The sequence below is a fragment of the Lathyrus oleraceus genome, chromosome 2, assembly GCF_024323335.1.
Source record: "Lathyrus oleraceus cultivar Zhongwan6 chromosome 2, CAAS_Psat_ZW6_1.0, whole genome shotgun sequence".
NCBI lineage: Eukaryota > Viridiplantae > Streptophyta > Magnoliopsida > Fabales > Fabaceae > Lathyrus > Lathyrus oleraceus.
In genome coordinates this window covers 78,827,024-79,115,381 of record NC_066580.1, presented here as the reverse complement: position 1 = coordinate 79,115,381, position 288,358 = coordinate 78,827,024, and the positions used below count along the sequence as shown (strand labels likewise).

Sequence of the window (288,358 nt, the reverse complement as noted above, 5' to 3'; positions counted from 1 at the left end):
TGGTCCAAAGTGACCTATAATGTTTTGTATTATCACATGGGTTTATTTTAGGATTGTGAAAATTTGTCCAACATAAAAATTGAATTAGACATCTTTGAATTTCTAATGAACTTGGTCTCACCTCAAAATCATAAAAAATGAAGGAGTTAGGTCCTTGGGAAGTTGACTCAAAATTAGGGTTTCAGTCAAAATGACCTATAATGTTTTGAAATGAATAATGACCTTCCAAGTTTCAAATGAAATTTTGATGAACATGAAAGTTGTTCATATGGTTCTTAAGAACATGTTTTATCTTGGGGTCATCACCATTTGACAAACACATCAAAAGTTAGGTGTCAGTGGATTTCAAAATAGTCAGATGAATTGACTGGTCAACTTCTCAAAGCCAAACTTCAAATCTTGATGAATAAATGATTGAGGACACTCACATAGCCTCATATATGCATAAAATGATGAATTAAAGAACTTCCCTTTATTGTATTTGATCATAGGTTGAGGTTGCTTCATGAGCAAGGCACAGTCAATGCACAGCTGAATTAGGGTTTCCTTGGGAAGCAATCCTCAAGCCCTTTGGTTTATCTTGATCAAATTGACAAATTGAGACATTTGGGAGGAATATATGATGATTGAGAGCTTTGGGAACCATTGTCATGCTTTCTTTCATCCTCATCTAGCCATTTCTTTGAGCATAGGGGCCTCCTAGGAGCCTTGGATCACATGACTGCTTAAGCTTCAATACAAAACAACTTAGTGTCATATTTTTATGCTTTTGGTTAGTAAACAAAATAATAAAAGCAATAATATACAATTCAAGCATGCTTGGTGGTCTCAAACCAACTCACACAAGTCTCAACCCAAGGGTAAATGAGCCAAGATGCTATGATCCTTGAGGCAAAATGCAAAGAGCAAATGATATGATGCTATGAGGGATCTTAGGGTCAAAATTAGGGTCTTACAGATGCCCTTATTTAAGGTCATTCTAGCCAGAGATATGAAGGTTAAAATCTTCGTCTCGACGAGGTAAAATGGGCTTAAATAATAACAAAGAGACGAATTTTGGTCCCTAAGAGACCTCATGATGTAAATGTATGTATGCAGAAATTAATACTCTGTGGGGATATGTGTCCACAAAGGAAAAAGAAAACAGGAGAAATTAGAAATCCATAGGAGTAATATGCTCACTAGGGAGACAGAGACTCTGGGGGAAATAAGGGTAAAAATGCGTGAGCAGGTCACGACTTAAAACTTGCTGGGAGACACGAAGGGATTCCATGAAAATAAATCAATGGAAAGACTCGAGCTGACGCAAAGATGCATGTATTGGGGAATATGCCAATACATCAAAACTATCCAGAAAGGATACTTCGGATAGAAATCCGGACTCAGGTTGGGATGTCCACACAGGACTCAGCTGAGGAAGCAACAAATGAGGTATTACCGGCTATTGGGTAATAAACTCAAAGAGACATGTGATCAAATACACCGGTACAAGGGTGAGAGAACAACATGCTCAGGGAGAAAGAATATCTAAGACCGGTATAAGGGTGAGAGATATCAATCATCCAAATCATCTGAGAAAGTCCTAAAAGGTACGTTTCAACTCAGGAAAATCTGACTCCACAGGGGACAAAAGTCATAATAGGGAGCAGAAGGAAGGACCACTAGGGTTACCGGTTACTGGGCATATAGTAGGTGACCAACTAGGCGTGAATTGGGGAATATTTCCAAGACACTCATCATCCAAAAGGAGGGCTGAAAAAGCAAACTCGATTACAGGATGGACATTCGATTCCATAAGGAAATACGAATCTTACTCGACTGGGGAAGAAAAAGACTTCGACTGAAGAGCGCATGAGATATATTATCTATTACCGTTAGAACGTAGATAACATATTCGTATGGAAGATTATCCACAACCGGTTACTGGATTAATAAAGGATAAATCGACCGAAAAGAAAGGACATCGGGATACCGGTATTGGGTATAAAATGATGACCAATCAAGGAGAAACAATCATTACCAAACAAAGGTAAATGAAATGTGACTAGCTGGGGATACATTGACAAAAGCAATGATCTGAGAGATATATCACCGGTTACTGGGTGGTATACTCAAAAGATGAAGGAGTATCAATACCGAATATTGGATAAAGATAACCAACAAAGAGGGGATTACATCTACCGGATACTGGGTAGAAAACCAAGGATGAGAGTATCCGTCATCGGTTAGGATGAACAAAATCAGGGATTAACTCAGCAAGGGGATAAAATGGGGTTTACAACTACCGACTACTGGGTAGAAAACCATAGAAATAGGACTTATAACTACCGGTTACTGGGTAGAAGGCCACAACAACCACTAGGGAGGATGAATAATGACTATTTACTGAATAATTGATCACCCGAACCACAGGGAAGTGCAAGGGAAATAACAAGAAGGGAGTCAGTCTAGGAACAAACTAGAGAGACGCAGTGAAACAAGACTCAACCCAATGAGGATATAACTCAGGGGATTAATTCCGTCCCAATATATATTTTGGGAGGAAACTGAAACAATAATCATCCACGAGGACATAACTCAGTGGGGAATATGGAAGAAAAGATAAACACTTTCTGCCTATGGGGATGACTCTGTATGGAGAGATCAAACACAAACATCTGCTTGGGGAAGAACATTTCACCAACTAGCAGGAGATGACAATCAAAGATATATGGCAAAGAATGTAACATGAATATCTAAATGCTATGATTATGCATGTATATGCATAGTTTATGTATGGTCAATGCTGACAAACAAACATATCTAACACAAACAGGTCCAAGAATCAATTGGACAAACATCCGGTACAACATCTCAAAAGAGAAAAGCCAGGCCCACAAGAGAAAATCCAATATGGTGAGGGGCAACAAACATCAGGAAACATCAATCACTGTTGAAGATCAAGCAGAGTCGCTGCCGGGGACAAAGACCACTACTAGGGGAACGAGCAGGATTGTCGGGGATCAGCCAAAGGGCACAACTACCACATGCTAGGGATCATCCTGTTGGTGTAAGCCCTAGAGGCCAATACTTTTGGTACTTGTATCGAATTATTTATTAATAATAAAAAGGCATTTTCTTTATTATGGTTGATTAATAAAGTCCCTGGAATAGATAATCTTTGTTTAATGTATTAAGTGTGACTTAATCATGAGAACACATTAAACATAAGGACACTATTCTTAAAGTATCCGTAGTCGAGTTTTAGTGTGAAGTGGGATAACATTAAAGCATTAAGACTATTATGTTTGTAGACTGATGATCACATCTCATGGATCATGGATAAAGAGTTATCAAGTCTTAAACATAGGTATGAAAATAGGAGTAATATTTATACCGGATTGACCCGCTATGAGAATACTATATAGAAAGTTATGCAAAGTGTCATAAGTTATGGTGATAATAGTGTATACCACTCTTCGACCTGAAACCACTATGGATCCTAGATGTAGAGTCGAGTGCTTTATTGCTGATCCAACATTGTCCGTAACTGGATAACCATAAAGACAGTTGATGGGTACTCCACGAAGCATGCTGAGGGACATGAGTGTCCTAGATGGAATTTGCCAATCCTGCGTAACAGGATAAATGTCTATGGGCCCAATGTTGAACTGGACAAGGGTGACACAGTCTATACCCTGTGTTCAATAAGGGCAAAGGGGTAATTATACACATAATTATTATCACAGGAGGTTTTGTCAGATCACATGACATTTTCGTGACTTGGGTAGCAGTGATGTGTTGCTAGATACCGCTCACTGTTTATTATGTTAAATGCGTGATTTAATATAATTGCCAACGCCGCGAAAACCTATAGGGTCACACACAAAGGACGGATTGATGAGAGATAGAGTAACTAAGGAACACCGTAAGGTACGGTGCACTTAAGTGGGAGACGAAATATGGTAAGGTACCAAATACTTAAGTGATTTTGGGCATATTATAAGATATGGGCCAAAATACACTTAAGTGGGCTTTTTAGCTTAAAGCCCACACAAGTGGTTCTATAAATAGAACCCCTTGGGTAGAAGCATTGTCACTCCACTCCACTCAGACTGAAATTCAAGTAGAGACTTGGAATTTTGTTTCCCTCTTTCTCTCACTCAAAGCCTTCATTCATAACAGCTAGCATTGCGATTGAAGGGATCCGTTCGTGTGGACTGAGTAGAGACGTTGTCATCGTTCAACGTTCGTGATCGCCCCGTGGATCTGTATCAAAGGTTTTGATCATTATCAGAGATCTGCACCAATGGTTTGAATCGCCACAAGAGGTAACGATTCTATCACTGATCATGCCCATTCGTAAGGATCACTAAATGGAGAAAATTTTAAATTCCGCTGCGCCTTAGATGGCAGTTCTCCTTCACATCCGACAGTTTGCAGAGATGTGGATAAGATCGGTCATAGAAGAAATATACTTGGGATCTTATCAGGGGGATGTGGGATTCTGTGGGGAACAACCACCAATCAGAAACACATCAAGCAATCAATCCCTTCTAATCATTGAAGGAATATCTTTGCTGCGGAGAAAGAGCCAAAATCAGTCCGCTGGGGAAGGAAATAACACATCTTCCTCGAAAGTTCCAACGCCAAACTAGAATCAGGTAAAGTCTCAGCTGGGAAGCTACAGGGCCACTGCCAGGGAACTCAGTACTGATAAGATCCATCGTAGAAGAAAAACTCTACTGGGGAACTTATCAAGGAAAGATATGAAACTCTGTGGGGATACAACCACCAAACAGAAGTTCCAATAATCAACAAATTTCCTCATATCTGCTGGCGAAACGTCTCTGCTGAGGAGAAGGAGACAACTGCTCCACTGGGGGAAGGAACTAAACATCTTCAACACCAGCCCTGCTAGGAGGAAACTATCTAAGAAGGAGGAAGTAACAAATATATCAGGCTCTGATTAGGCAACTCTCCTGGGGAAGACAAACGACGATCATATCGGAGATAACCTGTAGGCGACTATGCTGGAGATAATGTGATGGCGAACCAACTGGGGGGAAGCCTAATGTGAGTAACCCTACTGAGGATGAGTGACAAGAAAACTTGTTGGGGATCAAGGTATGCGAATTCGCTGGGGATATGCTACAAACCGACCTGCTGAAAATTTCACTCATGTTGGGAATTCCTGCTCAACTCTGCGGGAGATTTCCACTCACAATGAGGGAAGACCAACTTCCTCGAAAAGATAGCATATCAATCTTTATCAATCTATACGGGATTTTAGGTCAGTCCAAACAAGGGATGACAACCATATATTTGATAAAACACAAATGCTAGACTCAGACTCACTGGGGAGTTGAGGATGGAGGTATACACATCTCCAAAAGATCAAAGCCAAAACTCCAGACGCTCTGGGGACTTGATGACGTTAGAGGTATACATCCTTAATCAAATAAAGACCAAAACTCCAGGCTTTCTGTGGGATTTTGGTGAAGTATCACCCTTCTCTGTGCTCATTGAGGAGACAAACCTGAAAGATGATGAAAAGGATACAAATATGCTAGGAATATGAACAAATGTCTTCCCCTTTTGGAGATCATACTATCCTTGGGAGAGCACTGAGGACATTCCATTTATCCTTTCAGTCATTGTGGATGTTCACTTTTCTTAAAAACAGTTTATAAAAACATTATTTGTTTAAAACAATGATATTTATCAATTAAAACATGCAAACATTTGTTGAACAGAAACAAATAAGAGTGCAAAGAATTAGATAAAGGCTCAAATTTATTTGATGGAATGGTAGTCTGCAAATGGCCGGACTCCATGGATCTTTTACAAATTTGAAATTGGTGATATATATTGAAAAAAGGGCTACATTGAACATAATGACCATTTCTCCACCAACTCTGAATCCAATGTATTTGAAGCTTCAGTTGAGGATTACTGAGCGAGAATCTTTGACAGATGACGGTTGTAGGACAAAGTCTTGTCAAGATGCAGTTACTTGCCAAATCCCTAATTTTTGCCTAGATTGCCCCATGGTGAGGTACTCGATCTAGCGAGATATATATATTCATTTTTTTCATGTCTCTAACTTTTTCTTGGACCGCCCTTTCGGGTTTTCAATCCACCGAGACGCTCATTTTTGCCTAAGTCGCCCTTTCGGGTTTTCAACTTAGCGAGCTATTCTGTTTTTATTTTAGGCGAAGTATTTCTTGACTGCATCTGAATTCACAGGACGAGTGAAATCCTCCCCATCCATAGTTGTAAGTATCAAAGCACCGCCTGAAAAGGCTCTCTTAATAACATATGAACCTTCATAGTTTGGAGTCCACTTGCCCTGGAATTGGGCGCGAAAGACAAGACTTTCTTGAGCACAAGGTCACCTTCTCGGAACACACAAGGCTTGACCTTCTTATCAAAGGCTTTCTTCATCCTTTGCTGATACAACTGACCATGACACATGGCAGTTAATCTCTTCTCTTCTATTAAGTTCAATTGGTCATAGCGACTCTGGACCCATTCAGCCCCAGTTAACTTGGCTTCCATCAAGACTCTCATTGATGGGATCTCAACCTCCACGGGGAGCACAACCTCCATGCCATAAACAAGAGAGAAAGGGGTTGCCCCTGTTGAAGTGCGGACAGATGTACGATAGCCATGCAAAGCAAATGGCAGTATTTCATGCCAATCTTTGTACATAACAACCATCTTCTGGATAATCTTCTTGATGTTTTTGTTAGCAGCTTCAACGGCCCCATTCATCTTGGGTCTATAAGGAGAAGAATTATGATGTGCAATCTTGAACTTGCTACACAACTCTTTCATCATCTTGTTGTTCAAGTTAGATCCATTATTAGTAATGATCTTATCTGGCACACCATAACGACATATGAGTTTATTCTTGATAAACTTCACAACCACCTGCCTGGTCACATTTGCATATGATGCCGCTTCAACCCATTTGGTGAAGTAATCAATTGCTACGAGAATAAATTTGTGACCGTTCGATGCCTTTGGCTCTATCATGTCAATCATGTCAATTCCCCGCATAGAGAATGACCATGGTGATGAAATAATATTCAGAAGTGTCGGGGGAATATGAATCTTATCCACATAAATCTGACACTTGTGGTATTTCTTCACGTATTTGCAGCAGTCAGACTCCATTGTCAGCCAATAGTAGCCTGCTCTCAGCATCTTCTTTGCCATGGCATGTCCATTGGAATGAGTACCAAATGAACCCTCATGGACTTCAGTCATCAACAGGTTTGCTTCGTGTCTATCCACGCATCTCAGCAAAACCATGTCAAAATTCCTCTTATAAAGCACATTGCCATTGAGGTAAAAACTGCCAGATAATCTCCTCAGAGTCTTCTTATCTTTAACAGATGCCCCAGGCAGGTAAATCTGACTCTGAAGAAAACACTTGATGTCATAATACCAAGGCTTATCATCTTTCACTTCTTCAACTGCAAATACATGAGCTGGTCTATCCAAGCGCATCATAGTGATACTGGGGACTTCATTCCAGAATTTCACCATAATCATCGAAGCAAGCGTAGTAAGAGCATCTGCCATCCGATTCTCATCTCGAGGAATATGATGGAAGTCAACCTCAGTAAAGAAAGTTTAAATCCTCCTCGCATAATCTATGTATGGGATGAGGCCAGGCTGATTCGTCTCCCATTCACCCTTAATCTGATTAACAATAAGGGCCGAATCACCGTAAACATCAAGATGCTTGATCCTAAGATCAATACACTCTTCCAATCCCATAATACAGGTCTCATACTCCGCCATATTATTTGTGCATTTGAAAGTTAGCATTGATGTAAAAGAAAAATGTGTGCCCTGAGGAGTAATAATCACTTCCCCAATACCATTTCCATATTGATTCACAGCGCCATCAAACACCATGCCCCATCGGGAACCAGGCTCTGGCCCTTCATCGAGCGTAGGCTCATCGCAATCTTTGATCTTCAAATACAGAATCTCCTCATCAGGGAAGTCGTACTGAACAAACCGATAATCCTCAATTGGTTGATGTGCCAAGTGGTCAGTCAAGATACTACCTTTAATAGCCTTCTGAGCTCGATACTCAATGTCATATTTAGACAACAACATCTGCCAACGGGAAATCCTCCCAATTAAAGCAGGCTTTTCAAAGATATACTTGATCGGATCCATTTTAGATATCAACCAAGTCGTATGATTCAACATATACTGGCGTAAGCGCTTAGTAGCCCAAGCCAACGCACAACATGTCTTCTCAAGCATTGAGTATCGAGATTCACAATCAGTGAACTTCTTACTCAGATAGTATATAGCATACTCTTTCTTCCCTAATTCATCTTACTTACCCAATACACAACCCATAGAGCCTTCAAGAACAGTCAAGTACATAATCAAGAGTCTCCCTTCCACAGGCGGAGACAGAATCAGAGGCTCAGGCAGATACTCTTTGATACTGTCGAAGGCCTTCTGGAAATCCTCTGTCCAATCATGACGCTGATCTTTCCGGAGGAGCTTGAATATAGGCGCACATGTGGCAGTCATGTGGGATATAAATCTGGAAATATAATTCAAGCGGCCAAGAAAACCTCGGACTTGCTTCTCAATTTTGGGCGCAGGCATCTCTTGTATTGCTTTGACCTTGGCAGGATCAACTTTAATACCTCTTTCGCTGACAATAAAGCCCAATAACTTGCCGGAACAGACTCTAAATGTACACTTGTTAGGATTCAGACGGAGTTTATACTTCCTCAAATGCTGAAAAAGTTTCAACAAGTGCTCTACATGTTCAACTTCCGTTCTCGACTTCGCAATCATATCATCAACATGCACCTCGATCTCCTTGTTCATCATATCATGAAACAAGGTAGTCATAGCTCGTTGATACGTGGCTCCGGCGTTCTTCAAAACGAAGGGCATCACTCGATAACAGAATGTTTCCCAAGGTGTGATGAATGTTGTCTTCTCCATATCCTCGGGTGCCATTTTAATTTGGTTATAATCGGAAAATCCATCCATAAATGAGAAGACATTGAATTTAGTTGTATTGTCTACCAACATATCAATGTGTGATAGAGGAAAATCATCTTTCAGATTAGCTTTATTCACGTCTCTATAGTCCACACACATTCGGACTTTTCCATCTTTCTTAGGCACGAGCACAATATTGGCCACCCATTGAGGATATGTAGAAGTCACCAGAAACTCCGCATCAATTTGCTTCTGAACTTCTTCTTTGATCTTCACTTCCATATCAGGATGAGTTCTTCTGAGTTTCTGCTTCACAGGCACTCACCCAGGCTTCAAAGGCAGGAAATGTTGCACGATATCAGTATCTAGACCGGGCATGTCTTCATACGACCAGGAAAAGACGTCGACATATTCTCGTAGCAACTCAATCAACCCCTTCTTCACAGACTCTTCTAGGAGTGCCCCAATCTTCACTTCGCGAACACAATCTTCAGACCCCAAGTTGACTGTTTCCAGATTCTCAAGATGTGGCTGAAAGTTCTTCTCTTCGTGCTCAAGCAGACGGGTAATCTCATCAAGAAAGGTCAAACATATTTTTGGGATTTTTGGAATTAAAATAATACATAAAATAAAATGAAAAACCAAGGTCAAACTTCAAATCCAATTCAAATCTACTTGGATAAGTCCAATTGGATCATCATGAGTCTAACATGGTCAAACAAGGTTTGACAAATTTTCTCATCATTTTTTGAAAACAGAAACTAATTTTAAACAATTAAAAAATGAAGAAAAATAACATAATTGGACTAAAATCTCAAATAAATCTCAAATCAATTAAGAAATTGATGAGGATATTTTTCATAGATTCATCATCATCCAAAGATGTTAAGAAAATATTTTTGGCATTTTTGAATATCAAATGGTATTTTAAATGAATTAAACACAATCAGAAATGAAATAATTCACAAAAAATATTAAATTGAATCACAAAAATAATTAAAAATCATTTTATGAAACTAGAGTTTAAGAGATAATTTTTGCAATTGGTCCCATATTTTTGTGATTCCAAATAAAGAAGTTATGAATTTTTAAAAAATAATTGGAATAAAAGAAAATAAAATGGAAATTCAGAAATTAGAAAAAACCATAGGCGTCAGATCTCACTTCATTAATTTACGTGGCTGATCACATGGCTGGGAAACGCGCGCGCATGGTACACCTTGGTCAACATCGTGGCATTCAGCATTAAATTAAGTCAAACAAATCAACATCCAAGATTAGAAGGTGACCAATGGATCCAAGGGCCAGGGTTTGGACGCGTGGGGATGGTGGTAGAAACCACCGTCTTCTCCGGTGAGAAGCCATAATCCGGCCACCAGTTGCAGGTTTTACAACCTCAACCATACACGCGATCCATATACCATTCGAAAGCTGGGGTGATGTACATCACCCCTGTGACCTTAGTTTCTTCTCAAGATTCTTATGGAGGAAGAAATCTGAGGTTGAAATATAAGGTGTTCAATCTGAAGTTAACTAATTCTCAAAATTAAAATCACCAATCAATTGCCTCTCACATGAGGACTTCAGAAATGCCAACCAAACCAAGCAATGCACAATAATCAGAGAGATTCGAATCAAAACAGTTATGAGATAAACCTTTGAAGTGCAGCTTTTAAGAGCTTGATCTAATCCAATCCTTGAGTGCAACTTGATCTTGAAGTAACAATGAAGCAAGGCTAAGGAATTAGAAGCTAAAGATCAACCAGGGAAGTTGAAATTTAAGTTTGAAAAGTGAATTGAAATTTCAGAATTCCTTTAGTGAAAGGTTGGGGAAACAGTTCAGCAGAGCTTTAGGCGCCTTTAGGTTGAGAAATGAGCAAGGCAAGGCATTCTATTTATAGCCACAGCTGATGCAAGGCATGATCAAACTCGTGTGTGCATGAACTTAGGTCCTCCATGCATGGGCCTGTACAGGCGCATGTGAGGCCCAAAAGCAATTGCAATTGAGTGCTGGACATCAACCAAATGGATTTGGACGTGCAGATGGCAATGCATTAGCTTGTGCATGGAAATTTAACATGTTATGCATAATTGATCATAAAACTTCACCTCTTTGAAAATGCCAATTGGATAATTGAAACATAAGCATGTGGGTAATGGTTGGAAAGGTCTTGACATAAGGAACAAATGTTATGTTGAACAAAAGTTCATTTGGAGTTTGGAAAATATTGAAAATTGGCCGTGAAGTTCAAGGTACCAAACATGTATTTGAGAAATTTGCCAAAATGGACCAACTTCAAGCCCTTCTGTTTCAATGATGCAAGCCTCAAATGACAAAACCTCCAACATCAAAGTTGTAGATATTTTCAATATAATCAATTTGGACTTTAATTTTGCATCATTTAGATTTTTTATGAGAAAGTTATGGGCACTTGAAGTTGGACTTTTTCACATTTCAATGGCTTTGGTCCAAAGTGACCTATAATGTTTTGTATTATCACATGGGTTTATTTTAGGATTGTGAAAATTTGTCCAACATAAAAATTTAAATAGACATCTAGAAATTTCCAATTCACTTGGTCTCACCTAAAAATCATAAAAAATGAAGGAGTTAGGTCCTTGGGAAGTTGACTCAAAATTAGGGTTTCAGTCAAAATGACCTATAATGTTTTGAAATGAATGATGAACTTCCAAGTTTCAAATGAAATTTTGATGAACATGAAAGTTGTTCATATGGTTCTTAAAAACATTTTTTCTCTTGGGGTAATCATCATTTGTGAAATTCTGGTATCAGATATAAGATGTCAAAGGTAATGTCACGACACTAATATTTGGCAATAAACAATGGATAAACAAAAACAGAATGGTAAAGCGAATAACACAAGCAATTGTTAACCCAGTTCGGTGCAACTCACCTACATCTGGGGGCTACCAAGCCAGGAAGGAAATTCACTAAAATAGAATTAGTTCAAAGACTCTCCGTACACTTCAACAAGTTACAGTCTTTCTCACCTAATCTCTACCCGTGCAATTTCTACCTAAGCACTCTTAGATATGAGAACCCATTCACTTCCCTTACAATCACACACCAGTGATTTTAAACAACAATCCCTTGTGAAAAGAAAATACTTTTCAATTACACACTCTTGATTTTACTTCACAGTTTCAATCAAGAAGACACACTCTTGATCTTGCTTCAAAGCTTTGATCAAGAAGACACACCCTTGATCTTGCTTCACAGCTTTGATCAAGAAGACGCACACTCTTGCTTAACAGCTTTAGAGTGACAAATTACAACCACAAACCAGTCCAATTCAATCATCAATGGATGACTTGAATGACCTACAAGTCTTACGACTAAACAGACACAAACCCTAGCTCTCTCTCAATATTTCGCTCAGTCTTGGTTGTGTGTCCAAACAGGTTTTCTAAGTCCCTTTTTATAGAAGCTTTCAGCTGGGCTTGGACATCTTGAAAACCCTAAATCTATCTTCCAATCAAATCTTTTTATAACAGTTGTATAGATCTCCTTGGAAAATAAGTAAATCTGGTTGTAATCCATGATTGAATGCGCCAGCTAGCCATATCTTCAATCATCCAAAGATTGCCATTAATTGTGCAATCACAAAACACCAAACATTCATACTGAATGTTCTGTGTACAGGATGTCATGACATCGGGTCTGACATCCCGGAAAAATCCTGCATAATCCAATAAATCCTTTTATAACTTCCAGCAGGTACAGCCATATCAAATGTCATGACATTGTATATGTCATCTGAAACAATCCTGCATGAACATGTCTTTCATCTAAGCTCCAGCAGGTACATCCAATATCAGAAGCCTTGTCATTGTATGTGGCATTCCGAAACAATCCTGCATGCACATGTTCTTGAACTCCAGCAGGTACATAGGATATCTCATGTTAAGACATCACACATGACATCTTGTGAACACTCTTTGTTTTACCAAAATTGCTGCCAACACTTAGAATCAACAAACTCCCCTTTTGGCAAATTTTGGCTAAAACATATATCTGTCCTTTTTGTTCACAAGGTAAACTATCAGCAGTTAAACAACATAACAGTAGTTTAATCAGCAGCAGAAGCAAAACAATTACTAGCTATGGCTACTAGTAATACACACATGCACAAGGGTACTTCTCCTCCCCCTAAATCTGCGCAACAAACAGAATTACTAGTTATGGATGCAACTAGTAAGACACACAAATACACAATGCACAAGGGTACTCCTTCTCCCCCTAAATCTGTGCATACAACAACCATAACAGCTACTGAACTCCAGTACCTGTACCAGCCAGAATGTCATACTGACATCTGCTTCAACATCAACACCTGTGCACCATATCAGACATCCTTTTTGACATCTGTAACAACCAGAATTACATTCTGTTTTAGCACCTGTGCACTTCTTTCAATAATAGTTGTCCTTCTGTCCAGCCACATACAACTTCCACATCAGCACTTCTCCCCCTTTTTAGTCAAAATTGACCAAAGGTGACCAATTAGACAAAATAAATGTCTATTAGCCTAGCAGAGAATGTTAGATCAGATGTTATAACATTAAGCGTGTTAAAACAAAATATTCAGGAAGTATACACCATCATCAAACACAGCTGTGATAGCTGGAATAATGAACAAATCCAAGGAACTCCTTAAGATCCCTAAATATTACATAACAGGCATCACTAAGGACTGCCACAAAATACAAAAAAAACCAGAAAAAACACCAGTCTTTCAAACAGCATTTGTAGAAGCATGTCTGATGGTTTGATCAAATATGAACTTGCCAAAATCATAGTTAACCCTTATTCCAATTGCATGAATGATTCTTCCAAGGTTAATGGAGATAGTAGAGACATGATTAGTAGGAATCCAATTAGCTGAGCCAATCTTGTGCAAGATGGCATATTTAACACTGAGCTTTCCAGCTGATAAGTGATTCCTACTAGGCCATTCCTTAACTTGGCCAGCTGTGATAACCCTACAGACCTCATTGTCTGTAGTCTTTAGGTTTACTCCTCCATCTGTTCCTCTTCCTAGGAACTTGTTGATGACACTTGGTGAGAATTTCACACATTTTCCCCGTACAAACACCTTGCAGAACTCCCTGCTGCTCTTTTCCTGAATATCCTCAGGAATATTAACAATAAACTCTTTTACCAACCCCTCATAGCATTGGGGTAGAGTTACCACAGTCTTCATGAGTCCATCCTTTTTGATCAACTCAATTACCTCCTTTACCTCTACAGCTTCTTGTCCAAGCTCTCTTTCAATAACTACTCTCCTCTAAATGACATATTTCCATTTTGCTGCCCCATCTTCCAAATGAAAGGAGATATTGTCTAGGTGCACATCATTAGCCTTGCCAGGAGACTTCTGAACAGCCTGCCTTTTTGCAGGGGAGATGTCTGGGACATCGTCTTTGACATCTTCCTCAGAGTGAGAGCTATCTCTTTCTTTCCTTTTCCTAACCTCAACCTTGCTCTAAGCTTTTGAGGGTCCTATACCAGCCGTCTTTTTCACTCTTCCTGTTCTCATTCTTGCCACACTTTTCCCTTGCCTAGTTCTCAGTTTCTCAGCAACACTAGGTTTTATAAGATTAACCAAAGGATCATCCTCCTTTTCAGAGCTTTCTTCCTCTAGGTCAATAACGTTCTCCTGAGACATATTTGCTGGTTTCTTGTTAGGTAGGGTTTTACCAAGAGAGCATAGCCCTTCAACAGCACCTTCTTTTTCTGACTTAGATGAGTCCCCATCTTTATCAGCATGAGGTTCCTCCTCAGGAGAGGGTTCCCTTCTAGACAGAGGGGTAGAAACCCCTTTGACTTCATGCCCTTCTCTTAGAATCCTAGTGACTAGGTTCCTTATTGCACGATCAGCATAATGCATGTCTTTTGGGAGAGAGGAGTTACCAGAGGTATTACCTTGCTTATCTCCAGCTTTGGACGAGGGACCTGGGGTGTCGCCTGGTATCATGCAGAGTGGAGTGACGTCCATCACATCTTCATCTACAAACTCCATTGAGGGAGTTTTTCCATGGTGAGAAGATGATGAATGTGAACTAGATGATGATGAATGTTGAGACATGTTTTAGGACTTTTGAGAAAAGTTTCTTTGCCCTAGCTGAGCTTTTCTGAGAAGATGAATGGAGAGGGAGATTGCTGCGTTTAGGTAGCGTGTGCTAAGGGAATAAATACTATTTTAAATGCCAGGGAATGATTTATCATTAATGTGGCTCTTTCTTTTAAAAGGGCAGACACTATTTTTATTTTCTTTATTTTTCCACTTTAACTGCCATAATTTCACAAGTGTCCAAATCCCTAATTTTCCTCCCTCATATTCAATTTTACCCAAATTCCTTGCAAGCTTGTCTGCTAGTTCCAGTACAAGCTTTGGACTTCTGAATTTGTCTTCCACAAATTTTCTAATGGAGTAATAATAGCAAGAACAATACTTTGTCCATCTGTGCTGAATCTGATTTTTGGACCTAGTTTCAGCATTCAGGAAGTCATAATACAATGTTATGACATCGTGTGTGACATTGTATGCAATCAGTAATAGTTTCATCCAACCCAGTTGAGCCCAACTGCTATCATCTTCTATACCTTTCACAGGTGTCATCCAAATCTTCTCCATATTGTCCTTGGCCTTTTTGCATAGAGTCCCTTGTGGCTTAGTCCCAACAGTTCCATTCTCCCTATGACTGGTCATATGTCCATATGTTTGATCTAACCTCTCAGTTTTTTGAGCCTTCATAACCTTTTCTCCTCTGAGCTTCTGGTGTGACATCTTTGTATGACATTTCCCCCAACCTTGTTTTTCATCACTCTTGAGAGCATCTGTACTCAACCAATACTTAAAGGGATAATCCAATTGAGAGCTCCATATGTAGCGATTGTCATTGGTCATGATTCCTCTCATAATTACTTCACTATTTATGTCAAGGACTAGACATTCAGTTTTGGTGAAGTTAACATTCAGACCTTGATCACATAGTTGGCTGATGCTTATGAGGTTTGCAGTTAAGGCTTTGACTAGTAGAACATTGTCAAGTCTAGGTACTCCAAGGCAATCAAGCTTACCTGTTCCCTTGATTTCACCTTTTGCTCCATCTCCAAAGGTTACATGACTTATGGTATGATGATGCAGATCAGTTAGCAGGTCTTGGTTTTCAGTCATGTGTCTGGAGCATCCACTATCAAAGTACCATTCTTCTTTGGCTGAGATTCTGAGGGGAATGTGAGCTATCAGACTTGTGACATTAGTCTTAGGGACCCATTGCTTCTTGATGCTAGGCATGTGCTGTTTGGGTCTGAATTGATAGTGATCTTGATGATGAGCAGGCCTAGGATAGCCATATAGTTTATAGCAGAAAGGCTTTAGATGACCAAATTTCCCACAGTAATGGCATTTCCATCTTTGGTGTTTTCCTTTCAACTGTTTTCTCCTCTGGTGTTGTGACATATGATGTGACATCACAGGTTTTTGAATGCACTTAAGTTTGGCTTGAGGTTTGACACCAGTGTAACTGCTCTCAGGCTTTGAGTTATTATAGCCAATACCAGATTTGTCTCCTGTTATTTGTCCAGTTTGAAGAATCTTGTCTAAGGAATCAGACCCATTGCTTAACATTCTTACATACTTGGTCATTTCTTCTAATTTAGAATTTTGTAACATGACTTCAGTCTTCAATTTAGAGCTGGTTTTTGCATGGTCTGCCTTCTCATTTTCCAGCTGTGCTATCTTCTGATTTTCAGCTTGTGGATTTAGCTTGGCATTCAGAACCACTGCTTCTGTTTGTAACTTGGAGATGGTTTCCAAGTATTCTGCCTTCTCATTCTCAAGTTGAGTTATTTCCTTCTTCTGGCTTTCAACCTGTTTGCACAGCTCTACACTTTTGTGACACAACTTTCTGTAGGTAGAGGCCAACTCTTCAAAGGTTACTTCATCATCACTTGAGTCTTCATCAGATCCCCATCTTCCTGTCATCGCTATCACAAGATTTGCAGCCTCCTCTGTTTCACTTTCATCAGACCAAGTGGCAACAAAACTCATCTTCTGTTTCTTGAGGTAGGTTCCACATTCAGTCCTGATGTGTCCATACCCATCACATTCATAGCACTGAACCTCTTTTCCTTCTTTGAGCTTCTCATCTGATCTTGCTCTTCTTCCAGTATTGTTGGATTTACTGATGTCAGATGAGATGTTCTTGACATTTGCCCTTGATCTTACATCCATCTTTTTCAACAGTTTATTGAACTGCCTTCCCAACATTGTAACACCTCAAAATTTGCCCTCCTCTCTTGGGACTAGCTTAGCATATTGCATTTCATTTTTTGGACATTAGTCATTGCATCTTTGCATATCATGTGGAAACAACAAGCAAGTCATCCTCCTAGGTCTTGCTCAGAAGATAAAGAGGTTAAAAGATTCAAGCTTGAGGGTCTCATGAATTGATCACTAGCCATCTGAGGGTTTGTGCTTCAATTAGGGTTTCTTGGTTCCTCAAGGAGATTGATCTTTATCTTGGTTGAAATTGTACATCACCATCATCATGGTCTTATCATCACCAAGAAGTTCATTGTGCCTGATCATGTGCCTTGGGATTAGGGTTTTGACCTCTGGTCAACCCTAATCAGTTGTATTGTGCCAATCAGGGTTTTTCAAGGAGATGAGGTCTTTGTTTAGAGGGGGATCATTATATGGTTTTATTGAGCTTGTATAAGCCAGGGTTACATTTTGGAGCCATTTCATCAAGAGATTGAGGCTCAAGTTCATCTGTGCATGACCAAGTCATCTATCAACTGAAAAAGTCAACCACAAGTCAACTGTTGGATTTGGAGGTGGGAAGTGGTTAGAAATACTTCATTCATGTCCATACAAGTCTCATTTGACCTTTCAAACATCAACAATGAAGAATTTGAGGTCAGATGAAAAGTTTCCAAAAATAGTAAGTGACCTGTAATTTGAAATTGCCAAAAATGGAAAGGTTTTCTCCTCAAGATTACATCATCAAGAAAGCTTCAAATGAAATTTTGTCCAACATGAAAGTTGAATATCTTGTTCTCCCCTTTCCAAAAAGTCCAAGAACATGAATTTCTCATGTATGGTTGAAAAGATATGGATCAATCATGGCCAAGTGAATTTGAACTTCAAACACGCATAACTTTTAAACCATAAGGCCAAATGGAGTGGTTCTTTTTGTAACATTTCTCTCTTGACATGCACTATCCAAAACATGCATCATAAGCCATGCATTTCCATCACAAAAATATTTGGTTTTCCATTTGAATTTTGGAGGGAAATTCCAAATTTGAAAATTAGGCATTGTTTTCACTTCCCACCACTTGCATTTGGTTCAAAACAACATTTGAAGTGCATTTCCAACAGATTTCGTGCACTGTTCCATCCATTTCATGCATAAAGGGTGAATTGGCCAATTTGCATAAACACTTGGTTTTCACTAATTACACTTGTATTGCTTAATTGTGATTAACAAACATGATTAGTACATCATATATATAGCTAAGCATAACAGAAAAACAGATTAACACATCATAATTCTCAGATCTGAAAAATCTCTTCAAACTTTCTCTCTCAATTTTCATCAAAATTTTGCAAAAGCATTGCCTTGTTCTCGATTGATTCATGATCCATAAGCATAATTGAGCATTTTGGAAGCAAGATTCAGAGGAATTCATCAAGATTTGAAGCAGATCGAAGCACACACTCATCCATGGCAGTTGGAGATTCAAGCAAGATCGTGCAAGAGTAAGCTATCATTCCTCATCCATTTATTCATCTAAGCATTGAGGAGCATCTGTTTGAGCTTAGGATGGCCTGAAAGCAACAATTTCACTTCTGCATCTTCAACAAGGTCAGATTTCGAATGCTTTAATTCTTGAAATAGTTATGTGCATGTTGTAGATTCTTCATCACTGAGTACACTGAGCTTTAGATCATTAATTTTCATGCAGTATTGTGATAGTTATGGTGATTTGAAGTTTGGCATGTGAAACTTATTGTGTTCGATTTGCTTGATACATGTAGAATTAGGTTAAATTGAGCATGGATTCGTGTTGTGTGTGGAAAGATGAGCATAATGATATAACTGTTTTTAATTTCTGGCACATTTGTTCATGAGGCCTCAAGAACACGATGAAGGTGGATGAAGGTGTTAGGGTTTTCTATCCAGAAACTCATTTGATCCGTTTCAGCGTGCCTTGCATGCGGTTTTATGTTATTAGCCATGTACTGGACCACGTGTTGCTGGCATGGCATATTGATTGGACCATATTCGTTTGCCCTGCCACGTCCTTTAGTAAAACGGGGCGTTTCACTCAGTAGCGCGCCAGCGTTCAAATTGATGCATAGTTCGATCCTTGGCTCCAGCAGATCCCATTGCATTTCACATATTATTCCATGTTATTCATGCACCTTGCTTTCATGTTTTTTTAATTTTTCATTCACTTCAAAAATTCATAAGTCAATAAATAATGATCCAAATGACATGAGATTTTTTGCAACATGATCCTTATCATTTCTAGTCTTTTTTGACTATTTTTCCATAATTTGTGCCTGGATAGATTTTAAGTTTGCCTAGGGTTTGTTAACATGTGTGTTTTCTTGACCTTGCTTGCCATATGCTTTGTGAAATGATGAATTTTAATCCAATGCTTTTGGTTTTTGGTATGCTTAAACTAGACATTTTGCTAGAATTTATGGTGTTGAGTTTGCAATTTTATCATGTTCCATTGTTGAGTTATGATCTTTTGAATGTAGGTGTGACAATGTGTGTCACACCTTTGCTTGCTTGACTTGTGTATTTTCTTTGCCATGCCAAATAAATGCCAAATGATGTGATTTTTTGTATGATGCTTCCTCTGGATGTTGAGATTGATCATGATTTTTGTAGAATTGTTGGACTCATTTCTGATTTGTTTGGGATTTTCCTTGCTGGTTGACCATTTGTGGACTTTTGAGTAGTCATGATTTTCAATCTTTTGTGAAATGCTGGTTGTTCATCTTATGAATGTGAAATTTTGCACATTGATTCTAGACATATTGAAGTTTGTTGTGTCTTTGATTTGAGGTCTTTATCATTTGTCAATTATGTTTTAGGCTTGTGCTAAGTTGATGTAGCAAATTGTGTCCTATTTGAGCTTGTTTGTGCCTACCTTGACTTGATGAATTTAATTACCATGCTTAAACTTGTCCAAATGCCTTGATTTTTGGTGGGTTGATCATGTGGTTTGTTCTGTTTAGCCATGATTTTTCTTGAGATTTATTGAATCATTTTGGAATTAATGTGGATTTGTTCATTCTGTTGCTTCAATGTGTTTCCAACTTGCATGCCTTGCCTTATTTGCTTTGTGAAATGAACTTGGTTGATGCTATTGACATGAGACCTTTTGGATTGTGTTCTTAATTGGTGTAAGTTGATTCATGTCAATTTTCATGTTCTGTTTTGAATTATTTCTCCCTCTTTGACCCTAGGCCTTGTCCTAGTGGTTCGTGCTTATGTTTGAGTTTTGTTTTCAGGTTAAGAAGCATATGGCCATAAGAGGATTGATTCATTTGCTTGAGTTGGATTATTTGGTTGATGTTGACTAATCTTGACTTGTTTTGTAGGTGGCTTTTAGCTCATTTGATTTGAGCTTGTGCATTGCACATTGTTGCCTGGCCTGTTTGATTGTGTACTGTTGACTGTTGACCATTGGTTGTCTGTCTGACTTTTTGAGTTGTATACTGACTGAGTTAGATTGTTTTCAGGTACCTAAGTTGCTTAAGTTCATTGTGAACTTGCTTTTGCTTTGCTTGGCTGCTTAACCATTTGAGGTATAACTCTCTGACTGCATGTAGTCTGGAAGACCTGTCATGTTACTTGGGCAGGCACCTGTCTGAAGCCCTCCTTAAGAGGCAATGCTTGTGTTTGTTTATCATTGTGCCAAGCAGGAAAAGACCTTTTAAAAGGCAATTGGCAGATAAAAGAGATGTGTAATCCATCTCCTGCTAGTCAGTGTGTCATCCCTTTGCTCACATTACATGTTGATGCATTGTGGATATTAACCCAAGATCTATAGAGTCATTACTTGTGGAGAGAGTTCCAACTTTCTGAACTCCCACACCTTCTATTGTTTGAAGCTCTCCCTGACCAGGGATAAGAGCTATGAGGCACACCCCTCATCTCCATTTCCTCTGGCTTCACCCTAACTCTCAATGTTAGGGTTAAGAGCTAACATCACCCGATTCCAGTTGGCTTGTGTTTCACAGCCTAACCTTGTGTGAGCCCACTTTGTTTGTATATAGTGTGTGCTAATTGTGTGTATGTTTGCTTTGCTTATGCTGTTTAGGATAGCTTGCTACCTGTGCAAGTTAGATAGAAACCTCAACCTAGGACCATGGCGGATTGCATGATAACTATTAGGCTCGAGTCAGGCTCCTTTCTAGTTTGTCATTTCCCTGTTTCTGGTTAGGTTAAAAGTTTCTCCCCTGTTAAGGGGAACTACGTTGCCCTGATCCTCATACCAGATGAGGTACGTAGGCAGGAGGTCGTACGAGATCTCTCCGGGCACCCTTTTCTTTTTTGCGTGTGTTTTGTTTGACAGCTATCAGGCTCGAGTTCCCGACTCCCTGTTAGTCTGTGTGTTCGCCCTTTTCCTTTTTTGGTGTGTGTTTGCTTGACAGTTAGCAGGCTCGAGTACCAGACTCCCTGTTAGCTTGTTTGTTCAACCTTGTTGTTGCTTTTGACGACTCAGCGTCCGGTTAACTTCTTGTTTCTTGGAGTCTGACGTAAGTCCAGCGATTGGCAGTCGGTTTCCTGTGTGTGTTTGTTGGTTCGGAGTCTGACGTAAGTCCAGCGATTGGCAGTCGGTTTCCATGTTTGCCTGTTTGTGTGTGTTTTGTTTTGGCGTGCGTGAGCCGAACTACGATAGCTCTGATTCTCATTCCAGATGAGATACGTAGGCATAGGATGCGATATCCTAGCGAGCTTGTTCCCTTTCCTCTCTTCTCCCACCTGTGTTGTGTCCGGTGTGTGTGCATTCTTTTGAACAGCGTTTAGCAACCTTTCTTCTATCTTTCTGAGCGTGGATCCCGTCGAGTACGACGGATGCGTAGGGGTGCTAATACCTTCCCTTCGCATAACCGACTCCCGATCCCATCTCTCTTTGGTCGCGAGACCATTCCTTTCCAGGTTTACTTCGAGCGTTTCCTTTCCCTCTTTTGGGATAAATAACGCACGGTGGCGGCTCTGTTTGTTTTGTTTTAGCCCGCCGGTTGTTTTTCGCGGATGCGACAGCTGGCGACTCCACTGGGGAAATACAGAAGTTGACCTCCTGCTGGTCCACCTTCCCTTAGCGAGTCTCTCCTAGCGTTCTCTAGGATAGTTTAGGTTGCTTGTGTTGCTCTATTTATTGCATTTATGATTATTATGTTGTATATATTTACATAAATGTTTGCATGCATCATACTATCATTTTGCTGTCCTCTATACAGGTGGTTCCTCTGTTTGGGGTGGGTGTTCTGAGTGGGGCTAAAACCCAGGCCCGAGTATACACCTAGGATTAGTGTGGTCTCATGTTGCCTCTCATGTTAGGTCAACATGTTTTTGGCGACGTGACATACCACAAACCGGACGAGGTTTATTTGAGAGTGCTCTTCCTTTATGGAGTATCCACTCTGGTTGATTCACCTCATCTGAGCTGGTGACTTCGGTGACCGATCTTTCCCGGATCTTTGGTTTAGACGATCTTAAGAGACCTGCAACGGCACACCCGAAAGGGCAAACCCGTTGAGTATCTTTGCACGATTGTCGAGACCATTATCCGCCTTAGGATGACCTGATTAGAATTCACCTGTGAGGGGAGGGTTGATTCGTACAGATGCATGTCCTGATGGTGACTTTGATGGTGACTAATGGTTCCGTTATTGATCAGAGTCCTATTTATAAGTCAGATTTATGGACATTTATTTCCGAGACGCCGGAGTTCCGTCCGTGGTATTTATCGGTGGGGATCCGTTTATTTCAGGATTCCCCGGGCTGGTTCAGATGATTGTGTGGTTATCAGATCAGTGGTTCTCTGGTGATGATGGTGATGTATCTTTCAGTTCCGTTTATTTCGGAATTCCCAAGTCGAATTTGTGGGTTGCTCAGTACCTCAGATGGTTGTGATCAGTTCAGAGGCCGTAACTCAGTGCAACAGATGATCAGATGACTTGGAGGATGGCACAATGCATTGCATTCATACATCAGCATCATTCACATTTTGCATTTATCTGCATCTAACTCATGTTTATCCATATGCAGGGGACATTCTTGATTGAGATCCTGGTTGAGAGATTTCTTTGCTCAGATATGAGGACCGGTTTGAAGGCCGATGTTGTCTACAGTTTCTTCGACCCAGAGATTGGTGTACTGAAGGATATGATAGCATTGATTACACCTGACCGTGTGGGGATGTTCCGCGAGGCATACGGTGGTATTTTGAAGTTGGTTTTCAGGCTCACAGACAGTGATAAGAGTGCCATCCACACTTTTATCCAGTTTTATGACCCGGGCTTGAGGTGCTTCGTCTTCCCGGATTACTTGTTGGGACCTTTGATGGAGGACTATGCTAGTATCCTGGGTCTCCCGATCTGAGATCAGATTCATTTCTACGTCACTAAGGGGGAACCTGATATTGCTGAGATCTCTCGTGGTCTTTATTTGAGTCCAGAGATGATTAAAGGGGGTTTGAAGGAGAAGGGAAAGTTGCCTGGTTTTCATCTGAGTTTCTTGGAGGCTAAAGCCAAGGAATATGCTGTTGTGGGTAATTGGAAGACCGTCTGTGCCTTGATTGCTGTCAGCATCTACGAGATCATCCTGTTTCCTAATCAGAAGAACTTCGTGGACATTAATGCTATCAGATTGTTTATGCAGAGGAACCCTATTCCTACTCTGGTTGGAGATGTCTATTACTCGGTCCATAATCGGAATGAGAAGCGGCGAGGGGGATTGATCCGATGTTGTGCTCAGCTGCTGTACAAATGGTTTATGGGGTATTTGCCTTCCAAGGGTGCCTTTGTCTTTCTTGATCCTACTGTCAAGTGGTCATTCAGGTTGATGGGTTTGCGGGCCAAGGACATAGCTTGGACTCACAATGGTATGGCTGGACGAGATTTCATTTACAGTTGTAGGAGTCTTCCCAATGTACCTCTTATAGGAGTTCAAGGTTGCATTAATTACAACCCGGTTCTTCTTAGGAGACAGATGGGGTTTGCTGTGGAGGGTCCTCCTCTTGGACGAGAGATTCAGGAGTCTTTCTACTTCCCGATTGAGGGTAATCAGCCAAAGTTGAGGCAAGTGTTGGATGAGTGGCGTGACATTCAGAGAAAGGGCAAGGTTCCTTTTGGCAAGGTTAATAGCAGATCTTTTCCTCCATTTGATGATTGGCTTAGGAAGAGGATTGGGCTTACACATCTACCATTTCCTGGAGGTGATCCTTGGGGTCCTATGATTGAGGGGCCACGTTCTTCTGTCAGTATGGAAGAGTTCCTTGAGATGAAGAAAGCTAGAGATCAGCTGCTGTCGCAACCTGAAAAACACAGTGCGCGAAAAAAACAACCGGCGAAAGAAAATGACAGAAGAGTCGCCACCGTGCGTTATTTATCCCAAAGGAGGGAAAGGAAACGCTCGAAGTAAACCTGAAAAAGGAAAGGACAAGACGGGGTCTCGCAACCAAATCTTGGGTTCGGGAGTCGGTTATGCGAAGGGAAGGTATTAGCACCCCTACGCATCCGTAGTACTCTACGGGATCCACTTTTGTAGTTCTTGTCTAAAGGGTGTGAGTTTATCTTGTGCTGTTTACCAAAAAAAAGAAAAAAAGGGTTAAATGAAAATGACTCGCGCGGATGTCGCATCCACTGCATACGTATCTCATCTGAATATGAGAATCAGAGTCTTCGTAGCTCGGCTGACCTATGGGTTGGGGGGATGTGTGCTCGCTAAGACATCGCGTCTTATGCCTACGTATCTCATCTGGAATGAGAATCAGAGCAAAACGTAGTTCGGCTAACTACGGGGTTGTGGATTGGGTTTTGGACGAACGACGTCACTACGCAATCTACCGGATGCTCGACCTTTGGAGACTTACTCACCTGTAGTAGAAGGAGTAAACGTGTGTTTAGGAGAAGAAAAATCAATAAAGGGTTAGGGTTTGAGATGCTCATGCAAAAGGGGTAATGAGGATAAGACCTCATAGCTCTTAACCCTGGACAAAGGAACCTGCATAAAGTAAACACAAAAAAACATTGCCTCCTATCGAGGTCTTCCAGCTAGGAAAGCAGTAAAATGCGGGAAAAATGTAAAAGTACCACGCGGATAAAGATCCGAAGTAACAGCAATTAGAGGAATGGGAAACCCTGAGATCCTTCCAAGCTAACATCATCAAAGAAAGTGGGTCAGTACAGGTAATCGGAATGAACCTCCAGGGGTTATCCCACAAATAAAGTGGGAAACCACGCAAGTTATCCCTGCAAAAGTCATGTGAGCCCTCACAAAAACTCAACAAAAGGGTTAGTGAAACACCATAAGCATTTTTTTCATGGATAACAGTATGGTTTCAGAAACCTCAAACCCTGTGGCATACACTTTAGAAATCATGTGATTAAACATTCAAGGCATAGGTTTCACCCATTCATAATACATCACACATTTAGAACATTCAAATTGAAGGCGTAAAATAATGGGAATAGGGCAAACCTGGTTGGAGAGCTTGATTGAAATTGAGTTGCACCCGTGAGGCCCTTCAGGGTTTGGAGGCTGCTCTGAGTTCTCTGTCAGGTTTCTCTTCAGGTTTTGTCCAGGGTTTTGCTTCAAGGAAACCTCAGAGTATTTTGCTTCTCTTCCTTTTTCTCAAGTGAAGCCTTGGTATTTATAGACTGAATTTCATGGTTTTGTGGGCTCAAATGAGAGAGACCCAAGTCCAAAATTTTTTTATTATATTTTATTTATTTATTTTTTGTGAAAAATTATTATTTTTATTTATTTATTTTTTGTAAAAAATTATTATTATTTTTATTTTTTTATTTTTTTATTTTTTTTATTTTTTTCGGATCTAATTCTGATTGACATGATGAAATGCAATATGAAATGAATGCATGAATGAGGAGGGCAAATTTTGGGGTGTTACAACTGCCCCTATTCAATCATCAGCTAAACCGAGTAGGATGAAAGCGAACAGCTTATCAGACAAATGGGGTGAGCTGTGATTGAATACCAAAGATAGACCGAAAATTTGCGCTCCGAGAACACCACAAAAACGCGGAAATACACCGTGCTGTTTATTTTTCTTCCGATCCTCTGGCTTAATCTGGAGTTTCGATCCTCTGGCTGGATATTAATTTTGATCCTCGGGCTGGATACGATTTTGATCTTCTGGCTAGATCTTCTTCGATCTTCTGGCTAGATCTCCTTCGTTTCGATTCTCTGGCTGAATCTATTTCCTTTGATTCTCTGGCTGAATCTACTTCGATCTTCTGGCTAGATCTGAATGGTTTCGATTCTCTGGCTGAATCTATTTCCGGTCTTCGGGCTAGACCTGACTTCGATCTTCTGGCTAGATCTTCTTCGATCTTCTGGCTAGATCTCGTTTGTTTCGATTCTCTGGCTGAATCTACTTCGATCTTCTGGCTAGATCTGGATTGTTTTGATGATAAATTCCCATCATTAGGATCCCGCATCTGAGGCATGCGCTGGTTGACCCTCTTTTGAAATCTACACCCAACCTTCATATTAGATATGCAGGTTCGAGAATATTCCACTTTTGGGCTTCGTACATATTCTTCGGGCTAGAACATGTTGTAACGACTCCTCAATTAGACTTGGGCTTGCTGGGGAAATAAAGCTTGTAGGCAACTACACTGGGGAATCTTCAAATTGAGCCTCAGGCTGACTCTTGGGAAAACGATTCTCAGGCTGAATCTTCAAAAATGACCCTCATGCTGGATCACGGGAAAACGATTCTCAGGCTGAATCTTCAAAAAGTGACCCTCATGCTGGATCACGGGAAAACGATTCTCAGGCTGAATCTTCAAAATGACCCTCAGGCTGGATCACTCACGCTTGATCCTCTGGCTGGATCTCATGACCTTGGTTGTAAAGTAATTCTTCAGTCTGCTTGGAAGAACCTGTTTATCAGCTTATGTGTATGCTTGATATGATATGCATGCGAATGCAAATGCTATGCATGGTGTAAAAGAAAAAAGAAATCTGCTAGGGGAAGCAAACTCCGGTAGGGAACAGATCGCTGTATCAATCCTTGAATGCTCTGTGGGGAATGATCCGTCTGCCGGGACCAATGAGCCACCAAAAATAAATTGGCTGCTTGAAAAGTCGACCTTGCGGGGGGAGTATCAACTATGGAAACTCGGTTCGGCGAGGCTCTGTGAGGAGAGTCTGTGGGGAAAACACTTCCTGGGGAAATGTCGTAGGAAACGACCTTTGCTGGGGATATGAACTTGCTAATCGTCCTCAAGCTGGGGGTTAACAAATCTGTTAAAAATAACCTGCTGGGGATGAGATGAACACTGGGAACACCACCCTCTTGTCCGTTGGGTATGCAACCACTCCGCTGTTGCTAGGAAGATACAGTCTGACACCGTCAACTCCGCTGGGGATATATAGTCTGGATACTGTCAACTCTACTGGGGATAGACAGTCTGGATACTGTCAACTCTGTTGGGGATAGACAGTCTGGATACTGTCAACTCTGTTGGGGATAGACAGTCTGGATACTGTCAACTCTGTTGGGGAACATGCTCTGCTGAGGAGAGACTTTGTCAACCGCTTGGGGATGAGGATTCATGACTTGGCATCCGGTTCCTGTGACCTGCAACCAAAAATACACGTATGCCTCGGGGGAATTACTCGGTTTGAATTCACCGTTCGGGATTAAGCACATTCAAAGCAATTTTAAATGTTTTCCTGTGCAAATCATCTGCAAAAGCCACCATTATGTTCATATGGAATATGTTTTATCAAAAATTCGGACATTTTTGCAAACAAACTGATAAATGAAAAATAAAGAGGCTCTTTAACTGAATTATTCGACTCTTAATGGGGAGAAAATTTGTGCCAGGAATAGGCGAGGGTATCAGGAAGCTGATCCCTGAAAAGAGGTGATCGCTATAAAAAGAGAACTATCCTAATGGCAATGTGGAAACGGGGTCCCACTGAGTTTCGACTCTGCTATGGTTCGTATGTCCTCAAGACGCTCTGCTCATCTTGCTTTCTGAAGTGGATGATTAGTCGATCTTTAACCTTCGAAGATTGCCGGATTGAATGAAACGGTGATATAACACTGATGAACTCAGATCACAGTCATTCGCTTATTCCCTAACTTTTGCCTGGATCGCCCCCTTTTCGGGTTTTCAATCCATCGGGATACCCATTTTTGCCTGAGCCGCCCTTTTGGGTTTTCGACTCACCGGGTGTATTCTTTTTTATATCCCTAATTTTTGCCCGAACCTCTTTATTCTCTTTTTTTTGGTTCGTCGGGATGCCCCTTTTTTGCCTGGACTATTCTTTTTACTGTCCAGCGGGTCTATTTTATGCGAAGTATTTTTTAACTGCGTCTGAGTTAATAGGGGACGGGAATCCTTCGCCTTCCATGGTTGTTAGCATCAAAGCTCTGCCGGAGAAAACTCTTTTTAACCACGTACGGACCCTCATAGTTCGGTGTCCATTTGCCCCTGTGATCTGTGTTGGGAGGAAGAAATCTTTTGAGTACCAATTCACCGACTTGATACCCCCGAGGGCGCACTTTCTAACCAAATGCTTTCTTCATTCGTCTTTGACCGAGATACGTCAGTTCTGGGTACGTAGTTCCAGCATAGAACCATTTCCCATTGGTTTGATTGATAACCCAAGCTGAATCCTCATATACATCCAGGGTTTTAATCTGTATATTGACGGCTTCCTCAAGTCTTAGGATATAAGCTTCGTATTCGGCTTCATTGTTGGTGCAGGGAAAAGTTATTCTGGCATCGAATGGCATATGAACCCCCTTCCGGTGTGATCAACACTACACCAACTCCGCGACCATTGACGTGGACCGCCCCATCAAACATCATAACCCATTTGGATTCAGGGCCAGGCCCCTCCTCCGGGAGTGGTTCCTCTCAATCTTTCGATTTGAGAAACATGATGTCCTCATCAGGAAAGTCAAACCTCATAGGTTGGTAATCATCAATCGGTTGCTCTGCAAGATAGTCTGACAAGACACTTCCCTTTTTATGAAGTGTATTGGATGTCATACTCTGTCAGTATTATTTGTCACCTAGTAACCTTTCCGGTAAGTGCTGGCTTTTCAAAAATATACTTGATTGGATCCCTTTTTGATATCAATAGAGTCGTGTGAGTCAACATATACTGTCTTAGTCGGCGAGCAGCCCATGCCAAAGCGCGGCAAGTTTTCTCGAGCAATGAGTATCTTTGTTCACAGTCGGTAAACTTTTGCTAAGGTAGTATATTGCATGCTCTTTTCGACCTGACTCGTCATGCTGACCGAGCACACAACCCATTGACCTTTCTAACACAGTCAAGTACATGATCAACGGTCTTTCCTCTCGGCCTGTAGACTTGCCCCGATCTTGATCTTTTTCTTGTCGTCCTCGGTACCAATGTTGATGGTCTCAACCACCTCCTGATAAGGTGTGATAGCTTGGTCCTCCTGTTTCAACAATCTGGCTAACTCCTCAGGCAATTCACAATCTTCCTCAGCCCCTTCTTCGGCTTGATAGATAGGATTGTCGAAGTCATACTTGGCCATAGCAGTGTCGTTAGCAGTGAGGTCCGGGTGATCAGCTCAGCATGATGGAGGATCATGCTTTACCTTAGAATGAGAGATTTTTTTTTGGAAAGAAAGAAAAAACGAAAAAAAAAGAAGTATTGCCATTTTTTTTGTAAAAGTAAAAAAAACTGAAAGAAAGAGAACACAAAATTGTTTGCAAAAGCCGTCTTTTATTGATGATAAAAATAATTGCGAAATGTAACTAAATGGATGGCCCTACAAATGAGCCGTTACACCTTGGGCAAAGTGTAGGACTTTATTATGCATGTAATAAAGGAAAACAATAAAAATCACTCTTTCAGTAGAGTAACCCGAACGGTTTTTCAGACGACCAATTGTCGAGCTTTTCTCCCGGGACACACGGGCGAATCCAGCTATCTACGTCACAGTCGCTGTCAGCCTTGTCTTCATTTGCAGCATTGACGACGTGGGGAGAAACCAAACCTCCGCTGGAGAAAGTACCGGCTTCATTCTTCTGAGACCCCGGAGCATACCCCAATCCAAACTTGTCTTCTTTGATGACTGGCTCCACAAATTTGCCCCAGCCTTGGGCATTACCAGCTTTAACCACTTCGACAGCTTGCTTGTATGAAGAGATAGAAGTCCCGACCTTCTCAAACTCAGGTGAAAAGACAGCTTCGGGCGCGACCTCATTGATGTTTATGGCTTCGAAGCCCTGACACAGCATCTCGTGCATCTCGCCGTCCATCTCTACATACTTAAATGTAGATAGGTGGCTAACAAAAATATCCTCTTCACCACATACAGTGACGATCTGACCTTCTAGTTCATATTTGAGCTTCTGGTGGAGAGTAGAAGTAACAGCACCGGCAACATGAATCCAAGGCCGACCTAGCAGACAGCTGTAGGCAGGCTGGATATCCATCACATAAAAGGTACTCTTGAATACCTGCGGTCCAATCTTAACTGGCAACTCAACTTCGCCAAAGACAGCTCTCTTAGAGCCATCAAAAGCCCTCACAACTAAGTTACTTGGCCTCAGGATGATGCCATCGCAATCCAACTTCATTAAGGCTTTCTTTGGAAGAACATTCAGAGAAGAGCCTGTATCAACCAAAACACGGGAAAGCACCACCCCTTTGCACTCCATTGTGATATGCAAGGCTTTGTTGTGATTCCTGCCCTCAGGTGTCAGGTCATTATCGGTGAAACCTAGCCCCCGGCTAGCGTTTACATTGGAAACTACCGACTCCAGCTGGTTAACAGTTATCTCCGGTGGAACATAGGCCATATTCAATACTTTCAACAAGGTTGCTCTGTGCGCCTCAGAGCACAGCAATAGTGAGAGAATGGAGATCTTTGAGGGTGTCTGATTTAGCTGGTCGACTACCTTGTAGTCACTTTTCTTGATAATCCTCATAAACTCTTCCACTTCCTTCTCGAGTGCGGTCTTAGGAGGAGCTTCCTCGGTGGTAACCTCTTCGGTGGATACCTGTTTCCCTTTAGCCTTGGCAGCTGCCTCGGCTTCAGTATTCGCGCGTAATGTTGATGGTGCAAATAGGCGTCCACTGCGAGTGAAGCCACCAACCCCTCCAACATTGTCTACAGCGGAGCTACCAATGTTAATGTCTTCTTCGTTAACTTTCTGCCCCTGGCAGTAGATATCAGCCCCATAGTGCCACGGGATAGCACTGTCTTTCTCATACGGAACGGGTCCTGGTATTGTGATGGTGATCGGACCAACCAAAGTCGGTTGAGGGCTGTCAGAGTAAATTGCGACTGGTGCTGAACTTTCGATGTTCACCGCTGCTGGTTCTGTACTTTCTGGGAAATATATTGTTGTCGGAGTGAGTCTCTCGGGAACATATATTTCTTCAGGAGTGAAATAAAACGTCACCGTTGATACATCATTCTTCACTGGACGGGCCTGATCGAACTGAAGATGACCTTCATCTATCAGTTGCTGAATACCCCTTCTCAAACTGTCACATCCGTTTTCGGCAGCTTGACAATTTCTGCATTCTTCCCCACAGCCCGGGAAAATCTGTCCTTTCAGAAGTCGGTCTTTAACCACCGATAGCGAAGTCTTCATCTTAGTCACATCAGAAACCAAATTCAAAGTTTCCCCAATATCAACAGCATTAATCCTCTGCCCGCCGTGAGCCGGCATCGGGTTCTGGATAACATTAGGCACCGGAGCAAAATTGATAGCCTGGGCATCTCTCAAATCTTGTACCTTTAACTGGAGAGCCTTGCAATTATCTGTAGTATGGCCAGGTGCGTTGGAGTGAAAAGCACATCTGGCGTTGACATCATAACCTCTAGGCAAATTATTGGGATCGGTTGGTGGAGCCAGAGTTCTCAACGTAACCAGATTCATGTCAATCAGCTTGGGAAGTAATACTGAATAAGGCATTGGGATTGGCTCGATGACCCGGTCCGTCTGCCTTGGACGTTGTTGATAGTGTCTCTGCTGACCCGGATTACCTCCTTGTTGTTGTTGATTGTTGTACCTGGGTTGTTGTTGCGGATGATATTGCGGTTGAGGAACAGGTGTTGGAATAGTGACTGCGGCCACTTGATCTTGATAATAATTAGGGCGTCCTTTACTCCTGCCTCTGCCGGCATACACAACGCTTGCCTCGCCTTCTTTTCTTTGCTGACCGTTACCAGCAAACGGTCTCTTGGGACCTGATGAGTTGGAAGCACTATTGTCTTGAATTCGGCCCATCTTCAACAGACTCTCGATTCTTTCTCCAGCAATTACTATCTCTGCAAAGCTGATTGACGGGCAAGCAGCCAATCTCTCAATATAATTGCCTTGAAGAGTGTTCATGAACATGTCCGCCATCTCCCTTTCAGACATAGGGGGTTGGACGGACGCAACAATCTGTCTCCAACGCTGAGCATACTCTCTAAAGGTTTCCTTGGCAGTCTGAGACATACCTTGCAACAAGGTCCGATTTGGAGCCATGTCCAAGTTGTATTGATATTGCTTGATAAAAGCCTCTGCCAAGTCTTTCCAGCTCTTGATGGTAGTACGAGACAAATGAGAATACCATTCACGAGAAGCTCCAGTTAGACTGTCTTCAAAATAGTACATCCACAGCTTTTCATCTTCCGTGTGAGCTCCCAACCTTCCCAGATAAGATTGGAGATGAGTGCGTGGGCAAGAAGCCCCATTGTATTTCTCAAAAGTAGGGGGTTTGAACTTGTGAGGAATCTTTACTCCCTGAACCAGACCAAGATTTGTGACATCAAAGCCTAAGGAATTTTGAGACTCCAAAGATTTGAGCTTCTCAACAAGCTCATCCATACGGCGAGTGGTCTCGAGGGCCTCGTCGTGCAAAGAAAATTGATCATACTGACAATCTTCATTAACGGGGTGCCCATTAATCCGAATTCCTTGATTCACATTGTACCTTCCGCCAATACCATTTCCAACATTCCCTGTGTTGCCAACATTACCCGGGTTTCCTTCAGCATTTGCGTTACCCGCGTTCACAGTGTTCCCAGGGTTATCAGCGTTCCTAGGGTTACCAGGGTTTCCCTCAGCATTTGGTATCTCCACCTCCGGATCGGGTCTCGGTTGCTCAACCAATTCCCTCAGCTTTTCTTGGCCTGCTGCCATACCAGTCATCAATGTCATGAACTGATCCATCCTTTCACGCATATCAGCCAGCTCTTTCTGTACTTGGTCCATCACTAGCTGTGGACGATTTTCCTTTGTCGGGTACCTGTGAACTCGCTTGGGACCAATAACTGCCTAATACAGGGAACAAACATTAGACACTGCGGTGACACCTGCAAAACAGACAAGGGTTAATATGCATGGTATGCGATGCACTGCTTGTTCAGTTTTAAGGCACCCCCGTTTTGAAAGGGAATACCCTGCAAATGAATAAGCATGAGATGTTGGATGCAAATATGCAGATGATGTTATGCAATGCAAAGGCATGTCAATCAGAATTGATGGATCCGCTTGAACATCTGTCAGGTTGCACTACCTAGAGAGAAATTCACTGAGGAATATAATACAAGATCAAGGCTTTGCTCCAGAAAACCGGGTTGGTTGGAGGTTAAGGTTTCCTGAATTTAGCCCGCCCCTCACTGGTAGGTTCTAAGAACAGAAGTTTGTCAGCTTCAGCCCTTCAGTCGCGAATAATACATTTACCACTGAAGGTTTGGCATTATTACGGGATAAAAGACCTCCACTGACTCCCCTCAACAGGACATCCTAAAGCAAGTTCCCAGTCTCGGGGTCCTCGGATTGATCAGCAAGAATGCGCCCACCAGAGCTAACATAATCACGTCTCGGAGGAGAGGCCTCGACTGAGTTCTCGGGAAATGGTCACCAGAGTCGACAATTTCTAAAGGAACATCATGTCGTTACGGAACATCCGTAGGACATAATATATCCAAAAGAAACCTCGTCTGGGTGTGGTTCTTCACGAACGACTTAACGTAGCAACATGCCACGCAAGTCTCATGATCATCCACTCTAAAACCTGTGTGTACACTCAAGCCTGGGTAATGGGCTTATCTCTCATGGAACATCCCACCCCAATAAACAAACAAACAGATCCAACAGATACAGCAGATGAATGCAAGCAAGTAAGTAAATAAATGTACAAAAGCATGAACACCCAATAAACAAGAAATCGCAAAAGCTAGGAGGGACTCGCTTAGGGAAGATGGACCAGCAAGAGGTCAACTTCTTATTCCCCAGTGGAGTCGCCAGCTGTCGCAACCTGAAAAACACAGTGCGCGAAAAAAACAACCGGCGAAAGAAAATGACAGAAGAGTCGCCACCGTGCGTTATTTATCCTAAAGGAGGGAAAGGAAACGCTCGAAGTAAACCTGAAAAAGGAAAGGACAAGACGGGGTCTCGCAACCAAATCTTGGGTTCGGGAGTCGGTTATGCGAAGGGAAGGTATTAGCACCCCTACGCATCCGTAGTACTCTACGGGATCCACTTTTGTAGTTCTTGTCTAAAGGGTGTGAGTTTATCTTGTGCTGTTTACCAAAAAAAAGAAAAAAAGGGTTAAATGAAAATGACTCGCGCGGATGTCGCATCCACTGCATACGTATCTCATCTGAATATGAGAATCAGAGTCTTCGTAGCTCGGCTGACCTATGGGTTGGGGGGTTGTGTGCTCGATAAGACATCGCGTCTTATGCCTACGTATCTCATCTGGAATGAGAATCAGAGCAAAACGTAGTTCGGCTAACTACGGGGTTGTGGATTGGGTTTTGGACGAACGACGTCACTACGCAATCTACCGGATGCTCGACCTTTGGAGACTTACTCACCTGTAGTAGAAGGAGTAAACGTGTATTTAGGAGAAGAAAAATCAATAAAGGGTTAGGGTTTGAGATGCTCATGCAAAAGGGGTAATGAGGATAAGACCTCATAGCTCTTAACCCTGAACAAAGGAACCTGCATAAAGTAAACACAAAAAAACATTGCCTCCTATCGAGGTCTTCCAGCTAGGAAAGCAGTAAAATGCGGGAAAAATGTAAAAGTACCACGCGGATAAAGATCCGAAGTAACAACAATTAGAGGAATGGGAAACCCTGAGATCCTTCCAAGCTAACATCATCAAAGAAAGTGGGTCAGTACAGGTAATCGGAATGAACCTCCAGGGGTTATCCCACAAATAAAGTGGGAAACCACGCAAGTTATCCCTGCAAAAGTCATGTGAGCCCTCACAAAAACTCAACAAAAGGGTTAGTGAAACACCATAAGCATTTTTTTCATGGATAACAGTATGGTTTCAGAAACCTCAAACCCTGTGGCATACACTTTAGAAATCATGTGATTAAACATTCAAGGCATAGGTTTCACCCATTCATAATACATCACACATTTAGAACATTCAAATTGAAGGCGTAAAATAATGGGAATAGGGCAAACCTGGTTGGAGAGCTTGATTGAAATTGAGTTGCACCCGTGAGGCCCTTCAGGGTTTGGAGGCTGCTCTGAGTTCTCTGTCAGGTTTCTCTTCAGGTTTTGTCCAGGGTTTTGCTTCAAGGAAACCTCAGAGTATTTTGCTTCTCTTCCTTTTTCTCAAGTGAAGCCTTGGTATTTATAGACTGAATTTCATGGTTTTGTGGGCTCAAATGAGAGAGACCCAAGTCCAAATTTTATTTATTATATTTTATTTATTTATTTTTTGTAAAAAATTATTATTTTTATTTATTTATTTTTTGTAAAAAATTATTATTATTATTTTTTTCGTTTTTTCGTTTTTTTTTCGTTTTTTTTTTTTTTTTTTTTCGGATCTAATTCTGATTGACATGATGAAATGCAATATGAAATGAATGCATGAATGAGGAGGGCAAATTTTGGGGTGTTACAGCTGCCAGCAGAGAAGACTGAATTGGAGATGAGTGTTGCTCGGATTCAGATGGCTAATCAGGAGATCAGAGTGAGGATGGAAGATCATGATAAGAGACATGCCATGGAAGTAAAGCGCTTTGAAATAGACACTGCCTATTACTGCAAGATCAGCCAAGCGTTGGAGTCGTCTACAAAGGAGCACGACATCACTAAGGAGAAGCTAGCCAGAGCCTTGAGGGATATTGAAGACGAGAAGAGGAGGCAAATCCTTGTAAAGGAGCAGAGGGAAGACAGAGTCAGAATCCTCATCGCCGAGTGGGAAGCAAAGTTGAAGACCAAGGAAGCAGAGAATGTGAAAGTCATTGCTGAGAGAGATCATTATCAGACTGAGAGAGATCATTACTTTAGACAGATGAAGATTCACCAGAAGGAGATAGGGAGATTGCAGCAGGAGAACACCGAGCTCAGGTTTGCGGTGAAATTTACAAAGATGGTTGATGATGCAGAGCCGTCTGTGGGGCCTTCTTCAGTGTAGCCTCTTGATATCATTTGTGTGGATTACCGTCAGGCCTGTTGACGGAATTCGCTTGTTTGTATGTTCTTTCTGATTCTGGAGAATTGTATTTGATTTGTATCAGTTTGATGTATGACTATTGCACTTATTGTGCATTTTGGTATACGATGGTTATTTTCATTCAGTGATCGATCTTCAAGCCTTATTTGCTTTCCTGTATGCTCTCACACAGCACACACATGGTTGGGTGGTATCTTTGCTAAATCATATATCTTTGATCTGTATGATGAAATCAAATGATGAATATCAGAATATTGCTGCCGGAATATTATCTGTCTCGATGAAGCCAGGATTGAAAGACAGAGTGTTCCTCATATGGATAGACATTGCATTCATGCATAATCATAATAACTTGTCTTCTACTTTGCAGGTATCAGTTCTAATGTGCTTGATTGTTTCAGGAATCATTGCTCGTGCTCGTAGAGTTGTACCTTTGCACACAACACGTCCACACAGATACTTCACCAGACGCAATACACCTAGGCTGATGGATCTACCCAATACAGATGTTCTTGAGCTGAAGGAGAAGATGAATGAGCTGATCAACATCATGCAAGGGTTTGCTGTGGGCCAGAAAGCACTGGCTGACAAAGTAGAGAAGCTCGAGCGGGCTTCAGCTGCCAACAGTGGTGTCAATCTGGATGGTGTCTCTAATCATGGCCTGGGTGGTTCTAGGGACGGTGGAAAGAGGACAACTGTGGGTGTGGTGACCAACAATGCCGGTGGTTTTGGTGCTGCCACAGGTGGTGGACCCGGTCAGATGGGTAATAACATGAAGGACAGTCTGTTCCCTCCGTTCTTTGGGGTTGAGGATGATAGAGAGGAAGACAGAGAAGCTGATCAATTCTCCATGCATAATGAGCCGTTTGGTCAATACGGTGTCCAGCCACCAAATAAAGAAATTCAGTTGTTAGGAGAGAAGATCAGGGCTCTCGAAAGCTATGCCACTCCAGGGGTTGTGAATATGTCAAATATGGGGCTGGTTGAGGGGATTGTGATCCCACAGAAGTTCAAGGCGCCTGCATTTGACAAATATAATGGGAGTTCTTGCCCGGAGACTCACCTTCAAGCTTTTGTCCGCAAGATTTCTGCATATACGATGGATCAGAAGCTGTGGATGTACTTCTTCCAGGACAGTCTGTCTGGAGGATCCCTGGAATGGTACACCAAGCTGAAGTCTTCTGATATTAAGAGCTGGCAAGATCTTGGCGATGCATTCTTTAAACAGTATCAGTTCAACGCTGATATGGCTCCTAGCCGTACCCAGCTGCAGGGTATGTCTCAGAAGCCTAATGAGGGGTTTAAAGAGTATGCACAGAGATGGAGGGAGTTGGCTGCCAGAGTTCAACCTCCATTGGTGGACCGAGAGATGTCAGATCTGTTCATGGGTACCCTGCAGGGGACCTTTGCTGAAAGGATGGTTGGATGCCCGGTTACTAACTTCGCTGACATTGTGGTGGCCGGTGAAAGGATAGAGAGTTGGTTGAAGCTGGGGAAAATCCAGGGTGGTAATGCTTCGTCATCTGGATCGAAGAAGCCCTTCGGAAATGGCCAGAGGAAGAAGGAGGGTGATACAAGTGCTGTATATACCCAAAGAGGACCAAGTAGGGATCGTTACTACCAGCACACTGCTGCGGTAACTATTCCTGCTGATAATCAGCCTGCACAACAGCAACAACAACAACCGCAACAACAAAGACAGCCATTTCAGCAAAGACCGCAGAGGGCTGGGTATCAGGTGAGAGGGCGAATGAATGATCGTCAGTTTGATAGGCCGCATGTGACCTATTCTTTCCTGTTAAAGAAGCTGAAAGATTTGGGGTTGGTTCAACTGAGAACTTTGGCTCCTTTGAGACCTGATCAGAGGCCAGCCAGTTTTGATGAGAATGCTAAGTGTGAATTTCACTCAGGTGCTCCTGGGCATAATGTAGAAAACTGCAAAGCTTTTAAGCATGTGGTTCAAGACCTGGTGGATTCTAAAGCAATCAACTTTGCTCCATCTCCAAATGTGAATGCTAATCCCATGCCTGCGCATGGTCAAATGGGGGTGAATGCAATCTCTGAGGAGGGCAGAATCGGGCTGTTGAGGGTAGACCAATTGAAGACTCCTTTGGCTGAGGTCAAGCGACAATTGTTGAGGAATGAGGTCTTTCCGGGCTGTGGTGATTGCTGTGCTGCGTGCATTGTTGCTCCGAATGGGTGTATACTCTTAAGGGAGGCTGTCCAGAGGCTGATGGACGAAGGAAGTCTCAAGTTTGAGAAGGTGGATAGGGGGAAGGAAGATGTCTCCACCATAACTATCTACTTCGACCTGGTTGATTTGTCAACGCTAGCAGATGCGGCTCCAGTTACTATCACGGTACCTGGGCCAATTCCCTATGACAAAGATGATGCCGTGCCATGGCATTATGGTGGAGAGGTGTACTGTAATGGAGAGAAAGTGAAGGACCAAATTGCAGGTGAAACCACCGTTTCAAAGGTGGATAATGCCGGACCCAGTGGTTTCACTCGTAGTGGGAGATTGTTTGCTCCTGACACTTTGAGGGGTGGAGAGGGAGAAAAAGAAAAGAAAGAAAAGGCCGAGGCTGTAGCCAGGGCAAGAGGAAAACAAGTAGTGAACGAAGGTACTCCTGTAGTGACACCGGCGCCTGGTGGGTCGGAGAAAGAACTTGATGATGAAGCGGAAGAATTCCTTAGAATCATCAAGAAGTCAGAGTACAAACTTGTTGACCATTTGCAGCAGACGCCGTCTAAGATTTCGATCTTGTCATTGTTGCTAAGCTCTGAGGGGCATAGAGAGGCTTTATTGAAAATTCTGAAGAGAGCTTATGTTCCTCAAGAGATCACTATTAATCAGTTGGAGACGGTGGTGTCAAACGTCAATGCCAGCCATGGGCTGGGTTTCACTGATTTGGATCTGACTGTGGATGGGAGGAATCATAATCGGGCTTTGCACATTGCTATGGAATGTAAAGGAGCCGTGCTCTCGCACGTGTTGGTTGATACCGACTCCTCTTTGAATGTGTTGCCAAAGAAAGCCCTGGCAAAGCTGGATTGTGAAGGTCTGATTTTGACACCCACTGACCTGATAGTGAGGGCTTTTGACGGTTCGAAGCGGGCGGTGTTTGGAGAGGTGGAGCTCCCGGTGAAGATTGGGCCCGAGGTGTTCAAGTCGGTATTCTATGTCATGGATATTCAGCCGGCATACAGTTGCCTGTTGGGTCGCCCATGGATCCATGCTGCTGGGGCAGTAACTTCGACTTTGCACCAGAAACTGAAGTATATCTGGGACGGGCAGGTCGTCACCGTCTGTGGAGAAGAGGATATCTTCGTCAGCCACCTTTCATCTTTCAAGTACGTGGAAATGGACGGTGAAATATGGGAGACGCCGAGTCAAGCATTCGAAACCGTTAAGGTGGAGAATGCTCTTTTTGCCAAAGAAGAGGAGAAACCGTCCATTTCTTCATATAAGCAGGCCGCTGAGGTGGTGAAGAGTGGAGAAGCTCCTGGTTGGGGGAAGATGATGGACATCTCCGCCAAGAAAGACCGTTTTGGAGTGGGTTATCAGCCGGGCCGAGGTTCGTCAGGACAAGGTAGAGGACGTCGTCCGTCGTTCACATTCACCAGTGCTGGCATGCTGGATCAAGATCACATCTGTATGGTGGATGAAGAAGTTGACAGTGACTGCGAGATGGATCGGTGGATAAAGCCGTGCGCACCAGGGATGGAAGTCCAGAACTGGAAGGCTGAAAAGATCATCACTGTCACTCTACTTGAAGAGTAATAATTTTTGTTTTCAATTTTATTTGCATGGAAGCCATACGTTTTTCCCGAAACGTAATGGTTCATTGTAAGGGCCACCTCATGTTTCATTTTGCAAAATTTGCATCATAAATAAATGGATGTTTTTCAATTAAAAGCGGTGTCCCCTGTTTTTCATTTTTTTTTTGCAGTTTAAAAACAAAAAATAAAAATGGCAATGTTTTCATTTTCCTTTTCAATTTGTCTCGCTCCGGTTCTAAAGCAATGCATGAATCAACATTCATGCAGATGCGATTTTTCGCCGGATCTCATTGATAACAATCCTGTTACACCCTCATATGACTTCGACAATCCGATCTATCATGTCGAAGAAGAAGGCGAAGAAGATTGTGAACTGCCAGGGGAATTAGCCAGGTTGTTGAAACAAGAGGAGAAGGTGATTCAGCCGCATGAAGAGCAGGTTGAGATAGTGAATCTGGGTACCGACGAGGTCAGAAAAGAAGTGAAGATCGGGGCCGTTTTGGAGGAAAGTGTTAAGAGCAGAATGGTAGCATTGTTGAAAGAGTATGTCGACATCTTTGCCTGGTCTTATCAAGATATGCCAGGGTTGGATACCGATATCGTTGTGCACAAGCTACCGTTAAGAGCAGATTGTCCTCCAGTGAAGCAGAAGTTGCGTAGGACTCGACCTGAAATGGCCATGAAAATTAAAGAGGAAGTGCAAAAGCAGTGGGATGCTGGTTTCCTAGCTGTCACTAATTATCCGCCTTGGGTCGCAAACATCGTGCCGGTGCCGAAGAAAGATGGGAAGGTAAGAATGTGTGTGGACTACCGGGATCTGAACAGAGCTAGCCCGAAGGATGATTTTCCATTACCTCACATTGATGTGTTGGTAGATAATACAGCTCATTCTCGGTGTTTTCCTTCATGGATGGCTTTTCTGGCTATAATCAAATCAAAATGTCGCCAGAGGATATGGAGAAAACAACGTTCATCACACCGTGGGGCACTTTTTGTTATAAGGTGATGCCATTTGGTCTCAAGAACGCCGGTGCTACTTATCAGAGGGCCATGGTGACTTTGTTTCATGATATGATTCATCATGAAATCGAATGCTATGTTGATGACATGATAGCAAAGTCCCAAACAGAAGAGGGGCATTTGGTAGATCTGGCCAAGTTGTTCGACCGGCTGAGACAGTTCAGACTGAGGTTGAATCCGAATAAGTGCACTTTCGGAGTGCGGTCCGGTAAATTGCTGGGGTTCATTGTAAGTGAAAAAGGAATCGAGGTTGATCCTGCTAAAGTAAAAGCAATAAGAGAAATGCCTGAACCGAGGACAGAGAAGGAGGTTCGTGGTTTCTTAGGTAGATTGAACTACATTTCATGGTTCACATCTCACCTAACAGCCACGTGGGAACCCACTCAAGCTGTTGAAAAAAAAAGATCAAACGGTCAGGTGAAATAATGATTGCCAAGGGGCATTGAAAAATAAAAGAATAAGTTGCAGGAACCTCTGATTCTGATGCCTCCTGTGGAAGGAACAACTGTTAATCTGGTACTTGACGGCCCTCGAGGGGTCTATGAGGTGTGTACTGGGGCAGCATGACGAGTCCGGTCGAAAAGAGCATGCAATTTACCTTAGCAAAGAGTTTACCAACTGTGAAATAATACATTCACTGCTCGAGAAAACTTGCTGTACTTTGGCATAGGTTGCTCGCCGACTGAGACAGTATATGCTGGTTCATACCACTTTGTGGATTTCAAGATGGATCTGATCAAGTACATATCTGAGAAGCCAGCAGTGACCGGACGGGTTGCAAGAGGGCAAATGATTTTGATTGAATACGATATTCAGTGCATCTCAAAAAGCAATCAAAGGGAGTGTATTGTCTGATTACCTCGCCCAGCAACCCGTGGAGGATTATCAACCGATGATGTTTGAGTTCCCTGATGAGGACATCTCGAGGTGCTCAAATCGAAAGATTGTGAGGAACCGATCCCGGAGGAGGGGCCTGACCCTGAATCCGAACGGATTCTGATGTCTGATGGGGCCATTAACCTGAATGTGGATGAGTTGGTGCTGCTTTGGTTACGCCAAAGGGATCCCACGTTCCTTTTGTTGCCTGACTAGCATTTGAATGCACCAACAATGGTGGCTGAGTATAAAGCTTGTATCCTGGGTATCGTACCTCGGTGCGTACGTCTACTGGGGCAACACCTTTCTCGTTGGTGTATGGAATGGAAGCCGTGTTACCGGTTGAGGTTCAAATTCCCTCTTTGAGAGTCCTGATGGACGTGAAACTGCAAGAGGCTGAATGGGTAAGGACTCGGTATGAAGAGTTGAGCCTAATTGAGGAAGAGGCTGGCGGCCATCTGTCATGGGCAGTTGTACTAGCAGCAAACGAAGCGTGCTTTTGACCGGAGAATCTGACCTCGTATGTATCATGGGAGAGACGTGGTGTTGAAAAGGATCCTTCCTCCTCAAAACGATCTAAGGGGCAAATGGACACCCAATTATGAAGGTCCATTCGTGGTCAAAAAGGTTTTCTCTGGCGGAGCCTTGTTGTTAACGACCATGGATGGCGAGGATTTTCCATCCCCTGTGAATGCGGACGCAGTTAAAAAATACTTCGTATAAAGAGACCCACTGGACGAAAAGAACAAAATAGTCCAGGCAAAAAAGGGCATCCCGGCGAACCGAAAAAATGAAAAGGTTCGGGCAAAAATTAGGGATAAAAAAGAAAATTGTACACCCGGCAAGTCGAAAACCTGAAAAGGCGGCTTGGGCAAAAAAGGGTATCCCGGTGGACTGAAAACCCGAAAGGGCGGTCCAGGCAAAAGAGGGATTGAAACGAACAACTGCGTCCAGCATGATCGTTTGCGCTTTGGTGAAGGCACATGGATAATCCCCGGTAGGGATCAGTCGGAAGCGTCTTGTTCAGAAGGCAAAAGGTACGGAGAGTCTGAGGACATATGGGGTGTAACCAAGTTGGAACTCGATGAGATCGCGGTTTCACATTGCCATTAGGATAGATTTTTCCTTTTGTGCGCAATTACCTCTTTTCAGGAATTGCTTCCTTTGTATTGCTCAGTTTGAGCCACACTTTTTCAATCAATAAAATGCATATTCAGTCAAATAATTTTTGTTTTTGTTTTCATAACCGCTTTGATTGCAAAAACTTCCGTTTATTTTGATAATGAATCTTTGCTTTTTAAGACATACAGGTCCCTTCCAATGCATGTTTATAAGATTGAAAGCTTGAAATCTTATTCGGAAGGATGAGTGACCCAGGTGTTGAGACTTTGGCATACCTGGGGCACGTTTTTGTCTAACGATCTCTTTTGCAGGAGCTGTTAGATATTTTCACTCACTTGCAGGTTGTGATGTGAAGCTTTTGACAGAAGATCCCCGTGGAGTCCAATCAGGGACGAATGAAAGAAAGAATGGTGAAAAGATGACAGAAAGACGTATGATGATCCTTGAGAATTAATCAAGAAGACTCTTCAAAGTCTGAGGACTGGGAAGTTTGTATGAATTCAAAGAGTTCGATCTCCGTCGAGGACGGAGAAGTCAGGAATACAAGGTGATGAATCAGAAAAGTCCAGACGAGTCTGGGAGCTCTCAAAAGTGGAAAGCTGACACGGGATTTGGATGTTGAATACCAGGGTTCGACGAGTCGACGGGTGTTCTGTGCCAGACTTTCTTTATTTCCCCAAGCAAAGTTGGGATTGTTACCTCCTCAGTAGATTCAAGGTCTGTGTTTTCCCTAGCAGGGTCGGGATGGTTATCTCCCCCAGCGGGTTTGAGATCGGTGTTTCTTCAGCAGCCAGGCCTGAAGGTTGCTATTTCCCGGTGGAGGTATCTATTGGTATTGGTTTCTCCAAGCAGAGTCGGGATTGTTGTATCCCCAGCAAGTCAGAGATTGTTGGTTTCCCCACAGAGTGAGTTGGTGGTTTTTTCCCCAGCGATGTCCCCAAGCGGATCGAGTGCAGAGGAGGTTATCCCTGGTGAGGGTGGCCTATTTCCAGCAGCAGCGTTATTCCCCAGTAGGGTGGAGATCGGAGTGTTGGCAAGTTCCTCAGCAGAGTACCTCGAGCTCCCCAGAAGAGTCCCCTGAGGGGGATACCTTTTATGCATGCATCATTTAGGAGATCATAGCATATTGCATAATAAATTGCGTAGCATTTCCTTAATTATGGAGCGTTGCGCTAAAAATCATCATGCATCATCATTGCAAGCATCAGCTAGTCTCAAGCCGAGGTTGGCGTTTGAGATTTGTGTTTCGCCAGTGGGTGAAGGTGCTACTCAAGCCGTGGTTACCGTTTGAGAGGTGGTTTCGCTGGTTGGAAGATCAACATCAGCATTGCAAGCATAAGTTAACCCCAAGTCGTGGTTACCATCCGAGAATGGGCTTTGCCGGTCAGTGAAGATGATACTCCGAGGAGTTTGGCATCATGATTTTGAATCAACCATATTCCCCAGTAGTGCGATACTGGAGGAGATTTCTGTCGTGCGAGATAGAAGTTTGAAGATGTTACTCTGAGGAGTTTAGCATCGTGACATTGGGTCAACGGTATTCCCCAGTAGCGCGATACTAGAGGAAGATTTCTGTCGTGCGAGATGGAAGTTTGAAGATGTTACTCTGGAGAGTTTAGCATTGTGACGTTGGGTCAATGGTATTCCCCCCGGTAGTGCGATATTGGAGGAAGATTTCTGTCGTGCGAGATGGAAGTTGGAATGTGTTACTCTGAGGAGTTCAGCATCGTGATTTTGGGAGCAACAGTATTTCCCAGTTAGTCCCCGGCAAGCGTCTGCCTGATTTTGACCTATGTGGATGTCATCCTTGCGATACCAGTAAGGGTCGTGTCGATCCCCGTAATGTCAGTTTTCTTTGGTGTCAAGTAAACATCATTGTTCGATGTCAAGTAAACGTCGAGTTCCCTCCCAGTCATTGGTCAATGTCTGGTCGATTTTTCTTTGGTGTCAAGTAAACATCATTGTTCGATGTCAGTAAACGTCGAGTTCCCTCCCAGTCATTGGTCAATGTCTGGTCGAGTTTTCTTTGGTGTCAGTAAACATCATTGTTCGATGTCAGTAAATGTCGAGTTCCCTCCCAGTCATTGGTCAATGTCTGGTCGAGTTTTCTTTGGTGTCAAGTAAACATCATTGTTCGATGTCAAGTAAACGTCGAGTTCCCTCCCAGTCATTGGTCAATGTCTGGTCGAGTTTTCTTTGGTGTCAAGTAAACATCATTGTTCGATGTCAGGTAAACGTCGAGTTCCCTCCCAGTCATTGGTCAATGTCTGGTCGAGTTTTCTTTGGTGTCAAGTAAACATCATTGTTCGATGTCAAGTAAACATCGCGTTCCCTCCCAGTCATTGGTCAATGTCTGGTCGAGTTTTCTTTGGTGTCAAGTAAACATCATTGTTCGATGTCAGCAAACGTCGAGTTTCTTCCCAGTCATCAGTCAATGTCTGGTCGAATGCCCTCTGATATGTCGCCATCAGAGTGGTGGTTGGTGTTATTTCCGACGTTGCTAGCGGAATTATCACAAGAAAGCGGAGAACGGGGTCCAAATGGAGAAAAGGAAATGCTGGGCATTTTCTAGAGAACGGGGTTCAAATGGAGAAAGGGAAGTGTCGAGGCATTTTCTGGAGAGCGGGGTTCAAATGGAGATTGGAGTTGAAGATTATGTCCGGGATGAGGTCCTTAGGATTATCTTCTGTTCATGTGTCACCTTAGACTTTGGCTGAGGTCAACAGAGGTCGTTATGGGTGTCTTCTGAGGAAGAGATGCACATGTTACCTTCCTTTTGTGAAGGTGTACCCTCTGATATGTCGCCATCAGAGTGGTGTTTTGGTGTTATTTCCGACGTTGCCAGCGGAATTATCACAAGTTTCTAGAGAACGGGGTTCAAATGGAGAAAAGGAAGTGTTGAGGCATTTTCTGGAGAACGGGGTCCAAATGGAGAAAGGGAGACACGGGGTGTTTTCTGGAGAACGGGGTTCACAATGGCGATCGCAAGTTATCGTCAGGCGACTGGGGTTCAACTGGAGAGCGGGGTTCATTATTTGGCAAGCAAGACTACTATGAAGTTGTCGGGGTTCAACTGCGGTGATCCGGGATCATTCGCGCAAAGGAAAATATTTGTTCGGGGTTCAAAAAAAAAAAACGAAAAGAGGAAATCATCAGAAAGTTTCGGGGTTCAAGAAAAGCAAAAAAAAGGGTAATAATAATCCCCAGCGGATGTGGTGTTCAGGCCATGGTGGTTCCTGTGTTACTATTTATTTTGGTATCCAGGTCGCCATTTCTGTTTCGGTATCCAGGCCGACTTTCTCCGTACCAGACGGATTCTTCTTTTGAGATTGCTTCTTTGCCGATTCTGACAGGCATTGTTGATTATTTTCCCATCAGAGTGCAAATTGTTCGTCTGTTCTTGGTATTCAATCACTCTTCACCCTGATCATCTGAAAGTCGAGGCTGTTCATATCGACAAGTTCACAGTGGATTGAATAGGGGCAGCTGTAACACCTCAAAATTTTCCCTCCTCTCTTGGGACTAGCTTAGCATATTGCATTTCATTTTTTGGACATTAGTCATTGCATCTTTGCATATCATGTGGAAACAACAAGCAAGTCATCCTCCTAGGTCTTGCTCAGAAGATAAAGAGGTTAAAAGATTCAAGCTTGAGGGTCTCATGAATTGATCACTAGCCATCTGAGGGTTTGTGCTTCAATTAGGGTTTCTTGGTTCCTCAAGGAGATTGATCTTTATCTTGGTTGAAATGGTACATCACCATCATCATGGTCTTATCATCACCAAGAAGTTCATTGTGCCTGATCATGTGCCTTGGGATTAGGGTTTTGACCTCTGGTCAACCCTAATCAGTTGTATTGTGCCAATCAGGGTTTTTCAAGGAGACGAGGTCTTTGTTTAGAGGGGGATCATTATATGGTTTTATTGAGCTTGTATAAGCCAGGGTTTCATTTTGGAGCCATTTCATCAAGAGATTGAGGCTCAAGTTCATATGTGCATGACCAAGTCATCTATCAACTGAAAAAGTCAACCACAAGTCAACTGTTGGATTTGGAGGTGGGAAGTGGTTAGAAATACTTCATTCATGTCCATACAAGTCTCATTTGACCTTTAAAACATCAACAATGAAGAATTTGAGGTCAGATGAAAAGTTTCCAAAAATAGTAAGTGACCTGTAATTTGAAATTGCCAAAAATGGAAAGGTTTTCTCCTCAAGATTACATCATCAAGAAAGCTTCAAATAAAATTTTGTCCAACATGAAAGTTGAATATCTTGTTCTCCCCTTTCCAAAAAGTCCAAGAACATGAATTTCTCATGTATGGTTGAAAAGATATGGATCAATCATGGCCAAGTGAATTTGAACTTCAAACACGCATAACTTTTAAACCATAAGGCCAAATGGAGTGGTTCTTTTTGTAACATTTCTCTCTTGACATGCACTATCCAAAACATGCATCATAAGCCATGCATTTCCATCACAAAAATATTTGGTTTTCCATTTGAATTTTGGAGGGAAATTCCAAATTTGAAAATTAGGCATTGTTTTCACTTCCCACCACTTGCATTTGGTTCAAAACAACATTTGAAGTGCATTTCCAACAGATTTCGTGCACTGTTCCATCCATTTCATGCATAAAGGGTGAATTGGCCAATTTGCATAAACACTTGGTTTTCACTAATTACACTTGTATTGCTTAATTGTGATTAACAAACATGATTAGTACATCATATATATAGCTAAGCATAACAGAAAAACAGATTAACACATCATAATTCTCAGATCTGAAAAATCTCTTCAAACTTTCTCTCTCAATTTTCATCAAAATTTTGCAAAAGCATTGCCTTGTTCTCGATTGATTCATGATCCATAAGCATAATTGAGCATTTTGGAAGCAAGATTCAGAGGAATTCATCAAGATTTGAAGTAGATCGAAGCACACACTCATCCATGGCAGTTGGAGATTCAAGCAAGATCGTGCAAGAGTAAGCTATCATTCCTCATCCATTCATTCATCTAAGCATTAAGGAGCATCTGTTTGAGCTTAGCATGGCCTGAAAGCAACAATTTCACTTCTGCATCTTCAACAAGGTCAGATTTCGAATGCTTTAATTCTTGAAATAGTTATGTGCATGTTGTAGATCCTTCATCACTGAGTACACTGAGCTTTAGATCATTAATTTTCATGCAGTATTGTGATAGTTATGGTGATTTGAAGTTTGGCATGTGAAACTTATTGTGTTCGATTTGCTTGATACATGTAGAATTAGGTTAAATTGAGCATGGATTCGTGTTGTGTGTGGAAAGATGAGCATAATGATATAACTGTTTTTAATTTCTGGCACATTTGTTCATGAGGCCTCAAGAACACGATGAAGGTGGATGAAGGTGTTAGGGTTTTCTGTCCAGAAACTCATTTGATCCGTTTCAGCGTGCCTTGCATGCGGTTTTATGTTATTAGCCATGTACTGGACCACGTGTTGCTGGCATGGCATATTGATTGGACCATATTCGTTTGCCCTGCCACGTCCTTTAGTGAAACGGGGCGTTTCACTCAGTAGCGCGCCAGCATTCAAATTGATGCATAGTTCGATCCCTGGCTCCAGCAGATCCCATTGCATTTCACATATTATTCCATGTTATTCATGCACCTTGCTTTCATGTTTTTTTAATTTTTCATTCACTTCAAAAATTCATAAGTCAATAAATAATGATCCAAATGACATGAGATTTTTTGCAGCATGATCCTTATCATTTCTAGTTTTTTTGACTATTTTTCCATAATTTGTGCCTGGATGGATTTTAAGTTTGCCTAGGGTTTGTTAACATGTGTGTTTTCTTGACCTTGCTTGCCATATTCTTTGTGAAATGATGAATTTTAATCCAATGCTTTTGGTTTTTGGGATGCTTAAACTAGACATCTTGCTGGAATTTATGGTGTTGAGTTTGCAATTTTATCATGTTCCATTGTTGAGTTATGATCTTTTGAATGTAGGTGTGACAATGTGTGTCACACCTTTGCTTGCTTGACTTGTGTATTTTCTTTGCCATGCCAAATAAATGCCAAATGATGTGATTTTTTGTATGATGCTTCCTCTGGATGTTGAGATTGATCATGATATTTTGTAGAATTGTTGGACTCATTTCTGATTTGTTTGGGATTTTCCTTGCTGGTTGACCATTTGTGGACTTTTGAGTAGTCATGATTTTCAATCTTTTGTGAAATGCTGGTTGTTCTTCTTATGAATGTGAAATTTTGCACATTGATTCTAGACATATTGAAGTTTGTTGTGGCTTTGATTTGAGGTCTTTATAATTTGTCAATTCTGTTTTAGGCTTGTGCTAAGTTGATGTAGCAAATTGTGTCCTATTTGAGCTTGTTTGTGCCTACCTTGACTTGATGAATTTAATTACCATGCTTAAACTTGTCCAAATGCCTTGATTTTTGGTGGGTTGATCATGTGGTGTGTTCTGTTTAGCCATGATTTTTCTTGAGATTTATTGAATCATTTTGGAATTAATGTGGATTTGTTCATTCTGTTGCTTCAATGTGTTTCCAACTTGCATGCCTTGCCTTATTTGCTTTGTGAAATGAACTTGGTTGATGCTATTGACATGAGACCTTTTGGATTGTGTTCTTAATTGGTTTAAGTTGATTCATGTCAATTTTCATGTTCTGTTTTGAATTATTTCTCCCTCTTTGACCCTAGGCCTTGTCCTAGTGGTTCGTGCTTATGTTTGAGTTTTGTTTTCAGGTTAAGAAGCATATGGCCATAAGAGGATTGATTCATTTGCTTGAGTTGGATTATTTGGTTGATGTTGACTAATCTTGACTTGTTTTGTAGGTGGCTTTTAGCTCATTTGATTTGAGCTTGTGCATTGCACATTGTTGCCTGGCCTGTTTGATTGTGTACTGTTGACTGTTGACCATTGGTTGTCTGTCTGACTTTTTGAGTTGTATACTGACTGAGTTAGATTGTTTTCAGGTACCTAAGTTGCTTAAGTTCATTGTGAACTTGCTTTGCTTTGCTTGGTTGCTTAACCATTTGAGGTATAACTCTCTGACTGCATGTAGTCTGGAAGACCTGTCCTGTTACTTGGGCAAGCACCTGTCTGAAGCCCTCCTTAAGAGGCAATGCTTGTGTTTGTTTATCATTGTGCCAAGCAGGAAAAGACCTTTGATAAGGCAATTGGCAGATAAAAGAGATGTGTAATCCATCTCCTGCTAGTCAGTGTGTCATCCCTTTGCTCACATTACATGTTGATGCATTATGGATATTAACCCAAGATCTATAGAGTCATTACTTGTGGAGAGAGTTCCAACTTTCTGAACTCCCACACCTTCTATTGTTTGAAGCTCTCCCTGACCAAGGATAAGAGCTATGAGGCACACCCCTCATCTCCATTTCCTCTGGCTTCACCCTAACTCTCAATGTTAGGGTTAAGAGCTAACATCACCCGATTCCAGTTGGCTTGTGTTTCACAGCCTAACCTTGTGTGAGCCCACTTTGTTTGTATATAGTGTGTGCTAATTGTGTGTATGTTTGCTTTGCTTATGCTGTTTAGGATAGCTTGCTACCTGTGCAAGTTAGATAGAAACCTCAACCTAGGACCATGGCGGATTGCATGATAACTATTAGGCTCGAGTCAGGCTCCCTTCTAGTTTGTCATTTCCCTGTTTCTGGTTAGGTTAGAAGTTTCTCCCCTGTTAAGGGGAACTACGTTGCCCTGATCCTCATACCAGATGAGGTACGTAGGCAGGAGGTCGTACGAGATCTCTCCGGGCACCCTTTTCTTTTTTGCGTGTGTTTTGTTTGACAGCTATCAGGCTCGAGTTCCCGACTCCCTGTTAGTCTGTGTGTTCGCCCTTTTCCTTTTTTGGTGTGTGTTTGCTTGACAGTTAGCAGGCTCGAGTACCAGACTCCCTGTTAGCTTGTTTGTTCAACCTTGTTGTTGCTTTTGACGACTCAGCGTCTGGTTAACTTCTTGTTTCTTGGAGTCTGACGTAAGTCCAGCGATTGGCAGTCGGTTTCCTGTGTGTGTTTGTTGGTTCGGAGTCTGACGTAAGTCCAACGATTGGCAGTCGGTTTCCATGTTTGCCTGTTTGTGTGTGTTTTGTTTTGGCGTGCGTGAGCCGAACTACGATAGCTCTGATTCTCCCACCTGTGTTGTGTCCGGTGTGTGTGCATTCTTTTGAGCAGCGTTTAGCAACCTTTCTTCTATCTTTCTGAGCGTGGATCCCGTCGAGTACGACGGATGCGTAGGGGTGCTAATACCTTCCCTTCGCATAACCGACTCCCGATCCCATCTCTCTTTGGTCGCGAGACCATTCCTTTCCAGGTTTACTTCGAGCGTTTCCTTTCCCTCTTTTGGGATAAATAACGCACGGTGGCGGCTCTGTTTGTTTTGTTTTAGCCCGCCGGTTGTTTTTCGCGGATGCGACAAACATTGCTACTTCATTGACCAGATCTTCATCATCCTCCTGACTCTTATCCTCTTCTGTGTTTGACATAAACGCCATGCTCTTTGTTTTCCTTTCAACACCATCATTTAATCCCAACTCAAAGGTTTGGAGGGAACCAATTAGCTCATCTACCCTCATGTTGGAAATGTCTTGAGATTCTTCTATGGCAGTCACCTTCATTGCAAATCTCTTAGGAAGTGACCTGAGTATTTTCCTTACCAGTTTTTCATCTGTCATCTTCTCTCCCAGGGTTCCTGAAGCATTAGCAATTTCAAGGATACTCATGTGAAATTCATGAATGTTTTCATCTTCTTTCATCCTTAAGTTTTCAAACTTGGAGGTGAGCAGCTGAAGTCTAGACATCTTTACCCTAGAGGTGCCTTCATGAGTGGTCTTGAGAATGTCCCAAGCCTCTTTGGCCACTTCACAGTTGTTTACCAGCCTGAAAATATTCTTGTCTACCCCATTGAATATTGCATTCAAGGCTTTAGAGTTTCCAAGAGCAAGATCATCCTCCTCCTTGGACCATTGTTCTTCAGGCTTCTTAGTGGTGGCTTCTCCTTCTTTACTAATGACAGGATGTACCCAACCTGTTAACACAGTTTTCCAAGCCTTGTTATCAAGGGATTTCAGAAACGCTACCATTCTAGGTTTCCAATAGTCATAGTTAGAACCATCCAAAATTGGTGGCCTATGAACCGATCCTCCATCTCTCTCCATTGTACCAGAAAGTATTGCCCCTAGATCTCACCCAGAACTAGAGCAGGATGCCTGCTCTGATACCAATTGAAATTCTGGTATCAGATATAAGATGTCGAAGGTAATGTCACGACACTAATATTTGGCAATAAATAATGGATAAACAAAAACAGAATGGTAAAGCGAATAACGCAAGCAATTGTTAACCCAGTTCGGTGCAACTCACCTACGTCTGGGGGATACCAAGCCAGGAAGGAAATTCACTAAAATAGAATTAGTTCAAAGACTCTCCGTACACTTCAACAAGTTACAGTCTTTCTCACCTAATCTTTACCCGTGCAATTTCTATCTAAGATCTCTTAGATATGAGAACCCACTCACTTCCCTTACAATCACACACCAGTGATTTTAAACAACAATCCCTTGTGAAAAGAAAATACTTTTCAATTACACACTCTTGATTTTACTTCACAGTTTCAATCAAGAAGACACACTCTTGATCTTGCTTCAAAGCTTTGATCAAGAAGACACACCCTTGATCTTGCTTCACAACTTTGATCAAGAAGACACACACTCTTGCTTAACAGCTTTAGAGTGACAAATTACAACCACAGATCAGTCCAATTCAATCATCAATGGATGACTTGAATGACCTACAAGTCTTACGACTAAACAGACACAAACCCTAGCTCTCTCTCAATATTTCGCTTAGTCTTGGTTGTGTGTCCAAACAGGTTTTCTAAGTCCTTTTTTATTGAAGCTTTCAGCTGGGCTTGGACATCTTGAAAACCCTAAATCTATTTTCCAATCAAATCTTTTTATAACAGCTGTATAGATCTCCTTGGAAAATAAGTAAATCTGGTTGTAATCCATGATTGAGTGCGCCAGCTAGCCATATCTTCAATCATCCAAAGATTGCCATTAATTGTGCAATCACAAAACACCAGACATTCATACTGAATGTTCTGTGTACAGGATGTCATGACGTCGGGTCTGACATCCTAGAAAAATCCTGCATAATCTAATAATTCATTTTATAACTTCCAGCAGGTACAGCCATATCAGATGTCATGACATTGTATATGTCATCTGAAACAATCCTGCATGAACATGTCTTTCATCTAAGCTCCAACAGGTACATCCAATATCAGAAGCCTTGTCATTGTATGTGGCATTCTGAAACAATCCTGCATGCACATGTTCTTGAACTCCAGCAGGTACATAGGATATCTCATGTTAAGACATCACACATGACATCTTGTGAACACTCTTTGTTTTACCAAAATTGCTGCCAACACTTAGAATCAATAATTTGAAAAACACATCAAAAGTTAGGTCTCAGTGGATTTCAAAATAGTCAGATGAATTGACTGGTCAGCTTCTCAAAGCCAAACTTCAAATCTTGATGAATAAATGATTGAGGACACTCACATAGGCTCATATATGCATAAAATGATGAATGGAAGAACTTACCTTGATTGTATTTGATCATAGGTTGAGGTTACTTCATGAGCAAGGCACAGTCAATGCACAGCTGAATTAGGGTTTCCTTGGGAAGCAATCCTCAAGCCCTTTGGTTTATCTTGATATAATTGACAAATTGAGACACTTGGGAGGCATATATGATGATTGAGAGCTTTGGAACCATTTTCATGCTTGCTTTCATCCTCATCTGGCCATTTCTTTGTACGTAACAGCCTCCTAGGAGCCTTGGATCACATGACTGCTTAAGCTTCAAAACAAAACAAGTTAGTGACATATTTTTGTGCTTTTGGTTAGTAAACAAAATAATAAGAACAATAATATACAATTCAAGCATGCTTGGTGGTCTCAAACTAACTCACACAAGTCTCAACCCAAGGGTAAAGGAGCCAAGATGCTATGATCTATGAGGCAAAATGCAAAGAGCAAATGATATGATGCCATGAGGGATCTTAGGGTCAAAATTAGGGTATTACAATTATTAATATTTTTCATTATTTAATTGATTTTTTGAATATTTTTAATTGTTTTAAAATACTTTTAAGTCTCCAAAAATTCTAAAAAAATTTCTCCAAGGTCCTTTGACCTTGTTTGACCTATGATAAATCTCATGGCCATTTCTTTGGTGTTTTGATGAGGTTTTAGGAAATTGACCAACCATATTTAATATAATGTATTCTTTTTAGTATTTTTAATTGAATAAATGCCAAATAAATTGTGTAGAGCCATTTTGATTGACTTTGTAAGTTTGACTTGTGTTGTTGGGCCTTGGTCAATGTTGATTTGACTTTGTTAGGTTAAGATCATTGGATTTAGGGGATTTATGGAATGTACATTCCATCTCCCAAAATGAATGAATGATCTTAATTTGGTAAAATTCCTCCTTTGTCCAATTTGAGTGTGATCCATTTCCCCTCCCTCTTCATCTCATTCCCCTTCTTTATGCATTCATGTCATGGACCTATGATATCTCAATATCTTAGGGCTAGTTGATTGCAAAATCAACATAAGTATGGATGAGATTAGATCCCCCATTTTGCATATTCTTTTTTTGTGTGTGGTATGTTTCATGAGCATAGTTTATCATACTATGTCTCTAACATGCATTAACATCAAAATTCTATTGCCCGACCTCAAATAGTTGTGACTTCTACATAAGTCCAATTACGATTGCTTAACATAGCGCTAAATTTTGACACAAAAGGCATAATATTCTAGTTAGTGAGATTGTAAGCCTCCCCTCTTTTATGGTATTGTGTGGAAACTTGGCCTTTTTTCCTTCCATTGGAAAATGTCTTGGTTCAAGGATCCATTCTTGTGATAGTGGGGTGAGTGTTCTCCAAAGAATGACTTAAAACAATAGCAAAAGTAATACTAACTTCTAAATCATTAACAACTAAGATTTAATTCCAAGTCATTTCTTTTTGATGCATTTTAATTTTAAGCCTTATTCATACCATTCTAATTGTTTACGTTAATGTCATTTTCACTTTGTCCACATGGACCATATTTTGTGATATATTTTGTATATATTGTGTTTGTTTGTGTGGTATTTGACCATTAATGTACATAATAAGAACAAAAACCCTAAAAAATATCTTGTGTGGACTGTTGGTTTGATCTGAGACAATTGGACTTAGAATTTAGGCAACATTCCCTATGAAAAGGACTTCGTCAATGCCAACTTTCATGTAACCAAGTGCTTGTGATTTGAAATTTCATCTGATACATCATTGAAGATCCATTTGAGTTCATCTACAACATGATCATTGTGAAGCTGTTATTTTGAACCTGTGACTTATGCATTGTGAAATTCATCTGCTAAATGGGCAAATTTGAAGAAGATCATGGAGTTGCTAAGCTTGGATGTGGCTATATTTATTTTATTCCTTGCTCTTCAAGTTGATATTTTGTGCATTATGTGTTTCTTGATTCCAATGTCCAAGGGAATTTGGGTTTCTATATGACATTGTGGTCTATTGGATTGCAACCCATTGGTCAGATCTTTTCAACTCTCAACTTTTAAATTTATGCTTAGGATTAGTCTCTTCATCTCTTCCCCACTTCTTTAATTTGAAAATTTCTCTCTCCTTTCTAAAAACTTCTTTGCTTGTGCTTGTTTTTCTAAACTTAGACCATCTTGCAAATAAGAAACTTTGGCCTTATGCCATTTCATTTTCAAACTCATTTTATTAAATCAAACTTGTAAATATACTTAACTATACTTGACTTAAAATTTTCAAAAGCCAAAAAGAACTAACTCATTCAAACCATTTTAGTCCTTTGTACCTTTCAAACTTACATTTTTGTTAAAAGCAATACATCCACTTTGAAATTGATACCACGAACTACGAGGTTTTGATCCCTCATTTTTATGTTGGTACGTAGGCACAAGTCCAAAAGGTCTTGTCAAACACAAAAATATAATTAATGAATTCTTTTCTCATCCCTCCACTTTATTTATTGCAAACATCATTTTGTATAAAAACACATATGCACACAAAAAATGGCTCCCTGGGAGTACCTAGGACACTTTGGGTGCTAACACCTTCCCTCTGTGTAACCAACCCCCTTACCTGTAATCTCTGGCATTTTATTAGTTTTGATTTGAAAACTTCTTATTTTGGGGTTTAGTTCGTACTTTTTCCCTTTTCCCTTGGAAACAATAAAAGCGCGGTGGCGACTCTTGTTATTTGATTTCTTGCTTATCCATAGCTTGATGATCATGAAATGATAATGAATTTACTGCTACAGAAATTAAGTGGCGACTCTGCTTGGGAGTAGTATCTAGTGGGTTTAGCCTAAACCCTAAACCCTAAACCCTAAACCCTAAACCCTAAACCATAATCCACCAAAATGGATGATTGATCTTGACAATGACTTGGTTCATCCCTTGACCTTTGTTTGTTTGTCTTGTGTGTGATCCCTTATTTTTGATTGTTCCATTCATGCATTCATGCGCATCCTAACATTCATCACACGAAAATTTCAAGGAACTGAGGTGTTATTTGCAAATATTTTCAGACCATGGATTATGGACGAAAGAATACTAAGAAGTACAGTTTTAGAAGCCTCGACTTGAAAGAGTTAAGGAAGCTAGCATCTTTTGTATTAGATCCCTTGGACTTCAAGCAACGTCGTGGGAAGCTTATGTTTATTTTGTCTGTTGATATAGTTGAAGGACTTCTGAGTGTGTTGGTTTAGTTCTATGATCCTCTCTACTGTTGCTTCACTTTTCCCGATTATCAGCTTGTGCCTATGTTAGACGAGTATGTCCATCTCTTGGGAATACCTATTTCTGACAATGTGCCATTTAGTGGATTGGAAGAGATTCCCAAATATCATCTTATTGCTAAATCTCTTCACTTGAAGAAGTCTGAGATAGAGACTCATTGGGTGAATAAAGGAGGATTGTTTGGGTTTCCATATGATTTCCTCATCAAGGAAGCTACTGCCTTTGCTCAAGCCGGTAGTGTGGACGCTTTTGAAGCTATCTTCGTGTTGCTCATGTATGTATTAACTTTGTTCCATAAACATTGACGGTTTTGTTGATGTTAACGCCATTAGAATTTTCTTGATTGGGAATCCTTTGCCTACTCTGTTAGGTGATATGTACTTCTCTTTGCATCTAAGGAATTCTAAGGGTGGTGGAACTATTTTCTGTTGCATCCCTCTTCTGTATAAGTGGTTTATTTTGCACTTGCATCAGACACCTACTTTTGTGGAGAACAAACAATGTCTACGGTGGTCTAAGAGACTTATGTCTCTCAGTAATGAGGATATAGTTTGGTATGACCCTTCTTTGAGCAGTTTGGAGATTATTGATTATTGTGGTGAATCCTTTAATGTGCCTCTCATTGGTACACAAGGAGGAATCAACTACAACCCTGCTTTTGCTCGACGTCAACTTGGGTTCCCCTTGAGAGACAAACCTAATAACACTTTGTTAGAAGGTCTTTCTATCAAGAGGGTAAAGATCCCCAACATTTGAAGCATAAGATTGTGCAGGCTTGGCATAATGTGCATAGGAAAAGAAGATCTGAGCTTGGTTCGTGCAATTGTGTAGCTTTGGAAGCTTACATTCTTTGGGTGAAGAAGAGAGCTTTGGAATTGAAGATGCCTTATCCTTGTGAGAGACCTATGTCTATGGTTGTGGTTGAGCCATTAACTCTCCCAACCAATATGTATAGGATTTGGAAGATGCACTCGCCAAGATGAAACAAGAGAACGATACGTGGGAAGAGCATTTCCATGCTTTGAGCTGAAAGCATGAGAAGTTGCAGCTTGAGTCTAAGAATAAAGATGCACTTATTGAGCTACTTGAAGATCGAGTGACAAAGAGACAGAGAGAGCCGAAGGTTTCATCTTCGTCTAGCATGCCTCAGCCTTCCGTTGCTTGGAAGAAGATTGTTGATTGGCTTGTCTCTCGAGAAGACTCAGATGAAGGCTTCTTTTGAGATCGAGATCCGAAGAATTCGAAGGAAGTGTAGCGGTAAATTCATGATCGTCAAGCTATGGATAAGCAAGACATCAAATAACAAGAGTCGCCATCGCGGTTTTATTGTTTCCAAGGAAAAAGGTAAAAAGTACGAACAAAACCCAAAAGTAAGAAGTTTTCAAATCAAAACTAATAAAATGTCAGAGATTACAGGTAAGGGGGTTGGTTACACAGAGGGAAGGTGTTAGCACCCAAAGTGTCCTAGGTACTCCTAGGGAGCCCTTTTTTGTGTGCATATGTATTTTGTACAAAATGATGTTTACAAACAAATAGAATGGGGGGATGAGAAAAGAATTCATTAATTATATTTTTGTGTTTGACAAGACCTTCGGGCTTGTGCCTACGTACCAACATAAAATGAGGGATCAAAACCTCGTAGTTCGTGATACAAATTTCAAAGTGGGTGTATTGCTTTTTACAAAAATTAAGCTTAAAAGGCACAAAGGCCTAAAAATGGTTTGATTGAGTTAGTTATTTTTGGCTTTTGAAAATTTTAAGTCAAGTATAGTAAAGTTTATTACAAGTTTGATTAAGAAATGAAGTTTGAAAATGCAATAGCATAAGGCCAAAGTTTCTAGTTTGCAATGTGGTCAAAATTTAGAAAATAACAAGTTCAAACAAAGAAGTTTTTGAAAAGAGTGAGAGATTTTCGAAATTAAAGAAATGGGGAGGAGATGAAGAGACTAATCCTATGTACAAAATTAAAAGTTAAGAGTTAAAAAGATCTGACAAATGGGTAGCAATCCAATAGGCATGAATGCGATATAGAAATCCCAAATTCCCTTGGATATTATAATTAAGCAAAAAACAATGCATTCAATATTAACTTGAAGAGCAAGGCATCAAATAAAGATAGCCTCATCCAAGCTTTAGCCACTCATTGATCTTCTTCAATTTGGCCCATGTAGCAGTTGAGTTCCACAACTCACAAGTTCAAAATAACAGCTTCACAATGATCATGTTGTAGATGAACTCAAACGGATCTTCAAAGATGTATCAGATGAAGTTTCAAATTGCAAACACTTGGTTACATGATAGTTGGCATTGGCCAAGTCCTTTAGCATAGGAATTTTGCCTAAATTCTAAGTTCAATTGTCCAAGATCAAGTCAACAGTCCACACAAAAGTTTTTTAGGGTTTTTGTTCTTATTATGTACATTAATGGTCAAAGACCATACAAACAAACAAAATATACACAAACAAGATATATCACACAATATGGTCCAAGTGGACAAAGTGAAAATGACATTAATATAAACAATTAGAATGGTATGAATAATGGCAAATGAATAGAATTTAAAAATTAAAGTGCATTACAATAAAGGACTTGAAATTAAATGTTAGTTGTTAATGAGTTAGAATTTAGTATTGTTTTGCTTTTGCTTTTGTTATAAGTCATTCTTTGGAGAACACTCAACTCACTTATCACAAGCATGGATCATTGAGCCAGGACATCTTCCAGTGGAAGGAAAAAAGGTCAAGTTTCCACACAATACCATGAAAGAGGGGAGACTTACAATCTCACTAACTAGAATGCTATGCCTTTTTGTGTCAAAAATTTAGCGCTATGTTAAGAAATCGTAATTGGAATTATGTAGAAGTCACAACTATTTGAGGTCGGGCAATAGAATCTTGGTGTTAATGCATGTTAGAGACATAGTATAATGGATTATGCTCATGAAACATACCACACACAAAAAGAATATGAAAAAGAGGTGGTCTAATCTCATCCATACTCATGTTGATTTTTCAATCAACTAGCTTTAGGACTTTGAGATATCATAGGCCAAATGAAATGGATGCATAAAGAAGGTGAATTAGATGAAGAGGGAGGGGAATGGATCAAAACTCAAATTGGTCAAAGGAGGACTTTTACCAAGTTAATATAATTCATTCAATTTGGGAGATGGAATGTACATTTCATCAATCCCCTAAATCCAAAGATATTAACCTAGCAAAGTCAAATCAACCTTGACCAAGGCCCAACAACACAAGTCAAACTTACACAAACCATTACAAGAGGTCAACACAATTATTTGGCATTTATTCAAGTTAAAAATACTAAAATAATGCATTTAAATTAAATATGATTTGTCAAATTCCTAAAATCTCATCAAAACACCAAAGAAATGGCGATGAGATTTATCATAGGTCAAACAAGGTCAAAGGACCTTGGAGAAAAAAATTCAGAATTTTTAAAGACTTAAAAGAATTTTTAAACAATTAAAAATAATCACAAAATCAATTAAATCATGAAAAATATTAATAATGATCCAAAAAATAATTTTAATTCAAAATATGAAGAGGAAATTATTTGAAATTTTTTGGTGAAACTCTCATATTTTTTGGATCAATATTAAAATTAATACGAATTCATGAAAATCAAATGAATTAGAACAAAAAAAAACGTGAGCCACTTGATCCCCTCAATAATTGAGGTGGCAGATCAAGTGGACACAAACGCGCGTTCCATGATGGAACCTAGTCAGCGCGCCACACGCGTGATAATCAAAATCAATTGCTAAGATTAAAACATTTTGAATGGATCTTGTGGTTGGGAGACGTGCCAACACACCACCGGAGCCAGAGCTCCGGTCTTCTTTTCCGGTGGACCTCACCGGACTGGTCCACCCTCAACCATCACCAAAATAAAAAAGGAGGACATGATCTGAAAGAAAAAATGGCGTAGAGCACAAATATGACCTCAATTTCAACTAACTCCAAATATATAAAAAGATATGAGGAGTTGAATTTTGAGGTGTGACAATTGAGTTGCTTCGATTTAACGTCAAAGCAACTCAATCTTCTTGCCTACATTGGTAGGACTTCAGACAACCAAAGATCCAAGAGAATTGATGAGAATTGAGTGAAAATCGAAGAGAAGAAGTTTTCTGAAATTTAGCTGTAATGCTGTGCAGAAATGGGTCTTGCTTGCTTCAACCTTGATCTGATCACAGTTGAGAAGCTTGCAGGAGAGGTTTGGCAATGGTACAAAGCTTTGGATACTGGAGTTTCTGAATCTTTAAATAGTGAGATTCAAACTCAATTTTCAAGTTGAAAATTCTCAGGTTTTCCTTTGAAATGTGAGGGTTTCAATTGGGGGGCAAAGCTGGCGTGCAAGGTGTGTTTGAAATGAGCTCCAAGGGCCTGTATTTATAGCAAATGGGAATGATATTTGCACACTTGAAAAATTGCTAAATTTGGACATTTCATGCACAAGCTTGCATGGGCGTGTACAGGCCCATGAAGCAATCCAATTTGATCCATGTACAATCATTCTGAAGTTCAAATGAGGCTTGGGTGTCAAGGCAATGTGAAATGTGATTTTTGGCACTTGATTTCTTCCAATCATGCAGCTCTATTAAAGCCATGCGCAGACCTAGCAAACTTTGTCCAAAATGCTTAAACTTGGGTTCTTTGGAAAGCTTAGATACAGGGGAACAACTGTGATGTTAAACACTTTTTTCATTTGGAACATGGATCATGTGAATTTTGAGGTGGAAGTTTGGAAATTTCAACATGTTGTATCTATTCATGTGAGCTTCAAATGAGAAACGTATCTTCATCAAAGTTATATCTATTTCAAATACCTTCAAAATGGTCACCAATTTCATGTCATTTGTATTTATAATGATAGAGTTATTCATTTTTGAAGTTTGGAAAAATCACTTGTTCAATGGTATAGGTCAAAAATGACCTATAATGTATCCTCATATCACATGCTCATAAAAGTTTATTTAGCTATCACTCCAAACATAAAAGTTGAAGTAGACATCTTGAATTTGATTTTGAAACTTGGAAATCTTTCATCTCATAAAAATTGAGCAAGTTATGGCCTTGGGAAGTTAACTTTCAAATTAGGGTTTAGACAAAATGACCTATAATGGTTCAACATAGAAAATGATTCTCCAAGCAAAAATAGCTCTAGATACCAACATGAAAGTTGTTTGGAATGTCATTTATAGTAAATGTTATCTTGGAATCATTTTCATCAAGTGAATTCATCTGGCCAACCACCATCAACCAACTTGCTAACCTTCAATTATCTTGACTTTTTAGGCTAATGGTAGATCATATATGCATAAGATGAAGAATTTTTAAGTGTCCCTTGGGAAATTTGATCCATTGGTGAGATAGCTTGTTGGAGAAGTTACTCAAGATACCTAGTCAAACTAGGGTTTCCAAGGCAAATCACCTCCAAACTCTTGAAGAAAACTTAATCAATATGACATGTAGAGATCATTGGGACTCATATATGATGCTTTGAAATATTATGGATCAATCTTTGATTGTGCTCTTAGCTATGAGGGTCTTAAACCCTAGATGTGAACTTGATAGATCAATGGTGATCATGCCCTTCCTACAAAAGAGTTAGGCAAATAACAAAGACATATTTTTGGTATTTTGGTTAGTAAAATGATAATATACAAGTATGATACAATCACATGGTGCTTGGTGATCTCTCCCAAAACAAACCCAATGAACAAGGGGTAAGGAGGATGCCAAAGTGTGATCCCAATGCTAATGCATATGATGAAATTCAATGAGGGATCTTAGGGTCAAAAGTGTGGTCTTACAGCTGCCCCTATTTAAGGAAGTTTTAACTAAGGAGATGAAGGTTAAAATCTTCGCATCGACTCAGTAGAATGGGCTTAAATAACAACATATAGAAACAAATTTTGGTCCCTAAGAGACCTTATGATGCATATGACATGTATGTAAAAAGAAAATTCTCTGTGGGGAAATATTGCCACAAAGGAAAATAAATCAGAGCGACCGAAAGTCCGCAGGAGCACAATGCATTCCATAAGGAAGACTCACTCGGGAAGCAGAGACTCTGGGGGATAAAGGGTTATGTGTAGGCCAGGCTACGACTTAAAAACTGCCGGGGGGATAGAGGAATTCCACGAAAATGGAAAGACTCAGCCGGGGAAACAAAACATCTGTATGGGATTACAAGTAGATCAGGATAAAACTGAAGTTCTTGAATCAATGCAGGGAAAAGCGATTTCACTAAGGAAAAGCGCACTCAACTCAACTGGGGGAAGAAATAAACTTCAAAATAGGAGGAGCAGAAATTCATTATCCACTACCTGCTACTAAGTAAGGAGATAATAAAAGTCTCACAGAGAGGACATCCTCATCGGTTAGGGTGAACATATCAAGGATGACTCGTTGGGAACCACCAGGAGGGAATATTCATTACCGGTTACTGGGTAAGAATAAACCTACTGGGGAAAACTGCAGAAATAGGATTTACAACTACCAGTTACTGGGCAGAAAACCAAAGATGAGAATACCCGTCACCAGTTAAGGTGAACATATCAAGGATAGACTCAAAGGAAAGAATATCCGTCATCGGTTAAAATGAACATCTCAAGGATAGTCTTTCCTTGGAATTGTCAAGGTAGGATACCCATCATCGGTTAAGATGAACATATCAAGGATAAACCAACTGAACAAAAAGTAGGGATTACATCTATCGGATATTGGATAGAAGACCATCAAAAGAGAACATTTTTCACCTGTTAGGATGAACATATCAAGGATAGACTCTGTTGAGGGGAAGAGCAGAATTTACAACTACCGATTACTGGGTAGAAGACCGCAAAGAGGAGGAAATTCGTCATCAGTTAGGATGAACATATCAAGGATTAACCCTCTGAGGAACCAAAATAGGGATTACAACTACCTTTTTACTGGGTAGAATACCAAGGATGAGAATATCCGTCATCGGTTAGGATGAACATATCAAGGATAGACTCAAGAAGGGGAAGAAAGATATCCGTCACCGGTTAGGATGAACATGTCAAGGATATACTTCCTGGGGAAACCTGAAAACGGATCCGCTGGGGAGAAAAAGTTACTCTTGCCGGGTATTGGACAAAAGTGAAAACATGAGAAGAATATTACCATTTACTAGGTAATAGGTTCTCAGGGGACCGAAAGGGGCCGACACTCTACAATTGAAGGATGACAGACGCCAAACTTGTATGGGGATAAAGTACCGCCATAACAAAGAATAAGAATCTCAGACAATGAATCAACAAATATGGTTATGCAAAAATATGTAATCATGAAGTTATATGAGTGTATATGTATATGTATATGTATATGTATATGTATATATGATGATTATGCTGACAAAACGATCGCAAAGGATACAAAGGTGTCGCACACAATTTGAATCATCGGTACAATCCTCGGTCAATCCACAACAATGGGATACAACTGCCGAAGAACAGGGAGATCAACATCCCAAAGGCTCAATAATATCTTGGGAAGGATGAGATCTGTTGAGGAAAGGAAATATTATTGAATCTGTAGGGAATTTTAGGTCAACCATACAGAGGATAAACACAAATAGTTGCTCAGAAACCAGGAGGAAAGTCTAACTGGGAGCGAGTTGGATGGGTATTGGCGGAGAAACCAACGCGATCTACTAGGGAAATCGATCTTACTCTAATGAAGATCAAAACCGAAAATCAACTCTGCTAAGGAAAACACAAACTCTGCTTGGGACTAAATCAACCAACTCAGCTAGGAAAAGTATAGAAGCTTCGCTGGGGATCAAACACTCTGTAGGGGAACTGAACCAACAAACTCGACTAAGGATACCCGAAGGGTTATCTTCTTGGGGGAACCATTAATGCTCCGCACTTAGGACTTGCTGTTTTTTTGAAATGCTGTTGATATTGCTTTAAAAATGCCTCTCAAAAATTCTTGCTTTTATATGTTTAAGAAAATGATTCTGATTTAAAAATTTTAATTTCAAAAATGATCATAATAAAATTTAAAACTATTTGGCTGAAACAAATAAGAGTAGAAACAATTGGATAAAAGCTCAACTTTATTTAATAGAATGGTAGTCTGTAAATGACAAGACTCCATAGATCTTTACAAAGTTGAAAATGGTAATTTACATGGAAAAGGGTTACATTGAATACAATGCACCGCTAATCCTTCTACCAACTCTTGATATTCGCTGTGCTTTTGACCGCTATCGGGGATGATGAATCAATGTCAACCCTTGTGCTCAACAAAGTTTCCCAATATTGGAGATCAACAGAATGTAGTTATTTATCATAATCCCTAATTTTTGCATAAATTTCCTCAAGGTGGGGTACTCAATTTATCGGGATAAATTTCTTTTCCGTTTTATGTCTCTAATTTTTGCCTGGATCTCCCTTTCAGGTTTTCAATCCACCGAGACGCTCCTTTTTGCCTAAGCCTCCCTTTCGGGTTTTCAACTTAGCGAGCTATTTTTTTAGGCGAAGTATTTCTTGACTGCATCTGCGTTCATGGGACGAGTAAACTTTTCACCATCCATAGTTGTAAGAATCAAAGCACCGCCTGAAAAGACTCTCTTAACAACATATGAGCCTTCATAATTAGGATTCCATTTGCCCCTAGAATCTGGCTTGAACGACAAGATCTTCTTGAGCACAAGGTTACCTTCTCTGAATACATGAGGTCTGACCTTCTTATCAAAAGCTTTCTTGATCCTCTGCTGATATAACTGACCATGACACATGGCAGTTAATCTCTTCTCTTCAATCAAGTTCAACTGATCAAACCTGGTCTGACACCATTCAGCCTCAGTCAACTTGGCTTCCATGAGCACACGCAACGACGGAATCTCAACCTCTACGAGGAGAACTGCTTCCATACCATAAACAAGAGAGAGAGGGGTTGCCCCTGTTGAAGTGCGGATGGATGTATGATACCTGTGCAAAGAAAATGGGAGTATCTCATGCCAATCCTTATACATCACAACCATCTTCTGGATAATCTTCTTAATGTTTTTGTTCGCAGCTTCAACAACCCCATTCATCTTGGGTATGTAGGGAGAAGAATTATGATGTGCAATCTTGAAGTCTTTACAAAGAGCTTCCATCATATTATTATTCAAGGTCGATCCATTATCAGTAAGGATCTTACTTGGCACACCATACTGGCATATAATCTGATTCTTGATAAGCCTTACAACAACTTACTTGGTTACATTTGCATATGATGTCGCTTCAACCCATTTTGTGGAGTAGTCAATTGCCACCAAAATGAAACGATGTCCATTCGAAGCTTTGGGCTCAATCATGCCAATCATATCGATTCCCCACATGGAGAAAGGCCATGGGGAGGAAATAACATTCAAAAGTGTCGGAGGAACATAAATCTTATCTGCATATATTTGACACTTGTGGCATTTCTTCACAAACTTGCAACAGTCAGATTCCATTGTCAGCCAATAATAACCTGCTCGCAACATCTTCTTCGCCATTGCATGTCCATTGGAATGAGTACCAAAGGAACCTTCATGCACTTCAGTCATCAACAGGTCTGCTTCGTGTCTATCCACGCATCTGAGCAGAACCATGTCGAGGTTTCTCTTATACAGTACTTCTCCATTCAAGTAGAAATTGCCGGCTAATCTTCTCAAAGTCCTCTTATCTTTCAAAGATGCCCCAGACGGGTAAATCTGACTTTGAAGGAAACATTTGATGTCGTAATACCATGGCTTTTCGTCTTTGACATCTTCAACAGCAAACACATGAGCTAGTCTATCAAGATGCATCACAGTCAAATTGGGCCTCATTCCAATACTTCACTACGATCATTAAGACCAACGTTGCGAGAGCATCTGCCATCCGGTTTTCATCTCGAGGGATATGATGAAACTCAACCTTTGTAAAGAAATTTGAAATCCTCCTCGCATAATCTCTATATGGTATCAAACCAGGTTGATTCGTCTCTCATTCACCTTTGATCTGATTCACAACCAAAGTTGAATCTCCAAAGACATCTAAATGTTTGATTCTCAGATCAATGGCCTCTTCGAGCCCCATAATGCAAGCTTCATATTCTGCCATGTTGTTTGTACACTTGAAAGTTAATCTAGCTGTAAACAGAAAATGCGTGCCTTGAGGAGTAATGACTACTGCCCCAATACCATTCCCATACTGATTAACAGCTCCATCAAATACCATGCCCCAACGGGAACCAGGTTCTGACCCTTCTTCAAGCAATGGTTCATCACAATCCTTCATTTTCAAGTATAAGATCTCTTCATCAGGAAAATCATACTGCACTGACTGGTAATCATCAATCGGTTGGTGAGCCAAATGGTCAGCCAAGATACTACCTTTGATCGCTTTCTGAGATCGGTATTCAATATCATACTCTGATAATAACATCTGCCAACAGGCAATTCTCCCAGTTAAAGAAGGCTTCTCAAATATATAGTTGATTGGATCCATTTTGGATATCAACCAAGTGGTATGATTCAACATATATTGACGCAAACGCTCAGCAGCCCAAGCCAATGCACAACAAGTTTTCTCAAGCATAGAATACCGAGTCTCACACTCGATGAACTTCTTACTAAGGTAGTAAATTGCAAATTCTTTCTTTCCAGTCTCGTCTTGCTGACCAAGAACACAACCCATACTATCTTTAAGCACAATCAAATACATTATCAATGGCCTTCCTTCCATAGGCGAAGACAAAATCGGAGGCTCAAGCAGATATTCCATTATACTGTCAAAAGCTTTCTGGCAGTCTTTGGTCCAATCATAAGATTGATCTTTCTGAAGAAGCTTGAATATAGGTGCACATGTTCCAGTCATGTGTGAAATGAATCTTGAGATATAATTTAAGCGGCCAAGAAAACCTCTGAGTTGCTTCTCAGTTTTGGGCGCAGACATCTCTTGTATTGCTTTGACCTTGGCAGGATCAACTTCAATACCCTTCACGCTGACAATAAAGCCCAACAATTTACCAGAACGAACACCAAAAGTACACTTATTGGGATTCAAGCGGAGTTTATAGTTCCTTAAACGCTGGAATAGCTTCAACAAATGCTCAACATGCTCCTCTTCATCAATTGATTTAGCAATCATGTCATCGACATAAACTTCAATCTCTTTATGCATCATATCATGAAAAAAAGTAGTCATTACTCTCTAGTAAGTTGCACCAGCATTCTTTAGACCGAAAGGAATCACTCTATAACAGAATGTTCCCCAGGGTGTAATGAATGTGGTCTTCTCCATATCTTCGGGTGCCATCTTGATCTGATTATATCCAGAAAATCCATCCATAAACGAAAAGACTTTAAATTTAGCAGTATTGTCTACCAACATATCAATGTGTGGCAGAGGGAAATCATCTTTCAGACTAGCTTTATTCAAATATCTATAGTCAACACACATGCAGACTTTTCCATCTTTCTTCGGCACAGACACAATATTGGCAACCCATTTCGGATATTCATCGGTCACAAGGAAACCATCATCAATCTGCTTTTGCACTTCCTCTTTGATCTTTACTACCATATCAAGATGGTTCTCCTCAACTTCTGTTTGACTGGCGGGCATTCTGGCTTCAACGACAATCTATGCTCCACAATATCAGAATCCAAACCAGCATGTCTTGATAGGACCAAGCAAACACATATGAATATTCTCGCAGAAGATCAATCAACCCCTTCTTAACATCCGGACACATTTGAGACCCAATCTTGACTTCCTTCACATCATCCTCGGAACCCAAGTTGAATAACTCAATCTGCTCTTCGAACGACTGAATGGTCTTTTCATCATGCTCAAGAAGACGAGATAATTCATCACTCATTTCTTCATCACTTTCCTCCTCGGCCTCAAACACAGGGAATTCAAAATTTGGAGAAGGAGAAGGATCATTGTATTCAATGGGGTTAGGAACCAACCTGCATAATGATTTGATATTTTGATTTTAGAGAAGTGAATTTGTGACCAAATATTATGCAGATGGACAATTATATTATTTATTTATGTTTTTTGTGATTACCCTTTTCAGAATAAAGCAGAAAGTAAAAACAAAACATCATAGATGTGGATGAATAGAATTAACTTTATTAATAATCAATTTCAAAATGCCCAAACAATGTTCACTTCTCCCTTAGGCATAGGAGAAGGATTTTTGAAAACATATAAAAGCAATTACTTAGATCGATGCAAAATAACAGGAATATCAACAGCAGTCCAATTGTTGCAAGCCTTTCCATGCGTCACAAAATTGGTGCAGTCTTCCTCTTCATCATCCTCTAGCACAACAGCTAAGTGTTGTTCATTGCCATGAATGAACCCTCCGCTACGGAAGCTAAGTTGCATATCCTCTGATCTTGCAATTGATGAACCTCGCTGAAAGCCAAGACCGGTTCTACCTTTGTTGTCGGAGACCTTTACCATGCGCCCCCATTGATCAACATTGCCTTCTTTAACAATCTTCTTTGCATCCTTCAATGAGGACATAGGTGCCCCAACTCTCTTTTCAGCAGCAACAGATAAGGCTTAGAACGGAGTCTCAACCTCATCCTCAGCCTCAACGTCAGAGAAAGATGACAGGTGGCTAACCAACAATTCCTTTTCCCCACTAATAATGACAAGCTTGCCATTCTTCACAAATTTGAGCTTCTGATGCAACATGGAGGTAACAGCTCTCGCCTCGTGGATCCATGGCCTTCCCAATAAACAACTGTAGGCCGGGTGGATATCCATTACTTTAAAAGTAATCTGAAAATCACTCGGACCTATCTTCACTGGAAGGTCCACTTCACCTATCACTATTTTGCGTGAACAGTCAAAAGCTTTGACGATTACGCCACTATACCTCATAGACGCTCCTTGATATGTCAGCTTTGACAAAGTTGACTTTGGCAGCACATTTAGTGACGACCTGGTGTCAACAAGAACATTAGACAAAGCATCATCTTTGCAATTCATAGAGATATGCAAAGCCAGATTATGATTCCTACCCTCCTCAGGGAGTCCTTCATCACAGAAACTGAGATTGTTGCAGGAAGTGATGTTAGCCACAATATGATCGAATTGATCCACCGTAACATCATGTTCCATAAATGCTTGCTCAAGAACCCTTTGTAGTTCTTCTCTGTGCGCTTCTGAATTCATAAGCAGAGACAATACTGAAATCTTTGAGGGGGTTTGGAGCAGCTGCTCCACCATATTGAACTCGCTCTTCTTGATCAGACGAAGTACCTCATCATCATCATTAGCCTTCAAATTGCTGGATTCACCAGACTTACACTTTGAATCACTAATCGGATCTACAACAGGCACTTCCACCTCCTTATTGACAATTGATTCTTCTTTATCTTTTGGGGACACCGACCCAAACACACGACCACTGCGGGTCACCTTGGTAACATCAACAATACTTACTATAGAACTGGTTGTAGGCAACGAGACCTCTTGACCATCCTTCATCATAATTGCATTGTATTGATATGGAACAACTTTATCGGATGAATACGCGACTGGACCCGCTAACCGTATAACCAACGACGATACCGATCTGTTGCTAACGCTGTTACTGTTACTGCTATCGTACTGAATCACCACTCTCTTGGGATTCTTAAAAACGAGCACTATGATATTCACATCATCATCTACATGACGGGATTAAAAAATTTGAATCATGCATTCATCCATCAATCGGTGGATGTCCCTTTTCACAACCTCACAACCTCTTGGGTTGACACTACAAATAGCACAATCGTCATGGTCATGCTCACAATCACTCACCATAGAAATGTCCTTGTGCATCGTCACCAAGGACCTCTGGATAAAACGAACATCAAACACTTTAAACTCTCTAGGACAACCGTCCACCATATTAACAGAAGAATTCCCATGAGCGGGTAGTGGATTTGCTTTCACATTTGCCGCACGGTCCTCAAAGGACACCATTCCACTCTTTACCAACTTCTGAACCTCATACTTGAACGGATAGCAATTCTCTATGTCATGTCCGAGTGCTCCTTGGTGAAAAGCACAACGGAGTTTAGGCTTGTATCACCATGGAAGTGGTTCTGGAATTTGTGGCGGGTTTTTTGGTTGGAGTAGGTTCTTGAGAACCAAAGACGAGTAAAGTTTGGTGTAAGTTATAGGAATTTGGTCAAAAGAGACCTTCTTCCTCTCAAAGTTTTGTTGATGATGATTACTGGTATTGTTGTTGTTGTAGGTGTTTGTGCGTTGTTGTGGTTGTTGTTGTTGACGTTGTTTTTGTTGCTGAATTGGTGTTGCTTGATTATTCGAGAATACAGGAATGACTGATGGTACTTGATGATGGTGTTGACGGGGTGGTTGAATCCTTCTGATCTGAGGCCTCCTCTGCCTCCCACTAGAAATTACATTAGCTTCTCTATCTTTCTTCTTCCCAAAGCTACCGCCATATGTCTTACTCGATGATGCTTTCTCCTTTAACAAACGTCCTTCACGGACACCTTCCTCAAGCCTCATCCCCATGTTTACCATTTTGGTAAAGTCACTAGGGGCACTAGAAATCATAAGTTCACAATAAAATGAACTCAGGGTCTTCAAAAAGATCTTTGTCATTTCTGTCTCCTCTAAAGGAGGAGTGATCTGAGCAGTCAACTCTCTCCACCTTTGCGCATACTCCTCAACTGGTCTCTAGCAGGCGCCATATCCATGTTGTACTTATACTGTTTGACAAAAGCTTCTCCCAAATCGTTGAAAGTGCGAATGCTTGCACTGTCCAAACCCATATACCAACGGAGCGCAACACCGGTCAAATTGTCTTGGAAGTAGTGTATCAACAGTTGATCGTTGTCAGTTTGGGTAGACATCTTGCAGGCATACATCACTAGATGACTGAGCGGACATGTGTTCCCTCTGTATTTTTCAAAGTCAGGCACTTTGAATTTCACCGGAATCTTCACATTCCGCACCAGACATAACTCAACAGCACTCTTCCCAAACAAGTCCTTACCTCTCAACGTCTTCAATTCCTTGCGCAACTCAAGAAATGGATCCTTCATTTCGTCCATTTTCTCATAAACATCCGGAACCTCAGATGAATCAGAATGATAAGTGGTGTCCTTTACACGAGGTAAGGTGTGCACAACGGGAGGTGGCAGAAACATGACCGGGCTAGATGCCAGCATGGAAGAAAAAGTAGGCGCAAAGCCTTCAGGCATGAAGTTCGGCGGCATTCCCCACGGGAATCCGGCAGGAATAGCAGGCGCAAAGTGAGCGGTCGTAGCAGGCATAGTAGAGGTAGCCACCTTGGAAATAACAGTCTTCTGAGGAGGAGGAGTTGCGGGAGTTGGAGAAGATTGACTATGAGCAGCCAACACTGACTCCATCATGGTAGTCAGTCGAGTGATCTCGTCCTTCAACTCTCTGTTCTCTTGATCAAGATGTTCCATGATTCTCAGATGATTGGCGCGAGTGTTGTACTGATGAGTCAGCTTGGCTGAAGCACATAAGAAACACCAATGAGACATCTGCGAAAGAGAAACCTGCTTATGCAAATGATACATGAAATGCAATGTTTGATTATTTTTATTTTCAAGGAACTTACTATATTATTTACAAATATATATATATACTTAACAACAATTGTACCAATTTGATATGACCATAAAAAATTTCTTTTTATTTATATAATTGGAAGGATTACACTGAGTACAACTTCAGAAACCAAAAAGATATAAGAGAAAAGGAAACTAGTCATCCTAAGGATCCCTAACAACGATATCAGAAGATCTGGCTAAAGGCGCGTACTTCCTTTGAATGCGTCGGATCTCAGTCTCAAAAGAATCCTTCATCTGAGTCTTCTCGAGGACAAGTTGATCAACAATCTTCTTCCAAGCAACATAAGGCTGAGGCATGCTAGAAGATGAAACCTCCGGCTCTCTCTGTCTCTCTATCACTCGGTCTTCAAGTAACTCAATAAGTGCATCCTTGTCCTTAGACTCCAACTGTAACTCCTCATGCTTCTTGCTCATAGCACGGAAACGCTCTTCCCACATATCCTTCTCTTGCTTCATCTTGGCGAGTGCGTCTTCCAACTCCTCTACATCTTGGTTAGGGAGAGTTAATGGCTCAACCACAACCATAGACATAGGTCTCTCACAAGGATAAGGCATCTTCAACTCCAAAGCTCTCTTCTTCACCCAAAGAGTGTATGCTTCCAAAGCTACACAATTGCACGGACCAAGCTCGGATCTTCCCTTCCTATGCACTTTATGCCAAGCATGCACAATCTTCTACTTCAAATGTTGGGGATCTTTACCCTCTTGATATAAAAGTCCTTCTAACAAAGTGTTATTAGGTTTGTCTCTCAAGGGAAACCCAATTTGTCGACGAGCCAAAACGGGGTTGTAGTTAATTCCTCCTTGTGTACCAATGAGAGGCACATTAGAGAATTCACCACATCAATCAATAATCTCCAAACTGCTAAAAGAAGGATCATACCAAACTATATCATCATTAGTGAGAGACATAAGTCTCTGAAACCACCGTAGACATTGTCTGTTCTCCATAAAAGCAGGTGTCTGAGGCAAGTGCGAAATAAACCACTTGTACAGAAGAGGAATGCAATAGACAATAGTTCCCTCACCCTTGGATTTCCTTAGATGCAAAGAGAAGTACATATCACCCAACAAAGTAGGCACATGATTCCCAATCAAGAAAAGTCTAATGGCGTTAATATCAACAAAACCATCAATGTTAGGGAACAAAGCCAACCCATAAATGAGCAACACAAAGATACCTTCAAAAGCATCCACACTACCAGCTTGAGGAAAGGAAGTAGCTTCGTTGATGAGGAAATCAGATGGAAACCCAAATAAACCTCCTTTATTCACCCAATGAGCCTCTATCTCAGACTTCTTCAAGTTAAGAGCTTCAACAATAAGATGAGATCTGGGAATTTCTTCCAATCCACTAAAAGGCACTCTACTAGAAACAGGTATCCCCAATAGATGGGCATACTCCTCCAATGTATGAACAAGCTGATAATCTGGGAAAGTGAAGCAACGGTAGAGAGGATCATAAAACTGTACCAACATACTCAAAAGTCCTTCAACCACATCAGCAGACAAGATATACAGTAACTTCTAATGACGTTGTTTGAAGTCCAAGGGATCTAATACAAAAGATGTTAGCTTCCTTAACTCTTTCAAGTCGGGACATCTGAACCTGTACTTCTTAGTGTTCCTTCGTCCATAATCCATGGTCTGAAAATATTTGCAAATAATACCTCAGTTCCTTGAAATTTTCGTGTGATGAATGTTATGATGCGCATGAATGCATGAATACAACAATCACAAATAAGGGATCACACACAAGGCAAACAAACAAAGGTCAAGGGATGAATCAAGTCATTGTCAAGATCAATCATCCATTTTGGTGAATTATGGTTTTCACCTTATTAACACCCAAGTTCCATTGATATTGACAAGACTTGATTGGATCAACCAAGAATCAAGGGTTTGTTGTGAGTCACGAGCATGGAGTCTGGGTAAGAACCATCCCAAAGGGGTGAACTAAGGATAAAACTTGTAGATCATGTTCTAAAAAGTTCCCAGAGTCTTAATTCCATCTATCGGATATTATAGGTTAAGATGACTCACTCATCGACCCATAATATTCTCAAGAGAAACTCGTCTGAGTGTAGTATCGCGTGACAACTATTATCAAGTCTACACTTGAACAGTCTTTGCACTACGTCCTAAATAGGCCATGTGGGGGTAAATTTTCTACGGTCCTTAGCTTCTCGGGCCCAATTTAGAGATAGTAATGCCTAACCATAAATACTGGTGTGACATTTCCAAATCCAAAAGAGTCTCCACTGAGCAGATGGATCTCAAGCAAACTTGTTAAGGACTACTCCACATAAGTCAAACATGACTATACCATCCTCCTATCTTAATTTCACTCAAGTTTGGGTTAGAACTTATCTCACCATTCAGAGATCACCAAGCACAACAAGCAGATTATATCACACAAACAAATATACATACATCACATATATACAACTATATACACACGAAGAAAGTAGGCTAAACCCACTGGAGACTACTCCCCAGCAGAGTCACCACTTAATTTCTGTAGCGGTAAATTCATGATCATCAAGCTATGGATAAGCAAGACATCAAATAACAAGAGTCGCCACCGCGCTTTTATTGTTTCCAAGAAAAAATGGAAAAAGTACGAACAAAACCCAAAAGTAAGAAGTTTTCAAATCAAAACTAATAAAATGTCAGAGATTACAGACAAGGGGGTTGGTTACATAGAGGGAAGGTGTTAGCACCCAAAGTGTCCTAGGTACTCCTAGGGAACCCTTTTTTTGTGTGCATATGTATTTTGTACAAAATGATGTTTACAAACAAATAGAATGGGGGGATGAGAAAAGAATTCATTAATTATATTTTTGTGTTTGAAAAGACCTTCGGGTTTGTGCCTACGTACCAACATAAAATGAGGGATCAAAACCTCGTAGTTCGTGATACAAATTTCAAAGTGGGTGCATTGCTTTTAACAAAAATTAAGTTTGAAAGGCACAAAGGCCTAAAAATGGTTTGAATGAGTTAGTTCTTTTTGGCTTTAGAAAATTTTAAGTCAAGTATAGTTAAGTTTAGTACAAGTTTGATTAAGAAATGAAGTTTGAAAATGCAATGGCATAAATCCAATAGGCAAGATTACAATATAGAAATTCCAAATTCCCTTGGATATTAAAATCAAGCAACAAACAATGCATACAATATTAACTTGAAGAGCAAGACATCAAATAAAGATAGCCTCATTGTAGCGGTGTATTCGTCGCTATATGATTTATCGATTAAACCATAAGCAAAGCATACAATGAATTTCGAGTCGCCACCGCACTTTTATTTATCCAAAGGACTGGCTAAAAAGCGAACAAAAGCCTAAGAAGTTTTACACGTAGAAAACTAATAAAAAGATCAGAGAGTCTGGGTAAGGGGTAAATTACGCAATGGGAAGGTGTTAGGCACCCACTACGTCCTAGGTACTCCTAGGGAGCCCTTTTCACACTTGTTGTACTAAATTGTTATTTGTTATGACATAAGTATTGTGCAAACATGATTAGGATGATGAGAAAAGAATATACAATTTTAATTATTTTTGTGTTCGAACGGATGAACCCGTTGCCTACGTACCTTCCATCAAAGGTAAGGATCAAAACGCCGTAGTTCGGCTAAAAGATTTCCAAAAAGTTGGTGGATTCAATTTTAAACAATAGCACTGAGGCTTTTCATTATCAATGGGAGAAAACTCGACCAAGACTAACATCCACCATGTGAGGATAGCTTCGACGCACTAGAGGGGTTAACCCTGTTTTCAGTACGGAAGTCTTATAGTCGACTCACTAAGGATAGGTAAGATTTACATCAACCACAATGATAATTGAAACCTAATGGCTAATGTGAAAAGATTAACAATGGACAAAGCCAAAACAAGTGAATGGGTGAAGTTAATTGATTATGATTATGAAAGTGGAGTCAAAGTATGATTAAGATTGATTCAAGAGAAGTGTTATGAAATGGAGTTTGAAAAAAGTCAAGGACTTGGGGTCCAGGTTTTTAGTTTGAAAAGCATGAAGACGTTTGCACAATATCTATGTCAAGTTTGAAATCAAAGTGTGAAAAGGTTTAGGACACAATGGGGATGAATGAATGAAGATGGATTGTAAAACTTCTTAGAAGGTTCACCTCTTGAAATCATATAGAAGATGATTTAAGTGTGTCCTTTGGAATAGAAATGAGCAATAGCAAACAAACAAAGAAGAAAGTCAACAAAAGCGGATACCGGATGCCAATCACTGGGCTTATACCAATCTCCTAAAACAGAACTGGATATCAGAGGCCACTCTATGGACTTATACTAATCTCCCTACAAAAAAATGAAACTTGGATACCGGATGCCAATCTGTCTGGACTTATACCAATATCCAACATATGATCATAGGAAAGCAAATGCCGACTTGCAGGGACTTACAATTGCATCCTCTCATACAACAAACAATGCAACATGTGATCATAGGAAAGCAAATGCCAACTTGCAGGGACTTACAATTGCATCCTCACACACAATAAACAAATGCAAAACAATGGATGTCAGATGCCAATCTGTCTGGGCTTACTCTAACATACACAGTATGATCCTAGGAAAGCAAATGCCAACTTGCAGGGACTTACAATTGCATCCTCTCATACAACAAACAATGCAACATGTGATCATAGGAAAGCAAATGCCAACTTACAGGGACTTATAATTGCATCCTCACATAAACAAAAGCAAAACATGGATGTCAGATGCCAATCTGTCTGGGCTTACTCTAACCTCCACAGTATGGTCCTAGGAATACAAATGCCAACTTGCAGGGACTTACAATTGCATCCTCACATACAATCAAACAAAGCAAAACATGGATGTCAGATGCCAATCTGTCTGGGCTTACTCTAACCTCCACAGTATGATCCTAGGAAAACAAATGCCAACTTACAGGGACTTACAGTTGTATCCTCACATACAATCAAACAATGCAAAACAATGGATGTCAGATGCCAATCTATCTGGGCTTACTCTAACATACACAGTATGATCCTAGGAAAGCAAATGCCAACTTGCAGGGACTTACAATTGCATCCTCACATACAATCAAACAAATGCATCAAGCAAAGATAAGATGAGTGGCCAAAGTGATGGTCTTATACTCACTTCCATATCATAGGAGCAATGGCCAAAGGATGGTCTTACAATTGTCCTCAATGGGTAAACAACAATGATAATGTCACAAAGACAAATGAGATGATCATGCACTAATGAGCAATTAATGATGATAAATGCATAGAGCATACAAGCAAACATGTGCATATGAAGCAAACAATCAATCAATGAAAGCATTCAGCACACACTATAACCAAACAAGGAGGCTCATACAAAAGGGTTAGGCATTGAAGCCAACTGGAATAGGGTCAAAGGTGCTCTTAACCTTGCCATTGAGGGGCTAAGGTGAAGCGGATGAAAGGATATGAGGGGTGTGCCTCATTGCTCTTATCCCTGGTCAGGGAGAGCATTTGAATATCAGAAGGTGTGGGAGTTCAGAAAGTAGGAACTCTCTCCACAGATTAGACTCTATAGATCTTGGGTTTGGATCTCAATGCTACAACCATGTAATGGGAGCAAGGAGAAGACTCACAGAATAGTAGGAGATAGGTTGCTTATCTCTTTGATCTACCAATTGCCTTATTTAAAGGACTTTTCCTGCTTGGGACAAATGTAAACACACACAAGCATTGCCTCTTAAGGAGGACTTCAGACAGTTGCCTGGCCAAGTAACAGGCCAGGTCTTCCAGACTACATGAAGAATAAGGAATTATACCTCAATGCAAATTGCTATAAAGCAAAGCAAAGCAAGTTCAAAGATCTAAGCAACTAATGGTACCTGAAATAGTCAAACAGAATCAGTATACAACTCAAAAGTTAAAGCAAAAGGAGGTAGGAATCAACAGTCAAAACAACAGACAAATGTGCAAAGCACAAGACTCAAGGCTTGTGAGCCAAGCAACCTACAAAACAAAGAGGTTAGCTCATGATAAACAATCAAGCTTAATCAAATTTGTATGATGTCTTTGAAGCATTTGTTGCTTAACCTGAAAACATGAACTCAAACATAAGCAACAGGACCACTAGGACAAGCCTAGGGTCAAAAGAGGATGAGAAAGTCAAAACAGCAAATGAAATTCAACCAAAATCAAGTTTAAACAATCAAGAAGCAAACTCAATTGGTCCCACATTCATATCATGCATCATCATCATTTCATAAGCAAAAGAAGTCAAAGCATGGCAAATGAAAGCTCATAGAAGTCAACAGCAAGACTTAGCTCAAAACCAATCATAATCAATTCCAAAAATCATCAAATAATTCATGATCAATCACAATCCATAACATGACATGCATATAAAATTTCAACTCAATTGGATCATGGGAAGATGGTCAATGAAAATAAGAAAGTCAAAGCAAGTTTAAGCATGCTCAAAGAAGTCAACCAAACATGTATCAACTTCAAAAATTCATAAATCAGTCATAACATATGAGAAATGAATGGGATTAACACCATGACAAAGCTTAAGATGTCTACTAATCACATATCAAATTTCATGTTCATTCAATAAAGTATGAGAATTTCACAAATGAAATGGCAACATGTATCACACAAGTCAACATTTTGGTCAAACAGGGGAGAAAATCTCAAACAATTAGGAAATGCCACAATTAATTCCAAGAAAATTCACATGTAAACTAGACATACACAAGTAGGTTCATGCAAAAATTCACATCAATTTGAGGTCAAGAAGCATGGTATCAAAAATCATGAAGTTGCACATCAATGGTGTGACACAAATTGTCACACCCTAATTCAACAATTCATAACTCACAAACCAGATAAGATAAATTCACAAACTCTACACCAAAATCACCATGAATGTGTCTAGTTTAAGCACAAAAAATTTCAGGGCCATTGGATAATGCATCATCATTTCACAAAGGTTTTGGCAAAAGGTACAAAATATGAATACATGTCACAAACCCTAATACCATTTAAAATTCACTCATCCAAAAAATCAGCAAAAATCATGATAAAATAATAGAGATCCAGATGAACACAATGCAAAAATTTCCATGAATTTTGGATTTGAAATGAAGATGTTATGATTTTTACAAAATGATGCATCAATTGAAATAAACATTGAAGAAATAAACATTATTAATTAAATAAATTGGTCACAATGGCAAACTTGTAATAACTGGGAATTTAAACAAAACGGTGCGCAGCAATTAGAAGTCGTGGCACGCAGGGATTGGGCATGGCAATAGCACAGTGTACAGCAGCATGCAAATACGTGAAAACCAAAATTCTGGAAATAATTTAGGGTTTTGTAACAGCAACAGTGTACTTCATCTTCTCCATTCAATCGTGAAATTCAAAATGCCCAGAAATTGGAATCAAGCATGGCAATCGAAACATTAAACAAACCCTATCAACATCCTAACATCAGAAATCATGAAATCGAGCTAGCAATGGAAGAACTAAGCAAAACATCATTCACATGTGAATCTTTAAAACAACATAACTTGCTAAATACTTGACCATTTTCAACCATTCAAAGCTCATAATGATCAGGGTAAAGAGATCTACACATTGCATACCATGATTTAGGGAATGAAGAAACTCGAAATCTTACCAAAACTGATGCACAGTGATGATTTGGATGTTATTTGGTGGTTCTGGTTCAAAACAGATGAGGTTCCAAGCTCCAAAAGGTGAATGGTTGAGATGCTTTGGCTCAGCAAGGCTTGAAAATTCTTAAATCGAACATTGCCATGGAAGTGTGCTTGGTGAAACAGACTCGAGAATGCTGTTCCAGCTGGTGTTTTATGCTTGGAAACAGCTCACAATGATGGTCAGATGATGAAACAACAAAGGGTAGCTCGAGTCCTTTTGAGTTTTTTAGCAAAGATTCAAAGATGAGGAAAATGAGGTTTTTTTGAGAGAGAGTTTTTCTGTCTTCAATTGATGGCTGCTACTAGGGTTTTTGGACAGAGAATGATGTTATATACTTCTGTTTTAGCTTGGCTAATGAAGTGCTAATCATGATTATCACAAATGAAGCAATTTTGCCATTTTGCTAAATTTCATCCACTTTGGCAAGGAGGTGTATGCTGCACGAATGGGCTTAGCAAACATGTCCCAAATGACATTTCTGAACATTTCCAATTGGCCAAAATGAGTAAAATTGGTTATTTGGAAAAGTCAAAATTCCAACTCACTTGAAATTAATTAATGCAAGTCCAAAAAGGCCATTTTGCATGGTGATGTTTTGGTGAATGATGATCACATTTTTGGAAAGAGGAGGTTAAATATGACTTGTAGGAAAAAACCCCACCAAATTTGGCCAAATGGTTTGAGAGATATGGCCTTTTGAAGTTCACAAATTTTTGAGATTGAATTGGTCATAACTTGCCAACCATACATGGGAATTGAGAGTTCTTGGACTTTTTGGAAATGGGAGAACAAGATCTTCAACTTTCATGTTGGGCAAAAATCCATTTGAAGCTTGTATCATGATGTAAGTTTAAGATCAAGAAGTTTCCATTTTTGGCAAATTTGAATTACAGGTCAACTTTCTATTTCTGGAAATTTCCTGTCTGACTTTATTTTCTTCATTGTGGATGCTTGACATGATATATGAAGCTTGTATAGACATGAATGAGACCTCTCAGACCAAATCCCATCATCAAATCACTGATTAAATCCACAGTTGACCAAGTTTGACTTTCTAGGGTTTTGCTTGACTGAAGCACCTTCTGATGAATTCCAAACCCTAATTCCTTGATATTTTGATTCCAAATGATGTCATAAGTCATATGAACTCTTGATCATTGATCATGGTGCCCAAATTCTGCAAGAATGGCCACCACCCACTGCAATGACTGACTTTGACTGATTTTGACCTAATTGGCTGATGATTGCTTCAGCTGCAAGTAACATGGTTAGATGACAATATTTTTGTACTTTTTTTGGTTAATAAACATATGAAAAGCAAAGATATACAAATGCAAAGCATGTTTGGTGATCAAGAAACCACACTCACAAGGCAACCCACCCACTAGGAGGGGAGCTAGGGCATGCAATGATCCTTGAGGCCATGATATGATATGATATGGGCCATGAGGGATCTTAGGGCCCAAAATTGGGGTCTTACAGATGCCCCTATTTAAGGTCATTCTAGCCGGAGAAGTGAAGTTTAGAAATCTTCATCTCGACGCGGTAGAATGGGCTTAAATAACAATAATGAGACAAATTTTGGTCCCTAAGAGACCTCATGATGCAAATGTATGTATGCAAAAGACACAAATTCTGTGGGGAATATGATTCACACAGAAGAAAAGACGATCCATCGGAGTAATATACTCACCAGGAACAGAGACTCTAACAAAATCCTAGTTGGGGATAGACAAAACTGACACAGCGTGAACAAGACACGACTCTGATTAGGGAAACAGAAAAAACAGACTGGAAACCTCACTGGGGAGTGAAGGACTCACACTGGGGAAAAGAAAATTCCAAAGGAAAATAAATCCATTGGAGAGACACAAGCTGACTCCTGGGGAGAAGCAACAAGAAAACTTCACTGAGGAAGCACCAAAGAAAATGAGGTGTTACCGGGTATAAGGGTAACACAAATCAGGAAGGAACACCAAGGATACCGGGTTGTAGGTATGTAAGGTGACCGACCACAGACGTGAATTGGTGTGTGTTCCAAAACACTCATCATCCTGAAGAGAGCGAAAGCAAACTTGTTTATAGGATGGATATTTGATTCTGTAAAGAATGCAAATCTTACTCAGTTGGGGAAACAAACAAAGTGTTCGACAAAAGAGTGCATGAGATATATTATCTATAGCCGTCAAAACGTAGATAATATACTCGCATGGAAAATTATCCTGAACCGGGTTGTAGGTTGTTTATAGGATAAGATCCGAAAACGTGAATTGGTTTGTGTTCCAAGACACTCATCACCCTGAAGAAAGCTAGAACAGCAGACTTGTTTATAGGATGGACATTCGATTCCACAAGGAATGCGAATCTTACTCGATCAGGGAAAACACGAAAGGCTTCGACTGAAGAGTGCATGAGATATATTATTCATAGCCGTCAAAACGTGAATAATAACCTCGCATGGAAGATTATCCTTAACTGGGTTGTAGGTTGTTTATAGGATAAGAATCCGAAGACGTGAATTGGTTTGTGTTCCAAGACACTCATCACCCTGAAGAAAGCTAGAATAGCAGACTTGTTTATAGGATGGACATTCGATTCCACAAGGAATACGAAACTTACTCGAATGGGGACACAAACCCAAAGAGCGAACGAGATATAATATCCATTACCGTCAGAACGTGGATAATATACTCACATGGAAGATTATCCTGAACCGGGTTGTAGGTTGTTTATAGGATAAAATCCGAAATCGTGAATTGGTTTGTGTTCCAAAACACTCATCATCCTGAAGAAAGCTAGAACAGCAGACTTGTTTATAGGATGGACGTTCGATTCCACAAGGAATACGAATCTTACTCTGCGGAGAAAAACAATCAAAAGATTGACTCGAGAGTGAACGAGATATAATATCCATTACCGTCAGAACGTGGATAGAATACTCACGAAGGAAGATTATCCTGAACCGGGTTGTAGGTTGTTTATAGGATAAAATCCGAAAACGTGAATTGGTTTGTGTTCCAAGACACTCATCACCCTGAAGAAAGCTAGAACAGCAGACTTGTTTATAGGATGGGCATTCGATTCCACAAGGAATACGAATCTTACTCGACTGGGGAAGGTCAACAAAAGACTCCAACCAAAGAGTGCAAGAGATATAATATTCATAGCCGTCAAAACGTGAATAATATACTCGAAAAGAAGAGACACCAGAGATACCGAAGTATATAATAGGTGACTAACCAAAGACGTGAATTGGTATATACGCCAAAACACTCATCATCCAAAAGGAGGGCTTGAAAAAGCAAATCGACTTACAGGATGGACATTCGAATCCACAACGGGAAAACGAATCTTACTCAACTGGGGACACAAACCCAAAGAGTGCATGAGATATAATATCCATTACCGGCAGACCGTGGATAAGAAACTCGCATGAGATATATTATCTATTACCGTCAGAACGTAGATAATAAACTCGCATGGTAAGAAACACCAGAGATACCGGTTACTGGGTATATAATAGGTGATCTACCGAAAACGTGAGTTGGTATATATGCCAAAACACACATCATCCAAAACACAAACTGGTTAAAGGATGGACATTCGATTCTACAAAGAATACGAATCTTGCTCAGCTGGGGAAAATCAACAAAGGATTCCAACTAAAGAGCGCATGAGATATATTATTCATTACCGGCAGACCGTGAATAATATCCTCGAAAGGAAAAGACACCAGAGATACCGAAGTATATAATAGGTGACTAACCAAAAAAGAGAGAGACAATCGATACCAAGCATCCGGGTAAACGAAAGACAACTCAAAGGATAGATTGCAAGCATCCGGCAATTATCCGACAACAAGAATATTCGATTTCACAAAGGGGAAAAACGAATCTTACTCGACCAGGGAAGTACGAAAGGCTTTGACTGAAGAGTGCATGAGATATATTATTCATTACCGGCAGACCGTGAATAATATACTCGCATGGAAGATTATCCTTAACCGGGTTGTAGGTTGTTTATAGGATAAAATCCGAAAAGAAAGGCATCGGGATACCAAATTAGGTATATAATGATGACCAGTCAAAGGGAGCAACAGACATTACCAACAAGAGGGTAAATGAAAGAAGACTCGCTGGGATGCATTGATGAAAATCAATGATCCGGGGAACACAATCACTGACAAAAGGTGAAAGGACCCGCTGGGGATAAAATTGCTAGCATACGGCAATTATCCACAAAAGACTTGCTGGGGATATAAGTGCTGATCTGAGCAACTTATCCAAGCAAAGGAAAATCAACATCAAGAACTAGATGAAGATATCCACAAAGAGGGAATTGTCATCGGTTGGGATGAACAACAAAGTTAACTCTGCAAGTGGGGAGAATAGGGTTTATAACTACCGGTTTGTAGGTAGAAAAACCGCAAAGATAGGACTTACGACTGCTGGTTTGTAGGCAGAAGGCCAAAAGGGTGGGGATAACCACAAAATTAGGGTTTACATCTACCGAATACGGGGTAGAAGACCAACAACTCCACGTGGGGGATAGAACAAATCACAAATCCGCACGGGAAACCAAAATAGGGTTTATAACAAACCACAAACTGCTGAAGAGCAGGAAAATAGGATTTACAACTACCGGTATGAGGGTAGAAAACCAACAACTCTGGCTGGAGAATAAAAGGTGTATAACCACAAATTCTGCCAAGAAAGCCAGGAAAACTAGGACTTATAACTACCAGTATGAGGGTAGAGGCCCAAAACATTCCGCTGGGGAACAACCCACTGGGAAGTACAAGACATGTGACAAATAGCCAATTCGGGAATAATCTGAAAAGACGGACTGAATCAAGACACGTCCTAATGAGGATATAACTCAAATAGGAAAATCCATCCCAATATATGTGTTGGGAGGAAACGGAAGAAACCGTCATCCACGAGGATATATCTCAGTGGGGAACTGCAGAAGGAAAGACGACATTTTCTGCTTATGGGCTGACTCTATATGGAGAGATTTTAAACACCCGACATCTGCTTGGGGGGATCTGTAAAGAGATCTACATCGCCCAAAAGCAGGGAACAACAAACAAAGGATACATGGCGAAAAATGCAACATGAATATCTGAATGTTTATGAATATGCATGAATATGCGTGATTTATGTTTGATGAATGCTGACAAAACAGACAGTTCTAACACAAACAGGTCCAGGAATCAAACGTCCGGTATTATACTTCCAGGGGAACAACCAGCTGGAGAGCCAATCTGCGGAGATCTATATGCTGAGAAGCAAAGATCTGCGGGTACTGCTGAAGAAACAGAAGATCAGCGATATCAGGAAACAACCCAACCAGGGTACAGAAAGTCACAACGGGCAAAACAGCCACCAAGACGAATCTGTAGGGGAACAAGAGAAAACCCAAGATATCTGCAAGGGATCCCAGTGTTAACTGAGAAACAAAAAGGTGCATAAGCACGAACTGCTGTAGAAGCAAATCCAAATAACTCCGCTGGGGAACAACCCACTGAGGGAGAATGATATCATCCAAATAGAATCTAACTGTATAAGCAACTCTAATGGGGAAAACTGTCGGCTACTCTCTTGGGGGACAAACCACTGAGGGAGGACAGATCAAACAAGTAGATTCTGCAACAAACCAATCCACTTGGCGAGAATATACATAGCAAACCGATCACAACAAGTAGATTCTGCAATATAAGTCACTCTACTGGGGATCACAAACAGTCAGGAAATCAATCCGTTCTCTGGAGGCTAGAGCCATCATCCGACCATACTGGGGATTGAAGGAGTATTCAACAGGCAAAATTGCCACAACAAGCATTCTGCAGACTACGCTGAGGAAAAGATGGTTGCAATACTAGGATATCAACCCAATCAACCACTGAATAGGAAAATAAATCCTGCTCTGCTGAAGAGAAAAACTCTGATGGAGAGATAGCAGCAATTCCGCAGACGACTTCGCCGGGGAAGAGGTAAAGTACCGGGTATCAAACCACTGACTTACCGAGTCTTTAAAAAGAAAGCGATCGTGCTGAGGAAACAGACAATTCCGCTGGCAACTGCACTGGGAAGAGTGATAACAACTCTGCTCGCAAATCCGATGGGGATATCAATAACAGCTCTACTCATGACTGTGCTGAGGAGACAAATAAAGTCTGGGGCATACGACCCACTAGAGAAAGTGACGGGGCACCAGGATGACAAACCATCAACCGCCGAAACTTCACAAGAAAACATCCATGCTGGGGAAGATTGCTGCTGGAGAAAACGAAGTCTTCAACAACACTCTGCTTGCGACTATACTGGGGAACAACCCCAACAACAACTCTGTTCGAGGAACAGCCTCAACAAAGATCTGAAGAAAGAAGATACAACCAAACCAGGAATATGAACGAATGTCTTACCTGTTGGGAATCATGCCACCCTCGGGAGAGCACTGAGATATTCTTGAGTATCCTTTCAATCTTGTGAATGTTCACTTTGTTTAGAACAAAAATTTTTGAAAAATTTAATTTGTTTAAAACAATGACATTTTATCAATTTAAAACATGCAAAACATTTGTTGAATTGAAACAAATAAGAGTGCAAATAATTGGATAAAAAGCTCAAATTTATTTAATGGAATGGTAGCCTGCAAATGGCAAGACTCCATAGATCTGTACAAATTTGAAATCAGTGATATATATTGGAAGAGGGCTACATTGAACATAATGATCCTTTCTCTACCAATTTGAATCTCGATGTATGCGAAGCTTCAGTCGGCGACGAATCGAGAACCTCTGACGAAAAGACAGCTGTGGAACAGAAAGTCTTGTCAGGATGCAGTTATTTGCCAAATCCCTAATTTTTGCCTAGATTGCCCCAGGGTGAGGTACTCAATCTAGCGGGATGCAAATATTCTCTTTTTTTTTTTTTTTTTTTTTTTTAAGTCTCTAATTTTTGCCTGGATTACCCTTGCGGGTTCTCCACCGAGACGCTCATTTTTGCCTAAGCCGCCCTTTCGGGTTTTCAACTTAGCGAGCTATTCTGTTTTTCATTTGCATATACTTTTTTTCTAGGCAAAGTATCTCTTGACTGCATCTGAATTCACAGGACGAGTGAAATCCTCCCCATCCATTGTTGTAAGCATTAAAGCACCGCCTGAAAAGGCTCTCTTAACAACATATGGACCCTCGTAGTTTGGAGTCCACTTGCCCCTGAAATCGGGCGCGAAAGACAAAACTTTCTTGAGCACGAGGTCACCTTCTCGGAACACACGAGGCTTGACCTTCTTATCGAAAGCTTTCTTCATTCTCTGCTGATATAACTGACCATGACACATGGCAGTTACTCGCTTCTCTTCGATCAAATTCAGTTGGTCGTAACGACTCTGAATCCATTCAGCATCAGTCAACTAGGGACTTGAGGGTATACTCTTTTTTTTCCCTTGGAAAAATTTTGAAAAAATTTTCCTGTTTTTTGATTTTTCACCCTCTTTTTTTTTTTTTTTTTTTTTTTTTTTTTTTTTTTTTACATTACATTTGTAATGCCCCAGTTTGACTGTTTTGCTGATTCTCATGATACAGCTGAATGAGCTCCTTTGGTGCTCAAGAAGGCGGGTAATCTCATCAGGAATCCCCTTCAACATCATCTTCCTCTGCCTCAAATACAAGGAATTCAAGATTGGGAGATGGCGTTGGATCATTATGTTCAATGGGTTTAGAAATCCCTGCATAATGATTCTGGATAATGAAAGGCTTTTGAATTTAACAAGCAAATCATTTATGCAGATGAAAAATGTTGTTTTTGTTTTTCAGGGTTTTTTGTGATCACTGATTTCATGCAAAAAGCAAAAAGTGAAAACGAAGGAAAAACAAATGTTTAAGAAATGCATTAATTGAATGAAATATCATTGCATTAAAATGCTGCCAACAATGTCATCACTTCTCCTTTTGGCATGGGAGAAGGGTTTTAAACAAAGTGAACAAATCACGCTGACTTATGAATGACCGTAGGAACATCTACAGCGACCCAATTGTGGCAGACACCACCAGGTATGATGAAATTGTTCAAGTCCTCTGCATCTTCTTCCAAGATAGCAGCAGCTTCTTCTTCAGGTTGATCAGCATGGATGAATCCTCCACTCGTGAACAAACCTTGCTCATTACATGCCCCAGAACAATAGCCAATGCCAGCCCGGGATCGGTTAATCAGGAATAAATCCATCAATAGCGCTAAGTCTGGCAAAAATCTCTCTGAATTCACAATTCTCTTGCTCAGGATGATCCATCAATCTGGCAGAATCGGCTCTGGTATAGTACCGGCGAAGTGCGTCTTCAAAATAAATGAAGATCGCAGAGTCGGACCACAGGACGGGAGACCGGAACAAAACACCTGTTTATGCAAATGATGCATGAAGTGTTTATGCATATGCTTGTTTTTTATTTCAAAGGAACTCGAGAGTTTTATTTGCAGACTTTGAAATATTAAGCATTTTGATCATATATGAGAATATCTCATCAGATATATCAGGTGAAAAAAATTTTCCGGTTTTTTCGTGTTTGGAAATTTTTTGCAAATAAACTCCTTTGAGTTCCTTGAAAATTTTCTTTTTTCTGATGATATGAATGCAGATGAATGCATGAATGCATGAATGCAACAATCACACTCAAGGATCAAGCAAAGCACACCAAACAAAGGTCATGGGAAAGCTCATTGTATCCCTAATATCAATCATCCATTTTGGTGGATTTAGGTTTTCACCTTATCGACACCCAAGTTCCATTGATATTAACGGTACATGAACCGGCTCGAACATCCTTAATATCAACCAGCCGCTTTGGTGGATTTTAGGTTTTACACCTGATCCGGGTTCCATTGATATTAACGGTGTCTGAACGACTCAACCACGAATCACGGGTTTGTTGAGAGTCACGAGCATGGAGTCTCGGTTAAGAACCACCCAAAGGGAGTGTACTAGGGTTTAAACCTGCCAGACATGTTCTATCAGAGGTTCCCATAATCATCGTCCCATCTCTCGGATATTATCGGAGGAACGAATACTCGTATTCCAAAAATATTCTCAAGAGAAACTCTTATGAGTGTAGTATCGCGTAACAATCGCATCAGAACTGACATCTGAACGACCTCCGCACTACGGTCCTAAAAATAGGCCAAGATGGGTTTGGTAAACTAAGGTCCTTGGCTTCTGCGGCACATGATTGAAAGAATAATGCCTAACCACAAATAACTTGTGTGACATTATTAATCCAACATGACCTCCACCAAGTGAATGGACTCGCAAGTCAACTGGCTAAGGAATACTCCACACCAGTCAACAAGACTATGCCATTCTCCTATCCTAGAGTGCACTCGAGTTCGGGTATAGAACTCATCTCACAGAGATCACCAAAGCAAACAACAATTGTATATCAAGCAATTCAAACATTACAATCAATACAGTGATCCCAAATTGTACAAAAATATGTCAAATAACAAATAATAATATAGCACAACAAGGGTGAAAAGTAGGCAATACCACCAAGGATGTTTCTGTCCCCAGCAGAGTCGCCACTTTTCTGTAGCGGTGTATTCGTCGCTATATGATTTATCGATTAAACCATAAGCAAAGCATACAATGAATTTCGAGTCGCCACCGCACTTTTATTTATCCAAAGGACTGGCTAAAAAGCGAACAAAAGCCTAAGAAGTTTTACACGTAGAAAACTAATAAAAAGATCAGAGAGTCTGGGTAAGGGGTAAATTACGCAATGGGAAGGTGTTAGGCACCCACTACGTCCTAGGTACTCCTAGGGAGCCCTTTTCACACTTGTTGTACTAAATTGTTATTTGTTATGACATAAGTATTGTGCAAACATGATTGGGATGATGAGAAAAGAATATACAATTTTAATTATTTTTGTGTTCGAACGGATGAACCCGTTGCCTACGTACCTTCCATCAAAGGTAAGGATCAAAACGCCGTAGTTCGGCTAAAAGATTTCCAAAAAGTTGGTGGATTCAATTTTAAACAATAGCACTGAGGCTTTTCATTATCAATGGGAGAAAACTCGACCAAGACTAACATCCACCATGTGAGGATAGCTTCGACGCACTAGAGGGGTTAACCCTGTTTTCAGTACGGAAGTCTTATAGTCGACTCACTAAGGATAGGTAAGATTTACATCAACCACAATGATAATTGAAACCTAATGGCTAATGTGAAAAGATTAACAATGGACAAAGCCAAAACAAGTGAATGGGTGAAGTTAATTGATTATGATTATGAAAGTGGAGTCAAAGTATGATTAAGATTGATTCAAGAGAAGTGTTATGAAATGGAGTTTGAAAAAAGTCAAGGACTTGGGGTCCAGGTTTTTAGTTTGAAAAGCATGAAGACGTTTGCAAAATATCTATGTCAAGTTTGAAATCAAAGTGTGAAAAGGTTTAGGACACAATGGGGATGAATGGATGAAGATGGATTGTAAAACTTCTTAGAAGGTTCACCTCTTGAAATCATATAGAAGATGATTTAAGTGTGTCCTTTGGAATAGAAATGAGCAATAGCAAACAAACAAAGAAGAAAGTCAACAAAAGCGGATACCGGATGCCAATCACTGGGCTTATACCAATCTCCTAAAACAGAACTGGATATCAGAGGCCACTCTATGGACTTATACTAATCTCCCTACAAAAAAATGAAACTTGGATACCGGATGCCAATCTGTCTGGACTTATACCAATATCCAACATATGATCATAGGAAAGCAAATGCCGACTTGCAGGGACTTACAATTGCATCCTCTCATACAACAAACAATGCAACATGTGATCATAGGAAAGCAAATGCCAACTTGCAGGGACTTACAATTGCATCCTCACACACAATAAACAAATGCAAAACAATGGATGTCAGATGCCAATCTGTCTGGGCTTACTCTAACATACACAGTATGATCCTAGGAAAGCAAATGCCAACTTGCAGGGACTTACAATTGCATCCTCTCATACAACAAACAATGCAACATGTGATCATAGGAAAGCAAATGCCAACTTACAGGGACTTATAATTGCATCCTCACATAAACAAAAGCAAAACATGGATGTCAGATGCCAATCTGTCTGGGCTTACTCTAACCTCCACAGTATGGTCCTAGGAATACAAATGCCAACTTGCAGGGACTTACAATTGCATCCTCACATACAATCAAACAAAGCAAAACATGGATGTCAGATGCCAATCTGTCTGGGCTTACTCTAACCTCCACAGTATGATCCTAGGAAAACAAATGCCAACTTACAGGGACTTACAGTTGTATCCTCACATACAATCAAACAATGCAAAACAATGGATGTCAGATGCCAATCTATCTGGGCTTACTCTAACATACACAGTATGATCCTAGGAAAGCAAATGCCAACTTGCAGGGACTTACAATTGCATCCTCACATACAATCAAACAAATGCATCAAGCAAAGATAAGATGAGTGGCCAAAGTGATGGTCTTATACTCACTTCCATATCATAGGAGCAATGGCCAAAGGATGGTCTTACAATTGTCCTCAATGGGTAAACAACAATGATAATGTCACAAAGACAAATGAGATGATCATGCACTAATGAGCAATTAATGATGATAAATGCATAGAGCATACAAGCAAACATGTGCATATGAAGCAAACAATCAATCAATGAAAGCATTCAGCACACACTATAACCAAACAAGGAGGCTCATACAAAAGGGTTAGGCATTGAAGCCAACTGGAATAGGGTCAAAGGTGCTCTTAACCTTGCCATTGAGGGGCTAAGGTGAAGCGGATGAAAGGATATGAGGGGTGTGCCTCATTGCTCTTATCCCTGGTCAGGGAGAGCATTTGAATATCAGAAGGTGTGGGAGTTCAGAAAGTAGGAACTCTCTCCACAGATTAGACTCTATAGATCTTGGGTTTGGATCTCAATGCTACAACCATGTAATGGGAGTGTAGCGGTGTATTCGTCGCTATATGATCTATCGATTAAATCATAAGCTAAGAGATACATTGAAATTTCGAGTCGCCACCGCACTTTTATTTATCCAAAGGACTGGCTAAAAAGCGAACAAAAGCCTAAGAAGTTTTACACGTAGAAAACTAATAAAAAGATCAGAGATTCTGAGTAAGGGGTAAATTACGCAATGGGAAGGTGTTAGGCACCCACTACGTCCTAGGTACTCCTAGGGAGCCCTTTTCACACTTGTTATGCTAAATTATTATTTGTTATGACAAAAATATTGTGCAAACATGATTGGGATGATGAGAAAAGAATGTACAATTTTTATTGGGTTATTGGGTTCGAACGGATGAACCCGTTGCCTACGTACCTTCCATCAAAGGTAAGGATCAGAACGCCGTAGTTCGGCTAAAAGATTTCCAAAAGTGGGTTAGGTTCAATTTTAAACACAAACCCTAGGTCTTACGTTATCCACGGGAGAAAACTCAACCTTATACAAACAACAACGTCCACCATGTGAGAAAAGCTTCAACTGGCCAGGGAGGGGTTAACCCTATAATAGGCGAGGAAGACTTACAATTCAATCACTAAAGACAGAAGGTGAGATTAACATCAACCACTAAGATAAATCAAACCTATAGCTCATGTATGAAAAGATTAATGGACAAAGCCAAAACAAGTGAATGAGTGAAGTTACTGATTATGATTATGAAAATGGAGTCAAAATATGATTAAGATCAATTCAAATAAGTATTATGAAATGAAGTTTGGAAAAAGGTCAAGGACTTGAGTCCAGGTTTTTAGTTAGAAAAACATGAAGATGTTTGCACAACACTTATGTCAAAATTTAAAAAGTATAGTGTGAAAAGGTTCTAAGACGTAATGAATGATGAATGGATGAGGGATGGATAGTAAAACTTCTTAGAAGGTTCACTTCTTGAAGTCATATAGCAGATGATTCAAGTGTGTCCTTTGGAATAGCAGTTAATAATAACAAACAAACAAAGCAAAGGCGGATATCGGATGCCAATCAATGGTCTTATACCAATCTCCTAAAACAAAATGGGATATCAGAAGCCACTCAATGGTCTTACACTAATCTCCACAGGTAAAGAAATAAAAGCGGATACCGGATACCAATAGATGGATTTACACCAGTCTCCTAAAACAGAACAGGATATCAGATGCCACTCAATGGACTTACACCGATCTCCTCCAAAAGAAAAACAAAGATGAAATAGGGAAGTTAACTGCCAATCTATCTGGACTTAGGTTAACTCCACAGTATGCTCACAGGAAATCCAATGCCACATCACAGGGGCTTACAATGGATCCTCACATACAAGAACAAAAGCAACAATATGATCACAGGAAAGCAGATGCCAACTTACAGGGACTTATAACTGCAACCTCACATACAGATTAAACAGATCAAATTATGATCACAGGATAACAGATGCCAACTTACAGGGACTTATAACTGTATCCTCACATACACACAGATAAACAGAAGATATGAGTGACCAATGAGGTCTTACACTCTATCCTTCCATATCACAGGAGCAAATGCCAAAACAATGGACTTACAATTGTCCTCAATGGGCAAACAACAATGATAGCATCACAAAACAGATGAGATGATCATGCATTAATGGCAATTGATGATGATGATAAATGCATAGCATATAAGCAAGCAAGTGCATATGAAGCAATCAAACAATCAATGAATATCAAACAGCACACTCTATAGCCAAACAATGGGGCTCACACAAGAGGGTTTGACTTTAAAAGTCCACTGTAATGGGTGAAGGTTGCTCTTAACCTGGCCATTGAGGGGCTCAGGTGAAGCAGATGAATAGGAAATGAGGGGTGTGCCTCATTGCTTCAATCTCATATCAGAGAGAGCATCAAAGAAAGTGTGGGAGTTCAGAAAGTAGGAACTCTCTCCACATTATTGACTCGATTAGATCTTGGGTATTTATCTCAATGCTCAACCATGTAATGGGAGCAAAGAGAGGACACACTGAATAGTGGGGGATAGATTGCTTATCCCTACCTTCCACCAATTGCCTTACTTGAAGGACTTTTCCTGCTTAGGACAAATTTTAAACAAACACAGGCATTGCCTCTTAAGGAGGACTTCAGACAGTTTGCCCGGTCAAATAACAGACCGGGTCTCCAGACTACATGAAGAAGAAGTAATTATACCTCAAAGCAAATGCTATAAAGCAAAGCAAGCAATCAAGTTCAAAGAACTTAGGCAACTAAAGTACCTGAAAAAGTCAAACTCATTAGTAAACAAGTCAACAATCAAAAGCAAAAGAAAATGAACCAATAGTCACACAGAAGGACCAATTGTGCAAGGCACAAAGACTCAAGCATACGAGTCACCTACAAAACAAGTGTTAGCACAATATAAACAATTCAAATCAAGCACATTGGAGTGATCCTTAAAGCATGGGTGCTCATCCTGAAACAACAGCTCAATTGTAAGCTCAGAAGACCACTAGGACTAGCCTAGGGTCAAAGATGAAAGAGAAAGGCCAAGGCAGCAAGCAATATTCAATCAAAGTCAACTCCAATCATGTAAGAAGCAAATACAATTGGATTCAAACTTACATCATGCATCAAGGTCATTTCATATGCGAAAGGATGCAAAGCATGGCAAAAGAAGCATACAAAAGTCAACAGCAAAGACTTCATTCAAAAGTCAACTCAAACATTTTCAAAAATTATGAAATAAATCACACTCAATCCTAACATCTAACATGGTATACATGCAAAATTTCATGGTATTTGGATGAGAGGAAGGCAGTCAATGAAATTCATGAAGTCAAATCAAATTCAAGTAAGCATGGTGAAAGTCAACAAGCATAGGTCAACTTCAAAAAATCATATCAATTTGAAAACAGAAGAGAAATGAATGAGATTAACACCAATGCAAAGCTTGAGATGTCTAGTTATCACATATGAAATTTCATGATCATACAATAAGGTTTGAGAATTTCATAAAGGATTTGGCAAGGTATAGCACAAAAAGTCAACAAATGACCACATATGGAAGAAAATTCTCAATCAAATGGAAAACAGCAAGATTAATTCCAAGAAAAATCATACATCAATTAGACATACAAGGGATCATTCATGCAAAATTTCAAGTGATTTGGATAAGAGGAAGCATGTGAACAAAAATCATACATTTGCATACCATTGGTGTGACACAAATTGTCACACCCTAATTCAAAAATTCATATCTATCAAACCACAAATGGGAAATCCACAAACTTTATATGGAAATGAAGATCAATGTGTCTAGTTTTACCACAAAAAATTTCAAAGGCAAAGGATGCAACATGAGTATTTCACAATTGAAATGGCAAAGGGTATCATTTATGCACACATGTGAAGAAATCAATTATCAATTAAAATTCAGCCAACCAAAAATTAATTAAAAATCATGATTAAATAATAGACATCTTTGTGATCATCATGCAAAAAAAATCATAATTTTTGAGTGAAAATTGAATGAGAAATGAATTGTTTAAGTTGAGTGAATAATTGGAACAAGTATGAACAAGAGCATGGTCAAACAAGGTCAACAAATGGCATTGCTGTAATTTCTGTCTCACTAATCCAAACGGCTGTGTTTTGGAGGGCCAAACGAAATAACCTGATTGGTTGGCCCTCAATGTAACAGTACACACCACAGCAGCAGCCAATCAAAAATCAAGTTGCTGGGCAACATAAACCCTAGGGTTTCAGCTATGGCAAGGCATTTGTTTCAGCTTCCAAAACACAAAAACAACCATCACACAACAGCAACATACATGTAATGTTCACATAACCACCATACAACAGCATGCAACACAATCCACATGGTTTTTCTAGGCATGTTCAAAACAGCAGCAGGGCAATCAACAGCTTTCAACATGGCATCATAGCAAGAACTTCAATATGCAGCCTCAACCAAAACAAACAACAGCACCAACATATTTTCGAATTTGCAGCAGGGCAGTAACAGCATGGTTTCAGCATTCAAGCACCAACCATAACCAACATCATGACATCATTAACCAACAAACAAAATCAAGCAAGCAGTATGGTCTTAGTAGCATCAATTATGAAACAAGCTTCCAGCAAAAATCCCATATCAATATGGCATTGGTACGGCAGTTCATACATCAACATAAACAAACCTAGCTCATCCAAACAATCACAAAAGCATACACATTGTCATTGGAAACTCATCATTAATTGACAAAATGAGCAGCAAGGCATATGGCATAGCAAGTGGTGGTGGTTCATCCAATCACCACAAACAATAGCAGCAGAATGGCAATAGCATAATGTGTTCATTAAACATCTCAAACAGCACACAACAGCATGGACAATAAGCATGGTATCTCATATATTCATCATCAATTTGCAATGTGATTAATAGCATAACAGCACTTTTTCAAGCAGCATCATGACAGGTTTTAAGTACAAACACATAACAGCATGGCCTTGGTAGCAGCAGGCAAATCAATAGCATTCAACATGGCTCATGGGAATTTTCTAAGCATGTTCATAATGTTTTAACTGCAGCAGGCTTTAACAGCATCATCATACAAAATTTGGGCAAGCAATCACAACATCAAGGCCTTGGTATCATGTTCTCATAGCAAGCAAACCAACAACAGTACATCATTCAGCAATACACAAGCATGATCATGGAAAAATCTGGTGCAGTTCACATAGCAAGGCACTTCATGTAACCCACAAACATGATCTCAACCAAGCATCAAACAAAATATGATTCACTTAAACCACACAACAGTACATAACAGAACCAATATAACAGCAGCAGGGTATGCTCATCAAATTATGTAATCATCAAGAACAATAGCAAGCTAGCAGCATGGTGTCCAACATGTTATCCATCAACACAAAATCATTTAGCATGGTAAACAAACAAGGTTCAGCAACTACTACCATCACCTAAACTCAAACCAACAACAAAACACTTAATCATTCATGAGAAAAAACTGGGCAGGGAAAGTTTGGTATGAACACCAGGGCATTAGCAGCATCAATTCTATTGTTTATCATATAATCAAAACAAACTCATCATCAACATGCAATCTCAACCAAAATTCAAGAGGCATGGCAGCATATGTTTATCAGCATCATGTCAAGCAAAACACAAGTACAGGATAGCATATAAACAGCATAGCAGGCACACATTCATGTCTCAAAATTGCAGCAGAATTTTAGCAACAGCATGGATTTAGCAGCAATGGTATTCATCATCAATATGTAATCATCAAACAACAGCACTCATGGCATGAACAAAAACATCTCTAGCACATGGCAATGAGCATTACCAGCAGAACAGCATCATCATAACAGCAACAGGCTATAGCAAGCAGTCAAGAGCATTAACAATTAATCATGGCAAGGAGGTACTGTCATCATGCAGTAGCATCAATCAACAACAAAACAAAACAGCATAGCACAGTATGGCAGCACACATGTATTCATTTTCAAACAGCCAACTTCAAACAGGCACAATCAATCAGCATGGCAAATGGCAATTATTATGCAACATCAAAGTAACAACAAGCCAGACACAACAAGTGGAATTTCCTGGACAAAAATTACCATTGCAAAGTAACAGCAAGCATCAACATCAGGTAAAATCATCATGACCAAATATGCCCAGAAATCAACCATATACATATCAATAGCATTAATCATACATCAAACAACAAACGTGCATCAACCAATTTCATTAAATCCTTTCCAGCCAAGCAAATCGAAGAAAAACAAGTTTATGCAACAAGAATAAAATCCAGATTTCTCAGCTATCAAGTAACTATTTGCCACGATACAAGTTGTAACATGTTCAGCATACAAGAGTCTAACCTAATCATAACATGGTTTTGAGAAAAGAGGGAGTCGAGATTTTACTTGTTTTTGAAGCAATGGAAGAAACAGTGCTTGTTTGAATGATTGGAGCTTGAACAGGTGAAGGTTTTGGTTAGAAGTGATGAATCCTTGAGGTAGGTGAGCTCAGCCAAGCTTGGAATCATTCATAGCTCGATTTGCCATTGTTGTGTCTTAGTAAAACAGAGCTTGGAAATGGAGTAACAGCTGGGATTTAATGATTCCACTGACTCTCAAATGCTGTCTAGATGAAGAAGCAACAAAGGTTGTTTTAAGGTTCTTTGTGTTTTGGCAGAAAATGCACTATATGCCAAAAATGCAAAAGTGAGAGGATGATGATTTTCTCTCGTGGAGGCTGCAAAACTAGGGTTGGATTTGACAGAATGAAGCTTATATGTCATCTGTTTTAGGTCCTTAATCCATGTTGTAAATTGGTTTAGTGTTAATGCACTCATTTGCATTTTTGCTAAGTGGAAGAATGTGGAACATGGAGGGTGTACCTTGCACGTTTTTGGGCCTCAAGACAGGCTGCTAGCAGACTGTATATTTGCTGTTTTTGTGGTACATGTACTGCTGTACTGATTTTGTTCAAATGAAAGCCAATTGCCAATTTTGTCCATTTTGCATTTTGATTCAAGATGATGGGAAAATGGTAGTATGATGATGGTTTAGGACTTTGAGCAAGTTTTAAATATGATTTTAAACCTTCCCCAATTGGCCAAAGTGAGAAAAAATGCACAAATCAAAAAGTCAACTGTGAGTCAAACTTTGATTTTTAAAGGAATAGGTCCAAAAATGCCATTTTGATTGGCAAGGTTTTAGGTCATGAAATTTACATTTTTGGAAAGAGGATGAAAAATGTGGTGTGTAGGAAAAAACCCCACCAAATTTGGCCTTATGGTTTGAGAGTTATGGCTTGTTGAAGTTCAAAAATTGATGAAAATGATTTGATCATATCTTGACAACCGCACATGGGATTTTGATGTTCTTGGACTTTTTGAAAATGGGAAGACAAGATCTTCAACTTTCATGTTGGGCAAAAATTCATTTGAAGCTTGTATCATGATGTAAGTTTAAGATCAAGAAGTTTCCATTTTTGGCAGTTGAAATTACAGGTCCACTTTCTATTTCTGGAAAATTTTCTGATTGGCTTGATTTTCTTCCATGATGAGGTTGAACATGATAGATGAGGCTTATACAAGCATGAATGAGCTCCTTCAAATCAATTCTATCCATCAAATCTTGATTAAAACAACTGTTGACCAAGTTTGACTTTCTGTTGACTTTTCTAGGGTTTTGAGTGACTGGACCACTTCTGATGAATTCCAAACCCTAATTCCTTGAGAACTTGACTTCAAATGATGTCTCAAGATGTGTGAACTTGTGATTAATGATCATGATGCCCAAATTCTGCAAGAATGGCCATCATCCATTGCTTTGACTGATCAATGACTGTCTTTGACCTAATTGCTGATGATTGCTTCCACTGCAAGCAACAAGGTTAGACTGACAATATTTTTTGTACTTTTTGAATGATAAACATATGAAAGCAAAGATATACAAATGCACAGTATGCTTGGTGATCAAGAAATCAACCCACAAGGCAATCTAATCCACTAGGAGGGGACAAAGACATGCAATGATCCTTGAGGTTATGATATGAATGATATGGGCCATGAGGGATCTTAGGGCCCAAAATTGGGGTCTTACAGATGCCCCTATTTAAGGTCATTCTAGCCGGAGAAGTGAAGTTTAGAAATCTTCATCTCGACGCGGTAGAATGGACTTAAATAACAGTAATGATACAAATTTTGGTCCCTAAGAGACCTCATGATGCAGATGTATGCATGCAAAAGACACAAATTCTGTGGGGAATATACTTCACACAGAAGAAAAGACGATCCCTCGGAGTAATACACTCACCAGGAACAGAGACTCTAACAAGACTCTAAGGGGATAATAAAAGAAAGAGAAAAGCGTGAACAAGACACGACTCCAAACTGGGGAAAGACGAAACTGACACAGCGTGAACACGACACGACTCTGATTAGGGAAAAAACAGAAAACAGACTGGAGAACTCACTGGGGAGTGAAGGACTCACACTGGGGAAAAGAATTCCAAAGGAAAATAAATCCATTGGAGAAACACAAACTGACTCCTGAGGAGAAGCAACAAAAAGTTCCACTGGGGAAGGCAACCAAGAAAATGAGACGTTACCAGGCATACGGGTAACAAACTCAGGAAGGAACACCAAGGATACCGGTTACTGGGTATATAATAGGTGACCAACCAAAGCGTGAATTGGATTCCACTTCCAAAACACTCATCATCCTGAAGAGAGCTAGAAAAGCAGACTTGTTTAAAGGATGGACATTCAATTCCACAAAGAAAATGAATCTTACTCTGAGGGGGAAAACAATCAAAAGATCGACTCAAGAGTGAACGAGATATAATATCCATTACCGTCAGAACGTGGATAGAATACTCAGATGAGACATATTATTCATTACCGGCAGACCGTGAATAATATACTCGAAAGGAAAAATTATCCTGAACCGGTTACTGGGTTGTTTATAGGATAAAATCCGAAGACGTGAATTGGTTTTCACTTCCAAAACACTCATCATCCGAAAGGAGGGCTTGAAAAAGCAAATCGACTTACAGGATGGACATTCGAATCCACAACGGGAAAACGAATCTTACTCAATTGGGGACACAAACCCAAAGAGTGCATGAGATATGATATCCATTACCGGCAGACCGTGGATAAGATACTCGCATGAGATATATTATCTATTACCGTCAGAACGTAGATAATAAACTCGCATGGTAAGAAACACCAGAGATACCGGTTACTGGGCATATAATAGGTGATCTACCGAAAACGTGAATTGGTTTTCACTTCCAAGACACTCATCATCCAAAACACAAACTGGTTAAAGGATGGATATTCGATTCTACAAAGAATACGAATCTTGCTCAGTTGGGGAAAATCAACAAAGGATTCCAACTAAAGAGCGCATGAGAAATATTATTCATTACCGGCAGACCGTGAATAATACACTCGAAAGGAAAAGACACCAGAGATACCGGTTACTGGGTATATAATAGGTGACTAACCAAAAAGAGAGACAATCGATACCAAGCATACGGGTAAACGAAAGACAACTCAAAGGGATAAATTGCAAGCATCCGGCAATTATCCCACAACAAGAAATATTCGACTCCACAAAGGGAAATAACGAATCTTACTCGACCGGGGAAACACAAAAGGCTTCGACCGAAGAGTGCATGAGACATATTATTCATTACCGGCAGACCGTGAATAATATACTCGCATGGAAGATTATCCGCTACCGGTTACTGGGTTAACAAAGGATAAATCGACCGAACAGAAAGGCATCGGGATACCAAATTAGGTATATAATGATAACCAATCAAAAGGAGCAACAGACATTACCAACAAAAGGGTAAATGAAAGGCGAACTGCTGAGGATAAATTGCAAGCATCCGGCAATTATCGACAGGGGCTAGCTGGGGATGCATTGATAAAGAAACAATGATCCGGGGAACAAATCACTAGCATACGGTGAAAAGACCCACTGGGGATAAAATTGCTAGCATACGGCAATTATCCGCAAAATATTTGCTAAAGATATAAGTGCTGATCTGAGCAACTTATACGAGCAAAGGAAAATCATCATCAAATTTTGAATGAAGATAACCACAAAATTAGGGTTTACATCTACCGAATACGGGGTAGAAGACCAAAAAAACTCCGCGTGGGAATAGAACAAATCACAAATCCGCACGGGAAACCAAAATAGGGTTTATAACAAACCACAAACTGCGGAAAAGCAGAAACATAGGATTTACGACTACCGGATATGAGGTAGAAAACCAAAAACTCTGGCTGGAGAATAAAAGGTGTATAACCACAAATTCTGTCAAGAAAGCCAGGAAAAGTAGGACTTAGAACTGCTAGTCTGTAGGCAGAGGCCCAAAAACATTCCACTGGGGAAAAACCCACTGGGAAGCACAAGATATCTGACAAATAGCCGATTCGGGAATGATCCGAAAAGACAGACTGAATAAAGACACGTCCTAATGAGGATATAACTCAAATAGGAAAATCCATCCCAATATATGTGTTGGGAGGATACGGAAGAAACCGTCATCCACGAGGATATATCTCAGTGGGGAACTGCAGAAGAAAAGACAACATTTTCTGCTTACGGGGTTGACTCTATATGGAGAGATTTATAACACCCAAAATCTGCTTGGGGAGACCTGTAAAGCGATCTATATCACCATAGCAGGAGACACGACAAACAAAAGATATATGGCAAGAAATGCAACATGAATATCTGAATGTTTATGAATATGCATGAATATGCGTGATTTATGTTTGATGAATGCTGACAAAACAGACAATTCTAACACAAACAGGTTCAGGAACAAACATCCGGTATTATACTTCCAGGGGAAAAACCAGCTGGAGAGTCAATCTGCGGAGATCTACATGCTGTAAAGCAAAGATCTGCAAGCACTGCTGAAGAAGCAGAGAATCAGAGATATCAGTAAACAACCCAATCAGGGTACAGAAAGTCACAACGGGCAAAACAGCCACCAAGACATATCTGTAGGGGAACAAGAGAAATCTCAAATTATATGCAGGGGATCCCAGTGTCAACTGAGAAACAAAAGGTGCATTGCATAAGCACGAACTGCTGTAGAAGCAAATCCACATAACTCCACTGGGGAACAACCCACTGAGGGAGAATGAAACATCCAGATAGAATCTAACTGCATAAGCAACTCTACTGGGGAAAACTGTCGGCTACTCTCTTGGGAACAAACCACTGAGGGAGGATAGATCAAACGAATATATTCTGTAATAAACCACTCCACTTGGGGAGAATATACAGCAAATTGATCTCAACAAATAGATTCTGCAATATAAGCCACTCTACTGGGGATCACAAACAGTCAGGAAATCAATCCGTTCACTGGAGGCAAAAGCCATCATCCGACTATATCGGGGATTGAAGGGAGTAATCAACAGGCGAAACTGCCACAACAAACATTCTGCAGACTAAGCTGAGGAAAAGATGATTGCAATACTGGGATGTCAACCCAAACAACCACTGAGTAGGAAAATAAATCCTGCTCTGCCGAAGAGAAAAACTCTGATGGAGAGATAGCAACAAATCCACAAACGACTTCGCCGGGGAGAAGGTAAAGTACTGGGTATCAAACCACTGACTTACCGAGTCTTCAAAAAGACAACAATCGTGCTGAGGAAACAGACAATTCCTACTGGCACACTGCATGGGGAAAAGAGGTAACAACTCTTCTTGCAACCCTGGTGGGGATGTTAATAACAGCTCTACTCGTGACTCCGAGGGGAGTACCAATCAACAGCTACACTCATGACTATGCTGAGGAGACAAATAAAGTCTGGGGATATGACCCACTGGATAAAGTGACGGGGCACCAAGATGATAAAACATCAACCACCGAAACTTCATAAGAAAACGCCCATGCTGGGGGAAAAACTGCTGCTGGAGAGAACGAAGTCTTCAATAACAAATCACTTGCGACTATACTGGGGAACAACCCCAACAACAACTTTGTTTGAGGAACAACCCCAACAAAGATCTGAAGAAAGAAGATACCACTAAACTAGGAATATGAACAAATGTATTACCTGTTGGGAATCGTGCCACCCTCGGGAGAGCACTGAGATATTCTTGAGTATCCTTTCAATCTTGTGAATGTTCACTTTGTTTAAAACAAAAATTTTGAAAAATTTGATTTTAAACAATGACATTTTATCAATTAAAAACATGCAAAACATTTGTTGAATTGAAAACAAATAAGAGTGCAAATAATTGGATAAAAAGCTCAAATTGATTTGATGGAATGGTAGTCTGCAAATGGCAAGACTCCATAGATCTGTACAAATTTGAAATCAGTGATATATATTGGAAGAGGGCTACATTGAACATAATGATCCTTTCTCTACCAATTTGAATCTCGATGTATCCGAAGCTTCAGTTGACGACGAATCGAGAATCTTCTGACGAAATGACGACTGATGAACCAGAAAGTCTTGTCAGGATGCAGTTACTTGCCAAATCCCTAATTTTTGCCTAGATTGCCCCAGAGTGAGGTACTCAATCTAGCGGGATGCAAATATATTTATTTTCAAATCTCTAATTTTTGCCTGAATTACCCTTGCGGGTTCTCCACCGAGACGCTCATTTTTGCCTAAGCCGCCCTTTCGGGTTTTCAACTTAGCGAGCTATTCTGTTTTTTTTTTTATATTCTTTTTTCATTTGCATATACTTTTTTTTAGGCAAAGTATCTCTTAACTGCATCTGAATTCACAGGACGAGTGAAATCCTCCCCATCCATTGTTGTAAGCATCAAAGCACCGCCTGAAAAGGCTCTCTTAACAACATATGGACCCTCGTAGTTTGGAGTCCACTTGCCCCTGGAATCGGGCGCGAAAGACAAAACTTTCTTGAGCACGAGGTCACCTTCTCGGAACACACGAGGCTTGACCTTCTTGTCGAATGCTTTCTTCATTCTCTGTTGATATAACTGACCATGGCACATGGCAGTTAAACGCTTCTCTTCAATCAAATTCAACTGGTCATAACGACTCTGAATCCATTCAGCATCAGTCAACTTGGCTTCCATCAAGACTCGCATTGATGGGATCTCCACCTCTACTGGGAGAACGGCTTCCATGCCATAAACAAGAGAGAAAGGGGTTGCCCCTGTTGAAGTGCGTACAGACGTACGATATCCATGCAAAGCAAATGGCAGCATCTCATGCCAATCTTTGTAGGTGACAGTCATCTTCTGGATAATCCTCTTGATATTCTTGTTAGCAGCTTCAACAGCCCCATTCATCTTAGGTCTGTAAGGAGAGGAATTATGGTGTGCAATCTTGAATTCAGCGCACAACTCATCCATCATCTTGTTGTTCAGATTGGATCCATTATCAGTAATGATCCTCTCTGGCACACCATAACGGCAAATCAGCTGATTCTTGATAAACTTCACAACCACCTGCCTGGTTACATTCGCGTACGAAGCGGCTTCAACCCATTTGGTGAAGTAATCAATTGCTACGAGAATAAACCGATGTCCGTTGGACGCTTTCGGCTCAATCATACCGATCATGTCGATTCCCCACATAGAGAAAGGCCATGGTGATGAAATCACATTCAGGAGTGTCGGAGGAATATGAATCTTATCCGCATAAATTTGACACTTGTGACATTTCTTCACATACTTGCAACAGTCAGACTCCATTGTCAGCCAATAGTAGCCTGCTCTCAACATCTTCTTAGCCATGGCATGTCCATTGGAATGAGTACCAAATGAACCCTCATGGACCTCAGTCATCAATAGGTTTGCTTCGTGTCTATCCACGCATCTGAGCAAAACCATATCAAAATTTCTCTTGTACAGCACTTCTCCACTGAGGTAGAAACTGCCTGACAACCTTCTCAAAGTTTTCCTATCTTTCACAGATGCCCCAGGCGGGTAGACCTGGTTCTGGAGGAAATTCTTGATATCAAAATACCAAGGCTTGTCATCTTTCACTTCTTCAATTGCAAATATGTGAGCGGGTCTGTCCAAGCGCATCACAGTAATATTGGGGACATCATTCCACCATCTGACAACAATCATGGAAGCAAGTGTAGCAAGGGCATCTGCCATCCGATTATCCTCTCGAGGAATATGATAAAATTCAACTTCTGTGAAGAAAGTTGAAATTCTCCTTGCATAATCTCTGTACGGAATGAGACCTGGTTGATTTGTCTCCCATTCACCTTTGATCTGATTGACAACCAAAGCTGAATCACCATAGACATCAAGATATTTGATTCTCAAATCAATGCATTCTTCAAGTCCCATAATACAGGCTTCATACTCCGCCATATTATTCGTGCATTTGAAAGTTAGCCTTGCTGTAAACGGAATGTGCGAACCCTGGGGATTAACAATTACTGCCCCAATTCCATTTCCATATTGATTAACAGCGCCATCAAACACCATCGTCCATCTGGAACCAGGTTCTGGACCTTCATCAAGTGTAGGCTCATCGCAATCTTTCATCTTCAAATACAGAATTTCCTCGTCAGGGAAGTCATACTGAACAGACTGATGATCTTCAATTGGCTGGTGCGCTAGGTGGTCAGCCAAGATACTACCTTTGATAGCTTTCTGAGCTCGATACTCGATATCATACTCAGACAACAACATCTGCCAACGGGCAATCCTCCCAGTTAAAGCAGGCTTCTCGAAGATATACTTAATTGGATCCATTCTGGATATCAACCAAGTTGTATGATTTATCATGTACTGGCGCAAACGCTTAGCTGCCCAAGCTAAAGCACAGCACGTCTTCTCAAGCATAGAGTACCGAGACTCACAATCAGTAAACTTCTTACTGAGGTAGTAGATAGCAAACTCCTTCTTCCCTGATTCATCTTGTTGACCGAGTACACAACCCATCGAGTCTTCAAGAACTGTTAAGTACATAATCAGAGGTCTTCCTTCCACAGGCGGAGACAAAATCGGAGGTTCGGACAGATAATCCTTGATACTGTCGAAAGCTTTCTGGCAATCCTCGGTCCAATCATGAGACTGATCTTTCCGGAGGAGCTTGAATATCGGCGCACATGTGGCAGTCATGTGGGATATAAATCTGGAAATGTAGTTCAAGCGGCCAAGAAAACCTCGGACTTGCTTCTCAGTTTTGGGTGCGGGCATCTCTTGTATTGCTTTGACCTTTGCAGGATCAACCTCAATACCTCTTTCACTTACCACAAAACCCAACAACTTGCCGGAACGGACTCCAAAAGTACATTTGTTCGGATTCAGACGAAGCTGGAACTTCCTCAAACGCTGAAAAAGCTTCAACAAATGCTCAATATGCTCAACTTCCGTTCGGGACTTAGCAATCATATCATCAACATAGACTTCTATCTCCTTGTGCATCATATCATGAAACAAGGTAGTCATAGCTCGTTGATACGTGGCTCCGGCGTTCTTCAAACCGAAGGGCATCACTCGATAACAGAATGTTCCCCAAGGTGTGATGAATGTTGTCTTCTCCATATCCTCTGGTGCCATCTTGATTTGATTATATCCGGAAAATCCGTCCATAAAGGAAAAGACTTTGAATTTAGCTGTATTGTCTACCAACATGTCAATGTGTGGTAGAGGAAAATCATCTTTTGGACTAGCTTTATTCAAATCTCTGTAGTCAACGCACATACGGACTTTTCCGTCCTTCTTAGGAACAGGCACAATATTGGCCACCCATAGAGGATATGTCGAAGTCACCAGAAACCCCGCATCAATTTGCTTCTGAACTTCCTCTTTGATCTTCACTGCCATATCTGGATGAGTTCTTCTGAGCTTCTGCTTCACAGGCACGCACTCAGGCTTCAAAGGCAGGAAATGTTGCACAATATCTGTATCTAAACCCGGCATGTCTTCATAGGACCAAGCAAAGATATCTGAATATTCTCGTAGCAAGCTGATCAAATCTTCCTTAACAGACCCTTCAAGAAGTGCCCCAATCTTCACCAGGCGCTCACAATCTTCAGATCCCAAGTTGACTGTTTCCAAGTCTTCGAGATGCGGCTGAATGATCTTCTCTTCGTGCTCAAGGAGACGGGTGATCTCATCAGGAATCTCTTCAACATCATCTTCCTCTGCCTCAAATACAGGGAATTCAAAATTGGGAGATGGCGTTGGATCATTATGTTCAATGGGTTTTAGGATCAACCTGCATAATGATTTTGGTTAAGAAAAACTTCATAATTTTAAGCAAACAAATCATTATGCAGATGAAGGGATGTTGCTTTTACAGCTTTTATTTTGTTTTTATGTTTTTTGTGATCACTGATTTCATAAAGAAAAGCAAAAAGTGAAAACAAAGGAAAAACAAATGTTTAACAATGCGAAAATTGAATGAAAATATCATTGTATATATGCTTTGCCAACAATGTCATCACTTCTCCTTTTGGCATGGGAGAAGGGTTTTAAACAAAATGAACAATTACTCTGATCTATGGATAACTGTAGGAACATCCACAGCGACCCAATTGTGGCAGACACCACCAGGAATAACAAAATTGTTCAAATCTTCTGCATCTTCTTCTTCAATGATAGCAGCAACTTCCTCTTCTGCAGGTTGATCAGCATGGATGAATCCTCCACTGGTGAACAAGCCTTGCTCGTTGAATGCCCCAGAACCAAAGCCAATGCCAGCCCGGGATCGATTATCTTCAAGCTCAAGCACTTTCCCTAATCCAGCGACTGCACCACATTCAATGGCCAGCTTTGCATCACGGTAGGAAGTGAATGAAGGAGACTTCTTCTCGATTGGTTTATCAATAGATAAAGCTTGGAACTGAGTTCCAACTTCATCCTCTGCATCAATGTACGAGAAAGAAGATAGATTACTGACCAGGAGAGCCTTTTCTCCCCCTACTACAACCAATTTCTTGTTTTTCACAAACTTCAACTTTTGGTGTAGGGTGGATGTCACGGCGCCAGCCTCGTGAATCCATGGTCTGCCCAAGAGACAGCTGTATGATGGGTGAATATCCATTACTTGAAAAGTGATCTGGAAATCACTTGGTCCAATCTTGATCGGGAGATCCACTTCCCCAATCACGGTCTTACGCGACCCATCAAAAGCTTTAACAACAACCCCACTCTGCCTCATAGGAGGACCTTGATATGACAAACGTGAGAGTGTGGATTTTGGCAATACATTAAGGGACGATCCAGTGTCCACCAATACATTGGACATTGCATCAGATTTGCAATTCATTGAGATATGTAAAGCCATGTTGTGGTCTCTTCCCTCCTCCGGGAGATCAGCGTCACAAAAGCTTAGAGTGTTGCAAGCGGTAATGTTTGCAACAATGCTATCGAATTGTTCCAGGGTGACGTCATGATCGACATATGCCAGGTCCAAGACTTTCTGCAGAGACTCCCTATGAGGCTCTGAATTCAGCAACAAAGAAAGAATGGAAATCTTGGAAGGCGTGTGTAGAAGTTGGTCTACAATATTGTACTCACTCTTTCTGATGAGCCTCAGCATCTCATCAGATTCTTCATCAACAATGCCACTCGGGCCATCTGAAGAAACAGGAGTCTTTTGTACAGACGAGGAGGGTTTGGCAACATCAAGTGCCGGATTCTGAACATTCACAGCAGTCCCCACAGGACGCTCAACAGATTCAGAAGCAACAGCCTTAGCAGGCGCAGAAAAGACACGACCACTGCGGGTCAATCCACTAACATCAGCGATAGTGGTCACGGAAGTAGAAGGTAAAGGTACCTCGACCCCATCCTGGACAGCAACAGGATTGTACCGGAAAGGTACGGCTTTATCAGATGAATAGGGCACAGGGCCGGCTGGCTTGATAATCAGAGAAGGCGAAGCTTTAGGCTTGTTGCTATTATACCGAATGACAACGGGCTCTGGCAATTTGAACACCGGGGAGATGACACTCACTTCGGGCTCAACTACATCCACATTGCGATTCTGGAGAATCTCAATGGTACCTTCATTCAACAGCGTTTGCAGTTCTCGGCGAACCTGATCGCAACCCAAGCGATTAACAGAACAGACACGGCACTGGTCATGGTTATGCTTCAAATGACTGTGCTGACACAGCATCTTATGTAATCCAACCAATGACTGCCGGATATGACTGACATACTTCACTTTGTACTTCCCAAGGTCTTCCTGGATCATATTCACAGATTTCCCATGCGAAGGCAATGGGTTCCGGGTGACATTTGGATTTGAGTCTTCAAAACTCAGGATTCCGCTTCTCATGAGGTCTTGAACCTTATTCTTCAGCGGGAAACAGTTCTCAACGTTGTGGCCCGGAGCACCGGAATGGTAGACACAATGCTGGTCTGGTTTGTACCACCATTGCGGGTTGGCAGGAATTGCAGGAGGATCCCTGGGTGAAACCAACTTCCTCTCCAACAAGGAGGGATAAAGCTCTGTATATGTCATCGGAATAGGGTCGAAGTTGACCTTCTTCCTATCATAGTTCACATTTGCTTGATTGGTTGTACTTCCACGAGGCTGGTAAGCCTGTTGCTGTGGACGTTGCTGTTGCTGTTGATATTGCGGTTGCGGATATTGCTGCTGATGCTGATACTGTTGAGCATTATCCTTGAATACAGGTGCCACACTAGCCACCTGATGCTGATGTCCGACACGATGTGCAGGCTTCCTCTGAACAGAGGGTCTTCGATGCTTGGGCTGAGACTGCACAGCATGCGCTTCACCTTCTTTCCTCTTGAACGCTCCATACCGCTTAGAGGAAGAGCTATCATCTTTTGTTAACCGTCCTTCGCGGACACCTTCTTCAAGACGCATCCCCATGTTCACCATCTCGGTGAAATCAGAGGGAGCGCTGGCCACCATTCTCTCATAGTAAAATGACCCAAGAGTCTTCAGAAAAATCTTGGTCATCTCTTTCTCTTCTAATGGTGGAGTAATTTGAGCTGCCAGCTCACGCCATCTCTGGGCGTACTCCTTGAACGTCTCTTTGTCCTTTTGTGACATAGATCTGAGTTGATCTCTGTCAGGCGCCATGTCAACGTTGTATTTATATTGCTTGACGAAAGCTTCGCCAAGATCATTGAAAGAGCGGATGTTGGCACTGTCCAGACTCATGTACCAACGGAGAGCAGCACCAGACAAACTGTCTTGGAAGTAGTGGATCAAGAGTTGATCGTTGTCTGTCTGAGTGGACATTTTTCTGGCATACATGACTAAGTGTGCCAAAGGACAAGTGTTCCCTTTATACTTCTCAAAGTCTGGGACCTTGAATTTGACTGGTATCTTCACACCGGGAACTAGACAAAGTTCGGCTGCCGACTTGCCGAAGAGATCTTTGCCTCTAAGAGTTCTCAATTCCTTTCTCAGCTCGAGGAATTGATCGTTCATTGCATCCATTTTCTCATGTACATCTGAGCCCTCAGACGCTTCAGAGTGATAAATGGTGTCGTCTACCCTCGGCATGGTATGCACGACAGGAGGTACTGGTATAGGGACCGGGCTAGATGCCGGCATTTGAGCGAATGTAGGAGCTGGCCGATCAGGCATGAAGCCAGGAGGCATCCCCCAAGGAAAACCGGGAGGCATGGCATTTGGCTGCTGGGCACTAACAGGCACTGATGAAGTAGCTATCTCAGAAATAACAGTCCGCTGAACCGGAGTTGCTGGCTGTTGAGGAGCAGGCTGATTCTGGGCGGCCAGAAGTTGTTCCATCAATGCGCCAAGTCTGGCGACTTCATCTCTCAAACTCTGGTTCTCTTGTTCCAACTGCTCCATAATTCTGGCGGAGTTGACTCTCGTATAATACCGGTGAGTCAGCTTGTCTTCAAAATAAATGAAGAGCAGAGGTTAGAACCGGAAGACCAGAAAAATGGGTACCTGTTTATGCAGGAATGATGCATGAAATGCTTGTGCAAATGTTTTGATTTTCAAGGAACCCTCAGGGTACATTTGCAATATTTTGAATTTTAAACATTTTTGATTGCTCATGGAAAATATTTCATTCAAAATATTAGGTCAAAGAAGTACAGCATTCTTTTAAATATTACAAAGAGAAAAGGTAAATAACATCCTATGGATCCCTATTAGCTCGGGATGCTGGAAGACGAGAAGTGTACAACTTCTTGATCTCTCTCTCATAGGCAGCCTCCATATCAGCTTTCTCCTTTGCAAGTTGATCATACTTCCTTTTCCAGAATTTGGATGACTGAGGAAGCAGAGAAGTCCAAGTGTCGTTCGGATCGTCGATCACTCGGTGCTCGAGAAATTCAATCATATCATCCTTCTCCTTGAGCTGCTGCAGCAATTCCTCTCTCTCGCGGATCCAGGCACGCGAAAGGTCTTCTTCTCTCAACTCCTCTACACGTTGGGTAGGGAGGGTTGAAGGCCCAGCCGCATCCAACAGTGTAGGTCTCGGATGATCATATGGCATCAGGTAGGTAGCAGCCCTCTGTCTGACCCAAGAGGTGTATGGTTCCAAAGCAATGCAGTTCTTCGGACCCAATTCATTCCTACTTTTTATGCGAATATTGCGCCAAGCGCGGACAAATCTGGCTTTCAGGCCTTGGGGATCTTTACCCTCCTGAAAGAATACACCTTCTAACAGAATGTTATGGGGTTTATCCTTTAGGGGGAACCCAAGCTGACGACGTGCAAGCGTAGGATTGTAGGTAATCCCACCACATGTACCAAGAAGAGGCACATTGGGGAATTCACCACAAGAATTGATGATCTGAACGGTATCATACACACGATCATACCAGGTGATATCATCATTGGTGAGAGACATGAGTCTCTGAGACCACCGTAGACATCCCTTGTTCTCCTTGAAAGCAACTGTCTGCGGCAAGTGCGAAATAAACCACTTGTACAGCAGGGGTAAACAGCAGACAATGACTCCTCCATTCTTCATATTCCTCAGATGCAAGGAGACATATGCATCACCCAACAAGGTCGGAACTGGATTAAGGACTGAAAAGATCCTAATGGCGTTCATGTCGACGAACTTGTCGAAGTTGGGAAACAGCACCAATCCATAGATAAGCAAAACGAATAGAGCCTCAAAGGCATCCTCACTCATGGCCTTCCCATAGAAAGTGGCTTGAGCAATGAGGAACTCGGAAGGAAAACCCTGAATTCCGCCTTTGGTAGTCAGATTAGCTCTAATCATATCTTCATCTATGTGCAACAGACTGGAAATCTCTCGAGCAGAGGGAATACTCTCTAGGCCACTGAACGGCACTTGATCCAGAATCGGAATTCCAATAAGATGAGAGTATTCTTCCAAAGTCGGCATCAACTGGAAATCCGGAAATAAGAAGCAATGATAAAGCGGATCATAGAACTGAGCAAGAGTGCTCATCAATCCCTCATCCACTTGAGTAGTCAGCAACGGCAGAAGCTTCCCATAGCGAGCTTTGAAACCCAAGGGATCTAATACATATGATGTCAGATTCCTTAACTCTTTTACATCGGGCTGCTTGAAGCTGTACTTCTTTGTATGCCTTTTTGGTCTTTCCATGTCTGAAAATTTTGCAAATAACCCTTTAAGTTCCTTGAAAATTTTCTCTTTTGATGACATGAATGCGGATGAATGCGTGAATGCACGAATGCAACAAGCACACTCAAGGATCAAGCAAAGCATACCAAACAAAGGTCATGGGAAAGCTCTATGTATCCCTAATATCAATCATCCATTTTGGTGGATTTAGGTTTTCACCTTATCGACACCCAAGTTCCATTGATATTAACGGTACATGAACCGGTTCAAACATTCCTAATATCAACCAGCCGCTTTGATGGATTTTAGGTTTTTACACCTGATCCGGGATCCATTGATATTAACAATGTTTGAACGACTCAACCACGAATCACGGGTTTGTTGAGAGTCACGAGCATGAGGTCTTGGTTAAGAACCACCCAAAGGGAGTGTACTAGGGTTTAAACCTGCCAGACATGTTCTATCAGAGGTTCCCATAATCATCGTTTCATCTTTCGAATATTATCGGAGGAACGAATACTCGTATTCCAAGAATATTCTCAAGAGAAACTCTTATGAGTGTAGTATCGCGTGACAATCGTATCAGAACTGACATCTGAACGACCTCCGCACTACGGTCCTAAAAATAGGCCAAGATGGGTTTGGTAAACCACGGTCCTTGGCTTCTGCGGAACATGATTGAAAGAATAATGCCTATCCACAAATAACTTGTGTGACATTATTAGTTCAACATGACCTCCACCAAGTGAATGGACTTGCAAGTCAACTGGCTAAGGACTACTCCACACCAGTCGACAAGACTATGCCATTCTCCTATCCTAGAGTGCACTCGAGTTCGGGTATAGAACTCATCTCACAGATCACCAAAGCACACAGCAAATGTATATCAAGCAATTCACACATTACAATCAATACATTCATCCCAAATTGTACAAAAATATGCCAGATAAAGAATAATAACATATATCACAACAAGGGTGAAAAGTAGGCAATACCAACCAGGGATTCTGGTGAGATGGTCCCCAGCAGAGTCGCCATTTTTCTGTAGCGGTGTATTCGTCGCTATATGATCTATCGATTAAATCATAAGCTAAGAGATACATTGAAATTTCGAGTCGCCACCGCACTTTTATTTATCCAAAGGACTGGCTAAAAAGCGAACAAAAGCCTAAGAAGTTTTACACGTAGAAAACTAATAAAAAGATCAGAGATTCTGAGTAAGGGGTAAATTACGCAATGGGAAGGTGTTAGGCACCCACTACGTCCTAGGTACTCCTAGGGAGCCCTTTTCACACTTGTTATGCTAAATTATTATTTGTTATGACAAAAATATTGTGCAAACATGATTGGGATGATGAGAAAAGAATGTACAATTTTTATTGGGTTATTGGGTTCGAACGGATGAACCCGTTGCCTACGTACCTTCCATCAAAGGTAAGGATCAGAACGCCGTAGTTCGGCTAAAAGATTTCCAAAAGTGGGTTAGGTTCAATTTTAAACACAAACCCTAGGTCTTACGTTATCCACGGGAGAAAACTCAACCTTATACAAACAACAACGTCCACCATGTGAGAAAAGCTTCAACTGGCCAGGGAGGGGTTAACCCTATAATAGGCGAGGAAGACTTACAATTCAATCACTAAAGACAGAAGGTGAGATTAACATCAACCACTAAGATAAATCAAACCTATAGCTCATGTATGAAAAGATTAATGGACAAAGCCAAAACAAGTGAATGAGTGAAGTTACTGATTATGATTATGAAAATGGAGTCAAAATATGATTAAGATCAATTCAAATAAGTATTATGAAATGAAGTTTGGAAAAAGGTCAAGGACTTGAGTCCAGGTTTTTAGTTAGAAAAACATGAAGATGTTTGCACAACACTTATGTCAAAATTAAAAAGTATAGTGTGAAAAGGTTCTAAGACGTAATGAATGATGAATGGATGAGGGATGGATAGTAAAACTTCTTAGAAGGTTCACTTCTTGAAGTCATATAGCAGATGATTCAAGTGTGTCCTTTGGAATAGCAGTTAATAATAACAAACAAACAAAGCAAAGGCGGATATCGGATGCCAATCAATGGTCTTATACCAATCTCCTAAAACAAAATGGGATATCAGAAGCCACTCAATGGTCTTACACTAATCTCCACAGGTAAAGAAATAAAAGCGGATACCGGATACCAATAGATGGATTTACACCAGTCTCCTAAAACAGAACAGGATATCAGATGCCACTCAATGGACTTACACCGATCTCCTCCAAAAGAAAAACAAAGATGAAATAGGGAAGTTAACTGCCAATCTATCTGGACTTAGGTTAACTCCACAGTATGCTCACAGGAAATCCAATGCCACATCACAGGGGCTTACAATGGATCCTCACATACAAGAACAAAAGCAACAATATGATCACAGGAAAGCAGATGCCAACTTACAGGGACTTATAACTGCAACCTCACATACAGATTAAACAGATCAAATTATGATCACAGGATAACAGATGCCAACTTACAGGGACTTATAACTGTATCCTCACATACACACAGATAAACAGAAGATATGAGTGACCAATGAGGTCTTACACTCTATCCTTCCATATCACAGGAGCAAATGCCAAAACAATGGACTTACAATTGTCCTCAATGGGCAAACAACAATGATAGCATCACAAAACAGATGAGATGATCATGCATTAATGGCAATTGATGATGATGATAAATGCATAGCATATAAGCAAGCAAGTGCATATGAAGCAATCAAACAATCAATGAATATCAAACAGCACACTCTATAGCCAAACAATGGGGCTCACACAAGAGGGTTTGACTTTAAAAGTCCACTGTAATGGGTGAAGGTTGCTCTTAACCTGGCCATTGAGGGGCTCAGGTGAAGCAGATGAATAGGAAATGAGGGGTGTGCCTCATTGCTTCAATCTCATATCAGAGAGAGCATCAAAGAAAGTGTGGGAGTTCAGAAAGTAGGAACTCTCTCCACATTATTGACTCGATTAGATCTTGGGTATTTATCTCAATGCTCAACCATGTAATGGGAGCAAAGAGAGGACACACTGAATAGTGGGGGATAGATTGCTTATCCCTACCTTCCACCAATTGCCTTACTTGAAGGACTTTTCCTGCTTAGGACAAATTTTAAACAAACACAGGCATTGCCTCTTAAGGAGGACTTCAGACAGTTTGCCCGGTCAAATAACAGACCGGGTCTCCAGACTACATGAAGAAGAAGTAATTATACCTCAAAGCAAATGCTATAAAGCAAAGCAAGCAATCAAGTTCAAAGAACTTAGGCAACTAAAGTACCTGAAAAAGTCAAACTCATTAGTAAACAAGTCAACAATCAAAAGCAAAAGAAAATGAACCAATAGTCACACAGAAGGACCAATTGTGCAAGGCACAAAGACTCAAGCATACGAGTCACCTACAAAACAAGTGTTAGCACAATATAAACAATTCAAATCAAGCACATTGGAGTGATCCTTAAAGCATGGGTGCTCATCCTGAAACAACAGCTCAATTGTAAGCTCAGAAGACCACTAGGACTAGCCTAGGGTCAAAGATGAAAGAGAAAGGCCAAGGCAGCAAGCAATATTCAATCAAAGTCAACTCCAATCATGTAAGAAGCAAATACAATTGGATTCAAACTTACATCATGCATCAAGGTCATTTCATATGCGAAAGGATGCAAAGCATGGCAAAAGAAGCATACAAAAGTCAACAGCAAAGACTTCATTCAAAAGTCAACTCAAACATTTTCAAAAATTATGAAATAAATCACACTCAATCCTAACATCTAACATGGTATACATGCAAAATTTCATGGTATTTGGATGAGAGGAAGGCAGTCAATGAAATTCATGAAGTCAAATCAAATTCAAGTAAGCATGGTGAAAGTCAACAAGCATAGGTCAACTTCAAAAAATCATATCAATTTGAAAACAGAAGAGAAATGAATGAGATTAACACCAATGCAAAGCTTGAGATGTCTAGTTATCACATATGAAATTTCATGATCATACAATAAGGTTTGAGAATTTCATAAAGGATTTGGCAAGGTATAGCACAAAAAGTCAACAAATGACCACATATGGAAGAAAATTCTCAATCAAATGGAAAACAGCAAGATTAATTCCAAGAAAAATCATACATCAATTAGACATACAAGGGATCATTCATGCAAAATTTCAAGTGATTTGGATAAGAGGAAGCATGTGAACAAAAATCATACATTTGCATACCATTGGTGTGACACAAATTGTCACACCCTAATTCAAAAATTCATATCTATCAAACCACAAATGGGAAATCCACAAACTTTATATGGAAATGAAGATCAATGTGTCTAGTTTTACCACAAAAAATTTCAAAGGCAAAGGATGCAACATGAGTATTTCACAATTGAAATGGCAAAGGGTATCATTTATGCACACATGTGAAGAAATCAATTATCAATTAAAATTCAGCCAACCAAAAATTAATTAAAAATCATGATTAAATAATAGACATCTTTGTGATCATCATGCAAAAAAAATCATAATTTTTGAGTGAAAATTGAATGAGAAATGAATTGTTTAAGTTGAGTGAATAATTGGAACAAGTATGAACAAGAGCATGGTCAAACAAGGTCAACAAATGGCATTGCTGTAATTTCTGTCTCACTAATCCAAACGGCTGTGTTTTGGAGGGCCAAACGAAATAACCTGATTGGTTGGCCCTCAATGTAACAGTACACACCACAGCAGCAGCCAATCAAAAATCAAGTTGCTGGGCAACATAAACCCTAGGGTTTCAGCTATGGCAAGGCATTTGTTTCAGCTTCCAAAACACAAAAACAACCATCACACAACAGCAACATACATGTAATGTTCACATAACCACCATACAACAGCATGCAACACAATCCACATGGTTTTTCTAGGCATGTTCAAAACAGCAGCAGGGCAATCAACAGCTTTCAACATGGCATCATAGCAAGAACTTCAATATGCAGCCTCAACCAAAACAAACAACAGCACCAACATATTTTCGAATTTGCAGCAGGGCAGTAACAGCATGGTTTCAGCATTCAAGCACCAACCATAACCAACATCATGACATCATTAACCAACAAACAAAATCAAGCAAGCAGTATGGTCTTAGTAGCATCAATTATGAAACAAGCTTCCAGCAAAAATCCCATATCAATATGGCATTGGTACGGCAGTTCATACATCAACATAAACAAACCTAGCTCATCCAAACAATCACAAAAGCATACACATTGTCATTGGAAACTCATCATTAATTGACAAAATGAGCAGCAAGGCATATGGCATAGCAAGTGGTGGTGGTTCATCCAATCACCACAAACAATAGCAGCAGAATGGCAATAGCATAATGTGTTCATTAAACATCTCAAACAGCACACAACAGCATGGACAATAAGCATGGTATCTCATATATTCATCATCAATTTGCAATGTGATTAATAGCATAACAGCACTTTTTCAAGCAGCATCATGACAGGTTTTAAGTACAAACACATAACAGCATGGCCTTGGTAGCAGCAGGCAAATCAATAGCATTCAACATGGCTCATGGGAATTTTCTAAGCATGTTCATAATGTTTTAACTGCAGCAGGCTTTAACAGCATCATCATACAAAATTTGGGCAAGCAATCACAACATCAAGGCCTTGGTATCATGTTCTCATAGCAAGCAAACCAACAACAGTACATCATTCAGCAATACACAAGCATGATCATGGAAAAATCTGGTGCAGTTCACATAGCAAGGCACTTCATGTAACCCACAAACATGATCTCAACCAAGCATCAAACAAAATATGATTCACTTAAACCACACAACAGTACATAACAGAACCAATATAACAGCAGCAGGGTATGCTCATCAAATTATGTAATCATCAAGAACAATAGCAAGCTAGCAGCATGGTGTCCAACATGTTATCCATCAACACAAAATCATTTAGCATGGTAAACAAACAAGGTTCAGCAACTACTACCATCACCTAAACTCAAACCAACAACAAAACACTTAATCATTCATGAGAAAAAACTGGGCAGGGAAAGTTTGGTATGAACACCAGGGCATTAGCAGCATCAATTCTATTGTTTATCATATAATCAAAACAAACTCATCATCAACATGCAATCTCAACCAAAATTCAAGAGGCATGGCAGCATATGTTTATCAGCATCATGTCAAGCAAAACACAAGTACAGGATAGCATATAAACAGCATAGCAGGCACACATTCATGTCTCAAAATTGCAGCAGAATTTTAGCAACAGCATGGATTTAGCAGCAATGGTATTCATCATCAATATGTAATCATCAAACAACAGCACTCATGGCATGAACAAAAACATCTCTAGCACATGGCAATGAGCATTACCAGCAGAACAGCATCATCATAACAGCAACAGGCTATAGCAAGCAGTCAAGAGCATTAACAATTAATCATGGCAAGGAGGTACTGTCATCATGCAGTAGCATCAATCAACAACAAAACAAAACAGCATAGCACAGTATGGCAGCACACATGTATTCATTTTCAAACAGCCAACTTCAAACAGGCACAATCAATCAGCATGGCAAATGGCAATTATTATGCAACATCAAAGTAACAACAAGCCAGACACAACAAGTGGAATTTCCTGGACAAAAATTACCATTGCAAAGTAACAGCAAGCATCAACATCAGGTAAAATCATCATGACCAAATATGCCCAGAAATCAACCATATACATATCAATAGCATTAATCATACATCAAACAACAAACGTGCATCAACCAATTTCATTAAATCCTTTCCAGCCAAGCAAATCGAAGAAAAACAAGTTTATGCAACAAGAATAAAATCCAGATTTCTCAGCTATCAAGTAACTATTTGCCACGATACAAGTTGTAACATGTTCAGCATACAAGAGTCTAACCTAATCATAACATGGTTTTGAGAAAAGAGGGAGTCGAGATTTTACTTGTTTTTGAAGCAATGGAAGAAACAGTGCTTGTTTGAATGATTGGAGCTTGAACAGGTGAAGGTTTTGGTTAGAAGTGATGAATCCTTGAGGTAGGTGAGCTCAGCCAAGCTTGGAATCATTCATAGCTCGATTTGCCATTGTTGTGTCTTAGTAAAACAGAGCTTGGAAATGGAGTAACAGCTGGGATTTAATGATTCCACTGACTCTCAAATGCTGTCTAGATGAAGAAGCAACAAAGGTTGTTTTAAGGTTCTTTGTGTTTTGGCAGAAAATGCACTATATGCCAAAAATGCAAAAGTGAGAGGATGATGATTTTCTCTCGTGGAGGCTGCAAAACTAGGGTTGGATTTGACAGAATGAAGCTTATATGTCATCTGTTTTAGGTCCTTAATCCATGTTGTAAATTGGTTTAGTGTTAATGCACTCATTTGCATTTTTGCTAAGTGGAAGAATGTGGAACATGGAGGGTGTACCTTGCACGTTTTTGGGCCTCAAGACAGGCTGCTAGCAGACTGTATATTTGCTGTTTTTGTGGTACATGTACTGCTGTACTGATTTTGTTCAAATGAAAGCCAATTGCCAATTTTGTCCATTTTGCATTTTGATTCAAGATGATGGGAAAATGGTAGTATGATGATGGTTTAGGACTTTGAGCAAGTTTTAAATATGATTTTAAACCTTCCCCAATTGGCCAAAGTGAGAAAAAATGCACAAATCAAAAAGTCAACTGTGAGTCAAACTTTGATTTTTAAAGGAATAGGTCCAAAAATGCCATTTTGATTGGCAAGGTTTTAGGTCATGAAATTTACATTTTTGGAAAGAGGATGAAAAATGTGGTGTGTAGGAAAAAACCCCACCAAATTTGGCCTTATGGTTTGAGAGTTATGGCTTGTTGAAGTTCAAAAATTGATGAAAATGATTTGATCATATCTTGACAACCGCACATGGGATTTTGATGTTCTTGGACTTTTTGAAAATGGGAAGACAAGATCTTCAACTTTCATGTTGGGCAAAAATTCATTTGAAGCTTGTATCATGATGTAAGTTTAAGATCAAGAAGTTTCCATTTTTGGCAGTTGAAATTACAGGTCCACTTTCTATTTCTGGAAAATTTTCTGATTGGCTTGATTTTCTTCCATGATGAGGTTGAACATGATAGATGAGGCTTATACAAGCATGAATGAGCTCCTTCAAATCAATTCTATCCATCAAATCTTGATTAAAACAACTGTTGACCAAGTTTGACTTTCTGTTGACTTTTCTAGGGTTTTGAGTGACTGGACCACTTCTGATGAATTCCAAACCCTAATTCCTTGAGAACTTGACTTCAAATGATGTCTCAAGATGTGTGAACTTGTGATTAATGATCATGATGCCCAAATTCTGCAAGAATGGCCATCATCCATTGCTTTGACTGATCAATGACTGTCTTTGACCTAATTGCTGATGATTGCTTCCACTGCAAGCAACAAGGTTAGACTGACAATATTTTTTGTACTTTTTGAATGATAAACATATGAAAGCAAAGATATACAAATGCACAGTATGCTTGGTGATCAAGAAATCAACCCACAAGGCAATCTAATCCACTAGGAGGGGACAAAGACATGCAATGATCCTTGAGGTTATGATATGAATGATATGGGCCATGAGGGATCTTAGGGCCCAAAATTGGGGTCTTACAGGGAGCAAGGAGAAGACTCACAGAATAGTAGGAGATAGGTTGCTTATCTCTTTGATCTACCAATTGCCTTATTTAAAGGACTTTTCCTGCTTGGGACAAATGTAAACACACACAAGCATTGCCTCTTAAGGAGGACTTCAGACAGTTGCCTGGCCAAGTAACAGGCCAGGTCTTCCAGACTACATGAAGAATAAGGAATTATACCTCAATGCAAATTGCTATAAAGCAAAGCAAAGCAAGTTCAAAGATCTAAGCAACTAATGGTACCTGAAATAGTCAAACAGAATCAGTATACAACTCAAAAGTTAAAGCAAAAGGAGGTAGGAATCAACAGTCAAAACAACAGACAAATGTGCAAAGCACAAGACTCAAGGCTTGTGAGCCAAGCAACCTACAAAACAAAGAGGTTAGCTCATGATAAACAATCAAGCTTAATCAAATTTGTATGATGTCTTTGAAGCATTTGTTGCTTAACCTGAAAACATGAACTCAAACATAAGCAACAGGACCACTAGGACAAGCCTAGGGTCAAAAGAGGATGAGAAAGTCAAAACAGCAAATGAAATTCAACCAAAATCAAGTTTAAACAATCAAGAAGCAAACTCAATTGGTCCCACATTCATATCATGCATCATCATCATTTCATAAGCAAAAGAAGTCAAAGCATGGCAAATGAAAGCTCATAGAAGTCAACAGCAAGACTTAGCTCAAAACCAATCATAATCAATTCCAAAAATCATCAAATAATTCATGATCAATCACAATCCATAACATGACATGCATATAAAATTTCAACTCAATTGGATCATGGGAAGATGGTCAATGAAAATAAGAAAGTCAAAGCAAGTTTAAGCATGCTCAAAGAAGTCAACCAAACATGTATCAACTTCAAAAATTCATAAATCAGTCATAACATATGAGAAATGAATGGGATTAACACCATGACAAAGCTTAAGATGTCTACTAATCACATATCAAATTTCATGTTCATTCAATAAAGTATGAGAATTTCACAAATGAAATGGCAACATGTATCACACAAGTCAACATTTTGGTCAAACAGGGGAGAAAATCTCAAACAATTAGGAAATGCCACAATTAATTCCAAGAAAATTCACATGTAAACTAGACATACACAAGTAGGTTCATGCAAAAATTCACATCAATTTGAGGTCAAGAAGCATGGTATCAAAAATCATGAAGTTGCACATCAATGGTGTGACACAAATTGTCACACCCTAATTCAACAATTCATAACTCACAAACCAGATAAGATAAATTCACAAACTCTACACCAAAATCACCATGAATGTGTCTAGTTTAAGCACAAAAAATTTCAGGGCCATTGGATAATGCATCATCATTTCACAAAGGTTTTGGCAAAAGGTACAAAATATGAATACATGTCACAAACCCTAATACCATTTAAAATTCACTCATCCAAAAAATCAGCAAAAATCATGATAAAATAATAGAGATCCAGATGAACACAATGCAAAAATTTCCATGAATTTTGGATTTGAAATGAAGATGTTATGATTTTTACAAAATGATGCATCAATTGAAATAAACATTGAAGAAATAAACATTATTAATTAAATAAATTGGTCACAATGGCAAACTTGTAATAACTGGGAATTTAAACAAAACGGTGCGCAGCAATTAGAAGTCGTGGCACGCAGGGATTGGGCATGGCAATAGCACAGTGTACAGCAGCATGCAAATACGTGAAAACCAAAATTCTGGAAATAATTTAGGGTTTTGTAACAGCAACAGTGTACTTCATCTTCTCCATTCAATCGTGAAATTCAAAATGCCCAGAAATTGGAATCAAGCATGGCAATCGAAACATTAAACAAACCCTATCAACATCCTAACATCAGAAATCATGAAATCGAGCTAGCAATGGAAGAACTAAGCAAAACATCATTCACATGTGAATCTTTAAAACAACATAACTTGCTAAATACTTGACCATTTTCAACCATTCAAAGCTCATAATGATCAGGGTAAAGAGATCTACACATTGCATACCATGATTTAGGGAATGAAGAAACTCGAAATCTTACCAAAACTGATGCACAGTGATGATTTGGATGTTATTTGGTGGTTCTGGTTCAAAACAGATGAGGTTCCAAGCTCCAAAAGGTGAATGGTTGAGATGCTTTGGCTCAGCAAGGCTTGAAAATGCTTAAATCGAACATTGCCATGGAAGTGTGCTTGGTGAAACAGACTCGAGAATGCTGTTCCAGCTGGTGTTTTATGCTTGGAAACAGCTCACAATGATGGTCAGATGATGAAACAACAAAGGGTAGCTCGAGTCCTTTTGAGTTTTTTAGCAAAGATTCAAAGATGAGGAAAATGAGGTTTTTTTGAGAGAGAGTTTTTCTGTCTTCAATTGATGGCTGCTACTAGGGTTTTTGGACAGAGAATGATGTTATATACTTCTGTTTTAGCTTGGCTAATGAAGTGCTAATCATGATTATCACAAATGAAGCAATTTTGCCATTTTGCTAAATTTCATCCACTTTGGCAAGGAGGTGTATGCTGCACGAATGGGCTTAGCAAACATGTCCCAAATGACATTTCTGAACATTTCCAATTGGCCAAAATGAGTAAAATTGGTTATTTGGAAAAGTCAAAATTCCAACTCACTTGAAATTAATTAATGCAAGTCCAAAAAGGCCATTTTGCATGGTGATGTTTTGGTGAATGATGATCACATTTTTGGAAAGAGGAGGTTAAATATGACTTGTAGGAAAAAACCCCACCAAATTTGGCCAAATGGTTTGAGAGATATGGCCTTTTGAAGTTCACAAATTTTTGAGATTGAATTGGTCATAACTTGCCAACCATACATGGGAATTGAGAGTTCTTGGACTTTTTGGAAATGGGAGAACAAGATCTTAAACTTTCATGTTGGGCAAAAATCCATTTGAAGCTTGTATCATGATGTAAGTTTAAGATCAAGAAGTTTCCATTTTTGGCAAATTTGAATTACAGGTCAACTTTCTATTTCTGGAAATTTCCTGTCTGACTTTATTTTCTTCATTGTGGATGCTTGACATGATATATGAAGCTTGTATAGACATGAATGAGACCTCTCAGACCAAATCCCATCATCAAATCACTGATTAAATCCACAGTTGACCAAGTTTGACTTTCTAGGGTTTTGCTTGACTGAAGCACCTTCTGATGAATTCCAAACCCTAATTCCTTGATATTTTGATTCCAAATGATGTCATAAGTCATATGAACTCTTGATCATTGATCATGGTGCCCAAATTCTGCAAGAATGGCCACCACCCACTGCAATGACTGACTTTGACTGATTTTGACCTAATTGGCTGATGATTGCTTCAGCTGCAAGTAACATGGTTAGATGACAATATTTTTGTACTTTTTTTGGTTAATAAACATATGAAAAGCAAAGATATACAAATGCAAAGCATGTTTGGTGATCAAGAAACCACACTCACAAGGCAACCCACCCACTAGGAGGGGAGCTAGGGCATGCAATGATCCTTGAGGCCATGATATGATATGATATGGGCCATGAGGGATCTTAGGGCCCAAAATTGGGGTCTTACACTCATCCAAGCTTTAGCCACTCCATAATCTTCTTCAAATTGGCCCATGTAGCAGATGACTTCCACAAGTCACAGGTTCAAAATAACAACTTCACAATGATCATGTTGCAGATGAACTCAAAGGGATCTTCAAAGATGTATTCTATGAAGTTTCAAATTGCAAGCACTTGGTTACATGATAGATGGCATTGGTCAAGTCCTTTAGCATAGGAATTTTGCCTAAATTCTAATTTCAATTGTCCAAGATCAAGTCAACAGTCCATACAAAAGTTTTTTAGGGTTTTTGTTCTTATTATGTACATTAATGGTCAAAGACCATACAAACAAACAAAATATAGATAAACAAGATATATCACACAATATGGTCCAAGTGGACAAAGTGAAAATGACATTAATATAAACAATTAGAATGGTATGAATAATGACAAATGAATAGAATTTAAAAATTAAAGTGCATTAAAATAAAGGACTTGAAATTAAATGTTAGTTGTTAATGAGTTAGAAGTTAGTATTGTTTTGCTTTTGCTTTTGTTTTAAGTCATTCTTTAGAGAACACTCAACCCACTTATCACAAGCATGGATCCTTGAGCCAAGACATCTTCCAAAGGAAGGAAGAAAGGCAAAGTTTCCACACAATACCATGAAAGAGGGGAGACTTACAATCTCACTAACTAGAATGCTATGCCTTTTTGTGTCAAAAGTTTAGCGCCATGTTAAGCAATCGTAATTGGACTTATGTATAAGTCACATTTATTTGAGGCTGGGCAATAGAATTTTGGTGTTAATGCATGTTAGAGACATAGTATAATGGACTATGCTCATGAAATATACCACACACAAAAAGAATATGCAAAAGAGGTGGTCTAATCTCATCCATACTCATGTTGATTTTACAATCAACTAGCTTTAGAACTTTGAGATATCATAGGCCAAATGAAATGGATGCATAAAGGGGAATTAGATGAAGATGGAGAGGAATGGATCAAAACTCAAATTGGTCAAAGGAGGACTTTTACCAAGTTAATATAATTCATTCATTTTGGGAGATGGAATGTACGTTCCATCAATCCCCTAAGTCCAATGATATTAACCTAGCAAAGTCAATTCAACCTTGACCATGGCCCAACAACACAAGTCAAACTTACACAAACCATCACAAGAGGTCAACACAATTATTTGGCATTTATTCAAGTTAAAAATACTAAAATAATGCATTTAAATTAAATATGGTTTGTCAAATTCTCAAAATCTCATCAAAACACCAAAGAAATGGCCATGAGATTTATCATAGGTCAAACAAGGTGAAAGGACCTTGGAGAAAAAATTTCAGAATTTTTAAAGACTTAAAAGTATTTTGAAACAATTAAAAATAATCACAAAATCAATAAAATCATGAAAAGTATTAATAATGATCCAAAAAATAATTTTAATTCAAAATATGAAAGAGGAAATTATTTGAAATTATTTGGTGAAACTCTCATATTTTTTGGATCAATATTAAAATTAATATGAATTCATGAAAATCAAATGAATTAAAACAAAAATCAGAAAATAAAAAAAATGTGAGCCACTTGATCTCCCTCATTAATTGTGGTGGAAGATCAAGTGGATACAAACGCACGTTCCATGACGCAACCTAGTCAGCGCGCCACACGCGTGGTAATCAAAATCAACATCTAAGATTAAATCATTTTGAATGGATCCTGTGGCTGGGAGACGTGCCAACACACCGCCGGAGCCAGAGCTCCGGTCTTCTTCTCCGGTGGACCTCACCGGACTGGTCCACCCTTAACCATCACCAAAATAAAAAAGGAGGACATGATCTGAAAGTAAAAATAACGTAGAGCACGAATCTGACCTCAATTTCAACTAACTCCAAATATATAAAAATATATGAGGAGTTGAATTTTGAGGTGTGACAATTGAGTTGCTTCGATTTGACCTCAAAGCAACTCAATCTTCTTGCCTATATTGGTAGGACTTCAAACAACCAAAGATCCAAGAGAATTGATGAGAATTGAGTGAGAATCAAAGAGAAGAAGTTTTCTAAAATTTACCTGCAATGCTGTGCAGAAATGGATCTTGCTTGCTTCAACCTTGATATGATCACACTTGAGAAGCTTGCAGGAGAGGTTTGGCAATGGTACAAAGCTTTGGATCCTGGAGTTTCTGAATCTCCAAACAGTGAGATTTAGACTCAATTTTCAAGTTGAAAATTCTCAGGTTTTCCTTTGAAATGTGAGGGTTTCAATTGGGGGGCAAAGCTAGCGCGCAAGGTTTGTTTGAATTGAGCTCCAAGGGCCTGTATTTATAACAATTGGGACTGATATATGCACAATTGAAAAATTGCTAAATTTGAACATCTCATGCACAAACTTGCATGGGCGTGTACAGGCCCATGAAGCAATCCAATTTGATCCATGTACAATCATTCTGAAGTTCAAATGAGGCTTGGATGTCAAGGCAATGTGAAATGTGATTTTTGGCACTTGATTTCTTCCAATCATGCAGCTCTGTTAAAGCCATGCGCAGACCTAGCAAACTTTTTCCAAAATGCATAAACTTGGGTTCTTTGGAAAGCTTAGATCAAGGGAAACAAATTTGATGTTGAACACTTTTTTCATTTGGAACTTGGATCATGGTGAATTTTGAGGTGGAAGTTTCAAAATTTCAACATGTTGAAAATTTTTCTAAGTGTTAAGTCATATATCTCAATATTCCACCTTGCTTAACGTTTTATGTGTGCTTCAAATGAGAAAGGTGTCTTCATCAAATTTGTAGCTCTTTGAAATACCTTCAAAAGGGTCACCTATTTCATGTAATTTGGATTTAGGATGATAGAGTTATGCATTTTTGAAGTTTGGAAAAATCCCTTGTTCAATGGTATAGGTCAAAAATGACCTATAATGTATCCTCATATCACATGCTCATAAAATTTTATTTAGCTCTCACTCAAAACATCAAAGTTGAAGTAGACATCTTGAATTTGATTTTGAAACTTGGAAATATTTCATCTTATAAAAATTGAGAAAGTTATGGCCTTGGGAAGTTGACTTTCAAATTAGGGTTTAGACAAAATGACCTATAGTGTTTTAACATAGAAAATGACTTTCCAAGCAAAAATAGCTCTAGGTCCCAACATGAAATTTATTTGGAATGTCATTTAGAGTAACGTTTCTCTTGGAATCATTTTCATATGGTGAACATTGAAGGAGATAGGGTCTAGGGAGACCCAGTTTTGATCAGATGAATTCATCTAGCCAACCACTATCAACCAACTTGCTAACCTTCAATTCTCTTGACTTTTTAGGCTCATGGTAGATCATATATGAATAAGATGATGAATTTTGAAGTGTCCCTTGAGAAATTTATTCCATTGGTGAGATAGCTTGTTGGAGAAGTTACTCAAGATACATAGTAAAACTAGGGTTTCCAAGGCAAATCACCTCCAAACTCTTGAAGAAAACTTGATAAATATGACATGTAGAGATCATTGGGACTCATATATGATGCTTTGAAACATTATGGATCAATCTTTGATTGTACTCTTAGCCATGAGGGTTTAAACCCTAGATGTGAACTTGATAGATCAATGGTGATCATGCCCTTCCTACAAAAGAGTTAGGCAAATAACAAAGACATATTTTTGGTATTTTGGTTAGTAAAATGATAATATACAAGTATGATACAATCACACGGTGCTTGTTGATCTCTCCCAAAACAAACCCAATGAACAAGGGGTAAGGAGGATGCCAAAGTGTGATCCCAATGCTAATGCATATGATGAAATTGAATGAGGGATCTTAGGGTCAAAATTGGGGTCTTACAGGAAGTACGCGCCTACAGCCAGATCTTCTGACGTTGTTGTAAGGGATCCTTAGGATGACTAGTCTCCTTTTCTCTTGTATTTTTTTATTTGGTTTCTGAAATTGTACTCAGTGTAATCCTTCCAATTATATAAATAAAAGAGATTTTATAGTCATATCAAGTTGTTGCAATTATTGTTAAATATATATATAAATCTTCAAATAATATAGTAAGTTCCTTGAAAATAAAAACAATCAAGCATTGCATTTCATGCATCATTTGCATAAGCAGGTTTCTCTTTCGCCAGATGGCTCATTGGTGTTTCTTCTATGCTTCAGCCAAGCTGACTCATCGATACAATACTTGCGTCAATCACTCCAGAATCATGGAACATCTTGAGCAAGAGAATAGAGACTTGAAAGAGGAGATCACCCACCTGACTGCCATGATGGAGTCAGTGTTAGCTGCACAGAGCCAATCTTCTCCAACGCCCGCAACTCCTCCTCCTCAGAGGACTGTCATTTCAGAGGTGGCTACCTCTACTGTTCCTGCAACTGCTGCTCACTTCGCACCCAATATGCCTGTCGGATTCCCATGGGGAATGCCGCCGAACTTTGTGCCTGAAGGCTTTGCACCTACATTTGCTTCTATGCCGACATCTAGCTCGGTCATGTCAGTAGCACCGCCTATTGTGCATACCTTGCCTCGTGTGGAAGACATCATCTATCATTCTGAGCCATCTGAGGGCCCGGATGTGTATGAGAAAATGGATGAGATGAAATATCAATTTCTTGAGCTGTGCAAGGAATTGAAAACGTTGAGAGGAAAGGACTTATTTGGGAAGAGTGTTGTTGAAATGTGTTTAGTGCCGAATGTGAAGATTCCAGTGAAATTCAAAGTGCCTGACTTTGAAAAATATAAAGGGAACACATGCCCACTCATCCATTTGGTGATGTACGCCCGTAAGATGTCTACGCAAATAGATAATGATCAATTGTTGATCCATTACTTTCAAGACAGCCTGACCGGTGCCACTTTGAGGTGGTACATGGGATTGGATGGTGCGAGCATCCTCACTTTCAACGATTTGGGTGAAGCATTTGTAAGGTAGTATAAATACAACATTGATATGGCTCCCGATAGAGATCAGTTGAGATCATTGTCTCAGAAGGACAAGGAGACATTTAAGGAGTATGCACAGAGGTGGAGAGAACTCGCCGCTCAGATCAACCCTCCTTTGGAAGAAAAGGAGATGACTAAGATTTTCTGATGACCCTGAGCTCATTTTATTATGAGCGGATGATTGCCAGTGCCCCCCATTGATTTTACGGAAATGGTAAACACGGGGATGAGGCTAGAAAAAGGTGTCCGAGAAGGACGGTTGTCTAGGAAGGAGGTTTTGTCCAGCAAGAGATACGGCAACAATTTTGGTAAGAAGAAGGATAGTGAAGCTAATGTAGTGACCAGTGGGAGGCAAAAGAGGCCTCATATTAGAAGAATTCAACCACCCTGTCAACATCATCATCAAGTATCTTCCGTAATTCCTATATTTTCAGCAAATCAGTCAACACCAATTCAACAACAACAACAACGTCAACAACAACAACCACAACAACATACAAACACCTACAACAACAACAATACCAACAATCACCAACAATCAAATTTTGAGAGGAAGAATTTCTCTTTTGAGCCTATTCCGATGACATATGCAGAACTATATCCCTCGTTGGTTCTCAAGAACCTACTACAACCAAGAAATCCTCCGCAAATCCCCGAACCACTTATGTGGTGGTACAAACGGGAACTCCGTTGTGCCTTTCACCAAGGAGCTCCTAGTCATGATATCGAGAACTGCTACCCTCTCAAGTATAAAGTTCAAAAGCTGGTAAAAAGTGGAATGGTGTCCTTTATGGACCGTGCGCCAAATGTTAAAGCTAACCCACTGCCTGCTCATGGGAATTCATCTGTTAATATGGTGGACGGTTGTCCAGCGGAGTTCAAGGTATTCGATGTACGCTTCATTAGAATATCTTTGGTGACGATGCACAAGGATATTTGTTTGGTAAGTGAATGTGAGCATGACCATGATGGTTGTGCTATATGCTGTGTCCATTCTAGAGGTTGTATGATTGTGAAGAGGGACATCCAACGATTGATGGATGAAGGCTTGATTCAGATTGTTCAATCCTGTCACATAGATGATGATGTCAATGTAATAATGCCAGTATTCAAGACACCAGAGAAAGTGGTGATTTCATTTGATAGCAGTAGTAGTAATAGTATCAGCTAGAGATCGGTATCGCCGTTGGTTATACGGTTGGTGGGTCCAACCCTGTACGCATTTGATAAAGTTGTTCCTTATCAGTATAATGCAACTATGTTGAAAGATAGTCAAGAGGTTCCATTACCTACGACCAGTTTTGTCGTAAGCATTGTTGATGTTACTAAGGTGACCCGTAGTGGTCGAGTGTTTGGGTCGGTGATCCTGAAGAATGTAGAAGATTGTTCAGTTGGTAAGAAAGTGGAAGTGCCTACAGTAGATCCAGTTAGTGCTCCAAAGTGTCAGTCTGTGAATCCAACAATTTGAAGACTAACGATGATGATGAGGTACTTCCGTTGATAAAGAAAAGTGAGTTCAATATGGTGGAGCAGCTCTTCCAAACCCCCTCAAAGATTTCATTACTGTCTCTGCTTATGAATTCCAAAGCGCATAGAGAAGCACTGCAAAGAGTTTTGGAGCAAGATTTCGTGGAACATGATGTTACAGTAGATCAGTTTGATCATATTATGGCCAACATCACTTGCTGTAATAATCTCAGTTTTTGTGATGAGGAACTCCCTGAGGAGGGTAGGAATCATAACTTGGCTTTGCATATCTACATGAACTACAAAGATGATGCTTTGTCCAATGTGCTAGTTGATACCGAATCTTCTTTGAATGTGCTGCCAAAGTCAACATTGTCAAAACTGTCATACCAAGGAGCGCCTATGAGATATAGTGGTGTAATCGTCAAAGCTTTTGATAGTTCGCGCAAGACGTTGATTGGTGAAGTGGACCTTCCGGTGAAGATAGGTCCGAGTGACTTCCAGATTACTTTTCAAGTAATGGATATCCACCCAGCCTAAAGTTGTCTGTTGGGAAGGCCATGGATCCACGAGGCAGGAGCTGTTACCTCCATATTGCATCAGAAGCTCAAGTTTGTCAAGAATGAGAAGTTAGTCATTGTTGGCGGGGAGAAAGCACTATTGGTTATCCACCTGTCATCTTTCTCTTATGTTAAAGTTGAGGATGAGGTTGGAACTCCGTTCTAAGCCTTATCTATTGCTGCTAAAAAGAGAGTTGGGGCACCCATGTCCTCATTGAAAGATTGAAGGAATATTGTTAAAGAAGGAAATGTTGATCAGTGGGGGCGAATGGTAGAGGTCTCTGATAATAAGAACAGAACCGGTCTGGGTTTTCAGCAAGGTTTGTCAGATGTTAGATCAGAGGATATGCAACTCAGCTTCCGTAGCGGATGGTTCATTCATGGCAATGAACAACACTTAGCTGTTGTGCTAGAGGATGATGAAGAGGAAGACTGCACCAATTTTGTGATGCATGGAAAGGCTTGCTACAATTGGACTGGTGTTCATTTTCCTATTATTATGCATCGATCTAAGTAATTACTTTTATTTGCTTTCAAAAATAAATCCTTCTCCTATGCCTAAGGGAGAAGTGAGCATTATTGGGCATTTTCAATTTGATCATTGTTTTTAATTTTTGCTTTATTCTGAAAATGGTAATCACAAAAAACATAAAAAACAATATAATTGTCCATCTGCATAATATTTGGTCACAAATTCACTTCTCTAAAATCAAAATATCAAATCATTATGCAGGTTGGTTTCTAACCCCATTGAATACAATGATCCTTCTCCTTCTCCAAATTTTGAATTCCTTGTGTTTGAGGCTGAGGAGGAAAGTGATAAAGAAGTGAGTGATGAATGGTCTCGTCTTCTTGAGCATGAAGGAAAAGCCATTCAACCATTCAAAGAACAAATTAAGCTAGACAACTTGGGTTCTGAAGATGAGGTGAAGGAAGCCAAGATTGGGTCTCGACTGTGTCCAGATGTTAAGAAGGGGTTGATTGATCTTATTCGAGAGTATTCAGATGTGTTTGCTTGGTCTTATCAAGACATGCCTGGTTTGGACTCTGAGATTGTGGAGCATAGATTACCGTTGAAGCCAGAATGCCCGTCAATCAAGCAGAAGTTGAGGAGAATGCATCCTGATATGGCAGTGAAGATCAAATAAGAAGTGCAGAAGCAGATTGATTCCAGTTTCCTTGTGACTACCGAGTATCCGCAATGGGTGACCAATATTGTGCCTATTCCGAAGAAAGATGGAAAAGTCCGCATGTGTGTTGATTATAGGGATTTGAATAAACCTAGTCCGAAAGATGATTTCCCTTTACCACACATTGATATGTTGGTAGACAATACAACTAAATTCAAATTCTTTTCGTTTATGGGTGGATTTTCCGAATATAATCAGATCAAGATGGCACCCGAAGATATGGAGAAGACCACATTCATTACACATTGAGGAACATTCTGTTATAGAGTGATGCATTATATGATGCATAAAGAGATTGAAGTTTATATCGATGACATGATTGCTAAATCTATTGATGAAGAGGAACATGTTGAACATTTGTTGAAGCTATTACATTGTTTGAGGAAGTATAAACTCCACTTGAATCCCAATAAGTGTACATTTGGTGTTCGTTCTGGTAAGTTGTCGGGATTTATTATCAGCGAGAAGGGTATTAAAGTTGATCCTGCCAAGGTCAAAGCAATACAAGAGATGCCTGCGCCCAAGACTGAGAAGCAAGTCAGAGGTTTTCTCGGCCCCTTGAATTATATCTCTAAATTCATCTCACACATGACTGCCACATGTGCGCCTATATTCAAGCTTCTTCGGAAAGGTCAATCTTGTGATTGGACCGAAGATTGCCAAAAAGCTTTCGACAGTATCAAAGAATATTTGCTTGAACCTCCGATTTTGTCTCCACCTGTTGAAGGAAGACCGTTGATCCTGCATTTGACTATGCTTGAAGAGAGTATGGGTTGTGTTCTTAGTCAGCAATACGAGAATGGAAAGAAAGAATTTGCAATATACTACCTCAGTAAGAAGTTCACCGACTGTGAGACTCGGTATTCTATGCTAGAGAAGACTTTTTGTGCATTGGCTAGGGCTTCTAAACGTCTGCGTCAATATATGTTGAATCATACCACTTGGTTGATATCCAAAATGGATCCAATCAAGTATATATTTGAGAAGCCTGCTTTAATTGGGAGAATTTCCCGTTGGCAGATGTTGTTGTCAGAATATGATATCGAATACCGATCTCAGAAAGTGATCAAAGGTAGTTTCTTGGCTGACCATTTGGCTCACCAACCAATTGAAGATTACCAGTCAGTGCAATTTGATTTTCCTGATGAACAGATCTTGTACATGAAAATGAAAGATTGTGATGAACCATTGCTTGAAGAAGGGCCAAAACCTGGTTCCCGTTGGGGCATGGTGTTTGAAGGAGCTGTTAATCAGTATGGTAATGGCATTGGAGCGGTAATCATTACTCCTCAAGGCACGCATTTTCCATTTACAGCTAGATTGACTTTCAAGTGTACAAATAATTTGGCAGAATATGAAGCTTGCATATGGGGCTTGAAGAGGCCATTGATCCTAGAGTCAAGCATTTAGATGTCTTTGGGGATTCAGCTTTGGTTGTGAATCAAATCAAAGGTGAATGGGAGACGAATCAACCCGGTTTGATACCATATAGAGATTACGCGAGGAGGATTTCAACTTTCTTTACAAAGGTTGAGTTCCATCATATCCCTCGAGATGAAAAACGGATTGCAGATGCTCTTGCAACGTTGGCATCAATGATTATGGTAAAATATTGGAATGAAGTTCCCAACTTAACTGTGATGCGTCTTGATAGGCCAGCTCATGTGTTTGCTGTTGAAGAGATCAAAGACGAAAAGCTTCGGTATTATGATATCAAGTGTTTCATCCAAAGTCAGATTTACCCGTTTAGGGCATCTTTGAAAGATAAGAAGACTTTGAGAAGATTAGCCGACAATTTCTACCTGAACGGTGATGTGCTTTACAAGAGAAAATTCGATATGGTTCTGCTCAGATGCGTGGATAGACACGAATCAGACTTTTTGATGGCTGAAATCCATGAAGGTTCCTTTGGTACTCATTCCAATGGACATGCAATGGAGAAAAAGATGTTCCGAGAAGGTTACTATTGGTTGACAATGGAATTTGACTGTTGCAAGTTTGTGAAGAAATGCCACAAGTTTCAAATATATGCAGATAAAATTCATGTTCCTATGACACTGTTGAACGTCATTTCCTCCCCATGGCCCTTATCCATGTGGGGAATTGATATGATTGGCATGATTGAGCCCAAAGATTCAAACGGACATCGTTTCATTTTGGTGGCAATTGATTACTTCATAAAATGGGTTGAAGCGGCATCGTATGCAAATGTAACTAAGCAAATTGTTGTAAGGTTTATCAAGAATCAGATTATATGTTGGTATGGTGTGCCAAGTAAGATCATTACTGATAATGGATTGAACTTGAATAAGAACATGGTAGAAGCTCTTTGTAAAGACTTCAAGATTGCACATCATAATTCGTCTCCCTACAGACCCAAGATGAATGGGGGTGTTGAAGCTGCAAACGAAAACATCAAGAAGATCATCCAGAAGATGGTTGTGACGTATAAGGATTGGCATGAGATGCTCCCATTTACTTTGCACGGGTATCGTACATCCATCCGCACTTCAAGATGGGTAACCCCTTTCTCTCTTGTATATGGCATGGAAGAAGTTCTCCTAGTAGAGGTAGAGACCCCCTCATTGCGTGTTCTCATTGAAGCCAAGTTGACTGAAGCTGAATGGTGTCAAACCAGGTTCGATCAGTTGAATTTAATTAAAGAGAAGAGGTTGGCTGCCATGTGTCATGGTCAGTTGTACCAGCAAAGAATGAAGAAATCTTTTGACAAGAAGGTCAGACCTCGCGTGTTCAGAGAATGTGTCTTTGTGCTCAAGAAGATTTTGTCTTTCAAACCAGATTCTAGGGTAAAATGGACTCCTAATTATGAAGGCCTGTATGTTGTTAAGAGAGCCTTTTCAGGCGGTGCTTTGATTCTTACAACTATGGATGGTGAAGAGTTCACTCGTTCTGTGAACGCAAATGCAGTCAAGAAATACTTCGCCTAAAAAGAAATGAACAGCTCGTTAAGTTGAAAACCCGAAAGGGTGGCTTGGCAAAAATGAGCGTCTCGGTGGATTGAAAACCCGAAAGGGAGATCTAGGCAAAAGTTAGAGACATAAAATAGAAAAGAATTATCCTGATCTTCAGTGTTGAAAATGTTCTTAAGTAACTGCATCCTACTGATCTTCAGTGTTGAAAATGTTCTTAAGCACAATGGTCGATGGTGATTCATTATCCTCAGCCGCAACCAAGAGCACAGTGGATATCAAGAGTTGGTAGAAGGATTAGTGATCAATGTATTCAAAGTACCCCTTTTTCCATGTAAATTACCATTTTCAATTTTGTAAAGATCAATGGAGTCTTGTCATTTACAGGCTACCATTCTATTAAATAAAGTTGAGCTTTTATCCAATTGTTTCTACTCTTATTTACTTCAGCCAAATAGATTTAAATTTTATTATGATCATTTTTGAAATTAAAATTTTAAAATCAAAATCATTTTTATTAAACATATAAAAGCATGAATTTTAAGCAATCGATTTCATTTTAAAAGAATATCAATAGTGGTCCGAAAGCAGTAAGCCCTAAGAATGAAGCATTATTGGTTCTCACCGAGTAGTGGGCGAATTTCTCTTTCATCCCCGACATCATTATTCAGCACTTGGTGTTTGTTGTTTTTTCTCCGAACGATTTCGTTCATCTTTCCCCCGGTGAAGTAGCCAGGTGAGTTGGTTGATTAGTCCCCTATAGAGTTTAGTGTACATTCCCCAGCCAATTTTGGTCTCTAGCAGAGTAAGAAGAAGCTTCCTCACCAATTCGTGTGGTTGCGACAGAACTTCGGTTTCCCCACCCATCGCCATCATATTTGCTCCCAGTCAGAGTTTCCTCCTGGTTTATGAGCAGCTATTTGTGTCTATCCCCTACATGGTTGTCTCCCATTTGATATGGTGTGGACCTAAAATTCCCCGCAGACTCGATAACAGTTTCTCAGCAGATCTCCTCTTTTCCCCAGCTAGGGTTGAGCCTTTGGGATGTTGATCCCTCTTTTCTCCAGCGGTTGTCTCCCTCTTTTGTGGATTGACCGAGAATTGTATCGATGATCCAAATCTGCGACACCTTTGTATCCTTTGCGATCGCTTTGTCAGCATAATCATCATATATACATATACATATACATATACATATACAGTCACATAATTTCATTATTGCATCATCACTCTTGCTGATTCATTCTTATAATTTTGAATCCTTGTTATGGACGTACTTTATCCCCATGCAACTTTAGTGTCTGTCCTCCTCCAATTGTAGAGTGTCAGCCCCTTAAGCAGAAAGACTTTAACCTTTCTCCTTTCCTCATTGAGTTACTTCCTCGTGGACAATTATTATTTCAGTTTCCTCCCAGGTTGTTTATCTGGATGAAACCACTCCTCTTGAGTTATATCCTCATTGGGTTGAGTCTTGGTTGACCATTTCTTTCTAGATCTTACCTAGATAGATGCTTTGGGTCCCCTAAGAGTTTATTACCCAGTAACTGATAATATTCTTCTTAGTTTGCAGTTTGTTACTTCTTGCCCAATACCCGACAAAAAGTCCCTTTTTTTCCCCAGCGGATTCATTTTTATTTCTCCCCAGGAAGTATATCCTTGATACGTTCATCTTAACCGATGACAGATATTTTCTTCCCCTGCTTTGAGTTTATCCTTGATATGTTCATCCTAACCGATGACGAATATTCTCATCTTTAGTATTCTACCCAGTAAAAAGGTAGTTGTAATCTCTATTTTTCTCCCCAGAGAGTTAATCCTTGATATGTTCATCCTAACTGATAGCGGGTTTTCTTCTCTTTACAGTCTTCTGCCCAGTAAACGATAGTTATAAATCCTGCTTATTTTCTTTTCCCCGGAGTCTATCCTTGATATGTTTCTCCCAACCGGTGACGGATATTCTCTTTGGTGGTATTCTATCCAGCATTCGATAGATGTAGTTCCTACTTTTTGTTCAGGTGGTTTATCCTTGATATGTTCATCTTAACCGATGTCGGGTATCCTCCTTAATGTCCCCAGGCAAGTCTATCCTTGATATGTTCATCTTGACCGATGATGGATTTTCTTTCCTTTGAGTTTATCCTTGATATGTTCACTTTAATCAGTGACGAATATTCTCTCTCTTTGGTCTTCTTCCCAGTAGCTGGTAGTGGTAAATCCTATTTCTGTAGTTTTCCCCAGCAAGGCTATTCTTAACCAGTAATGGTAACGAATACACCCTCCTGGCGGTTCTCAGTGAGTCATCCTTGATATGTTCATCTTAACTGATGAAGGGTGTCCTCTTTGTCAAATCTTTATTATCTCCTTACCCAGTAACCGGTATTGGATAATAAATTTTTTCTTCTCCTGTGTTGAAATTCATTTCTTCCCCAGTTGAGTTAAGTGTGTATTTCCTTAGTGAAATCACTTTATTGCATGATTCAAGTACGTCAGTTTTATCCTGATCTACTCGTTTCCCCTGCAGATGTTTTTATTTCCGCGGCTGAGTCTTTGCCTTTTTTATGGAATTCCTCTAGTCTCCCAACAATTTTTAATTCGTAGCCTGGCCTATGCATAACCTCTTTTATCCCCTCAGAGTCTCTGTCTCCCCAGTGTGTTTTCATCACGGAATGCGTTATGCTCCTGCTGACTTTCGGTCTCTCTGATTCCTTTTCCTTTGTGGAAACATTTCCCCACAGAGAATTTGCTTACATTCATATCATATGCATCATGAGGTCTCTTAGGGACCAAAATTTGTTTCTATATGTTGTTATTTAAGCTCCTTCTGCTGAGTCGATATAAAGATTTTAACCTTCACTTCCTCAGTTAGAATGTCCTTAAATAGGGGCAGCTGTAAGACCCCAATTTTGACCCTAAGATCCCTCATGCAATCTCATCATATGCATTAACATTGGGACCATACCTTGGCATCCTCCTTACCCCTCTTTCATTGGGTTTGTTTTGGAAGAGATCACCAAGCACCATGTGATTGTATCATACTTGTATATTATTATTTTACTAACCAAAATACCAAAAAATATGTCTTTTTATTTGCCTAACTCTTTTGTAGGTAGGGCATGATCACCATTGATCCATCATGTTCACATCTAAGGTTTGAAACCCTCATTGTTAAGAGAACAAACAAGGAGTGATCCACAATGCCCCTAAGCATCATATATGAGTCCCCATGATCTCTACATGTTATTTTGATCAAGCATTTTTCAAGAGTTTGGAATTGATTTTCTTGGAAACCCTAGTTCATCTAGGTATCTTGAGTAACTTCTTCAACAAGCTTCTTCACCAATTGATCAAATTTATCAAGGGACACTTTAAGTTCCATCATATTATGCATATATGATATATCATGAGCCTAAAAAGTCAAGAGAATTGCAAGCTAGCAAGTTGGTTGATGGTGGTTGGCCAGATGAATTCATCTGATCAAAACTGGGTCTCCCTAGACACTATCTCCTACAATTTGCATCATATGAAAATTATTCCAAGAGAAAAGTTACTTTAAATTACATTCCTAACAACTTTCATGTTGAGGTCTAGAGCTAATTTTGCATGTAAAGTCATTTTCTATGTTGAAACATTATATCTGATTTTGTCTAAACCCTAATTTGAAAGTCAACTTCCCAAGGCCATAACTTGCTCATTTTTTATGAGATGAAAGATTTCCAAGTTGCACAATCAAATTCAAGATGTTTGCTTCAACCTTGATGTTTGTAGTGAAAGCTAAATCAACTTTTATGAGCATGTGATATGAGGATACATTATAGGTCATTTTGGACCAATACCATTGAACAAGTAATTTTCCTCAACTTCAAAAATGCATAACTCACTCATCCTAAATCCAAATGATGTCAAATTTGTGACCATTTTGAAGGTGATGGAAATAGCTACAATTTTGATGAAGACATTTTTTTTCATTTGGAGCTCACATAAAATGTTAATCAAGGTGGAATAATTGAATATTAGACTTGACACTTAGAAAATATTTTAACATGTTGAAATTTACAAACTTCCACGTCAAAATTCACCATGATGAAAGTTCCAAATGGAAAAGTGTTAAACATAAGAGTTGTTCCTCTTGATCTAAGATTTTCAAAGAGTCTTAATTCATTCATTTTGGGTAAAGTTTGATGGTTCTTTGCATGGTGTAAACAGGTATGTATCAGTTGGCAAGATTCAAGCTTCAAATGATCAAATAACTTTGCCTTGCCACTCAAGCTTCATGTAGACCTCATTTCAGTTGATTATGGATGAAATTCTGGTATCAGATATAAGATGTCGAAGGTAATGTTACGACACTGATATCTGCTAACACACAATGGATAAAATAAACATAATGGTAAAGCGAATAACACAAGCAATTGTTAACCTAGTTCGGTGCAACTCACCTACGTCTGGGGGCTACCAAGCCAGGAAGGAAATTCACTAAAATAGAATTAGTTCAAAGATTATCCGTACACTTCAACAAGTTACAGTCTTTCTCACCTAATCTCTACCCGTGCAACTTCTACCTAAGCACTCTTAGATATGAGAACCCACTCACTTCCCTTACACTCACACACCCGTGATTTTAAACAACAATCCCTTGTGAAAAGAAAATACTTTTCAATTACAAACTCTTGATTTTACTTCACAGTTTCAATCAAGAAGACACACTCTTGATCTTGCTTCACAGCTTTGATCAAGAAGACACACACTTGATCTTGCTTCACAGCTTTGATCAAGTGGACACACACTCTTGCTTAACAGCTTTAGAGTGACAAATTACAACCACAAATCAGTCCAATTCAATCATCAATGGATGACTTCAATGACCTACAAGTCTTACGACTAAACAGACACAAACCCTAGCTCCCTCTCTATATTTCGCTCAGTCTTGGTTGTGTGTACAAACAGGTTTTCTAAGTCCCTTTTTATAGAAGCATTGGACATCTTGAAAACCCTAAATATATTTTCCAATCAAATCTTTTTATAACAGTTGTAGAGATCTCCTTGGAAAATAAGCAAATCTGGTTGTAATCCATGATTGAATGCGTCAGCTAGCCATATCTTCAATCATCTAATGATTGCCATTAATTGTGCAATCACAAAACACCAGACATTCATACTGAATGTTCTGTGTACAGGATGTCATGACATCGGGTCTGACATCCTGGAAAAATCCTGCATAATCCAATTTCCTTTTATAGCAGGTACAGCCATATCAGATACCATGACAATGTGTATGTCATCTGAAACAATCCTGCATGAGCATGTCTTCCATATAAGCTCCAGCAGGTACAACCAATATCAGAAGCCTTGTCATTGTATGTGGCATTCTGAAACAATCCTGCTTGCATATGTTCTTTAACTCCAGCAGGTACATAGGATATCTCATGTTAAGACATCACACATGACATCTTGTGAACACTCTTTGTTTTACCAAAATTGCTGCCAACACTTAGAATCAACAAACTCCCCCTTTGGCAAATTTTGGCTAAAACATATATCTGTCCTTTTTGTTCACAAGGCAAACTATCAGCAGTTTAAACCACATAACAGTAGTTTAATCAGCAGCAGAAGCAAAACAATTACTAGCTATGGCTACTAGTAATACACACATGCACAAGGCTACTTCTCCTCCCCCTAAATCTGTGCAACAATCAGAATTACTAGTTATGGATGCAACTAGAAAGACACACAAATGCACAATGCACCAGGGTACTTCTTCTCCCCCTAAATCTGTGCATTCATAACAACTACTGATCTCCAGTACCTGTACCAGCCAGAATGTCATACTGACATCTGCTTTAACATCAACACCTGTGCACCATATCAGACATCCTGTTTGACATCTGTAAACAGACAACCATACTGTTGTAGCACCTGTGCACTTCTTTCAATAATAGTTGTCCTCCAGTCCAGCCACATACAACTCCCATAACAGCACTTCACTTCTCCCCCTTTTTAGTCAAAATTGACCAAAGGTGACCAATGAGACAAAATAAATGTTTATTAGCCTAGCAGAGAATGTTAGATCAGATGTTATAACATTAAGCATGTTAAAACATAATATTCATGCAGTACAAACCATCATTATACAAAGCTGAAAGCTGAGACAATGAACAAATCCAAGGAACTCATTAAGAGCCCTAAAAATTACATAACAGGCATCAATAAGGACTGCCACAAAAAAAAAACAGAAAGAACATCAGCTTTCCAAACAGCACCAGCTTCCACCAAACTTTCCAGCACACCTCCCAGTCTTCAATTCAGCCAGGAACCATTAATCAGAGGAAGAAGTATCTCCTTCACCTTCATCTTCATCTTTAGAACCCTCAGAGCTTCTAGAGTTGCCACTGGATTGTGTTTTTCCATCTGAATCCTTTCCAGCCTTCTCTAACTCCTCCTTTTCCAGGCTACAGATAAGGGCTTCCAAAGCTTCTTTTCTTGCCTTGGCCACCTTCATACCTTTCTCCAATTCCTTGCAGGTATCTTTCAATTGATTAATTAGGCTCCCTTGAGATGCAGGTTCCTTTCTGGCAGATGTCATAACAACATCATTGACATGACTACCCTCAAAAAGCTTATAGTGAATTGATAGAGGGGTCTTTCTCCTACTTGGAATATCACTTGTACTAAGGATTGCTGGTTGTTGACTCAGGATGATGCCACAGATGATAGATGGGAATGCAATGGGCAACTTTACAGCATTGGTGGAGGCATGTCTGATGGTTTGATCAAACACAAACTTTCCAAAATTGTAGTTTATCTTAGTTCCAATGGCATGAATGATCCTCCCAAGAGCAATGGAGATGGTAGATATGTGATTAGTAGGTACCCAATTTGCTGAACCAATCTTATGCAGAATGGCATATTTCACAGTGAGCTTACTAGCTGATAGGTGTTTCCTACTAGGTCATTCCTTAACTTGGCCAGCTGTAATAATTCTACAGACCTCATTGTCTGTGGTCTCTAGACCTACTCCTCCATCAGTTCCTCTCCCTAGGAACTTGTTGATGATAGTAGGTGAAAGTTTCACACACTTACCCCTTACAAAAACTTTGCATCCCTCCCTGCTGCTTCTTTCATATAGCTCCTCAGGGATGTTCACAATGAATTCTTTGACCAACCCCTCATAGCACTGAGGCAGAGCAGTCACAGTTTTCATACGACCAGCTGTCTTAATTAACTCCATGACTTCCTTTACTTCACTTGCCTCTTTTCCCAATTCTCTTTCAATTGCTACCCTTCTTTAAGTCACAAACTTCCATTTGGCAGCACCACCTTCCACGTGAAACGAGATATTGTCAAGATGAACAGCAACCACTTTGTTTGGAGACTTCTTTACAGGCTTCCTTTTAACAGGGGGAATGTCTGAGACATCATATTCGACATCCTCATCAGATTCAGAACTCTCACTTTCCTTCATCTTCCTGACCTCTACTTTACTCCAAGTCTTGGAGGGACCTATACCAGCAACCCTTTTCTCTTTCCTACCTGTCCTTATCTCAGCCATACTCTTCCTTTTTCTCAGTCTATTAGCTACACTTGTTTTCACAAGATTGACCAACGTGTCATCTTCTTCCTCAGACCCTTCTTCCTCAATGTCCTGAGCAGTATCAGGGGACATACTAGGTAAGTTTTTTCCAAGAGAACATATTCCCTCAGCAGCTACTTCCTTTTCCGTTTTAGATGAGTCATCATCTTTCTCAGCTTGGGTTTCCACCTCAGGTAAGGGGTCCCTTCTGGATAGAGGGGTAAAAATGTCCTTAACTCCATGCTCTTCATTCAGTATCCTAGTAACTAGGTTTCTTATGATGCGATCAGTAGAGTGCATGTCCTCTTTATCAGGCGATTTTTCAGGAGTGTTGCCTTGCTTAGCTCTAGCCATGGAAGGGGAGCCTGGAACGTCACCTGGTATCATACGCAGAGGGGTTGCGTCTATCAAATCTTCATCTAAAAATTCCATGGAGGAAGTTCTAGTATGAAAGGATTTTGAGCTAGATGTTGACGGATGTTGAGACATGTTGTTGAACTTTTGAGAAAACTTTCTTTGCCCTAGCAGAGGTTCTTTGAGAAGTTTGATGAAGATGGAAAGAATTGTGTTCAAGCAGAGTGTGCAAATGAAATAGATGCTATTTCCAATACTAGGAGATGATTCATTATTAATGTGGATTTTTCTTTTCATTGGGCAAACAATATTTTTCTTGCCTTTTCCACTCCACATTAATTGCCATATTTTCTCAAGAAGCCAAGCCCCTAATTTTCCCCTTTCATATTTCAGTGTGACATCATACAAATCCTTTGCAGTTCTGTTGGTTAGTTGCATTTCATGCTGTAGAACTATGAGTTTGTTTTCCACATATTTTCTACATGAGTGATGAAAGCAAATAATGTACTTGGTCCAGCTGTGCTGAATATGGTCTTTGAACATAGGTGTACCATACGGGTTGTCATAATACAATGTCATAGCATCGAGTGTGACATTGTAGATAATTATCAGTAATTTCATCCACCCTGGTTGAGCATTGTTGTTTTCAACTGACATAGTTCCTTGTGTCTCAGTTCCAGCAAAGCTCTCACTACCTTCAGACTTCATACCACCAGTCATATGTTCAGGTGTTTGGGCCATCATGACCTTTTCTTCCTTGAGGTTAGGTATTAGCACCCTTATCTGACACTTTTCCTTTCCCTTGATGATTCTTCTTGCAACTGTACTCATCTTAGAGGGGTTATCCATTTGAGAGCTCCACATGTAGCAGTTGTTGTTGGTCCTGATTCCTTTCATGATTACTTCACTGTCTTTGTTCACAATCAGACATTCAGTTTTAGTGAAGATGATATTCAGACCTTGATCCCCTAGCTGACTGATGCTTATTAGATTTGAAGTCAAGCCCTTGACAAGTAGAATATTGTCAAGTTTAGGAGCTCCAGGACACTCAAGCTTGCCTATCCCTTTTATTTCACCTTTAGCTCCATCACCAAAGGTTACATAGCTTAAGTCATGAGGGTGAAGATCAGTTATCAAGTCTGAGTTCCCAGTTATGTGTCTAGAGCATCCACTATCAAAATACCACTCTTCTTTGTGAGCTATTAGACTTGTAACATTAGTCTTAGGAACCCATTGCTTCTTGTTAATAGGCCTGTGATGTTTGGGTCTGGGTTGATAGTGAGTCTGTTGATGAACATGGCTAGGATAACCATACAACTTATAACAGGAAGACCTAGAGTATCCAGATTTCCCACAGTATTGACATCTCCATCTTTGGTGTTTGCCATCCCGCTGTTTTCTCTTCTGATGATGTTGATGAAAGGAGGTAGGGTAACCATACAGCTTATAGCAGAAGGGCCTTGAGTGTCCAAATTTCCCACAGTAATGACATCTCCATCTTTGGTGTTTGTCTTTCTGCTGTTCTTTCTTCTGATGGTGTGACATATGATGTGACATCTTGGAACTGCTCTTACTATTGCTGCATTTAGGTTTAGCTTGAGGTTTGCAGCCAGTGTAACTACTTTCAGCCTTAGTTTTATGGTACCCTAATCCAGATTTGACTCCTATGATTTGTCCAGTTTGAAGAATCTTGTCTAAGGAGTCAGATCCATTGTTCAGCATCCTTACATACTTGGTTGTCTCTTCTAGTTTTGAGTTTAAGAGCACAACTTCAGTCTTTAGCTTGAAGATGGTTTCCACATGTTCTGCTTTTTCTTTCTCCAGTTGGACTATCTTCTGGCTCTCAACTTGTTGATCTTCATCTAGCTTGACCTTTAGAGCCATAGCTTCTGTTTTCAATTTGGAGATGGTTTCCAAGTATTCTACCTTCTCATTCTCAAGTTGAGTTATGTCTTTCTCCTGATTTAAAGACTACTTGTTCAGCTCTACACTTTTCTGACACAGCTCTCTGTAGGTAGAGGTCAATTCCTCAAAGGTTACTTCACCATCACTTGAGTCTTCATCAGATTCCCATCTTCCTGTCAAAGCAGTCACAAGATTTGCAGCCTCCTCTGTATCACTCTCATCTGACCAGGTGGCAGCAAGACTCATCTTCTGCTTCTTGAGGTAGGTACCACATTCTGTTCTAATGTGTCCATACCCATCACATTCATAGCACTTTACTTCTTTTCCTTCTTTGGGCTTTTCTTCTGACCTTACTCTTCTTCCATTGCTGATGTCAGATGAGATGTTTTTGACATTTGCCTTGGATCTGACATCCATTTTCTTTAACAATCTGTTAAACTGTCTCCCCAGCATTGCAACTTCATTGGCCCACTCTTTATCCACATCTTGACTGTTTTCCTCTTCTGTGTTGGATACAAAGGTAATGCTCTTGGTTTTCTTTTCAGTTCCCTCAATCAATCCCATCTCAAAGGTTTGGAGGGAGCCAATTATCTCATCTACCCTCATGTTGGAGATGTCTTGAGACTCTTCTATGGCAGTCACCTTCATTGTAAATCTCTTAGGGAGTGACCTGTAGTATTTTTCTTACCAACTTTTCATCTGTCATTTTCTCTCCCAGGGCTCCTGAAGCATTAGCAATCTCAAGGATACTCATGTGAAATTCATGAATGTTTTCATCTTCTTTCATCCTTAAGTTTTCAAACTTGGAGGTGAGCAGCTGAAGTCTAGACATCTTTACCCTAGAGGTGCCTTCATGAGTGACCTTGAGAATGTCCCAAGCATCTCTGGCCACTCCATAGTTATTTACCAGCCTGAAAATATTCTTGTCTACCCCATTGAATATTGCATTCAAGGCTTTAGAGTTTCCAAGAGCAAGATCATCCTCCTCCTTGGACCATTGTTCTTCAGGCTTCTTCTCAGTGGTGGCTTCTCCTTCTTTAGTAATGACAGAATGCACCCAACCTGTTAGCATAGCTTTCCAAGCCTTGTTATCAAGGGATTTCAGAAACGCTACCATTCTAGGTTTCCAATAGTCATAGTTAGAACCATCCAAAATCGGTGGCCTATGAACAGATCCTCCATCTCTCTCCATTGTACCAGAACGTATTGCCCCTAGATCTCACCCAGAACCAGAGAAGGATGCCTGCTCTGATACCAATTGAAATTCTGGTATCAGATATAAGATGTCGAAGGTAATGTTACGACACTGATATCTGCTAACACACAATGGATAAAATAAAAAGAATGGTAAAGCGAATAACACAAGCAATTGTTAACCCAGTTCGGTGCAACTCACCTACATCTGGGGGCTACCAAGCCAGGAAGGAAATTCACTAAAATAGAATTAGTTCAAAGACTATCCGTACACTTCAACAAGTTACAGTCTTTCTCACCTAATCTCTACCCATGCAACTTCTACCTAAGCACTCTTAGATATGAGAACCCACTCACTTCCCTTACAATCACACACCCGTGATTTTAAACAACAATCCCTTGTGAAAAGAAAATACTTTTCAATTACAAACTCTTGATTTTACTTCACAGTTTCAATCAAGAAGACACACTCTTGATCTTGCTTCACAGCTTTGATCAAGAAGACACACACTTGATCTTGCTTCACAGCTTTGATCAAGTGGACACACACTCTTGCTTAACAGCTTTAGAGTGACAAATTAGAACCACAAATCAGTCCAATTCAATCATCAATGGATGACTTGAATGACCTACAAGTCTTACGACTAAACAGACACAAACCCTAGCTCTCTCTCTATATTTCGCTCAGTCTTGGTTGTGTGTACAAACAGGTTTTCTAAGTCCCTTTTTATAGAAGCATTGGACATCTTGAAAACCCTAAATATATTTTCCAATCAAATCTTTTTATAACAGCTGTAGAGATCTCCTTGGAAAATAAGCAAATCTGGTTGTAATCCATGATTGAATGCGCCAGCTAGCCATATCTTCAATCATCCAATGATTACCATTAATTGTGCAATCACAAAACACCAGACATTCATACTGAATGTTCTGTGTACAGGATGTCATGACATCGGGTCTGACATCCTGGAAAAATCCTGCATAATCCAATTTCCTTTTATAGCAGGTACAGCCATATCAGATACCATGACAATGTGTATGTCATCTGAAACAATCCTGCATGAGCATGTCTTCCATATAAGCTCCAGCAGGTACAACCAATATCAGAAGCCTTGTCATTGTATGTGGCATTCTGAAACAATCCTGCTTGCATATGTTCTTTAACTCCAGCAGGTATGCAGGATATCTCATGTTAAGACATCACACATGACATCTTGTGAACACTCTTTGTTTTACCAAAATTGCTGCCAACACTTAGAATCAACAATGGACTTAATTGGATTGCTTCATGGGCCTGTACACGCCCATGCAAGCATGTGCATTGCATTGCCAAGGTCGCCTAAGAAGACGACCGACGCTTTGCTTCGGCAATGATGTCGCACGGTCCAAAGCCATTAGATGGATTCAAAATGTTTTAATCACGAGCGTACATGTTGATTACCAAGCGTGTGGATGTTTGACTCAGGCGCATCATGGAACGCACGCGCTCAACCACTTGATCTGCCACCTCAATTAATGAGGTTGATCAAGTGGTCCACGTTTTTTTTTTTTAGTTTTTATTCCTTTGATTTTCATTAATTCATATTAATTTTAATATTGATCCAAAATATGTGAGAGTTTCACCAATTTTTTTTAAATAAAATCCTCTTTCATTTTCTGAATTAAAGTTATTTTTTGGATCATTATTAATATTTTTCATTACTTAATTGATTTTGTGAATATTTTTAATTGTTTAAAAATACTTTAAAGTCTCCAAAAATTCTGAAATTTTTTCTCCAAGGTCCTTTGACCTTGTTCGACCTATGATAAATCTCATGGCCATTTCTTTGGTATTTTGATGAGGTTTTAGGAAATTGAACAACCATATTTAATTTAATGTATTATTTTTAGTATTTTTAATTGAATAAATACCAAATAAATTATGTAGAGTCATTTTAATTGAATAAATGCCAAATAAGGTTGATTTGACTTTGTTAGGTTAAGATCATTGGATTTAGGGGATTGATGGAATGTATATTCCATCTCCCAAAATGAATGAATGGTCTTAATTTGGTAAAAGTCCTCCTTTTTCTAATTTGAGTGTGATCCATTCCCCCTCCCTCTTCATCTTATTCCCCTTCTATATGAATTCATGTCATGGAACTATGATATCTCAATATCCTAAGGCTAGTTGATTGCAAAATCAAGATAAGTATGGATGAGATTAGATCCCCCATTTTGCATATTCTTTTTGTTTGTGTGGAATGTTTCATGAGCATAGTTTATATACTATATCTCTAACATGCATTAACACCAAAATTCTATTGCCCGACCTCAAATAATTGTGACTTCTACATAAGTCCAATTATGATTGCTTAACATAGCGCTAAATTTTGACACAAAAGGCATAGCATTCTAGTTAGTAAGATTGTAAGCCTCCCCTCTTTTATGGTATTGTATGGAAACTTGGCTTTTTTATCTTCCTTTGGAAGATGTCTTGGTTCAACGATCCATGCTTGTGATTAGTGGGTTGAGTGTTCTCCAAATAATGACTTAAAACAAAAGCAAATGCAATACTAACTTCTAACTCATTAACAAATAACATTTAATTCCAAGTCATTTACTTTTGATGCACTTTATTTTTAAGCCTTATTCATTTGCCATTATTCATACCATTCTAATTATTTACGTTAATGTCATTTTCACTTTGTCCACTTGGACCATATTTTGTGATATATTTTGTGTATATTGTGTTTGTTTGTGTGGTCTTTGACCATTAATGTACATAATAAGAACAAAAACCCTAAAAAATATCTTGTGTGGACTCTTGGTTTGATCTGAGACAATTGGACTTAGAATTTAGGCAACATTCCCTATGCTAAGGACTTGGCCAATGCCAACTTTCATGTAACCAAGTGCTTGTGATTTGAAACTTCATCTGATACATCATTGAAGATCCGTTTGAGTTCATCTGCAACATGATCATTGCGAAGCTGTTATTTTGAACCTGTGACTCATGCATTGTGAAATTCATCTGCTAAATGGGCAAATTTGAAGAAGATTATGGAGTTGCTAAGATTGGATGTGGCTATTTTTATTTGATGCATTGCTCTTCAAGTTGATATTTTGTGCATTGTTTGTTGCTTGATTCCAATGTCCAAGGGAATTTGGGTTTCTATATGACATTCTTGTCTATTGGATTGCAGCCCATTGGTCAGATCTTTTCAACTCTCAAATTTTAAATTTACGCTTAGGATTAGTCTCTTCATCTCTTCCCCACTTGTTTAATTTCAAAATTTCTCTCTCCTTTTTAAAAACTTCTTTACTTGTGCTTGTTTTTCTAAACTTAGACCATCTTGCAAACTAGAAACTTTGGCCTTATGCCATTGCATTTTCAAACTCATTTTATTAAATCAAACTTGTAAATATACTTAATTATACTTGACTTAAAATTTTCAAAAGCCAAAAAGAACTAACTCATTCAAACCATTTTAGGCCTTTGTGCCTTTCAAACTTAAATTTTTGTTAAAAGCAATACATCTATTTTGAAATTGATACCACGAACTACGAGGTTTTGATCCCTCATTTTTATGCTGGTACGTAGGCACAAGTCCGAAGGTCTTGTCAAACACAAAAATATAATTAATGAATCCTTTTCTCATCCCTCCACTCTATTTATTGCAAATATCATTTTGTACAAAAACACATATGCACACAAAAACGGGCTCCCTAGGAGTACCTAGGACACTTTGGGTGCTAACACCTTCCCTCTGTATAACCAACCCCCTTACCTGTAATCTTTGGCATTTTATTAGTTTTGATTTAAAAACATCTTACTTTTGGGTTTTGTTCATACTTATTCCATTTTCCCTTGGAAACAATAAAAGCATGGTGACGACTCTTGTTATTTGATGTCTTGCTTATCCATAGCTTGATGATCATGAATTTACCGCTATAGTCGGTACTGGAACAATTGTCATAGTTGGAGTGGCGGGTACAGATGCCCCTGCCTGCGGAGGAGGAGTATGAAGGACCTTCTCCTTAGGCGGGACAACTGTGGGTGATTGAGACACCCTAGGAGTTTATTTTAGAGAGAATACACGGCCACTATGAGTCATGCCTCCCGCTCAAGTTATATTAACAATTTTAGTGTCAGGGATGTGAATCTCTTTTCTCCCCACGTACGCAGTCGTTTCATACTTCCCAGGCACCACCTTAATGTTCTGATACGGGAACAGACTAGGAACATGAATATGGATCGGTTGAATCCTCTTAGGAGTAGCTTCAACCTTCTTTTTCCTGTACACAATAGTTATAGGCTCAATCACCGCAATGTCTTCAACTTCCTTAGATCTGGAAAGTTGTATCAGCCCTTGATTCATCAACTCTTGCATACAACCCTTCAAGTTGTCACAACTATCAGGATCATATTATCATACAATGCAATCTTCATGGATACCAACCAGAAACCCAGACTGTTCAATATTTTTCAACATTACCGACATGAGAGTCTTCGGATCTTCAGTCCTCTTAACAGATTTTGCGGTCTCTTCCTCAATGATAGCACTGACTATTGGGCTGCCATGATTAGGAAGAGGGTTTATTTTCACATTAGGTTTTTCTTCTAAGAAATACAAAACCTTCTGATTAATCAACTCTTAGATTTTTTTTAAGGGTCCAACAATCTTTTGTAGAGTGTCCTATATACCCGGCATGGAAGGCGCACGAGGCATTAGGATTGTGCTTAGGATGATAGGGAGGAATGGCTGGTGGGATTTCCCTTGGCACAATATCCCCTACATGGATCAAATATGCAACCAATTCAGCATATGGTACCGGGATCTGATCAAGATGAGGATGTTTGCCAAAGTTATTCCTATTATTCTGGCCTCAACTTGGCCCTTATTGTCACGAGTGTTCTGTTGATTATGAATGTTCTAAGCCAATATTGGTTGCTGATTGCGATTTTGTGGTTGATATTGACACGATGGTTGTTGATACTGAGCGGCAGCGACATAAGGAGACGGATACTTGTAAAGGCAAAGAGTCAGACAACATACGATCGCAAGTTTCGACGATGACAAATGACCACCATGCACGTCTACAAACAAATGCAACACATTACCTATCATATCCTTTCCTGCTTATCTAAATCTGTTATAATTCTTAAAAACATATGTGGACAAAGTGGGATCATGACGAAATGCATGAAAATCACAAAACACAAATTTTTGCAGATTTGAAGACTTTGAGTCGACCATACGGGTCGGCGCATAGCTCACGGGTCAGCGCATAACTCAGACAAATTGGAGATTGGTCAGCACATGCTTGCTTGAGTCGACCATAAGGGTCGGCGCATAGCTCACGGGTTAGCGCATAAAACCCTTGAGTCGACCACAGGTCGGCGCATGGCATAGTGATGCTATCCACGGGTCTGCGCATGAAACCTTGTGTCGACCATAGGGGTCGGCGCATTTCCCACGGGTCAGCGCACACCGACCTATGGTCGACCGCTCGTGCGTAAACTCAGTTTTCTGAGTACTTTTCACTGTTTGAAAAGCTGTTATTTTTTGTTGGTTTGCTAGTTACTATAAATAGAAGTCAAAACACTTTTATCAACTAACATTTGCATATTTGAATTCAAGTGTTCAAGGAAACAAGAAAGAGTGAAAAAGGTGTCCAAGATTCATCATCTTCATCTTCAACATTTCACAACACATCAACTACACACAACCATTTTTGATGTGGTTCGTGATTGATTAAAGGTGATAAGGTTCGAAGCTGTGATTGGAGAATCCGGTTCGGGTTGAAGCTTGTGGCAGGTTCTTTCTTGAATAAAACCGTTAGGGTTTTGTCCTCCAATACCGGTTAGTGTTTGGGGTTTTTTGGACGAATTGCTTCATCAATAGTCAGCTGAGCGAAGGTGATTGAGAAGAGGAAGTCTTCATCAGTCTAGTAGCGGATTCGGTGATATTGAAGTGAAGGATTCGGGTTCGACTCGTTGTGTTTGAGATCAGCCGAGCCGAGGGTTTGAAGAACGGAAGATTCTTCAACAAAGGGGCTGGAATCGGAGGTCTAGCAACAACGATCGAAGGTCTTGATTCATCTTGAATCAAGGAGCAAGGATAGGAAGCATCATTCAACACATTGGAAGTTCTGTTGTTTACTTGCTTTGCAATCCTTGTATAAACGGTTAAATTTCACAGGTGATATCTAATTAAATCATCTCAATTCTAAGTTTAGAATTGAGGGCAGACGTACCCCGAAGCGAGGACGGCGGGGGAACTGCCTCATCAAATCTTTGTCTCCTTTAGTTTTCTGCATAAGTGTTTTTCAGCTTAAAAATTAAGTGATTTTAGTTTAAGCAATTTTACCAAACATTGATATAAGTTGAGTAAGAGATTAAAACTCCTGTTTAAATAACAAAGTACAATAGTATATTGTGCTAGGTCAATTTGAATTACTTACTCAACTCAAATATCACTTGGAGTGTTTATGCACACCAAGTGTTTGTTAATTTGCATAAGCCAAAGTTGTCTTAAGTTTGCATCTAGTTTAAATTTGGTATTTTGGATCACTGGAACTAGGCTTGCTAGTAAGTGAAACATATTATTGATTGTGCAAATAGTGTAGTGATTTGTATTTCACTTTATCTCTAATCCATTAGCTTAACGCATATCCGGTTTTCCAATAACGGTTCGTTTTAGATTAAAATTCTCCTCGGCCGCTTCCGCACTTAAAACAATTTTTCAAAACCAATTTTTAAATTGGTAGCGCCGACTCAAGTTTTTAATTGGGATCTATTCAACCCCCCCTTTTAGATCCGTGCCATAGTCTAACAAGTGGTATCAGGAGCTCCGGTTCACTCCGTGCTTCAAAATATAACTTTGATAGAAAATGGCTAACGAACCTAAAGGGGCTTATAATAGAGCTCCCGTTTTCAATGGTGAAAATTATAGTTATTGGAAAGACTGTATGCGGGTGCACATAAATTCCATAGATAGAAAAATATGGAACGTTATTCTCAATGGTCCAATTGAAATAACCATGACCAATGAGAACAATGAATTAGTGCCTAAGCCCGAAGCACAATGGACCGATGATGATGAAAAGAAATACAATTATGATTGGAAAGCCAAAAATATCCTAATCTCCTCATTAGGTGTAGATGAATACTATCGTGTATCCCATTGTCCTACTGCTAAGGCCATGTGGGATTCACTACAAATTGCCCATGAGGGGACGAATGATGTTAAGTTGGCTAGAATCAATACACTAACACAAGAGTTTGATCTCTTTTTCATGGAGCAAGGGGAAACCATTGCTGACATGCAAAAGAGATTCACTAATCTCATCAATCGATTACATTCACTTGGTAGGCCTGTTTCCAATGATATTGCTACTAATAAGATCTTAAGATGTCTTAACAGGGAATGGCAGCCGAAAGTGACCGCCATCAAAGAGGCAAATGATCTTACCACATTGTACTTGACAACATTGTTTGGTAAACTACAAGAGCACGAACAAGTTCTCCTGAGCCTGGAACAACACGAAAAGAAAGATAAGAAGGACAAAGCAAAGGTGAGTGAAAAGAAATCAATAGCTCTAAAGACTTCCTCCTCAAAGTCTCAAGCAAAAGAGCAAAGTGATTATTCATCGAGCGACGAAGAAGAAGAGGACAAGAGTGAAGATATGGGGCTGTTCGTTAAACGCTACAACTGTTACGTGAGAAAGAACGGCATCCAACATTCCGAGAAGAACTTGGTAAACTTCCGGAAGCAATCTAGGTACTCTAAAAATGATGACTCAAAAGGAAAAATAACTAGAGGGTCGTGCTATAAGTGTGGAAAGTCGGGTCACTACAAACCGGACTGTCCGATGAACAAGAAGACAAAAGAAAAAGAATCATACAAATCACACAAGAAACCATCAAAGCCAAGGAGGGCATACATAGCTTGGGAAAGCGATAGCGACTCCTCCGATGATGAAAGCTCTAGTGATGAAGATGAAAATGCAAACCTATGTCTCTCTGCTCATCAAAAGAATAAAAAGAAACAGGTACGACATGCTAAATATGAAAAATCCTCTAGTATGTCTCATCATGAATTGCAAAATGCTTTTGATACTTTACACTGTGAAGCGAAAGAGGCCTTTAAAAGGCTTGCCTCAAATAAGAAATTTTTTTCACATTTGGAACATAAAATTCAACAATCCGAAAGGAAACTTGAGGCACTTAAAGCTTCTATAGTGGAAAGCACAAAAACAAGTTATGAGGACCTTAGAAGTAGAATGATGAACTTTGGGTGTGATACTTGTTACATTTGGCAAGGTGAAGTAAGAAACCTAAAGGCCAAACTTGACAAGGCTCTTGAGCCCAAGATTACTTTTGCTATCGACAAATCAAACTTTCGAAAAAGTATGGTTAATCCATATCAAAAATATAAATATGTTATAAAGGATGAAGATAGCAAAAGCAATCTAAATGTAAATTTCTCTTGTCTCTATTGTTGCAAGAAAGGCCACTCCATTGCTAAATGTAGATTTAGGAGATTTTTAGTTCCTAAAGGCATTTATCAATGGATGCCCAAATGCAACCATTTCGTTCCTCACCATTCAGGACCCAATAAGCCATTGGGTACCTTCTCTTGTTAATTATATTGCCATAGGTACAATGCCTCGAGACTACCGAGAGAAGATGGGTTCTCGACAGTGGATGCTCAAGGCACATGTCAGGAGACATATCTCTCTTCATTGACTTCGTGGCTAAGAAGAAGGGATATGTAACTTATGGTGACAACAACCGTGGAGCAATACTTGGTAAAGGTAGTGTAGGTAACCCCTCTTCCACTACTATTTCTGATGTATTGCTTGTCGAAGGTCTTAAACACAATCTACTTAGCATCAGTCAATTATGTGACAAAGGATACAATGTATCGTTTTCAAAAGATTGTTGCAAAATTGTACATAATGATGATAAGAAGAGTATGTTTAATGGCCTGCGTGTGAACAATGTCTATATGCTTGACTTAAATGAAGTATCGTTAACAAGTGACAAATGACTTGTAACAATGAGTGAAGATTCATGGTTATGGCATAGGCGTTTAGCACATGTTAACTTTGACTTACTAAACAAAGTAGTCTCAAAAGATCTAGTCCTAGGTCTCCCCAACATTAAGTTCACCAAGGATCATCTTTGTGATGCTTGTCAAAAGGGGAAGCAAACGAGGATCTCATTTAAATCCAAAAATATCGTTTCAACAACGAGACCTCTCGAGCTTCTTCATATGGATTTATTTGGGCCATCTAGGATTAAAAGTCTAGGAGGAAACTATTACGGTTTCGTAATAGTGGACGACTTTTCTCGATTTTGTTGGACTATTTTCTTAGTAAGTAAGAGCGATACGTTCGCCGCCTTTGAAATATTTGCTAAGCTTTCCCAAAATAAACTAAATACAAACATTGTTGCAATTAGAAGCGATCATGGGGGTGAGTTTGAAAATCACTTATTTGAAGAATATTGCGGTAACCATGGTATTGATCATAACTTCTCTGCTCCACGTACTCCTCAACAAAATGGGGCTGTGGAGCGTAAAAATCGAATTTTGGAAGAATTGGGAAGAACAATGATCAATGAAAGTGGCTTACCGAAATATTTTTGGGCCGACACCATTAGTACGGCTTGTTATGTTCTGAATAGGGTGCTCATTCGCCCCATTCTAAACAAAACACCGTATGAACTTTTAAAAAGGCGAAAGCCAAATGTTTCTCACCTACATGTTTTTGGTTGCAAATGTTTTGTATTGAATAATGGAAAGGAAAACTTAGGAAAATTCGATTCCAAGGCCGACGAAGGTATCTTCCTCGGATACTCTCAATCTAGCAAAGCATATAGAATATACAACAAACGATTACTTGCTGTAGAAGAGTCTGTACATGTTACTTTTGAAGCTTGTGGCAGGTTCTTTCTTGAATAAAACTGTTAGGGTTTTGTCCTCCAATACCGTTTTGTGTTTAGGGGTTTTTGGACGAATTGCTTCATCAATAGTCAGCTGAGCGAAGGTGATTGAGAAGAGGAAGTCTTCATCAGTCTAGTAGCGGATTCGGTGATATTGAAGTGAAGGATTCGGGTTCGACTCGTTGTGTTTGAGATCAGCCGAGCCGAGGGTTTGAAGAACGGAAGATTCTTCAACAAAGGGGCTGGAATCGGAGGTCTAGCAACAACGATCGAAGGTCTTGATTCATCTTGAATCAAGGAGCAAGGATAGGAAGCATCATTCAACACATTGGAAGTTCTGTTGTTTACTTGCTTTGCAATCCTTGTATAAACGGTTAAATTTCACAGGTGATATCTAATTAAATCATCTCAATTCTAAGTTTAGAATTGAGGGCAGACGTACCCCGAAGCGAGGACGGCGGGGGAACTACCTCATCAAATCTTTGTCTCCTTTAGTTTTCTGCATAAGTGTTTTTCAGCTTAAAAATTAAGTGATTTTAGTTTAAGCAATTTTACCAAACATTGATATAAGTTGAGTAAGAGATTAAAACTCCTGTTTAAATAACAAAGTACAATAGTATATTGTGCTAGGTCAATTTGAATTACTTACTCAACTCAAATATCACTTGGAGTGTTTATGCACACCAAGTGTTTGTTAATTTGCATAAGCCAAAGTTGTCTTAAGTTTGCATCTAGTTTAAATTTGGTATTTTGGATCATTGGAACTAGGCTTGCTAGTAAGTGAAACATATTATTGATTGTGCAAATAGTGTAGTGATTTGTATTTCACTTTATCTCTAATCCATTAGCTTAACGCATATCCGGTTTTCCAATAACGGTTCGTTTTAGACTAAAATTCTCCTCGGCCGCTTCCGCACTTAAAACAATTTTTCAAAACCAATTTTTAAATTGGTAGCGCCGACTCAAGTTTTTAATTGGGATCTATTCAACCCCCCCCCCCCCCCCTTCTAGATCCGTGCCATAGTCTAACAATACTATGGCATGGGAGCCATAGGAAATTGATATTAGGGGTGGACACTTGCCGTTACAACACTTGTCTCCCCTTCTTTCTTTTTGGTAAAGCCCCCATGCGACTTCTTACTCGTAGTCTGTTGAGCGACGGTGCCTGCAATCTTTCCTGATTTCACCCTATTTTTGACACGTTCACCAATAGTCACCATGTCTGCGAAGTTAGTGTAAGAACTTCCGATCCTTTTCTCAAAATACAGCCCATGAAGAGTACACATTAAGATGTCAATGAGTTCATTATCCAACAAAGTTGGCTTGACTCTGGAAGCCATTTCACACCAACGTTGAGCATACTCTTTAAAAGTCTCAATGGATTTCTATGCCTGATTCTGTAGTTGTAATCTGGTTGGTTCCATATTGAGGTTATACTTATACTGCTTTAGAAACGCCTCAAATAAATCCCTCCAGGATCTAATCTTGGTGCGCTCTAAGCCCATATACCAGTACAAGGAAGCCCCTGGCAGACTATCTTAGAAGTAGTGGATTAGCAGATCATCATTGTCAATATACGATGTCATTTTCATGCAGTACATCGTAATGTGACTTCGAGGACAACTTAGCCCCTTATACTTCGGTAGGTATGGTACTTTGAACTTATGAGGAGGTACCACGTTTGGAACCAAACAGAGATATCTTGTGTCTATGCCGAAGGGAGAGAAACCTTCGATAACCCTTATTCTATCGTCCAATAACTGGTAATCCGTCGGGCGGGCTAGACTAGCGGTAGGAAGGACGACCTGACTGGCCGGTTGGGAGGTGTCTTGAGAAAACACCTGAACAGGCTCACTTTGGGGAGCAAACAGCATCTACGGCAGGTAAGATAAACCAGGAGGCACTGTTTTGTAAGCAGTGTGCATCATCTGAGGGAATTGTCCTCCAGCTTGAGCAGTAGGAGCCTAAGGTGCCCTTTCCTGCACGTACTAGAGTGCAGGGTTGGTAGGTGCGTACGACAACATCGGAATAGAAGTTTCCCCTATGTAAGCAAATGGAGCAGCTTGAAATTGGTTCAGATTCGCAGGTTGAGCAGCCTGGGAAGGAATCTGAAAGTGGAGACGTGGACCTCGGTACTCAACTTCATTGTCAGGGGTCTCAAAAAGAACCTGACCTTGGGTATCCTCGAGGTTAGCAACATCAATCGTGGGAGGAGTCTGTGTAAGACCCTAATTTTGACCCTAAGATCCCTCATGGCATCATATCATTGCACAAGTGCATTGCTTCAAGGATCATAGCATGTTTGGCTCCTTAACCTTAGGGGTGGGACTTGTTTGAGTGTTTTGAGATCACCAAGCATGCTTGTATTGTATGTTATTGAATTTCTTATTTGATTACTAACCAAAAGCACAAAAATATGTCACTAACTCTTTTTGTTTTGAAGCTCAAGTGATCATGTGCTTCAATGCTCCAATGAGGCTCCTAAGCCCAATGAAATGGCTAGATGAAGATGAGGAAAAGCATGAAAATGGTCCACAAAGCTCCTAATCATCATATATGTCTCCCAAGTATCTCAATTTTCAAATTTGATCAGGATAACTCAAGGGGCTTGAGGATTGTTTCCCAAGGAAAACCTAATTCAACTATGCTTTGATTGTGCCTTGCCAATGAAGCAACCTCAACCTATGATCAAAGTTAATCAAGGTAAGTTCTTTCATTAATTATTTTATGCACATATTATCCTATTTGAGGATCCTCAATCATTTATTCATCAAGATTGGAAGTTTGGCCTTGAGAAGTTAACTAGTCAAGTCATCTAACTAAACTGAGGATCACTGAGATACAACTTTTGATGTGTTTGTCAAATGAAGATGACCCCAAGAGGAAAAATGTTATTAATAACCATATCAACAACTTTCATTTTCATCAAAACTATATTTTAAACTTGGAAGGTCATCTTTCATTTCAAAACATTATAGGTCATTTTAACTGAAACCCTAATTTTGGGTCAACCTACCAAGGGCATAACTTCCTTAATTTTTATGATTTTGAGGTGAGACCAAATGAATTGGAAAGCTTGAGATGTCTAATTAAACTTTTATGTTGGACAAAATTTCATAATCATAAAATAAATATATGTGATAATACAAAACATTATAGGTCACATTGGACCTAATCCATTGAATTTTAAAAAGTACCCAACTTCAAATGCCCATAACTTTGTCATGAAAAATACAAATGATGCAAAATTTGAGTCTAAATTGATCATCTTTAAGAGATCTACAACTTTTATGTTGGAGGTTTTTTCATTGGAAGCTTTCATCATGCAAACAGAGGGGTTTGAATAGGCTTACTTTTAGTGAAAAATTTCAAAGGTGACTTAAACATGTTTTGTACCTAAATTTTCACAGCCAGTTTTCATTAATTTCCAAGTGCCAAATGAATTTTTTGCCCAACATTACTTTTGTTCCTTATTTCAAGGGCTTTCCAACCATTACTCACATTACTTTTTTGGACTTTCCATTGGTGAGTTTCGAAGAGCTCTTTCTTTATGTTCAGTTTTACATTTCATGATGAAACTTAATGTGAAAGCTAGTTCCACTTCATGTACACGTCCAATTCCATTCCAAATGAACTCAGCATGGTTTTTCACCCATCATTGGGCCTCACATGCGCCTGTACAGGCCCGTGCATATCCATTTCAAATTGCTATGCACACGAGGGAATCATGATACATAGCCTTCTTCAGCTATAAATAACTACTCATTCTCATTCATTTGGTAACCCTTTGGAGATCTGAAACGTTGCATCACTGAAATCCTAACCAATACCAAAGGAATTTTCCAAAAAATTTTCTCACTTTCAAGCTTGAAATTCAACATCATTAGTTGATTTTCAAAGCTCAATTCCTTAGCCTATCATCTCCATTGAATCCCTAGAGTAAAGAGGAGTCAGGATCTTGAAGTTTTTGTGGCTTAAAAAGCTTCAATTCAGAGGTAGAACTTCAAACTTTTTGGATCTAGAACTTGCAATTCAATGTGATATTCTTGTGTTTGTGTGGTTTTTTGAAGTCCTCACACTTGAGGCAAGCCAATGGTGGTTTCAATTTTCCATTTCGTGCATTTTCAGTTTGAACACCATGATCTTCCACCTCACATTTCTCTCAATATAGGAAGAGTGAGGAAGATCCATGGACACAGTGGTGATCTACATCACATGAGCTTCAATTTGATGTTCTTGTTTTTCATTTTTGTTAAAAAAAATTCTCTGCAACTGGTGGCCGAAGATTGTTGGTTCACCGGAGAAGATGGTGGTTTCCGCCACCACCACCACGTGTATACCTCCATGGCCCTTGGATCATGCTTCCACGTTTTAATCCTGAGCATTCATTATGTTTATTTGTTTTAATTCACATTGCCACGCGTTTGACTAGGTCACACCATGCGCCCTCACATCTGAGCCTTTAATCCATGCCACGTCAATTAATGAACCTGATCCTGTGGCTGCGCTTGTTTCTTTTATTTCTATTTTCTTTTAATTTCAATTAATTCCTTTTATTTTCAAAAATTCATGAAAAATTTATTTGAAGTCACAAAAATATGAGACCAACTCCAAAAATTTTCTTGAAAAATCTAGTTTCATATTTTGATTTTTAATTATTTTTGTGACTTCATTTAATATTTTTTGTGAATTATTTGGTTTTTAATAGTTTTAATTCATTTTTAAATACTTTCTGATATTTGAAAAATTCAAAAATATTTTCCTAACACCTATGGATCATGATAAGTCAATGAAAAGTAGTCTCATCAATTTCTTATTTGATTTGAGATTTATTTGAGATTTTAGTTCGTATTGTGTTATTTTTTAGTGTTTTTGATTGTTTTTAAATACTTTCTGATTTCCAAAATTGTTGAGAAAATTAGTCATAGCTTGTTTGACCATGTTGAACCTTTGAGAATTTAATTGGACTTGTTGAAGTTGATTTGATTTGAATTTGAGGTTTGACCTTATTTGTTATTTGTATTTGCATTTTATTTTAATTCAAAAAATACCAAAAAAAATTATTGTTGACTTGTAATCTTCATTTCTTTTCTGTTTGGCATTGGTTGATGATGATTTGATTCATATTTGATCAATTGGACTTGATACTTGTCTTCTTTTCCATTCCCTTTCATCTTTATCCCATTCTTTCCATCATTGGCCAATGAGTTAAGTTCTCATGGTTGGTCTTGACAAATGGGAGGTTTAACCTTCTTTGATCCAAACCAAACTCAACTTGATCCATGATCAAGTGAGTTGTTTTATGTCCAAGATAGGTTGCTTCTTGGTCAAGCAAATAACTTAAAGACAATACAAGGCCCTTCCCCTTTTGTTTTGGCATGGCAAGTTTGTGGAGCTTGACTTACTAGTCATGATCTCTAACTTGTGTTCTTTGCTTATATTCTTATTGACCGGCCTCAGATAGGTGTGACTACTACATTAGTCCATTTACGATTGCTTAACATAGCGCTACATTGTCTTATGACAAACTAACATAACCTCCAATAATTACTAACTTTAATTTGAGCATTTAATTTCTTGTCATTTACTTTTAATGCCATTTATTTCTTGCTCATTTATTCATATTTCTTTTCATTTTGCTCACTTGAGCACATATTTTATGTTTATGTCATTTTTCTTTTGCTCATTTGAGCCCATTATTGTATATAAATATATTGATATCTTGTGTTTGTTTTGTGTGAACCAAATGCAAAAGGAGAAAGGACTTAGAATTAGAACTTACCTATGCTTAAAGGAGTTCAAGAGCAACTAGGCCTCATGCCTTTAGAATGCTAAATTTGTTGAAGAACAACTAGGCCTCAGGCCTTTAGAATGCTAAATTTCAAAGTTGATTTCAAAGGACTTCTCATCCAAACTTATTCTTTGTCCATTCCCCTTATTGTGTTGTGAACTTTTTGATGTTTGCTCTTGTGTGATAGGGATCCTACCTTGAGATTGTGAAAAGAGGACCATTGTCGTGAGTATCCAAGTTAAGAGAGACAAGCCAAATGGAGATCTTAAGAGCTTGAATCCAAATTGTTTGATTGCTTGATTGTGTGCTAAGTCCAAAGAAAAGGAGCATCTTGAATCATCTTTATGATTTCAAGAAAAGGAACTCCAAGGGTTTATCTTTCTCCTCTTATCTTTGTATGCTTTAGGACTAGCCCTTCTCTTCTTCTCCCCACTCTAACCAAACCAAAAATATTTTTTCTTCAAACTTTAACATTGTTTCAAAATTAGAAACCTAGGCCTTATGCCTTTGATTTTTCAAAACTCTTTTCATCAATGCTCATTGTGAATGAACATTAATCCAACTTTGACCTCATTTTGTAAATAAATCTAACTTGTAAATATAACTCACTTCAAGTTGTTTTTGTGGTTCCAATGGCCACTTGTTAAAACTTTTCAAAAACATTAGTCATAGGTTTGAGTTATCATAATGGTTGATGTAAATCTCACCTCATCCTTAGTGATTGAATTATAAGTCTTCCATACTTATTATAGGGTTAACCCCTCACTAGTATGTTGAAGCCTTCCTCACATGGTGGGTTGTTGGTTTAGGTTGAGTTTTCTCCCTTTGATAAAAAAAGACCTTAAGGCTTTTTGTCAAATCAATTCACCAAATCTTTGAGATTTTTACCCCGAACTACGAGGTTTTGATCCTCCTTTGTGATGGTACATAGGCAATGGGTTCATCCATTCAAACAACAAAATTTGTAAATATAATCTATTCTTTTCTCATCCCCCCAATCTCTTGTACAAATATTTTCACAAATACCAACCTACAACACATATTTGCAAAAAGGGTTCCCTTAGAGTACTAAGGATGTTTTGGGTGCGTAAAACCTTCCCATTTCATAACCAACCCCCTTACCCAGATCTCTGACATTTTTATTAGTTTTTGATTTGAAAAACTTCTTACCTTGGCTTTTGTTCGCTTTTTTAGCCTTTCCTTTGGACAAATAAAAATGCGGTGGCGACTCGAATTGTATGATTACTTTTGGTTTAGTCAATAAACCTAAAGGTAACGAAAACCCCGCTACAGTCTGGATAGTAGGCGCACCCCATAGGAAAACAACATTCCTGGCAGCATTAGGGGCGACAAGAGCTTGATGAGGAATAAAGGCAACCCCATTCGCAAAATGAGCAGCAAAGTTTGGGGGCATTCCCTAGGGATAGGAAGTAGCAAGCCTATTTACGGCAGAAGGAAACATGTGTTGATTCACATCAGTTGGTACCACGATATCCACAGGAGTTTCGATAGCGGCAACTGCATCAGCAGTAGCATTGGTCACCCCAGCAGTATTGGTGACGTTTGCAGCAGCAAAGTTAGTAGAGGTAGAAGCAATCCGATCTTGGAGAATTTCCAAGATGGTCTCCATGTTACCCCTGAAGAGGTTCATATCACCTTGAACCTGAGCCAAGGTTTCCTTAATGTCGCAGCCTAAAAAATATAGTATGCGAAAAAACAACCGGCGAGAAAGAAATGACAGAAGAGTCGCCACCGTGCGTTATTTATCCCAAAGGAGGGAAAGGAAACGCTCGAAGTAAACCTGGAAAAAGGAAAGGAAAAGACAAGGTCTCGCAACCAAATCTTGGGTTCGGGAGCTGATTATGCGAAGGGAAGGTATTAGCACCCCTACGCATCCGTAGTACTCTACGGGATCCAGTCTTGTTGTTCTTGTCTAAAGGGTGTGGGTTTATCTAATGTACTATTTACTAAAAGAGGGGTTAAAGGAAAATGACTCGCACGGATGTCGCATCCACTGCATACGTATCTCCTCTGAATATGAGAATCAGAGTCTTCGTAGCTCGGCTACCTATGGGTTAAAGAGGAGTGTGCTCGCTAAGACATCGCGTCTTATGCCTACGTATCTCATATGGAATGAGAATCAGAGCAAGCCGTAGTTCGGCTGACCTAGGGGTTTGTTTTGGGCAAACGACGTTACTACGCAATCTACCGGATGCTCGACCTTTGGAGACTTACTCGGCTGTAGTAGAAGGAGTAAACGTGTTCTTAGGAGAAGAAAAATCAATGAGTTTGTTTGTGTTTTAGGAATGCTCATGCAAAAAGGAAGTCCTAGACGAAGGAACCGTGCTACCTTAATTGACATGCGAACGAGAGACTATACGAAGCCTAGTAATCCCATGGGGAGACGATCACACCATACAAAACGAACATGCATAAAGTAAACGCGCCAACAAGGGGCTCAAACATACGTGGGTAGGGCTTTAGTCAAGAGGGGTCATATCAACCTCGACAAACAAGCCATGGAAGGGTAATCAAACGGGCTCTTAACCACTGACATTGAACGTCAGGGTGAGCGAATCAAAAGGGTAATGAGGATAAGACCTCATAGCTCTTAACCCTGGACAGGGTGAGCTCATGACAAAAAGTGGGGATTCAGAAAGGTGGAATCCTCTCCACTGACTGACTGGACAAAGGATCTTGGGCTTTTGTTCTGAAGCATCGACACGTAGTGCGAGCATAAAGAACGACACACTGAATAATGGGGGATTGACTACTAATCCCTTTTATCCGTCTGTTGCCTCTTCATGGAGGTCTTTTAGCACTGGTGCCTCTTTTTGGAGGTCTTTAGGCACAAAAGTAAACACACAAAAACATCGCCTCCTATCGAGGTCTTCCAGCTAAGAAAGCAGTAAAATGTGGGAAAGATAAAGGGATCAAGAGATCTACCACACGGATAAAGATCCGAAGTAATAACTACTAAAGAAGTAAGAAACCCGGTGATCTCTCAAGCTGGCACCATCAAAGAAAGCAGGTCAGTACAGGTAATCGGAATAAATCTCCAAATGGTATCCCACAAATAAAGTGGAATGCCAAGCAAACTATCCTTTCAGGAGTCATGTGAGCCCTCACAAAAACTCAACAAACAGGTTAGAATAACAACACGGGGTGCAATCAAGAGTTGCACCAAACAAAAGAAACATGACAACAAAGCGTCAGGTAAACAGTGCACGGAGGCAAGAGAAAGCATGTCATAACAATCACCAAACAGATTAAAGAACAAAAAAACAACTTCTATCATGCTCGCTACTGCTTCGCTTAGCGAGGTGCTAGCGAAGCTTCGCTACATATTCACTTAGCGAGGTGCTAGCGACTGCCTGTGGGTTCTGGGTTCTTCTTTGATAACAGCGCGGTTTCAGCAACCCCAAACCCTATGGCACACATTTCAGAAATTAAACGATTAAACATTCAAGACATTGTTTTACACATTCATGCATATCTAAACCCGTGGGCAAAACCGAACGATACCCACTCTTCCAAATTCACCATAATACCTCATACATTTAAAAAATTCAAATTGAAAGCATAAAATAATGGGAATAAGGCAAACCTGATTGGAGAGATCGAATGAAATTGAATTGTGCGGTTGGGTTTGCAGAGCAATCTTAGGGTTTATATGAGGTAGAATAGGTTCTTTGCAGATGAGTTCCCTTCAGTGTCCGGAGGCAGCTCTGAATCCTGTTAGCTTTTTTTCTTCCTTCTAGTCTGTCTGCCCTTTTTTTGGGAGATGGAAGTCTAGAATTTATAACCTGATTTTCGTGGCTTTGTGGGCTCAAATGAGAGAAGTCCAAGTCCAAGATTTTTCTGTTATATTTTTAAAACGCGTGAGCTTCGCCTAGCGAGCATGACAGTTCAGATTTGCTAACCGAACCATGCTGCTCGCCTAGCGAGCATGACAGCTCAGGCTCTGCTTTTTGCTCCTTCGAGATTAGTGTTTTGAATGATGAATAGATCCCATTTGAACATGTCGGAGGTAACCCAAGTCATTCCCTTGTGTTGACTGATCACCCAGATAGAACCCACAAAGTGTCTTGGATGATATTCAAGCTGCTCGGATTTAATTCTGATTGACATGATGAAATGCAATATGAAATGTTAAATGACCTAAAAATGAATGCATGAATGAAGGGGGAAAATTTGAGGTGTTACAGCTGCCCCTGTTCAATCAACTGGAGACCCGAAAAGAAGATAGCAGCGACTTTCGCACTTTCGAGGTATCAAGGGATTGAATACAATAAAAGCCTGAAAATTTGCACTGAAGTGAAGTGAAATAACAATGCCTGTCAGAATCGGCAAAGAGGTGGTCTTGAAAGAAGAATCCGTCTGGTACGGTGAGAGTCGGTCTGAATACCGAAAAAGAATGTTAACCTGGATACCAAAATAAATGGTAACACAGAAATAACCATGGCCTGAATGCCGCTCATCAGTCTGAATACGGGAAATGACTTCGATCTGAGCATCGGAAGATATGAGATTATTAATATCGGTATGAACACCGAGAGACTGGCCTGAATGCCACTTCGATCTGAATACCGGAAACCTGGCCTGAATGCCACAAGTTGCATCGACCTGAATGTCGGACACTTCTTCGATCTGAACATCGGAAAATTGGCCTGAATGCCACTTCGGTCTGAATACCGGAAAACTGGCCTGAATGCCACAAGTTGCATCGACCTGAATGTCGGAAACTTCTTCGATATGCACATCGGAAAATTGGCCTGAATGTCACTTCGGTCTGAATACCGGAAACCTGGCCTGAATGCCACAAGTTGCGTCGACCTGAACGTCGGAAACTTCTTCGATCTGAACATCGGAAAATTGGCCTGAATGCCACTTCGGTCTGAATACCGGAAACCTGGCCTGAATGCCACAAGTTGCGTCGACCTGAACGTCGGAAACTTCTTCGATCTGAACATCGGAAAACTGGCCTGAATGCCACTGCGGTCTGAATACCGGAAAACTGGCCAGAATGCCACTTCGGTCTGAATACCGGAAAACTGGCCTGAATGCCACTCATCAGTCTGAATACTGGAAATGACTTCGATCTGAGCATCGGAAGATATGAGATTATTAATATCGGTCTGAACACCGAGAGACTGGCCTGAATGCCACTTCTGTCTGAATACCGGAAACCTGGCCTGAATGCCACAAGTTGCATCGACCTGAATGTCGGACACTTCTTCGATCTGAACATCGGAAAATTGTCCTGAGTGCCACTTCGGTCTGAATACCGGAAAACTTCATGCCTGTCAGTATCGGCAGAAATAGGGAAAGATAATTGAGGCGGCACGTGGGCCAACGACCTATGCTGGGGATAATAGGTCATGAACAACCTTCAGTCTGAGCACTGGAAACAACTTTTGGCTTATCACTTGGGATACCGAGAATGTTTTATGCTTTACATGCATATGTTTGGATTTTTCAATGGCGTAATACTCCATGAAAATGGAAATGCTACACGGTTTGGGAGGATGCAATGCAATATGATTCTACATGCAGGGATGCGAAATGCTTGATTAGAGAGAATGCCAAGCTGAGGCAAGGAATTCTGCTGGGGAAATTATCACAATCTTCTGGACCCTGGCGAGGCTGTTGGAGATGCACAGCATAAAGAATTCTGTGGGGAAATGACCCGCCGCACGGTGTTCTGGCAAATAACAAAATACCAAGGCTCTGACTAGGGAGAGAACGGCACTGAAAACTGGCTGTTGAGGAAAGCGACAGTGGTTCTGGCAACCATAATTTGTGAGAGAGACGACTCAGCAGGGGAAGCAAACACCGATACGGTACCGAGATTCTGCTTCAAGGAAAGAGACCACGGATCTAGCGTCGAGATCATCGATCTGGCATCGAACTCTGAGGAGCAGCTGCTTCTGCTGGGAAGATACAGTCTGTCATTGTCAACTCCGCTGGGGATATACAGTCTGGCACTGTCAACTCTACTGGGGAGTGCATAGTCTGAAACAACCGCTTGGGGGAGCACAGTGGTGAGAGTCTGCTGGGGATTGAAGAATCCAATGCTCGGACCAGCTCTGCAGGGATAAGGTACTAACTATCGAAGCAAAACATCCGCGACCGTCTACTGGGTATCTTAAGGGAATGCCCCGAGTGTACCTGTTCTGAATAGATGATCTAAAGCACTTAAAATTTACAGCAATTTTAAATGTTTATTAAGCATGTACCTGTAAAGCTCTTATGTTTCATGATGCAATGTTTATCAAAAATTCGGACGTCATTTTTGCACACAAAACAGTAAAATGAAAATGAACACAGAGATATACTGAATAGCATGATTTTATTGAATGACCTCTTAATAGGCATTTACATCAGGAAGCAATCCCTGGAAAGAGGTAATCACACAAAAGATAAAAAACAGAAATTAATCTAATGGCAATGTGAAATGGATTCCTATCGGGTTCCAATTCTGCTATGACTCGCTCGTCTTCAAGATCCTCCAGATGATCAGCTTTCTGAAAAAGGTGATTGGACTGTTTCATATCCCTCGAAAGTCTCCATTTATTGACACGAGACGAGATTCAGAACTACTCAGAATGCAGTCATTCGCTTAATCCCTAACTTTTGCCTGGATCGCCCTTTCGGGTTTTCAATCCACCGGGATACCCATTTTTGCCTAAGTTGCCTTTTCAGGTTTTCAACTTACCGGGTGTACAATCTTTTCACTTTTAATCGCTAATTTTTGCCCGAACCTTTTCATTTTTCTTGGTTCGTCGGGATGCTCATTTTTTGCCTGGACTATTCTTTTTATTGTCCAGCGGGTCTATTTTATGCGAAGTATTTTTTAACTGCGTCTGAGTTCACAGGGGAAGTGAAGTTTTCACCATCCATCGTTGCAAGCATTAAGGCTCCACCATCAAAAACCTTGGTGACAATATACGGTCCATCATAGTTAGGAGTCCACTTGCCCCTGTGATCTGTCTGAGAAGGAAGGATCCTTTTCAACACCAAATCTCTGACTTGGAAGCATCGAGGACGCACTTTCTGATCAAAGGCTCTCTTCATCCGACTATGATACAACTGCCCATGACAAATGGCTGCCATTCGCTTCTCTTCGATAAGACTCAACTCATTGAACCTTGTCCGAATCCATTCAGCTTCGTCTAACTTGACATCCAACAGGACTCTTAGAGAAGGAATCTCCACTTCAACAGGTAGGACTACTTCCATACCATACACAAGGGAGTAAGGGGTTGCCCCGGTCGATGTACGCACTGAAGTACGGTACCCATGCAAGGCGAAGGGTAGCATCTCATGCCAATCTCTGTACGTGACGACCATCTTCTGCACAATCTTCTTTATGTTCTTATTTGTTGCCTCAACAGCGCCGTTCATCTTAGGACGATAAGGGGAAGAGTTGTGATGTTGAATATTGAAGTTCTAGCACAACTCCTTAAATCATTTTGTTATTGAGATTAGAACCATTATCAGTAATGATTCTTTCGGGAATCCCATAACGACAAATGATTTCTTTCTTAATGAATCGGGCAACCACATGTCTGGTGACCTTCGCAAATGACGCGGCTTCGACCCACTTGGTAAAATAGTCTATGGAAACAAGGATGAAGCGATGCCCATTGGAGGCGGTCGGCTCAATCCTTCCAATCATATCAATGCCCCACATAGCAAAAGGCCACGGCGAAGACATCACATTCAAAGGATTTGCCAGCACATGCACCTTATCCGCATAAATCTGGCATTTATGGCACTTCCGAGCATATTTGAAACAATCAGATTCCATGGTCATCCAGTAATAGCCTGCTCTCAACAATTTCTTAGCCATTGCATGTCCGCCGGCATGAGTACCGAAGGAGCCTTCATGGACTTCCTGCATTAACATGTCTGCTTCGTGTCTATCCACGCATCTAAGCAAAACCATGTCGAAGTTCCTCTTATACAGAATATCGTCTTTGTTCAAGAAGAAACTGCCTGCCAATCTCCTCAAAGTCTTTCTATCATTGTTGGATGCCCCTGCAGGGTACTCTTGATTCTTCAGAAAGCACTTGATGTCGTGATACCAGGGCTTGTCATCAACTACCAGTTCAGCAGCAAACACATACGCGGCCCTATCATAGCGCATAACATCGATCCTGGGAACATGATTCCACCGAATCACCTTGATCATGGAGGATAGAGTGGCAAGTGCATCTACCATCTGATTCTCGTCACGAGGTATATGATACAGCTTCACTGTTGTGAAGAAAGTCAACAGTCTTCTCGTGTAATCTCTGTAAGGGACCAGATTAGGCTGGAGAGTATTCCAATCACCATTCACTTGATTGATCACTAGAGCTGAATCTCCGAAGATGTCCAGAGTCTTGATTCTCAAATCAATGGCTAGCTCAATACCCAAGATACAGGCTTCATACTCAGCTTCATTATTGGTGCACTCGAAAGTCAGACGAGCGGTGAAAGGCATGTGGGCACTTTTCGGAGTAGTAATGACAACACCAATTCCACTTCCTCTGGTATTGACAGCCCCATCAAACATTAAAGTCCACTTTTCGTCTAGATATGGTCCCTCCTCAACAACTGGCTCTTCGCAGTCTTTCATCTTGAGGAACATGATGTCTTCATCTGGAAAATCAAACTTCATCGGCTCATAATCTTCAACCGACTGTTGAGCAAGATAGTCTGACAGAATACTCCCCTTGATGGCTTTCTGGGATGTATACTGGATATCGTACTCTATCAGTACCATTTGCCAACGAGCAACCCTTCCGGTGAGAGCTGGCTTCTCGAATATATACTTGATTGGATCCATCTTGGAGATTAATAAGGTTGTGTGAGTCAGCATGTATTGTCTCAAACGCTTAGCAGCCCACGCAAGTGCACAACATGTCTTTTCAAGCATTGAGTATCTTGACTCGCAATCTGTGAATTTTTTACTCAGGTAGTAGATGGCATGCTCTTTCCTACCTGTCTCGTCGTGTTGACCGAGAACACAACCCATAGAATTGTCAAGTACTGTCAAATACATAATCAGCGGTCTCCCTGGGACCGGAGGCATAAGGATTGGAGGGCTCTGCAAATACTCTTTGATCTTCTCGAAAGCCCTTTGGCAATCATCATTCCACCTGATAGCCTGATCTTTTCTCAACAATTTGAAAATTGGCTCACACGTGGTTGTTAGGTGGGAGATGAACCTTGCAATGTAGTTCAACCTTCCTAAGAAACCACGAACTTGTTTCTCTGTTCTTGGCTCAGGCATTTCCTGTATCGCTTTCACTTTGGCTGGATCCACCTCAATCCCTTTCTCACTAACAATGAAACCCAGCAGTTTTCCAGATCTCACCCCGAAAGTACACTTGTTCGGATTAAGCCTCAGCTTGAATTTTCTCAAACGCTCAAACAGTTTCTGCAAATTCATCAAATGTTCTTCTTCTGTCTGAGATTTGGCAATCATATCGTCAACATAAACCTCGATTTCATGATGAATCATATCATGGAACAGAGTCACCATAGCTCGTTGATATGTTGCTCCGACATTTTTCAGACCAAACAGCATCACCTTGTAGCAGAAGGTGCCCCATGGGGTTATGAAAGTTATCTTTTCCATGTCCTCTGGTGCCATCTTGATTTGGTTATAGCCAGAAAAGCTATCCATGAAGGAGAATACCGAGAACTGAGCTGTATTATCCACCAAAACGTCGATGTGAGGTACTGGGAAATCATCTTTAGGGCTAGCTCTGTTCAGATCCCGGTAGTCGACACACATGCGTACCTTTCCATCCTTCTTAGGTACTGGGACGATGTTTGCAACCCATGGCGGATAATTGGTGACTGCTAGAAACCCTGCATCCAACTGCTTTTGCACTTCTTCCTTTATCTTGACAGCCATCTCTGGTCTTGTTCTTCTGAGCTTCTGCTTGACCGGAGGACAACCTTCTTTGAGAGGCAAGCGGTGTACCACGATGTCTGTGTCCAGCCCGGGCATGTCCTGATAAGACCAGGCGAAGATGTCAACATATTCTTGCAGCAATTCAATCAGCCCTTTCTTCACATCATCTCCCAAAGCAGCCCCTATCTTGATTTCTCTCTTGGCGTCCTCGGTGCCGAGATTAATCACTTCAGTAGGCTCTTGATACGGTCGAATGACCCTTTCTTCCTGTTTTAAGAACCTGGCAAGTTCTTCGGGGAGTTCACAGTCTTCATCACCCTCTTTTTCAGCTTGAAAGATTGGATTTTCAAAGTCGAAGCGAGCCATAGCAGAACCGTTATCAATAGGATCCGGTGACGTGCATCTGCATGAGTGATGGTATGTGCTTATGAGTGTGAAAGAAAAAAAGTGGAAACTAAACAAAACATTGCCATTTTTTTTATTTTGAAAAACTGCAAAAATAGAAAGACAGGGAACGAAATATTTGAATGCAAAAAGACGTCCTTTATTTATGATAAAAAATGCAAGTGTCACATAAATGAGCCCTACAATGAGTCATTACGCCCTGGGCGAAACGTAAGACTTGGACATGCATGAATAAACAAAGAAAATTACTCCTTCAGAAAAGTGACTTGGACAATCTCCTCAGAAGACCAATTGTTGATGACTTCACCCGGGATCCTCGGACGCACCCAGTTGTCGATGTCGTAATCACTATCCCCATCTTCTTCGTTGACCGTAGAGACCTGGCCAGCATTCTCAAACGCCTCTTCAACAACCTCTTCCACAGACACTTGGACAGACAAATCTTCAACCTGGAGGATACCTTTGTCGAGCAAGGCCTGGATACCCTGTTGTAGCTTCAAACAACCTCCACTCTGAGTGGCACAATCCAAACAATCCTTCCCACAACCGGGGAAAACATCGGCCTTCAACAAGTATCCTTTGATATCCAATAATGGAGTCTTCAACTTCAACACATCCTTAATGGACTTGGCTTTTCCTTCCATCATATTAATGTTTGCACCACCATGCTGCGGCATGGGATTGTTGACGACATTAGGAGCCGGTGCAAGGTTGATGGCTTTTGAATCTATGAGGTCCTGAACTACGTGCTTAAAAGCTTTGCAGTTCTCAATGTTATGGCCAGGTGCCCTAGAGTGGAAGCTACACCTAGCGTTGGCGTCGTAACCCACCGGAAGTCTACCAACAGGAGGAGCCAGAGTGCGCAATTGCACAAGTTGTAGTTGTTGAAGACTAGAAAGCAACTCAGCGTACGACATTGGAAGGGTGTCGAAACGCCGGTCCATCATCCTTTGCCTCTGTTGATAGGCAGGTCTGTTACCCGGTTGTTGCTGCTGTTGGTACTGAGCTGGTTGAAGTTGTGGTTGTTGTTGTTGTTGTGGTGCTGCAGCTGGAATGGTCACAGCCGCAACATACGGTTGTTGATGATAATTCTGGAAACTGTTCCTTCTAACACCTCTGTTCTGATAGGAAGTCAAAGAATTCACTCCCCCCTCTCTTTGCTTATGCCCTCCAATGAATGACTTTTTTACCCCTGATGGAGATCCAACTCCATTTTGGATCTTGCAGGTCTTCAGGTAATTCTCCACCCTCACTCCGGTAGAGACCACATCAGCAAAGTTGGAGGCATTGCACCCCACCAGACGCTCCAGATAAGGTCCAGGCAGCGTATTCATGAACATGTTGGCCATTTCCTTTTCCAACATAGGAGGCTGAACACGGGAAGCTATCTCCCTCCAGCGTTGAGCGTATTCCCTGAAGCACTCATTGCTTTTAAGAGACAGATTCTGAAGTTGAGTTCTGTCCGGAGCCATGTCTGCATTATACTGATACTGCTTCACGAAAGCCTCCGCCAAATCCCTCCAGCAACGGATGTGGGCTCTATCCAGCCTCATGTACCATTCCAAGGATGCCCCAGCCAGGCTGTCCTGGAAGAAGTACATAAGTAGCTTCTCGTCATTAGAGTATGCAACCATTTTACGGAAATAGGCTTGCACGTGAGTTTTGGGGCAAGAGCTGCCATTGTATTTGTCAAAGACCGGGACTTTTAATTTCGGTGGCACTCTCACACCTGGGACCAGCCCCAAGTCAGCAACATCTACTCCCAGAGGATTCTGTCCTTCCACAGCTTTCAGCCTCTCCTCTAATCTTCTAAACATGGGGTCCATGCCATGGCCCATGCCAAAGTCTTCCTGAAGAAGGGGGAATTGATCGGCCTGATCATCATGGACGAGCTGTTGATCAAGGTTGACATGTGGGATCGGGATAGGCCCCGGTCCATTGGGACCATTAGCCTCTCCAGCTGGAGGATCATCCAATGTCTCTGGTTGAGTAGCGGCGGGATTCCTCTGCATCATCTGTCTGAGCTCTTGCTGTCCCTGAGCCACCCCTTGAACCACATCCATGAATTGGGTCATGCGGATCCTCATCTCAGCGAGCTCTGCCTGTAGGCTTTCCATTACTCTCTGTTGGTTTCTGCGGGTACCGTACCGGTGAATGCCTGGGTCAGCTATCCTGCTGATGGAACACCAAACAAACTGAGAACACTGTGGCCGTACCTGTTATGCAAGACATTCTATGGATATGCAAATGCAAAGACATGTTTATCAATTCCAAAAGGTATTCTTCCCCCTTGATTCCAGTCTCACATTTGATAAACAGTGTAAGAAGAAAACTCCGACTAGGATCAAGAAGAAGATATGAACCCCCGGGAATGGATAAACATGTGTTAAATGATATGAATGCAGAATGATGTGATGCAATGATGTGAATGCAATGCAGTGACATGGGAATCAGGATTGCTGTATCTGCTTGAACATCTGTCGGGTTGCACTGTCTGAAGAGAAACCCATTGACGGATATAATACAAGACCAAAACTCTGCTCCAGAAAACCGGGTTTGTTGGAGGTTAAGGTTTCCTGAATTTAGCCCGCCCCTCACTGGTAGGTTCTAAGAACAGAAGTTTATCAACTTCGGCCCTTCAGTCGCGAATAATACGTTTACCACTGGAGGTTTGGCATTATTACGGGACAAAAGACCTCCACTGACTCCCCTCAACAGAACATCCTAAAGCAAGTACCCAGTCTCGGGGTCCTCGGATTGAGCAGCGAGAATGCGCCCACCAGAGCTAACATAATCACGTCTCGGAGGAGAGGCCTCGACTGAGTTCTCGGGAAATGGTCACCAGAGTCGACAATTTCTAGAGGAACATCCTGCCGTTACGGAACACTCGTAAGACATAATATATCTAAAAGAAACCTCGTCTGGGTGTGGTTCTTCACGAACGACTTAACGTAGCAACACACCACGCAAGCCTCATGACTATCCACTCTAAAACCTGTGTGTACACTCAAGCCTGGGTAATGGGCTTATCTCTCATAGAACACCCCATCCCAACAAACAAACAACAGATCCAACAGATACAACAGATGAATGCAAGCAGGTAAGTAAATAAATGTACAAAAGCACGAACACCTAATAAGCAAGAAATCACACAAGCTAGGAGGGACTCGCTTAGGGAAGATGGACCAGCAAGAGGTCAACTTCTTTGGTCCCCAGTGGAGTCGCCAGCTGTCGCAACCTGAAAAATACAGTGTGCGAAAAAACAACCGGCGAAAGAAAATGACAGAAGAGTCGCCACCGTGCGTTATTCATCCCAAAGGAGGGAAAGGAAACCCTCGAAGTAAACCTGAAAAAGGAAAGGACAAGACGGGGTCTCGCAACCAAATCTTGGGTTCGGGAGTCGGTTATGCAAAGGGAAGGTATTAGCACCCCTACGCATCCGTAGTACTCTACGGGATCCACTTTTGTAGTTCTTGTCTAAAGGGTGTGAGTTTATCTTGTGCTGTTTACCAAAAAAAGGGTTAAATGAAAATGACTCGCGCGGATGTCGCATTCACTGCATACGTATCTCATCTGAATATGAGAATCAGAGTCTTTGTAGCTCGGCTGACCTATGGGTTGGGGGGATGTGTGCTCGCTAAGACATCGCGTCTTATGCCTACGTATCTCATCTGGAATGAGAATCAGAGCAAGCCGTAGTTCGGCTAACTACGGGGTTATGGAGCGGGTTTTGGACGAACGACGTTACTACGCAATCTACCGGATGCTCGACCTTTGGAGACTTACTCACCTGTAGTAGAAGGAGTAAACATGTGTTTAGGAGAAGAAAAATCAATGAAGGGTTAGGGTTTGGTGAACTCATGCAAAAAGGCAGTCCTTGACGAAGGAACCTGTAAAAAAAACACACAAAAACATTGCCTCCTATCGAGGTCTTCCAGCTAGGAAAGCAGTAAAATGCGGGAAAAATGTAAAAGTACCACGCGGATAAAGATCCGAAGTAACAACAGTTAGAGGAATGGGAAACCCAGGGATCCTTCCAAGCTAAACACCATCAAAGAAAGTGAGTCAGTACAGGTAATCGGAATGAAACCTCCAGGGGGTATCCCACAAATAAAGTGGAAAACCACGCAAGTTATCCCTGCAAAAGTCATGTGAGCCCTCACAAAAACTCAACAAACAGGTTAGAGACAAAAAAATAGGGTAATCAAGGGTTGCCCCCAAATCAAAATGTAACCACATGAATCATGCCATTAAAATTCACAAAAAAAGACATGCATAAAAAGGGTATCAAATTCACCCATAATACCTCATACATTTAGAGCATTCAAATTAAAGGCATAAAGATGATGGATATAGGACAAACCTAATTGGAGAGCTTGATTGAAATTGAGTTGCACCCGTGAGGTTTACAAAACAATCTTTAGGGTTTATGTGAGGCAGAGGTGATTCTGTGCAGTTGAGTTCCCTTCAGGGTTTGGAGGCTGCTCTGAACTCTGTTAGCTCTTCTCTCACTATCTTTTTCCTCAGGGTAATAGGAATAGAATATCCTTGTTTCACTGAAACTCTAGTATTTATAGCCTAATATTGGTAGCTTAGTGGGCTTTTGAGAGAGGTCCAAGTCTGAGATTTTTTATTTATTTATTTATTTATTTATTATTATTTTTGTTTATTTATTATTATTTATTTATTTTTTCGTTTTTTTTTTCATTTTTTTTTTATATATATATTTTTTTTAAATAAAGTTTCTTGGATCTAATTCTGATTGACATGATGAAATGCAATGTATCTAATGTTAAATGACCTAAAAATGAATGCATGCATGAGGTGTAAAGCGTATGCTTCCAGGAAAAATGAAGGGTAAATTTTGGGGTATTACACCAAGCAGGTAAAGACCTCTTTAGAGGCAATTGACAGATAAAAGGGATGTGCAATCCATCCCCTGCTATTCAATTGTGTCATTCACTTTGCTCACACACCATGTGTTGATGCATTATGAATAAGAACCCAGGATCTTGTTGTGTCAGTCATTTGTGGAGAAGAGTTCCTACATTCTGAACTCCCACACTTTCTATTTTGAGTCAAGCTCTCCCAGGCCAGGGATAAGAGCTGTGAGGTCTTACCCTCACTTCCCCTTTCATCTGCTTCACCCTAACTCTCAATGTTAGGGTTAAGAGCTAACAACACCCTTTTCCAGTTGGTTTGTTTGTCGAGGTTGACATGACCCCTTGACTAAAACCTAACCTTGATTGAGCCAATTGATTGTATATAGTGTGTGCTACTTGTGCTTGTGTTTACTCCGTTGCTGTTTAGGCTAGCTTTCTTCCTGTGCAAGTTAGGATTGAAACCTTAACCTAGGGCCATGGTGGATTTACATGATAACTATTAGGCTCGAGTCAGGCTCCCTTCTAGTTTGTCATTTCCCAGTCTCTGGTTAGGTTAGAAGTTTTTTCCCTGCGTAGGGGAACTACGTCGCCCTGATCCTCATACCAGATGAGGTACGTAGGCAGGAGATGAGCTGATCTCTCCGGGCGCCCTTTTTCTTTTGCAACCCCTTTGTGTGTGTTGGAGTCTGACGTAAGTCCAGCGATTGGCAGTCGGTTTCCTGGGTCTTGTTTGCTTGTTGGAGTCTGACATAAGTCCAGCAATTGGCAGTTGGTCTCCTGTGTGTGTGTTTGTTGGTTCGGAGTCTGATGTAAGTCCAGCGATTGGCATTTGGTTTCCATGTTTGCCTGTTTGTGTAGAGTCTGACGTAAGTCCAGCGATTGGCAGTCGGTTTCCTGTTTGTGTTTTGTTTGGCGTGCGTTAGCCGAGCTACGAGTGCTCTGATTCTTCTCCGGTCAAAGAAGATACGTATGCATAGGATGCGACATCCTAGCGAGCACGTTTTCCCTACCCCGAACTACGTCGACTCTGATGTCTGTGTCTGACAGACTACGTAGGCCCAGGATGCGATATTCTGCCGAGTCCTCTTCTTCCGTCTTTCATCTGTGTTTGTTTCCAGCGTGTGTGCAGTGTTTGAGCAGTCTTTAGCAACCTTTCTTCTATTCTTTTGAGCGTGGATCCCGTCGAGTACGACGGATGCGTAGGGGTGCTAATACCTTCCATTCGCATAACCGACTCCCGATCCCACCTCTCTCTGGTCGCGAGACCATGTCCTTTCCAGGTTTACTTCGAGCGTTTCCTTTCCCTCTTTTGGGATAAATAACGCACGGTGGCGGCTCTGTTGTTTCATTTTCCCGCCGGTTTTTCGCGTAATGCGACAGCTGGCGACTCTGCTGGGGACAACAAAGAGAAGTTGACCTCTTACTGGTCCATCTTCCCTAAGCGAGTCACTCCTAGCGCTCTTTAGGATAGTTGTGGTTGCTTTTACTGCTTCATTTATTGCATTCATTATTATGCTGTGATTGTATATATGTGCATATGTGTTTGCATGCATCATATTATCATTGTGCTGAATCTGTACAGGTTGGTTCCTCTGATTTGGGGTGGGTGTTCTGAGTGGGGCTAAAACCCAGGCCCGAGTATACACCTAGGATTAGTGTGGTCTCATGTTGCCTCTCATGTTAGGTCAACATGTTTTGGGCGACGTGACATACCACAAGCCGGACGAGGTTCTTTTGAGGGAGCTCTTCCTTTATGGAGTATCCACTTTGGTTGAGTCACTTCATCTGAGCTATTGACTTCGGTGACCGTTCTTTCCCGGATCTTTGGTTTAGACGATCTTAAGAGAGCTACAACGGCACACCCGAAAGGGCAAACCCGTTGAGTATCTTTGCCCGATTGTCGAGACCATTGTCCACCTTAGGATGACCTTGTTAGAATCCACTTGTGAGGGGAGGGTTTGATTCTTGCAAGTACAGGTTCCGTCAGTGATTCTGTGATGGCGACTATGGTTCAGATGGATTTATGGGTCTTTATTTCTGGACGCCGGAGGTTTGACCTTGGTAGTTATCAGAGGGTTCCGTTTATTTCGGATCCCTGGGCTGAATTTGAGGGTACTTGCTCAGATGGCGACTTGGTTCTGAAGTATGGGTTCCAGATGACCTTGGGTTCCAGTTGATTTGGATCTGTGGTTTCTAGTGCCGAATTCATGCCGAAGTTTTGATCCTGTGCCGTGTGATACTCAGCCAACCTGCCATGGCTTCATCATTTGCATCATAGCATGTTTATTTTCAAAAAAATAATAATAATGCATAGAAAAAGAAAAGTTAACCTGCATACGCATCACACGCATCATACACATATCATTCTTGCATTACAGGTGTTCTTGATCGAGACTTCTCACTCTGGTTCCTGTTTTAGGCAGGATTGCTGATCAACGTCCGCACCGCTACGCTACGAGGTTGAATCAACAGAGGAATATGGATCAGGTGCAAGCTGAGTTGGCTGAGATGAGGGCTAACATGGCCCAATTTATGACCATGATGCAAGGAGTTGTTCAAGGGCAAGAGGAGCTGCGTGCCTTAGCCCAGAGACAGGAAGCTGTGCTCCCACCTGCTAGTCGTGCTTCGCCAGTGGGTGTTCTTGTGAATGATAATGTTGCTGCTGCTGCTCCCGTCAATGATTACGCCGTAGGTGATGAATTGAGGGGTATTCAGATTAATGGACAGCCTCTTGCTGCAGAGACTGTTAATGCCAGAGTAACCCGTGCTCCCGTTCGCCATCCTGCTCCGCTGGTTGACAGGCAGGAGGATATGTTTACCTTGCTCAGTGAAGACGACGAGGTCGTAAGAGTCGAAGAGAGGGATCGGAAAGTTGATGCCCTAGCTGAGAAGATCAGAGCCATGGAGTGTCAGAACTCTTTGGGGTTTGATGTTACAAATATGGGGTTGGTGGAAGGATTGAGAATTCCCTATAAGTTCAAAGCGCCTTCCTTTGACAAATACAACGGTACTTCTTGCCCTCGCACCCATGTGCAAGCTTACTACAGAAAGATCTCTGCCTACACCGACGATGAAAAGATGTGGATGTACTTCTTCCAGGATAGTTTGTCTGGAGCTTCCTTGGATTGGTACATGGAGCTGAAAAGAGAGTCTATCAGAAGTTGGAGAGATCTGGGTGAAGCCTTCTTGAGGCAATACAAACATAATATGGACATGGCTCCGAGCCGGACTCAGTTGCAGAGTCTATGTCAAAAATCTGGAGAGAGTTTTAAGGAGTACGCCTAGAGATGGCGTGAATTGGCCGCAAGAGTGCAACCTCCGATGCTGGAAAGGGAGTTGACCGATATGTTTATCGGAACTTTACAAGGCGTGTTTATGGACTGGATGGGAAGTTGCCCATTCGGTAGTTTCTCTGACGTGGTGATCTGTGGGGAGAGGACAGAGAGTCTTATTAAAGCCGGAAAGATTCAGGATGCTGGTTCTTCATCGTCAAAGAAGCCATTCTCTGGGGCACCTCGCAGAAGGGAGGGTGAGACTAATGTTGTGCAACACAGAAGAAATGTGAACAGAGGGCAATATCGCCAGGTTGCTGTTGTAACCATCCCAGCACCTCAACGTCAACAACAGCAACAACAAAGAGTTCAACAGCCACAACAACAACAACAACCACGTCCGTTTCAATCGAGACAGAGGATGCCGGATCGACGTTTCGACCCGTTGCCGATGACATATGCTGAATTGCTGCCCGAATTGCTCCGTTGACGAAGATACCACCTGGGTATGATGCCAACGTTCGTTGTGACTTCCACTCTGGTGCACCGGGGCACCATATTGAAAACTGTCGGGCTTTTCATCATAAGGTCCAGGACTTAATTGACGCCAAGACAATCAATTTTGCTCCTGTGCCTAATGTTGTGAACAACCCTATGCCTCAGCATGGCGCGCATAGAGTGAACAATGTGGAAGATGGAGAAGCTGTAGACTTGGTGGTTGATGTTGGTGAGGTTCAGACACCATTGCTGGTTGTGAAAGAGCGTCTGCTGAATGGGGGAGTATTCCCGGGCTGTGAGAAGTACTGTTCAGACTGTGCAGCTTCAGAGAATGGTTGTATGCAGTTGAAGAATGGTATCCAGGGTTTGATTGATGAGGGTTGTTTGCAGTTTGCTAGGGCTGTGAAAGATCGTGGGGTGGTGTCAACTGTCACCATTTATTTCAAACCGTCCGAGGGACGTGGCCAGAGAACTGTCAGTGCACCCACGACTGTTGGTACTCCTGTTACCATTTCTGCTCCAGTAACTGTCAGTGCTCCCACTACCATTGCTGTGTCTGGTAGAAGGGCTGTTGAGAACAGTAGGGTCGTACCATGGAAGTATGATAATGCTTACCGCAATAACCGAAGGGCAGAAAGTCAGATTTGGCCAGTTAATCAAGCTCCCGTGACTATTGGTCTACCGAGTAGAACTCCTGTGACTGTTGGTCCAGTTGTGGACAATGTAGGGGGACCAGGAGGGTTTACAAGAAGCGGTCGTTTGTTTGCACCGCAGCCTTTGAGAGACAATAATGTTGAGACTCTCGCCAAGGCTAAGGGTAAGCAAGCTGCGGTTGAGGAAGAACCCGTTCAGAAGGAAGCGCCTGAGGGTTCGTTTGAGAAAGACGTGGAGGAGTTTATGAAGATTATTAAGAAGAGTGACTACAAGATTGTAGATCAGCTGAATCAAACTCCGTCCAAGATTTCTATACTCTCATTGCTATTGTGCTCTGAGGCACACCGTAATGCCTTGTTGAAAATGTTGAATCTGGCTTACGTACCTCAGGAGATCTCTATCAACCAGTTGGAGGGGGTCATTGCTAATGTGAGCACGAGGCATGGTTTGGGGTTTACAGATTTGGATCTGACACCTGAAGGTCGCAACCATAACAAGGCCCTGCATATCACTATGGAGTGCAAAGGTGCAGTATTGTCACATGTGTTGGTGGATACTGGCTCGTCTTTGAATGTGCTGCCCAAGAAGATTTTGAGTAAGATAGATGTTGAAGGGGTTGTCCTCACTCCGAGTGATCTCATTGTTCGTGCATTTGATGGATCCAAACGGTCTGTTTTTGGGGAAGTCACGTTGCCAGTGAAGATTGGCCCGGAGGTATTTGATGTTATCTTCTATGTGATGGATATCCAGCCAGCATATAGTTGCTTATTGGGGCGTCCCTGGATACATGGGGCTGGGGCAGTTTCGTCAACTCTCCATCAGAAGCTGAAGTATGTCTGGAACGGTCAGATTGTCACAGTGTGCGGCGAGGAGGACATTCTGGTGAGTCATTTATCCTCTTTCAAGTATGTGGAGGTGGATGGCGAGATCCATGAAACTCTGTGCCAGGCGTTTGAGACCGTTGCTCTTGAGAGGGTGGCTTTTGCTGAGCAGAAGAAGCCAAGTGCCTCAATTGCATCCTACAAGCAGGCTATGGAGGTTGTCAACTCGGGCAATGCAGAAGGCTGGGGCAAGATGGTTGACCTGCCCGTTAAAGAAGACAAATTCGGTATTTGTTATCAACCTCTGCAGGCAGAGCAGGGTGAGCAGAAAGGGCCGAGTACCTTCACCAGCGCTGGGCTGATGAATCATGGAGACGTCTTTGCAACCGGTAGTGAAGACGGGGACAGTGATTGTGATCTGAACAACTGGGTTCGCCCGTGTGCACCAGGGGAGACGATCAACAACTGGACAACCGAGGAAGTGGTCCAAGTTACTCTTCAAACAGAGTAATTTTCTTTTGTTTTTCATTTTGCACAAAACCCTACGTTCTGCCCAAGGCGTAGTGGTTCATTGTAGGGCCTCATCATGTTTTTCAATGATATCATTAATAAAGGACGTTTTGCAAACAATTTTGTGATCCCTGTCTTTCTGTTTTTGTTTTTCATTTTCAAAACACTAAAAATGGCAATGTTTTTGTTTTTGTGACTTTCTTGAATTCTTTTTTCTAAAATAAAGCATTAAACATGCAGAATTGATCTTACGGACTCCACTATAAACCGTTCTGTTATGGCTCAGTATGATTTCAATAATCCCATCTACCAAGCTGAAGAGGAGAGTGAGGAAGAATGTGAACTCCCTAAAGAACTGGTCAGATTATTGAAGCAGGAGGAAAGGGTCATCCAACCTCATCAGGAGGAGTTGGAAATCATTAATCTTGGTACTGAGGACGCCAAAAGAGAGATCAAGATCGGGGCTGCTTTGAAGGAAGATATCAAGAGAAGGTTGATTGAGATGCTGAGAGAATATGTAGGGATATTCACCTGGTCGTATCAAGATATGCTTGGGCTGGATACAAATATTGTGGTGCATAGGCTACCTCTCAGAGAAGATTGTCCTTCAGTCAAGCAGAAGCTTCGCAGAACTAGTCCTGATATGGCCGTCAAGATCAAGGAAGAGGTTCAGAAGCAGTTGGATGCGGGTTTTCTGTCAGTCACTACTTATCCCCCGTGGGTGGCCAACATTGTTCCCGTGCCAAAGAAGGATGGTAAAGTCAGGATGTGTGTCGATTACCGGGATTTAAACAGAGCGAGTCCGAAAGACGACTTCCCATTACCTCACATTGATGTATTGGTTTATAATACTACTCAATCCTCAGTTTTCTCTTTCATGGATGGTTTCTCTGGTTACAATCAGATCAAGATGGCGCCAGAGGACATGGAAAAGACGACATTCATTACTCCTTGGGGCACGTTCTGCTATAAGGTGATGCCATTTGGGCTGAAGAATGCCGGTGCTACCTATCAGAGGGCTATGACGACTCTCTTTCATGACATGATGCACAAAGAAATTGAAGTGTACGTGGATGATATGATTGCAAAGTCGCAGACAGAAGAGGAGCACCTGGTAAATTTGCAGAAGTTGTTTGAAAGGTTGAGAAAATTCAAACTGAGGCTGAATCCAAATAAGTGTACGTTTGGGGTGAGATCCGGTAAGCTGTTGGGTTTCATTGTCAGTGAGAAAGGGATTGAGGTTGATCCAGCAAAAGTCAAAGCTATACAAGAAATGCCTGAACCAAAAACAGAAAAGCAGGTCCGTGGGTTTTTAGGGAGATTTAACTACATTGCACGGTTTTTATCTCACCTAACTGCCACGTGTGAACCGATATTCAAATTGCTAAGAAAGAATCAAGCAATCAGGTGGAATGATGACTGTCAGAAAGCTTTTGACAAGATAAAAGAATATTTGCAGAAACCTCTAATCCTCATACCTCCAGTTCCTGGGAGGCCTCTGATAATGTACCTGTCAGTGACTGAGAACTCGATGGGGTGTGTATTGGGACAGCATGACGAGTCTGGTCGAAAAGAGCATGCCATATACTACCTTAGCAAAAAGTTTACCGACTGTGAAATAAGATATTCGCAGCTCGAGTAAACTTGCTGTGCTTTGGCCTGGGCTGCTCGCCGACTGAGACAGTATATGTTGAACCATACTACCTTGTTGATTTCTAAGATGGATCCAGTGAAGTACATCTTTGAGAAGCCGGCTCTCACCGGGCGTGTTGCTCGTTGGCAGATGATTCTAACAGAATATGATATTCAGTACACATCTCAGAAGGCCATCAAGGGTAGTATTTTGTCAGACTACCTTGCCGAGCAACCGATTGATGATTATCAGCCGATGATGTTTGAATTCCCTGATGAAGACATCATGTACTTGAAGATGAAAGATTGTGAAGAGCCTCTTGTCGAGGAAGGACCGGATCCTGAGGACAAGTGGACACTGATGTTTGATGGGGCTGTGAATGTGAATGGCAACGGTGTTGGGGCTGTGCTTATCAACCCAAAAGGTGCTCATATACCTTTTTCTGCCAGACTGACTTTTGATGTAACCAACAACGAGGCTGAGTATGAGGCTTGTATCATGGGGATAGAAGAAGCCATCGATCTAAGGATCAAAACTCTGGACATATATGGAGATTCCGCTCTAGTGATTAACCAGGTCAATGGAGATTGGAATACCAATCAGCCGCATTTGATTCCTTATCGAGATTACACCCGAAGAATACTGACGTTCTTCAAGAAAGTGAAGTTGTATCATGTCCCCCGGGATGAAAATCAGATGGCTGATGCCTTGGCTACTTTTTCTTCTATGATCAAAGTTCATTGGTGGAATCATGTGCCACATGTTGCGGTGAATCGACTCGAGAGGCCTGCATATGTGTTTGCAGCCGAGTCTGTTGTTGATGAGAGGTCGTGGTACTTTGACATTAAGAATTTCCTCAAGAGCCAGGAGTATCCTGAAGGAGCGTCAAAGAATGACAAGAAAACCCTGAGAAGGCTAGCTGGAAGCTTTTATTTGAATCAGGATGATGTGTTGTACAAGAGGAACTTTGACATGGTTCTTCTCAGATGTGTGGATAGACATGAAGCAGACATGTTGATGCAAGAAGTGCATGAAGGATCTTTTGGTACCCATGCTAGTGGTCATGCAATGTCGAAGAAGTTGTTGAGAGCCGGTTATTACTGGATGACTATGGAATCCGATTTCTTCAAGTACGCTCGGAAGTGCCATAAATGTCAGATCTATGCTGATAAGGTGCATGTACCACCAAGCCCTCTGAATGTCATGAATTCGCCTTGGCCGTTTGCGATGTGGGGCATTGATATGATTGGGAAGATTGAGCCTACTGCTTCTAATGGACATCGCTTCATCCTGGTTGCGATTGATTACTTCACCAAATGGGTGGAAGCAGCTTCCTATGCTAATGTGACCAAACAGGTGGTTGCCCGGTTCATCAAGAAGGAAATCATCTGTCATTATGGGGTTCCTAAGAGAATCATCACTGATAATGGTTTGAATCTCAATAACAAGATGATGAAAGAGCTGTGCAATGATTTCAAGATTGAACATCACAATTCTTCTCCTTACAGACCGAAGATGAATGGTGCTGTAGAGGCGGCAAACAAGAACATCAAGAAGATTGTGCAGAAGATGGTCGTGACGTACAAGGATTGACATGAGATGCTGCCTTTCGCTTTGCATGGGTACCGCACTTCAGTGCGTACGTCGACCGGGGCAACCCCTTACTCCCTTGTGTATGGTATGGAAGCGGTCCTACCTGTTGAAGTGGAGATTCCTTCTCTGAGGGTCTTGTTGGATGTCAAGCTTGATGAAGCTGAGTGGATTCGAACAAGGTTTTTTGAGTTGAGCCTTATCGAAGAGAGGCGGCTAGCAGCTGTATGCCATGGGCAGTTGTATCAGAGAAGGATGAAGAGAGCCTTTGATCAGAAAGTGCGTCCTCGAAGCTATCAGACTGGTGATTTAGTTTTGAAGAGGATCCTTCCTCCCGGTACAAATAACAGAGGCAAGTGGACTCCTAATTACGAAGGTCCATATGTTGTTAAGAAGGTTTTCTCCGGTGGAGCCTTGATGCTTACAACTATGGATGGTGAAGATTTTCCGTCCCCTGTTAACTCAGATGTAGTCAAAAAATACTTCGCATAAATTGACCCGTTGGACAAAAAGAATAAAAGAGTCCAGGCAAAAAAGGGCATCCCGGCGAACCAAAAAAAAAGAGAAAAGGTTCGGGCAAAAGTTAGGGATAAAAAAAAAATGAAAAGAATTTGTACACCCGGTAAGTCGAAAACCCACAAGGGCGGCTTAGGCAAAAATGGGTATCCCGGTGGATTGAAAACCCGAAAGGGCGATCCAGGCAAAAGAGGGATTAAAGCGAAGACTACAGTCTGAGTTATCTGTACTTCATCGCGCTTCATTGTCTACCATCTCGAAGGATGTGATCGGTCCAGTCATTCTTCTCAGAAAGCAAGGAATTTGGGGAGAAATTTGATGATCTGTGAGTCATAACAGAATTGGGAAATAGTGGATGCCGTGTTCACATTGCCATTAGGATAGATTTTTCCTTTTCTGCGCAATTACCTCTTTCTAGGAATTGCTTCCTGATGTATTCGCCTTCTCAGGCCCATTTTCAATCAATAAAAAGTCGTTATTCAGATAAATTGCTCTCTTGTTTTTATTTTTACTGTTTTGTTTACAAAAACGTCCGAATTTTTGATAAGCATTGCATATGAAAACATGAAGGCTAGACAATAACGTGCAGAAAGATAAAACATTTGAAAATCATTTTTGAATGTTGAGTACACTTGAGTGTATCTTGTCCATGCAATCCCCTGGGGCATGTTTGTCTTGTTGATTGCAGGTTATCACCTTTGGTTCCTGGCTGAAGCAGATAAGCCACGGTTTATTCAGGGATGTTGTCAGCACTGTCCAGTAGTGTGAGGGGATGGGGATCTTCCCTAGCAGATGAAGCAAGTTCAGGACTTGTGTCCCCAGCATATTCAGATCAGGAATTCCTCAGCAGGATTGAGGTTGTTTCCCCAGCAGGCTTGAAAGTGGCTGTTCCCCCAAGCAAGTCTGAGAGCTATTAGAACTGTTCTTCCCCAACAGTTGGGTAGCAGGCCTGAAAGTGGGTCTATCCCCAGCTAGTCTGAAGATTGTTAATCCCCACCGAGTCTGAAGGATGTTGTATCCCCAGCGGAGGTGTCAGTGAGTAGTTTATTCCCCAGTAGTCGGGTTTGAAGTACTGTAATCCCCAACATGGTTGTGAATGCCTTTCCCCATCAGGGTTGTGAATGTTGTCCCCTAGCGGACCTCCCTAGCAGAGGGTTGTGTTGATGGTTTTCCCCAGCAAGTTCCCCAAGTGGATCAGGTTCGGTAAAAGTTATCCCCAGTATAGTTTATCCTACCTGTGGATTGGCCGCTATCCTCAGTAGAGGTGAGCATTGGTTATTTCCCTAGCGGAGTCCCCAAGTGGATTGGATTCGGTGAAAGTTTGTCCTCGGTGGGATCCTTATCTCCGGCAGCAGTGCTATTCCCCAGCCAGAGACTCCCAGTTGAGTTGGCTTCTCTGCCGTCCCCAGAGTTTCAGATCAGCAAGGCACCACCAGCAGTGCGTCTCCCCACAGAGTCGGAGAATCTATTCATATTTGTGTGCTCAGCAGAGCAATCCGTTTGCTCTCCAGCAGGAGTTTTCATCATTTTGCATCTTGCATATAGTAATCATTGCATCTTCAAAATCGCGTAGCATTTCCATTCGATATGGAGCATTACACCATAGAAAAATTCAAACATATGCATTCATGTGTTAAACCTAATCAGACCATATCCCCGGCAGAGGCGGATCATTGTTCAACATCTGTACGACACATTTGCTACAGTGGCTCTTTACAGATAGCATTCAAGAGTGGTAATTCCCCAGAGGTTTATTTCCTCACCCGCAGGTGAGAGGAAAGCTTGATTCTCCCCAATGAGATCCCCAGCAAGTGTTTAGCCTTGCCTTGACATATGTAGATGTCATCCCTGTGATACCGGTAAGTGTCATGTCAGCACCCGTGTGTGTTCTTTCTTTGGTGTCGGTAAGCACCATTGTTTCGGTGTCGGTAAACATTGAGTCTCACTCCAGTCATCGGTAAATGTCTGGTCGTTCTTTCTTTGGTGTCGGTAAGCACCATTGTTTCGGTGTCGGTAAACATCGAGTCTCACTCCAGTCATCGGTAAATGTCTGGTCGTTCTTTCTTTGGTGTCGGTAAACACCATTGTTTCGGTGTCGGTAAACATCGAGTCTTTCTCCCAGTCATCGGTAAATGTCTGGTCTTGCTTCACTTCTGTAAACATCATCTTTCGATGTCGGTAAACATCGAGTCCTTTCCCAGTTCATCCGTTGATGTCTGGTCACCTCTCCGTTGGTGTCGATAAACGTTGAGTTTTTCCCATTCGTCCGTTGACGTATGGTTGTATCTCTTTCCCTAGGTCGTCCGTTGATGTCTGGTCACCTCTCCGTTGGTGTCGGTAAACGTCGAGTTTTTCCCAGTCGTCCGTTGACGTCTGGTTGCGTATCTTTTTCCCAGTCGTCCGTTGACGTCTGGTTGCGTATCTCTTTCCCCAGTCATCGGTAAGTGTCTGGTTGTGTATCTTTTCCCAGTCATCGGTAAATGTCTGGTCGAGGGTCCTTCTTTTGATAAAAATCAAAAATCCCCAATAGAGTCGTCGGTAAACGTCTTGTCTGGTTCCAGTTGCAAATATCTTTTTCCTCCCCAGTTGGAGATGCCATCGGTAAATGGCCTCGTTTTGCTTCGATATCGGTAAATATCGAATGACCAGCTTAGCCGCCATCGGTAAATGGCCCCGCTTTCTGTGACATCTGTTTCCCAGCAGCCATCGGTAAATGGTCTCGCTGACGTTGATATTGGTAAATATCAGGTTGCTTTGAAGCCACCATCGGTAAATGGTCTTGCTTCCTTTTAATATCAAATTCCCAGTCGAAGCCACCATCGGTAAATGGTCCTGCTTCTTTTGGATGTTGTTTCCCAGCAGCCATCGGTAAATGGTCTTGCTGAAGTTGATATCGGTAAATATCAAGTTTCCAGTGATTTAGCCATCAGGTAAATGGCCTCGCTTTCTTGAAGTTATTGTGCAGCCACCATCGGTAAATGGCCTCGCTTTTCTTTGTATCATCTCCCGCATAGTGCAAATTTCTACGGTTCTTTGGTATTCAATCCCTGTGTACCTTGAAGGTCTGACAGTCGTTGCTCTCATCCGTTCAAGTTCCCAGTTGATTGAATAGGGGCAGCTGTAGCACCTCAAATTTGCACCTCCCATTTGTACATACATTTCATTTTTTAGGTCATTAACATTGCATTGTCATTGCATTTCATGATTACATCTCATCAGTTAAGACTGGTCAGGAGGTTCAACTGTGCAAGAGAGAAAGAGCATTTGCCATGAGATGAAAGCCCTAGGGTGGTTCCAATGAGCTTACATGACCCAAGGATCACTTTGAAGCAACTTGGCCAAGTGTTGAAGGCTCAGAACTCATCAGTGCATGTGCAAGTCATCTGAGGCCCACAAAAGTCAACTGCAAAGTCAACTGTGGATTTGGAGATGGGAAGTGATTAGAGATGCTTCATTCATGTCCATACAAGTCTCATTTGACATTTCAAACACTCACATTGAAGAATTTGAAGTCATGTCAAGACTTTCCCAAAATAGCAAGTGACCTATAATTTGGAATTTCCAAAAATGGAAAGGTTTTGGACCAACTTCAACTCAATATTACATCATCAAGAAAGCTTCAAATGAAAATTTGTCCAACATGAAAGTTGAAGATTTTTCTCTCCCATTTCCAAAAAGTCCAAGATCTTGAATTTCTAATGTGTGGTTGAGGAGATATGATCCAATCATGGCAAAGTGTACTTGAAAGTTCAAATGGGCATAACTTTTGAACCAAAGCTCCAAAATGAGTGGTTCTTTTTGCATTTTGATCCTCATGACTTGTAGTTTCCAAACATCTCATCACATGGCATGAAATCCCCTTGCATGATCATGTGCTCACTCATGAAGTTTTGTGAAGGAAAATTTCTAAAATCATTTTTGGTTGATCATGAGCATAAAATACCAATTCAAAAGCTTGCATGGGCTTGTTTTAAGTGATTTTGGATCAGAATTGGGTACTGTTCACGTGGCTTTTCATGCATGGGGGTGAAAATACCATTTTGCACATACACCTCATAAGTTGTTAATCTCACTTAGCTTAGGCTTAAACATGATTTCAGTATGATTAGCATGGCATATATAAGGTTAAACACAACTGTTTTCATCATTAGCAAGAGTTTTCAGATCTAGATTCAAAAATCATCCAAAATTTTCTCTCAAAATATTTTCCAAATTCTTCACACAAGAGCCCTCTCTTTTGATAAATTCATGATTAGGAAGTGTTTCTAAGCAAGCTTGAACGTGGAATTGGAGCAGATCGTGGCAGTTTGGTTCATACATGAAGCTTGAAGCATCCATGGAATTTTCAAAATCTACTGGATTCACGTGCAATTGAGCTTCAATTTTTCCATCAATCATCTCCACAAGCATTGTAGAAGAAGTTTGGAACCATTACAAGCCTTAGATAGCACGATTTCAGCTTGCTGCTCTTCAAGAGGTCATGATTCGAGTCTTTTAATTTTGAAATTCATTATGATGTTTAGGTAGATCTCGTGTTGTAGAGAATTCTGGTGAAAAAATGAAGTAAAATGGTGCTTTATTGATGAAGTTATGCATGTTTGAAAGTTTGATGTTCAATCTTACTTCCTTCGATCTGAGCTTGTTATGATGATTCATGCTTAGCCAATGTTTGATTCATAATCTCCATGAGAAGATCTACATATTGATGTAATTAGTTTTGAGTTCTGGAGAAATTTTCTGGAAAGTGCATGAACACGAACACTGTTCATCTTCTTCGTGAGGAAGAAGATGAAGATCATCTTTAGGCAATGCTTTTGATCATTGGCCACGCTTTCTGGTTCGCTGGCCACGCTGGCTTAGGGTTTCAATATCATTGGTCCATTCTGTTGTCCAGTAAGCAAAACGATAGGTCCATATTGCCTTGACCATGCACACATCAGCGTTGACTTGCCAACACATTAATGAAACGCAGCGTTTCATTGGCAAGGGGCGCGCCACTTTCAAAAGCTCACCGGGTTCGATTCCTGGCTCGGCTCTTTTTTCAAATTGCCATGCTATTTTTACTTTCCCTCCTATTTTGCCATGATATTCATGTTTTGAACTTCAAATTTTTCCCAAACTTCAAAAAATCACAATAAATAGAAAGATGCACCAATTTCATCCCAATTTTTTGCAAAATGCTCCTTATTCTGTCTAGTTTTTTATGAGCATGAATTTACAAGTTGTGCCTGGCTGGAAAAATATTTTGTTCTAGAATGATTGGATACATAGGCATGTGTTACCTTGCCTTGCTTATCTCATTGTGAAATGCTTGTTTCTTATCCAATGAATGTGAAATTTTGCATGCTAATTCTAGACACATTGATGGACATTTTGGCTTTGATTTGACATGTTTCTCATGTGCCATTTCTGTTTTGTGCTTGTGCTAACTTGGTGTGACAATTTGTGTCACACATTTGATTGTTTGAATTGTACAATGTGATTGCCATGCCAAATGAACTCCAATGCTTCTGATTTTTTGTATGTTGATCATGTTAGATGTCTTGAATGTGCATGAATTTTTCCAGATTTATTTGAATCATTTCTGTTTTGATTTGAATTTTTCATTCATAATGATCACATATGAACTTTGAAATTGCCTTTGACTTCACTTGATCATGAGATGCATTTGGTTAATGATTTTGATGTGAGCCTTTTTAGGATATGTCAATATGTGTTTGAAGTTGCTTCATGTCAAGTTTGAAGTTCTGTTTTGACTTTTTGATCCTCTTTTGACCCTAGGCTTTGACCTAGTGGTTTGGACTTATCATTTGAGTTGTGATTTCAGGTTCAGATGCACATTGCCATGATTGGAGTGGCTCATTCATTTAAGCTTGATTATTGGTTGTTGTTGGCTAACATTTCTTTTTTTGTAGGCTTTGAGGACAATTCATTTGTGTTTGCCTAATGCATTGCACCATATGTTGCCTGATTGGATTTGTCTGTTTGTGTGATATTAACTATTGATTGTTTGTCTGTACAGTTAAACTGATTGGTTTAGATTTTTTCACAGGTACCTAAGTTGCTTTAAGTTCATTTGAACTTTGCTTTGCTAGCTTGTGGTTTGCTTACCACTAAGGTATAACTCTTCTGACTTCATGTAGTCTGGAAGACCTGTCCTGTTATGTGGGCAGGCACCTGTCTGAAGCCCTCCTTAAGAGGCTATGCTTGTGTTTGTTTAATGTTGTGCCAAGCAGGTAAAGACCTCTTTAGAGGCAATTGGCAGATAAAAGGGATGTGCAATCCATCCCCTGCTATTCAGTTGTGTCATTCACTTTGCTCACACACCATGTGTTGATGCATTATGAATAAGAACCCAGGATCTTGTTGTGTCAGTCATCTGTGGAGAAGAGTTCCTACATTCTGAACTCCCACACTTTCTATTTTGAGTCAAGCTCTCCCAGGCCAGGGATAAGAGCTGTGAGGTCTTACCCTCACTTCCCCTTTCATCTGCTTCACCCTAACTCTCAATGTTAGGGTTAAGAGCTAACAACACCCTTTTCCAGTTGGTTTGTTTGTCGAGGTTGACATGACCCCTTGACTAAAACCTAACCTTGATTGAGCCAATTGATTGCATATAGTGTGTGCTACTTGTGCTTGTGTTTACTCCGTTGCTGTTTAGGCTAGCTTCCTTCCTGTGCAAGTTAGGATAGAAACCTTAACCTAGGGCCATGGTGTTTGTTGGTTCGGAGTCTGATGTAAGTCCAGCAATTGGCATTCGATTTCCATGTTTGCCTGTTTGTGTGGAGTCTGACATAAGTCCAGCGATTGGCAGTCGGTTTCCTGTTTGTGTTTTGTTTGGCGTGCGTTAGCCGAACTACGAGTGCTCTGATTCTTCTCCGGTCAGAGAAGATACGTATGCATAGGATGCGACATCCTAGCGAGCATGTTTTCCCTGCCCCGAACTACGTCGACTCTGATGTCTGTGTCTGACAGACTACGTAGGCCCAGGATGCGATATCCTGCCGAGTCCTCTTCTTCCGTCTTTCATCTGTGTTTGTTTCCAGCGTGTGTGCAGTGTTTGAGCAGTCTTTAGCAACCTTTCTTCTATCCTTTTGAGCGTGGATCCCGTCGAGTACGACGAATGTGTAGGGGTGCTAATACCTTCCCTTCGCATAACCGACTCCCGATCCCACCTCTCTCTGGTCGCGAGACCATGTCCTTTCCAGGTTTACTTCGAGCGTTTCCTTTCCCTCTTTTGGGATAAATAACGCACGGTGGCGGCTCTGTTGTTTCGTTTTCCCGCCGGTTTTTCGCGTAATGCGACAATAACTACTAAAGAAGCAAGAAACCCGGTGATCTCTCAAGCTGGCACCATCAAAGAAAGCAGGTCAGTACAGGTAATCGGAATAAATCTCCAAATGGTATCCCGATAATAAAGTGGAATGCCAAGCAAACTATCTTTTCAGGAGTCATGTGAGCCCTCACAAAAACTCAACAAACAGGTTAGAATAACAACACGGGGTGCAATCAAGAGTTGCACCAAACAAAAGAAACATGACAACAAAGCGTCAGGTAAACAGTGCACGGAGGCAAGAGAAAGCATGTAATAACAATCACCAAACAGATGAAAGAATAAAAAAATAACTTCTGTCACGCTCGTTACTGCTTCTCTTAGCGAGGTGCTAGCGAAGCTTCACTACATATTCGCTTAGCGAGGTGCTAGCGACTGCCTGTGGGTTCTGGGTTCTTCTTTGATAACAGTGCAGTTTCAGCAACCCTAAACCCTATGGCACACATTTCAGAAATTAAACGATTAAACATTCAAGGCATTGTTTTACACATTCATGCATATCTAAACCCGTGGGCAAAACCGAACGATACCCACTCTTCCAAATTCACCATAATACCTCATACATTTAGAAATTTCAAATTGAAAGCATAAAATAATGGGAATAAGGCAAACCTGATTGGAGAGATCGAATGAAATTGAATTGCGCGGTTGGGTTTGCAGAGCAATCTTAGGGTTTATATGAGGTAGAATAGGTTCTTTGCAGATGAGTTCCCTTCAGTGTCCGGAGGCAGCTCTAAATCCTGTTAGCTTTTTTTCTTCCTTCTAGTCTGTCTGCCCTTTTTTTGGGAGATGGAAGTCTAGAATTTATAACCTGATTTTCGTGGCTTTGTGGGCTCAAATGAGAGAAGTCCAAGTCCAAGATTTTTCTGTTATATTTTTAAAACGCGTGAGCTTCGCCTAGTGAAGAACTTGCTCGCCTAGCGAGCATGACAGTTCAGATTCGCTAAGCGAACCATGCTGCTCGCCTAGCGAGCATGACAGCTCAGGCTCTGCTTTTTGCTCCTCGAGATTAGTGTTTTGAATGATGAATAGATCCCATTTGAACATGTCGGAGGTAACCCAAGTCATTCCCTTGTGTTGACTGATCACCCAAATAGAACCCACAAAGTGTCTTGGATGATATTCAAGCTGCTCGGATTTAATTCTGATTGACATGATGAAATGCAATATGAAATGTTAAATGACCTAAAAATGAATGCATGAATGAAGGGGGAAAATTTAAGGTGTTACACTTAACAGCAGCGATCTCGATTTCAAAGTCAGCCATTAGTTTGGATTTGTTTGCACGGGTATAGTAGTGATGATGAGTCGTCGTAGTTGCTATGAAAAGATGGATAGGTTAAGAAATTTGTTTTCTTGTTAGAAAAATGTATGAATGCATGAATGTGTAGATGCATGTAAGCAAAAAAGAAAAATATTTCTAGGGTGCCACTGTGTCAGTGTGCATATGTAGTCATGCAGTGAGTAGGAGTAAGACAACAAAAGTATTTCAACAAAATCTCTTTTATTCATTTGAAGATCAACAGTACAAATTATTACAACTCGAAATCTGTTCAATGAACTATTTACAACGAATTTCTTTTTTTATACTTATTATTACTAATTAATCCCCATAAATCTCCTAATAGGTACCAAAAGATTCATAGTGAACTTCGATAAGAACTTCTGTTGAAGACATAATGCATTGATCTATTCGCCACCGGAGCCAAAAAGGACTATCGAAATTGATTTTTTTCTGTCTATAAGGTCCAATTGCATCATAGGAATTAAAAAAAAAGGGTTATTTTTTTTCATATACTTCAAGTTCTTAAAGTTCTTATTGCTCATTTTTTCATTTTGAGAATTTCTGCAATTAAACGAATTATACCTATTTTCATAAATGCCTCGACGATTTCCACTAATTAATGCATAAAGTCCAATAAGCATATCTTGAGTTGGTACATAAATGGGATCCCCAATAGCCGAAGACAAGAGATTCATATGAGAAAGCATAAGTAAACGAGCTTCTGCTTGAGCCTCCCAAGATAAAGACACATGAACAGCCATATGATCTCCATCAAAGTCTGCGTTGAATCCCTTACACACCAATGGATGTAAACAAATAGCACGTCCTTCTACTAAAATGGGTTGAAATTCTTGTAAGCCCATGGAGTGTTGTGAGGGAATAATTTAACATACGCCTTCTTCAGCAATCCAGGAAGGTCCTTAAGCGCATGGTCAAGAAATTTGTCCAAGCGTGCATGTCTATCATTCTAGTATTGTGCATCCTTAACAAGGTTGTATAGTAGGGAATGATTAGGCACGTTTAAGAGATCTTGTACAAACGCCTGCTTTTGATCCAAGAGAACCTGCAGGTGACGACTATGGGTCCCCCAATGACTAGCTTCATCCTTCAGCTCGTTCCTAGCTTCCAAACTCCGATGTGATTGACCCTTCAATTCTCGAATATCCTCAAACCTTTTATCGAGATCACCCTCGTGTTATGGAAGAGTTACTTCTAGCTTTTTTGCACGGATTTTCTCTTCCTTCAACCCCTTCTAACACTTCTCTAATTGGTCTTGCAGATTCTTGATCTAGTTTTGGTAATCAATCTCCAATTTGCATGTGCGGTATTGGGCTTCAGCTAATTGTTTCTTCTTGGTTGCAAGGGTCTCAAAAGTTCCCTTCAAGGTTTCCCCACTTTTCTTCTCTTATTTTTCTCAATTTAAATGTCAGCGTCTTCTTTGTTGAATCACTCTCTCTTCTGGTTGAGGTTGGTCTTTAAAGCATCCCTTTCTGATGTGACTTTTCCTATACTGGACCGGAGGCCGACATTCTCTTTCTCCAACTTCTTGATAGTCTCTTTGAGATGATCCACTTTAGAAATGGTAGCAACAAGTGGTTCAATAGTCTTGAGACTCATGGAAGGTTCCTATGGATATAACAACTTAATCATCTTAGCTCTTGACTTCACCCAAGTAGAATATGGTACTGTCATGGTACATGCCTGTTTTCCAATTCTTTCTTTCCAATATGTTGTATCTTACCCCGGGCTCTACGCACTTTCTTCTTCAAATCTGGATTCTTGACCCCTTCAGCTAAAAGTAGTTCTTCCAATTGTCGGTCCTCAGGTTTTTCCTTCAGTGGATACCCTAACTGACGTAGTGAGAGAACGGGGTTATAGTTGATCAATCCCCATTTATTACTGATGAGCAGAGCATTAGGAAACACCCCACAATGGAAAATAAGTTCTACCCCAATATAATCATGGTTATACCAGATGACGTCTTCAGCATCCAATGACATCAACCTTTGTGACCACTTCAAAGCCCCCACATTGTCAGCAAATGGTCCTCTCTTTGGCAAGTGATTCATGATCCACTTGTGAATTAGAGGAATGCAACAATTAATAGTTCCACCCTTCTTCATGTTTCTCCAATGGAAAGAGAAGAAAACATCAGCTAGTAGTGTAGAAACTGGGTTTTGGGAGATGAAGATGGTGATGGAAATCTTATCAATGAAACCCTCGACACTTGGGAATAGCACCAAACCATAAATGAGTAATGCAAAGCTAGCATAGAAGGATTTCTAACTCCCACTGTTGGCAAATATCGTGGCTTTCTCGAACAAGAACTTAGATGGAAGGCCCTTGGTATTACCCTTAACTCGGAAACTGGAATCAATCAAATCCTTCTTCATGTGTAATGCTTGTGCTATCTCGGCAGAATCTGGGAAGTTATCTTCATTCATGTAAGGCGCTTGGTTCTTAACTGGCAGTTGGAGTAAGTGAGCAAATTATTCTAGTGTGGGAGCTAGAAGAAAGTTCTGGAATGTGAAACAATGTAATGTGAGGTTGTAGAAATGTGCAAATATGAATATTAATCATGCGTCTTCTCTAGTAGCTATGACTCCCAACAGATTACCATAAGCTTTATTGAAGGCTACCCTGTAATCTTCAACCAAAAAGTCAATGAGCTTCCTCAGTTCATCAAACTTGGAGTCTCTTAACTTATAAGGATACGTGTTTCTTATGTCATTCTTCTCCATAACTGAGTCGACAATAACAACTGCCAACTATAGGTCCCTAAAAAATGAAAATGTAACAAGAAAAATCAAACATTATGATGTAATGATGGTGAAATATCACAATATCAGAGTTCCGACATATTTTGGATGAACTGTATAATTTGTTTGTTGCAAGTTCAAAGGTCCGATGTATACACAAGAAAGCGGGTATGTAGGGTCTTGGTTTCCTGCAGGAAAAACCCAATATCACTCTCGCAGGTATGTACTATCCTCAAAGGGTTATCCTAAAAGGTCCCTAGAGCTAGTGACCCATTTTGGATTACCATTGCCTTAGACGAATGCCTTGTCGGACAATGATGCTCCCAAAAGGATCTACTCTAGGTGTGACGTCTCGTGTCAATCATAATCACAGAATAACTCCATGGAGGTCAAACACGACTCTAGTCATGTTACTATCATATGTTTCTTCTCAAGCTCGGGTATAGAGCTTCTCTCTCATGTATCGTCACCCCAACCCAACAACAACATATATAGATATCCAGAATAAGGGAGTATGAAAATAATAAGATAAATGGTGAGTAATATAAAGCAAGTAAGGTATAAATATAAACACCTAAAACTAGTGAAAGAAACCAAAACTAGGCTCGACTCCTTTTAGCGACTAGGAAGTACTCTAAGCAGCGGAGTATCCCCAGCAGAGTTGCCAACTGAAGCTAGCAGAAATATATCCGAATGCAATGCATGCTCGAACATACAACAGAATCGCCATTGAACTTTATTTATTCCTAAAGGAAAGGGATATGTTGGGTAAGGAAGTCGGTTATGCAAGAGGAAAGTATCATCACCCCTAACATCCATGGTACTCCATGGAAACCATTTTGATTATTCTCGCTCAAATGTGTGTTATCTAAAGATTACTCACGAAAGAATGAGGGAAAAGCAAGAAATAGATAAAGTGATCGGTGAGGATTGGGGCCTTCATGCCTACATATCCTCATAGTGCAATGAGGAATTCAGAGCTCCATTGTTCATAGAACTAGTTGTGGGAGATGAAAAGAATTATGATAACAGTAAGGTCTAAACCAAAGGATAATGTTGTTTGAACTCCAAAATAATCTTCTTGACCAATTTCTCATGACAAGGATGAATGGTTGACATAATATTCATTAGTCCAGCATCATTCAAAAAATCCATAATCTCTTGACAATCAAGAACTTCTTTGCTAAGCTCTTTTTCAAGAGACTTTCTCCCCTGAAACACATACTTCCACTTCAGCACACTTGCTTATGAGTGAAACAATACATTATCCAAGGGAGCATCCGAATATTAACATGAATTTGTTTCCCTCAAATATTTCTCCTAGAAGTGGTCACAATGTACTTAACATCTGTTTCATCATATGTCACGGAGTCACTTGTTTGCACAAGTTTTCTCTTCAGAGACTTCTTATGAGTAACTTTTTCATCTACTTTCCTCTTTTTCATGGGATTTTCTTTAAGAGACTTCTACTTTGCCTTCTCCGTATTCTTCTTAGCATACTTAGGAGTAACAATTTTTTTCTTCTTCTTGTCTTTAACACTATCAGCTATAGATTTAGCAATACTTCTCATCACAATCACAACATGTTCTTCATCAGTTTTAGTTTCTTCATTAATATTCATCCCTTCCCTATCTTCAGCTTTCTCTTGAGACTTGGTAACATTTTCAATAATCATCTTCATGATATTGGCAGTGGGAATATCACCATCCTCATCAACTTCTTCATTCCTTTTACCATGAGCCTTAGGATCTTCATTTTGAGGATCATTATTCCTAAAATCTTCATTGGACTCGTGGGTTTCATTTAAATATCACCTAGATATGTATAAAAAACAACAGTCTCAATAGTTAGTGGGTTTATTAGGATGATTAGCCTGGGGTTCACTAGATGTTGGAACAAATGTTTCAACATTTGGTTCAACATGTGGGTCAGCATGTAATTAAACATGTGGCTCCACATGTGGTTCCTCAAGAGTGGATTCAACATGATTAATAATTTTCCCAATGGGGTTAGAATCAACTTCCTTAGCAATATTCATATATTCAATAGGATTATGAACATTCACAAAAGCTTTTTTTAGAGGTACTAACCTTTTTAGATGTTTTCTCCTTTTTGGTGGCAAGACTCTTTAATCTATTTGTCGAAATATCAAATGGAACAACCATTTGCAGTGGTACATGGTAGAGAATCACATCAGATTCATCAACACTGTTGTTTCATCCAGAAACCCTAGTTTTATTCGTTGGTAATTTTTTCCCAACCTTGACTCCAAGCATTTAGACCCCATACAAATTGGTAACAGGTTTGGGTTCAGAAGATTTAGCTTCATTAACTTTTTGGCTCATTTTTTAATTAGTTTGAGGAATTTGAGAGATACGAAGATGAACAAAAGTGCTAGAACAATATATATATATATATATATATATATATATATAATATATATATATATATATATATATATATATATATATATATATATATATATATATATATATATATATATATATATATATATATATATATATATATATATATATATATATATATATATATATATATATATATATATATATATATATATATATATATATATATATATATATATATATATATATCCAAGCATTTAGACCCCATACGAATTGGTAACAAGTTTGCGTTCAGAAGATTTAGCTTCATTAGCTTTTTGGCCCATTTTTGAATATATATATATATATATATATATATATATATATATATATATATATATATATATATATATATATATATATATATATATATATATATATATATATATATATATATATATATATATATATATATATATATATATATATATATATCCAAGCATTTAGACCCCATACAAATTGGTAACAAGTGTGGGTTTAGAAGATTTAGCTTCATTAGCTTTCTGGCCCATTTTTGAATATATATATATATATATATATATATATATATATATATATATATATATATATATATATATATATATATATATATATATATATATATATATATATATATATATAGAGAGAGAGAGAGAGAGAGAGAGAGAGAGAGAGAGAGAGAGGTTATATTTGCATGCAGGGGAGGAGTATTTATGAAAAAATTGTTTTTAAATAGATTTCCCTTATTTTACGTGCTACAATGATCATAAGAAAGAGAAACTTTTATTTTATTCTTGCATGTCTCCCTTGTATTAATTCCTCTAAGATTTCACACATGCAAATACCAATAATACCCCTTAGCTTTTCAAATTGAACAACATCTAAGGCTTTAGAGAAAATTTCTCTTAGTTTCTTTACTTGTAGGCCAAGATAATAGGTGAGACTTCCTACAAGACTCATCTCAAATTTAGAATGAGTTTTAGTAACAAACTCGTCCACCATCTTAGAGACATCAAAAGTGGAGATTTTTATTTTATAAGATTGATCCATGTGTATCTTTAAAAATTATCCACAGACAGAAATATGTATATTTTCCCACCCATGCTTTCTAATTGCATATGCCCAATCAAATTCATATGAAGTAACTCAAGAACTTTTTCGGTGGTAATATGATGGAGCTTCTTATGTTACATCTTATTAATCTTTCTATTTGGTACTCTCTATATATTTTTCCTTCTTCAATCTTAAGCCTTGGAAATCCCTTGATATCATCTTCAGATATGATATTTTTAAGACTCTTAAGGTTGAGACAACCCAAGTTTTGGTCTCATAGCTTGGTCTCATTTACCTTGGATATCAAACATGTTAAGGGATGACTTTTTTTTTAAGATACCCACAAATAAAAGTTATCTTTGGTACTTTGACCCTTTCATTAACACTTCTTGATCTTTACAGGAAATATGTCTAGTATAGCTTTGTTTCCTTTGTAGGAAGTGTGTCTGTCCATCTGTGCCCCACCAAGCCCACAACTAGGGTTTGAGACCCTCAATGCAAGATATCAAGCAATAAAATGTCCAAATTGATTCTAACTATCATATATGGATCCCCATGTTATTTATTTGTCATTTTGATCAAGATTTCATCAAGAGTTTGACGCTTGTTTGTCAAGGAATCCCTAATTCATCTGGGTGTCTTATGTGCCTTCCTCAGCAAGTTTCTTCAACAGTTGGTCAAATATATCAAGGCATACTTAATTTTAAATAATCATAAGCATATATGATCCTCCATAATCCCCTAAGAGAAAATGAACTTCAAGCATGCAAGTTGATTCAAGGAAGTTGATCAGAAAAGTCAACAGGTCAAATCTAGGGTTTCCTAGACCATATCTCTTAAAAAATTTGTCATATGAAAATGACTAAAAGATAAAGTTACTCTTTATGACATTAAAAGCATATTTCATGTTGATCTCAAGAGCTAATTTTTCTTGGAAAGTCATTTCTTATGGTGAAAGATTATAGGTCATTTTGTCTGTGCCCTACATAGAAGGTCAACTTCCAAGAGCCATAACTTTCTCATTTTTTATGATATGAAGATTTCCAAGTTTCATGATTAATTTCAATATGTCTCCTTCAAATTTTCTTCTTTTAGAAAGATCAAATTCTACTTTCAAAGTCATGTACCATGGGGAAACATTATAGGTCCATTTTGGTGCTTATCATTGAACAAACAAATTTCCTCAACTTCTAAAATCTATAACTCTATCATCCAAACTACAAATGGTGCCAAATTTGTGGTCAAATTGAAGGGCATTATAAGAGATACAACCTTGTAGAGGGATACAAGTTCATTTGAAGCTCACATCAAAAGTTATTCAATGTGGAAAGCGAGGTCATTTGGCTTATAACTTAGAAATATTTCTAAGTATGTTTGATACCTCCACCTTCGAGGCCAGTTTTCCCTATTTTCCAAGCTTCAAATTTAAAAAGTCATAACACCAAAGTTGTTCCTTATGATGATAGCTTTCCAAAAAATCCAAGATAACATCATTTGGACAATAAATATGGGACTTTCTCATGAGGGATTTCCGTGGCTTGTTTTGGCAAGTTTTGAGCTCCAAATAATGCACAACTTCGCATGTCCTTGTGTGAGAAATGCGGGACTTTCTCATGAGGTCTTTCCGTGGCTTCTTTTGGAAAGTTTTGAGCTCCAAATTATGCTTCAATCATTTGCTCTTTGCCCGCTTGGGCCTATGTTTATGCTTCAGTTATTTTCATTTTTTGCTCACTTGAGCCATTATATTTTGTGCTTGTGATATATTTGTGTTTGTGATTATATTTTTGTGGGGTCTTAGGACCTTAAAACACTTAATAAAAACAAAAACACTAAAAAAACACATTGGTGGACTGTTGGATCTTTATCGGTGACTTGATTTGGACCTATGGACTTATAGTAGGCAACATTCCTGAGCTATGGAAGAACAACTTGGTCAATGCCATTAATTTAAGACCAAAAACATGGCTAATGCCATTCATCTGACACAAGCTTGAAAGACCCCCTTGGGTTTCTCTGATACACTCTCTCTCTTTGTCTAAATTATTGTTTTGATCTTATTGTTATTATTTGATGTTTTCTCTTTGAGTATGTTTCAAGAGATTTTTCATCTGATACACATGAAGGGCATTGAAGATTGCATGCTTTGGAGTGCTAGCTTGGATGATTGGTTAACTTTATTTGATACCATTATGTTTCTTATTAATTGTTTGGATGATTATGGCTTTGTTGATTTCTTGACAATCCAAAGGAAATGGTTTTCTATCGGACACTACTGTCTTGTGGATGCTTCCCATGGGTTAGATCTTTTCAACTCAAAACTATTAATCTTGTCTCAAAACTCTTCATCTCTACCTCCTTCTTCTTTAATTTCAAAATCTCCTTATCATTTTCAAAACTTCTTTGCTTGTTGTTTTTCAACTTATACTTGTTTTAATGAGTAGAAACCTTGGCCTTATGCCATTTATTTTCATACTATTTTCCTAATCAAACTTGTAAGAAGACTTAATCATATTGACTTTATTTTCAAAAAGACCAAAAAGAACTAATAACCTCATCTAATCATTTTGGCCACTTGGTGCCTTTTTCCTTTTAAACTTTTAAAAAAGAAAGCATTTAGATTTGAGTTATCCTTGGTTGAGATGTAATTCTCCCATTCCATGGTATGTTAAGTGTAAGACTTTCCATTTACTAGGGGTTAGTGGCATACTTGTTGATTTAATCCGAGTTGGAGCCCTCCCTCTTAAATGTTGTAAAACCCTCATTATTGGTGGATGTTTGGTTGAGTATTCTCCCATTGATAACAAAATATATTTAAGCTTTTGTTAAAATCAATCCACCCATCTTTGAAATTTTTACCACGAACTACGAGGTTTTGATCCCTCATTTATGTTGGTACGTAGGCATAAGACTAAAAGTCTTATCAAACATGAAATGTAAATAATGAATTCTTTTCTCATCCCCTAATTCTTTACTTAAAAAAAAACATCTTTTCAACCAAAATAAGTACATACAAAAAGGGCTCCCTAGGAGTACCTAGGACACTTTGGGTGTTAATACCTTCCCTCTGTGTAACCAACCCCCTTACCTGTAATCTCTGACATTTTATTAGTTTTGATTTGAAAACTTCTTATCTTTGGGTTTTGTTTGTACTTTCTCCCTTTTCCTTTGGAAATAATAAAAGCACGGTAGCAACTCTGGTTTTATTTACGTTGCTTTAACCAATAGCTCAGTGGTCATGAATTTACCGCTACAGAAAAAAAAAGTGGCGACTCTACTGGGGAGATGTCCTTATTGGGTTTAGCCTACTTTTTGTGTGTATTATATTTATTGATTATTTATGTTTGTATGTTTGTATATATTGTATGTATGATATTTTCTATCTGTTATGTTTGGTGATCTCTGTGTGGTGAGATAAGTCCTAACCCGAACTTGAGAGAACTTATGATTAGGATGGTCGGTATAGTCAATGTTGGCTTTGATGGAGTCATTCCTGAAAAAGTTGACTTGAGATCCCCTGCTTAGTGGAGCCCCCTTTGATCGTAGCATTTGTCCAACGAGCCAATCGTGAAGATATTGCTACTTTTGACCTGGGAGTCTAAGAAGCTAAGGACCTTTAAAAACTCATTTACCCCTTTTGGCCTTATTAGGATGTAGTGTGGTGGCTAACCAGGAGCTATCCTGATTTAGTTGATACGTGATACTACACTCAGACTAGGTTCTATTGAGAATATTATTAACCCCCGAGCAAGTTGGAAGACCGATAATATCTGAAAGATAGATTGTTGACTCTGGGAAATTTTGTAGAACCCATTTCTTGTTCAGATGTTGAAAAACCTTAGTACTCACCTTTGGGATGGTTAGAACCATGGTTCCATGCTCGTGACGTCGAACCTTTGAACCTCCCATGTTTGTGATCTTGTTGTGATGTGTTGCATTCATACATCCATGCATTCATGAATTTTCTTTTTGACCAAATTTTCAAGGAACTTAAGAATTACTTTTGCAAACATTACAAATACTTCAACCATGGATTTTGGAAGGAAAAGCACTCAAAAGTACACTTTCAGGACTCCTAAGTTAGAGGACTTGAAAAAGTTAGCATCTTTAGTTACTAGTACTGAGAACTTCCAAGATCTATATGGAAAGCTTTTGTCTATTTTGGGTATTGAGATGGAAGATGGGCTCCTCAACACTTTGGTCCAGTTTTATGATTCTATGTATCATTGCTTCACTTTCTTGGATTGTCATCTTATGCCCACTTTGGAGGAGTATTCTTATTTAGTTGGTTTGTCTATTTCTAATCAGATTCCATTTTATGGTTTAGAAGAAGATCCAAAGCCTCTTGATATTGCCAAAGCTCTTCATTTGAAGAAATTCGAGATTGAAGATCATATGACTTCTAAGAGTGGTATTCAAGGGATTCCTGCCAAGTTCTTGATAGGAAGAGCTCACTATTTTGCTGGTATAAGGAGTGTGGACGCATTTGAGGCTATCTTCGCTCTGCTCATTTATGGATTGGTTTTGTTACCCAATGCTGATAACTTCGTTGAAATTAATTCCATAAAGATATTCTTGATTGGAAATCCAGTTCCAACCCTTCTTGGAGACACTTGTTATTTTATTCACCATAGGACTTCGAAGGGTGGGGGAATGATTGTTTGTGGCACGCCTTTCTTGTACAAGTGGTTTATTTCTCACTTGCCGCGGTCTTCTTCCTTTTGGGATCTCAATAATGGATTAAGGTGGTCACAAAAAATCATGGCTCTTACTCACTCTGATATTGTACGGTATAATCGTGTTTATGATGGGGTGATGACTATTGATAGATGTGATGAGTTTCTGAATGTACCCCTTCTTGGTACAAAGGGAGGCATTAACTACAACCCAGTTTTGGCACGTCGTCAGTTTTGGTATGCTATGAGGGGTAAACCAAACAACATTTGGTTGAGTAGTTTCTATCTCAAGGAAAATGAAGATAATAGAGCTTTCAAGGAGAAGATTATCCGTGCTTGGTATAATATCCGTAGGAAGGGAAGAGAATAATTAGGAAGGAAATATTGTATCTCCTTAAAACCCTATCTTCAATGGGTCCAAGCTAGAGCTCTTGATCTTAAGATGATGTATCCTCTCCAAGAGCCTTTTCCTATGACTGATAGATGTTCTACTCTTGTTTTTCTGAATGATGTTGAGAAACTACAGATTTCTTTGACCCATATGCAACAAGAGAGAGATGCTTCGAAGAACAAGTATCAGATTTTTGACTTCGAGAATTCAGAGATTCAAAAGTTGTTGAAGCAAAGGGATGAAGAAGACTCTACCAACAAGAAGAGGAAGGTGCAAGTGGATTTATTTTCCTCTAGCCCTATTCTAACTGCTGATTATTCTAATGTTCCTGCTACCCCTAGTGTTTGGAAGAGTGTTGTAGCCAACATAGTGTTGGGAAAAAAGAAGATGAAGGAAGAGTACGAAGAAAAGATCGGAAAGTTGGAAAAGATGTTATGGTCTACTATTGGTTCCTCCTCTGATGCAGTTGCTAGGGACCCTTAGGATACTATTTTCCTTTTCTCTTATATTTGTATTTTGGTTTCTGAAATTGCACTCATTGTAATCCTTCAAAAAATTATCAATAAAAATGAGATCTTATGGTCAATTCAAATTGTTATTATTGATTATTATTGTTGAAATATTTGCAAATAAGACTTTGTATGTTCCTTAAAAATAATAAAATAAAAAACATTAGATTCATGCATCATTTGCATCGCAGGTTTCTTGCATTGTAGCCCTTTGGCCAGGTGTCTCATGATCTTTATCTTTGTATCAGTCAAGCAAATGCATCATACACCACTCGTGCTAGTCATCAACACAAGATGGACCAATTGGACCAACAAAACCGTGAACTTAAAGAGGAGGTTGCTAGACTTACTACTCTTATGGAGTCTCTCATCACAGCTCAGAGCCAGGTGGCTCAAGCTCGTGCAACTCCGCAATAACGAACAATTATCTCCAAGATTACCTCAATGCTTGTGTCTGTGGCTCCAGTCAACCATCCTGCGCACTATATGCCTTCCGGATTCCCTTAGGGAATTCCTAAAAACTATGTGCCTGAGGGTTATGTTCCTACCATTTCTCCTATGTCGGCATCTCGCCCGGTCATGTCTACTCCTTCTCGTGTTGTGCATGTCATGCCTTGTGTTGAAGAGACTATCTACCATTCTGAGCCGTCTGAAGGCCCGGATATGTATGAAAAGATGGATGAAATGAAGGATTAGTTTCAAGAGCTGAAGAAGGAAATGAAGACCCTGAGGGGAAAAACTTTGTTTGGGAAGAGCGCTTCTGAGCTCTGCTTGGTGCCCAATATGAAGATCCCTGTTAAGTTCAAGGTCCCCGACTTTGAGAAATACAAGGGGAACACTTGCTCTATAAGTCATCTTGTGATGTATGTCCGCTCAATGTCAACCCAAACAGAGAACGATCAGTTGCTCATTCATTATTTACAGGATAGATTGATCGGTGTCGCTCTTTGTAGGTACATGGGTGTGGACAGTGATAGCATTCATAATTTTAGTAACTTAGGCGAGGCATTTGTCAAGAAGTATAAGTATAATATGGTTATGGCGCCTGATCGTGACCAGCTTCGGTCTATGTCTCAGAGAGACAAAGAGACATTTAAATAATATACGCAAAGATGGAGAGAGCTAGCCGCTCAGATCAGTCGTTCGTTGGAAGAAAAATAAATGACAAAGATCTTTCTCAAGATTTTGAGTTCATTTTACTATGAGCGTATGATTGCTAGCGCTCTCAATAATTTCACCGAGATGGTGAACATGGGGATGCGTCTAGAGGAAGGTGTCCGTGAAGGCAGATTGTATAGAGAAGAAGCATCAACCAGTAAGAAGTATGGGAGTGGTTTCTCGAAGAAGAAGGATGGAGAAACTAATTCGGTGACTGTGGAGAGGCAAATGAAGCCTTATGTGAAGAAGAGTTCCATATCTGATCAACAATAACATCAAATGTCTTCTATTATTCTAGTGTTTGCCAATAATTTTATCGTTCAATCAGCAATAGTCCAACCTTAACAGCAACAACAACAACAATGTACTCATAACAACAATCATCATAACAACAATCACAACAATAATCAACACAACAACTATGAGAGGAAGAAGGTCACGTTTGACCCTATTCCGATGTCCTATGCTGAATTATATCTGTCTCTTATTGTCAAAAATATGGTTCAGCCAAGAAGTCCTCCACCTATGCCTAAACCTCTGCCGTGGTGGTATAAGCCTGATCAGCATTGTGCCTATCATCAAGGGGAACCAAACCATGATATTGAGAACTGTTATCCATTGAAATACGAGGTTCAACGGTTGGTAAGAAGTGGGATGGTGTCCTTTGAGGACCGTGCACCGAATGTTAAAGCCAATCCGTTACCCACTCACGGTAACTCCTCTGTAAATATGGTGGATGGTTGTGCCAGTGAGTACAGAGTTTATGATGTCTGACATATCTGAAGATACATGGTAGAGCTTCACAAGACTTTTTGTTACATTAGTGTTTGCAAGCACAATCATGATGGTTGTATCATTTGTAGTGTCAATCCACGTGGGTGCTGATTGTGAAGAGGGATATTCAAAGGTTAATGAATGAAGGTATGATTCACATCCACCAAGCTAGAATTCTGGATGATGACGTGAATGTGATTATTCCAGTTTTCAAAAGTCCTGAACGAGTGGTGATTCAGTATGATAGTAGTAAGAGAAGCAATACATCGGTATCACCATTAGTGATATGGTTGAGGAGCCCAGTCCCATACGCATCTGATAAGGTTGTGCTTTACAAGTACGATGCTACTATGATCAAGGATGGGCAAGAGGTTCCTCTTCCCACAACTACTTAAGTAGTAAGCATTGTTGATGTTGTTAAGGTGACCCGAAGTGGTCGAGTATTCAGTCCAGTATTCCCAAAGGCTGTTGAGAACGTCGTAGTTATAAAGAAGGTTGAGGTGGTTGTTAATTTGTTTTATCATGTTAACACTCCAATATGTCATTCTGGTGAGTCCAGCGATTTGAATAATAAGAAGGTTAATGATGAAGTACTCCGTATGATAAAGAAGAGCAAGTTTAACATCGTGGAGCATCTACTCCAGATGCCCTCCAAGATTTCTGTTTTATCTCTATTAGTGAATTCTTAAGCACACCGTGAGGCCTCGCAAAAAGTACTTGAGCAAGCCTACATTGAATATGATGTTACGGTTGATCAATTTGATCACATCGTTGCTAACATTATTGCATGCAACAATATGAGTTTTTGTGATGAGGAGCTTCCAGAAAAAGGTAGGAATCATAATATGGATCTCCCCATATCTATGAATTATAAGGAGGATGCCTTGTCCAACATCTTGGTAGACACTAGTTCATCTTTAAACGTTCTACCCAAATCTACCTTGGCTAGGCTATCTTATCAAGGAGCACCCATGAGATATAGTTGTGTGATTGTGAAGGCGTTTGACGGTTCTCGCAAAACCGTCATTGGAGAAGTTGACCTCCCAATAAAGATTTGCCCAAGCAATTTCTAAATTACTTTCTACGTAATGGATATCCATTACACCTATAGCTGCTTATTGAGTAGGCCATGGATTCATGAAGCAAGTGTTTGTCAAGAATGGGAAACTTGTTATTGTTGGAGGTGAGAAGGCACGGTTGGTGAGCCACTTATCATCTTTCACGTATGTTGAAGCCGAGAAAGCTGTTGGAACTCTGCTCCAAGCTTTTTCTGTGGCTAATGTGATCCAGAAGACTGGGGCATCCGTGTCTTCTTTGAAAGATGCGCAAGAGATTGTTCAAACTAGTGACACAATCAATTGGGGTTGTGTCGTGGAAGTGGTTGAGAACAAGAATCGAGCCGGTTTGGGATTCGAGTAAGGGTCGTTCAAGAAGGAAGTCAAGGTTATGCAACATATTTTTTGTAGTGGAGGGTTCATCCACAAGGAAGAATAACACTCAACTGCGATCCTTCATGAAGATGAAGATGAAGAAGAAGACAGTGACAACTTTGTAACGCATGGACAAATTTGCAACAATTGGGTTGTTGTTGATGTTCCTGTTATAATTCGTCGTTCAAAGTAGTGTAGCTTATTATTTTAAGAAAAATCCCCCTCATATGCCTAAGGGAGAAGTGAGAACATTGGCAGGCATTTTCAATTATCATCAATAAAATGCAATTTTATTCATCAACACTTATGTTATTTTTACTTTTTGCTTTTTTCTAAAAATGGTAATCACAAAAAACATAAATAGACAATAATTTTTCCCATATCTGCATAATATTTGTTTGCACTTCATATTTCTAAAATTAAAATATCAAATCATTATGCAGGTTGCTTCTTAAACCCATTGAAAATAATGACCCTACTCCCTCTACGAACTTTGATTTCCCTGTGTTCGAAGTTAAGGAAGAGAATGATGATGAGGACATTTTTGATGAGTTATTCCGTTTGCTTGAGCACGAGGAAAGAACCATTAAGCCGTTTGAAGAACAAATTCAGTTGGTCAACTTTGGTTCCGAAGATGATATCAAGGAGGTCAAGATTGGGTCACAGCTTCATCCTGAGGTTAAAAAGGGGTTGATTGAGCTTCTCTGAGAGTACTCTGATGTTTTTTCTTGGTCTTATCATAACATGCCAGGTCTTGATACCGATATTGTGTAGCATAGATTGCCGTTGAAGCCAGAATGTCCTCTAGTCAAGTAAAAGTTAAGAAGAACTCATCCTGACATGGCAGTGAAGATCAAGGAAGAAGTCCAAAAGCATGTTAATGTTGGTTTCCTTGTTACCTCTGATTATCCTTAGTGGGTGGAGAATATTTTGCCTTTTCCGAAGAAGGATGGAAAAGTCCACATGTGCCTTTTCTGATTTAGATGACTTCTAACTGGTAGAAGTATCAGAGTCAAATTTAAATACCAAATGTTATTTTTAGAGCCTCATTTTTCTATTTCAGAGAAGCATGTTTGATTCATTCTGGGAAATTTCCAATTTTCAGGTGTTTCAGGGTGAATGAGAATCTATCTTCAGCGAGGGGTTTTGTGAAGATATCAGCCTATTGATGGTCTGTATCTATAAATTTTAAAGATATTACCCCTTTCTGAACATAGTCTCTAATAAAATGATGTTTTATTTCTATGTGCTTAGCTCTAGAATGCAAAATAGGGTTCTTACTTAAATAGATGGCAGCATGATTATCACAGAAGATAGGAACGTTACTCTCATATATATGAAGGTCTTCTAGTTGATTTTTCATCCAGAGCATCTGAGTAGTGCATAATGAAGCTGATATATATTCTGCTTCTGCAGTAGAAAGAGCAATGGTTGACTGTCTTTTGCTAGCCCAAGATATAAGATTGTTTCCCAAGAACTGACAGTTTCCATATGTGCTTTTACGTTCCATTCTTTCCCAAGAACCAAAAATTATGTCATCAACATATATCTGACATATCATGATATCATTTCTAATGTTTTACAGAAGAGTGTAGAGTCAACCTTTCCTCTAATAAAGTCATGTTCCAGAAGAAAGTTGTTTAGTCTTTCATACCAAGCTCTAGGAGCTTGTTTTAGACCATACATATATTTTTTCAGTTTAAAGACATGTTCTGGACATTTAGAGTTTTCAAAACCTGTAGGTTGATGAACATACACTTCTTCTGAGATATAACCATTAAGAAATGCGCTCTTGACATCCATCTGATATAATTTGATAGAGTAATTTACGACAAATGATACAAGTAAACGAATGGATTCTAACCTGGCGTCTGGAGCAAAGGTTTCGTTGTAGTCAATGCCTTCTTGTTGACTGTAACCTTGTGCCACCAGTCGTGCTTTGTTTCTGACTATTTCTCCTTTTTCGTTTAGTTTGTTTCTGAATACCCATCTTGTTCCAATAATATGAATTTGTTTAGGCTTTGGGACAAGATCCCAAACGTCATTCTTTGAAAATTGATCAAGTTCTTCTTTCATTGACAGAATCCAGTCACTATCTTGAAGTGCCTTATCACAGGAAGTAGGCTCAATTAGAGATACTAATCCCAGAGGAGTTTCTTCAGATACTTTGAATGTAGACCTTGTTCTGAAAGGTTCATCCTTGTTTCCTAGAATCAATTCTTCAGAGATGTTTGGACGATTTCTTGATCTTTTTTGGATAGTTGAGATTTCAGTTGTTTCTGGATTTTGCTTTTTGTCTTCCTCTGATCCTTTAGTCTTTTCGTCAGAACCTGCAAGAGTTATCTCCAAATCTACAAGTTTTTCAACTAGCTTTGACTTTTCAGACTCAAGCTTATCATCAAATCTGACATGTATTGATTCTTCCATAATTTTGGTTTCTGTGTTGTATACTCTGTAGCCTTTAGAGTGTTCTGAGTATCCTAACATAATACCTTTTTGTGATTTTGAATCAAACTTTTTCAAATGTTCTTTAGTGTTAAGAATAAAACAGGAGCATCCAAAAGGATGGAAGTAAGAAATGTTGGGTTTTCTTCCCTTACGCAGTTCATAAGGAGTCTTCTCCAGAATAGGTCTTACAAAGATTCTATTCTAAATATAGCACGTTGTATGTACTGCTTCAGCCCAAAAGTGCTTAGCCACATTTGTTTCATTGACCATGGTTCTGGCCATTTCTTGGATGTCCTATTCTTCCTCTCTATAACTCTATTTTGTTGTGGAGTTCTAGGGAAGGAGAAATCATGGGATATTCCATTAGCATCGAACAGATCTTCAAAGAACTTATTTTCGAATTCACCACCATGATCACTTCTAACTCTGATGATTTTAGAGTCAACTTCGTTTTGCACTTTAGAGCAGAAGCTAGTGAATACATAATGAGACTCATTCTTGTGCTTTAGAAATTTTACCCATGTTTAGCGACTAAAATCATCAACAATGACCAGTCCATACTTTTTTCCATTGACTGAAGTTGTCTTGACAGGTCCAAATAGGTCAATGTGGAGAAGTTCCAGAGGCTTGGAGGTAGAAACAACATTTTTCCTTTTAAAAGATGTTTTTGAAAATTTTCCTTTCTGACATGCCTCATACAGAGCATCTGAAGAAAACTTCAGTTTAGGTAGACCTCTGACTAACTCGAGTTTATTTAGCTGAGAAAGTCTTCTCATGCTAATGTGGCCCAAGCGTCTATGTCATACCCATTGCTCTTCGTTTATAGACATTAAACATGTTACAGTTTGATCTTTTAGATCTGAAAGATTGATTTTGTAAATTTTGTTTTTCCTCTTGCCAGTGAATAGAAATGTTCCATTATTCTGATTAATTGCTTTACATGATTTTTGATTAAAGATTATATCATAACCGCTATAACTTAATTGGCTTATAGATAACAGGTTATGCATTAATCATTCTACATAGAGAACATCTGATATAGAGGGAAGAGATCCATTACCAATAGTTCCAGAGCCTCTGATTCTTCCTTTCTGATTTCCTCCGAAACCTACAAAGCCAGCATCCTTAAGTTCCAGGCTTTGGAACATATGCTTTCTTCCCGTCATGTATCGTGACCACCTAGAGTCCAAGTACCATGATTGGTGTCTTAACTCTACTGAATAGGATATCTGCAACATAGACTATTTTATCCTTTGCTACCCAGAATCTTTTGGGTCCTTTGTGATTAGTTCTCCTAGAGTTTCTTTAAACTTTGGATTTTCTAGCATTGGTAAAACGTTGAGTTTGTGCCTGTGTGTAGTGATAAGAAAATGGGGATTTAGGTTTGTCATCTATAGAAGATATGTGTTTGTCTTCATTAGAATCATATCTTATTCCTCTTTTCTTATTCTGACTAACTCCATAAATCATAGAGGCCATTTTGCTTCTTTCTATCCCATTTTTCAAAAACTTTTGAAAAGCCTTTTCATATTCATATATAATTGTGTTAGAAGTTTGTGGGGCTTGAGATAAGGCTTCTTCAAGTTTTAGCATTGTTTATTTGTAGATTATTTTTCTATTGTCAAATTCAGAATGTCATCCTTTAATTCGGAAACTGTTATCTCAAGCTTATCACATTCTTCAATGGTTCCTTCAAGGACCCTTTTTAATGCTTTAATTTTTTTTTTAAGTTTCTAATATGAGTTTAGAGATTCAGAAAGACATGATTCAAGGTCAGAGCGAGATAAATCAGAAAATACCTCTTCAGGATCAGATTCTCTCTGATGAGTTTCCATATGTGGTAGCCATGAATGCCACATTTTCCTGTTCTTCTTCAGAGTCTGAGTCTGAGGAATCAAATTCAGAATCATCCCAGCTGGCCATGAGTCCCTTCTTAGTTTTGAAGGAATTTTTCTTGAATCCTTCTCTTCTGGAGCTTTCTTTCTTGAGCTTTGGACATTCATTTCTGTAATGACCTATTTCTTTACATTCATAGCATGTTACCTCTTTGTTTGATTTGCTCCTGGAAGTTGATTCTGAGCGATCTCCCTTGGGTCTTGGTCTTCTGAAGTTGTTATTCCTTTTTCTCCAGAGTTGTTTCACTCTTCTGGTCAGAACAAATAACTCTTCTTCATCATCAGAGTCTTCCTTTTCAGAGTCGTTATTGTCTTCTTCTTCGCTTGGAGGGCTTTGTTCCTTTCTGGTTTACGTCTCCCAAATCTGGATTTCAGGGCTACATATTTTTTCTTCTTTTGGGGCTCATCTTCCTCAAGTTCTATCTCGTGACTTCTGAGGGAGCTGGCGAGTTCTTCCAGGCTTATGTTGTTCAGATCTTTTGATAATTTTAATGCAGTGACCATAGGTCTCCACTTCTTTGGCAGGCTTCTGACAATCTTTTTGACATGATCTGCAATTGTGTAGCCTTTGTCCAGAACCTTAAGTCCTACAGTTAAAGTTTGAAATCTAGAAAACATTATCTCTATAGCTTCATCGTCCTCCATCTTGAAAGCTTCATACTTCTGAATTAGAGCAAGAGCCTTTGTCTCTTTGACTTATGAGTTTCCTTAGTGAGTCATCCTTAAGGAGTCAAGTATTTCTTTAGCAGTTCCCCTGTTGGTGATCTTTTCATATTCATTGTAGGAAATGGCATTCAGCAATATTTTTCTGGCTTTGTGATGATTTTTGAAGTCACGCTTCTGGTCATTTGTCATTTTGTTTCTGGCAATAGCAATACCAACATCAGATCTAGGAGGTATATAACCAATAGTGACTATGTCCCATATATCAATGTCATAACCCATAAAGAAACTTTCGATTCTGTCTTTCCAGTAATCAAAATTTTCTCCATCAAAGACTAGAGATTTGGCATTGTAACTGTCTCTTTCATTGGTGTTGGCCATAGTGTTTTTCTCACACTGGATCTCTCTACACTGTTAAGTGTTTGATTAAAAAATCAATAACAAATCCGAAACTCTGATACCGATTAAAGGTTGAGAAAAACAAGAAAGGGGGGTTTTAATTGTTTCAACTAATAATAAAAACTTTTGATAACAAGACACATCCGGAAAAAAAATTCTATCAACAAGGAATTTTTATCCTGGTTCACTTGAAATTCAAAGCTACTCCAGTCCACCCGGCCAAGGTGATATGGCCTTTAATAAGGACTTAATCCACTAATCTTGAAAGATTACAACAATGAGCGTCTAAGAGGATAAATATCTCGTATCCCTCTCAAGTATACAGACTTAACAAGTCACTTGAAGAATATTCAACAGTTAAGGAAAAATTACAGTAGTGCTTAGTGCTTCTAGGTAAGCAGAAATTACACAATAAAAGAACAAAAGAAATGGTCGTTCAGTGTGGTCATGCTGAACTTGTGTCTGTATCTGATATATGTCTATCTGACCTCTTTTTGATTAGAGTCCTGTACACTTAGATAAATTTTGTTAGGGTACCAATTTGTTCCATCCTTTGTTATCATCAAAATCTTAGAGATGAATTGTAGATACTGAATTTTATTCTTACAATATAGTCCATCGTTCATTTGTGCAGTAGAATAGAATATATCATTCAAATAAATGGAGGAATAATTATTCTTTATTTTGAATTAAAAACCAAACTTGTCCAAACAATAAACAAAAATAATATTCCTACTAATTGCAGGTACATAATAACAGTTCTCTAACTGATTTATTAAACCACTAGGTAAAGTCAATATATAATTTTCTACGACTAAAGCAACAACCTTTGCTCCATTTCCAACTCGTAGGTTAACTTCACCTTTTGCCAATTCTCTACTCCTTTTTACCCCCTGCACATTGGTACAAATGTGAGAACCACATCCATTATCTAATACCCATGATGCAGAAGTAGATAAATTAATTTCAATAACAAAAATACCTGAAGTTGAAGTCTCTACTCCATTCTTCTTATCTTCCATTTACTTTGGGCAGTTTCTCTTCTAGTGTCCGGTCTTACCGCAATGGAAGTAGGTGCCTTCCTTTGTTATGCCTCCACTAGGCTTCAAAGCAGGAGCAGTGGGTTTGGTAACTTCCTTGCCTTTCCCTTTACCACCATGCTTGGTGGGCCTTTTGTTCTGTCTCTTTCCATTTCCGATCATCAGAATGGACTTCCCTTTTGACTTCAGATTCTGCTCAGCAGTTCTTAACATGCCTAGCAGTTCAGGAAGAGTTTTGTCCATATCATTCATGTTGAAATTAAGGACAAAATGACTAAAGCTATCTGGCAACGATTGCAAGATCAAATCAGTCACAAGTTCCTTTCCGAGGGAAAAACCCAACCTCTCAAGGTTCTCCACATACTCAATCATCTTGAGCACATGGGGACCTACATGGGCTCCCTCAGCTAACTTTCCTTGAAAAAGGGCTTTTGAAACTTCAAACCTTTCATGCCTTGCCTGCTCTTGATAGAGCGTCTTCAGGTGTTCGATCATATCAAACACTGCCATGTTCTCATGTTGCTTTTGCAACTCTGAGTTCATGGTAGCTAGCATGAGGCAAGCAGTTTCATTGGCATCATCGACATGCCTCTTATAAGCATCTATTTTTGCCTTAGGTGTAGAACTAGGAGGTTACTCTTTAGGAACAGGTTTGTCCAAGACATACAGTTTTCTATCATGCTTATGGACAATCCACAGATTTCGGTTCCAGTCTAGAAAATTTGTCCCATACAATTTTTCCTTATCAAGGATTGATCGCAAAATATTGTTAGAGGTGTTTGTTTTCATGGTAATCTACATGAAAAATGTAAAAATATGAGTATCACTAAAATAAAATATTTAATTAGGCCTTTAATTAAATATGCTCCCACTATTTTACTCAAAACAAATGACCCTCACCATTTGATTCGGAAAATCCTGTTGGAAGATTTTCTAGTGGGTCGAGATCCACATTTCACTTTTTATTAAGTCCGCGTGGGCGGATTACACAAAACTAGGTTATTTAAGTAGGAAATCCTTCCAATTGTATCTAATACAACTCTCAAATATTTTAGTTGGGTGAATAACTCCTTATTCCAATCCATCATATGGATCATTTCCAACTCTTGCTTCTAAATGTATATAATCTTATTATAATTTGTTTAGTTAAGTTTGACCCATTGTTTTAGCAATTGGGTATTACAATCATCCCATCGCACCTTACTAATATAGAACATGCACCTCGCGTAGGAGAAACTTACAATATTCGATACTAGTCTTGGTGAGTGCTAAAGCTTTGAAAGAATAAACTTAATATTTAATTTGAGGGAACTTTCAATTATTTTGATCTCACCGACTTATTTATCATATAAATTGTCTCTCACATGCATCAACATACATACAAAATGAAACAGTTATGGCCCCTAGGGAAATTGTTCTCCCAAGCCAATGAGAGAACATAAGCTAACCTAATAATGATCTAAGCTTCTCCAAGCAAGATCTTCAAGGTTGTCCTCCTTTGATGTTGTATTCTTTTCTTTCTTCATAACATTACATTACATAAAAGAAACTCGTTTTACATACGAGGGAGTGAGATGAGAAAAGAAGTTACATTAAGAGATTAAAAGAGAGGCACGACACGCAGGTCGTATTTTAAAATCCCAAAACACAATAAAAGAAAACTAAGGCCATAACCGATCACCATAAGAAAATAATAATAAACACATTATTATTATTAATTTAAATTCAGTTAATTAAATAAACCAAATTAAATTTCGGTGACTGATCACACTACGCAGAGTTAGCAGGGGTTTCGCTGCCCGGTCAGGGAACAATGGTTCCTCCCTCTGCGGGGTTGTTAGGGGCAACGCCCCGACGCAAAATTTTAATGAACAATTCATTAGAAATCGACGACGATTTTCACATCAAAACTTGGTACTTTAAAGCACAACTCTTGTGCAGTCACAACCCTAATCGCATAACTCTTTGACAACACAACCCTTGTACCGTCATGAACCCTAATGTAGCAATTTCATACCGTCAAACACACCTCGATTGTTAATTTAGTATGATTGATCAACACGTCATTGCTTCACCATACTAATGTTGGATTCCAAGCAAATGACCATTGATCGCTCAAAGGAAAATAATCATTAAGTGTTTGAATGAATGAAATATAAACGGTATATCATATATACCATATTTTTGCATCAGAACTACTTATATCATATATATCAATTGATCGATCTCATTTGTGTAACCTATGGACGATCGATGTATTGTTGCTTCACCATACTAACGTCGGATTCCGAAGCATAGTCAACATCAATCATCCAAATCATACACACATGATGCCAAATTTAATTGCTCGTTTATTATTTAATTCATTCTGTCTTTTAATCGTATTAATAAAGAAAATAAACAGCTATCATATGCATGGTTTTGTAAGTGGCTCTGATACCACTGAAGGAGATTTGCGATTCAAAACGCATCAGAAATTAAAATTTTATTGTTTAGTGATCCTTACGAATGGGCATGATCAGTGATAGAAATTGTTACCTCTTGTGGCGATTGAAACCTTTGATGCAGATCTAAGAAGTGATCACAAACGTTGAATGGTGACAACGCCTCTACTCAGTCCACATGAACAAATTCCTTTAGTCTCAGTGCTAGCTACTACGAATGAAGGCTTTGAGTGTGTGAGAGAGAGAGAGAGAAACAAAATTTCATCTCAAATGCTTTTGCACAAGGGTTCTATTTATAGAACCACTTGTGTGGGCTGCAAGCTAAAAATTCCCCTTAAGTGTATGTGGCCCATATCTTATGATATACCAAAATCACTTAAGCGCGTGGTACCTTACCATATTTCGTATTCTACTTTAAGTGCATCATACCTTACGATGTTTACAATTCACTTAAGTGCACCGTACCTTACGGTGTTCCTTATTTACTCTATCTCTCATCAATCCATCCTTTTGTGTGTGACCCTGTAGGTTTTTTTCGACATTGACAATTATATTAAATCACGTATTTAACATAATAAACAGTGAGCGATATCTAGCAACACATCACTACTACCCAAGATATGAAAATGTCATGTGATCTGACAAATCCTTTTGTGATAATACTTATGTGTACAATTATCCTTTTACCCTTATGTTTATATTAAACACAAGGCATAAACCATTCCATCCTTGTCCAGTTCAATATTGGGCCCTTAGACATTTATCCTGTTACGCAGGATGGACAAATTCCATCTAGGTCACTCATGTCTCTCAGCATGCTTCATGGAGTAACCATCAAACGTCTTTATGGTCATCCAATTACGGACAATGTTTGATAAGCAATAAACCACTCAACTATACATCTAAGGTCCATGGTGGTTTCAGGTCGAAGGTGGTATACACCACTATCACCATGAGAATAACTTATGAAACTTTGCATAACTTCTTATAGCGGGTTAATCCAGTATAAATATTACTCCGAATATTCATACCTATGTTTAAGACTTGATAACTCCTTATCCATGATCCATGAGATGTGATCATCAGTCTATATACATAATAGTCTTAATGTTGTAATGTTATCCCACTTCACGACAAAGCTCGACTACGGATACTTTAAGAATATTGTCCTTATGTTTAATGGGATCTCATGATTAAGTCACACTTGATACATTAAACGGACTAACTATTCTACGGACTTTATTAAACAAACATAATAAAGAAAAAATCCTTTTATTATTAATAAATAATTTGATACAAGTACCAAAATTATTGACCTCTAGGGCTTATACGAACATCGTGCTCATAGTCAAAAACCTTTGTAGATGTTTATTTGCATCTTCATTGATTTTTCCCGAAAAATGTCTTCTCTCAAGTTGATTAATGGTGCTAGGATGCAGCTGAAAGTTAGGCACATTAACAGGTTGATTCATAATTGTTAGCCTACCACCCGATGCATTTTCCATCCCATAGTCACCTAATAGACTTTCTGGTGGTGGTGGATTTTCACCCATTGTTTAGACCTCTTTCTCTGAATCTGAATTTGAGTTAATGTAAGGATGCTCTTCATCTAATTCTTGTCTTGCTAATTTAGCTTGTCTGCGTCTTGCACGCAAAGTTCTTTCGATATCTGCGTCAAAAGGAAAATCTGTTAAGGCCTTACCTTGCATAAAATATCAGAAATAAATTAGTTGATAAAGATCGAAATAAAAATAACAAAAATTAAATTTTAGTTACAGAGCAACAAAATTTCAATTGAACAAAATTTAAACTCTCTATTTTTTCAGTCTCCGACAACAACGTCAAAAACTTGATCGGAAAAATAACAAGTGTACTATTTTTCCTCTGTAGTAAGAATGAGGAAAGTTTCCCGAATGTCGATCTCAAGGTCTGCATGTAAATATTGAGTTCTAATTGTTGTTCAATTAAACAAAAAACTAATGTTTGTAATTATTTTGCTAAATTATGAAAATAATTGCGAATAGAGTAAATGGATGTGGTAAACGGTTTTAACAAATATGAGTAACATCCTAGGAAAGGTGTGTGATTTATTCATGTAACAACTCTGAATTAATATTGCAACAACATATTTCAAATAATTAATACTAGTTCTTAAGGTTGTTTTCTCCTAAAGTCTCAGTGAGAAAACCTTTAATCATTCATCCCTAATCTATATGTCCACAGGAATTTACCGATGAAATTAAGCCTTATTATATAAAGAACAATCTGGTTTCTATATGGTATCCCTAGTCCTAGGTGATAGCTACTCATAGTATTCAAGGAAATCAAAATATAAAGTGTAGACATCACAAGTATTTAGATGAAATTTGATCTTCAATCTCTTTAGTTCATGAAAATATCCTCTCCCCCAAGCCCCTGTCTTCTCCAATCTTTAATCGTCTAATTTTCCTCTTGCCAAAAAGTCCCTCATTCTTGTCCAAAAACTTCCTTAAATATAAAGTCTTTTTTTTTTGTATTTCTCTCTCTTCAAACAAATCTAAAATAGAGAATAAAATCAGGTTTAGAATGGACCAAAACATCATGAGTTCTTAAGTTTTTCCAAAAAGGGAAATATTTGGTTTCAGCATGCATGCTTGCTACGGCCCATAGCAGGTGCTACGGGTGGCTGTAGCGCTCCACATTTTTCTTGGATTTTAGCTTTTGGTCCCAGGCCTCACTGCTACGGCCCGTAGTATATGCTACGGGTGGCCGTAGTGCACCCCTGTTTCTTGTGTTTGAGAGTTGATCCAAAGGTGTCCAGATGCGCCTCTACTACGGCGCATAGTAGGTGTTACGGGTGGTCGTAGCAAGCCTACTGGAGCGTGGGAAAACTTCTCAAATTTTTCGTGATTCTCCTTGGTTTCTGCATCCGATCGTTCTTGAATATCTGTTTGAACCTAAAAAATAGTAAAGACACACAACCTAAGTATAAAATGAGGAAAATGGAAACAAGTTGATGAAAAACAGTGAAAAATTAAATAACATTAACGATAAAAGAAGGCGTAAAAACCACTTAAACTATATGAAAAATGCAAATAACTCGCCTACTTTCACATTTTAAAATGATAATAACTATAGCACAAATGGTGACTGATCAAGTCGCACCATGATTCAAGAAATTGATATGGCTAAGCATTTCTGGGCAGAAGCAGTTAACACATCATGATATATTCAGAATAGGGTCTCTTTCAGACCTATTATGGATAAGAATCCTTATGCATTGTGGAAGAAAATAAAGCCCAACATTTCTTACTTTCACCCTTTTGGTTGTGAGTGTTTTATGTTGAACACTAAAGAGAATCTTGGCAAGTTTGACTCTAAAGCACAAAAGTGTTTATTCTTAGTATATTATGAATGCTCCAAAGGCGACACATTCTTTAACACTGAAACACGAATTGTTGAAGAATCAATTCATATTAGATTCAATGATAAGCTTGATCCTGAAATGTCAAATCTAGTTGAGAAATTCGCTTATTCAATCTTTCAGAATCCAAGGATACTAATTTTGGAGAAAAAGACTCAGAAAGAAAAGATAAAGAATCTGAAGTAAACGACTCAGATATGACTTAACTAGAAGTTGTCGTTGATCCAACTCATTAAAATAATAGTAGATCAAGAAGTTCTTATTCTGAAGAACTAATTCTGGGAGATAAAAATGCTTCAGTCAAAACTAGATCTACATTCAAACCTTCTAAAGAGACTCTTCTAGGTTTGGTATCTCTGATAGAACCCACATCTATTGATGAAGCTCTTTTGGATAATGAATGGATTCTGGCTATGCAAGAAGAATTGGATCAATTCACCAGAAATCATGTTTGGGATCTTCTTTAGAAACCAAAGGGTTTCCATGTCATTAGAACTAGATGGGTCTTCAAAAACAAGCTCAACGAGAAGGGCAAGGTTGTCAGAAATAAATCTCGATTGGTAGCACAAGGTTATAGTCAGCAAGAAGGTGTATACTATACAGAAACCTTTGCACTAGTTTCCAGGTTAGAGTCTATTCGTCTTTTAATTTTGTTTACATTCAATCATAACATCATCCATTATCAGATGGATGTTAAGAGTGCATTCTTAAATGAATATATTTATGAAGAAGTACATGCGCATCAACCTCTTGTTTTTGAAAGCTCTCAAAATCCTTACTTTGTTTTTAAACTAAAAAGTCGGTATATGGTTTGAAACAAGCTACTAGAGCTTGGTAAGATAGAATAAGTAACTTTCTTTTGGAAAATAATTTTACCAGAGGAAAATGGACACAACTCTCTTTTGCAAAACCTTTACGAATGATATTCTGGTTGTGCAAATTTATGTTGATGATATTATTTTTGGTTCTTCTAATGCTTCGTTGTGCAAGAAGTTTGCTAAATCAATGCAAGCAGAATTTGAAATGAGTCTGATGGGAGAACTCAAGTTATTTCTGGGAATCCGGATTGATCAACATTCAGAAGGAACTTACATTCATCAGAGCAAATCTACAAAGGAACTTCTGAAGAAGTTTAACTTATTATAATGCAAGCAATCAAAGACTTCAATGCATTCTACATGTATTCTGGAGAAAGAAAATGTAAGCAGTAAGGTGAATCAGAAGCTATTCAGAGGTATGATAGGCTCTCTCCTTTATTTAACCGCTTCTAGACCTGATATTTTATTTAGTGGCTGCTTATGTGCTCACTTCCAATCAGATCCTAGGGAAACTCATTTAACTATTGTTAAGAGAATCTTTAGGTATCTCAAAGGTACTACTAACCTTTGTTTGTTTTATAGAAAATCAAGTGAATGCAAACTAGTATGGTATTGTGATGCTGATTGTGCTAGAGACATAATACAAAGAAAAAGTACTTCTGGAAGTTGTCAATTTCTAAGAGACAATTTGATCTCATGGTCCAGCAAGAGACAATCAACAATTGCGCTTTCAACAGCTGAAGCTGAATATATTGCAACTCTCAGATACAACACTCATATACTCTAGATGAAGAGCTAGCTGGAAGATTATCAGATATCTGAGAGTAATATTTCTATTCTCTTTGATAATACTTCTGCTATCTATTTATCTAAGAATCCTATTATGCATTCTAGGGATAAGCATAATGAAATTAAACATCACTTTTTATGTGATTGTGTTTAGAAGGGTATTTTTCATCTAAAATTTATTATACAAACCATCAATGGGATGATATCTTTACAAAACCCCTTGCTGAAGATAGATTCATTTTCATTCTGAAAAACTTATTTATGGATTTCTGTCCATAATGAAAGGATGTATTTCAGAATGTTTAAGTCTTCAAAACTCTAGATTAGATTTTGAGAATGTATTTGTTAACTCTGAAACATGAGCTTTCTAAAGTAAGGAAGTTTCATAAATTAGAAAGGTTCTGATCAAAAGCAATCTCATTGATTTGTCTTCTTGATTCTGAATGGTCATTGCATTAAATGGTTGTCATATTGTTTGATTTCATGTGGTTCTAAGTGGTGAAAGTTATCCCACTTTCTAGGCATGCGTGATAAAAGTGTGACACATTGAGTTTAACAATTCTTGGAATTAGGTTAAAAACTATTACGCTTCCCTCTATGACTGCGTATTTCTACCCTGTCATCATTGCAAAAAAACCCACTTCACTCACATTTTCGCACTACACGCACAATATTCCCACACTTTCTTCTTTCAAACCTAAAACACCTCTCTGCATTTGTTCAACCTCTCCTTCAACTTCAACAATGGTTTCTCCTTAACAACAGATTTAACAATAACTTTCTCCTAGTCGTTCCATGGCTGATGAAAACCATCCGATCATGGAAAGGATCCCTGATTTAACTCTAAAAACACATGTTAATGAGTTAATGGTGCTTTGTGAAATGATTGTGGACTTCAAGAATTTGAAGGACAATGGCTTCGACTTTTATGAAACCTTGGAACTCCAAGGATGGAAGAATTTCTTTGAAAGACTAACTGGTCCTGTTTATCCAGTATTGGTGAAGTAGTTTGGGGTGCATGCTACTGCAGAAAAGGAAATGATAACTTCATATGTTATGAACAGGAAGATTGTCATTATTGAGAAATCCATTTCTAACTTAATCTTGCACAATGGAAAGGGAAAAAGAACTCACAGCGTCAAAACTAATGAGAAGAGAGAAGCAATTATTGCCTTTGTCATCTTCAAGGCTGGAACGAATTTTCATGATGATAAAAGTCCTAGTGCCAAGGATTTAACCAACAACCTAATAATTTGGTTTAAAATCATCATGGGTTGCATTCACCATAGGCCTAGCATGATATTTCTGACTATGTCAACACACGTCAGTGTAAAACCCCAATTTTGACCCCTAAGATCCCTCATGTCATCTCATAGCTTTGCATTGGCATTGGGATCACATCTTGGTATCCTCCTCACCTTTCATCCATTGGGAGAGATCACCAGGAATATTTGATTTTATCATACTTTATTTTCTTTGTTTACTAACCAAAATACAAAAATATGTCTAGTATAGCTTTGTTTCTTTTGTAGGTAGTGTGTGTTTCCATCTATGCCTCACCAAGTCCACAACTAGGGTTTGAGACCCTCAATGAAAGATATCAAGCAAGAAAAGGTCCACATTGGTTCTAAGCATCATATATGGATCCCCTTGTTCTTTATTTGTCATTTTGATCAAGAATTCATCAAGAGTTTGAAGCTAGTTTGTCAAGGAATCCCCAATTCATCTGGGTATCTTGTGTGCCTTCCTTAGCAAGTTTCTTCAAAAATTGGTCAAAGATGTCAAGGGATACTTAATTTTACATCATAATAAGCATATATGGTCCTCCATGAGCCCCTAAGAAAAAAGGAACTTCAAGTGTGCAAGTTGATTCAAGGAAGTTGACCAGAAAAGTCAACTTGTCAAATCTAGGGTTTCCTAGACCCTATCTCCTACAATTTTTGTCATATGAAATTATTCCAAGATCGAAGTTTCTCTTTATAGCATTCCAAATATATTTCACTTTGGCATATAGAGCTCATTTTTCTCGGAAAGGCATTTTTTATTACGAAAGATTATAGGTCATTTTGTTTGTGCCCTAGATAGGAGGTCAACTATCAAGAACCATAACTTCCTTAATTTTTATGATACAAATATGATCCAAGTTTAATTCTCAACTTAAAGATGTCTTCTTAAACTTTTCTTCTTTGAGAAAAATCAAATTCTACTTTCAAACTCATGTGCCACGAGGAAACATTACAGGTCCATTTTGGTCCTCATCATTGAACAAGCAAATTTCCTCAACTTCTAAAATCCATAACTCAATCATAAAAACTCCAAATCTTGTCAAATGTGTGATTAAATTGAATATAATTAAAATACCTACAACTTTGTAGAAGTAACCAAGTTCATTTAAAGCTCACATCAAAAGTTATTCAAGGTGGAAAGAGGGGTCTTTTGACTTATAACTTAGAAAATTTGTAAGTATGTTTGATACCTCCATCTTTAAGGTCAGAATTCACCATGTTACAAGCTTCAAAATGAAAAGGTACCAACTTCAAAGTTGTTCCTCATGATGATATATTTCCAATGAGTCCAAGATCACACCATTTGGATTAGAATTGAAGGACTTGTGCATGAGTTTTTTCCATGGCTTAATTTAGCAAGTTTCAAATTCCAAACATGGTACAACTTTGCATGGTCTCATGTGATGACTTCAGTATCTTTCTTGCACAAATTGGAGTGGATTGCAATCATCATTTGGGCCTGAGCATGCGCCCATGCACCCATGTACCAACGATCACTCATTTGCATTCAAATATGGAATGGTGTGGAAATGAAATGCTTGGCCTATAAATGAAGTAACATTTGCTCAGAATTAAGGAGGACCCTTGACCAAGCATTGATGACCATTGCCATAACCTCAGAATAGAGAATATATTGAAGATTTCTTTGAAATAGAGGTTTTGTTCAACTCAAGATTGTGAACAAAAACTCCAAGGATTCATTGCCATTTTCTTTCCATTAGACTTTTGCAAGCAAGAGGAAGAGAAACCATGAGGAATTGCATCAAGGATAAAGCTCAAAAGCTACTCCCCGAAGGTGATTTTTCTCAATTTTCATCTCTTCGATTCTCCCTCAAGTCTCTAGATCTGGACTCAATTTTGTGATGGCTGAAGTCCTACCAATGTAGGAAATGTTCCTGAGTTGTTTTGAGCTTGAATCGAAGCAACTCAGGTTAGACACCTCAATTTTCATCTCCATTTTTCTGATTATAGATTAAGAGATGGAAGAAATGGAGGTGATATTTGTTATCCTTGCAATTTTCTCTACAAAATAATGTATGATCCATTCATTTCTGTGCAATTTCGATCTGACCAGTCCGGTGAGCCTTCACCGGAGAAGATGACTAGAGCTTGGGCTCCGGTGGTATGGTGGCTTATCCCTCGCCCTCAGATCTTCATTCTGTGTTCTAATATGGACCATTGCTTCTGATTACCAAGTGTGTGATGCATTGACTGAGTGTCCATGTGGAACGCGCGCCTGTGGCCATCAGATCTGCCACCTCAATTAATGAGGGAGATCTGATATCCAAAAATTATGGGACCAACACCAAAAATTCACAAATATTTTCCTCTTCCCATTTTTGATTTAAAATTAGTTTTTGGATTAAGTTTGATATTTTTGGTGAATTTTGTGATTTTTAACTTGTTTTAATTAGTTTTTAATTATTTATGACTTTTCAAAAATTCCAAAAAAATGAGTCAATGGTCCTTTGACCTTGTTTGACCTATGATAAATCTCTTGGCAATTTATTTGGTGTTTTGAAGGGATTTTAGGTTTTTAATGTTTGAAAATTTATTTTCTACAATTTTTTTAAAAAAAATTAATTTTTTTTAATTGATTTAATGCTTTGTGGAGATTTTGTATTGACTTTGTGTGGACCTTGCTTCTGTTTGGCCTTGGTCTTGATTGAATTGGACCTCGACTTGGTCAATACCATTGGATTTAGGGGGTTGATGAATTTTAAACTTCATCCCTCAAGATGAATGAATGTGTAAGATCCCAATTTTGATCCTAAGATCCCTCATGCAATTTCATCATATGCATTAGCATTGGGCTCAAACTTTGGTATCCTCCTTACCCCTTGTTCATTAGGTTTGTTTTAGGAGAGATCACCAAGCACCATGTGATTGTATCATACTTTTATATTATCATTTTACTAACCAAAATACCAAAAATATGTCTTTGTTATTTGCCTAACTCTTTTGTAGGAAGGGCATGATCACCATTGATCTATCAAGTTCACATCTAAGGTTTAAGACCCTCATAGCTAAGAGCACAATCAAAGATTGATTCATAATGTTTCAAAGCATCATATATGAGTCCAATGATCTCTACATGTCATATTGATCAAGTTTTCTTCAAGAGTTTGGAGGTGATTTGCCTTGGAAACCCTAGTTTGACTGGGTATCTTAAGTAACTTCTCCAACAAGATATCTCACCAATGGATCAAATTTATCAAGGGACACTTCAAAAGTCATCATCTTATGCATATATAATCTACCATGAGCCTAAGAAGTCAAGAGAATTGAAGTTTAGCAAGTTGGTTGATGGTGGTTGGCCAGATGAATTCATCTAATCAAAACTGGGTCTCCCTAGATCCTATCTCCTACAATTTTCACCATATGAAAATGATTCCAAGAGAAACGTTACTCTAAATGACATTTCAAACAACTTTCGTGGTTGGACCTAGAGCTATTTTTTCTTGGAAAATCATTTTCTATGTTGAAACATTATAGGTCATTTTGTCTAAACCCTAATTTGAAAGTCAACTTCCCAAGGCCATAACTTGCTCAATTTTTATGAGATGAAAGATTTACAAGTTTCAAAATCAAATTCAAGATGTCTACTTCAACTTTTATGTTTGGAGTTAGAGCTAAATCAACTTTTATGAGCATGTGATATAAGGATACATTATAGGTCATTTTTTACCTATACCATTGAGCAAGCAAGATCCATTTCTGCCCAACATTGAAGGTAAATTTCAGAAAACTTCTTCTCTTCGATTCTCACTCAATTCTCACCAATTCTCTAGGATCTTTGGTTATCTGAAGTCCTACCAATATAAACAAGAAGATTGAGTTGCTTTGAGGTTAAATCGAAGCAACTCAGTTGTCACACCTCAATATTCAACTCCTCATATCTTTTTATATATTTGGAGTTAGTTGAAATTGAGGTCAGATTCATGCTCTACGTCATTTTTTCTTTCAGATCATGTCCTCCTTTTTTATTTTGGTGATGGTTGAGGGTGGACCAGTCCGGTGAGGTCCACCGGAGAAGAAGACCGAAGCTCTAGCTCCGGCGGTGTGTTGGCATATCTCCCAGCCACAGGATCCATTCAAAATGTTTTAATCTTAGGCGTTGGTTTTGATTACCACGCGTGTGGCGTGCTGACTAGGTTCCATCATGGAACGCGCGTTTGGGTCCACTTGATCTGCCACCTTAAATAATGAGGAAGATCAAGTGGCTCACGTTTTTTTGTTTTTTTTATTTTTTTTAAATTTATTTGATTTACATTAATTCATATTAATTTTAATACTGATCCAAAAAATATGAGAGTTTCACCAAAAAATTTCAAATAATTTCCGCTTTCATATTTTGAATTAAAATCATTTTTTGGATCATTATTAATATTTTTCATGATTTAATTGACTTTGTGATTATTTTTAATTTTTTAAAAATACTTTTAAGTCTTTAAAAATTCTGAATTTTTTTCTCCAAGGTCCTTTGACCTTGTTTGACCTATGATAAATCTCATGGCCATTTCTTTGGTGTTTTGATGAGATTTTAGGAATTTAACAAACCATATTTAATTTAAATGCATTATTTTAGTATTTTTAAATTGAAGAAATGCCAAATAATTGTGTTGACCTCTTGTGATGGTTTGCGTAAGTTTGACTTGTGTTGTTAGGCCTTAGTCAAGGTTGATTTGACTTTGATAGGTTAATATCATTGGATTTAGGGGATTGATGGAATATACATTCCATCTCCCAAAATGACTGAATGATATTAACTTGGTAAAAGTCCTCCTTTGACCAATTTGAGTTTTGATCCATTCCCCTCCCTATTCATCTAATTCCCCTTCTTTATGCATTCATTTCATTTGGCCTATGATATCTCAAAGTCCTAAAGCTAGTTGATTGAAAAATCAAGATGAGTATGGATGAGATTAGACCACCTCTTTTGAATATTCTTTTTGTGTGTGGTATGTTTCATGAGCATAGTCCATTATACTATGTCTCTAACATGCATTAACACCAAAATTCTATTGCCCGACCTCAAATAGTTGTAACTTCTACATAAGTCCAATTACGATTGCTTAACATAGCGCTAAATATTTAACACAAAAAGGCATAACATTCTAGTTAGTGAGATTGTAAGTCTCCCCTCTTTCATGGTATTGTGTGGAAACTTGGCATTTTTTCCTTCCTTTGGAAGATGTCTTGGCTCAAGGATCCATGCTTGTGATAAGTGGGTTGAGTGTTCTCCAAAGAATGACTTAAAACAAAAGCAAAGGCAAAACAATACTAACTTCTAACTCATTAACAACTAACATTTAATTTCAAGTCCTTTATTTTAATGCACTTTAATTTTTAAATTCTATTCATTTGCAATCATTCATACATTCTAATTGTTTATGTTAATGTCATTTTCACTTTGTCCACTTGGACCATATTGTGTGATATATCTTGTTTGTGTATATTTTGTTTGTTTGTATGGTCTTTGACCATTAATGTACATAATAAGAACAAAAACCCTAAAAACTTTTGTGTGGACTGTTGACTTGATCTTGGACAATTGAACTTAGAATTTAGGCAAAATTCCTATGCTAAAGGACTTGGCCAATGTCAACTATCATGTAACCAAGTGCTTGCAATTTGAAACTTCATCTGATACATCTTTGAAGATCCCTTTGAGTTCATCTGCAACATGATCATTGTGAAGCTGTTATTGTGAACCTGTGACTTGTGGAATTCATCTGCTACATGGGTCAATTTGAAGAAGATTATGGAGTGGCTAAATCTTGGATGAGGCTATCTTTATTTAATGCCTTGCTCTTCAAGTTAATATTATGTGCATTGTTTGATGCTTGATTCTAATATCCAAGGGAATTTGGATTTTCTATATGGCATTCTTGCCTATTGGATTGCTACCCATCGATCAGATCTTTTCAACTCTTAACTTTTAATTTTGTACATAGGATTAGTCTCTTCATCTCCTCCCCATTTCTTTAATTTCAAAAATCTCTCCCTCTTTTCAAAAACTTCTTTGTTTGAACTTGTTATTTTCTAAATTTTGACCATTTTGCAAACTAGAAACTTTGGCCTTATGCCATTGCATTTTCAAACTTCATTTCTTAATCAAACTTGTAATAAACTTAACTATACTTGACTTAAAATTTTCAAAATCCAAAAATAATTAACTCATTCAAACCATTTTTAGGCCTTTGTGCCTTTCAAACTTAATTTTTGTTAAAAGTAATGCACCCACTTTGAAATTTGTATCACGAACTACGAGGTTTTGATCCCTCATTTTATGTTGGTACGTAGGCACAAGCCCGAAGGTCTTGTCAAACACAAAAATATAATTAATGAATTCTTTTCTCGTCCCCCCGTTCTATTTATTTGTAAACATCATTTTACACAAAATACATATGCACACAAAAAAAGGGCTCCTTAGGAGTACCTAGGACACTTTGGGTGCTAACACCTTCCCTTTGTGTAACCAACCCCCTTACCTGTAATCTCTGACATTTTATTAGTTTTGATTTGAAAACTTCTTACTTTTGGGTTTTGTTCGTACTTTTTTCCTTTTTCCTTGGAAACAATAAAAGCGCGGTGGAGACTCTTGTTATTTGATGTCTTTCTTATCCATAACTTGATGATCATGAATTTATCGCTACAGAAATTAAGTGGCGACACTGCTGGGGAGTAGTCTCCAGTGGGTTTAGCCTACTTTTTTTGTGTGTATATAATTGTATATATGTGATGTATGTATATTTGTTTGTGTGATATAATCTGCTTGTTGTGCTTGGTGATCGGTGAGTGGTGAGATAAGTTCTAACCCGAACTTGAGTGAAATTAAGATAGGAGGATGGTATAGTCATGTTCGACTTGTGTGGATTAGTCCTTAACAAGTTGGCTTGAGATCCATCTGCTCAGTGGAGACTCTTTTGGATTTGGAAATGTCACACAAGTATTTGTGGTTAGGCATTACTATCTCTAAATTGGGTCCGAGAAGCTGAGGAACGTAGAACATTTACCCCCTCTTGGCCTATTTAGGACGTAGTGTGGAGACTGTTCAAGTGTAGAGTTGATAACAGTTGTCACGCGATACTACACTCAGACGAGTTTCTCTTGAGAATATTATGGGTCGATGAGTCAGTCATCTTAACCTGTAATATCCGATAGATGGAATTAAGACTCTGGGAACTTTTTAGAACATGATCTACAGGTTTTATCCTTAGTTAACCCCTTTGGGATGGTTCTTACCCAGACTCCATGCTCGTGACTCACAATAAACCCTTGATTCTTGGTTGATCCAATCAAGTCTTGTCAATATCGATGGAACTTGGGTGTTGATAAGGTGCAAACCATAATCCACCAAAATGGATGATTGATCTTGACAATGACTTGATTCATCCCTTGACCTTTGTTTGTTTTCCTTGTGTGTGATCCCTTATTTGTGATTGTTGCATTCATGCATTCATGCTCATCATAACATTCATCACACGAAAATTTCAAGGAACTGAGGTATTATTTGCAAATATTTTCAGACCATGGATTATGGACGAAGGAACACTAAGAAGTACAGTTTCAGATGTCCCGACTTGAAAGAGCTAAGGAAGCTAGCATCTTTCGTATTAGATCCCTTGGACTTCAAACAACATCATGGGAAGTTATTGTCTATCTTGTTTGCTGATGTGGTTGAAGGACTTTTGAGTGTGTTGGTGCAGTTCTATGATCCTCTCTACAGTTGCTTCACTTTCCCTGATTATTGAAATTCTGGTATCAGATATGAGATGTCGAAGGTAATGTCACGACACTAATATCTGAACAATATAAATAGGATAAAATATAAAGAATAATAGTACAAGTGATACAAGCAATTGTTAACCCAGTTCGGTGCAAACTCACTTACGTCTGGGGGCTACCAAGCTAGGAAGGAAATCCACTAAACAAAATTAGTTCAAAGACTCTCAGTAAACAACTTCAAGTTACAGTCTTTTCACCTAATCTCTACCCGTGTGACTTCTATCTAAGTACTCTTAGATAAGAGATCCTACTCACTCCCCCTCAATCACAGTAGTGATGTAAAAACAAATATTACAATGAAAGAAGACACTCTTCAAGAACACATACTTGATCTTGCTTAAAAACTTCAACCAAGTAAACACACACTCATGCTTCAAAGCTTAGAGTGGAAAAATTACAACACAAAAGTCAGTCCAATTCAATCATCAATAGGATGAATGAATGGCTCACAATACACAAATGCACACAAGACTAAAACCCTTATTCTCTCTCACTATTTCGTTTGTTCTGTTGTCTATTAAAAACAGGTTTTACATGGCCTTTTTATAGAAACATTTGAATGGGCTTGGACATCATAAAACCCTAAATCTATTTTCCTTTCGTATCTTCTTATGATAGCTGATCATATCTTGTTTGAAAATAAATCAATCTGGTTTTAATTACTGATTGAATGGCGCGTTCAATCTCCACATCAATCACACACAAATTAGCATGAAAAGCGCAATCACAAAATACATAACATTCAGACTGAATGTTCTGTATACACATGTCTTGACATCGGGTCTGACATCTCAGCTAAATCCTGCACAACCTTTATTTAAACACCTTGCATGAATCTGATATCTCATGTCAAGACAAAACTTGTGACACCTTGTGAAAACTCTAGGTTTTACCAAAATTGATGCCAACACATAGAACCAACAAACTCCCCCTTTGGCAAATTTTGGCTAAAACATACATCAGATCATTTGTTTCACAAGAGAATAATCACAATATCAGTTCAGCAGCAGAAGTAATAAAACACACATTACTAGCTAAAATAGCAACTAGTAAACACATATTAAACACACATGCGCTTGTGCTCCACCTCCCCCTCCAGCTAGCACTAGTCTGCTCAACACAGACAAAACACTTCTCCCTCTAACAACACCTTCAACACCACCTGTAATAAACAGATTATCTCCAACATCATCTGTAACATCATCTTCAACATCATCTGTATATAGTATAGTATAGCTACTTTAGCTTCCTCTCCCCCTTTTTAGCCAAAATAGACCAAAGAGACAAAGTAAATGTCTATTTTGTCAAACAAATAGAATGTCACACAGAATGTCAAAGAAGATTGTTAAGTGTTACATATCCAAGAACATACACAGCTTTACACAAGCTGAGATAAAATCCATCAAACTAGAAAAATACATATTAAAGCAACAAAACATAACTGCCAAAAAAACAGAATAACCATCACAGCACACCATCAGAAGAGTAGGGGACAACTTCAACAAAACTAGTCAGAGGAGCTTGCATCTTCATCAGCATCAGAACCAGAACTGCCACTTGTTTCATCTTTAGTTTCAGACCTCTCACTAGAAGTTTGGGCTTTTGTTTCCTTGGCCTGTCCAATATTCTCTCTTTCAGCTTTCTCCAAGCTTGCAATCAGAGCCTCCAAAGCTTCTTTCCTGGTTGTTGCTACCCTTATCCCTGTATCCAATTCTTTACAAGTTTCTTTCAGCTCAGCAATAAGACCACCTTATGAGGCTGGCTTTTTCACAACAGATGTCATGACAATGTCTTCGACATGACTGCCTTCAAACAATTTGTAGTGAACTGATAGAGGGGGTTTTCTTCTACTGGGAAGATCATTTGTACTCAGAATTCCAGGGTGTTGGCTCAGGATAATCCCACAAATCATTGAGGGAAAAGCTATGGGCAGCTTTACTGCATTTGTAGAAGCATGTTTGACGATTTGTTCAAACATAAATCTACCATAATCAAATTTCAGCTTGGTTCCAACAGCAAAGATGAACCTTCCAAGGGCATTTGAATATATGGAGATGTGGTTGGTAGGCACCCAATTTGCAGACCCTATCTTGTGCAATATGGCATATTTCATAGTCAGCTTCTCAGCAGGGAGATGCTTCTTACTAGGCCATTCCTTCACCTGTCTTGCTGTAATTTCCCTACAGACCTCATTGTCTGTGGCTTCCAGTTCACATGCACCTTCTGTTCCTCTATCTAGAAACTTATTAATCACAGTTGGAGAAAATGTGATACACTTCCCTCTTACAAACACTTTACAAAATTCCTTGCTGTTTTTATCAGCAATGTCCTCAGGAATGTTGACAACAAATTCTTTAACCAATCCTTCATAGCATTGAGATAACCCAGCCACAGTTTTTATTAATCCAGCATTTTTAATTAGGTCCATGACCTCTTTGACCTCCACGGCATCCTTGCCTAACTCTCTCTCCACAGCCACCCTTCTTTGGATCACAAACTTCCATTTTGCTGCTCCATCTTCAAGATGGAAATAAATATTGTCCAAGTGTACAACAACAACTTTTATAGGGGACTTCCTAACAGTTGTTCTCTTGACAGGAGAGATGTCAGGGACATCTTCTTCAACATCTTCATCGGACTCAGAAATTTCTCTCACTTTCCTCTTCTTCACATCAACTTTGCTCCAAGATTTTGAGGGGCCTACACCAGTAGTCTTCTTAGCAGTTTTGGCTGACATCATTTCAACCACAAACCTACCTTTTCTAGTCTTCATCCTCTTAGCCACACTAGGCTTCAAGTGATGAAGCAAGCTATCATCTTGATCATCCGAACTATCATCTTCTAGGTCAATCACCTTCTTTGCAAAATCATGCTTCTTAGACTGTGAAGCATTGGCAGTAGGTGATGCCACATATTTCTTACCAGACACAGTTTTCCCTAAAGAGCACAAACCTTCAGCAGCTATATCCTTTTTAGACCTAGAGGAATCATCATCCTTCTCATTATGAGGTCCAACCTCAGGAGAGGGGTCACTTCTTTATAGAGGAGTAGAAACTCCCTTTACAGAATGTCCTTCATTGAGGATTCTAGTGACTAGGTTTCTTATGACACGATCAGTATGATGCATGTCGTCCTTAGAACTAGGGGTATGAGTAGAGCTGTAAGGGATATTAGAGTTGTTACCTTGAGTAGGGCATGCAGTGGCAGATGCATCCATGGGATGGTTGGAGTCAGGAGCTTCTCCTAGAATGACAGACAGGGGAATCACGTCTAAAATATCTTCATCAAGAAAGTCCATTGAAGGCGTTTTATGCTTGTGAGTAGGCTTAGGAATTTGTGAATCAGATGGTGTTTGATGTTGTAACATCTTGTTGTTTTTGTGGAAAGGTTTCAGTTGCCCTTTTCCACTCCAAATTAATTGCTACAAATTCTCATAAATACAAATCCCTAATTTCCCTCTTAGAAATTCAATTTTTTTTGCATCCAAGGCCTTTGTAAAAATATTTTCTAACTGCATTTCAGTAGCAACATGCTCTAGGACTATAATTTTATCTTCCACTAGTTATCTAATAAAATGATGACGAATATCAATATGTTTTGTCTTGCTGTGCTGAATAGGATTCTTAGAAATATTTTTAGCACTCAGGTTGTCACAATACAATGTCATGACATCTTGCGTGACATTGTATTCAGTCAACATCTGTTTCATCCATACCAGTTGAGAACAACTACTTCCAGCTGCTATGTATTCAGCTTCAGCAGTGGACAGAGACACACAATTTTGTTTCTTACTAAACCATGATATTAAGTTGTTCCCCAAGAAGAAGCATCCTCCTAATGTGCTTTTCCTATCATCAGACTTCCAGCCCAATCAGCATCAAAGTATCCGGTCAGCATAGATCCAGATCCATGAGTGTACAGCATCCCATAGTCACTAGTGCCATTGACATATTTCAGGATCCTTTTCACTTGGTTTATGCGACTGACTTTTGGTTCAGCTTGATATCTAGCACAAACACCTACAGCAAAAGCAATGTCAGGTCTGCTTGCTGTGAGATATAGCAGACTCCCTATCATGCTTCTGTAGAGACTTTGATCTACAATAACACCATTTTCATCTTTAGAGACTTTCAGATGAGTAGGAGCAGGTGTCCTTTTGTGACTTGCATTCTCCATGCCAAACTTCTTAACAATATTTTTGGCATATTTGCTTTGAGATAGAAAGATAGAATCTTCCATCTGCTTGACTTGTAGCCCAAGAAAATAGGTCAGCTCTCCAACAAGGCTCATTTCAAATTCAGACTGCATTTGTTTAACAAAATGTTCGACCATCTTATTTGACATCCCACCAAACACAATATCATCCACATATATCTGAGCCACCATGAGTTTTCCTCCTTCATTTTTGACAAATAAGGTCTTGTCAATGCCTCCCTTTCTATATCCATTGTCAATGAGAAACACTGTGAGTCTATCATACCAAGCCCTGGGGGCTTGTTTCAGCCCATAGAGGGCTTTCCTCAACTTATACACATGCTTTGGAAGATTTGGGTCTGTAAACCCTTTAGGTTGTTCAACATACACTTCCTCATTTAAGTAACCACTCAAGAAGGCACTTTTTACATCCATTTGGAACAATTTAAACTTCAGAATACATGCCACTTCAAGCAATAGTCTAATGGACTCCAGGCGAGCTACAGGGGCAAATGTTTCATCAAAGTCAACTCCTTCAACTTGCGTGTATCCTTGTGCTACCAAACTTGCTTTATTTTTAGTAACCACCCCTTGTTCATCAGATTTATTCTTGTAAACCCACTTAGTTCCAATAACATTTATTCCTTCAGGTCTTGGAACCAGTTCCCATACTTCATTACTCTTGAATTGGCCTAACTCTTCCTGCATGGCATTGATCTAGAATTCATCAGTTAAGGCTTCTTTGACATTCCTAGGCTCAATCTTGGACACAAAACAGCCATGTGAGATCACTTCCCTTGATCTAGTTGTGACCCCTTTATTTGGGTCTCATATAATGATATCTTTAGGATGATCCTTCTGAATTCTGATAGAGTGTCCCTTATTAATTTTGTCAACTTCAGGTTCAGCTTGAGTGGGTTCACTCTCATTAATTTTGTCTAGGAAATCAGTTGGGGCATCATTTAGAGATGTCTCAACATCGTCTGTGACATCAGTCTGTTGATCATCAACCACAACATTGATAGATTCCATCATTACTTTTGTTCTGGAATTAAAGACCCTAAATGCTCTGCTGTTTGTTGAGTAACCCAAAAATATTCCTTCATCACTCTTGGGATCCATCTTCCTTCTTTGGTCACGATCAGTCAGGATATAACATTTACTACCAAACACATGAAAGTATTTGACAGTAGGTCTTCTTCCTTTCCAGACTTCATATAAAGTAGTTGGAGTCCCTTTCTTCAAGGTTACTCTGTTGTGAACATAGCAGGCTGTGTTCATAGCTTCATCCCAGAAGTGGTAAGGCAATTTCTTAGCATGAATCATAGCTCTGGTAGATTCTTGGAGAGTTCTATTTTTCCTTTCTACCACACCATTTTGCTAAGGGGTAATGGGAGATGAGAACTCATGATTAATTCCTTCAGATGAACTGAATCCAGCAAATTTACTGTTCTCAAATTCTTTCACATGATCACTTCTAATTCTGATAACCTGACTTTCTTTTTCTCTTTGGAGTCTTAGGCAAAGATCTTTGAATTCCTCAAATACATCAGATTTTTCCCATATAAAATTTACCCAGGTGTATCTGGAGAAGTCATCCACCAATACATAAGCATACTTTTTCCCAACAAGACTTTCCACCTGCATAGGTCCCATCAAGTCCATGTGGAGAAGTTCCAGCACTCTGGAAGTAGTGTCATGTTTGATCTTCTGATTGACATCTTTGTCTGTTTTCCAATCTGACACTCCCCACAAACTCTTCCTTCATCAATCTTTAAGTTTGGGATTCCTTTGACAGCTTCAACAAATATAATCCTCTTCATTCCACATATAGTAGTTGTCCTTAGACCTGACTCTTTTCATGATCACTTCATTTTCTTTATTAGTAATCAGACATTCAGTTTTTGTGAAGTTTACATTTAGACCTTGGTCACACAGTTGACTGATGCTGATTAGGTTTGCAGTCAGTCCTTTAACAAGTAGCACATTGTCAAGGTTAGGGACTCCAGGCAGTTTAACTTTCCAATCTCCTTGATTTCACCCTTTTATCCATCACCAAAGGTTACATAGCTGGTGGCATGAGGATGAAGTTCAATTAGCAGGTTTTTGCTTCCAGTCATGTGTCTGGAGCATCCACTGTCAAAATACCAGTCTTCTTTGGCTGAAACTCTGAAGGAAGTGTGAGCTATCAGGTTAGTAGCACCAGTCCTAGGAACCCACTGTTTTCTATTGACAGGGTTGTGGTGTTTGGGTCTAGGTTGATGATGAGAAGAACTAGGATAGCCATACAACTTAAAGCAGAATGGTTTTATGTGGCCAAATTTTCCACAGTAATGATATCTCCATCTTTGGTGTTTTCCTTTATGTTGTCTTTACTTATGATATTGTGACACATGATGTGACATCTTTGGTTTGCTACTAGTGTGACTACACTCAGGTTTGGATTCATTGAACCCAAGGCCAGACTTGTCTCCTGCCATTTTTCCAGTCTGGAGGATTTTGTCTAAGGTGTCAGATCCACTGTTTAACATTCTGACATACTTTGTCATCTCATCCAGTTTGGAGTTCAAGAGCACTGCTTCAATCTTCAGCTTAGAGATGGTTTCCAAGTGTTATGTCTTCTCATCCTCCAGTTGTGTTATCAATTTCTTCTGATTTTCGACTTGTTGACACACTTCTTCACTTCTGTAACACAACTTTCTGTAGGTAGTGGCTAACTCATCAAAGGTTACTTCATCATCACTTGAGTCTTCATCAGAACCCCATCTTCCAGTCAAGGCAGTCACAAGATTGGCAGACTCTCCTTCTGTTTCACTTTCATCAGACCAAGTAGTAGCAAGACTCTTCTTCTGTTTCTTGAGGTAGGTCCCACATTCAACTCTAATGTGTCCATACCCATCACATTCATGGCACTGAACTCCTTTTCCTTGTTTGTACTTTTCATCAGATCTTGTTCTTCTTCCAACATCATTGGACTTATTGATGTCAAATGAGTTGTTCTTGATATTAGACTTAGACCTTACATCCATATTTTTCAGGAGTTTGTTGAACTGTCTCCCCAGTAATGCTACATCATTTGCCAGATCTTCATCAGTATCTTGACCACTTTCTTCCTCTTTCTCTTCAGTGTTTGACATGAAGGATATGTTGTTGACTTTCTTTTCAGATCCATCACTCATTCCCAACTTAAATGTTTGGAGGGATCCAATTAGCTCATCCACTCTCATATTGCAGATGTCTTGAGATGCTTCTATGGTTATCACTTTCATGGCAAATCTCTTGGGAAGTGACCTGAGAATTTTCCTCACTAGTATTTCATCTAACATCTTCTCACCCAGGGCTCCTGAGTTATTAGAAATTTCAAGGATATTCATATGAAAGTCATGAATATTTTCATCTTCATTCATCCTAAAATTTTCAAACTTGGTAGTAAGCAGCTGCAATCTAGACATCTTTACTCTAGAGGTACCTTCATGAGTGGTTTTGAGAATATTATAAGCATCTTTAGCCACCTCACAGTTGTTCACCAGTCTGAAGATGTTCTTATCAACCTCATTGAATATAGGATTCAATGCTTTAGAGTTTCCAAGGGCTAGTTCATCCTCCTCCTTGGTCCATTGTTCCTCAGCCTTCTTATCAGTTGTAACTTCATCTTCCTTAATAATAACTGGATGTTCCCAGCCTGTTAGAACAACCTTCCAAGCCTTATTATCCAAAGATTTCAGGAAGGCTACCATTCAAGGTTTCCAGTAGTCATAGTTAGATCCATCAAGAATTGGTGGTCTGTGAACAGATCCTCCGTCTCTATCCATAGTACCAGAAAGTAACATCCCAAGATCTCACCCAGAACCAGAGCAGGATGCCTGCTCTGATACCAATTGAAATTCTGGTATCAGATATGAGATGTCGAAGGTAATGTCACGACACTAATATCTGAACAATATAAACAAGATAAAAGATAAAGAACAATAGTACAAGTGACACAAGGAATTGTTAACCTAGTTCGGTGCAAACTCACCTACGTCTGGGGGCTACCAAGCAAGGAAGGAAATCCACTAAATAGAATTAGTTCAAAGTCTCTCAGTAAACAACTTTAAGTTACACTCTTTCACCTAATCTCTACCCATGTGACTTCTCTCTAAGAACTCTTAGATAAGAGATCCTACCCACTCCCCCTCAATCACAACAGTGATGTAAAAACAAATATTACAATGAAAGAGGACACTCTTCAAGAACACATACTTGATCTTGCTTAAAAACTTCAACCAAGTAAACACACACTCATGCTTCAAAGCTTAGAGTGGACAAATTACAACACAAAAGTCAGTCCAATTCAATCATCAATAGGATGAATGAATGGCTCACAATACACAAATGCACACAGGACTAAAACCCTTATTCTCTCTCACTATTTCGTTCGTTCTGTTGTCTATTAAAAACAGGTTTTACATGGCCTTTTTATAGAAACATTTGAATGGGCTTAGACATCATAAAACCCTAAATCTATTTTCCTTTCGTATCTTCTTATGACAGCTGATCATATATTATTTGAAAATAAATCAATCTGGTTTTAATTACTGATTGAATGGCGCGTTCAATATCCACATCAATCACACACAAATTAGCATGAAAAGTGCAATCACAAAATACATAACATTCAGACTGAATGTTCTGTATACACATGTCTTGACATCGGGTCTGACATCTCAACTAAATCCTGCGCAACCTTTATTTAAACAACCTGCAGGAACCTGATATCTCATGTCAAGACAACACTTGTGACACCTTGTGATAACTCTAGGTTTTACCAAAATTGATGCCAACACATAGAACCAACAATCAGCTTGTGCCTACATTGGAGGAGTATGCCCGTCTATTTGGGATACCTATTTCTAGTTGAATGTCTTTTAGTGGATTGGAAGAGATTCCCAGATCTTATCTTATTGTTGAAGCTCTTCACTTGAAGAAGTCTGAGATAGAGGCTCATTGGGTGAAGAAAGATGGTTTGTTTGGGTTGCCATCTTATTTCCTCATCAAGGAATCTACCGCCTTTGCTCAAGCTGCTAGTGTGAATGCTTTTGAAGCTATCTTTGTGTTGCTCATTTATGGGTTGGCTTTGTTCCCTAGCATTAACGGTTTTGTTGATGTTAACGCCATTAGACTTTTCTTGATTAGGAATCTCGTGCCTACTTTGTTGGGTGATATGTACTTCTCTTTGCATCTAAGGAATTCCAAGGGTGGGGGACCTATTGTCTGTTGCATTCCTCTTCTGTACAAGTGGTTTATTTCGCACTTTCCTCAGACACCTACTTTTGTGGAGAATAAACAATGTCTACGGTGGTCTCAGAGACTTATGTCTCTCACTAATGATGATATAGTTTGGTATGATCATTCTTTGAGCAGTTTGGAGATTATTGATTGTTGTGGTGAATTCTCTAATGTGCCTCTCATTCGTACACAAGGAGGAATTAACTATAACCCCATTTTGGCTCGTCGACAACTTGGGTTCCGCTTGAGAGACAAGCCTAATAACACTTTGTTATAGGGTCTTTTCTATCAAGAGGGTAATGATCCCCAACATTTGAAGTAGAAGATTGTGCATGCTTGGCGTAATGTGCATAGGAAGGGAAGATTCGAGCTTGGTCTGTGAAATTGTGTAACTTTGGAAGCATACACTCTTTGGGTGAAGAAGAGAGCTTTGGAGTTGAAGATAACTTATCCTTGTGAGAGACCTATGTCTATGGTTGTGGTTGAGCCATTAACTCTCCCTAACCAATATGTAGAGGAGTTAGAAGACGCACTCGCCAAGATGAATCAAGAGAAGGATATGTGGGAAAAGTGTTTCCGTGTTTTGAGCAAGAAGCATGAGGATTTGCAGTTGGAGTCCAAGGACAAGGATGTACTTACTGAGTTACTTAAAGACCGGGTGACAAAGAGACAGAGAGATCTGGAGGTTTCATCTTCTAGGATGCCTCAGCCTTCTGTTGCTTGGAAGAAGATTGTTAATCAACTTGTCCTCGAGAAGACTTATATGAAGGCTTCTTTTGAGACCGAGATCCGACGCATTCGAAAGAAGTACGCGCCTTCAGCCAGATCTTTTGATATTGTTGTTAGGGATCCTTAGGATGACTAGTTTCCTTTTCTCTTGTATCTTTTTGGTTTCTGAAGTTGTACTCAGTGTAATCCTTCCAATTACATAAATAAAAAGAGATTTTTTATGGTCATATCAAATTGTTGCAATTGTTTTTAAGTATATATATATATATATATATATATATATATATATATATATATATATATATATATATATATTTGTAAATAATATAGTAAGTTCCTTGAAAATAAAAATAATCAAACATCTCAATTCATGCATCATTTGCATAAGCATGTTTCTCTTTCGCCAGATGTCTCATTGGTGTTTCTTCTGTGCTTCAGCCAAGCTGACTCATCGGTACAACACTCGCACCAATCATCTGAGAATCATGGAACATCTTGAGCAAGAGAACAGAGAGTTGAAGGATGAAATCGCTCGTCTGACTGCCATGATGGAGTCAGTGTTGGCTGCTTAGAGTCAATATTCTCCAACGCCGGCAACTCCTCCTCCTCAGAGGACTGTTATTTCCGAGGTGGCTATCTCTACCATGCCCACTGCGACCGCTCACTTTGCGCCTGCTATGCCTGCCGGATTCTCGTGGGGAATACCACTAAACTTCATGCCTGAAGGCTTTGTGCCTACTTTTGCTTCCATGTCGGCATCTAGCCCGGTCATGTCTGTGCCACCTCCCGTTGTGCACACCTTACCTCGTGTAGAGGATACCATTTATCATTTTGAGTTGTCTGAGGGTCCGGATGTTTATGAGAAAATGGACAAAATGAAGGATTAGTTTCTTGAGCTGCGCAAAGAATTTAAGACGTTGAGAGGTAAGGACTTGTTTAGGAAGAGTGTTGATGAGTTATGTCTGGTGCCGAATGTGAAGATTCCGGTGAAATTCAAAGTGCCTGACTTTGAAAAATACAGAGGAAACACATGTCCTCTCAGTCATCTAGTGATGTATGCCCTCAAGATGTCTACCCAAACTGACAACGATCAACTATTGATACACTACTTCTAAGATAGTTTGACCGGTGTTGTGCTCCGTTGGTATATGGGTTTGGACAGTTGAAGCATTTGCACTTTCAACGATTTGGGAGAAGCTTTTGTCAAATAGTATAAGTACAACATGGATATGGCGCCTAATAGAGACTAGCTGAGGTCTACATCTCAGAAAGATAAAGAGACATTCAAGGAGTATGCGCAAAGGTGGAGAGAGTTGGTTGCTCAAATCACTCCTCCTTTAGAGGAGAAGGAAATGAAAAAGATCTTTTTGAAGACCCTGAGTTCATTTTATTATGAACGTATGATTGCTAGTGCCCCCGGTGACTTTACCGAAATGGTAAACATGGGGATGAGGGTTGAGGAAGGTGTCCGTGAAGGACGTTTGTCAAAGGAGGAAGCATCATCGAGTAAGAGATATGGCAGTAGCTTTGGGAAGAAGAAAGATAGAGAAGCTAATGCAATTTCTAGTGGGAGGCAGAAAAGGCCTCAGATCATAAGGAATCAACCAACCCATCAACACCATCATCAAGTATCTTCAGTCATTCCTGTATTCTCGAATAATCAAGCAAGACTAATTCAGCAACAACAACAACAACGTCAACAGCAACAACCACAACAACACACAAACACCTACAACAACAACAATACCAGCAATCATCATCAATAAAACTTTGAGAGGAAGAAGGTCTCTTTTGACCCAATTTCTATGACTTATGCCGAACTTTACCCGTCTTTGGTTCTCAAGAACCTACTCCAACCAAGAAACCCGGCACAAATTCCAGAACCACTTCCATGGTGGTACAAGCCTGAACTCCATTGTGCTTTTCATCAAGGAGCACTCGGACATGACATAGGTAATTTCTATCCGCTCAAGTATAAGGTTCAGAAGCTGGTAAAGAGTGGAATGGTGTCCTTTGAGGACCGCGCGCCAAATGTTAAAGCAAATCCACTACTCGCTCATGGGATTCTTCTGTTAATATGGTGGACGATTGTCCTGGAGAGTTTAAAGTGTTTGATGTACGTTTTATCCGAAGGTCCTTGGTGACGATGCACAAGGACATTTGTATGGTGAGTGATTGTGAGCATGACCATGACGGTTGTGCTATCTGCAGCGTCAACCCGAGAGGTTGTGAGGTTGTGAAAAGGGACATCCAGCGATTGATGGATGAAGGCATGATTCAAATTGTTCAATCCCGTCATGTAGATGACGATGTGAATGTCATAGTGCCTGTTTTTAAGAATCCCGAGAGAGTGGTGATGCAGTATGATAGTAGTAACAGTAACAACGTCAGTAACAGATCGGTATCGCCATTGGTTATACGGTTAACGGGTCCAGTCCCGTATTCATCCAATAAAGTTGTTTCGTATCAGTACAATGCAACAATGATGAAGGATGGTCAAGAGGTCCCGTTGCCTACGACCAGTTCTATAGTAAGTATTGCTGATGTTACCAAGGTAACCCGTAGTGGTCGTGTGTTTGGGCCGGTGTCCCCAAAAGATAAAGAAGAATCAACTGTCAATAAGGAGGTGGAAGTGCCTGCTGTAGATCCGATTAGTGTTTCAAAGTGTAAGTTTGGTGAATCTAGAAATTTGAAGGCTAATGATGATGATGATGTACTTCTTCTGATCAAGAAGAGCGAGTTCAATGTGGTAGAGTAGCTGCTCCAAACCCCCTCAAAGATTTCAGTACTGTCTCTGCTTATGAATTCAGAAGCGCACAGAGAAGCACTACAAAGGATTCTTGAGCAAGCATTTGTGGTACATGATGTTATGGTGGATTAATTTAATCATATTGTAGCTAACACCACTTCCTGTAACAGTCTCAGTTTCTGTGATAAAGAACTCCCTGAGGAGGGTAGGAATCATAATCAGGCTTTGCATATCTCTATGAATTGCAAAGATGATACTTTGTCTAATGTTCTTGTTGACACCGGGTCGTCACTAAATGTGTTGCTGAAGTCAACTCTGTCAAAACTGACATATCAAGGAGCGCCTGTGAGGTATAGTGGCGTAATCGTCAAAGCTTTTGACGGTTCACACAAAACAGTGATAGGTGAAGTGGACCTTCCAGTGAAGATAGGTCCGAGTGATTTTCAGATTACTTTTCAAGTAATGGATATCCACCCGGCCTACAGTTGTTTATTGGGAAGGCCATGGATCCACGAGGCGGGAGCTGTTACCTCCATGTTGCATCAGAAGCTCAAATTTGTGAAGAATGGCAAGCTTGTCATTATTGGTGGGGAAAAGGCGTTGTTGGTTAGCCACCTGTAATCTTTCTCAGACGTTGAGGCTGAGGATGAGGCTAGGACTCTGTTCTAAGCCTTATCTATTGTTGCTGAAAAGAGAGTTGGGGCACCTATGTTCTCATTGAAGGATGCAAAGAAGATTGTTGAAGAAGGAAATGTTGATCAATGGGGGCGCATGTGTAGCACCTCAAATTTTCCCTCCCCATTCATGCATTCATTTCATTTTTTAGGTCATTTATCATTCCATATTGCATTTCATCATGGCAGTCAGAATTAGCATCAAGAGAATCCTTTGTACAAAAGAGCAAGTCTTTCCTTGAGATGAAGGCCACATGATTATTCTGAAGAGCTTATATGAGTTAGGGTTCATTTTGAAGCAGTTTTACCAAGTGGCAGAGGCCCAAATTCATCAGTGCATTTCCAGGTCATCTGAGGACCATAAAAGTCAACTGTGCAGTCAACTGAGGGCTTTGAGTTGGAGAAGTGAGTGGGAGCATCTCATTCATGTTCATACAAGGCCTATTCATCATGTCAAACACCTACCTTGAAGATTTTGAAGTCAAATCAAAAGTTTCCAAAAATGGAAAGTGACCTGTAATTTCAAGTTTCCAAAAATGGCAAGTTTTTGGACCATATTCAACTTGATTTTCCAACATCAAAGAAGTTTCAAATGAATTTTTGGTGAACATGAAATTTGAAGATCTTTCTCTCCAATTTCCAAAAAGTCCAAGATCATGTTCATCTGATGAATGGTTGAGAAGTTATGATCCAATGATTCCCAAGTGTGCATGGAAGTTCAACATGGCATAACTTTTGATTCAAAACTCCAAATTGAGCCACTCTTTTTGCAAAATGCTCCTTGTGACCAATATTTTCCAAATCAAGCATTGCATTGCATGAAATTAACTCATATGATCAAGTGTTCATTCATGTACATTTTGGAAGGAAAATGGAGAATTCAAATTTGGTGGATCACATGGGCCTAATTCCAATTCCATCATGTTTGTTGGATGATTTTAAGTGAAAGTGGACCTTGCATGGCACTGTTCACGTGCATTTGCTCATGCCACCTCACATTTGCATTTTTTGGCATCACACCTCATTTCTCTCTAATTTCCAATTAGCCAAAGCCTAAACTTGATTTCAGCATGATTAGTGGGAGGTATATAAGCTAAATCATAACAGAATTTGCAAAGAACACATTTCTAGATCTGAAAATTTCCATTCTATCCAAATTTTTCTCTCATTTCAAACTTGAAAATTCTTCACATAACTCATCAATTTTCGTGCATATTCTTGCTTATCATGGATCATTGAGTAGAAATCCACCCTTGGTTTGAAGAATACAGTGCAGATTCGAGCTCCATAAGTGCAAACCCATGAAGATGGAACTTGCAATTTGAGCTAGATTCAAGCCATCTCCATTGCCAATCCTTCCACAAAGCTTCAAGGCACACATAAAGAAGTGAATCTGGAGCTCCATAGCAGCTGAGGACACTGCTTTCTCATACTGCTCTCCAAGAAGGTTGAATTTCGAATCTCTTTATTTGCAATTTGCTTACCATGATTAGATAGGTCTTGACTCACTGATGATTCTGATAGTTGTAGAATTTTATTTGGTGAAGAATTGAATGAGTTATGTTGAGTTGAAGTTTGTATGTTCAAAATGTTTTGCTTCGATTTGCTTAATACATGATGATTTAGATCTAGCTAATGCGTTTTTCGTGTTCCTCATGATGAAACCTTTCAAATGATGTGCCTGTTTTTGAATTCTGGAAAAATGTTTAGGTCTTCTCCGCCTGGCTGGCCGGAGAAGACGGTGGAAAACGCCACAGTCCGCCGCTTCTTTTAATTGCTAGGGTTTATCCCTGCCGGCGCTCGCGTGGCTCCCTGTTAGCGTAACCAGTGGCCTGCGCTATCTTGACTTATCCACGCGTGCCTTGACCTGATGAGTTGGCATGCCACCTCAATTAGTGAAACATTGCTATTCACTCTGAGCGCGTTTGCAACCTTGGCTTCCTCGGTTCGATCCCTGGCTACGCATTGTTTTGATTTTATTTTCTAACGCTGCCTTGATCCTTTACATCCTCAGTTCGATTCTGGCATAATTACATTTGTGGAATTTATTTTGAAGCGACTTATGTTGACTTACATGACCTCTGTTCGAAACTTGGCAATGACAATTTGTGTATATTATTTTCCAGCGTCTTCTTTGACTGGCATGTCCTGGGTTCAACACCTAGGTTTAGCATTTTTAAATGGCATTTCAACATTTCATTTCCCTCCACATTATTTCATGATAATTCATTTTATTTTCTTCAACTTGCAAAAATCATAAAAAATAGCAAATAAATCCAAATTGCTCCCAATTTTTTTTCACTTGATTGTATTGATGTCTTTTATTTTTAGATGTCATTTGTGTGATTTGAATGGTTCTGGATTTTTAATTGAGGGTGTATGTTTGAACATGTATGCAAATCTACCATGCTTCATTCCATTGATTGTGAAATGCTCATTGATTGTCCAATTACCTTGAAATTTAACATGCCAGATCCTAACATGTTGCCTGATTTTTGAGAATTGGTTTGACATTTTTACCATTTGTTGTCACTGTTTTGTGTACATGATCATATGTTGTGACATTTGGTGTAACGTTTTGAACCATGCTTTTGTGCAATTTTATTCATGCATCAATTAAACTCCTCTGGACTTGATTTTTGGCATGATGTTCATTCTTAACATGTTGAATTCACATAAAAAATTTCATGATCATTGGATGCTTTTCTGTTTTGATTTACATTTTCTCATTTGTATGTCCAATTGTTGATCACATTGTGTGCCTTTGCATGACATGAAATGTTTGATGGCTTTGCCTTATGATTTGAGTTTGGTCCTTTTAAGGACATCTTCTTGATGGTTTAAATGTGCATTATGCAAGAGATCAATTGCTGTTTTGACTATTTGACTTGCCTTTGACCCTAGTCTCTGTACTAGTGGTTTGTACTCACCAATTGTGTTGGATGTTTCAGGTGTTTAGCAATAATGATTGGTTTGACCTCATTACTTGAGATGCCAACTACTTTGATCACTAACCCTTGCTGTTTTGTAGGTCATTTGATATGATGAAACAATTTGAGTGCTTGCACTTGTGCCTTGCTCTGTGTAACACTGTTATTGGTTTTGTCTGTTTTCTGATTGTTTGTCTGAGTTACTAATTGACTAGCCTTTTGTACAGGTACATTAGTCACTTTTAGCTCATTGCTTGAGCTTTGCTTTGCTTGTGGTTGGCATACCACCTAGGTAATCATTCTCTAACTCCATGTAGTCTGGAAGCCCTGTCGTTTCTTTTGGCAGGCATTTGGCTGAAGTCCTCCTTAAGAGGCAATGACTGTGTTTGTTTATGTTTGTGCTAAAGACCTCCTTGTCGAGGCATGGATACTTAAGTCCTCCTAAGTGAAGAGGCGATTGGCAGATAGAAGGGATTAGCAATCAATCCCCTGCTATTCAGTTGAGTCTTTCATTATGCTCGCACTACGTGCTGATGCTTTTGAATAAACACCCAAGATCTTGTATATAGAGTCAGTCAAGTGGAGTAGGGTCCCTCATTCTGGATCCCCACGTTTTCATTGATTCGATCTCACCCAGGCCCGGGTTAAGAGCTATGAGGTCTTATCCTCATTACCTTTCATCTGCTCACCCTGACGATCAATGTCAGTGGTTAAGAGCCTCAGACACCCCTACAGTGTTGGCTTGTTTGTCGAGGTTGATATGACCCCTTGACTAAAGCCCAGCCTTGTATGAGCCGCTTGTTTGCATATAGTGTGTGATACCTGTTTCACCTGTGCTTGTTTACTTGTTGTTTAGGCTAGCTTGCTTCCTGTGCGAGTTAGGTTCTGATTAGAGACCTCAACTTAGGGATCGTTTGCATGACAACTTCTAGGCTCGAGTCGTAGTCTCCCTTCTAGTTGTTTTCTCCCTAGTCTCTGGTTAGGATAAAGTTTTTCCCTGTTAAGGGGAACTACGTCGCCCTGATTCTCATACCAGATGAGATACGTAGGCAAGAGATTGAGCAAGATCTCTCTGGGCACCTTTTTTCTTTTTTTTGCGTTCGTTGTTTGGAGTCAGATGTAAGACCAGCAATTGGCTTTCTGTTTCCCGTTTGTTTTTGGAGTTGGATGTAAGCCCATTGATTGGCATTCCATTTCCAGTTTTCGTTGTTCTCTTATGAGACCTGCTTATCGTCTTCCCCATAGGTTTGCTAGACTTCGTATAGTCTCTCGTTTGCATGTCAACTAAGGTAGCACGGTTCCTTCGTCTAGGACTTCCTTTCTTGCATGAGCATTCCTAAAACACAAACAAACCCTTTGATTTTCTTTTCTTAAGGACACGTTAACTCCTTCTACTACAGGTGAGTAAGTCTCCAAAGGTCGAGCATCCGGTAGATTGCGTAGTAACGTCGTTCACCTAAAAAACACAAAAACAAACAGAAATAGGTTAGCCGAGCTACGATGCTCTGATTCTCAATCCTTCTTGAGATACGTATGCAGCAGGGTAGGGCCTGTGCGAGCAATAACTCTTTATTTTCCCTACTTTGATTTTCTCTCTTTCGCATTGCATGTAGGACTTTTATACACACACCTTTATACATAGATAGCAATCGTGGATCCTGTGGAGTACCACAGACGTGAAGGGGTGCGATAACCTTCCCTTCATGTAACCGGCCCCCTTACTCAGTTTCTTTGGTTCGAGACTTTGTTTTATCCGTTCCCTCTAGGTTATGCAGTACTACCTTTCCCTCCTCTTGGGATAAAAGTACATAGCTGGCGACTCTATCCTTTTTCTTTTCGCCGCCTCTTTTCGCGTTTGTACCTGGATTCGGGAAATCCTGGGAAGCGACAGCTGGCGACTCTGCTGGGGACTACTTTTTCCCTAGCGGGCCTTTCCTAGCGTTTGTTTGTTTACTATCTATTGTGTGTTGTTTATTTGTTGCTTTGCATACTTATCTGCTTGCATTGCATCCTATGTGCGCTTTACTGTTTCATGCATACTGTGCTGGCTGTGTATCTGTTTCTCTGTTGGGTGGGAGTCACAAGAGGTAAAAGGCCCAATACTCAGGCTATGAGTGAACTTTAGGACACCTAGGAATAGAGTGATTCATGGGAAGCGGGTGGTATGGCGCCACTTAGCGGAACATGATATCACGAACAGTTCAGATTCTGATGGGGTATTATCGTTGCATACACCTGGTGTGCATATGATGATATTCTTGAAAGGATCGTTTATCCTGCGTTTCTCTTGACCTTACCCTAGCCTAGATGACACCCGTGAGTGGGAGGGAATGAATCATTTACAGGTACTGATGGTGACTTGCTCTGTTGGTGACCGTGTCCTGTTGGTGACTTCTGTTTGGTTCTTGTTAGTGACCTGGTTCAGAAGTATGGGTTCCAGATGACCTTGGCCTATGGTTTTCAGTTCTGTGTTCATGCCGAAGTTCTGAACCTGTGCCTTGTGATACACACCCAACCAGTCATGGTTTCATCATTTGCATCATAGCATGTTTATTTTCAAAAAAAAAATCAAAAAAAAAAAAACTAACTTGCACATGCATATCATTTCTCAGGTTTATTCAGGAGTCTGTTCACATTGAGAGATGGCAGCCATTCCAGAGTTGAAGAGGAAGATTTGCACCTACAGTTTTCACCGTGAGCCATTGACATCTTTGGAAGATTTGAGTAAACTCGTGATCGGCTGTAATCAGAAGGTGTTTGACGATCAGTATGGGGATATTCTGACGTTGTTGAGGATGGTGGTTGATCCGGTACCTCTGCAGACTCTCTTACAGTTCTATGATCCAGAGCTCCGTTGCTTCACCTTTCAGGACTATCAGTTAGCGCCCACTCTTGAAGAGTATTCCATCCTTATGAATGTCCGAATCAAGTATCAAGTACCCTTCCTAGATGTGCCAAAGGAGGTGGATTTCAGGGTTGTTGCTAAGGCTCTTTATTTGAGTATCAAGGAAGTGAGTGATAATTGGAAACCAAGTGGTGATGTTGTGGGTTTGTCTTTGAAGTACCTGGTGAGAATGGCTAAGGAAGAAGCAAAGAAAGGAAATTGGGAAGCTTTCAACGCTCAGTTGGCTGTCATGATTTATGGAGTTGTTTTGTTCCCGAGTATGCCTAATTTTGTGGACCTGGCAGCAATCATTATTTTCATCGGAGGAAACCCGGTTCCTACCTTGTTAGCTGACACTTATTATGCTATACACAACAGGCATGGTAAGGGTGGAGCTATCAGGTGTTGTCTCCAGTTGTTACTCAAATGGTTCTTGTCTTTTCTACCAACCAGTGGACCGTTTGTGGATACTCAGAATACCCATAAATGGACTCAAAGGATCATGTCACTCACCTCTTATGATATCAAGTGGCAAGCTTACAGGATGAATATGCGCAATGTCATTATGAGTTGTGGAAGGTTTCGTAATGTTCCACTCATAGGAACTAAGGGTTGCATCAATTACAACCCGGTTCTTTCTCTCCGTCAGTTGGGCTTTGTCATGAATGAGAGGCCATTAGATGCTGAGATAGCTGAGAGTGTGTACTTTGAGAAACGAAGTGACCCAACTAGATTGGAGCAAGTGGGAAAAGCTTGGGAGAATATTGGTGTCAAGGATGGATCTGTTTTAGGGAAGAAGTTTGCAGTTGCTATGCCTGCTTACATTGAGTGGGTCAAGGAAAGAGTTGGAACTTTGTTGCTACCATATGATAGGATGGAACCATTACAAGAGCAACCACCTTTGATACATTCTGAGAATGTGCCTGCTGAGTATTACAAACGAGCCTTAATGGAGAATCGCCAATTGAAGGAGAATGAACAAGAGATCCAAATGGAGCTTTACAAAGCAAAAGTTGATAAGCTGAATTTGGCCCATAAACTCAAAGGAGTGCAAGGTGAAAGTGTTAGTATATTGAAGAACAAAAAGAGGTCCTATGATGAGATAGAGACAATGTTGAATGGAGAACGCCATGAACGCTTGAGGTTGCAAAGAGCGGAAGCCAATTACCAAAAGAAGATACGAGACTTGGAAAGGCAGCTTAAGGACAAAGATATTCAGTTAAAGAAGGAAGTAGACCTAAGGCATGCAGCAGAGAGCCAGCTCAGAGAAGAAGTTGTGGAGCTCAAAGTACAACTGAAAGAGAAGATCACCCCTTTACCCGAATGTTCAGAGTGTGACCGGTTGATTGATCAGTGCCAGTATCTGAAGACTCTCATTCCTGGAGAACGACTTTCTTAGTTTGTCTTGTTGTTTACTTTGAGAATCACCTCCAGGATTGTTGGATGGGATTCCTTGCTCTACCCCGATGATTGAATATTTGCTCGAACTATGTTTGTATGATCTTTATTGCTCATGATCTATAGATGAGATTGTTGATGTTTCACTTTTGCTCATCATCCAGTGTAGGGTGCTTCTTTGTTGTTTATGATCTGCCTATGGTTACAGGTTGCCATTTTTCAAAAGATGGACGAGACTCTTGAGTGCCTGAGCAATGAACATAGCATATGCATCATACGCATCATACGCATCATACACATATCATTCTTGCATTACAGGTATTCTTGAAGAGGTTTCTCATTCTGGTACCTGTTTTAGGCAGGATTGCTGATCATCGTCTGCACGGTTACGCGACAAGACTGAATCAACAGAGAAGCATGGATCAACTTCAGGCTGAATTGGCAGAGATGAGGGCTAACATGGCCCAGTTCATGAGCATGATGCAAGGGGTTGTGCAAGGTCAAGAGGAGCTCCGAGCTTTGGCCCAGAGACAAGAAGCTGTGATTCCACCTGTCAACCATAATTCCCCGGAAGGAGTCCATGTTAATGACAACGTTGCTGCCGCCATTCCCGTCAATAACTATGCTGTAGGAGATGAATTGAGGGGTATCAGAATCAACGGACAACCTATCGCTCCAGAGACTGCTAATGTTCGAGCGGCCCGTGCTCCAGCCCGCAATCCCGCTCTGTTGGTTGATAGACAAGAGGATATGTTCACTCTCCTCAGTGATGATGATGAAGTTGGAAGAACTGAAGAGAGGGATAGAAAAGTTGATGCCCTTGCTGAGAAAATCCGTGCCATGGAATGTCAGAACTCTTTGGGGTTTGATGTCACGAATATGGGTTTGGTTGATGGATTGAGGATCCCTTACAAATTCAAGGCGCCATCCTTTGACAAATATAATGGCACTTCTTGTCCTCGCACTCATGTGTAGGCTTAATACAGAAAGATCTCCGCATACACTGATGATGAGAAGATGTGGATGTACTTTTTCCAAGACAGCTTGTCTGGCGCTTCTTTGGACTGGTACATGGATTTCAAGAGAGAGTCTGTTAGAAGCTGGAGAGATTTGGGTGAAGCTTTTTTGAGGCAATATAAGCACAATATAGACATGGCTCCGAGCAGAACCCAACTGCAGAGTTTATGTCAGAAGACTGGTGAGAGCTTCAAAGAGTACGCCCAGAGGTGGCGTGAATTAGCGACAAGAGTGCAACCTCCGATGTTGGAGAGGGAACTGACTGACATGTTCATTGGTACCTTGCAGGGTGCGTTTATGGATCGTATGGGAAGTTTCCCGTTCGGTAGCTTTTCTGATGTTGTTATCTGCGGAGAGAGAACTGAGAGTCTTATCAAGGCAGGAAAGATTCAGGACCCGGGTTCTTCATCTTCGAGTTCTAAGAAGCCATTTTCTGGGACACCCAGAAGGAGAGAAGGTGAAGCAAATGTTGTGCACAGTCGGAGAAATATGAACAGAGGACAGTATCGTCAAGTTGTTGCTGTGACTATCCCAACAACTCAACCTCAGCAATAACAAAGAGGACCGCCACCCCAACAACAACAGCAACGCCCATTTCAACCAAGACAGAGAATGTCGGATCGTCGTTTTGATCCGTTGCCGATGACATATGCTGAATTGCTTTCCGAACTGCTCAGGTTGAGGTTTGTTGAGCTTCGCACCATGGCTCCGTTAACGAAGATACCTGCTGGGTACGATGCCAATGTCCATTGTGATTTTCATTCCGGTGCACCGGGGCATCACATTGAGAATTGTCGGGCTTTCCATCATAAGGTCCAGGATTTGATTGATGCCAAGACAATCAACTTTGCTCCTGTTCCGAATGTTGTGAATAATCCTATGCCTCAGCATGGTGGGCCTAGGGTGAACAATGTGGAAGGTGAGGAAGCTGTGGATTTGGTAGTCAATGTTGATGATGTCCAGACGTCGTTGCTTGTGGTGAAAGAACGTCTGCTGAAAGGGGGAGTATTCCCGAGTTGTGATGAAGGTTGTTCAGATTGTGATGGTCACGAGAATGGTTGTGTGAAGTTGAGAAGAGGTATCCAGGGTCTGATGGATGAGGGTTGCTTACAGTTTGGTCGTGTTGTGAAAGATCGTGGAGTGGTATCAACTGTCACCATTTACTTCAAACCGTCCGAGGGTCCTGGACGTGCTCCAAGAACTGTTAATGCACCCATAACTATTGGTACTCCTGTGACCATATCTGCACCAGTGACTGTTGGTACTCCTACCACCATTGTTGCTTCTGGTGGAAGACCTGTTGAGAACAGTAGAGCAGTTCCTTGGAAGTACGACAATGCTTTCCGGAGTAACAGAAGATCGGAAAATCAAACCAGACCGGTAAGTCAGGCTCCAGTGACGATTGATTTGTCAAACAAAACTCCCGTAACTGTTGGTCCGGCTGTGGACAATGTGGGAGGACCCGGAGGGTTCACAAGGAGTGGTCGTCTGTTTGCACCACAGACTCTGAGGGATAGCAATGCTGAGGCTCTTGCTAAAGCAAAGGGGAAGCAGGCTGTGGTTGAAGAAGGACCAGTGCAGAAGGAGGTGCCTGAGGGTTCTTTTGAGAAAGATGTAGAGGAGTTCATGAAAATCATCAAGAAAAGTGATTATAAGATTGTGGACCAGCTGAACCAAACACCGTCGAAAATCTCTATTCTCTCGTTGCTATTGTGTTCAGAGGCATACCGTAATGCCTTGCTGAAAATGTTGAATCTGGCTTACGTGCCTCAAGAGATTTCTGTCAACCAGCTCGAGGGTGTTATCGCAAATGTGAGCACGAGACATGGTTTGGGGTTCACCGATCTGGATCTGACACCTGAGGGTCGCAATCACAACAGAGCCCTACATATCACTATGGAGTGCAAAAGCGCAGTGTTGTCGCATGTGTTGGTTGATACTGGCTCTTCTTTGAACGTGTTGCCCAAGAAGGTTTTGAGTAAGCTTGATGTTGAAGGGGTTGTCCTCACGCCGAGTGATCTCATTGTCCGTGCTTTTGATGGATCCAAGCGATCTGTTTTTGGTGAAGTCACGTTGCCAGTGAAGATTGGCCCGGAAGTGTTTAGTATTGTCTTCTATGTGATGGATATTCAACCAGCATATAGTTGTCTGTTGGGGCGTCCCTGGATACATGGGGCTGGGGCAGTTTCGTCAACTCTCCATCAAAAGCTGAAGTATGTGTGGAATGGTCAGGTTGTGACTGTGTGTGGCGAGGAGGACATTCTCGTGAGCCATTTATCCTCTTTCAAATATGTGGAGATGGATGGAGAAATTCATGAAACTCTGTGCCAAGCTTTCGAGACCATTGAGATTGAGAAGGTGGCTTTTGTTGAGCAGAAGAAGCCAGGGGCCTCGATTGCGTCATATAAGCAAGCTTTAGAGGTTGTTAATTCAGGTAACGCAGAAGGCTGGGGCAAGATGGTTGACATGCCCGTGAAGGAAGACAAATTTGGCATTGGTTACCAACCTCTTCGGTCAGAGCAGGGTGTCCAGAATCAGAAAGGGCCGTGTACCTTCACCAGCGCAGGATTGATGAATCATGGTGATGTCTTTGCAACTGGTGGTGAAGACGGCGACAGTGATTGCGATTTGGACAACTGGGTGCGCCCGTGTGCTCCAGGGGAGATGGTCAACAATTGGACAGCCGAAGAAATAGTCCAAGTTACTCTTCAGACAAAGTAATTTTCTTTTGTTTTTCATTTTGCACAAAACCCTACGCTCTGCCCGGGGCGTAGTGGTTCATTGTAGGGCCACATCATGTTTGAATTTTCAATGATTATCATCAATAAAGGACGTTTTGCAAACAAATTTGTGCTCACTGTCTTTCTGTTTTTATTTTCATTTTTTCAAAACAATAAAATGGCAATGTTTTTTGTTTTTTGTGACTTTCTTGAACTCTTTTCTAAAATAAAGCATTAAACATCATTCATGCAGAATCGATCTCGCGGACTCCACTAAAAACAGTTCTGTTATGGCTCAGTATGATTTCAATAATCCCATTTACCAAGCCGAAGAGGAGAGTGAAGAAGATTGTGAACTCCCCAAGGAATTGGTCAGACTATTGAAACAGGAGGAAAGGGTCATCCAACCTCATCAGGAAGAGTTGGAAGTCGTTAACCTTGGTACTGAGGACGCCAAGAAAGAGATCAAGATTGGGGCTGCTTTAGAGGAATTTGTCAAGAGAGGGCTGATTGAAATGCTGAGAGAATATGTGGAGGTATTCGCATGGTCGTATCAAGATATGCCTGGTTTGGATACAAATATTGTGGTGCACAGGCTACCTCTCAAAGAAGATTGTCCTTCGGTAAAGCAGAAGCTTCGCAGAACTAGTCCTGATATGGCTGTCAAGATAAAAGAGGAGGTTCAAAAGCAGTTGGATGCGGGTTTTCTGGAAGTTACCAATTATCCCCCTTGGGTGGCCGACATCGTACCCGTGCCGAAGAAGGATGGTAAAGTCAGGATGTGTGTCGATTACCGAGATCTAAACAGAGCCAGTCCGAAAGATGACTTCCCATTACCTCACATTGATGTATTGGTTGATAACACTGCTCAATCCTCGGTTTTCTCTTTCATGGATGGATTTTCTGGCTATAATCAGATCAAGATGGCGCCAGAAGACATGGAAAAGACGACATTCATTACACCTTGGGGCACGTTCTATTATAAAGTGATGCCATTTGGGCTGAAGAACGCCGGTTCTACCTATCAGAGGGCTATGACGACTCTCTTTCATGACATGATGCACAAAGAAATTGAAGTGTACGTGGATGATATGATTGCGAAGTCTCAGACAGAAGAGGAGCACTTGGTAAACTTGCAGAAGTTGTTTGAAAGGTTGAGAAAGTTCAAACTGAGGCTGAATCCAAACAAGTGTACGTTTGGAGTGAGATCCGGGAAGCTGTTAGGCTTCATTGTCAGTGAGAAAGGGATTGAGGTTGATCCAGCGAAAGTAAAAGCTATTCAAGAAATGCCTGAACCAAGAACGGAAAAGCAGGTTCGCGGGTTTTTAGGGAGATTGAACTACATTGCACGGTTCGTATCTCACCTAACTGCCACGTGTGAACCGATATTCAAATTGCTAAGAAAAGATTAAGCAATCAGGTGGAACGATGATTGTCAGAAAGATTTTGATAAGATAAAGGAATATTTGCAGAAACCTCCAATCCTTATACCTCCAGTTCATGGGAGGCCTCTGATAATGTACCTTTCAGTAACTGAGAACTCGATGGGGTGTGTATTGGGACAGCATGACGAGTCTGGTCGAAAAGAGCATGCAATATACTACCTTAGCAAAAAGTTTACCGACTGCGAAATAAGATATTCGCAGCTCGAGAAAACTTGTTGCGCTGCTCGCCGACTGAGACAGTATATGTTGAACCATACTACCTTGTTGATTTCTAGGATGGACCCCGTGAAATAAATCTTTGAAAATCCGGCTCTCACCGGACGAGTGGCTCGTTGGCAGATGATTTTGACAGAGTATGATATCCAGTATACGTCTCAAAAGGCCATCAAGGGTAGTATTTTGTCTGATTACCTTGTCGAGCAACCAATTGATGACTATCAGCCGATGATGTTTGAATTCCCTGATGAAGACATCATGTACTTAAAGATGAAAGATTGTGAAGAGCCTCTTGTCGAGGAAGGACCGGATCCTGATGACAAGTGGACATTGATGTTTGATGGGGCGGTAAATATGAATGGCAATGGTGTTGGGGTGGTACTCATTAATCCTAAAGGTGCACACATACCTTTTTCCGCCAGATTGACTTTTGAAGTAACCAACAACGAAGCTGAGTACGAGGCTTGTATCATGGGGATTGAAGAAGCCATCGATCTAAGGATCAAAACTATGGACATCTATGGAGATTCCGCTCTAGTGATTAACCAAGTCAATGGAGACTGGAATACTCACCAGCCGCATTTGATTCCTTATAGAGATTACACCAGAAGGATCCTGACTTTCTTCAAGACAGTGAAGTTGTATCATGTACCCCGCGATGAAAATCAGATGGCTGATGCCTTGGCTACTTTGTCTTCTATGATCAAAGTTCATTGGCCGAATCATGTGCCACACGTTGCCGTGAATCGACTCGAGAGGCCTGCGTATGTGTTTGCAGCCGAGTCTATTGTTGATGAGAAGCCGTGGTACTATGATATTAAGAATTTCCTCAAAAGCCAGGAGTATCCTGAAGGAGCGTCAAAGAATGACAAGAAGACCCTGAGAAGGCTAGCTGGAAGCTTTTATTTGAATTAGGATGATGTGTTGTACAAGAGGAACTTTGACATGGTTCTGCTCAAATGCGTGGATAGACACGAAGCAGACATGTTGATGCAGGAAGTACACGAGGGATCTTTTGGTACCCATGTTGGTGGTCATGCAATGTCCAAAAAGTTGTTAAGAGCCGGTTATTACTGGATAACCATGGAATCCGACTGTTTCAAATACGCTCGGAAGTGCCACAAATGTCAGATCTATGCAGATAAGGTGCATGTACCACCAAGCCCTCTGAATGTCATGAATTCTCCTTGGCCATTCGCGATGTGGGGCATCGATATGATTGGGAAGATTGAACCTACTGCTTCTAATGGGCATCGCTTCATCCTAGTCGCGATTGATTACTTCACCAAGTGGGTGGAAGCAGCTTCCTATGCCAATGTTACCAAGCAAGTGGTTGCCCGATTCATTAAGAAGGAGATTATCTGTCGTTATGGGGTTCCTGAGAGAATCATCACCGATAATGGTTCGAATCTCAATAACAAGATGATGAAAGAGCTTTGCAAAGACTTTAAGATCGAACACCACAATTATTCTCCTTACAGACCAAAGATGAATGGTGCTGTAGAGGCGGCAAACAAGAACATTAAGAAGATTGTGCAGAAGATGGTCGTGACGTACAAGGATTGGCATGAGATGTTGCCTTTCGCTTTGCATGGGTACCGTACCTTAGTACGTACGTCGACCGGGGCAACCCATTACTCCCTTGTGTATGGTATGGAAGCAGTCCTACCTGTTGAAGTGGAGATTCCTTCTCTGAGAGTCCTGCTGGATGTCAAGCTAGACGAAGCTGAATGGATTCGGACAAGGTTTAATGAGTTGAGCCTTATCGAAGAGAAGCGGTTAGCAGCTGTGTTCCATGGGCAACTATATCAGAGAAGGATGAAGAAAGCCTTTGATCAGAAAGTGCGTCCTCGAAGCTATCAGACAGGTGATTTGGTTTTGAAGAGGATCCTTCCTCCCGGTACAGATAACAGGGGCAAGTGGACTCCGAATTATGAAGGTCCATATGTTGTCAAGAAGGTTTTCTCCGGTGGAGCCTTGATGCTGACAACTATGGATGGTGAAGATTTTCCGTCCCCTATGAACTCAGATGTAGTCAAAAAATACTTCGCATAAATTGACCCGCTGGACGAAAAGAATAAAAGAGTCCAGGCAAAAAAGGGCATCCCGGCGAACCAAAAAAAAAAAAAGGTTCGGGCAAAAGTTAGGGATAAAGAATAAAAATAATATGTACACCCGGTAAGTCGAAAACCTGCAAAGGCGGCTTAGGCAAGAATGGGTATCCCGATGGATTGAAAACCTGAAAAGATGAGCCAAAGTTTGTTCGAAGGAAGACCCTGTTTGTTTTAACACTATCCAGTAGTGTGAGAAGTTGGGTCGTCTGAGTCAAATTCAGAATTTGTTTCCCCAGCGGAGGTGTGTTGGTAGCTGTTTTCCCCAGTGAAATCCCCAAGCAGATCGGGTTCAGTGGAGTTCGTCCCCGGTGAGGATTTTCCCCAGCAGCAGCGCTATTCCCCAGCATGGTCGAGAGGTTGGTGTTTCCCCAACAGGTGACTCCCCAGTTGAGTTGGTTTCTCTGCCGTTTCGAGAATGTCAGATCAGTAAGTATCCTCAGTAGGATTGTTGTGTGTCCCCACGGAGTTGGAAGATCGAATCAGAGATCGTGTGCTCAGCAAAGCGATCATGTGCTTTCCCAGCAGGAGTTTTCCCCCCTTTGCATCTTGTATATAGTAATCATCATTTGCATTCGCATTCTCAAATCGCGTAGCATTTCCATTCGATATGGAGCATTACGCCACGAAAAACTCAAACATATGCATACATGTGTTAAACCAGATTGGATCTTATCCCCAGCAGAGGCGGATCATCTTTCAACATCTGTGCAGCATATTTGCAGCAGTTGCTCTTGGCAGCATTCAGGGTCGGTAATCCCAGTGAGATTTATTTTCTCACCAGTCTGTGGAAGGAAAGCTTGATTCTCTCCCCAGTTAGTCCCCGGCAAGTGTCTGCCTTGTTTTGACATGTAGATGTCATCTTTGTGATACCGGTAAGTGTCGTGTTGATCCCCGTAAATGTCTGTGCATTTCTTTGGTGTCGGTAAACATCATCTTTCGATGTCGGTAAACGTCGAATTCCAATCGTTGGCCATCTGTAAATGGCATGCCTCTCGTGGCGTCTACAAAATCGTTCTGTCAACACCCGTGCGTGTCCTTCTTTTTTTTTTTTGATGTCGATAAACATCATCTTTCGATATCGGTAAACATCGAGTTCTTTCCCAGTCATCGGTAAATGTCTGGTCGTGTATCATTTCTTCCCAGTCATCGGTAAATGTCTGGTCGTGTATCCTTTCTTCCCAGTCATCGGTAAATGCCTGGTCGTGAAGCTTTTTCTTTGGTGTCGGTAAACATCATCTTTCGATGTCGGTAAACATCATGTCCCATCCCAATCATCGATAAATGTCTGGTCATGTATCCTTTCTTCCCAGTCATCGGTAAATGTCTGGTCGTGAAGCACTTTCTAATATCAATTCCTCAGTAGAGTCGTCAGTAAACGTCTGGTCTTGTTCTAGTTGTAAACATCTTTTTTCCTCCCCAATGGAAGCCGCCATCGGTAAAGGGCCTCGCTTTCTTTGATATCGGTAAATATCAAGCTTTGTTTGGAAGCCGCCATCGGTAAATGGCCTCGCTTTCTTTGATATCGGTAAATATCAAATCTGCTTTGAAGCCGCCATCGGTAAATGGCCTCGCTTTCTTTGATATCGGTAAATATCAAATCTGTTTTGAAGCCGCCATCGGTAAATGGCCTCGCTTTCTTTGATATCGGTAAATATCAAATCTGTTTTGAAGCCGCCATCAGTAAATGGCCTCGCTTTCCTTCTTTTGAAGCCGCCATCGGTAAATGGCCTGGCTTTCCTTGGTTCATCACCTATCGGAGTGCAAATTCTCCGGTTCTTTTGGTATTCAATCCCTGTTTACCTTGAAAGTATGATAGCCATTGCTTTCATCCGTTCAGGTTCCCAGTTGATTGAATAGGGGCAGCTGTAGCACCTCAAATTTGCCCTCCCCATTCATGCATTCATTTCATTTTTTGGTCATTTATCATTCCATATTGCATTGCATCATGGCAGTCAGAATTGGCATCAACAGAATCCTTTGTGCAAAAGAGCAAGTCTTTCCTTGAGATGAAGGCCACATAATTATTCTGAAGAGCTTATATGATTTAGGGTTCATTTTGAAGCAGTTTTACCAAGTGGCAGACGCCCAAATTCATCAGTGCATTTCCAGGTCATCTGAGGACCATAAAAGTCAACTGTGCAGTCAACTGAGGGCTTTGAGTTGGAGAAGTGAGTGGGAGCATCTCATTCATGTTCATACAAGGCCTATTCATCATGTCAAACACCTACCTTGAAGATTTTGAAGTCAAATCAAAAGTTTCCAAAAATGGAAAGTGACCTGTAATTTCAAGTTTCCAAAAATGGCAAGTTTTTGGACCACATTCAACTTGATTTTCCAACATCAAAGAAGCTTCAAATGAATTTTTGGTGAACATGAAAGTTGAAGATCTTTCTCTCCAATTTCCATAAAGTCCAAGATCATGTTCATCTGATGAATGGTTGAGAAGTTATGATCCAATGATTCCCAAGTGTGCATGGAAGTTCAACATGGCATAACTTTTGATTCAAAACTCCAAATTGAGCCACTCTTTTTGCAAAATGCTCCTTGTGACCAATATTTTCCAAATCAAGCATTGCATTGCATGAAATTAACTCATATGGTCAAGTGTTCATTCATGTACATTTTGGAAGGAAAATGGAGAATTCAAATTTGGTGGATCACATGGGCCTAATTCCAATTCCATCATGTTTGTTGGATGATTTTAAGTGAAATTGGACCTTGCATGGCACTGTTCACGTGCATTTGCTCATGCCACCTCACATTTTCATTTTTTGGCATCACACCTCATTTCTCTCTAATTTCCAATTAGCCAAAGCCTAAACTTGATTTCAGCATGATTAGTGGGAGGTATATAAGCTAAATCATAACAGAATTTGCAAAGAACACATTTCTAGATCTGAAAATTTCCATTCTATCCAAATTTTTCTCTCATTTCAAACTTGAAAATTCTTCACATAACTCATCAATTTTCGTGCATATTCTTGCTTATCATGGATCATTGAGTAGAAATCCACCCTTGGTTTGAAGAATACAGTGCAGATTCGAACTCCACAAGTGCAAACCCATGAAGATGGAACTTGCAAATTTGAGCTAGATTCAAGCCATCCCCATTGCCAATCCTTCCACAAAGCTTCAAGGCACACATAAAGAAGTGAATCTAGAGCTCCATAGCAGCTGAGAACACTGTTTTCTCATACTGCTCTCCAAGAAGGTTGAATTTCGAATCTCTTTATTTGCCATTTGCTTACCATAATTAGATAGGTCTTGACTCACTGATGATTCTGATAGTTGTAGAATTTTATTTGGTGAAGAATTGAATGAGTTATGTTGAGTTGAAGTTTGTATGTTCAAAATGTTTTGCTTCGATTTGCTTAATACATGATGATTTAGATCTAGCTAATGCGATTTTTGTGTTCCTCATGATGAAACCTTTCCAATGATGTGCCTGTTTTTGAATTCTGGAAAAATGTTTAGGTCTTCTCCGCCTGGTTGGCCGGAGAAGACGGTGGAAAACGCCACAGTCCGCCGCTTCTTTTAATTGCTAGGGTTTATCCCTGCTGGCGCTCGCGTGGCTCCCTGTTGGCGTAACCATTGGCCTGCGCTATCTTGACTTATCCACGCGTGCCTTGACCTAATGAGTTGGCATTCCACCTCAATTAGTGAAACACTGCGTTTCACTCTTGGCGCGTTTGCAACCTTGGCTTCCTCGGTTCGATCCCTGGCTACGCATTGTTTTGATTTTATTTTCCAACGCTGCCTTGATCCTTTACATCCTCAGTTCGATTCTGGCATAATTACATTTGTGGAATTTATTTTGAAGCGACTTATGTTGACTTACATGACCTCTGTTCGAAACTTGGCAATGACAATTTGTGTATATTATTTTCCAGCGTCTTCTTTGACTGGCATGTCCTGGGTTCAACACCTAGGTTTAGCATTTTTAAATGGCATTCTAACATTTCATTTCCCTCCACATTATTTCATGATAATTCATTTTATTTTCTTCAACTTGCAAAAATCATAAAAAATAGCAAATAAATCCAAATTGCTTCCAATTTTTTTCACTTGATTGTATTGATGTCTTTTATTTTTAGATATCATTTGTGTGATTTGAATGGTTCTAGATTTTTAATTGAGGGTGTGTGTTTGAACATGTATGCAAATCAACCATGCTTCATTCCATTGATTGTGAAATGCTCATTGATTGTCCAATTGCCTTGAAATTTAACATGCCAGATCCTAACATGTTGCCTGATTTTTGAGAATTGGTTTGACATTTTTACCATTTGTTGTCACTGTTTTGTGTACATGATCATATGTTGTGACATTTGGTGTAACGTTTTGAACCATGCTTTTGTGCAATTTTATTCATGCATCAATTAAACTCCTCTGGACTTGATTTTTGGCATGATATTCATTCTTAACATGTTGAATTCACATAAAAAAATTCATGATCATTGGATGCTTTTCTGTTTTGATTTGCATTTTCTCATTTGTATGTCCAATTGTTGATCACATTGTGTGCCTTTGCATGACATGAAATGTTTGATGGCTTTGCCTTATGATTTGAGTTTGGTCCTTTTAAGGACATCTTCTTGATGGTTTAAATGTGCATTATGCAAGAGATCAATTGTTGTTTTGACTATTTGACTTGCCTTTGACCCTAGTCTCTGTACTAGTGGTTTGTACTCACCAATTGTGTTGGATGTTTCAGGTGTTTAGCAATAATGATTGGTTTGACCTCATTACTTGAGATGCCAACTACTTTGATCACTAACCCTTGCTGTTTTGTAGGTCATTTGATATGATGAAACAATTTGAGTGCTTGCACTTGTGCCTTGCTCTGTGTAACACTGTTATTGGTTTTGTCTGTTTTCTGATTGTTTGTCTGAGTTACTAATTGACTAGCCTTTTGTACAGGTACATTAGTCACTTTTAGCTCATTGCTTGAGCTTTGCTTTGCTTGTGGTTGGCATACCACCTAGGTAATCATTCTCTAACTCCATGTAGTCTGGAAGCCCTGTCGTTTCTCTTGGCAGGCATTTGGCTGAAGTCCTCCTTAAGAGGTAATGATTGTGTTTGTTTATGTTTGTGCTAAAGACCTCCTTGTCGAGGCATGGATACTTAAGTCCTCCTAAGTGAATAGGCGATTGGCAGATAGAAGGGATTAGCAAACAATCCCCTGCTATTTAGTTGAGTCTTTCATTATGCTCGCACTACGTGCTGATGCTTTTGAATAAACACCCAAGATCTTGTATATAGAGTCAGTCAAGTGGAGTAGGGTCCCTCATTCTGGATCCCCACGTTTTCATTGATTCGAGCTCACCCAGGCCCGGGTTAAGAGCTATGAGGTCTTATCCTTATTACCTTTCATTTGCTCACCCTGACGGTCAATGTCAGTGGTTAAGAGCCTCAGACACCCCTATAGTGTTGGCTTGTTTGTCGAGGTTGATATGACCCCTTGACTAAAGCCCAGCCTTGTATGAGCCGTTTGTTTGCATATAGTGTGTGATACCTGTTTCACCTGTGCTTGTTTACTTGCTGTTTAGGCTAGCTTGCTTCCTGTGCGAGTTAGGTTCTGATTAGAGACCTCAACTTAGGGATCGTTTGCATGACAACTTCTAGGCTCGAGTCGTAGTCTCCCTTCTAGTTGTTTTCTCCCTAGTCTCTGGTTAGGATAAAGTTTTTCCCTGTTAAGGGGAACTACGTCGCCCTGATTCTCATACCAGATGAGATACGTAGGCAGGAGATTGAGCGAGATCTCTCCGGACACCTTTTTTCTTTTTTTTTTGCGTTCGTTGTTTGGAGTCAGATGTAAGACCAGCGATTAGCTTTCTGTTTCCCGTTTGTTTTTGGAGTTGGATGTAAGCCCATTGATTGGCATTCCATTTCCAGTTTTCGTTGTTCTCTTATGAGACCTGCTTATCGTCTTCCCCATAGGTTTGCTAGACTTTGTATAGTCTCTCGTTTGCATGTCAACTAAGGTAGCACGGTTCCTTCGTCTAGGACTTCCTTTCTTGTATGAGCATTCCTAAAACACAAACAAACCCTTTGATTTTCTTTTCTTAAGGACACGTTAACTCCTTCTACTACAGGTGAGTAAGTCTCCAAAGGTCGAGCATCCGGTAGATTGCGTAGTAACGTCGTTCACCTAAAAAACACAAAAACGAACAGAAATAGGTTAGCCGAGCTACGGTGCTCTGATTCTCAATCCTTCTTGAGATACGTATGCAGCAGGGTAGGGCCTGTGCGAGCAATAACTCTTTATTTTCCCTACTTTGATTTTCTCTCTTTCGCATTGCATGTAGGACTTTTATACACACACCTTTAGACATAGATAGAAATCGTGGATCCTGTGGAGTACCACAGACGTGAAGGGGTGCGATAACCTTCCCTTCATGTAACCGGCCCCCTTACTCAGTTTCTTTGGTTCGAGACTTTGTTTTATCCGTTCCCTCTAGGTTATGCAGTACTACATTTCCCTCCTCTTGGGATAAAAGTATATAGCTGGCGACTCTATCCTTTTTCTTTTCGCCACCTCTTTTCGCGTTTGTACCTGGATTCGGGAAATCCTGGGGAGCGACAGCATGGTAGAGGTCTCTGACAACAAAGGTAGAACCGGTCTGGGCTTTCAGCGAGGTTCATCAACTGCAAGATCAGAGGATATGCAACTTAGCTTCCGTAGAGGAGGGTTCGTTCATGGCAATGAACAACACTTAGTTGTTGTGCTAGAGGATGGCGAAGAGGAAGACTGCACCAATTTTGTGACGCATGGAAAGGCTTACAACAATTGGATTGCTGTTGATATTCCTGTTATTTTACATCGATCTAAGTAATTTCTTTTATATATTTTCAAAAATCCTTCTCCTATGCCTAAGGGAAAAATGAACATTGTTTGGGCATTTTGAAATTGATCATTAATAAAATTAATTCTATTCATCCACATCTATGATGTTTTGTTTTTACTTTCTACTTTATTCTGAAAATGGTAATCACAAAAAACATAAATAAATAATATAATAGTCCATCTGCATAATATTTGGTCACAAATTCACTTCTCTAAAATCAAAATATCAAATCATTATGCAGGTTGGTTCCTAACCCCATTGAATACAATGATCCTTCTCCTTTTCCAAATTTTGAATTCCCTGTGTTTGACGCCGAGGAGGAAAGTTATGAAGAGATTTGAATAAAGTCAGTCCGAAAGATGATTTCCCTCTGCCACACATTGATATGTTGGTAGAGAATACTTCTAAATTCAAAGTCTTTTCATTTATGGATGGATTTTCCGGATATAATCAAATCAAGATGGCACCCGAAGATATGGAGAAGACCACATTCATTACACCCTAGAAAATATTTTGTTATAGAGTAATGCCTTTCGGTCTAAAGAATGCTGGTGCAGCTTACCAGAGAGCAATGACAACTCTTTTTCATGATATGATGCATAAAGAGATTGAAGTTTATGTCGATGACATGATTGCTAAATCAATTGATGAAGAGGAGCTGTTGAGTATTTGTTGAAGCTATTCCAGCGTTTGAGGAAGTATAAACTCCGCTTGAATCCGAATAAGTGTACTTTTGGTGTTCGTTCTGGTAAATTGTTGGGCTTTATTGTCAGCGAGAAGGGTATTGAAGTTGATCCTGCCAAGGTCAAAGCAATACAAGAGATGCCTGCGCCCAAAACTGAGAAGCAAATCAGAGGTTTTCTCGGCCGCTTGAATTATATCTCAAGACTCATTTCACACATGACTGCCACATGTGCGCCTATATTCAAGCTTCTTTGGAAAGATCAGTCTTGTGATTGGACCAAAGACTGCCAGAAAGCTTTTGATAAGGAATATCTGCTTAAGCCTTCGATTTTGTCTCCGCCTGTGGAAGGAAGACCATTGATAATGTATTTGACTGTGCTTGAAGATAGTATGGGTTGTGTTCTTGGTCACAAGATGAAACTGGAAAGGAAGAATTTGCAATTTACTACCTCAGTAAGAAGTTCACTGATTGTGAGACTCGGTATTCTATGCTTGAGAAAACTTGTTGCACATTGACTTGGGCTGCTAAGCGTTTGCGTCAATATATGTTGAATCATACCACTTGGTTGATATCCAAAATGGATCCAATCAAGTATATATTTGAGAAGCCTTCTTTAACTGGAAGAATTGCATGTTGGCAGATGTTGAATACCAATCTCAGAAAGCGATCAAAGGTAGTATCTTGGCTGACCATTTGGCTCACCAACCGATTGATGATTACCAGTCAGTGCAGTATGATTTTCCTGATGAAGAGATCTTATACTTGAAAATGAAGGATTGTGATGAACCATTGCTTGAAGAAGGGCCAGAACCTGGTTCCCGTTGGGGCCTGGTATTTGATGGAGCTGTTAATCAGTATGGGAATGGTATTGGGGCAGAGATCATTACTCCTCAAGGCACGCATTTTCCGTTTATAGCTAGATTGAATTTCAAGTGTACAAACAACATGGAAAAATATGAAGCTTTCATTATGGGGCTCGAAGAGGCCATTGATCTCAGAATCAAACATTTAGATGTCTTTGGAGATTCAGCTTTGGTTGTGAGTCAGATCAAAGGTGAATGGGAGACGAATCAACCTGGTTTGATACCATATAGAGATTATGTGAGGAGGATTTCAACTTTCTTTACAAAGGTTGAGTTTCATAATATCCCTCGAGATGAAAACCGGATGGCAGATGCTCTCGCAATGTTGGCGTCAATGATCGTAGTGAAGTATTGGAATGAGGTTCCCAATTTGACTGTGATGCGTCTTGATAGACCAGCACATGTGTTTGCTGTTGAAGAAGTCAAAGATGAAAAGTCGTGGTATTATGACATCAAATGTTTCCTTCAAAGTCATATTTACCCGTCTGGGGCATCTTTGAAAGATAAGAAGACTTTGAGAAGAATAGCCGGCAATTTCTACTTGAATGGAGAAGTACTGTACACGAGAAACTTCGACATGGTTCTGCTCAGATGCGTGGATAGACACAAAGCAGACATGTTGATGATTGAAGTGCATGAAGGTTCCTTTGGTACTCATTCCAATGGACATGGAATGGCGAAGAAGATGTTGCGAGCAGGTTACTATTGGCTGACAATGGAATCTGATTGTTGCAAGTTTGTGAAGAAATGCCACAAGTGTCAACTATATGTAGATAAGATTCATGTTCCTCCGACATTGTTGAATGTTATTTCCTCCCCATGGCCCTTCTGCATGTGGGGAATTGATATGATTGGCAATATTGAGCCTAAAGTTTCGAATGGACATTGTTTCATTTTGGTGGCAATTGACTACTACACAAAAAGGGTTGAAGCGGCACCATATGCAAATGTAACCAAGCAAGTTGTTGTAAGGTTTATCAAGAATCAGATTATATGCCGGTATGGTGTGCCAAGTAAGATCATTATTGATAATGGATCGAACTTGAATAATAATATGATGGAAGCTCTTTGTAAAGACTTCAAGATTGCACATCATAATGTCGGTATGTTGTGCCAAGTAAGATCATTAATGATAATGGAAGATCATTACTAATAATGGATCGAACTCGAACTGATAATGGGAAACCCCTTTCTCTCTTGTTTATGGTATGGAAGCAGTGTTCCCCGTAGAGGTTGAGATTCAGTCGTTGCGCGTGATCATGGAAGCCAAGTTGACTGAGGCTGAATGGTGTCAGACCAGGTTTGATCAGTTGAACTTGATTGAAGAGAAGAGATTAACTGCCATGTGGCATGGTCAGTTATATCAGCAGAGGATGAAGAAAGCTTTTGATAAGAAGGTCAGACCTCGTGTATTCAGAGAAGGTGACCCTGTGCTCTGTCGCATTACGCGAAAAACCGGCGGGAAAACAAAACAACAGAGCCGCCACCGTGCGTTATTTATCCCAAAAGAGGGAAAGGAAACGCTCGAAGTAAACCTGGAAAAGACATGGTCTCGCGACCAGAGAGAGATGGGATCGGGAGTCGGTTATGCGAAGGGAAGGTATTAGCACCCCTACACATCCGTCGTACTCGACGGGATCCACGCACAATAGAAAGGATAAGGTTGCTAAAAACTGCTCAAACATCACACACCGGCTGGAAAGAGACACAAAAAACAAGAGAAACTAACTCGGCAGGATATCACATCCTAGGCCTACGTAGTCTGTCAGGCACAGACATCAGAGTCGACGTAGTTCGGGACAGAGGGAACGTGCTCGCTAGGATGTCGCATCCTATGCATACGTATCTTCTCGGACTAAAGAAGAATCAGAGCACTCGTAGCTCGGCTAACGCACGCCAAACAAAACCACACAGGAAACCGATTGCCAATCGCTGGACTTACGTCAGACTCCACACAAACAGGCAAACCTGGAATCCGAATGCCAATCGCTGGACTTACATCAGACTCCGAACCAAACACACGCACACTGGAAACCAAATGCCAATCGCTGGACTTACATCGGACTCCAAGCACACAACAATAGGATACGGAATGCCAGTCGCTGGTCTTATATCCATCTCCTAACACACACAAGGGGTTGAAAAAGAAAAAGGGCGCCCGGAGAGATCAGCTCATCTCCTGCCTACGTACCTCATCTGGTATGAGGATCAGGGCGACGTAGTTCCCCTACGCAGGGACAAAGGACTAGCCTAACCAGATACAAAGGGAGACACAAACTACTAGGGAGACTACGACTCGAGCCTAGAAGTTGTCATGCATCATAGCCCTATGTTAAGGTTTCTATCTAACTTGCACAGGAAGCAAGCTAACCTAAACATGGCTTGCACAGGAAGCAAGCCAAACTAACCCTAACTTGCACAGGAAGCAAGCTAAACTAAAAAAAGCACAAACACACAAGCACAAATAGCACACACTATATGCAATCAGTTGGCTCAATCAAGGTTAGGTTTTAGTCGAGGGGTCATATCAACCTCCGACAAACAAACCACTGTAACAGGGTGATGTTAGCTCTTAACCCTAACATTGAGAGTTAGGGTGAAGCAGATGAAATAGGAAGTGAGGGGTGTGCCTCACAGCTCTTATCCCTGGCCTGGGAGAGCTCCAGACAAATGAAAGTGTGGGAGTTCAGAAAGTTGGAACTCTTCTATCCACATGACTGACACAACAAAAGATCTTGGGCTATTATCCACAATGCATCAACACAAGGTGTGTGAGCAAAGTGGATGACACACTGAGTAGCAGGAGATGGACTACACATCTCTTGTATCTGCCAATGCCTCTTCACTTAGGAGGTCTTTGAATGTACAGGGCACAATGATAAACAAACACAAGCATTGCCTCTTAAGGAGGACTTTAGACAGATGTCTGCCCAAGTAGCAGGACAGGTCTTCCAGACTACATGAAGTCAGAGAAGTTATATCTCAATGCTTAAGCTATCAAGCAAAGCAAAAGCAAGTTCACAATGAACTTAAGCAACTAATGTACCTTCAAGAAGCAACAGAGGTGGAATTGGTTGATTCAAGTCCTGAACAGCTCAAACAGTTCTTCCTCAATGCTCATATGATGATTTGGATGAATGCTTGATGCTTAACTTTGCACGATTTGGCCAGAAAATCCAACTGCCATTGATGGAAGTGAGCTTCAACAGCTTCGAATTTGCATGAAATCCTTCGAATCCTGCTTCAATCCAGCTCAACTACGCTTATGGATGATGAATCACTCGAGGAAATAGCAATGTGTATGAAGAAAATTGAAGAAAAAGTTTGAGAGCACAATGTGTGAAAATTTCAGATCTGGAAATTATGAAGTGTTAATGCTGAAATCTGTTAGGGTTTGCACTTTATACTCCCTCCTAATCATGTCCTTAATCAGGTTTAGGCAAATGGCAAATGGATTAGCAAAATATGAGAGTGTAAGTGCAATTTGGATAATGCACCCCCATGCATGAAATGAATGGAACAGTGCACGTTTTTGGGCTTGAATCCACTCAAAATTCTGTTTGTAAGCCAATGGAAGTGTTGAAATGTGTAAACAATGCATTATTTTTAAGTTTGAAAATTCCATCCAAAAAATCAAGTGAAAAATCAAATAATTATGTGATGAGAATGCATGACTTGTGATGCATGATTTGGATAGTAGATGTCAAGAGAGAAATGTTACAAAAAGAACCACTTCAATTGGCCTTATGGTTCAAAAGTTATGCCTTCTTGAAGTTCAAATTCCATTGACCATGATTGATCCATATCTTTTCAACCATACATGAGAAATTCATGTTCTTGGACTTTTTGGAAAGGTGAGAGCAAGATCTTCAACTTTCATGTTGGACAAAATTTCATTTGAAGCTTGCTTGATGATGTAATCTTGAGGAGAAAACCTTTCCATTTTTGGCAATTTCAAATTACAGGTCACTTACTATTTTTGGAAACTTTTCATCTGACCTCAAATTCTTCAATGTTGATGTTTGAAATGTCAAATGAGACTTGTATGGACATGAATGAGGCCTCTCTAACCATCTCCCACCTTCAAATCCATGATTGAACTGACAGTTGACTTTGGTTGACTTTCTAGGGTTTCAGATGAATTGCATCTTGACTGATGAGCTTTGAACATCCAACCTTTGGCCAAACCACTTCAAAATGATTCTTATGTCACATGAACTCATTGAACCAACCTTAGGGCTTTGCTTCAATAGAAAATGCACTTGCTTGCTTGCACAACTGAATCTCCTGACCAGTCTGACTGATGAACTGATGACTTGGCAATGGACAATGCAATGCTATGCAGTGGACAATAATGCTAATGACCTAAACATGAAAATGTATATACAAAATGGGAGGTGCAAATTTGAGGTGCTACAGCTGCCCCTATTCAATCAACTGGGAACCCGAATGGATGAGAGCAACGGTTGTCAGACTTTCAGGGTACACAAGGATTGAATACCAAAGAACCGTAGAAATTTGCACTCTGCGGGATATGATACCAAGAAAAGCCAAGCCATTTACCGATGACGGTTGCACGATAACTTCAGGAAAGCGAAACCGTTTACCGATGGCTAAATATCGGAAACTTGATATTTACCGATATCAACTTCAGCGAGACCATTTACCGATGGCTGCTGGGAAACCTTCAAAAGAAGCAAGACCATTTACCGATGGTGGCTTCAACTGAGAATTTGATATTAAAAGGAAGCAAGACCATTTACCGATGGTGGCTTCAAAGCAACTATATTTACCGATATCAACTTCAGCGAGACCATTTACCAATGGTTGCTGGGAAACAACTTGATATTAAAAGGAAGCAAGACCATTTACCGATGGTGGCTTCAAAGCAACATGATATTTACCGATATCAACTTGAGGATTCAATATTTACCGATATCGAAGAAAGCGAGGCCATTTACCGATGGCGGCTAAACTGGGCATTCGATATTTACCGATATCGAAGCAAACGAGGCCATTTACCGATGGCATCTCCACCTGGGGGAGGAACAAGATATTTGCAACTGGAATCAGACAAGACGTTTACCGACGACTCCTGGGGATTTTTGATTTTTATCAAAGGAAATATGCACGACCAGACATTTACCGATGACTGGGAACAAGACTCGATGTTTACCGACATCGAAAGATGATGTTTACCGACATCCAAGAAAGGTGACCAGACATTTACCGATGACTGGGGAAAAGGACTCGACCAGACGTCAACGGACGAAAGGGAAAAGCTCGACATTTATCGACACCAACGGAGAGGTGAACACTTCACTGGGGAAGGAAAACAAATCCTTGCAACCGGAAACCAGATAGGACGTTTACCGACGACTCTACTGGGGATCTCTAGCTGGGGAATTACCAGACATTTACCGATGACTGGGGAAAAGGACTCGACCAGGCGTCAACAGACGAAAGGGAGAAGCTCGACGTTTATCGACACCAACGGAGAGGTGACTCTGTGGGGAAATACAACTATACGTCAAAGGACGAATAGGAAAACTCAACGTTTATCGACACCAACGGAGAAGTGAATCTGCTTGGGGAGAAATAAAGATGTTACGAACATCGAAAGATGATGTTTACCGACATCAACAAAGAAGACCAGACATTTACCGATGACTGGGGTAGGAATCGATGTTTACCGACACCGAAAGAATGGTGTTTACCGACACCAAAGAAAGAACACACGCGGGTGCTGACATGACACTTACCGGTATCACAAGGATGACATCTTCAATACATCAAGGCAAGGCTAACCACTTGCTGGGGATCTCACTGGGGAGAAACAAGCTTTCCGTTTGCGGACGGGTGAGGAAATAAACCTCTCTGGGGAATATCAATCCTGAATGCTGTCAGGAGCAACTGTAGCAATCGTGCTGTACAGATGTTGAACAAATGATTCGCCTCTGCCGGGGATACGATCTGGTTAGGTTTAACACATGAATGCATATGTTTGAATTTTTCCGTGGCGTAATGCTCCATATTGAATGGAAATGCTACGCGATTTTGAGGATGCAATGATTACTACATGCAAAATGCAAATGATGAACTCCTGCCGGGGAGCAAACTGATTAGACACTCCATCTCTGTGGGGAGGCTCTGTTTGAGGAATACTCTGCGGGGAGAGCACCGACTTCTCACTCATGCTGGGGAAATAAAACTGCTGCTGGGAAAGGATCCCAATCCACTCAGAGACTCCGCTTGGGGAACAAACAAGGCGACTTCACTGGGGAGAGTTACCCACAGGTAGAATAAACTCTGCTGGAGACAAATTCCACCGAACCTGATCCGCCCGGGGAACCTGCTGGGAAAAACCATCCACACAAGCCTCTGCTCAAGAGATCTGCTAGGGGAAAACCTTCACGACCCTGATGAGGATAAGCGCTCACGACCACGCTGGGGATAGCAGTACCTCGAACCAGACTGCTGGGGAACTAGAACTACTCCACTGATACCTCCGCTGGGGATACCACATCTCCCCAACTTAGTGGGGATAATCAAACTTCAAACTCAGCTGGGAACTCAACTGGGGAAATATCTGCTGGGGAATCGTCCTCACAGATGACAACCTGCAAAACAGCACGACATACATGCCCCAGGGGATGTATGGACAAGATACGCTCAAGCGTCCTCAACATTCAAAATGATTTTCAAATGTTTTATCTTTCTGCACATTATTGTTTAGCCTTCATGTTTTTATATGCAATGTTTATCAAAAATTCGGACGTTTTTTGCAAACAAAACAGTAAAATAAAAACAAGAGAGCTATTTAACTGAATAACGACTTTTATTCATTGAAAATGGGCCTGAAAAGGCGAATACATCGGGAAGCAATTCCTAGAAAGAGGTAATTGCGCACAAAAGGAAAAATCTATCCTAATGGCAATGTGAACACAGCATCCACTATTTCCCAATTCTGTTATAACTCGCAGATCATCAGTTTTTCCTCCCAACTCCTTGCTTTCTGAGAAGAATGACTGGACCGATCCTATCCTTCGAGATGGCAGACGACGAAGCGTGAAGTAGTACAGATTACTCAGACTGTGGTCTTCGCTTTAATCCCTCTTTTGCCTGGATCGCCCTTTCGGGTTTTCAATCCACCGGGATACCCATTTTTGCCTAAGCCGCCCTTGCGGGTTTTCGACTTACCGGGTGTACAAAATCTTTTCATTTTTATCCCTAATTTTTGCCCGAACCTTTTCTTTCTGTTTTTTGGTTCGCCGGGATGCCCTTTTTTGCCTGGACTCTTTTATTCTTTTTGTCCAGCGGGTCGATTTATGCGAAGTATTTTTTGACTACATTTGAGTTAACAGGGGACGGAAAATCTTCACCATCCATAGTTGTAAGCATCAAGGCTCCACCGGAGAAAACCTTCTTCACAACATATGGACCTTCATAATTAGGAGTCCACTTGCCCCTGTTATCTGTACCGGGAGGAAGGATCCTCTTCAAAACTAGATCACCAGTTTGATAGCTTCGAGGGCGCATTTTCTGATCAAAGGCTCTCTTCATCCTTCTCTGATACAACTGCCCATGGCACACAGCTGCTAGCCGTCTCTCTTCGATAAGGCTCAACTCGTTAAACCTCGTTCGAATCCATTCGACTTCGTCCAGCTTGACATCTAACAAAACCCTCAGAGAAGGGATCTCCACTTCAACAGGTAGGACTGCCTCCATACCATACACGAGGGAGTACGGGGTTGCCCCGGTCGACGTACGCACTGAGGTACGGTACCCATGCAAAGCGAAAGGCAGCATCTCATGCCAATCCTTGTACGTCACGACCATCTTCTGCACAATCTTCTTGATATTCTTATTTGCCGCCTCTACAGCACCATTCATCTTTGGTCTGTAAGGAGAAGAATTGTGATGTTCAATCTTGAAATCTTTACAAAGCTCTTTCATCATCTTGTTATTGAGATTCGAACCATTATCAGTGATGATTCTCTCGGGAACCCCGTAACGACAGATGATTTCCTTCTTGATGAACCGGGCAACCACTTGTTTGGTAACGTTAGCATAGGAAGCTGCTTCCACCCATTTGGTGAAGTAATCAATCGCAACCAGGATGAAGTGATGTCCATTCGAAGCAGTAGGCTCAATCTTCCCAATCATATCAATGCCCCACATGGCGAACAGCCAAGGCGAATTCATGACATTCAGAGGGCTTGGTGGCACATGCACCTTATCAGCATAAATTTGACATTTATGGCACTTCCGAGCGTACTTGAAACAATCGGATTCCATAGTCATCCAGTAATAACCGGCTCTCAACAATTTCTTCGACATTGCATGACCACCAGCATGGGTACCAAACGAACCTTCATGCACTTCCTGCATCAACATGTCTGCTTCGTGTCTATCCACGCATCTGAGCAGAACCATGTCAAAGTTTCTCTTGTACAGCACATCATCCTGATTCAAATAAAAGCTTCCAGCTAGCCTTCTCAGGGTTTTCTTGTCATTCTTTGACGCACCTTCAGGATACTCCTGGCTCTTGAGGAAGTTCTTGATGTCATAATACCACGGCTTCTCATCAACAACAACAGACTCGGCTGCAAACACATACGCAGGCCTCTCGAGTCGATTCACCGCAACATGTGGCACATGATTCCACCAATGAACTTTGATCATAGAAGACAAAGTAGCCAACGCATCAGCCATCTGATTCTCATCCCGGGGGACATGATACAGCTTCACCTTCTTGAAGAACGTCAGTATTCTTCTGGTGTAATCTCTATAAGGAATCAGATGCGGCTGGTTGGTATTCCAATCTCCATTGACCTGATTGATCACTAGAGCGGAATCTCCATAGATGTCAAGAGTTTTGATTCTTAAATCGATGGCTTCTTCTATCCCCATGATACAAGCCTCATACTCAGCCTCGTTGTTGGTGACATCAAAAGTCAGCCTGGCAGAAAAAGGTATATGTGCACCTTTGGGATTAATCAATACTGCCCCAACACCGTTGCCATTCATATTCACAGCCCCATCAAACATCAGTGTCCACTTGTCATCAGGATCCGGTCCTTCCTCGACAAGAGGCTCTTCACAATCTTTCATCTTAAGATACATGATGTCTTCATCAGGGAATTCAAACATCATCGGCTGATAATCATCTAGCGGTTGCTCGGCAAGGTAGTCTGACAGAATACTACCTTTAATGGCCTTCTGCGACGTGTACTGAATATCATATTCTGTTAAATTCATCTGCCGTCGAGCAACGCGCCCGGTGAGAGTCGGCTTCTCAAAGATGTATTTCACTGGATCCATCTTAGAAATCAATAAGGTAGTATGGTTCAACATATACTGCCTCAGTCGGCGAGCAGCCCAGGCCAAAGCACAGCAAGTTTTCTCGAGCAGTGAATATCTTGTTTCACAGTCGGTAAACTTTTTGCTAAGGTAGTATATAGCATGCTCTTTTCGACCAGACTCGTCATGCTGTCCCAATACACACCCCATCGAGTTCTCAGTCACTGACAGGTACATTATCAGCGGTCTCCCAGGAACTGGAGGAATAAGGATCGGAGGTTTCTGTAAATACTCTTTTATCTTGTCAAAAGCTTTCTGACAGTCATCATTCCATCTGATTGCTTGATCTTTTCTCAGCAATTTGAAAATTGGTTCACACGTGGCAGTTAGGTGAGATATGAACCTTGCAATGTAATTCAACCTCCCTAAAAACCCACGGACTTGCTTTTCCGTTTTCGGTTCAGGCATCTCTTGAATAGCTTTGACCTTCGCTGGATCAACCTCAATCCCTTTCTCACTGACAATGAAGCCTAACAGCTTCCTAGATCTCACCCCAAACGTACACTTGTTTGGATTCAGCCTCAGCTTGAACTTTCTCAGCCGATCAAACAATTTCTGCAAATTAACCAGGTGCCCCTCTTCTGTCTGCGACTTCGCAATCATATCATCCACGTACACTTCAATCTCTTTGTGCATCATGTCGTGAAAGAGAGTCGTCATAGCCCTCTGATAGGTAGCACCGGCATTCTTCAGCCCAAATGGCATCACCTTATAGCAGAACGTGCCCCAAGGTGTAATGAATGTCGTCTTTTCCAGTCCTCTGGCGCCATCTTGATCTGATTATAACCAGAAAAACCATCCATGAAAGAGAAAACCGAGGATTGAGCCGTATTATCAACCAATACATCAATGTGAGGTAATGGGAAATCATCTTTCGGACTCGCTCTATTCAAATCCCGGTAATCGACACACATTCTGACTTTGCCATCCTTCTTCGGCACGGGAACGATGTTGGCCACCCACGGGGGATAACTTGTAACAGCCAAAAAACCCGCGTCCCACTGCTTCTGAACCTCTTCCTTGATCTTGACAGCCATATCAGGACTAGTTCTGCGAAGCTTCTGCTTGACCGAAGGACACTCTTCTCTGAGGGGTAGTCGATGCACCACAATGTTTGTATCCAACCCAGGCATATCTTGATATGACCAGGCGAATATCTCCACATATTCTCTCAGCATCTCAATCAGCCTCCTCTTGACAGAGTCCTCTAAAGCAGCCCCAATCTTGATCTCTCTTCTGGCGTCCTCGGTACCCAGATTAACAATCTCCAACTCCTCCTGATGAGGTTGGATGACCCTCTCCTCCTGCTTCAGCAATCTGACCAATTCTGCGGGGAGTTCACAGTCTTCCTCACTCTCCTCTTCGGCTTGGTAGATGGGATTATCAAAATCATACTGAGCCATAACAGAACTGTTCATAGTGGATTCCGTGAAATCACTTCTGCATGTTTAATGCTTTGTTTTAGAAAAAGAGTTCAAGAAAGTCACAAGAAAAACAAAAACATTGCCATTTTTATTTTTTTTGAAAAATGAAAGCAAAAACAAAAATAGAAAGACAGGGATCACAAAATTGTTTGCAAAACGTCCTTTATTAATGATAATCATTAAAACATGATGAGGCCCTACAATGAACCATTACGCCTTGGGCAGAACGTAGGGTTTTCATGCAAAATGAAAAACAAGAAAATTACTCTGTCTGAAGAGTAACTTGGACCACTTCTTCAGCCGTCCAGTTGTTGATAGACTCCCCTGGTGCACACGGGCGAACCCAGTTGTCTAGATCACAGTCACTGTCACAGTCTTCACCACCGGTTGCAAAGACGTCACCGTGATTCATCAGCCCAGCGCTGGTAAAGGTACTCGGACCTGTCTGCACACCCTGCTCCGCCTGCAAGGGTTGATAGCCAATTCCAAACTTGTCCTCTTTGATAGGCAAATCCACCATCTTGCCCCAGCCTTCAGCTTTACCAGAGTCAACAACCTCCTTGGCCTGCTTGTAAGACGCAATTGAAGCGCCCGGCTTTCTCTGATCAGCAAACGCCACCCTCTCAAGAGCAACAGTCTCGAACGCCTGGCATAAAGTTTCGTGGATCTCGCCATCCACCTCTACATATTTGAAAGAGGATAGATGACTCACCAGAATATCTTCTTCACCACACACGGTCACAATCTGACCGTTCCAGACATACTTCAACTTCTGGTGGAGAGTTGACGAAACTGCCCCAGCTGCATGAATCCAAGGACGCCCCAACAAACAACTATATGCGGGCTGGATGTCCATCACATAGAAGACAATGTCAAACACCTCTGGACCGATCTTCACTGGCAAGGTGACTTCACCAAAAACAGAACGTTTGGATCCGTCAAATGCACGCACAATCAAGTCACTCGGAGTGAGCACAACCCCTTCCACATCAATCTTACCCAGAATCTTCTTAGGCAGCACATTCAAAGATGAGCCGGTGTCGACTAATACGTGAGACAACACAGCACCCTTGCACTCCATGGTGATATGCAAGGCCTTGTTATGATTACGACCCTCAGGCGTTAAGTCTAGGTCAGTGAACCCCAAACCATGCCTGGTGCTCACGTTGGCGATCACACCCTCCAACTGGTTGACAGATATCTCCTAAGGCACGTAAGCCATATTCAGCATCTTCAACAAGGCGTTACGGTGTGCCTCAGAGCATAGAAGCAACGAGAGTATTGAAATTTTGGACGGAGTCTGATTAAGCTGATCTACAATCTTGTAGTCACTTTTCTTGATTATCTTCATGAACTCCTCCACATCTTTCTCGAACGAACCCTCAGGCGCCTCCTTCTGAGCCGGTTCTTCGTCAACCACAGCCTGTTTGCCCTTTGATTTAGCAGAAGCTTCAACATTGGCATCTCTCAAAGGTTGTGGAGCAAACAGACGTCCACTTCGAGTAAAACCTCCTGGTCCACCAACATTGTCCACAACGGGACTCGCAACCACAGGAGTTCTACTGGGCACACTGATAGTCATGGGAGACTGATTCACCGGCCTACTCTGATTCTCAGCCCTTCTGTTACTGCGGTAGGTATTGTCATATTTCCATGGCACAGCCCTACTATTCTCAACCGGTCTTCTTCCAGACGCAACGATAGTAGTTGGAGCACTGATGGTTACGGGAGCGGAAATGGTGACTGGGGTACCAACAATTGTAGAGGCACTTCTCTGGCCACGTCCCTCGGACGGTTTGAAATAAATGGTGACGGTCGACACCACCCCATTATCTTTAACAGCCCGAACAAACTGTAGACAGCCCTCATTAATCAGACTCTGGATACCAGTCTTCAACTGATCACAACCATTTTCTGACTCTGCACAGTCTACACAACCCTCACAACAGCCCGGGAATACTCCACCTTCCAACAGACGACCCTTCACAACCATCAACGGAGTCTGGATCTCCTCAACACTGACCACCAAATCTTCAGCTTCCTCCCCTTCAACATTGTTCACCCTATGCCCACCATGCTGAGGCATGGGATTGTTCACGATGTTAGGCACTGGAGCGAAGTTGATCGTCTTGGCATCGATCAAATCTTGGACTTTGTGCTGGAAAGCCCGACATTTCTCAGTATGGTGTCCTGGTGCCCCAGAGTGAAAGTCACAACGGACGTTGGCATCGTACCCAGGAGGCAATATTGTTGGCGGAGCCATTGTACGCAACTCAACAAACCCCAACCTGAGTAGTTCGGGCAGCAGTTCAGCGTACGACATTGGTAGTGGATCAAAACGTCGATCAGGCATCCTCTGTCTGGGCTGATACGGACGTTGCTGTTGTTGTTGTTGTTGAGGCGGTTGTTGAACTCTTTGTTGTTGTTGTTGACGAGGTTGAGGTGCTGGGATGGTTACAGCAGCAACCGGACGATACTGATTTCTATTCACACTTCCTCTGTACACATTCCCTCGGTGTTGTACAGCATTGGTTTCACCCTCTCTCCGGCGAGGTGCCCCAGCAAATGGTTTCTTAGACGATGAAGAACCCACATCTTGAATCTTGCCAGCCTTGATCAAACTTTCAGTTCTCTCACCACAGATCACCACGTCTGAGAAACTACCGAATGGGCAACTTCCCATCCGATCCATGAAAACACCCTTTAATGTGCCGATGAACATATCAGTTAACTCCCTCTCCAGCATAGGGGGTTGTACTCTAGCAGCCAATTCACGCCACCTTTGGGCGTACTCCTTGAAGCTCTCTCCAGATTTCTGACAAAGACTCTGCAACTGAGTCTGGCTAGGCGCCATGTCCATATTATGTTTGTACTGCCTCAAGAAGGCCTCACCCAGATCTCTCCAGCATCGGATAGAATCTCTCTTAAGCTCCATGTACCAATCCAAGGAAGCTCCAGATAAGCTATCTTGGAAAAAATACATCCACATTTTCTCATCGTCTGTGTAAGCAGAGATCTTCCTGTAGTATGCCTGCACATGGGTGCGAGGACAAGAAGTACCGTTGTATTTGTCGAACGAGGGTGCTTTGAATTTGTAGGGAATCCTCAACCCTTCTACCAACCCCATATTGGTAACATCAAAACCGAGAGAATTCTGACATTCCATAGCTCTAATTTTCTCAGCAAGGGCATCAACTTTACGATCCCTCTCATCAACCCTTCCCACAACGTCTTCGTCTTCACTGAGCAGAGTGAACATATCCTCTTGTCTGTCAACAATCGGAGCCGGATTACGAGCCGGAGCACGGACTACTCTGGCATTAGCAGCATCTGGAGCAATAGGTTGACCGTTGATTCGAATACCCCTCAACTCATCACCTACAGCATAGTTGTTGATGGGCACAGCCGCAGTAGCAGGGTCATTGATCGGGCCTCCCTCTGGTAGAGCTTGGTTGACCGGTGGAATTGCAGCTTCTTGTCTTTGAACTAGGGCTCGCAGCTCCTCTTGACCTTGCGCAACCCCTTGCATCATGTGCATGAACTGGGCCATGTTAGCCCTCATCTCAGCTAACTCAGCTTGCACTTGATCCATGTTCCTCTGTTGGTTCAATCTGGTTGAGTAGCGGTGTGGTCTTCGATCAGCTATCCTGCCTGACACAGGAACTAGAGTGAGAAGTCACGTGCAAGAACACCTGTTATGCCAAAATGATATGAGTATGATGCTAATGCATATGATGCACATGATATGTTCATTTCTCAGGCATTCAAAGAGCCTGGTTCATCCTCAAAAGATGGCAACCTGCAACAAGAACAACGCAGAAGCACAGAAACAACATACACAAGAGTGATGAGTACAAGGTGAAACCAACAACCTCATCTATAGATAAGAGCAACAAAAGATCATACCACAAAGTCACCAAAGATCCACATAATCGGGGTACAACAAATGAATCCCATCCAACAAGCCTGGAGGTGATTCTCAACATGAACAACAAAGATACAAACTAAGACAAATGGCCTCCAGGAATGAGAGTCTTCAGGTACTGACACTGGTCTATCAACAGGGCGCATTCTGAACATTTTGGTAGAGGAGTGATCTTCTCCTTCAATTGTCTTCTGAGCTCCACAACTTCTCCTCCAAGATAGCTCTCTGACGCATGTCTCAAATCTACCTCTTTCTTCAACTGGATGTCTTTGTCTCTGAGTTGCTTCTCCAAGTCTCTTATCTTCTTTTGGTAAGTAGCTTCAGCTCTCTGCAGCCTCAAGCACTCCCGGTGTTCTGCATTCAACAAGGCTTCCATCTCCTCGTAGGATCTCTTCTTGCTTCTCAGTCTGCTAGCATCTTCTCCATGCACTCCTCTGAGTTGATGAGCCAAGTTCAACCTATCAGCTTTGGCTTTATAAAGCTCCATCTGGGTATCTTGCTCCTTCTCTTTCAACCGACGATTCTCCATCAGGGCTTGCTTGTAGTGCTCAGCAGGTACACTCTCCGCAATGATCAAAGGCGGTTGCTCCAGCAACGGCTCCATCTTATCATAGGGTAACAACAAAGTCTCCACTCTCTCCTTGACCCACTCAGTGTAGTCAGGCATAGCAATGGCAAACTTCTTCCCTAGAACAACTCCATCCTTGACGCCAAGGGTCTTCCAAGCTCTTCCTATCTGCTCCAATCTAGCCGGGTCACTCTGCTTCTCAAAATACACACTTTCAGCTATCTCAGCATCAAGTGGTCTTCCCTTCATCACAAACCCTAACTGGCGAAGAGAAAGAACCGGGTCGTAATTGATGCAACCCTTAGTCCCTACGAGTGGCACATTACGGAATTCTCCACAGCTCATAATGACGTTACGCACATCCATCCGGTAAGATTGCCATCTGATATCATATGAGGTAAGAGACATAACCCTCTGAGTCCATTTATGCGTGCTCTGAGCATCCACAAAAGGTCCATTGACTGGCAGGAGAGACATGAACCATCTGAGCAAAAGTGGGAGACAGCAGCTGATAGCTCCACCCTTACCATGCCTACTGTGAATAGCATAATAAGTGTCAGCTAACAGAGTAGGAACCGGGTTTCCTCCGAGAAAGATAGTGACTGCAGCATAGTCCACAAAGTTGGGCATACTCGGGAACAAGACAATCCCATAGATCATGACGGCCAACTGAGCATGAAAAGCTTCCCAATTTCCCTTCTCTGCTTCTTCGCTAGCAATCCTCAACAAGAACTTCAAAGGCAAACCCACAACATCCCCACTGGACTTCCAACTATCACTGACTTCTTTGATACCCAAATGGAGAGCTCTAGCAACAACTCTGAAATCAACTTCCTTAGGCACATCCAAGAAAGGAACCTGATACCGGATCGAGACACTCAGCAGAATGGAGTACTCCTCAAGAGTAGGCGCCAACTGATAATCCTGAAAGGTGAAACAGCGAAGCTCTGGGTCGTAGAACTGTAGAAGAGTCTGCAACGGCACTGGATCAACTACCATCTTCAACA

The 288,358-nt window shown here is 40.2% G+C and overlaps 1 protein-coding gene across 1 annotated transcript; it reads left to right on the top strand.

The window, feature by feature from the left end:
- The first annotated feature begins 207,452 nt into the window (after positions 1 to 207,452).
- On the top strand, positions 207,453 to 208,469 carry LOC127122001 (uncharacterized). Its single transcript, XM_051052420.1, has one exon. It carries the CDS (start codon positions 207,453 to 207,455, stop codon positions 208,467 to 208,469), a length of 1,017 nt encoding a protein of 338 aa, XP_050908377.1.
- The last annotated feature ends 79,889 nt before the right edge of the window (positions 208,470 to 288,358 follow it).

Coding starts and splice junctions, on each gene's coding strand:
- LOC127122001 (XM_051052420.1), top strand. CDS start 207,453: ATGGATTTTGGAAGGAAAAGCACTCAAAAGTACACTTTCAGGACTCCT.